At 37.8% G+C, this 281,042-nt stretch overlaps 3 protein-coding genes and 1 pseudogene across 8 annotated transcripts; 2 read left to right on the top strand and 2 right to left on the bottom strand.

Annotated features, from left to right (window-relative positions):
• Positions 1-52,640: 52,640 nt before the first annotated feature.
• On the bottom strand, positions 52,641-184,951 carry PHTF2 (putative homeodomain transcription factor 2). Of its 5 annotated transcripts, XM_004439327.3 has the most exons (18): positions 184,812-184,951; positions 148,500-148,579; positions 106,142-106,198; positions 100,386-100,455; positions 99,406-99,564; positions 92,781-92,946; positions 91,684-91,848; positions 86,130-86,316; positions 84,423-84,578; positions 78,709-78,927; positions 71,193-71,321; positions 69,148-69,420; positions 68,785-68,916; positions 65,529-65,615; positions 59,490-59,645; positions 58,502-58,597; positions 55,852-55,977; positions 52,641-55,180 (listed from the first exon to the last, which is right to left on the bottom strand). In XM_004439327.3, the coding sequence occupies exons 2-18, from the start codon at positions 148,542-148,544 to the stop codon at positions 55,160-55,162; spliced, it is 2,244 nt and encodes a 747-aa protein (XP_004439384.1). In that variant the 5' UTR covers positions 148,545-148,579; positions 184,812-184,951; the 3' UTR covers positions 52,641-55,159. The 5 variants fall into 5 exon arrangements, with proteins under 5 accessions (XP_004439384.1, XP_087299547.1, XP_087299680.1 ...); XM_087443421.1 differs by lacking the exons at positions 148,500-148,579; positions 184,812-184,951 and adding an exon at positions 117,782-117,847; XM_087443554.1 differs by lacking the exons at positions 148,500-148,579; positions 184,812-184,951 and adding an exon at positions 117,782-117,847 and having other exon boundaries at positions 55,852-55,911.
• LOC147918157 (uncharacterized) lies at positions 184,230-185,129 on the top strand (annotated as a pseudogene).
• A 204-nt stretch (positions 185,130-185,333) lies between these two features.
• Positions 185,334-189,374, top strand: TMEM60 (transmembrane protein 60). Of its 2 annotated transcripts, XM_087443324.1 has the most exons (3): positions 185,334-185,544; positions 186,860-186,983; positions 188,680-189,374. In XM_087443324.1, the coding sequence occupies exon 3, from the start codon at positions 188,730-188,732 to the stop codon at positions 189,129-189,131; it is 402 nt and encodes a 133-aa protein (XP_087299450.1). In that variant the 5' UTR covers positions 185,334-185,544; positions 186,860-186,983; positions 188,680-188,729; the 3' UTR covers positions 189,132-189,374. The 2 variants fall into 2 exon arrangements, with proteins under 2 accessions (XP_087299450.1, XP_087299402.1); XM_087443276.1 differs by lacking the exon at positions 186,860-186,983 and having other exon boundaries at positions 185,337-185,544.
• An 8,018-nt stretch (positions 189,375-197,392) lies between these two features.
• On the bottom strand, positions 197,393-277,693 carry RSBN1L (round spermatid basic protein 1 like). Its single transcript, XM_087443203.1, has 8 exons — positions 277,123-277,693; positions 247,367-247,483; positions 238,991-239,631; positions 216,267-216,404; positions 214,194-214,336; positions 210,755-210,922; positions 201,632-201,740; positions 197,393-201,549 (listed from the first exon to the last, which is right to left on the bottom strand). The coding sequence occupies exons 1-8, from the start codon at positions 277,691-277,693 to the stop codon at positions 200,908-200,910; spliced, it is 2,529 nt and encodes an 842-aa protein (XP_087299329.1). The 3' UTR covers positions 197,393-200,907.
• Positions 277,694-281,042: the final 3,349 nt, after the last annotated feature.

The following is a 281,042-nucleotide window of genomic DNA, read 5'->3' as shown; positions in this document are numbered from 1 at the left end:
GCACAGATGTTAGCTCAGGGCTAATCTTCCTCAAGCAAAAAAAGAGGAAGATTAGCAACAGATGTTAGCTCAGGGCGAATCTTCCTCAGCAAAAAAAAAAAAAAAAATAGTTTTGAGTGTTTACTGTATATAAACCATTACAGGTGAACAGAACAGAGGCCCTATTCTCCAGGTGCCTATAATCTAGCTAGGAGACCAAGCGAATTAACACAAGACAGAATTCTGTAGGATGCAGACATCGTCAGAGGCAGTTAGAAGTCACTCCTGGATAGGTGGCATTTTAGTTGGGTTTTGAAGGATGGGTAGGATTTCAAGAGGCAGAAGATGTATATGGGAAAGAACAGCATGAGCAAAGTCAGAGTTAGGAAACTTGGAGGTATGTTAGACAAATAGTGAATTGTTTATTTTGACCAAGACTGTGTGGGGTGGGTGGAGATTAAACAAAGAGGTAGGTTCAAGCAGATCACAAACCCCATTAGTGAGCAGTGGAGAGTCGTAAAGGTTTCTGAGCAGAGAAAAGATGAAATGAGCTCTTGGCTCTGGAAGGAATTCCTGGCAGTGATGTCCAGGGTGAAGTGGAGGGGGCAGAAGTCTGGCAGGTACTAACTTCAGTCCAGGTGAAAGAGACCTGAGCGCCCGGAATGGAGGGCAGAGATGCGAGGGCTCTCGAGGCGGGAGAACAAGCAGACCCCAGACTTATGGGGTGCAAAGAGTCAGGAACAACCATAGGCTTCCAGCCTGAGTGAAAAGGAGAAAATGGAAGGAGGACTAGATCTACAAGGGACATCACTAAGTTTTTTGACATGTAAAGTGTGAGGGGCTCTCGGGTTGCCCAGATGGAAATATTCGTCCAGCCAGTAATCATAGACTAAAGATACAGGGGCTCCAAAGAGAATGAAGTTCAGGTGAGAGACTGCGTGTAGGATACAGATTTTGGTATCAGCTCCCTAGAGCCCTGCGGGGACTCACCAGAGATTCTGGTGTAATTGGTTGAGATAGGACCATTTGGGAGGGGAAATGTCCTCTGCATTATAAATACATCCATAGAAGTATTGGCATGCAAAGAGTGCTTTGTTACAGAAAGCAAGGCTTCTGAAAAGATTCGACGTCTTTCTAAAGTTCGGGTGCCACCAGGAAAGACAAGAGCCAATTTATTTTCCCAGTCCTTAACAAGATAATACAAGTGAGCGGCAAGTGGCTCAACTGCAAGAGACATGGAGACATTCAAAGAAGGAATATTTCAGATATCCCTGTTCACCACGCTTTTCAAATTTTAAAGATTAACGGGGATCATAAGACTCAGTGACATACCTTCCAATTACTTCTGTGTTATCTCATCGTAATAGGAACACCTGGATTCTTGCTTCCTGATCTGGATCTCCAGCTCCGAGATGCCCTTAGTTGTTCCTTAAAGGAAGAAAGCAAGCTAATGTGAGCACATGAGCAGCTACGAGATAAAGGCCGGGAATGTCTCTATGTACATATCTATATCTACTCACACGTGCTCTACACACACAGACCTACATGTGAACACACAGATACACAGATATATACCTGGGGACTCCAAGTTTAATATTTTATTGTGACAAAATGACTTATATACCCAAAAACTACTTACAAACGTAGGGAGAGCTTACACAGTTTTAAGCAGACGCGTGTGTAAACATCATCTGAGGAGTAGTCAGGGACTCGGACTTGAGTCTGCCACAGAGTAAATACTTGATACATATACATTTTTGCTGTTGTTGCTGTTATTAATTGAGAGATATACAAACATTTTCAGTGGTGCTCTGGAATTCTCATTCAGCAAACATCTATGAGGTGTTAGCTATGTGCCAGGCCCCGTGAGGAGGACTGACTGTAACCTGGAACTAGATAGCACTACTCACCCCACAGAGAGCTCGCAGGCTTTAACCATCAGGAAGCTAATTCCACAACGAGATCCGAGATACGTAATTGCAGTTGTAGTAGGAGCTACAAAGGCGAAGTGAAGGAGCCAGAGGCGGGGCAGCAGGGGGCCTGCTGGGCAGGGACGGGCAGCCTGGGACAGCTTCTCCTAAGGAAGTGGCTGCTGGGCTGAGAGCTGACCGTGTGCAACAGTCGGAGCGGGAGCTGCACTGGCAAGTCCAGGCGTCCAGGCCTCAGTTGGTCCAAGGTAACCAACCCGCCCCACTTGCCAAGAACCGTCCTGGTTTTCAAACAGTGAGTCAGCCTCCCAGCAGACCCCTCAGTCCTGGGCAAACCAGGATGGTTTGGCTACCATAGAGGGAGGAAGGCATGGACCTGGCTGGCAATTCTGAACAGAGCCGGTCACCTAGGTGGCAGAGGACGCTGAGAACTCACCAGCAGGAGGCTAGAGAGCCACGAGGTCCAGCTCTCACAGGGCCTACCTAACAGGCCTTGGTCAGGACTTGGGCCTCAGTTTAAAAGGCGACAGGAGGCCACTGATGGGTTTTCACTGGGCAGAACGACTTGATGCAATGTGGGTTTCCTGTATATAACGCTCCGGCCTGGGGTGGAGACCACCATGATGCTCCCTACTCCTGCCTCTCTCCCTGACCTCGGTCCCTCTGCCCCTTCCTCTCGTCCTATGCTGGAGGCCTCAGCCCTCCCAGGTTGCTGACGCTCACCTCAGCCTCCCCCAGCTTCTGCCTTGGGCAGACGCCAGCCTTCCTGCAAGGGCTCGGGAGGCCTTGCTGGTGCATTTGCAACTCTGCAAAAAACTTCCCTGGGCAGGTGTCTAATCAGTACAGACTCACATCTCTTAATTTATAGGTTCTCTGCTCTTTTCTCCACCATCAAGATGTGGATTGAAGGGGCCGGCCCTGTGGCTTAGCAGTTAAGTGTGCGCACTCCGCTGCTGGCGGCCCGGGTTCGGATCCTGGGCGCACACCAATGCACCACTTGTCAGGCCATGCTGTGGCGGTGTCCCATATAAAGTGGAGGAAGATGGGCACAGATGTTAGCCGGGGGCCAGTCTTCCTCAGCAGAAAGAGGAAGATTGGCATGGATGTTAGCTCAGGGCTGATCTTCCTCACAAAAAAAAAAAAAAACAAAAAACATGTGGATTGAAGATTCATCTCGTGTTTCTGCAATTAACCCTCAGGAGGCCTAGTGTATGACAGGTGCTCAGTGAATACTTGCTGAAAGTTGGAAAATTTTTTTTAAAAATTGGCCTCATCTCTAAATCCAGTATAGGTACCCTTGAATAGGACTGGCTCTCAGCATGGTAAGTGGCCCTGACCCATCAGAGTGGACAGTTTGCAATTTTCCTCAAGTTTGCTGCTATTTCTACAAAATTCTGACGGAGGAGCTCGGTGTGGTTATTTGAGCACTGCTTGAGATGAAGGCTAGCTCTGCAAATCTCCCCGGTGCCTGATCCAAAACAAGCCCAGTAACTCGTCGCCTTGACTTTCTCCCGCTCATGTCAGGCCCAGCCTCATCCCAAAGCCAGCAGGGCTTGAGCAGGACCTGGCTCTGGCTCCGGCTCTGGCTCTTATTTCAGGAAGGTAAGGGCAGGACCAGAGCAACGGTGACAGGGCGGGACTTCCTGTTCCAGCCTTCCTTTCTCAAAACCCAGGGAGAGACTTTCCACTAGTATCCTTGGCTGAATTCTGGTACACTGGGTCCAGCTGGTCAGGGTTGCTTAGATGAATTTGGCTTCCTCACTATAAATGTTTGCTGGAAGTATGCAAAAGGCCCCTGTGGGTTTTGGCCTTGGACCAGTCCAGTCTCCCTGTGCCTCTCGGCTCCAATTGCAGCTCTTCCCCAAATGCCACACACCCCCCTCACATATCCCATTTGACTCCCTGCCCAGGCTCCTGTCACGTGCGTCAATCAGCCTTTGAGTGACTGCACTTTTGGCTGTGCGGGTCCAGCCAGCCTCAGCCCTGCAGCCTGCACCAGGCCCCTGGACTCACCCACTGGCCCCTGATTGGGAGACTCTACCTGAGCTCCCTGCACTGACCTTGCAGGATCAAAGACCCTCGTGGTCTGCTCTCCACCAACCTTCCCACCAAATCATTCACAACCAATCCCAACACGTATTTTCACTCTCTCTTTTTAATCTGAGTCAACAAATACAGAATCAAGATTTTCTTTTTCTTAACCATTGCCATTATCAAGGAGATAATGGTATGGGGCTTGGTAGGGTTTTAAAGAGTAGTTAGGTACAGTCTTCTACAACATGAAGGAGTCATCTGGAACACACACCCATATTAAGGGGGTCGGGGCAGCCAGGAATGATTTTGTCCTGAATTACTCTGCCAAGACACTTTCAAAACAGAAGCAGTGAATTGTCTGAACCACTCCCCGAAGACAAGCTGCTGTAAACAAATAAACCCCACCCTCCATCACCCAAAAAGGCTTATTTCTCGCTCAGGTAACAGGTCAGGAGTTGCTGGTTGAAGAAGTAGATTTTCTTTATTTAGTGATTCAGAGGTCCGTGTTCCTTTCATTCTGTGGCTCCATCATCCCCCAGAGCGTTGCTTCTGAAAGAGTGGTCTGAGCACCAGTAGCACTGCCATCCCCTGGGAGCTTGTGTGAAATGCAATATCTCAGGCCCTGCCCTGGGCCTACTGTACCAGCCCTGCATTTTAAGAAGATCCCCAGGTTGGATAACTCGTATACACAGAAGTTTGAGAAACCCTGCCCTAGCTCCTCAGAGCCCTCTGCATCCAAATAGCAGAAGAGGAAAGAGGGTGCGGAGTGAACACAGCCTTTTCTTTGCTTCATTAAGGTCCCAGCCTACAAATGACAGGTCACTCCCAATCCCATTCCACTGGTGACAACTAGTTACATGGCCACAACTGGACACAAAGGACTCTGGGAAATGTAGTTCCTTACTGGGCAGCTGTCTGGCAGCCACCACATCACACAATGGAATTGGGAGGAGAGATTATTGGGTGGACAGACGTTTCTGATTCACAGTATTTTTTGTATTTTTTCCTTGAAACGAAAGAATATTCCTTCCTCTCCCCTAGAAACTGCCTCAGGTAAGGCAACATGGGAATTTTTCCAGCTTCCTTTGGTTTTTTTCTGGGTTTTTTTTTTCCAATTTTATTGAGGAATAATTGAAAAATAAAATTGTATACATTTAAAGTGTACAACTTGATGATTTGGTGTACATACACATTGTGAAATGATTCGAGTTAATGAACACATCCATCACCTTACATAGTTAACTTTTTTGTGTGCATGGTGAGCATGCTTAAGATCTACTTCCAGCAAATTTCAAGCATACAATACTATATTGTTGGGGTTGGCCCCGTGGCTTAGCGGTTAAGTGCGCGCGCTCCGATACAGGCGGCCCGGGTTCAGATCCCGGGCGCACACTGACGCACCGCTTGTCAGGCCATGCTGAGGCCGAGTCCCACATACAGCAACTAGAAGGATGTGCAACTATGACATACAACTATCTACTGGGGCTTTGGGGAGAAAAAGGGAAAAAAAGGAGGATTGGCAATAGATGTTAGCTCAGGGCCAGTCTTCCTCAGCAAAAAGAGGAGGATTGGAATGGATGTTAGCTCAGGGCTGATCTTCCTCACAAAAGAAAAAAAAAAATACCACATTGTTAACTATGGTCATCATGCAGCTTCCTATGTGAGGGTGTTCCAGCCTGGTGCTAAGTGGGCTGATGTACTGGACAAGATGTTCTCCCACAAACCATCATATCCATGAGAGTCTGTGACCGCACGTATTTTCCATCATTGCTGCTTCCCTCCTCACCCCTAACACAGAGGGCGTCCCTGCATGACCTTATCTTCTGAATACATCTGAGCATCGGACCAGGGACTGGCAAACTTTTTCTGTAAAGTGTCAGATAATAAATATTTTGAGCTTTGCAAGCCATGCTGTCTCTGTTGCAGTTACTCAGCTCTGCCATTCTAGTATGGAAGCTGCCATAGGCAAAATGTAAATTAATTTGCATTCTATAAACACAGTATGGGAGAATCAATTGTAGTTCATTCCACAAATCCTTATTGAGAATTTATTAAGCTACTTAATTTCTCTGATCCAGTCAAAATGTAAACTCTGAGAGGGCAGGAGTCTTGTCTATCTTGTTCCTTACTACAGTCCTTGAACATGACACCACAACTGGCACACATAGAGAATGAAAGAACGAATGGTTATGTGAGTGTCAGACAAGGGAAAATTTACAGATTGGAAGAGGTATAGCAAACTCTCTGAGATCCAGCCTGGCCAGGGGAGCCGCATAGTCAGGTGGCCATGTAGCACAGGATCAGCATAAGACAAGAGAGAGTCATCTGCAAGGTCATTCATCTTTGGCAATCTGGCCCAGAAGGGCCCTCACAGAACAGGAAAGCCTGAGGCCTCCATCTTTTGGTCTGGTACATCAGTCTATTTTGCACCAGGCTGAACCACCTTCACAAAGGAAGCTGCGTGGTGACCATAGTTAATAATATGTATTGTCAACTTGAGAGTTGCCAGTAGATCTTAAGTGTCCTCATAACACACACCTCCCCAGTGAGTGGGTGGCCAATGGGGAAGCACTGTTTTGACAGCAAATACCAAGCCCTACACTAGGCCATGTACTACATTTGCGTGCAGAGGAGAAACAAGCAGGGCCCTCTTACCAGAGAACTCATCATGGTGAGAGTCTCAAAATTGCAATATGTAGACACTGGACAGGTGCAGAAGTCACACTGAAGGGACTGCAAAGAGGGGAAAACTTGGTCACGGTCAGAAGCAGTAACAAATAATGAGGAAATTAGCATGTAATTAGCATGAGCTGTGTGCCCAGCCCTTTTATATACATCATCCAGTTTTATCCTCACAGCAGTCTTGATGTTCATATTACTCTCCCTGCTCCTCCAAAACTGCTTTTGTCACGGTCACACCATCTCATTCCAGGACTCACCACAAAGCTACGCAGAGTGTCTCAACCTTGGCATGATTCACATTTTGGACTGGATAATTCTTTGTTGTGGGAGGTTGTGCTGTGCATTCTAGGATGTTTAGTAACAACTCTGACCTCCATCCACCAATTATTACAACCAAAATTGTTTCCAGACATTGCCGAATACCCTGGTTGGGGGGAGGGAGGCAAAATTGTCCCCAGTTGAGAACCACGGAGCTACAGTAATCAAGACTGTGAGGTATTGGCAAATGACAGACACATAGATCAACGGAACACAACAGAGATACATCCCTACATACACGTACAATTAAGTGTCAACAAAAGCTCAAAGGCAATTCAAAGGGGACAGAATAGTCTTCTCGATAATTGGATAGTCACATGCAAAAAAAAAAAAAAAAGTACCTTGATGCATACCTCACACTGTATAGAGAATTTAACCCAAAATGGATCATAGACCTAAATGTAAAACATAAAAATTTGATAATTGGACTTAAATCAAAATTGAAAACTTCTGCTGTTCAAAAGACACTGTCTAAAAAATGGGAAAAAGAGTCACAGACTGATAGAAAATATTTGCAAGACGAAAATTTGATACAGTAGTTGTATCCTGAATACATATTTTTTAAGTCTGAAATTTCAATAATAAAAAGTAAGTAAATATTAGTAAAGACACTTCACCAAAGAAGATACACAGAAGGAAAATACATAAAAATATGCTCAACATTATTAGTCACTAGGGAAATGCTGATTACAGCCACAAGGAGATGTCACTACACACTGACTAAAATAACTAGAAATTTAAAACTGACATACTTGGTAGTGGGAATGCAAAATGATACAACCATTTTGGAAAACAGTTTGGCAGTTTCTTACATGGTTAAAATACACTTACCATATGACCTGCAATCCCACTTTGAGGGACCAAGTGAAATGAAAACCTACATTCACACGAAAACCTGTATGTGAATTTTTATAGTGGCTTTATTCTTATTCATCGAAAACGAAACAACTCAAATGTTCTTCAAGTTGTGAACGGATAAACACACTGTGGTGCGTCCATACATTGGAATACTACTCAGCAATAAAAAAGACCGAATTACTGTTACACACAGCAACATGGATGAATGGCAAATACGCTATACCGCGTGGAGGAACCCAGGCTCACAAGGCCGCCTAATGTGTAGTTCCATTTGTCTGACGCTCTAGAGGCATAACTCTGGGGACAGAAAACTAAAGGGCCAGAAAGGAGAACAGTGGTGGCCAGAGGCTGTGGGTGGGGGAGGTATTGACCACAAAGGAGCCTGAGGGAAGTTTTTGGGTGGTGAAACTGGTCTATATCTTGACTGTGGTGACAGTTACATGACTCCATGTGTTTGTGAAAACTCACAGAACCATACACTAAAAAGGGTGAATGGCGCTGTATGTGAACCGTACTTCCTAAAATTATATGTGAATAGGATTTCTATTTAGACTTTTAGAAAGAAAATTAATCACTTATGAACGTGAGTAAAATTCCATGACTATAATAAAACAAATCAGACCCTGTCACTCCCCTGCTGGCTCTCAGAGTCCATCACTCTGCCTCCCCCACACACCTACCTGACTTCACTTCCTCCCACCCTCCCCCACGCTTCACCCCGGCTACACTGGCTTCCTTCCTCTTCCTGAAACATTGTCTTTTTCCTTCGCTCGTAATGCTCTTCCTTTTGATATCTGCATGGCTTTCTCCCTCACTTCCTTCATGGCCTTTGCTCAAATGTCTCTTTATCAAAGAGATCTTTCCTGATCTCTCTAACACTCCCTTTCCCCCTTACTCTGCTTTATTTTTCTCCACAGCGCTTCTCACTTCTCGTTCATTTATCTTTTATTTGTTGACAGGCACTAGAATGTAAGCTTGACCTTGATCTGCTTTCATCCTTTTAGTCTCCTAAACACAGTGAGTATTCCTCAAATAGTTGTTGAATGAATGAGGAAATGGATGAACAGACGTATAGATGAGTGCAGGGATGGAGAGAAGGACAAAGGGATGGAGGGAGGAAGGGATGGGTGCATTGGATGATGGAGTTGATTGGATAGTCTCCCTTAGAGAGTTTATTTTATTTTATTTTTTTTGTGAGGAAGACCAGCCCTGAGCTAACATCCGATGCCAATCCTCTTTTTTGCTGAGGGAGACTGGCCCTGGGCTAACATCCGTGCCCATCTCCCTCCACTTTATATGGGACACCGCCACAGCATGGCTTGCCAAGCGGTGCATCGGTGCGCGCCTGGGATCCGAACCCGCAAACCCCGGGCCTCCACAGCAGAGTGCGCACACTTAACGGCTTACTGCCACCGGGCTGGCCCTCCCTTAGAGAGTTTAAATACAAAACATAAAGTGAGAGTGAGCAGCAACTGTTAAAAGCAGAGACAAGAGCAACTGGTTTACTAAAAGGATGAAACACCAAATTAGGAGCCACAGATACTTGCTCATTTGAAGCCCTGTTGGGTCATCAGAATAGCTGCTAAACTCACATATGATAAACATGTCATAATCTCCTAAATAGCAATCCCTTTCTCCCGAGGCCTAGCTGCCCGTCTTCCTTCTTTCCTGGAGTAGCCCTACACTAAACCTCCTTTGACTAAGGTACCCTACACGTGTCGCTCACTCTTCCTCGGAACCTGAAAGAGCCAAACTACCACTCCTCCCACCCTCTGTCTGGTGGACTGGAGCATCCATCATTTCCCCGCTCAGAAGAAGAGCGCCCTCTGCAGGTCTCCGGAGGCAGAGTCAGACGAGACGAACAGAGTAAAGCCACTCTGCTGCCAGTCTTGACGCAGTGTGACAACAGAACTCTGTGTGCCCCGAGGAGACCCCTACACCTCCCTCCTCGCAGCATCAGGACAACTTGCCTCATCATGCCCTTCAATCTTGCTGTGGTTGGGCATCCTTTATCCCCCAAACTCTTAGCCCCACTCCATTCTGACGTTCTTTTTTCCGGATCCCCGGCCCTGAAACCCTTCCAACAAGTCCTCTGAAAATCATCAGCAGAATCTGCACAGCCTTACTCTCTTCTCTGAACTTCCCTGCATCTTTGTGCTGTCACTGGAATCTGGCTTCCCTTGGGACACTGCTTCCCCTGCAGCATCTCAAGTGGTATTTTCTCTCTCACTTCTCTCGTTCCATGAGAGTGAGTCTCTTTCTTGCGTCTCATTGCCACTTTCAGCCCCTGGTCCCTCCTCCTCCCTAAAACCTCTAGCCTTGAACCTCCTGTCATTTGCCTCAACCTCCCCTCTCCCTCGTTATTGTAGTCCCCTGCTGACATGGGGGTCCTCTCTTCTTTTCTAATATATGCATTCATTGCTGTAATTTTCCCTCCAAGCACTGCATCCCATACATTTTGATAAGTTGTATTTCATTTTCATTTACTTCAAAATATTTTAAAATTTCTCTTAAGGCTTCATCTTTGACCCATGTGTTATTAGGAAGTGTGTTGTTTAATCTCCAAATATTTTGAGCTTTTCTAGCTATCGTTCTGTTACTGATTTCTAGTTTAATTCCATGTGGTCTGAGAACATACTTTGTAAGATTTCTATTCTTTTGAATTTGTTAAGGTGTGTTTTATGTCCCAGAATCTGTTCCATCTTGGTGGATCTTCCACGTGAGTGTGCAAAGAATGACTACTCTGCCGTTGTTAAATGGAGTATTCCATAAACGTCTATTAGATCCAGTTGATTGATGGTGCTGTTCAGTTCAACTATGTCCTTACTGTTTTGCTGCCTGCTGAATCTGACCCAGCTTAAATTCCAGGGTCAATCACCATATTGTCTCCCTTGCACCTTGCCCCTCTCTGCTTCTGTGCATTCTCTTCTCTAAAGCACAGCCCTGGCTCAGTCCAGCTCTCTGCACATGCCTTGCCTGTCGCCACACATGCTGACTGTGGTTGGAGAAAAACACCCAACCTTGCTGACTGCTGTCTCTTTACACTCATGACCACTAACCTCAGATGGTCCCTGCATGTTATCGAGCAAACGGACTGACATTCCCTGGTCTATTCCCAGGGATGGACCCCTTCCCATCCCACTCTCATGGGTGACTGTTTCACACCTTCCCATTCCCGCTCAAATCGCTAACACCTGCTCCCTAATCCTCACTCTCTGCAGATGACCTTGCTTCCTAGTTCACCGAGAAAGTAGAGACGCCCACCGCCGTACCTCCACTTGTACTTGTGTCCATCTACTCCGCCTCCAGGCCTTCCACTGTGAATTACTCGTCTGCGTTACTCGCAAATGCCAAGCCCTTCACTTGCGCTCTAGACTCCTCTTGCTGACTCAGAGACCAGACTCCAGCCATTCTCTCTCTCCTGCATCACCCATTCGGCCCTCTCTTTGATCTTTCTCATCAGCACACAGGCTCTTTTTTCTCAAAATGGCAGGCACGTTCCTCAGGGCTTTGCATTTGATTTTTCTTCTTGGGGAGATGCTGTTCCCCAAGATAGTCACATGACTCTCCCTCTCCTCCCCAGGTCCTTACCCAAATGGCCTCTCAGGGATGCCTTCTCTGGTCGCCCTAATGCTGCAACCCTCCTGTGGTGGACAGACCCTCAGTGAGCCATGTGCTTGTAGAATCCCTCTCTCCGTGGGTGAGAGCAGAACCTGTTACTTGCTTCTGACTAATAAAATACAGCAAATGTGATGGGGTGTCCCTTCCTTGATTGAGTTACATCATATGGCAAGGTGACGGGCTATCGCCCCATAATTGTTACTTTATGTAACACTCCATCTTAGCAGACTGGAGCAAGAGCTTTTCCTCACTGGCTTGAAGAAGTAAGCTGCCATACTGTGAGAGGGGCAACAGAACTGGGAGGCCCCTAGAAACTACGGAAGGCCTCTAGGATATGTCGCTGGCCCCAGTGAACAGCCATCAAAGAGCTGGTACCTTCAGTCATACAACCATAAGGAATTAAATTCTGCCAGTGACCTGAATGAGCTGGGAAGAACATTCTTCTCTAGTCAATTCTCCAAATGAGAATTCAGCCCAGCTGGCACCTGGATTGCAGCCTTGTGAGACCCTGAGCAGAAACCCAGTTAAGCTGTGCCCAGACTGCTGGACCCACAGAACTGTGAGATAATAAATATGTGTGTTGTTTTAACCTGCTAAGTTGATTGTAATTTGTTATGCAGAAAAATAGAAAACTAATACATCCCCCAAACACAATCGGTTACCCTTGTCTGTTTCTTTTTTTTTTTTTGCCTTAGCACTTATAACCATTTAACATATTTTCTATTTTACTTATTTACATTATTTATAGTCTGTGCTTCCCCCTCTACTCTTGAAGTTCCACGAAGACAGGGATTTCTGTCTATTTTTTCCCCACCAGTATATTCTCAATGCCTTGAACAATCTCAATAAATGTTTGTTAAGTGAATGAATAAATGAATGAATGCTAACTCCTGTTACCTGAGCAGAGGAATTCATTAAGCTCACATGTATCTCAGAGAGGTGAGACATGAAAGGTTTGTGTTGTTTTTAACTTGTTATTACGGAAATGTTCAAGCATTGGTTCAAGAGCGAATGCAATGTGTCCGATTAACAGCTTCTTATCAGTCTGGCTTATTCCAGGGGTAAACTGTAAATTCTTAGAGCTGCATTCTTCAAGGCCTTTTGACTTGACTTGCATTAGAAAGTACATTTCACATTATGTCTCAGACCCACATATATAATTGAAACAAAGGTTTCACAAAATAGTACTTATTCTTATATCATGCTGTGATGGTTTCCCAGCCCAATTCATTCTGCTGTATTTCATTTTTAAAAAACTCGATAAGAACCACTGATAGGTCCTAGAGAAACCCTGCAGGCAATTCTCGGTGAAGAACAATCCTGTCAGTTTCAAGCATCTCCCAAGTTTGGATTGCTGTGGGTTTGACATTGTTCTTCCAGATGAGTATAATGAGGGCATCCTCCATGTTGCGTGAAGAACAGAACCACCTGCCTTAGCAGATAAGAGAGCTGGGGGCAGGGTTGAGAGTGAGTATGCATGAATTGGGAGCCACCACCCTCTGTCTGAAGCTGAGCCCACAACTCTAGGGCGGATTCTCATCATCGCTAGTTTGTCTGAGTGTTCACATAGTTCAAAGACTCTACAATATCCCTATAACTGGTACAACTAATCTTTCTTCATGGTCACGTCTCAGATGACTAAATGGTTCCTGAGACACTAGCATTTGGTGCTTGAATTTCTGATTGTCAAGTGTTTTTAAAAATCACTAAAACATTAGCCACCTTACACGGTTCCAAATGGCATAACTCGTGAAGCTAATGAAAAATTATGGCAAAGCACTTTTCCTAGAGCGCGAGCTACTCAGTGAGCCCAGAGAAGCCAATGTTGATGAAACGCAATTAATTTATGGCATGAAATTGCCACCTGCAGGCAAATCTGGGTCTAATTTGCCTTTTTGCGAGTAGTTTTCTATTTAGTTGAACGTGAAATGTATCCTAAGGATGGTAGACGATAAAGATGCTGCCCCTTCAGAACTGATTTGATTTTACATGTATTTGTCCTTTTTTTTTTAAGCATGTGGTTCAAGAGAAATAATACTAATAATTTTAAAAACACTTCTTAAGTTTTAGCATAGCAGTGCGGCCAGAAGGGGGAAAAAGACCCTACACACACTCTACTCCCTTGCTGCCCTGCCCCCACCACACTGCCTGAGGGCTGAGGGGCCGGGGAGGAGAGGGAGATGCTGGAAGATAAGAACTCAGAGAGAAAGCAGAAGTGACGGTTATCTAGAGGGTTCCTTTTGGCTCTCCTCTCCCTTTCGGCCCCTATTTCCCCCACCTTCCCTGTGGGCTGTGCCCCTTTCGCTGTGATTCCTTTCCTAAGGTCAGAAGGCTTCATTTCTCTACCCTGTTGTTTCCATTAGAAACTTCCTGCCTCACTCCTAGAGGATAATATTTAAGTTTAATGGATTTCTCTGTGAAGGTTAACACTTTCTGTCACTGTGAGGAAGCAACAGCCAAATCCACAATGTGGGAAATTCTACAGGAATGACCCTGTTTTTCCACCACATGAATAGCAGTGGAGGAGCGAGGGTTGGGGGAGAGGGGAGGGGAGGAACTCTTATAAAACAAAAGACAAGACATATTAATCAGATTCAATCTTGTGTCAAAGTATCGGCAAGAGTATAAAGAATCCCCAGTTGTCCATCACGCAACTTCAATATTTATCAATATTTTGCTCTTCTTGCTTTATTCACTCCAACAGATGTTTGTTTTGATGAATAAATGGAAAGCAATAAGAAAAGTTAATACATTGAGGTATATGAGGAAGCCATTTGGTTTAAAACTAATTCAGCCTGAACTTGTTTTTGCAGAAAAGCCTGATGTGGCCTGTTGAGCCCACATTGTACATCTGCTTTAAACATTTACAATGTCCCAAAGCCAAGAATGAGAATGACGCCTTCAAAGGTAGGGATAGTGCCTCCCCCGTATCAGCATTTCGTTAAAGATAAGCATCTCTTCACAAACTAAGGGTCAAAGTGACCTGCTGTGCTTTTCTTGTGACCACTGACCTGCTGTGCTAGCAAAACATCTTGTGACAGTAGTAAACGAGCTATTCCTGTCATACTTGCTGTATATTCCTTGTTCCAAGGAACATAACCGTGCATACACCTCGCTTCTTCCCAGCGCCTCCTTCCTTGGTGAAGGCGCTCTCCCCAGTATCGAGTCCTCAGACTGGCTCATATCATAAACTCACCCCAATTTTGATTTAGAGATAGATTATTGATTATTTGTGTTGACAGTTTCTTTGTTTTGTGGGTAATTTTAAAACAAAGCCCAGAGTTCATATTATTTCACCCATAAGTTTTTCAGTATATATCACTTAACAGAAGTGTTTAGCCTTCAAAGCGGGGCTCTCTGGGAAGCAGCCCTGTGGCTCTCGGTGAGGGTTTGCCCTGAGGACATTGTTCATAAAAACACGTTGTTTCTCTACACAAACCCACGGGATAAAATTCCTTCTGGACTTGGCTTAGGAAAAATCCACAGTTTCTCACCAAAACACTGAAAATTCGGTACACAATCAAATTTTTCTTTATACAAGATGTACTAGGAAGCTGAGAGAAAAGTCTATGGCCAACCATGCACATATGTGCACTCTATACCATGAAATTGTGTATTAATGTCATTTCTGACTCAAATATGTCCCTCTCCTCGCTGTCCCTTTTTCTTTCTCATCTGCTTCAAACCCGTGTGAGCTCATTGTATTTGTATATTCCTGTAAGCAGAGGGATGAATATTTTACACTGGTTCTCTGAAAAAAATGCATATATATACATATATGTATATATATGTATGTATATACGCACAAATTTATTATAAATTTTGCTGCTATAAATGATGTATAACGCACAATAAGGAAATAATAGTGAAATACATAATACTCTTTATTGTAAATTCCATGCAGCAAATTGAGCCTCATAGAATGCTTTTGATGATTTTTGTCAAACCCTTTATCCACAGGGTTGCAATCAACAATCAAGAATAGTTCAGACATGAATGTCAGTTGATATTTTTACTTACTTTAACAAGGAAGATGAAGTGAAACAAGAAAGATCTATGTCGTATGTCAGAATTTCACTCATTTCTCAATGATGTGAACCACTTTTTTGCTAAGTTGGTGGTTTTCAAATACTGGAAGAATATTTCCTCAAGTTTTTGTGCTATTCATAAAGTAACTACTATAGATGTGACACATTGTTAAGTTTACTTTGCACCATTACCATTCTATCCGTCACATTATGAAGTCTAGACAATCAATAAAGCAATAAATAATGCCCTGATTTGTAGTGTTTGTCCATTTCCATGGTGTAAATACTCCCACCATGGCCAGTTTCAAGACACCCACATGAGGTTCCTGACCATGGATTCGGGAACAGACATGCAGTAGGCACATAGGTGTAGTCATGCACCATTCTCACCACACAGATGCAATGGACGTACATAACCTCAACGGTGTAAGTAACAGTGAAACAGAATTAGGAAGTGATGAGTTTGAGTACTTATTACCTTTGCTATTAATACAATTCATTTAATTGTAAATTTATATAATTTAATTTTTAATAATGGCTGAGTTTAACAAATGACTTGCAAGACTCCTAAAAATTTAACAGTAAATTTCTCATAAGCCAGTACAAGAGGACTCCAGCTCACCACTGTCTGTCAGCCACCTAAAATAATTTTGGAACTAGGTGGGGTATGAAAAATGAATAGATCAACACACTTGTGGGGATTCCTCTTCTGGTAGGATTATGGATTGCTATTATGAAAATCCCTCCCTGAGAATACTAGATCCTGGATTAATTATGACAAACATACTTTTTAAAGTATTGCTCAATTATTTACAATAGCCATGACATGGAAACAACCTAGGTGTCCATTGCTGGATGAATGCATAAAGAAAATATGATATATATACACAATGGAATACTATTCAGCCATAAAAAAGAAGGAAATCCTGCCATTTGCGAAAACATGGATGGATCTTCAGGGCATTATGCTAAGTAAAATAAGTTAGACAAAGAAAGACAAATACTGTGTCATCTCACTTACACGTGGAATCTAAAAAAAAAAACCAAACTGATAGAAATAGAGATTAGATTTGTGGTTGCCAGAGGTGGGGGTGTGGAGGGCAAGGGAATTGGGTGAAAGTGGTCAAAAGGTACAAATTTCCAGTTATAAGATTAATAAGTCATGGGGATGTAATGTACAGCATGATGACTATAGTTAACAATACTGTATTATATATTTGAAAGTATTCATATTTTACTATTACTTACTTATTGTGGGTTATACATCATTCATAGCAGCAAAATTTATAATGAGTTTGTCTATATATATATATATATGCCTTTTTTTCAAGAGAGTAGAGCTTAAAAGTTCTCATCACAAGGAAAAAAATCTTTATACTCGTGTGAGGTGGTGGACATAAACTAGACTTACTGTGGTGACCATTTCACACTATACACATGTATCAAGTCATTATGTTGTACACCTAAAACGAATGCAATGTTATAGGTCAATTATATCTCAATAAAACTGGAAAGAAAATTAAATTATTGCAGAGCTCAAACAAATATTTGGGAAATCACTCAGTTTCAAGGCGCAAAATAGGAGCAGTGAGCTAAAACCAGGTCAGTAAATGGAAAACAAAACCAAAAATAACCCACAAACCAAAAACAAACTAACAAAAAAGCTTGATTTGCCCTGCAGGTCGATGCTTCCCCCAGCTCAGGAAACCGAGAGAGCTGGACCGTGCAAAGACAGGCAGGGAACCTCAGCCTCCGGCGTTGAGCCAGGACCGTCGAGAGAACACACCCTTCGTGCAAGGGGAGGACGGAAAAATAATCCACCCCCAGCAGAGAAAGCCACCCAGAATTTGGATTGTGTCCAAATGACTCTAGGTGGAAAAGAAAGTGAATAACAGTATTTTCTTCTCGGAATTTGCATCCATAGGCTTTATTTCACCCCGGTGTGGAGGTTACATTTACATCACTCATGTTATCAAGCTTTAGTACAAAAATTAAAACAAGCGGATCTGCTGGGGCCGTTGCCACGGTTGCTCTGCGCTCTCATCTGCCCCCTCCAGCTGATCCCGCCGGGTCCCCTCCGGACTGGACCCCGCGCCGCTCCGCCGAGCCCAGGTCTCTGAGGCTGCCGGGACGGCCGCCCAGTGCGGGCACCGTGCCCCCGGGCCTGCGCCCTCGCCCCGAGCAAGACCCAGAGCCAGGGACACGCAAGTCGAGGCCGCCCCGGGACCTGGTCCATCCAGGCTCTGACGGGCCTGCGGGGAAGGGGTGCTATCCCGGAAGGCTTCCTGGAGGAGCGGAGCGCGGAGGATGAAACCAGCACTCTCTCTAGGCGGAGCTTAATGCTTTCATTTGGCTCGTCTGTCTCCTTTCCATAATGATGATTTTCTTACTAATAGCATGTAGCACCCCCTTCCCCCATCTCATGCCCCTTGGCTGTGACCCTCTCCTCCTCTGGAACAACCTGTGGCTGCTCGTCAAGCCGGCACAATTATGGTCAAAGCCCTCGGGCCTCGCACAGGTACCCTGCCTTTCAGGCCTCTTTCACAGCCTCTCCACCTGCTGCGAGTGCCGCCTACAGAGGACTAGCCGAACCCAGCAAAGGGCGTGAGGAAGCCGCGTTACCTGGCGTCCACTCCCCCTCTCGCTGCGAACCCACCTCCCTGAACTATTCTGCAGCTCACATCTCCTCTCCCCCGGAAAACCAAAAACCAATTCAACATTTAAGATGTCCAGATTTCGTTTTTTATTTTTCCACTCTACCCTTCCTCCCCAAGCGTCAGTAGCCGGTAAGGGCATTGCTACTTACAGGGTCAAATTCACACAGCACGAACTCTTACAGCGCCAAGGGACCCGCCCAAGTGTGTCCACGTGTTCTCGTTAGACTGGTCTCTTCTCTGTCCTTATTCTCTCCCTCTCCCGCTTAGGGTCTGTAACAGTTAAAATATAATAATAATAATTATAACAAAGTAGGTTGGTAACACTATCTAACACCCAAGGAAGCACAATTCTCTGATGGAACAAATTAAGTTCAATCAAACATGATCCCTCAATTAAAAATTACCAACTACAGAGCCAGCCCTGATGGCCTAGTGGTTCAAGTTTGGCGTGCTCCCCTTTGCTGCCCTGTTAGGTTCCGGGTGCAGAACCACACCACCCGTCTGTCAGTAGCCATGCTGTGGCAGGGGCTCACCTAGGAGAACTAGAAGGACTTACAACTAGGATATATAACTATGTACTGGGGCTTTGGGGAGGAAAAGAGGAGAGAGAGAGAGAAGACTGGCAACAGATGTTACCTCAGGGGACTCTTTCTCAGCAAAAAAAGAAAAAGAGAAAGAAAGAAAGAAAGAAAGAAATGTTTATAAATGGGTTATCTCATTTGGATTAAGTTCTCTTAAAAAAAATTACCAAATACAGAAGGAAATAAATCAGCATGAGTGGGAGTCAGGAGAAACAATACACAATAGATTTACATAGCCAAGAACTTCAGATATCAAAACTATTGGGAACAAAATTACTATGTAAAAAATGTTTAAAGAAAAAGATGGAATTGGAAAAGGACCAAGAAACACAGAACCAGGAAGATTTGAAAATGATTCATATGAAAATCTTAGAAGGGAAAAATATTGTTAAAATTAAAAACAATAAGTGGGGGGCTGGCCCGGTAGCATAGCAGTTCAGCGTACGCGCTCCACTGCGGTGGCCCAGGGTTTGGATCCGGGCACGCACCATGGTGCTGCTTGTCAGGCCATGCTGTGGCGGCATCCCATATAAAGTGGAGGAAGATGGGCACGGATGTTAGCCCAGGGCCAGTCTTCCTCAGCAAAAAGAGGAGGATTGGCAGATGTTAGCTCAGGGCTGATCTTCCTCACAAAAGAAAAAAGACAAAACAATAAGTGGGTTAAACAGAAGATTATATATACTGAGAAAAGAAGCCACAAATGAAGACAGATCCAAAGAAATTACCCAACATTAAGCACCAGAGGCATGGAAATAGAAAATATGAAAGTAAAGAGAGATGGAAGATAGAATGAGGAGGTCTAACAAATGTCCAATTCGAAAGGAAATAATAGAGAAAATGTAAAGACATGGCAGCTGAGAGATTTTAAAAATTCATAAGAGACATTAATACACAGATAAGAAGCACACAGATAACTGAAAAGAAATCCCCACCTAGATACGTTGTAGTAAAACCACAAAACAAGAGAGACAAAGATGATCCCAAAAGCAGCCAGAGAAGAAAGACATTTGGGTTACAAGTCACGACCATTAGACCAGTAGCCAACTCGCCTACAGCTACACAGGGAGCCAGGAAAGGGCGGGGAAGTCTCTCCTGAGAGAAAATGACTGTCAACATAGAATGACATCGCCAGCACACTGTCTTTCAAGAAGCCGAGTAAAATGACCAAACTGAGAGAGTTTACCATCAACAGAACCTGCACTAGGGCCGGCTCTGTGGCTTAGCGGTTAAGTGCGCGCGCTCTGATGCTGGCGGCCTGGGTTCGGATCCCGGGCGCGCCCCAAAGCACCACTTCTCCGTCCAGCGCGAGGCCGAGTCCCACGTACAGCAACTAGAAGGATGTGAACCTATGACATACAACTATCTGCTGGGGCTTTGGGGGGGAAAAAATGAATAAATAAAATCTTTAAAAAATAAAAAAAAAAAAAAAAAAAAAAAAAAAAAGAACCTGCACTAAAGGAAGGATGTACCTCAGAAGAAAAGACAGGTCTGGAAAGGTCTGTGAGTAAAGAAGTTGGTAAACAGGGAAGTAAATACAAACACTAACTGTATAAAGTCATAACAATTTCTAATTTTTAAGGTTAGAAAAGACATTAAAGCACTCAACAATAGTTTAGAAGTAAGGAGGGGGGATCTGAGTGAAGGAGGGCAAATGTCCTTATATTGACAGGAAAGGAATTAAGATATGATTAAATTTGTACTTTGATCAGGTAAGTATGCATGTTCAAGTTTCAAGGACAAACACTGAAAAAGTAGAAATAGAGGGAATAACTTCCCAACCAGGAAAGAGGGGGAAATGGAAAAAGAAAAGTGAGCAAGCAAGCAAAGAAAGGCAACCCATTCAGAAGAAGGTAAGAAAGATGAGGAAAAAGAGCTGTGTGTTTAAATGGTGCAGTTAGGGCCGGCCCCGTGGCTTGGTGGTTAAGTGAGCGCGCTCCACTGCTGGCGACCCGGGTTCGGATCCCGGGCTCGCACCAACGCGCTGCTTCTCCGGCCATGCTGAGGCCACGTCCCACATACAGCAACTAGAAGGATGTGCAGCTATGACACACAACTATCTACTGGGGCTTTGGGGGGAAAAAAATAAATAAAAATAAAATCTTTAAATGGTGCAGTTAAGGAGAGACACCAGGAGGAAGGGACTGACCTAGGGTATCTGAAGAGGGGTGTTCCTTCCCTCGCCTCCTGCGCACCCACCCCTCTGCCCCCTGAAGCCAGGCTGTCTCCAGGCTCAGCGGCCCCTGAGCAGGTGGGCGGGCAGGTGAGAGCAAAGGATGGGCAGGCAGGGTGCCCAGGCTCCAGACACCGCTTCTCAGAGAAGAGGCAGGCTCTGCCCTTGGCTTCCGCATCGCAGCCCTTCAGGATCTCCTGAGCAACTCTGGCTCAGTCCCATTCTCCCTCTGCCAGCCGCCTCCCCGATGTCTTTGTTTAGAGGCCGTGCAGTCATGTGACATGTCTTTTACAGCCAGGGTTCCTGCCCCACCATAATGATGGAGTGGATGGGCCTGGACAGCCGAGCGGCCCAAGTCCTCATCCCTGCCCTGCCCCTTGTGACCGTGCAAACTCAGCACACGGGCATCATCTCTGCATTTATTTTCCTCATCTGTGTAAATGAGGAGGTTGAACCAGACAATCAGCCAGGTCCTTTATCACTCTAATATCCCTTGATTATGCTCTTCATTAAATATGCACCAGACACATTCAGTTGTGAGCTTTATTTTCTGATAATATTAAACTCCACTCTTCGTGCACAGCCCTTATAATTTCCTGCTTATATAACATGTTCATTTGCTCACAAAACACGACAGCAATATTCCCTCTAATAGCCTTGTATTCAGTTACTGCCTTTCTTAATATCATTTTTCTAGAATCTCAAGTGAGGAGATCTTTAAAAAATACAAGAAGTAAAAAAACCCTCAGGGACTCCGTTTCACTTCGATATATCTCCTTTTGCTTCTTCTCAGGCGTTCAGGTGCATCAGGCCTGTCAAGTTGGCTCGGATCGTAAGTCCTCCACTCCCGGGACCTAATAGACCTTCATCTGCCTGGAGTTAGAAGCCAAGTCCTCCTGACAGTGCACTATTAAGCGTTCCAAATGACCTTTAAGTAGCGAAATTAAATGGTCGTTGTCCACCATGATCTGACTTGATTTAAGTGATGCTTTTGACGTGATTAATCACAGGGTGTTGCTTCACTGACTGTCCTCATTTAACTTTCAAGGTTCTGGACTCCAGTCTCTGGCATGTTTAATCCTGTCTACACCTTTCCCTCAGACAGGATTAGTGCCCATCATTCTCATGCAGGGGGCATCCAAAAGCCTAACACTCCTGTTATTCTCCTTACTTATTACCTCTCAGGCTCAAATCCATCCACCTGTCCATTAGAAAAAGTCATGGAGCAGCCTCCTCCCGACTGACCACTCAACCTCATGCCCAGCCCTCTTCCTTTCGTGCAAGTGTTGTGCTCAGGTGGATGGCCCAGTTGCGTCAATGTTCATAGTCCAAGAGCAGGATGCCAACTCTCACCCCCACCATCCTGGGTTTCCTTTCCAAATCTGCAAGAGCATTCTCTCTCCTTTAAGGTCTTGGGGGTGTTCATGGAATTCGCAGTGCATTCTGACCACTGTAATCTCAGTCAAACCACTCATGCTCTGTGCACCCAGGACCATCAGGATAACCCTTGCCACTTGGGATTACTGTGCCAAGCCCATTTAATTCTTGTGCTACTGCCAATAGGCCAGGTATTCAGCTGGTTGACACCAGTAAGTCCTAATGAGTGATTTACAATCTATGACCATTCTCATTGGTCTGTGCTATGACACATCAGTTGTGAAATGTATTAAATATGATCTGGAGGTAGATGCCACTCACAGTTTATAAATGAGGAGAGTGAGGCTCTGAGTTGCTTGGGAAGAGGGGTAGGACACAAGGCATCCATTTTGCTGGTACAGACCATGGCAGGGGTTGGGGTGGTGGTCCTGGAGCCAGAGGGGTGCAGCAGCTTCCTGGCCAGGTCAAGACAGCAGCTCTCTGGCAGCCCTGTTCCCAGATGTGGTCTAGAGGGTTGTTCCTGGAAGCTTGTAGACAACTTTGATGAAATGGACATGTTTCTAGAAAGACACAAACTACTGAAACTGACTCAAGAAGAAATAGAAAATCTGAATAGACCTATGATAAATAGATTGAATTTGTAATTTTAAAACTATCTACAAAGAAAAGACTTGACCCAGATGGCTTCACTGGTGATTTCTACCAAACATTTAAAGAACAATTACTACCAATTTTTCACAAACTTTTCTGAAAAACAGAAGTGGGAACAGTTCTCAGCTTATTCTATGAGGCCACTATTACCCTAATACCATACCAGACAAAAACATCAAAAGAAAAGAAAACTACAGACCAATGTTTCCTGTATACATAGATGCAAAACTCCTCAACAAAACACTAGCAAATAGAATCCAGTAGTATATAAAAAGTACACCATAACTGAGTGAGATTTATCCCAAGAATGCAGGATTGTTTTAACGTCTGAAAAAAGTCCATTGTAATACAACGTATCAACAGAATAAAGGGGGAGACCACATGATCATCTCAATAGACACAGAAAAAACATTTGACAAAATTCAACACTCCTTCATGATAAAAAAGAAAAATATTTTTTTTAAATCAACAAACTAGGAATGGAAGGAAATATCTTCAATCTAACAAAAGGTATCAATGAAAAAACCCACAACCAGCATCTTGTTAATGGTGAAAAACTGAATCTTTTCCTCCTAAGATCAAGTACAAAACAAAGATGTCTGCTTTTTTTATTTCAACATTGTATAAGATTTTGTAGCCACGGCAATTAGGCAAGAAAAAGAAAAAGAAAAAAACGCATTCAGATCAGAAAAAAAGAAATAGAACTATCTCTGTTTGCAAATAATATGATCTTGTATACAGGAGATCGTAAGGAATCCACTAAGAAAATATTAGAACTGATAAGTTCAGCAAGGTTATCAGATACAAGAGCAATATGCAAAAATCAATTGTACATCTACACAGTAGTAATGAACAAACTAAAACTGAAATTTAAAAAAAATCATTTACAATTCAAAAAAATAATATATTTAGGTTAAATTTAACAACAAAGTGCAGAACTTTTACTCTGAAAACTACAAACTTTGTTGAAAGAGATTAAGAAGACCTAAATAAATGGAAAGACATATAATATTGTTAAGATGGCAACATTTCTCAAATTAATCTATAGATTCAACACAATCCCTATCAAAATCCCAGCTGGCTTCTTTGGAGAAATTGACAAGCTGATCCTAAAATTGATATGAAATATAGCCAAAACTGTCTTGAAAGATACGAAATTGGAAGACTCACACTTCCTCATTTCAAAAATTACTGCAAAGCTACAGTGATTAAGATGATGTGGTACTGGAATAATGGTAGACACGAAGAGATGTGGAATAAAATTGAGAGTCCAGAAATAGACCCTCTCATTTACCATCAATTGAGTTTCAACAAGGGTGCCAGGACAATTCAATAGGGAAAGAATAGGCTTTTCAGCAAAAGGTACTGAGACAATTGGATATCCTCATATGAAAGTATGAGGTTGGACCATTACCTCACACTGTGTATAAAAACGAACTCAAAATGGATCAAGACTTAATGTAAGAACTAAAACTATAAAACTCTTAGAAGAGAACATAGGCATAAATCTTAGTGTCCTTGTATTAGGCAATGGTTTCTTAGGTACAATACCAAAAGCACAAGCAACAAGAGAAAAAAATAGATAAATTGGACATCACTGGATTATTAATGGGCAGGACTTTGGTGACCTTGATGAGAGCAGTTTTGGAGGAAAGGAGGAGGAAAGAGATAAGAAGGGCTGTATATATGGAAGTGGCAATGGGCATAGAGAGAATTCTAGGGATACACAGGGAATGAATCAGCAAGACTTGGTGAGAGATAAGATCTTTTGTGGTATAAAAAAGAATAAAAGGTCAAATATGGCACATACAGCTAATTAACAAAAATGCTTTGTATTCTGAATTGGTTTGCCAAATGTGCAACCTCTCTAGTGCCGTTGAAAGAAAGAAAAGTGGTTCAGTAATAAATGTGTACTGTGAGAATATATATCCCGACTTGGTTTATGCACACACATACATGCACAGAAACAAGCTAGAAAGTACACAAAAAAATTTTACAGGGTTTCTCCCTGATTGGGTGATAATATTAATTTTCTTTATATTTTCAATTGGAAAAAAGAAAAAACTTTAAAAGAAAATAAATTCAGAGAAGTGTTGTTTAAATTTCATAATATACAACAGGAATAGGAAAAGGTTAGCTTTTCCTCTCCTATCATCTTCCCTCACTCACCACTTTGCCTAGATGCTTCCTCTGCTGAGAATTTGTAGGAAGCCAAACCCCCAGAGGTAAAGCCACTTCTACAGTCTTGGTTCTGGAAAGTTTAACCCTCAGACACAAAGCAGGCTGCTGTCCCACACTCTCCCCGGGAGGCAGGGTGTGTAGGGTTGAGAACAAACTCCGACTTCCTGACCAGGCCCTGCCCTTTAGCTGTGCGTGGCCCAGAGCACGTGTGTAATCTTCCTAACTGCAGTTTCCTCGGGTGAAATGTGCTAATTTTCGAGGGGTCTTTTGATGATAAAATGAGCTAACGCCTGTAGAAGGGTTAACGTAGTGCACACAGGGCAAGTCGGCTGCCATCACCATTGTTAGTGTTATCTGCATGAGATTATGAGTTTGACAGCTTTCAAAGGCAGCGAAAAGCTCTGGATGTTAGAATACCTGTACCCTGTGACAAAGTACCAGAATTTAGAGTTTTGACAATATCCTGGGCCTGACCTTACCTGATCCACGGAAGACCAAGCGAGCCTTTCCACTGTCACTCCCAGGCTGCTCTCCCCCTGACATCCACATGCCTTTAATCATCCAACATAAAGGGGACTTGGTGATCCAAGTCATGGACTAGGCTAGGGAGCTGAAATCCTAGGAGAATCACAGCCTCTAAGACGACTTGAGACTTTGCACTTCGCTATTTAAAAAAGTGCTCAAACTTTAAAAATGCAAGCAATCCAAAGAAATAGAAAAAGATATGTAATTTTTAATATTAGCAAGGGAGCATGGAAAACCACAGCCTGTAGACCTGGAAACCCCATGCTGAATGAGACAGGGGCCTCCGCATCTAAATGACAAATGCGGGTAGTTTGAAGCACGACCAGAGGCATCTCAGGGATGAGCAAGTCCAGCTCCATTTTTAGGAAAGGTCGGGGGCATCTTGAGCCCCTAGCCCGCGTCCCTTTCTGCACTGTGGCTTCTCTCCCATCGTTGACCCATACTGACAAGCAGCACTGGGGTTGTGGTGCGGTCAGACCTCAGCCACACAGACTCTCCATGCAAGAGGCCTCCCCTCAGGGACTCCCTGGCTCCTCTGACTCCTAAAGGTGGCCATTTCCAGAATTCGTCTATAGCGGGGAAGATGGAAGGGGAGAAGCCAACAGCAAGCCCTCCAGTTTTTCATCAGCCAGGTCCATCCACTGAAAAGCAGAGAAGCAATTCCCACAGAAAGATTCAAGGACAGAAAAGAAACTAGGGCGTCCCTGCCCAAAACTTTCCCCAGAACAAAACTCTGTTCTCATTCAAGGACCTCCACTGGGCAGTTCCGAACTACACTTCTCATCTTACTGCAAGGGATTCTCTTCCTGAATGATTTACTGGAAGCTGCCAGATGCTTACCATCCCCATTCTCCCCTCTCCCCCAAAGTGCCATTGCCCTGCCCATTTCCACCTATCAAAATCCAACTTCTTGAAAACCCAGTTCAAATCACCACTCTCCACGAATTCATCCCTGATCACCCCGACAAGAAGCAGTGGCTCTCCTTTGAAATTCGGAGGGTTACTGGTTAGACATCTTCTAAAATCACCTAATGAAGAATACATATAACAAGGGGCTCCATTCTTAAATATCGAAGGAGACTGCTGCCCCTGAGGAGTAGGAACTGCTATTGTGTTAACATCCCCACTCAGCACCCAGCACAGAGAAGGGGCTTCATAAAAAACAAATGAATGAAGGAATGAACAAAAGAAAAATCAGACCACCACGTTCCATCTCATCAGCTCAAGAGACCACCAACACCTTAAAAAGAGAGACCTCTCCTCTTAACAACAGTTGTAACCCAGTGCAGCTCAGACAACACACTGATGGACAGAGAGAAGAGCATCAAAAATGTGAAGCATACATGTCATTGACACTAAGTACCACTAACTTGATTCCTTCCGTTTTTCCCCTTCCTTTTCAATAATGAAATAAATCCAGTCCCGGCAAATGGCAAATCTCTATTCTTAAAGTGCACTTGGCTTTACTAAATTACTTTGCTTATACATAATTCAAAAGGGGATTTTATTTCAGTGCTTTATTTGTGCCTTCCAGTTATTATTCCTTCTGGAAATGGCCCTTCACATATATAGGTCTAAAGCTCTACCAAAGGTTTTTGGGGCCTGCGTGTGTGTTTTTAACTTCATTGTCTTAAGCCTGCAAAGTGGAAGGATCAGTTGGGGTGACTGCTTGTGGGGGTGTTCCATTTCCAGGACAACATGGACCCTAGGGAGGAGTGGGGGGACGATGAGGGGTGAAATGTTGAAATACCAGAATACAGGCTTACAATTTCTCAGAAATGATCTTGTTTGAGCCAAAAGTTTCCAATTGCAGAGGAAATGGCCCTATTCAGAATTCAACACACTTTCTCTTAAATGCCAGAAACTATATTCCCAAGTGCCTGAATGAGCATGATTTTTTTAAAAAGAAAGAAAGAAATCCATCTTACCCCAGCCCTGCGATGTAGGGCACTCTCTATACTGTGGGGAAACTGCAACAAAAACCTCAGTGACTTCAGAGACAAGCACCAAAACCCCCAAGACGGGCAGGCCAGGAAGGGAGCTGCCCCATCCACCTCAACTTCCCAGGCTGCCTCCTATGGAGTTGGTGTCATTACTGTGCTGTCGGAGTTTCCTGTACCTCTGCAAGAGCTGAGATAACCCATAAGGAGCTTAGATAAAACTTGATTTTAAAAATAGTATTTAGGGCCGGCCCCGTGGCTTAGCGGTTAAGTGCGCGCGCTCTGCTACTGGCAGCCCGGGTTCAGATCCCGGGAGCGCACTGACGCACCACTTGTCCGGCCATGCCAAGGCCGCGTCCCACATACAGCAACTAGAAGGATGTGCAACTATGATGTACAACTATCTCCTGGGGCTTTGGGGGGAAAAGAAGAAAAAGGAGGAGGATTGGCAATAGATGTTAGCTCAGGGCTGGTCTTCCTCAGCAAAAAGAGGAGAATTAGCACGGATGTTAGCTCAGGGCTGATCTTCCTCACAAAAAAATAAAATAAAATAAAAATAGTGTTTAATTGCATGCCCAGGGCCTCAGGCAGGGTTTGTGGACAGAGGGGAGAAGGGATCAGAGAGAAAATGCAGATAGGCAGACTTATGGAGTGGGGACTAGCTACCAGGGAGTGTGGCTCCTCGTGGAGAGCCTTCTAGGCCGTCAGGAGACCTGACAAGACCCCTCCAGGTGTCCTCCCACGCTGCCTTACCCTACAGCGCCCTCCTGGCCACCTCTGTACTTACTCAGGCTCTTATCTCTGGCTTTCCAGAGCTCGGTACAGACCTGCCCGTGACAGAGACCAGGGAGTCAGACTTGTTAGTGGCAAACAGCAGGGAGTCGTGGCGACCAAGGAGAGCTTTAATGAGAACCTGTGGGAAGGTGACAAGCAGGCTCTGAGAGTGGACAGGAACAAAGGGAGGCTACACAGCGAGAGCACAGCCAGACTCTGGTCCCAGAACCGTGTGGCCAGAGTGCGGCCATGGACTGCTCCATGATGTGTTGGTTCAGGCTCACCTTTACTGCAGAGGCCACCTTAGAAAGCTCTATCTCTCACTGTGTCTTTGTGTCTGTGGCTCTGCTTGGCTAAGCTCTGGCACATGCCCACGTCCTGGCTGCCCAGCAGGCTCTGCTGCAGGTGGCTGACCCCTGTGCTCCACCTAATGTGGGGCTGTCCCCCAATAGGAAGGGCATTTGGATACCAGGCAGCAAAAGCAACAATGTCAGGAACCACTTCACAAGGTCCAGGACCCTAAAGTCTTGTGTGCCAGCCTAAAGGCAGAAGTCCTCGGCACCGTGGCAGTTACTCAATCCTAACCTCCTGCTGGGGGAGGCTGACTAACAGGGCTTGCTTTGCTGCTCAACAATGACCTCTGGTTAGACTACAGCACCGTTGACCCAAGGGGACTTGGAGACCATCTACTCCAATAGCCTAGATGAGGAAACTGAGGCTTCCAGAGATGGAGACTCTACCTCCCATCCTCTGACTCCTGAAAGGCAGAGTCTGAGTTCACTGCATCTCAGGGGACGTGTGCACGTCTGGCTTCAACTTGCATGGTCATGGCTGTGAATCAGTCCGAATTTGAATACATTAAAACGTAATGGTTATAGTATCCTCAGAATAGAAACCCAATTTCTCTCTGACATTTTCCATCTACCATTTGCCTTGCTGAGTTTTTTCTTAGCCTTCTGCTAGGAAAGTCTGTTGCTGAAACAATTCTGCCTGTTATACTCCCGAAGAAGATGCCATAACTGCCTGGGGTGAACTGATTATTATTAGCCTAAATCCGGAGCTCTTCTGTGACTGGTTCTGCAAAAAAGAAAAAGGGGGAAAAGATCTGGTATTATCCCAATGATTTGTCAGAAACAAGTGCTCAAGAAGGTAGGAATAAGACAAAATGACATTTCCATTTACAAATCCTTTGAGCACTGTAAGACCCAGCCGGTCCTCCTGGTGATGTCTGTCTTGATCTGCCTAATGACTGAGACCTTATTTTATTTAATCAATTCAAGACACATAAACTAGCTTCATTTCATTAGTGCTGGAAATGCCATTAAGATTAGGGCGTTCAGCAGTGAATGGTTGTATTTGTGTTGTATAAAACATCTATTTTAATTGTGATTAATGCTCTCAAACTAGTCAACTAATGTCTTTAAGTATTAGTGGAGGGGGGAGACACAAAGGATGTTAAAATGAGCTCATCAGACATAGAAGGATACACCATCGTTGATTGATTTCAAGACTCATTTTTTCACATTTAACGTCTCTCAATCAATGGCAGTGCTTTTTCTTTCTTGCAATACACAGAATAACGATATATTTTACCATAGATGGCATCTTAGAGTCAATAACACACTGGCAAGCTACTTGTTCATATGAAATTATTGAGTGATTTACAATTTGGGGGGAAAATAGAATGTAGCCATTTCCTTATACAGATCTTCCTTGACTTACGATGGGGTTACATCCCCATAAACCCATCATAAGTTGAAAAGGGATTTAATACACCTAACGTACTAAGCTGTGAACACCATAGCTTAGCCTAGCGTACCTTGAATGTACTCAGAACACTTACATTAGCCTATGGTTGGGCAAAATCATGTAACACAAAGCCTGTTTTATAAGACAGTATTGAATATCTCCTGTAATTTATTAAATACTGTACTGAAAGTGAAAAATAGAATGGTTGTCTGGGTACAGAATGGTTCTAAGTGTATCGGTTGTTTACCCTCATGATCACGTGGCTGACTGCGAGCTGTGGCTCCTGTCGCTGCCCAGCATCACGGGAGAGGATTGTACTGCCTATCACTAGCCCAGGAAAAGATCAACATTCAAAATTCAAAGTACAGTTTCTACTGAATGTGTATGGCTTTTGCAAGATTATGAAGTCAAAAAATCTTAAGTTGAACCATCGTAAGTGGGCGACCACCTGTACTAACATTTGCCTGTGGAAGATAAGATTATCCATAGTCTCTATGATGTAATGAAAATTCCAAAGATGCTGCTTTCCTTTGCTTCAGTCCTCTGTGGCCCACTTTCCATTTAGTTTCTGGCAAGACCAGATGCTGTAGGCTTCCGTTATCTCTAACATGTTTTACTCTATGAGAGAAACAGACTGATTTCATGACCCTGACTTTGTCAAAGATGGTCTTCTTAACCTGAGAAAAGTAAAATATGAGAGTTAACCTAGTTATAGAAGAACATAACAGAAAAGTGAGGCCCTAACCTCCACTATAGGATCAGTAGACTCAGTAGGGTTGTTTTTTCTTTTTTTCCTCTTTCTTTTATTAAAAGAAAAAACATTCTGATACATTTTAATTTCTATACTAGCGATGATGATCTGCCCTGCTATTAGCACTTCCTATGAGTAAACACACTTTAGCCTCACAAGGTGATAAAAGTCACCCTTGGAATCCAAAAGCTGGATGCCGAGTCGTTTTCAGCCTGTGTGTTGTAGCTGAAGTGGGATGAAGACAATTCACAGGGGTTCAGAGACAAGCAACAAACGCTTACTGATTTTACTAACAGATTCCACGGGAAACGTAAAGAGTGGGGTTTTGAGTCTGATAGAAATGGGTGGGAGGGGACTGAATTTACTTTGTATAACACGATTTGAAACCGGCAAACAGTTAGCCATTGATAATTAAGCAGCTAGTAACTGTGGGGGATCAGAATTGGCCCCCACCCCTACTAACTAACCAAGGAAGTTTGGGATGGGAGGCCTGCCCCCAGAACAGGCCATTACCATAGACATCTCCATGTCTGGGTGGGTCCAGGCTAAGCCCATTCTCAGTTCTGGTTTCCCTTTGTAAAAGATACTTACATTTGTAAAGAAAATCTCCATTTGTAAAGGTATCTTCTTCCCTGTACCAGGAAGGAAGGGGAAGGAGGGGGTGGCCTTACCTAGAAACTTATCAGAACGGAAGATGAGGACTTAATCTCCATGATAAATTTACCCACTGCTAACTGTGCTGTTTAGGTAATATGCTCTCTGATTCCTGCTAGGTTCCTATAGGTCACATCCCCCTGGAGCCAGGGTCACCATGGTAATGGGTATTTGAGCTATTTGTTCTCAGGAACTGAACCCCTTGTCCACTTCAGGCCAGATTGAGACCACCAACCCATCAACTGGGCCCACGCAGACAAGTGTCCAATAAGCAACCTTTTGACTGCAAGAGGTTGGAACTCCACCCGCAGGGCATACTAATGCTGCCATTCTGTGAACATGTGTCCTACAAAGAGGCATGAAGCGTGGCTATGCTTGAACAGATCATCAATTACCTCATCTCTCCTCACCTCCAATCATTTCAGGCCACCTTGCCCCCTACCCAAATAAATATCCCCGAGTCCCTATTTTCGGGGAAGCGGATTTGAGATTCATTCTCCCGTTTCCACACTTGGCTTCCTTGTGATTAATAAACCCTCTGTCTCTGCAATCTCATCGCGTCGTCTCCATGATTGGCTTTCTGGGTGGCGGGCAAAAACGGACCTGGTGATGTAACAGATTTAGCATATAGTTACAACGATAGTTGTCATTTATTGAGCAATTTCTATTGCCAACATTTCACCCCCATTTTATTTCTGGTCACTTTTCTAATAAACTACCCACTTATGTACGTGAGGAAATTAAGTCTCAGAAGAGAGAAGTGCTGCCCCAAAATCTCCCCGCTGCTGGGCGAGAGCCGGGATTCACATCAGGTCTCCCCCTAGCCTGTTCATGCTCACCACAGCCGGATGCTTCTGGTGGGTGCTCACAGCTCTTTGCAGGCTTCTAACTGTGACTTTGTTCTTGAACAAATGGACTGCATGCTAGTCAGGAAGAGCAGTTTCCGCAGGCTGGGCCAGAGAAGATTGGAGTGCTGCCACACTGTTCTCAGGGCTCAGTGTGCTGGGCAAAAGCTATTCAAACCTGACGCCTGAGCTTGCAGGCACTCAGAAGGGATGAGCCAGTGGTCCTCCTGGCACGTGGTGAGTGCAGACTAGGTAGGTGTGTGCGGAGAGGGCTTGGGAGTGAGGGGTCTGCCTTCAGGGCGGTGTACCTGTGGCTCTCCCACCCCCACCCCACCCCTCACTCCCAGATGCTGAGGGAAAAGTCTCCTCTTGTGAGGAAGATCAGCCCTGAGCTAACATCTGTACCTATCTTCCTCCACTTTATGTGGGACGTTGCCACAGCATGGCCTGACAAGCGGCGTGTTGGTGCGCGCCTGGAATCCGAACCCCGGCCGCCAGTAGCGGAGCGCGCACACTCAACCGCCAAGCCACGGGACTGGCCCCAAAAAGTCTCTTCTTTTTGACACAGTCCGAAACCCTGGGAACTAAAGACCTGAACGTAAGTTCCAGAGTACTCCCTGAGTTTGTCCTAAGAGGTCTTAATGGTGCTCATGCAGACAGGAGTCTTACAGCCCTAATGTCACAGCAAAGGGTCCTGAGGTGGGTATGCATGCCAGACCCCACTGGGATCCTTCCTGCAGAGTCAAGGCAGAATCAGAGAGCCCATAACAGGGTTCAATTCAAGGAGTTTTCTGGGTGTCAGTTGGTTTCATTCAGTAGGTATATCTTGCTTAAACATAATTTGATGTCTACCAGGAACTTTTACAATTGAGCATAGATGTAATTTTTTAAAAATTATTTTTATTGTGAAAGTGGTGTGCGCTCATTGCAGAAAATTTGAACAGTAGAGAAGAGTTGAGTAAAGAAAATTAAGATCACACGTATTTTCATCTCCAGAGACCACTTCTGCTAACTTTTTAGAGTGTTTCTCTCCAGCAGGCAACCCACTGAAGGGCACACAGGTAAACGCCAGATTCTTGTCTGTTACTGAAGCATGAGCCTTAGCTGGATCCATGGAAGGTCAAGGGCCTTATATTTAATTCTAAATGCAAATTTCTTTGCTTGAATATTCTAGAATATAATAACCTCCTAGCATGTTGCCATTTCATTTTGATACTTCCAATCTAAATACAACACGTACTTGATAAGCTGCATTCTGAAACTATGACTAAAATGACACTAGAGATTTTATTTTTCTGAATAAACAGATTCAGACTCTACATTTTTGTTCAGTCCTCTGGACAAAAGGGAAAAACACGGAAATGAGATTCCAAAGTGGATTACTGGAGAGAGCTTTTTAGTAGAGGCTGCTACAGCAGCAGAACAAAATATGTCTTGCATACTAAGCATTTCTGATGCCGTGAATAAATCATTCACCTATGTGTCCACTCTCCTTTCTACTCCCGAGGTGGCTGGGAATGATTACTCAAATAAACATTAAGTCTGATGAGGACTGCATACCAAGAGATCATCCTCTTTGCTGTTTTATTGGTTTGTAGTCTTTTTATATCAACTCTGACTCTACATCTCTTTTACACATCAGGGTTGAAGAAAAGATTCGGGAAGAAAAGATTTAGACTTGAAAGGAGGCATGAATGTGTTGGAAGGAATTGGAATCACTGACTACGAATGCTCTGGGTGCAGCTGACTCTATTCTCAACATAACAAAAGTTGGTAAAAGGCCTCGGAGCAAAAATGAAATCTAAAGCATGCAGATGAAATACCTGAAACGCAATAGGAAAGGATGAAACTGCTCCTAAGAAGAGAATTGGGGGACTCAGAAGAAAATGTTAAACTCCCAACAATGCTGTAATAGCCATAGGGTTGTTTTTGTTTTTAAAATCATTAACACATAACAGGCATAGTTTGCTTCACTTCATGACACTTCAAGTGTGTAGGTTGCAGTCTGCCTAGCACCCCTCTGTTCACTGAGTATCTCCTGTCTCGTTCTATGTGGTTCTGATGGGACTGCCAATACTAATTCATCCTCCACTCCCTGCTGAAGGAGTGGGCACATAACCCAGTCTGGCCAATCTTGGTTCTCCACGACCCTGTCTAAGGTCATTGGTTGAAAGGATGGGCATATGACCCAAGTAAAGCCAGTGAAAGTTTCCAAAGGATTGGGCCTGTGAATGCTGGGAGAGAGTGCATCTTTGTTTATATCTCTGGGCTCATAAACTCAAAGGTCCATACGAGCTTAGAGCTTTCGGGGGCTATTCTGTGGCTGAATGGAGAACAAAGCAAACAGAGGTAGGCAGAAGGGAATGGGCAGAAAATGGGAAGGAATAGAAGGAGGGAAGAGAAAATACAGCAAAGCAATGATGACGCTTTTTGAATGCCTGGATCCAATTACATCAGAGCCAGCACTAGCTCAGCTTAGCTTCCCAGTTATATGAGTCAATAAATGCTCTTTTTTGCTTAAGCTAGTTTGATGCAAATTTCTGTCAATTGCAGACAAAGACCTAGAAAGTCTTCTGACACGCAATGTGTAAATGTGGAGAAACTATGTCTCAGAGAGGTGTTGGCCAAGTTTAGACAGTAAGATGAAGAAAAGTCCTGGTTCTCCAAACAGTGTGTGCTGATGGATTAACCAACACACTGAAAACAACCATGGAGTCACAGAACTAGAGACTCCTTTTCCACACCTCAGACATATGATCTGCTAGCCTCTGCTTGAGTGTCATGAATAGTATCAGCCTTTGTCATAGCACTGAGATTTCCGGACTCCAAAAGGACCCTGCATTCTCAAAACGTCTTCCTTTCAAGCCTACAATAGTGTTTTATTTTTTCCCTCCAGTTTCTTTACTCTCTTTAAGGAAAAAAAGATGGAATTTATTTTCCATATGATCTCAAAGATCCCAAGGGCGGGAGGTATGGGTCTCATAAATGTCTAGACAGCAACTAGAAAATGAGAAATATATGTTACTGTCTGTGTCTCTTGAGAGTCACATGGCTTCTTAACTTTTGCTTTTATCTGTTCTTCTTCCTTGTTCTCTCTGCTTATGGGTCTTCTCATCTTGGTACCCATGCTCTCTCCAGCACCAGGGTTACCCAACTTCTAGGCTCTAGCATCCAAAGGTAATTGTTCAGTACATTTAGATCAATTGTTCTCAGACTTTTTGGTCTCAGAACCCCTTTACAGTCTTACAAATTATTGAGGAACCCAAAGATCTTTTGTTTACATGGTTATATCTACTGATATTTACCATGTTCAAAATTAAAACAGAAAAAAATTTTCTTAGAAAAATTTTTAATATTTATTTGTTAATTCATTTAAAGATAGTGATAATAAACCAATTGCATGTTAACCTAAATATTTTTATGAAAACTAACTATATTTTTCCAAAACAAACAAACATAATCACTTAAAGAGTAGAACGGCTTTAAATCGTTGCAAATCTCTTTAATATCTGGCCTACTAGAAGATGGCTGGGATTTCTATTTCCAAACAAGATGGAGTAACCAGAAATCAGCTTTATCCTCCTGCTTGAAACATCTAAGAAACTGGACAAAATATATAAAACAATAGTTCTCAAGACGTTAGGCAACGAAGGACAGTGATCTCTGAGAGATGGAAAACAAATGAGATGAACCCTACAGTTGCCCAAGCTTATTGGCTTGAGAGAGTTTCCAGGCAACATGCCAGGAGGGGAACTAGGTAAAGTTCTGTGGTCTTCCTGAGTCAAGGAGGTGGAGATGGAGTGTGGGTAAGCCAAAGTGGATAGAACATGCAAGGTAGAATACCAAAAAAGAGAGAGCTCCAGACATCTCAGAAAGCACCCTTCAAGTATTCAGGTAAGAACCCATCAGAGAACTCATGTAAGGAAACTACCCGAAGTCAATGAAAGAGTCACCTGAAAAGAGTGGGAAGTGCACACAAGATTGAAAATAGTGTCTGTTCCCACCAGCCAGGGTGGAAAGCTTAAAAATTAAGACTAAAAAAAAAAAAAAATCAAATTGTTCCCAAGTAACTTAATCACATCCCAGAACAAAGTTCAAGAATATTTATAAGAATACAAAAATATCCAGCGCCCAAAAAGGTAAAATTCACAGTTTCTGGCATCCAATATGTAATTACCAGCATACAAAGAAGGAAAAAAACATAACCTAAAATGAGGAGGAAAATCAATCAATTAAAACTGAATCAGAGGGGCCGGCCCTGTGGCATAGCGATTAAGTGCGCATGCTCCGCTGCTGGCGGCCCAAGTTTGGATCCTGGGTGTGCACCGATTTGCACCACTTGTCAGGCCATGCTGTGGTGGCGTCCCATATAAAGCGGAGGAAGATGGGCACAGATGTTAGCCCAGGGCCAGTCTTCCTCAGCAAAAAAAAACAGGAGGATTGGCATGGATGTTAACTCAGGTCTGATCTTCCTCACACACACAAAAAAAATCAGAAATGGTACAGATAACAGAATTAGAAAAGAAGACTAGAAAAGAAATTAAAACAGTTATTATAACTGTATTCCATACGTTCAAGGAACAAGGTGAAATATTGAACAGGTTAAGTAGAGACATGGATTTATAAAGAAGACCCAACTTGAAATTCTAGAGAAGAAAACTACAAGATCTCTGATAAAAAATACACTGGGGATTAATGGCATATTAGACACTGAAGAAAGAAAGACTAGTAAACTTAAAGATATCACAAAATGAAACACAAAGAGAAAAAAGGCTTAAAAAAAATGGGACCTATCAGTGATATGTGGGAAAGATTTGAGCAGCCTAATACACTAGTATTTAGAGTCTCATGGGCTGGCCCCGTGGCCTAGCAGTTAAGTGCGCGCGCTCCGCTGCTGGCAGCCCAGGTTCAGATCCCGGGCGCGCACCGACGCACTGCTTCTCTGGCCATGCTGAGGCCGCGTCCCACATACAGCAACTAGAAGGATGTACAGCTATGACATACAACTATCTACCGGGGCTTTGGGGGAAAAAATAAATAAATAAATTAGAGTCTCTGAAGTAGACAGACAGAAAAAAATTTTTAAAGAAATAATGGCCAAGATTTTAATGAAACCAAACTTGATGAAATCTATAAACCCAGTGGTCCAAGAATCTCAATGAATTCCAAGCACAGGAAATATGAAGAAAACTACACCAAGTCACTTCATAATCAAATTGCTTAAAACTAGTTGTAAAGAGAAAAATCTTAAAAGCAACCAGAAAAAAAGACACATAATATATAGAGGAAAAAAGACAAAGATGATGGTGAATTTCTTGTCATAAACAATACAAGGTAGAAGACCAATAAAACTGAAAAAAAAAATCCCTACCAACCTACTAGTCTTTATTCCATGGAAATATCTTTCAGAAACAAAGGCAAATAAACACTTTTTCAGACATAAAAAAGCTGAAAGAATTTATCAACAGCAGATCTACACTACAAGAAACATTAAAAGAAGTCCTTCAAGCAAAAGGAAGAAAACGATAGATAGAAATCTAGATCTACACAAAGGGATAAAGCAGACCAGACTGGTAATTATGTCAATTAACATAAAGATTTATTTCTATTGTTTAAATACCTTTAAAAGATAACTAATTATTCAAAGAAAAAACAATTACAATGCATTGTGGGATTTATAACATATGTAGAAGCAAAAGGTATGACAACAATAGCACAAATTCTCAGAGGGAAGAAATGGAAGTTATATTATTGTAAAGTTCTTTTACTATATGTGAAGTGATATAACATCAATTGAAAGTAGAATGTGGTAAGTTTATTATACTACAAATCCTACAGCAACCACTGAAACAAAACAAAACAAATAGCTATAGCTAATAACCCAACAAAAATGATAAAAAGGAATAAAAAAAATGCTCAATACAAAAGCAGGCAGAAAAAAGATAAAAGGAAACAAAGAACTAATGGACAAATAGAAAACAAATACCACCATGGTAGACTTAAACCCATCCATAACAATAATCACATTTTACATGAATGGTCTGAACATCCCAATTAAAAGACAGAGATTAGGAGACTGGATAAAAAAACAAGACCCAATTATATCCTGGCTACAAAAAACTCACTTTAAATATGAAGACACAAGTTAGCTAAGAGTAAAACTATGGAAAAATATATACTATGCTAACATTAATCAAAAGAAAGCTGAAGTGCCTACATTAATATTAGACAAAGTAGATTTCAGAGTAGAGAATATTACAAGGGATAAAGAGGGTCATTTCATAATGATAAAAGGATCAATGTATCAAGAGTTCATAACAATGCCAAACATATATGCACCTAATAAGAGGACGTCAAAATAAATGAAGCAAAAATCAATAGAACTGGAAAGAGAAATAGATAAATCAATATGTATAGTTGGAGATTTCAATACTCTTTCCTCAAAAACCAATAGAAAAAGTAGACAGATAATTCATAAGCATATAAAAAACTTGAACAACACTATCAGTCAATTTGACCTGATTGACATTTATCGAGTACTCCACCAAATAATAGCAGAATACACAATCTTTTCAAGCGTACATGGATCATTTACCAAGATAGGCCATATTCATGGCTGTAAAACAAGTCTCAATAAGTTTAAAAGGATCCAAATGATACAAAGCATGTTCTCTGACAACAGTATAATTAAACTAGAAATCAACCAAAGAAAGATTATCTGAAAAATCCCTAATATGTGGAAATGAAATAACACACTTGTAAATAGCTGATGGATCAAAGAATAAATCAAAAGAGAAATAAAAAAACTGAGTGAAATTGAAAACAAACCATTCGGAAATTTGTGGAATAAAGCTACAGCAGGGTTTAGATGAAAATTTGTAGCACTACATGCCTACATTAGAAAAGAAGAAAGGTTCAAAATCTATGACCTCAGCTGCCACCTTACAAAACTTGAGGGGAGAAAAACAGAATAATGGAATTAAAAATCAGAATGTTAAACAATGAAATAGAAAACAGAAAAATAGAGAAAATAAATAAAATAAAAAACTTGTTCTTGGAGAATTACAACAAAATTTATAAACCTCTAACCAGACTAATCAGGGGGGAAAAAGGAATACATAAATTTCCAATATCAAGAATGAGAGATGTGACATCACTACAGATTCCAGAGATATTAGAAAGATAATAAGGGGAATAATGAACAATTTTACACCAATAAATTGAACAACTTAGGTGAAATAAAGTCCTTGAAAGACACAAACTACTGAAGATCTCTCCTACAAGGAAATTGAATTTGTACTTTAAAACCTTCCTACAAGGAAGAATCAAAACCCAGATGGCTTCACTGGAGTTCTGCCGAACATTTATGGAAGAAATAATGCAATTCAACATGAGGCTCCTCTAGAAAAAAATAAAGAGGAGGAAATACTTCCCAACTTATTTTACAAGACCAGGATGCCAAAATCAGACAAAAGATAATGAGAAAAGAAAACTATGATCCAAAATCTCTCATTAACATAGATACAAAAAATTTTGGCCAAATATTAGCAAATTGAATCTATTAATATAAACAAAAGCATAATAATCATGACTAAGTGGAGTTTATCCCAAGAATGAAAGGTTAGTTTTAACATTCAAAATTCAAACACTATAATTCACCATATTAATGAACTAGAAAAGAACAGCCATATGATTATCTCAATAAATGCAGAAAAAATATTTGATAAAGTCCAACATCAATTCCCGATAAAAACTCAGCAAACAAATAGATGGGAACTTCCTCATCCTGACAGAGCACATCCATAAAAAACTTACAGCTAACATCATACTTAATGGTAAAAAAACAGAATGCTTTCCATCTAATGTCAGAAACAAGGGAGGAAGTCTTCTCTTACCACTTCTATTCAACACTGTACTGGAGGTTCTAACCAGTGCAATAACACAACAAGAGGAAACAAAAGGCATACAGATTGACAAGGAAGAAGTGAAATTGTCTTTGTTCACAACATGATTTGTTGTAGAAAATCCAAAAGAATCAACAACAACAAACAGGCTTTTAGAACTATTTAGTGAGTTTGGCCAGGTTGCAGAATACAAGACCAATAGACAAATATCAATTGTATTTTTATGTATGAGCAACAAACAATGGGAAATTGAAATTTTAAAATACTATTTACAATAGCATCCCAAAATGAAATACTTAAAGATAAACCTGACAAAAAAATATGCAAGGCCTGTACACTGAAAACTACAAAACATTGCTGAGAGAAATGAAATATGGCCTTATAGAAGGAGAGATATACTGTGTTCGTGGATCGAACAACTCAATATTGTTGAGATGTTAATTCTCCCCAAGTTGATCTATAGATTCAATGCAATCTCAGTCAAAATCCCAACAGGGCTTTTTGTAGAAACTGACAAGTTGATATTAAAATTTATATGGAAATACAAAGGACTTAGCCAAAATAACTGTGGAAGAGAACAAATTTGGAGGACTTTCACTACCTGAGTTCAAGACTTATTATACTCTATAGTAATCAAGATGGTGTTGTATTGGCATTAAGACAGACAGAACAATGAAACAGAATAGAGAGTACTGAAATAATATCACTTATATATGGATAACTACTTTTTTTTTCTCCCCAAAGACCCAGTAGATAGTTGTATGTCATAGTTGCACACCCTTCTAGTTGCCGTATGTGGGACGAGGCCTCAGCACAGCCGGAGAGGCAGTGCGTCGGTGCGCGCCTGGGATCCGAACCCAGGCTGCCAGTAGTGGAGTGTGTGCACTTAACCGCTAAGCCATGGGGCCGGCCCTGGATAACTAATTTTTGACAAAGGTGTATAGGCAACTCAGTGGAGAAAGAGAAGTCTTTTCAACAATGGTGCTGGAATAAGATGTTCATATTTAAAAAATGAACTTTGACCAATACCTTGCACCATATACAAAAAATAACTGAAAATACATCATAGACCTAAATGTAAAACCTAAGACTCTAAAAAATCTAGAAGAAAACACAGGACAAAATCCTCGTGACCTTGGATTAGGCAAAGATTTCTTAGATAGAAAACCAAAAGTACAGGATACAAAAGAACAAACAGATAATTTGAATTTCATTGGAATCAAGAACTTCTCTTCAAAAATTAAAAAAAAAACTGTTAAGAGAATGAAAAGAAGCCACAGACTGGAAGAAAATATTTGCAAAGACACAATCTGATAAAGAACTCGTGTCCAGAATATATAAAGCGGTCTCAAAATACAACAATAAGAAAACAAACAACCCCATTTTTTTAAATGGACGAAAGATTGAAACAGACGCTTCACCAAAGCAGATATAAGAAGGGCAAATAAGCACAAGAAAAGATGTTCAAACTTTCAAAAGACAGACAATAAATATATGTCAGCAAGGACGTGGGGAAAGTGAAAGCCTTATACATTGTTGATGGGAATGTAAAATGGTGAGCTACTTTGGAAAACAGTTTAGCAGTTTCTCAAAGTGAAAAACATATTACCGTATGACCAATATTCCTCCTAGGTATATACCCAAGAGAAATTAAAACATATATCTATACAAAAAAATTGAAATGTATATCAGTAGAAAATAAGAAATATACAAATATTCATAGCAGCAATATTCATAATATTCAAAAAGTGGAAACGACCTAAATATCCATTAACTGATGAATAGATAAAATGTGCTATATCTATATTATTTGGCAATAAAAAGTACTAAGATATATATACAACTTGGATGGACTTTGGACATGTTATGTAAGTGAAAGAAGTCAGTCACACAAAAGACCGCATACTGTATGATTCCATTTATGTGAAATGCCCAGAATAGGAAAATTCATAGAGACAAAAAGTAGATTAGTAATTGCCTGGGGCTGAGGTGGGGTTCAGGGAAGCAGGAACGAGGAATGATTGCTAATGTACATGGGATTTCTTTTTGGGATGTTGAAATGTTCTAAAATTAGGTTGTTGTGGTAATGGTTGCACAACTCTGTGAACATACTAAAAACCACTGAACTGTATCCTTTAGACAGATGAATTTTATGATATGTGAAATATATCTCAATAAAGCTATAAAAATATGAAAGAAAAGATGCTGTCAACATCAAGTCATTAGAGAAATGAAAATCAAAACCACAATGAGATACACTACACATCCATTAAAATGTCTAAAATTAAAAGACTGACCAAAGTGTCCGTGAGCATGTGGAGCAATGGGAACTCTCCTACACTGCTGGTGGGAATGTACAATGGTATAACCATTTTGGAAAACAGTTGGGCAGTTCCTTAAAAAATTAAACATACATTTACCACATAACCCAGTTATTTCACTCCTAAGTATTTATCAAGAGAAATGAAAGCTTAAGTCTATACCAAGAATTGTTCATGACTATTCATAGCAGATTTTTGTGTGTGTGTGTGTGAGGAAGATCAGCCCTGAGCTAACATCCATGCTAATCCTCCTCTTTTTGCTGAGGAAGACCAGCTCTGAGCTAACATCTATTGCCAATCCTCCTCCTTTTTTTTTCCCCAAAGTCCCAGTAGATAGTTGTATGTCATAGTTGCACATCCTTGTAGTTGCTGTATGTGGGACGTGGCCTCAGCATGGCTGGAGAAGCGGTACGTCGGTGTGCGCGTGGGATCTGAACCCGGGCCACCGGTAGCAGAGCTCGTGCACTTAACCGCTAAGCCATGGGGCCAGCCCCATAGCAGCTTTATTGTAATAGCCAAAAATAGAAATAACCAAATGTGCAAAAGGTGAATGGATTAACAAATTGCGGCAAATCAATATAATGGAATACTATTCACCAAAAGAAAAGAAATGACCTATTGCATGCTACAACATGGATGAATATCAAAATAATTAAGCTAAGTGAAAGAGAAGCCTGACCAAAAGATGAATACAATTTCATTTATATAAAGTTCAAGAAAGGGTAAACTAATTTATAGTGACAGGAGGCGGATCAGTGATGGTCTGGGGATGGTGTGGGGTGCTGAGCTGCAAGAATGAGTGAGTACAAAGGAGCATGAGGAAACACAGAGATGATAGACATGTGTGTTAAATTGATTATACTGAGGTTTCATGGTATATATTCTGCCCAAATCTATCAAATTGTCCACTTTAAATATGTGCAATTTATTAAATGTTAATATACTTCAACAACGATGTTAGAAAAGAAAGAAGATAGCTACATTCTCATATGTGCTCCTTATTTAATCTGCTTTGATATGTTGTTTTGGTTATGTAATGAAGAAAACCCAGCTTTGCACAGATATGTTGCTGGAAAAGAGAAATATTTTATTAGCCTTTTCTGATCATTGTGGATATGCTTCTTTGATACTACACCAAAACTCAGCATGTGATTTTTTTCTTAAAGGGAACATCACAGGGTGGACTCTGAAACGATACTATGCACATTTTATACTGTGACATTAAAATCCACTGGTCCATATTACACTTTGATGGATCTGTTACCCATACATGATTTTAACCTTGCAGACCCCTGAAGGAGTCTTGGGAACCCCCAGAGATCCCTGAACCACACTTTGACAACTGCTGATTTAGATTATTCAATTTTTTAAAAGAGTTAAATTTCAACTGAGTGGTAGGCAACTCTTGTGGCTGAGCAGACCACAAGGGATCTGTGACAAAGTGAGGAGGGCAGGCTTCCTGCTGACTTAAAGACTAGATTTGGTGGGTAGTTTGGATCAGTTCAACTTCTGCAACAAACTGCTACTCTTTCCTCTTTAAATATCCTTTTGAAACAATGTTCCTAAAAGACTTGCTGTACTTGTGTACCACAGAGAGAGGGCTAGCCCGTCACTGCCACCACTCAGCTGACACATTCTGTCTGAGGCAGGAACAGTATTACTTACAAGTGCTATCAGCATGTAACAAGGATCAACAGGGTCTCTGGGTATGAGAAGTGCCAAAAAAATGAGTAAATCAAAAATAGAAAAGAGTGATACTTATTTAGGGCACAAAATTTTAAGTAGTCAACATAGCAGATACATTTGTTCTAGCCTCTTCAGTCATATTCCCACTGATAATGTCTTCATCATTGTCTAAATGTTTTTGATAATGTAGACCAATGTCTTTTTTTTTTTTTTTTTTTCGTGAGGAAGCTCAGCCCTGAGCTAACATCCGTGCCAATCCTCCTCTTTTTGCTGAGGGAGACTGGCCCTGAGCTAACATCGATTGCCAATCCTCCTCCATTTTTTCCCCCTTTTTCCCCAAGGCCCCAGTAGATAGTTGTATGTCATAGCTGCACATCCTTCTAGTTGCTGTATGTGGGACGCCACCTCAGCATGGCCGGACAAGTGGTGCGTGGGTGCGCACCCAGGATCTGAACCCAGGCCGCCAGTAGCAGAGCATGCGCACTTAACCGCTAAGCCACGGGGCCAGCCCCTAGACCAATGTCTTAATAATGACAGTTCTGGCTCCCCAAGAATAACTCAGCAGAGGGGAGTTAAAAAAATCCTTCTCTCTCAGAATCTCTGGGGGTGGGATAAAGGTGTCAGTATTTGTGTGTGTGTGTGTGTGTGTGTGTGTGTGTGTGTGTCTAGGTTATTCTAACAGGCAGCCAGGGTGGATTCCATCATGAAGACATAGTAAACCTTTCGGTCTCCCTCTGCTGCTCCCCCTTTATCCTCTCCTCAATGAGGACCTATGTTCAAGGACCTACACTTCATGTTTTGGGACATATAAAAATGGCATGACGTAGCCTTTGTTTTGAAGAGCATCTTATAACCTAGCTACACAGATGTTATGTACCGTTATAGAGACAGAACTAGGCTGGTTTACATTACATGCCTACCTAACCTTTTAATAAGATGCTTAAAGAGGATAGAAAAAGTGAGTTGTAAACAGAAGGTCAAATTAAGCAATGCACAAAGAACCAAGTGCAGAGATTCTGTCCATACCTGGCAAGATGGCATTCAGGGTCTAGTACCTGGTAGGGACTGGAGCATGGGGGGAAGAATGAAATGGAAATCAGTTAAGGATCTCCTCTCCCAGTCCTGGGATTCACCTATTTAGAATGAAACAAGCTCATAGAAAATAAGAAAGGAGTTGCCACCGAGAGCTACATTTTAGCTATGGGTGGAAGATCAACAGGAGAAGAAGCTTCTGTTCCCAGAGTTTCCAAATAAGGGCCTACTAGTGAGATGCAGTCTGATTAGCTCCATAGTCAGATGGTCAAGCGACTGGAGGAAGACAGATTGATTTCAAGGAATTAGGAAAACCTGAAACTGAAGAGGGTCTCGCCTTAACACCAAGGCTCTGTTTAAGTGTGGGATCGCTTAATCCCACCAACCCAAAACAAATGAAAGCTCACTTGGGAACAGCGAAAAAGCCTAATTCGCTAAAGAGATGGGCCATGGTAAGAAACAAAAGTGTCTGTTCTCAATTACCTGTCCCACGAAAAATAGGTTCCCTCAAATTAGAACTGATTGAAATAGACTTCTGTTAGAATAATGGAGCAGCTAAATTTCTCCACAAGAAAACTTTTCAATTTCCTTTTAGAAATTAGAGGCTTGTAAATTAAGTATTTACATTAGGAAATTACAACCACAGTCTACTCTCTGAGACTAAAAGAATTCTTAATTCTACTGCCCATTAGGAGTAGAGAAAGAAAATGTGAAAAAACCAAGTCTCAGAATGGTAAAGCTGAATGGGAATAGATGAAGTGATTCTCATTCCTTCCCATCTTTATTCAGATAGAGGTAAATGGCTACCACAGGTCACCTAGGAAATCAGTCTAAAAGCAAAGACACAACCTAGGGTCCTGATACTCGGAGCAGGACCTTCCTTCTATACCATGTCCATTTGATTGAGATAAAAAATACACCATTGTAGATGAGAAAATATTTTCAGGATCACCCACCAAATAACAAAAGCATATAGACTTATACTGTTGAGGAGGACCCAACGCATCAACTCAGCCAGGCCTTATTTCCCAGCAGGTGAACCCACAACTGCCTAAAGTCGTTTCTAGGGCTGGGGCATCCACAGTGTCTATGGACATTCTTTTTTTTTTTTTAATTTTATTTATTTTATTTTTTTCCCCCAAAGCCCCAGTAGATAGTTGTATGTCATAGCTGCACATCCTTCTAGTTGCTGTATGTGGGACACGGCCTCAGCATGGTCGGACAAGTGGTGCGTCGGTGGGCGCCCGGGATCCGAACCGGGGCCGCCAGCAGCGTAGCGTGTGCACTTAACCGCTAAGCCACTGGGCCGGCCCTCTATGGACATTCTGTATCGAGTAAGTACTTGATACCTTTTGTGTTTGAGACTAGCCCAAATCTCACAATGCAATTCAAGTTACTCTGTGTTGCTTTAAATCCTGGGGCAGATGAAGAACAGCTGATGAGGGCCTGTGCTGTAAGCTGTCACATGCTGAGGCACATGGAAGCCTTCCATTTTTTTCATTTCCATACTAAGTAATCCAAGTGCTTTTGCCCAAAGCCTTATTTTTCATTCCTTGTGCAATTTAGATTTCTTTCTTTAGACAGCTTCAGTGTCTCCAGTTCATTTTCCAGTTGGATAATTTCTTTAATTTACTGAGATCACTCTGAATCCTTGCCTGTTATCCAAAAGGGATGCTAATAAAAATAATAATGCTAGTGGTTAATAATTACTGTGAGATGACTACATGCGCCACTGAACCAAGCACTTTCCCCAAGTGGCAGGATAACTTGGGATATTTGCTGCTGGAAGAGACTCAAAAGAATGACCGATGTCTTTCCCTCCACTATTCCAAGAAGAGAGTCACACAACCCTATTTTGAGATTGAATCCTCCCCTCCATGGGTATTATTGCCTTTGGAGCTTCTGAGCTGAAAACAGAAGTTGTCAAGTCCTGGAAGACACCTCCTCAGCCAGGTTTTGGCTTGGGAATCTGGTGGATTGAGAGCAGCTGGTAGAAACAGGAGGTGGGAGTTGCTAGGCTCATCCCCCAGATGGGTTGAGGATGTGTCTAATGGAGCATGGTTGTGGGGTGTGCATGGAAGGAGACGAGCACTGGGATCTGAGACCTTGAAGCAGAGGTGGGGATCTTGAGGCTGAGCCTGGGGTCAGCAGGGCAGGACCTCTGCGGGAGCATCTCTGAGCTGGCTGGAGCATCCGAGCCCAGCAGACCCAGGAGGCATCGGCCAGGCAGCAGCACCAGGACAGAGGAATTGCTACCACCAGAGAATAAGGACAAGTCCTCTTCCATATTTCCCAGGCGCTAGCTGAATCTCCTGGGTTTTTGTATCAACCTAGGGAGGAAGGGCTCCTCCAAATGTAACAGATTGAACTCTTGATAGTCTTTTGAGTAGGTGCTCAACCCCAGATTTAGTTTGATTGAGGACAAAAAATTGATGTTTTGTTGCATAGGAGGGTGAGGAGCAAGTCCTTACACAGACCTTCTCTAATTTCATACTCACAAGAGCCACACTGGGCTCCAGCATTAGCAGCTCTCCACCTCACTGTACAGATGAGGACCAGGGAGGTTATGTAACTTGCCCAAGGTCACACACACGCTGCAAATCAGCCCAGTTCTGCCTGATTCCAGAACCCATGATCCTTATCATAGTGCAGATGACATGGGCTATTCTGTAAAAGATTTCACTTTACAAATAGTTATATATATATTTTTGTGTGTGTGAGGAAGATCAGCCCTGAGCTAACATCTGCCAATCCTCCTCTTTTGCTGAGGAAGACTGGCCCTGGGCTAATAGCCATGCCCATCTTCCTCCATGTTATATGGGAGGCTGCCACAGCATGGCTTGACAAGCGGTGCATAGGTGCGTGCCCGGGATCCGAACCAGTGAACCCCGGGCTGCCGCAGCAGAGCGCGGGCACTTAACCGCTTGCGCCACCGGGCCGGCCCCCAAATAATTATATATTAACTCCACCATCCAAATCTGGAGAACAAAATTGAGGTTAATTTAATTATATGTATTCTTGTGCCATGTCAGTTTTTTAAAATTACATATAAATTCTAGCATAGAGTCCTTAACATGTACAAAAATTTTAAGTTAAGAAAATTAATTTTCAGTCTGGAGCTGTTCACTAAATGTCTTCGTGAGGAATGTGACACTTCAGTTAAGTATTCACCAAGCAACTATGACATGCCAGCACTGTACCAGGCAGTCCTAATCTTTGAGGATAAGATTCAAATTCCTCAGCTTGACAAAGTCATCTCCCAGCATTATCATCCATCCCTCACCTCTCCATGTCATCTTCTCCAGCCATACTAAACTTCTCGCACGTGACACTTACACTGGCAAATCTATGACAGCACGTACTCTCCCCAAATTGTAATTTGTTTGCGGGACTGTATCACCTCCCAGCCTCCAAGTTAAAGGAAAGGAGGGACGATATTTTCATTTCTATATCACTATACCTAGCTCAGTGCCTAGCACACAATATTGAGAAACTATTCATGGAATGGATGAAAGAAAAACTGAATAAAATTGGAATTTTAAAATTACTTGGTTTGTTTCCCATATTTCCTAGGCTAACCTCTTACCCTGTCTTCCCCCAAACAGCAGAATTCATGTTATCAGAGTCTTTCAGCACCACTAACCTGACCCAGCAATTCTGGCTGAGAGCAAGAGGAAGGGTATAATAAACAGAAGGCAGGATAGCTGCCAGCTCAAAGTCTGCATTTCCAGGCAAAAACACGTCAATGTATTTGCAAACACTGGGTATATATATTCCAAGGGATGCAAATGTATCACAGCCTTTGGCAACAAGTCTACTTTGCCTTAAAGCACACCTCTTAGTAACAAGGTTGGGAAAGCCAGAAATTCCCGTATATAAATAATTGATCAAAACTTGTATGAGAATTTGACTAAGACAACACCAAACTCCTGAAAACCTGTCAAGGAGATTATTTAACTACAGAAAGTCAATGATTAAATTTAGCAGTAAGAGTTGGATTTAGCTTTAAAAGACAAAAAAAAAGCCACTAATTTAAATTTCAGATCATTGTTGAATACCCAGAATTGAATAATATTATAAAAAGGAAGAAACAAGCGAAACTCTTAGCACTGCGATTGATAACTCTTTTGTGGACACAGAAGGCCTAAATATGCTGAAAGGGGAGATAGCGTAGATAGCCAAGTACCACAATCACAGAGGGAGAGCGATACAGAGGGAGAGCCAACGAGAGAAGAAAAGGGGCTTAAGATCAGCCAGCCCAATGTGTGAGGCTTGCTCAGGCTGAGAGTCATCCTCTGATTATTTCAGGTGAGAAGTTATCATAAGGATAAACAGGGACATCTGGCCTCCTGATTCACGACACAAGATGAAGTTACTGCAAGTCTGAGATCAGCTCTACCGATCCAACGGCATTGCCCGACAAGCTACCACTGTTTCCCTGCCTCTGCCAGTTTGGGGGCAGTTTGTTAGTTTCTTCTCCTTTCTCCACTAGCACTACCTCCTCTCTACATTATGGCTTTGCTTAATTCATGGCTTCTTTTGGGTCTCTGCTTTTCTAGCAACTCTCCCTGCTTACACTGTGTCTTGACTCAAATTTGCAGTAACAGAGATTCTGACTGGGTCAGCAAGTCACCGTCAAGGGTAGAGTGCCTCCGCTGGGCAAAGCTCCTGTGCCAGCCGGTCTCACAGGTTACTTGCAGGCTCATAAAATGGCTGGCTGTTGTAGGGCACAGCACCAATCCCTGGCCCATCCAGCTGTGGCCGAGAGGGAAAAATGATCGAGTCCAACAAAGCTTGATGAACACGAAGAAGCAACTTCCTGCTTTGCTCAGATGAGGGCCAGGCACGGCAAGCCCTCACAGTGCTGTCTAGTATACAATGGTTCCATTCAACCCACAAACCTTAAAAAGTGCTCTCATACTCTGGATTCAAGCACCTCTCATTGAAATCCAGATGGTTTTTAACACAAAATCGGGAAAGGAGAAGATTAAAGATGATAGCAGGGGAAGACTGAGGGGGTATCCTATATAGGAGGCAGGGACAGAATCCTGAGCACTGATGGCGAGCTGGCCTCAGAGAGCAATATCCACAGAGCTGAAGGAGGTAGAAGGCGACAGCATTCGCACATGACTTGTATCTTTTCAGTCAAGTTAGAGAAACAAATGCCAATAACTATAGGATGAGAGGGTTTAGGAGTTTGAGGATGATAAAGGAGGTTTGGAAGAGCCATTGTAGGGAACATACAAATGGACAAGAGATTGATCAAAACATTGCCAAATATAAGACTCAGAGGTTCCAGTAATATCTTGATAAACGTGATGTGCAGAAAGTCAAGATGTTCTCCAGCAACTCAAAGCATGAACAGTGAGCAGACAACTTAAGGTTGAGCGTTGAGACCAGGCAGAAGATAAAGAGACTCATTTTATGAGACTTTTTATCTCATATAAATGAGACAGAGATCTAACACTGAAAAGATATGAATGGAATATGCACCTGACAATTGAGCAAAATTGTTCATAATTGGATATAACATGCAGGCTTACAAAAGAATGAGAAAACTTCCCTTCACATTTTAGCCTGCCTGCTTACGAAGAACAGGAATTAAATGTCAACTCCTTGTAAAAATTCATGTATGATAATTTATACAAAGCATGATTCTTAATTATGTCTCACATTTGGCGGGGATGCATGTATCTTATGTGATATGAATGGTTTAGCTTGGAAATTTTTAATTGTCCTAGGCCATTACTTATTTGAAGGAGGAAGAGAACCAATCTTTCTGCACAACTAATACAAGTCAGTTCTGGGGCTAGGTGCTTACATATGTTATCTCAGTAAACCTCCTAATAGCCCTGTAAGATAGGTATTACTGTCAGTACCAAACAGCTGAGAAAACCAAAGCTCATAGAGGTTGAGTAATTTGCCCAAGATTGTAAAACGAGTCTGACTCCAAAGCATAGCTTCTTTCCAACAGGCCACACTGCAGAGTTGAACAGAGATGTCAAACAAATTCTGACTGTTGCCTATTGCCAAGGCTTATTAGTTTACATAGGGCCTCACTACAAATACGGATAATTTATCAGTATCTTCTCTCCAGAATATTTTCTTATGATTAAGTATTCTGATTAGTCAAGAGGTACAGAGACTATTAAAGAATATACCTCCTAAGGGAATAAAGGAGAGTGTGGGTTCTATCATTAACTAACTGGTTGTGCAACCTTGGGCGAGCTTCTTAACCTCTTTTGTGACCTGTTTTTTTTTTTAATCTGGTAAAATGAGGACTTTGAACTACGTGGTGTCAAAGGTCCTATTTGACTCCATTCATTCATTCAGTAAATAGATCGAGATTTTTCTATGCATCAGGCACCGATTCATGTGCTGAGAATACAGTGGTGAATGCAGTTAAAATCTCATGGCATTTACATTCTATAAAATTCTTGATCTTAAGACAGTAATTCTCAAGGTGGTGAGGAGTGACAAGTGGGACAAATTTCCCAAATTGCTTAGGGAATACTTTTTTGAAAGTATACTGTGCAACCTCCTAGATCAGCAGTCTACTCCCCAGGGAGTAAGCACTGTGGAGAGCTACTGATAAGCACTCATATACCCTTCATACAGGCTTGGCAGAAAAAAGGTTCAGAATTAGTCTTCTGAGTGATATGGCAAATTAAAGAGGTGCCAGTCATATTGCTCTATTTGGAAATCTGAAGGGAGATTCATTCAAAGAGCCAATTCAGAGATTAAAGTAAGGGCCGGCCCTGGGCCTTAGCAGTTAAGTTCGCACGCTCTGCTACTGGCGGCCTGGGTTCGGATCCCGGGCACGCACCGATGCACCGCTTCTCTGGCCATGCTGAGGCTGCATCCCACATACAGCAACTAGAAGGATGTGCAACTATGACATACAACTATCTACTGGGGCTTTGGGGGAAAAAAAAGGAGGAGGATTGGCAATAGATGTTAGCTCAGAGCCGGTCTTCCTCAGCAAAAAGAGGAGGATTAGCACGGATGTTAGTTCAGGGCTATCTTCTTCACAAAAACAAAAAAAAAAAGAGCTTAAAGTAAGTTTGAAAGTGCACTTGAATTAATAGTCACTGATTAATTTAAACCCTATGAACACTTGTACCAATCAGATAACAGAAATATTAGAATGCTTACCCATCTTATTGTTAACCATACTCTCTCCTGCTGAATTCATGTGGCAAAATCATTCGATTAAAAACACTACTATCTCCCTGACAGAGTTTTAATATCCCAGGCTAAAGCCAATGTTCTGTATTTAAATACAAATAAGCAAACATTAATGATGTCATAGCATTTTGGTGATGAAAGACCTGTGTATGTATTATTTATTATTCTTTCATGTTCTGAGAATCATAACAAATCTGAAACGTTGGGAAGTTTTAAAAAATTTATTTCCATTCCCCTGAAATCTAACAGTTATAACCAAAGTTTATGCTACAGTAAACACAAAATTACCATAGAAATGTATATGACTTAAAGATTAAAAAAAAACACCTCCAGTTTAACACTGTCAGTCACAGAATGTTTTATTTTAAAGTTGCTGTTCAAACTTTCAAATACAACACAGGTGGCAAAGAAACCACAGTTAACACACCACATCTGCCACAATTCTATCTCTGAACTGCCTTTTCTATATTATGTCATATGTTACAATTTCTTTCCATTTCTTACATTCATGGTATTCTTAAAGGCAGCAATGTCATTTTTTCTGCTTTGAAAACAATTCCATTTATGTCCTGAAATTGCTTAAAATGACCACTTTTTCCTATTAGTACTCTATTGCTGCCCACATTAGTGACATAATTCAACATATTATTAATAAGTTGAGAGGTATACTGTACTCAATAAACCAACTCCCAACTCTAAGTTAAAATGAACTTCAATCCAAAACAAGCATTTTCATAAATCAGTATACTCAGCTACTTTTCTCAAAAATATTTCCATTCTGAAATAAGTTTTTTTGTGAGATACAATCGTTTCATCTTTTATTCCTAACAGAACTCATGCTGTACGTTTTTTCTCAAAATATATTTGATATATTCTGTGCAAAATGTTAAGTTCTGTATAGGTATGTACCTTATTTTGAAAAAGTTTATAAAATATAATTCCTAAAAACAACCTCAACATTAGACAATAGAGGAAGAAGAAAAGTATCAGACAAAGCCTAAGTTTTCACATGAGAAAATAAGTATGTACTTAAAGCTCCAGTAACACATTCCTTGAAAAAACTCAGAATGCACTTTGGTCATCATGAAACATTAGAACATAGGCAAATAAAACAAAATGCTTCTGTTGTTTTCTACAGAAAGAAAACATAGTACACAACGAGGCCGAATGGAGGCTGATCAAAAGGAATGGTGAGAGCAAAGCTCTGTTACAACATGGCTCTGTTCCCTACACATTCCTGACCGTAAGATTATGATTCAGGAATTACAACTGCACCAGTCAAATAAACCAATTACAATTAATTATTTTAAATTCCCTAAAACATAGTAAAAAACGTGAGGATATTCAACATGATACATCTTGCACCAAGAAAATTCTAGATTGTTTCAAATAAATTCTTTGTTTTAGAAACTAGCCACCCAGTTTAAAAAAAAATTGCAAAAACATTTCATGTTTCATGTAATTCCTAAAATATTCTTGATTGTACAAATATAACAACTTAAAACCAAGGCCCAATGTAAGATACCATCATATTCGCCCTATTTACCCAACATGCCAACATAAGTTCTCATTTCGACACTTGGCAAATTATTTGGGGGTGGGGAAATGGGGGTTAACGTTCCAGGTTAAAAGCATCTAAAATAGCCCTTATATAACAGGAGGAGAGTGTGACGGATGTACCAGATTAAGTTTAGAGGACAGAATTTGCAAGCTGAAGTTGTCTTTTCCGAAAATTTCAATATAGTTTTATAACTAGCAATCAGAGAAGTACTTTATTGGTTCATAACCTTATTCTTAAGTTGTTCATCTGAGTGTGGTATGAATAGCATAACTATAGTGTACCATGGGGATAAAATTATTCTACTTGAGTAAACATAATGTACTTTAGTAATATCAATAGGCACTTCACTTGTGAGATGAGTATATACCTCACTCCAAAGGATACCACATCATGCCCTAGTATACTATAACACAGCCCATATAAAGATACGCATTAAAAGTAACAATTTTAAAAAGTGCACATTTTGAGCATGCACAGTTGGAGCTGTGCAAACAGCCCAGTGTTTCAAATAAATACAATTATTACTAGTTAATTTTTATCAAAATATCTTACAGTATGGTAACCATTTACAATTATTGCTCTATTAAGAGTTTTTTCATCAAAGAGCACTTGTTGACCTGTTATGTAATACCATATATATTAATACTGAAGGGTGCTTAAACCGCAGCTTAATCAGTGTAGATCCTGGCACTGCTCCAAGATAATTCAAGAGAAACCCTGACTGAATCTTGATTTACCGAAGAAAATGCTTTATGTGTTTAGCTGAGTCCAACGCAATATTCCAAAGTTAAAGAAGTCTTCCTCAAGTAAGGCAAGTTCACGGCGTTGATGGAGAAACAGTGCTTAGCAATGGCTTCTATTCTCATGATTTGTTATTTGTCAATTATTTATGAGCAATTACCAGGATCTCAAGTATCTTGATATCAGTTGTATCACCCTTTCAACAATTAAGTACATCAATGCTACAAATAAAATATAAAGACTAAAATAAATGTAAAAAACAGTGAACAAGAAAAATAAATATAAGAATTGCACAAGACAGTCTGATGTAAACACTTCCATTCCCAGCTGAGACTCCTGAGGCAGAGTCAGTGACGGCTTCCAGGCAGCTTAATCAGTACTCCTATCCTGGACAAGAGGTTACCTCTTCTTTCCTCTGAGCTGTCATGATTTAATCTTCCACAGCTAGTGAAAAAGCCAGAGAAGTATTGACCATTAGAGCCAGTTTTAATATCGCAACTTATTAAATTATATCACTAATACTATTTTTATCTAAATTTCATTCAGAAACAAGTGTAGATTCTACTATTTAAAATTCCTTTATCCTTTTATTTTCAAGAAGAATTCACCTTAAACAAATAAAAAAATGAAAATCAGATTTCTCTTGCTTTCTTTTACTGGGAAGTGGCAATATACATACACTACTTGTTTAATAGGAATATTTTACACCTTATTCACTAATAGCTGTGCATAATGTTGGAGGATGTTTGCATTGCTGTATAGATAAATAATATAACTTTTGGCCAAAAATAGAAATAGGGATCTTCTTTTTCTTTTTTATCATCCAAATTAGATTCAGATTACGTGAGTAAAAATAAATACCTCCACTTATCCTCCACAAGAGTCCTATTTGCAATGAATACTGTTCCAAATTAGGAGTTCTATCAGTATTACAAACCGAGAATATTTATCATTCTTTGAAATTAAATGTGAAATTATTTTCACTACTTATATACGATATAATCAAAATGACTCCATTACTGCGCAAGTGAGATCTCAAAAGAGTGCTAGGGTAAAATAAATGTCACAAAAATGTGATAGGGCGCCAAAAAATAAAAACACCTGCAAGCTCTTACCTTTAAATTAAATCCAAGCAAGTCACTGATAACACCAGAAACGGCTGACAGGATGACAACCTGGGTGATGTTATAAAGCAGTGGATTCATTGTAAGCCCATATAATCTAAAGGGACTATCCAATTCCTAGCAGAAGAGGACAAACCATGAGCTCAGATTCATTAAGAATTATCAGTTAAACTAATTCAGGGCAATATATAATGAGGATTTTTAAAAACAGTTTCAAAAAACAGTTACAAATCATGGATAGTTTTAGAAAGGATAAACTTGGTTAAATTTGAAATAAGTAAATATAGTTTTAACTTTTTTAGGAGAAAGTGACTTCCTTTAAAGGAACTCTGTAACCTAAATTTGTAACTCCAATTTCTGTCCCAAATGAATGACTAGTAAAGTACTGGTCTAGCAGCTACAAGAAGGTTTAAGAACATTTTTTAGTATAAGAATAGAAACTGAAAAAGAACAGTATCTTTTTGCAGAAGAATTAGAAATTTAATTAGCCAAATTTTCTGCCAATATTAGTACATATGTAAAAATTCCCCTTTGAGACAATTAATTTTCAAATACATGGATTAATTGATTCAAACATTTACAATATCTTTTTTTTTTTTTTTGGCGAGGAAGATTGGCCCTGAGCTAATATTTGTGCCCATCTTCCTCTATTTTGTTTGTAGGATGCCGCCACAGCATGGCTTGACGAGTGGTGCATACGTCCACATCTGGGATCTGAACCTACGGACCCCAGGCTGCCGAAGCAGAGTGTGTGAACTTAACCACTACACCACTGGGCTGGCCCCTGATTCAAACATTTAGAGTTCTATTATATGCCAGGCCCTGTGCTAGGCTCTGGGAAGTTAAGATTTGGGCTGCAGGACCTTACAGTCTAATAGACATGCAAATAAATAATTCAACTATAAGAGTCTCATAAGGAGGTATGTATAAAAGGCAGAGGGCCATAGAGGAAGGTGCTCCTGAAACGCACTGGGTGGGGAGAGCACGTAGTCTATAAGACACACGAGAGCATGGCACCTGTTAATTGCTATGGGTCGCTCAGCATGGTCAGAGCCCAAGGGCAAGGGAAGAGGTACTGTGAATTGACAAAACCGGCTACTTAGGTAAGGGTCATTCTTCAGGCAGACTGGACTGACAGACTGGCACTGAGGGAACTGAATTGAGCAGTAGTATATCAGATGTGCACGTGAGAAGGATCCCCGGGTCAGCAATGAGGAAGACGGATTAGAGCGCAGCAAGGCCAGAAGCAGGGAGGCCTGCGAGTTCAGGGTATCAAAAGCTCAAGTGAGAGAGAAGGAGGGCCTGACTCAGGGCAGTATTGATAGGGAAAAGGGGATGCACTGGAAGGTATTTGAGAGGTTGAATTAATGGGCTTGAGGTTTTCTTGGCTGTGAAGAGTGAGAGAGAAGGAGCAATCTATATTAAGTCCCAGGTTTCTGACTAGAAGACTATGTATGATCAGAAGGATCACACTGTTGTGCTTTGTATTCTAGTTATTTTTATATTTCTCTCTACTCTGTGATTGAAGCTGCTCCTAAGTCTCATCTTTGCAGCCTCCTCCTGTCTAGCATGGTGCCCACACTCTCAACATACTCAACATATATGTATCAAACAAACCCACCCACCTCTTCTGAATGCTTTCAATGTCTAATATACTATAAGGTGCAGTCTACACCCAATTCATACTTTCTGGTTGACTGAAGAATTAACCATAACACTGAGACACAACTAATTTCACACCATTCTCTGAACGCTTACCAATGACTCTAAGAATTATATTCAATTTGTTACAGAAATTGAGATTTTAAAAAAATCTTCCTTTTAAAACGGAAAAGCATTACTAAAACTGCAAAGTAGTGATAAAAATATTTTATTAACTTACCTCCAAAGAGTTATTACGAGATCAGATATGCTCAAATTATATTCTTTTTAATTGTTACCAAAAATTATTTAAAAATTTAAATGTTTATTGGTGATATACATTTATTGTAATGATTATGTATTACTATTTTTTAAGCTAACTCAGGCCAAGCAGAAGACTGCTCTGAGAAACACGAAATGAAAAAATTTCCAGGGCCGGCCCCGTGGCTTAGCGGTTAAGTGCACGCACTCCGCTGCTGGCAGCCCGGGTTCGGATCCCGGGCGCACACTGACGCACCACATCTCCGGCCATGCTGAGGCCGCGTCCCACATACAGCAACTAGAAGGCTGTGCAACTATGATGTACAACTATCTACTGGGGCTTTGGGGGGAAAAATAAATAAATAAAATCTTTAAAAAAAAAAAAAGAAAAGAAAAAATTTCCATATTAACATCAATTCTTTTTTGAAATCTATTTTGAGAGGCAAAAATTCTAGGAGGCAAAAATTTCCAAAGATGCCAACCTCTACAAATCTCTAAAATTATTAAAAGTCCTAGAATTTCAAAAGTTATTAAAATTTCAAAACTGAAATGATTTGGATTACTTTCATTAGTGTTGCAATAAGAAGTAAAATGTAAATTGCATGAAGGTGCTCAAATATAATTTGGAAACAGTTTGGATAATCATGAAAACCAAATACAAGGTAGGCTCTACAAAAGACTAAGATACAATGTCTGAACAGCGTATTCTCCACCATATCCATTTCAATTTTATTTTTACCTTTAGCAGTTTAGTAGCCAGTTTTAAAACATTATTCACTAGTGTCAGTTCCTCTTTTTTGTTAGGTTTCTTCTCCATTTTCAAGTAGAGGTTTATCTTTAATAAAAAAACGTAAATAATTAAACATACTTAAAATTATAACAAATATTCATTTTTAAAAGGAATTGAAAAATAGTCTCTAAAATATTAATGGTAGTTCTCTGGTTATTGAAATTATAGGTGATATTAAGAATGTTCTTCATACTTTACTGTATATTCCAAATTTCCTACAATAAACTTCTAGTATTTAATAATAAGAAAATAATAACTGTTATTTAAACTTTTCAAATGTAACTAAAAGCTGAAACAAGCAAGGAAAATTGGATGGCATTATTTACAAGGTAAAACACTTTAGTCCCAGAACCAAATCAGCCAGCAGAATAAATCATAACTGAGTAAAGTCGATCAGTTGGTTTGCTGGCTCCTCTCCCCTTTCCCTGTAACTGAGCCCATTTGATAGGGTTAGTGATTTTTTAAAATGAAACTTTCCCTGACAAAAATACTCAACAAGTTCATTGGCAGTAAGTTTTTTCGAATAATTCCTACAAGATGGTAAGGAAAATATTAAACAAATTCATACAAAATAAAGTTAACCATCAAAATTATTATGCTTTATTATTTCTATTGAATAAAAATTCATACTTATTCAAATATGGCTCTGCTATACTTCAAAGCAAACGTATTCCACTACTGGTTTAAAATCCATCATTTCTATAAATGGAACTTCCTTCTTGTCAAATGAAAATGGGACACAAAAACAGTAGATCAGAGTTCAAATCTGCATCAAGGCAGAAACACTGAAGGAAGGCTCGTGTCCTAGAAAATTATAACACAAATAGTCTTAACCTAATAACACAGCTGCCTGAAAAACTTGATGTAAATGAAAACTTTTAGTTTAATATGTAGATTACAGACATTAATTTATAACATAATAAACATGCATTCTCACCTGTTCAGTAAGTAATATTGAGGTATTGCTATATTTTTTACTTGTTTCTGACCCAAGGGTAACAAATCTTAGGAGAAACAGTGTCAACGAGATGCACCAGATCACCAGTTCCCAATTGTAGTGACAATCAAAGAAGATCTCATGCACATGAAGCAACTAAAAGTGTATGTGAAAAAGGCAACATGAAGAAGCAACATCATTCAATCTCTTTCTAAAAGGAAATAACATTTTAACCTTATACAGATTGATCACGAATGTCGTATTACATTTAAAAAAGATTCCACATTTATTATGAAATATTTCAAGCACATAAAAAAGTATTGAGTATAATGTAATTAAAACCCATGGAGTTTCTACCCACTCTTGTCCGATCTTAATAACTGCAACACTTCTTTCAGATTTTTGAAAAATAAAAGATTAAAGATTCAGATTAAGCCCCTTTAAACTTTTCTTGATCATCATTCCCCTTCTTCCCCAACCCCACCGTAAGGGTAATGAATTTTGTGTTTATCTTTTCCATGCAGTTTTTATAATTTAGCTATATATATATCCTTAAACTGTGCTATTTTATATATATTTTAGAATTTACATAAATGTTATCATATTGCCCACATCATTCTTTAATTTACTTTTTACTTCCTGAACTTTGTTTTCAAGATTTATCCATGTTGAAACACTAAGCTCTAAATTCATTCATTCTAACTCCTACAAGGTATTACAGTAAAAGAATCAACCACACTGTATTGGCCTACTCTACCAATTAACATTTATTTTGTTGCCAATTTTCCTATTACAAACCACGCTGCAATAGACATTCTTTGATGCGTCTCCTTGTGCACATTTGTAAGACTTTCTCTAGGAGTTAGAATCTAGGAGTGAAATCGCTGGGTCCTTGGTTGTTCATATATTCAACTTTATTAGATATCAGTAATTTCTCTCAAACAGTTGTATGAATGTATAGTCTCGGCAGTGTATCAGAGTTCCCTTTGACCTCATTTTTGTCCACATTTGATATTATCCAACTTCTTAACACCTGCCAATCTGATGAGTATAAATTGTTTTCTTATTGTTTTAGTTGTACTTTTCCTGATTACTTAGTGAGGATGAATATGTTTTATATGCTTATTCATCACTTAGTTTCCTCTTCTGCAAGTTACCTTCTTATATCCTATATCCACTTTTTTTCTACTAGGTTGTCTGTTTTTCTTATTGATTGTAGAAGTTATTTATATATTCTGAATAACAATGCTATTTAAATCATATATTTTGCCAATATCTTTCCCCAGACTCTGTTTTGCCATTTTTGGTGTCTTTTGTAGTATTTAAAATTTTAAGGGGAGGGTGGGGGAGAAGAATAATATATGAGAAATTGCATGTGTCAGGCAAAAGTCTAAAATATTTACTATCCGGCCCTTTACAGAGGAAGTTTCCTGATCTCTGGCTTATAGGAACAAAATTGATTTTTTTTTTGGTGAGGAAGATCAGCCCTGAGCAAACATCCATGCCAATCCCTCTCTTTTTGCTGAGGAAGACCGGCCCTGAGCTAACATCTATTGCCCATTCTCCTCCTTTTTTTTTTTTTCCCCCTTTTTCTCCCCAAAGCCCCAGTAGATAGTCGTATGTTATACTTGCACACCCTGCTAGTTGCTGTATGTGGGACGACGCCTCAGCATGGCCCGACAAGTGGTGGGTCGGTGCACGCCTGTGATCCGAACTCGGGCCGCCAGTAGCGGAGCACACACACTTAACCACTAAGCCACAGGGCCGGCCCCCCAAAACTGATTTTTTAATGTTGATTTTGTATCCATTTTTGTTGATCTTGATCTTCGAAAACATGTATCATATTTTTAATAATTTGTAAAAGTCACTTGGATGTTCTATAAAGATAATCATATAGTTTATAATTTTGTTTTCTCCTTTCCAATCTTTACACCATTTATTTCTTTTTCCTGTCTTCACTGGTTAGTACCCTCCATCAAAATGCTGATTAGAAGTGGTAGAGAGGGTACCTGTCTTAGTCCTGATTTTAAATACCCTAAAGTAATATATATCTTATGTATAATGTTTGCTCCAAATTTTTTTTGTGTGTGTGAGGAAGATCAGCCCTGAGCTAACATCCATGCCAATCCTCCTCTTTTTGCTGAGGAAGACTGGCCCTGAGCTGACATCTATTGCCAATCCTCCTCCTTTTTTTCCCTTTCTCTCCCCAAAGCCCCCGTAGATAGTTGTATGTCATAGTTGCACATCCTTCTAGTTGCTGTATGTGGGACACCGCCTCAGCATGGCCAGACAAGCGGTGCATTGGTGCGTGCCCGGGATCCGAATCCGGGCCACCAGTAGTGGAGCGCACGCACTTAACTGCCAGGCCACAGGGCCAGCCCCTCCTCCAAATTTTGAGATATACTTTATCAGGTTAAGGACAGTACTTTCCAGTCATTGTATTATGAATCTCCACTGAAATTTACCAATTTGTTTTCTGCATCTATTTAGATGATCAGATGTTTTCTCTTCCTTTAGTCCACTAAAGGAGCTCAAACTAGATTAATGGATTTTCTAAAGTTGAAAACCTTCGCATTCCAGGGATAAACTATCTTGGTCATGGCTTATTTACTGTTATTAAATTGCTGTCTTCATTTTCCTAGTATTTTGCATCTAAGGTAATAAGGGAAATTAGCTCACAGTTTCCCCTTTTCATACTGTCTCTCTGGTATTGGTATCAAGGTTATATTAGCCACATAAAATGAATTGGAGGAATATTCACTCTTTTTCTGTTTTCTAGATCTTTGTGTAGGATTAGGATTTCCTGTTTATTTGACTATTTGGCAAAATTCATCTGTAAAACCACATGGGTCTAGAGGATTTTTGTTGGTGGCAGATTTTTAAACTACCAAATCAATACTGCTTTATGGTTATAGGTCTCAGGTTTTCAATTACTTTTTGAATCAGTTTTAATAAATTATGCATTTCTACAAAACTGCCCACCTAAGCTTTCAACTTTAATGACATAAAGTAACTCATACTAGTATTCTTAAAAAAATTCTCAACTGTGCCAGTAGTTTACAGTTTAATACTACACTTTTTCTTTTTACACATTTGTTATTTGTAGGTATGTTTTAAAATTGCTAGATGTATGAGTTTCTTTGTTGCTGTCATTATTTTCTACTTGAACTGCATTACAGCTAGACCAGGTGGTCTGTACATTATCAGTTGAGAATTACTTTGCGGCCTCATACATGGTAAAGTTTTATAAACTGTCCTTGTGCCTGAAAAGAATATGTACTCTCCAATTTCAGAACAAAATTTTAACTATCTTGTTTAGATACATATCTTTATTACATTTTTTTGTCTGCTTAATCTATCAATTACTGAAAGAAATGTGTTGAAATCCCCCAAGGTGGTGTTTTGTCAATTTCTCACTAGAGTAATATTGATTTTAGCTGTATACAGATATATTCAAAGTTATATGATTACTTTGGAATTCTTAGATTTTCTTGATAAATTATTCTTTTAATTTTTGTCAGGGGGCCGGCCCCGTGGCATAGCGGTTAAGTGCATGTGCTCCGCTGCTGGTGGCCTGGGTTCGGATCCTGGGCGCGTACAGATGCACCGCTTGTGATGCCATGCTGTGGCAGCGTCCCATATAAAGTGGAGGAAGATGGGCATGGATGTTAGCCCAGGCCCAGTCTTCCTCAGCAAAAAAAGAGGAGGATTGGCATGGATGTTAGCTCAGGGCTGATCTTCCTCACACACACACACACACACACAAAAATAACAATAATAATAATAATTTTTGTCAGGCTTCTCTTTATCCCCAATAATCCTTCTTGGATTACAGTCTATTTCATCTGATATTAATGTAAATTCACCAGCTTTCTCTTGGCTAGTATTTGCCTATGATATCTTTTTCTATCCTTTTACATTCAAAACCTTTCAATGTTATTATGTGTCTTTTGTTATAGCAATAGATAGATTTTATGTTCATAAGAGATGGAATTACTACAGTATGTACTTCAGGAACACTGAAGTTAAACCCTAAGAAAAAACTGAGATGCAATAAGAAATTGTGAGTAAAAAAATCAGTCTTTTCCTTTCGGTTGCTTTTAAGATTTTTCTCTTTGTTTTTGGTGTTCTGCAGTTTCTCTACAATGTGGATTTATTTTTATTGCTGCTTCTTGTTCTTGTTCTGCTTCCTAAATCTGAAAATTAATGTCTTGCATCAATTCAGAAAAACTCTTAGCCATTATTTCTCCAAATATTGCTCTCCCTCTTCTTTCCGTCTGGAATTCCTATTAGATATATGTTGGATCCTCCATCTGTCTCAATCTCCTTTTCATATTTCCATGTCTTTATCTCTGTCCTATATTCCAGGTAATTTCTTCCATCTCCCAGTTCACTAACTACTTTTAGCAGTCTTCAATCTGCTATTTATTATTTGTTGTGTTTTTAATGTCAATGACTATATTTTTCATTTCTCCGAAGTACTGTTTGTGTGTTTTTTCAAATCTATCTGTTTTTTTGTGTGTGTGTGAGGAAGACTGGCCCTAAGCTAACATCCATTGCCAATCTTCCTCTTTTTGCTTGAGGAAGATGAGCCCTGAGCTAACATCTATGCCCATCTTCCTCTATTTTGTATGTGGGACACCACCAGAGTGTGGCTTGATGAGCAGTGCATAGGTCACGCACAGGATCCGAGCCCATGAACCCTGGGCCACCGAAGGGGAGCGTGCGAACTTAACCACTACGCCACCGGGCCGGCCCCTAGAACCACTTTTTATACTAACATTTGACATAAGGGTTACAAGACAAGATCTGTAATGTACATTTGAACCCTGAACCTGTAATAAGGGCACACCTACAGTTAGATATCCTAGGAGAATCCAGGCAGAGTTGGACAAGCTTCCTTATTGTCTTCCTGTGCTGGTGGAGAGACCGTTTTTCTTATTCCACCTTTTCACTGAGACTGCAGGCCCTTGAAGGTTCTGGCCTTATTGTGTAAGCATGTATAAGGAGGCATGCAGGTCAAGGCCTCATCTTCTGTCCTCATGTGGGCATAAAATCTCAAATCTCTAGCATACTAAGATTGACAATGTACCTCACCTCCTTATCCTAGGGCTGCCATAGCATTAACACATATACTTAATTGCTCTGTTTTTTAGTTTTATCTTCATTTTTGGCCTCTTACTATCTTATAAACTCAGGTATGTATGTGATATGTATATAAAAAAGCTCATATATGTATATTAAAAAGCTGTTTTTGCTTTTTTGCCAGCATTGTATGGTATCCTATTTTATTCGTTTTGGTGAGGAAGATGGCTTCTGAGCTAACATCTGTGCCAATCTTCCTCTATTTTGTATGTGGGACACCGCCACAGCATGGCTTGATGAGAGTTGTGCAGGTCCGCGACCAGGATCCAAATCCGCGAACCCTGGGCTGCCGAAGCAGAGTGTGTGAACTTCACCACCACGCCACCAGGCTGGTGCCCATGTATGGTATTTTAAAGCAGAAGAATTTTCAGGTAATCTAGTATGTCATATTACTTGAAATAGAAGTTTAAGTTTTATAGCATAGACTATATCCTGAGATACTTTTGTGCTTCCTGACTAATTTTGGTCAATGAGAATTCTTTTTTAGAACACAAGGCAGTCAAGTCACAGTGATAATTCAGATATAAAATAAAAGAATATTAAATATGAATAAAGCAGAGATTCATGGAAAATAGTCTGAAATAATTTCATAACTAGTCACTCACCAGTTTGTTTTAGGAAATAAAAACCAGGTGAATTGTAGACAAAAACTATTATTTTATGTTCAATTAATAGACATCTGACAATATGCTAGCCACTGTTTGTGACACAGAGACGACTAACATGCATTTGTTTATTCTTCTGAAAGAAAATAAACTGCAAAAAGTCAATTTCAAAACTTGTGTAACGGCTTACTTATATTATTACTTTGATTGTGTATTATTAGAAAGCTTTCTGAAGCTGAATATTTATAGATGTGATTATCTAATTTCCACACAGAACAAGTTAACTCACCTGGGCACAACAGATAAATACAACTGAGATAGTCAACAAGAAAGCAGATGAAACTATGACATCAACTGATCGCTGAGGACCTCGACGCTGGGGAAAAAAAGGGAAAACACTTTTAAATATACTTACTAATTAGCAGCTAATTCCATGCTTTCAATTAAGGTGTTGATCCATCACTGCAGCTTGATCGTAACTTACAATGTTGAAAATATACCTAATTTGTCAGATGAATTTTAATTGTAAAGTGTTACTATTTCCTAAGGATTTGCAACACAGTGAAAATGGTAAATATATAGCATAGAATTTTTAGCATAACTTCCAAATATTTCATTTTGTCAAACACTAATCATTCATTCAACAAATGTTTCTTGAGCACCTGCTCAGAAGGAGGCATTATGCTAGGTGCTGGAAATAAGGCAGAGGAAAAAACAGGCATGGGCCCTACCTTCACAGGAATGAGTAAGGAGTCAAACATCAAGCTCCTCATAACAGATAGATATGATGAGTTGTGATGAGTGCTACGAAGGGAAGGTATAGGATGCTCTGAGAAAACTGGCAGGGAGTTTGGCGCAAATATCACTCCCTTAGGGAGATCTTCCCAGGCCCACACTCCTAACTCCCCAAAAAAAGATTGTGTAGGCCTAGGAAGATCTCCCTAAGGAAGTGATATTTACACCAAACTAAGGTGCAGGGGATGGGCCGGCCCCGTGGCTTAGCGGTTGAGTGCGTGTGCTCCGCTGCTGGCGGCCCGGGTTCAGATCCTGGGCGCGCACCGACGCACCGCTTCTCCGGCCATGCTGAGGCCGCATCCCACATACAGCAACTAGAAGGATGTGCAGCTATGACATACAACTATCTACTGGGGCTTTGGAGGGAAAAAATAAATAAATAAAATCTTTAAAAAAAAAAAAAAGGTGCAGGGGACGATGGTACATGGCAGGGTTCTCGGCAGAAGAAAGAGCATGTGCAAGAGCATGCAACAGTAATGATCATGGTGCATTCAAAGATCTGAAGCAGTCTAGTGTGGCTGGAATGTAGGGAGGAAAGTGTTCCAAAATGAGACAAGACACGGGCTATCTGCAGGAGCTAGGTCACGAAGGGCATCATAAGCCCTGTTAAGATTTTGTTCTTTATCCTAAGAGCCATGGAGAACTTCCAAAAAGTTTTAAAAATTATGTGGTCAAATCTACATTCCTAAAAGATCTCTGGTGGCAGACTGAAGAAAATATTGGAAGGAGGAAATATGAATGCTGGAAGGCTAGTTAAGATGCAACTGCAGTAGCCCAATGCATAAGATGAAGGATGGTTTCAATTAGGGTGGTGGAAATGGCAACAAAGAGAAGTAAATGGATTCAAGATATATTTTGGAAGCAGAAAGGGTGGGAATTGGTGATAAACCAGATGTTGCAAATGCAAGAGAGGGAAGTAAATACCAAGAATAATTCTTAGGTCTGGGGTTACATGTTTCCCTCACTGAAGTGTAAGCTTTTAAGGGTAGGAACTTTTATCTCCTCAACAGTGGATGGCACATGGTTAACATTAAATAAATGTCTACTGAATAAAATAATCAATGTACAAAAGAATGCAATACCTACTTAGAGTTGACAGTGAGGGGAAATTTGGAGTGGCTTCTCACTAAGCCACACAACAAAGATCATATTCATCCCTTCATACAACAGAAACGTCACAGTGAGAAAAAATAATCTATGCCAATTTGCAGCATTTCCCAATGGAGACTGAGTTAATTGAATTTAACAACTTAAATAAATAAACAGAATGAAGAATTTTTTAAGTTAAAGGGTAGGGGCTGCGGCCCTGTGGCTTAGCGGTTAAGTGTGCGCACTCCACTGCTGGCGGCCCAGGTTCGGATTCTGGGTGCGCACCGAAGCACTGCTTCTCCGGCCATGCTGAGGCCGTGTCCCACATACAGCAACTAGAAGAATGTGCAGCTATGACATACAACTATCTACCGGGGCTTTGGGGGAAAAAATAAATTAATTAAAAAAAAAAAGGGTAGGGGCTGGCCTAGTGGCATAGTGGTTAAGTTCGTGCGCTCCGCTTCGGTGGCCCAGGGTTCGCAGGTTCAGATCCCAGGCACGGACCTACGCACCACTTATCCAGCCATGCTGTGGCAGGCGTCCCATATATAAAAAACTAGAGGAAGATGGGCATGGATGTTAGCCCAGGGCCAATCTTCCTCAGCAAAAAGAAGAGGATTGGCAACGGATGTTAGCTCAGGGCTAATCTTCCTCACCAAAAAAAAAAAAAATCTAAAGCGTAGACAAATATAGTCATGCGTCACTTAACAACAGGGATATGTTCTGAGAAATGCATCGTTGGGCGATCTCGTCATTATGCAAACATCATAGAGGATACTTACACAAACCTAGATGGTATAGCCTACTACACACCTAGGCTCTATGGTACTAATTTTATGGGACCACTGTCATATAAATTCAGTCTATCATCGACTGAAACGTCGTTATGTGGTGCATGACCGTAGTGCTAACTTTTTTTCACTTCTTTCATTGTTATTTCAAAATAAAAAGCATTAAAAATCTAGGTATGTCAGAGGATATTTGGTCTTTGGTCAACTTGATTAAGACATAATTATTCTACACATAATGAAATTCACTGCTACTTAATGCAACAAAGAAATAATTCTCAGAAGTGTCTTCCTAAAACTAATTCAGATGTTTCCTATTTCCCTCCTGAGTTTTTTTATCTTACTTCCAGAATTAGGTAAGTTATTTAAAAAGATTAAAGGAAAAGAAAGGCATGAAAAGAATGGCTTAGAATTACAACCTAATATTTTTAAATAGACACAAGGCTACTTCAGTGAGACAACTCATTGATTACAGATTATTTTTTTAAATTCTTTTTTAAGCAGTGGGCTCCCTCTGCTGGGTTGTGATAACCATTCTAGGTAGCAATAAAATTTTTAATTTAGTTTTTGAATGAGTAGAAGTTGGTGAGATTTATGAACAAAGACAAATTTAAGACAATCTGATCTTGAATCATCTACTTAAAATACATTTAAGCCTTTTAGACTTCAGCTGTTTTACTGTCAAGGACCAGTTACACAATTATTTTGGATTTCTGCATATGGATCAAAAAGAACACCAAGTATGGTCACATAGCACCACCACGTGAGTACAGATGTGACTATACATCTAGACACACATACATATTGACAAAGAAACTGGAACTACAAGAGGGAGCCAGTACATTAAGAGTACTTTTATAACTACGGTTCTACCTTAAGATAGGATCGGAGAGAGAGCCACATTTTTATATTCTGCACTTTCTTCAACCGGAAATGAGGAACCTCAGATTTTCGAGCCCTCCTTGCTGATGTTAAATGTCCAAAGAGTTTTGCAAAAAGTAATCGCTAAAAAAGATTAAGACAAGGATTAATATCCAAGTAGATTACCACAGAAAAACAAAAATCAACAAAATATGGATTGTTGTGATTTTATTTGGTTAAGTACTAAAAAAACAAAACAGGAAAATAATTAGCAGGTCAAAATGATTTAATGAAATACTAAAATACTTCAGGAATACTTGGACTATTATGAAAAAGATAAAATATTCTCTATCCATAAGTCTATATTATACCCACCTGTTTATAAGTTCTTTCTGCTACACAGAGCAAGAAAAAGAAAATCCACACAAGAGACACACGAACCACAAAACTTATTATAACCATAGAAAGAACTATGATGTCTTCATTAGAGCCAAACGCAATCACATAAAGTTCTGAAGCAGAATGTGCTGTGAGTTGTTCCAAGTCTGTAGCTTGGGAGAGGCGGAAAACAAACGGAGTTAAACCCAGGATTAGGGAGATTGCATTTCCAAAAATCTGGTATCCTATTCCTGGTATATGGCTGTTCACCTTTATAGGGAGAGAGGAAAAAAGAAAAAAAAACTTACACAAATTTTATCTACAGTAAAATGAATTCCTATTAAGCATTATTTTATTTATAGCAATATGAAATCATTTTGTTAAAATATATTAGTTTTACTATATGAATAATGAAATTTAAATTTACTTAAAGTTTGAAAGCCTGTTACATGTAAAATCTAAGTCACTATTTCGTCAGTTTTTAAAAACAGTTCATTATCAGATCTCTAATTCACTAAGTAGATGAAAGGAAAACTCAGTCTTACTCAGATCTTGAAAAAAATTCTATGTATTATTTCAAAAGTTTGAAATATTTACAAATACTGCAATATTAAAAAAAAAGAGATCTCATATCCACTTAAATCCAGTTCGTTAAAGGAAAAATCTAGGGCCGGCCCCGTAGCTTAGCAGTTAAGTGCTCACGCTCCACTACTGGTGGCCCGGGTTCGGATCCCGGGCGTGCACTGATGCACCGCTTTTCCGGCCATGCTGAGGCCGCGTCTCACATACAGCAACTAGAAGGATGTGCAACTACAACATACAACTATCCACTGGGGCTTTGGGGAAAAAAAGGAGGAGGATTGGCAATAGATGTTAGCTCAGAGCCGGTCTTCCTCAGCAAAAAGAGGAGGATTAGCATGGATGTTAGCTCAGGGCTGATCTTCCTCACAAAAAACAAAAAAAAAAAAAAGGAAAAATCTAGAATTATACTTGATAACGTGTTTTTCTTCAAAGAGCTCAATGTACACATGGATGTCTCCTTAAACTCTAAAATCATTTTAGAAGAGAGAGTATGTTAAAGGGGGAAAATACTAAACAAGAGAGGGGGGAAAAGGGTGGAGGAAGTATAAAAAAGGAAATCAGAAATAATGTGAAAACACAAGATTGGAAGAACTGGGAGGGATCTCACATATCAGCTAGCTACCTGTCTATGGTCATATTATACATTATGTAAACGGCTGCTAGTTCACAGACAGTGAAGCTACAGAGCACCAACTAGACCCGAGTCTCCAGAGACCCCTTGTCGACAGGTCTTCATTGCTCACATTGAGATATGTAATAGGAAGTAGATCAATTTCTAGACCCAGTTATTTTAGTTCCTGTCTTACATAAAATGTGCACAACAGTTATAGCATAATAACGCACGAGAAATTTAGAACTGCAAGTTAAATCATGCCAAGTTGTCCAGAGGAATCAGGTAAAATTTAAAAAGTAGTAATGATCTGATAAACACAATTTAATAGAAACTGAAATTAAAATCCATAGTATTTGTACTGTACTTCTTCAAACTACTCAAGATTTTTACCACTAGCTGCATTACTTCCAAATATTTTAAGTAGGCAAGCAAGTACCAATACAAATTTTCTAGTCTGAATTTTTTTAACGTTTTGGGTACTAATAAATACATGAACCAGGAGGAATGATACAGAAAAATAAGTCTTCATCAACATTTTTATATATCTAGCAGCTCCTCAATTTGATTGATCCACTGAAAGCAAAAGAAAGGATAACATAAAGAAAGAAAATTTTAGATTATATCATGTATTCTTGGTCAGAAGAGTGAAAACACTACAAAATGAGAGTGGTGTGGTTGGTGACAAATCACTGTTTCAATCACAGATGGAGCCAAATACAAATAACTTTTTTTCAGGTTGAAGAAATGAGGTGATTTAAGTTATAAATATAATATTTCAGTAATTATTTAACATATTAATAATAACTGTCTTATCTTTGAATTAAAAGAATAAAATTTAAAAACTCACTCTGTTCATTATCATTCCACTGATTTCAAGTACAGACATGTCTGCTTTCTTACAGTCGTTGCCTTCCCACACTATAGCACTTATTTTTTCTAATCCTGGGTGGGAACTATGGAGCCAGGGCAAATGACTCTATAAAAAACAAATATAAATTGGTGAATACATTTATCACATGTCATAAATAAAACATATATTTGTGTATATAAAATTGTGTGTCTATATACCTCTATACACACACAATTTTAACTACACTAAAAAATAGAAATTGGTGATGCATTTACCAAATATTTTATAAATATAACATATATATATCTGTGCATAGCTGTATCTGTGCAAACACAATTTCAATGACACTAAAATTCTATCTTTAAGTTAGTTAGCATACACATTGAACAGATGGCATAATAAATTACACAGTTATAAAAATGTGTAAGTTAACTTTAACAGATATTAGGCAACTTATTATTCAAAAATACTCTAAAATATGTCAGTAAAAGCATTTAGTTGTCAATCTGTCTACACAGCTACTAATATACTAATGTTCAGAGACAAATGAAATTCAAATTGTTCGTATTACTGATTGTCCATTCAATACAAAAGAACACGACAGCTGAGATTTGAACCTCTCTGAAAGACTAAATAATGATATAATCTCATCCTGAAAGAGACTCTTCCTCACACACCTACCCTTAATATTTGATTTAGTTACTTTTCTGATATTTTAATCTAGCATTTCTCCAAAGGATCAATTTAACTTTTTTTTTCCTCAGAGCAAATATTGCACACTGAAGCACACAGAGCTAGAAGTACTCTCCCAAGTAGAATAAAGTATCTCTCAGTGGTACAAGGGATAGAAAAAGGTAAAAAGAACAATTGAACGCCTTAATACAAAGGATCAGATGTTTAACTTTGTTTGTTTGTTTTTTGTTTTAGATCTATAATTAAAGAAATAAAACTTCAAAGTAGGATAGATGTGGGTTAAAGACAGTAACAAAACTAATGAAACACTAATCTTTATATTATCAGATATTGATAGGAGAAGTAACACTAAAAGATGAGGTCCAGAATGGGATGAATTTGTTTATTTACATTACAGTATTTCTAACTTACTTTTATAACATATTTCATTAAAATAACTTCTAACAATGAACAGAAGAATGTACTCTAGTTATATTTATTCTTTGGAGGACAAAAATGTGATTAAAATATGGTAAAGATGTTTCTGTAAACTTAAGGAATACAGTATTTTCCTCTAGGGGGAGGAAAGTTGCATTGATTCGTTTTGATTAAAGGTATAAAATAATAATTCAATATGGGAAATTATTATTATTCTGCCCTCATACATTAATTTTTTTATGCAAAGCTATTTGTGCCAGGCCTACTATTAACAGAATAAAAACTGATAAATAATTACAGGCAAACTATAATGCCAGTAGTCATGCTACTGGCAAAGCTCTTTTACATTTAGTTATTTGACTATGAAGGTTTCCTCTAAAAATTTATCTTTTCCAAAGATATAGTATTTTAATATACATTAACCTTTATACTATACACTTCACTATTGGAGAGGCTTAAGAGCTATGAGATACTAGTTATTAACTATCCACTTAATGCTTCAAATGATGTTTCATAATTTATTCCCAAACAAAATATTCCAGTTTGGAATAGAAATAATTTGCACCAAAATATGTATCAAAATTTCCCTGAAAATTTAATAATTATGAAACATAATGGAACTAAAAAGCTAGGAACAAGTACGAGAAGCTGAATGGAAAGAGTTTTAAGCCTGAGAGGCAAAAGATTTCAACCACTGATTTTCAGGCTTCTTTTTTTAAACTCTCAGTCTGTACCAGTGAATTAAAGGGCTTTCCAATTCCCTTTCCAATTCCCATCCAGGGACAGAAATAGGAAATCAAGCTCTTCACTCTCCTTCCCAAAGTACTCATTTTGCCTAGCTACCTTCCTAGTTACTCTATTTAGCATTTGATATCATTTTCCTATTTCTAGAGAGCCAAAGGGCAAAAAGGAAGGGAGCAACTAGAAACTGGCGGATTTAAATGAGTTAATAAAAGAACTTTATATCTGTGTGTCAAATGCACTCCGAAAAACAGTCTTGCTAAAACATGTGCTGCTTGCAGTGTACAGAGAGCATTACATGAAACACTTATAAAAAGTGGGAAATGTTTTCATGGAAAACATCAGAGCAAATAATTTGATTTTATAATTTTTTCACATAGGTTCTTCTTAGTATGTTTTTCCAACTAAAATTTGGAACTCTTTTAATGATTGTTCTTTATCCTCACTCAAAACCTCAACTGCTCTGCTCCTTGTTCATTCAAAACTGCCTGAAAACCTTAACTGGTGGCATGTTTTATTTCAAATAAATTCACCATGACAACCGCTTTATTGGAGTTTCCACCTGTGGGAACTGCAGCCATTAAAATCTGGCTTTACCTACTGAAAAACGAATTTCACTTGAATATGATTTTATATTTTATTATAATTCAGCCATGACTAGAGCAGAAATATTTTCTCCCATAGAAATGTTTCAGTTACTATTTACAAAAAAAATAAAACAAACAATAAAACAAAACAAAACTACAAATTTGGTAACATCCTGACTAGAACACAGATTCAAATGCTCTAGAGGAGGGATTTTCAGTCTTTATGGTGGGCAGAAAGGGGTCCTCCAAACCTAATACAGACCTTAATCAAATAAGAAAAATACTGGTAGCTTTTCATCACAGGAAGCTAACTTCCATTGCACAGCTACTAGTAAAACTGAAAACATGAGCTTATTTTTCAGAAGGCTGAGAATAAGGAATGTGTGTAAAATCAAGTCTTTAATCCAAAAACAAAACCAATGTAAGCCTACGATACTATACTTAGAAATATAGAACCCTAAAAAAATTTTATCTTACCGAAAAAGAAGAGTGATAGACTTAGGGCCAATTTACTCTGTATAGCATTCATTAAAAACAATTTTTTAATCATTTAAGAAAGGCCTAATTGGCATGTTTTGAAAAAATTTTATTTTGTTTCATCCATTCACTCAACTAAGGTTTATGTACCAAGCACCATGTGATACAACAACGGGCAGAAGAACTCAGGGTCCCTGCTTCCATGCCGCCCATGGTGTCACTGGGAAAACAGCTCACAGGCATCTTCCTAAACCTCAATTCCAGTTATTATCCTTAGTGACTCAGTTGAATATGCAGATGACTCATTCAACACCCTATTCTCATGGACTGTTCCTTTTTTTTTTTTCACTTCTTAAATTTCAGGGAACTTCAGCTATACCCTGGACCTTGTCACCTGGACCTTGTCACCCCTGGACCTTGTCACCCTGGACCTTGTCATGCCCTGGACCTTGTCACCCCCTGGACCTTGTCACCACACTGAATTGCTCTACGTCTGAAAGGAATCTTCAACCACAACTTCTCATCTTACCAGGTCTCTCAAACCTTCCATTCTAAAACACTTGTTTCCTTGAACACACCTCTCCTTCAATCTATCAGTTCCTTCTTGGTTTTATCTACCACTCAATCCAACATGTCTAGACTCTTGCCATATCCATTATTTTAATCAGCATATCAAACCCTCTTTTGTCTCTTAAATAGCAACTATTTATTGAGCACCTATACTGTATGACTTTGGCCACATTATTTAATTCTGAGCCTCAATATTCTCATCTATAAAATAAAAAATAAACTACATTGCCATAGGTTGTGAGGATTACATGAGATAATGCATCTAGATTACTTTGCACAGTGCCTGGCATATAGTAAATGTTTATTAAATGTTTGCTATTATTATGATTATTACAACTATATTCCAGAGAATATCACACAACTGTGTGATATTCTACACATTTGCAACTACAAATTCACGGTTTCAGGTTCCAGCTGGATCCTCAACAATGTGGCGGTGTGACTCTTCATTTTAATGTGTTTACTGTCTTGAATACATGCATACACATACCCTCGCTCCACTGTCTCCATTTCGCACCAACGATAACTTCAACCTTCACCGTCATCCACAAGCCCCCTATCCTATCACCTCACTTCTTATTGGACAGACCCCCTGGCCTCCTGCACTTCACAGAGTAGAGACCATCAGGCAGTAACTCTCTCATTGTCTGACTTGCTTCCCCCACTCTTCCTCCTTCTATCTCAGCAGAGGGTGTGTTCTTCTTCTTGTCGAAGACTAAGCTTCCTAATGACACTTCCCCTCCAGAATCCTAAGAAACCTCACTCCTCAACTTTTTCTCCTGTACCTCTTCAATTCTTCCCTACTGGTTTTCTCCTATGTACATATGTGCTCGAATATCTCACATCTTGGGAGGCGGGGACCAAAATAGTCCTTCAACTCCAATTTCCGCATCTAACTACTACTTCACTTTGTCCACACTTGCACTGCCATGCTTCTTAAACCTCAGTCTTCATTCTCACTCCTCAACCCCCTGTAGCAAAACTTCTTTCCCCTGACACTTTTCCTGTAGCTGAAGCCAAAATTAATGGATATATTTTTTAATTCAAACATTCCCATCAGATAGAGAATACTTGGCTTTATCATATTTTAACTTTCCCCTCTACATGCTCCAGATATTTTAATAAAAAAAAATATTACAGGTAAAATTGAAACTCACTTTGTACCCTTCCCTGCTCTTATTCCCATCTTTTATTCCCCAGATCTATTACCCTAAATTTGGTGTTTATTATTCCCTTGAATGTTTTTATACTCTTACTGCAACTGCTTTTATCCATAAGTAATATATAATATAGCCTTGCATATTTTAAAACTTTATATAAATCGTATATTGTATGTATAATTCTGCAACTTGCTTTTTTCATTCAAAATTATATTCACAAGATTTACTCCTTTTGATATATGTAGCTGAGTTTATTCAATTTCACTGCTGTATATTGCTTTATCATATGCCACGATTTATTAATTCTACTATTTTTGGCTATTACATTATTTTCAATTTTTCACCATTATACACAATGCAATGAACACTTTTTAATGTCTCCTTGTACCCATCATCCAAAGTTTCCTTAGAGTGAGATGAAAGAGTCCTAGAGTATGAAGACCTTCAATTTTACTATATAACGACAAACTGCTCTCCAAAGTAGTTGTATAGATTTATATTAACATCAGCATTGAATAAGAGTTCTTTCTTTACATTCTTGCCAACATTGAAATTTATCAGATTTTTACATTTTTGATAATCTGAACAATATGAAATGCTATCTCATTGTTCTAATTTATATTTCCCTGAATACTAACAAGGCTGACCATTTTTACTTATTATATATTAGCCATCTAGGTGAGTTGCCTGTTCACATATTTGTCCATTTTTCTACTGAGTCATTTGTCTTTTACTTACTCATCTGTAGGAGTTCTTTATGGGCTTTGTAATAGTAATACTTTTGATAGTTAATGCATTGGAAATATCTTCTCCTAGTCTGTGGCTGGTCTTTTAACAATGTTTATGGCTTAATTTATAGCCCAAAGTTTTAAATTTTAAGACATTCAAATTTATCAATCCCCTCAATTTTGATGTTTGTGCTTTTTCTATCTTGTTTAAAAAACTCTTCTCTTACCTAAAGTAATAAAGATTTTTCTTCTATATTTTCTTCTACATATTTTCAAGTTTTGCTTCTTCACATTTAGGAACTATCTGGAACAAATTTTTGCATATGGACAATTATTTGATCCACAACCATACAGTGCACAGTCCATCCTTTCTCCACTGATGTGTAATACCACACATGTCATATATTAGGGATCCATATAAGCATGCATCTATTTCTGGGTTTTCTATTCTGTCCCACTGGTCTATTTGCTTATACACTGTCTTAGTCTGTTTGGGTTGCTATGACAAAATACCATAGACTGGATGGCTTAGAAACAACAGAAATCTATTTCTCACAGTTCTGGAGGCTGGGAAGACCAAGATCAAGGTGTCAGCAGATTTGGTGTCTGGTGAGATCCCACTTCCTAGTCACAGACTGCCCTCTTTTTGCTGTAACCTCACATGGCAGAAGGGGCAAGGGAGCTCTCTAGCGCCTCTTTTATAGGGGCACAAATCCTATTCATGAAGGCTCCACCCCCACGACCTAATCACTTTCATCTCCTAATCCTATCACAGTGGGGATTAGGTTTCAACATACAAATTTGGGGGCGGGGAGGGGGACACAAACATTCAGTCTATAGCATATACCTATACCATACTATCTTAATTACTATACTTTTAAAGTAAATTTTTATATCCCGAAGAGAAAGTCTCCCTGCTGTTCTTCAAAATTGTTTTTGCTATTCTTGACATCTTGCTCTTTAATGTGGACTTTAAATCAGTCTAATCTAACCAAACCAGTCAGACAAACAAAAAAACATGCTGGTTAGATTTTGATAGAAAAAGCAGTGATAATGGGTATCTCTGTCTTGTTCCTGCCTTTAACAGAAATGCTCCTAACATTTCATCATTAAACATGATAGGTGTTTAGAAGGTTCTTTGATGGCTACACTTTATCAGATTAAGAAAGTTCCCTTCTATCTCTAGTTTTCTAAGCGTATACTTGTTGATTTTACCATTAGGATTTGATGAGGAGTTGGATAAGAGACAGAAGGTGAGAAAGAGTGAGGATTTTAAATGACCACCAGGTTCTGGACTGGTGAGTAGATGGATGGAGATGTCATTCACTAAGATTTTGAGTGCTGTAAGAAAAACAGATTTATGAAGGAAGATGAGGTGTTTGGTTAAATCTGAGGTACTGGTGGGATATTCAAATGAAGATATCCTATAGACTTGTGCTGTCCAATATGGTACCCTACTCACATATGGCTATTGAGCACTTGAAATGTGGCTAGTCCAAATGAGATGTGCTATAAGTGTTCACAATAGATTTTGAAGACTTGGTATAAAAAAATGTAAAATATTTCATTAGTATTTGTCATGTTATTTATATGTTAAAGTGATAATATTTTGGATATATTGGGTTAAATAAAGCATAGTGAGATTAACTTTATCTTTTTAAATGTTTTTAATGAGGCTACTAGAAAACTTAAAAATTACATACGTGACTCTCATTTTATTTCTGTTGGATAGCATTACTATAGACACGTGGAGATACAAATCTGATATTCATGAGATGTAGATTTGTGAATTACAATCTTACTGGTGGAGTTAAGGTCACAGGTGTAGATGAATCTGACCATGAAGTATGCTGACTAAGAAAAGGACAATGCATCTAAAACACAATTTGACCTTCAAAACTCTATTTACCAACAACTTCTCAGGAACATATGTTTGTAAGATGAGAGATACAACCATAATATAAATACTGAGATTCTGTGTTCCAATGAAGCCAGACCATAGCTCACATAAAAAGAAAAAAAAATTACAGGAATATTATTTCAATTGAATGTAAGCTTTTTCTTCATGTCTGTAAAATTTGTACATACATTCAAAGGAGCTGGACTGATAGCCCCATATAATCCAACACTGTAAACCAACCTGATGAAAAGGGTCGTCTCTATATTCTTTTTTCACACATGGATTAATTTGAGGATTTTCCACATCTGTCTCACTGGTACAAGATGATCGGCATTCTGCACAATGTAACAAGTCTTCCCATAATATATCTTCTGTTTCAGATTCTGGCCTTGTGCTCTCAGAATCCTGTCTGGAACTTGAACAGCGAGAGCTGCAACTAGTACCCGACTTAGGGGCATCCTGAAATCAAGATATTCTTTGAAATTAATACAATTTATGTACCCTTTCCAACTCTAAGGATTCTATCAGAACCATATATTGCTACTTTTTCCTAAAACAACAAATACACTGTCAAATGACAGTGAAATAGATAGTAAAACATTAAAAATACATATTAGTTTTTAAGGAGTAACAAAATTTCCTCACATCAAAATTTACTGGATTTCACATCTCAGCTCAAGTGTTACTTTGCATGCAAAAGTTGTGCCTGTTTTCTCTTAAATTTTATACAAAGTCCAGAATCCAGGGAGGCAGAGACTAGCCTAAGTTCATATGGACTACATAATCAGTGAATATTAACCCATTTTATGTGATGTGTTTAATAGAGTTATTTTCTTACTCTAGTCTTCTTTAGCAACAACAGATTTCATGTATATACTGTTTTTGTTTTTCAAACAGAAATTCAATAAACTGACATAAAATTAAATAATCTATACCAGGAAGAAAATTGCCAACTCATGTTTTTGAGATAATCTATGGTATAAAAGTGAAAAGCTAAAAGGCACAAGTTAAATAATTTCTAGTCAATTCACTTTTTTTCCTAGGAGTTTTTAATGTACAAAAAAATAATTTTGAGTAAAATTTTGATTTAAATTAATTCAAAATAACTTTTACTGAATAAAGAACGAAAGCCATTCTTATAGCCAAGTATGCTGAAATTTTTGGATGTGTTTTTAGCTATCCTCTGTCACTAAGATTTGTCAACTGTACCTTTAAAATGTACCTTTAAAATGTTTTCTATTTATCCCTTTCTCTTTTCCATGCTATCACCGGAGTTCAGACTTTAACATTCAACCTTGTTTACTATAAGAGCCTCCTAACTGACCCCTAACTGAAAGGCCTACCCCTCTTTGCAGATTAACCTTCCTAAAGCACAGCTGTCCTTTCACTCCTCTGACCAAAATCCTTCTGTGGTTTCCCACTGCTCTCCTGGATGAAGCTCAAATTCCTTCACCCAGCATACTTGTCTTTAAACGTGCTACTCTTGGACCTTGTTCTCCACTTCTCCATACCACAGCCTTCTCCTCCAGTGACACTGGGCTACGCCCTAGGCCCTAAACACAGCTGCTTCTCTGCGACTCGAGCCTCTGATTATGCTCCTATGTCTCATTATTAACCCTACTCTCCTTTAAAGCCTACTCAACAGAGTGTCAGCAAAATACCATCTCTACCTCTTTCTAGTGGCTTACCTTGTTCCTGAGCCTTAGTTTAGTCGTCTACCAGTGGGGAATAAAACTACCTGCCTTAAAGAGATATTGAATATGAAATGAGCACTGTGGCTAGCCCCTAGCACAAGGCAGGGGCTCAACCAATGTTAAAGTCTTCTGTTTAGAGTGATCACTTAGTCCCTGAAGTGAGTTATTATTATTCATATTCATTTGACAATAGATTTTGCATTGCTATCCAGCATCTATAATATTGTCTGTGTTAATTAAATGTTCATGTATTTCATATTCTCAAATAAACCATAACTCTCAAATACACTCTAAGTCCACAAAAGACAGAAATTGAATACTATTTTTTTTTTGCCATCCTTACCACACGTAACAAAATATCTTGAATGAATGAGATATATTATTGATAATTAATTTATTGATATTAGAATGAGGCACCACGGATGTATGTTTAGTGTGTTTAGACTATTTGTGGGAGGACAGTTGTTTGAGGGAGAAGTACAGATTTTTTGAGAGTTGAGTAGGAAAATGAATAAAGAAATAAAAAGAGAAAAGAAATACAGAAAGAAATTAAGGGTAAAAATTAGTCTGCTTGGTTTTATAAAAAACACTCCAAAAATATTTCAGATTCACTAATGTCAACAGAATACTTAAAGCATAAGTGGGTTTCATCACAATAGTTTTCATTAGATAGCAACGCACAGAATTAAGTAATCAGTAATTGTTCACTTAAAATTTTTGATAAAGCTAGCTTATTATCTATCACTAATTTCTGATGCAGACTTGCTAATCAGATACAGAAATAAAGGACTAAAGGCTTGATGACTTTTTAACTGAAACTAATGGGTGATTTCAGGGATAAGGAAATACCTATAATTCTTTATAAACGTATTTTGCCAAATACTGATTAATAAGTGGGTCATTTTACAAATGTAACATCTAAAAATTATTGCCTATAATTGCTTACATCTCAAACAGAATTTTACCTGCAATATTTAGGTGATTAATGACCACTTTGAATTTCACTACAAATTGCTGAATACAGCCTAAAAATAGGAAATTTTAGATTGAAGAAAATAGCTCAAGTTAATATTGGTTTGCTGTGCTCATTTCAAATTTTCAGACAGATAGTTAAAACTGAGCATATAATCAAATTAAGAGGAGGAAGACTATTTGAAGGGAATAAGCATTTATAACATAAATGCTTTGTGCCAGGCAATTACGCATAATTGCATTTAATCCTAACAGTTTGATGAGGCTGGTCAACTTCTTTCCCCATTGTACAGATGCAGAAACAGACTCAGAGAAGTCAATTTTTCCAAAGCCACTTAAATAGTCTGACTCCAAGTTCATGGTTTCTTCATTATGCTTCCTATCAAATGCTGCCTTCATTAGATGAAAAGCTAATCTACAATAGGGAATGAAAACTGAAAGATACTTGTAGAGTTAAACAAAGCAGGATAGAGTAGGAAACATGACAAATGCTTAAGAGGCTATCAGTTCCCCAGGACACCTCCCATATCCCAGATAATCAAGTAATTCCACTACCATCTTCCCAACAGGAGACTGGGAGAAGCCAACCAGATACAGTAAAGAGTAGAAAAAGGCAAGAAACTGGAGTGGGGGTGGGTTGAGCGGTGGGAGGAAAAGAGGAGGTTAAGTGAAAGTCTACACACTGAATGACAAGATCACCACCTCATGCTCAACCACCTTGGTGCCAAACACCATGGTAGCCTGGTATAACATCCAGCACCCCCATGCCACGAGAAGACTGGATGATTCTTCCTGAAAAACTAAATGCCCCTAAAAAGTATATCTACAGATATTGACATCTGAGAGGCTTATAACAAATGGCTGTGTTGGGGCTGGCCCCGTGGCTTAGCAGTTAAGCGCGCACGCTCTGCTACTGGCGGCCTGGGTTTGGATCCCGGGCGCGCACCGACACACCGCTTCTCCAGCCATGCTGAGGCCGCGTCCCACATACAGCAACTAAAAGGATGGGCAACTATGACATACAACTATCTACTGGGGCTTTGGGGAAAAAAAAAGGAGGAAGATTGGCAATAGATGTTAGCTCAGAGCCGGTCTTCCTCAGCAAAAAGAGGAGGATTAGCACGGATGTTAGCTCGGGGCTGATCTTCCTCACCAAAAAAAAAAAAAAAAAAAGGAAAAAGGCTATGTCCCTGATCTGTTATCTTATAGTGGAGCCCACCACTCCCCACCATGTACAAAGTGCTACCCCAGTGGATTTCTTTGTGTCTCACCCTTCAAGAAAAAATATCACCAGTCATTTGAAGAGAGTATGGTAATATATACATAAAGATGCAAAACAACACTACAAATATTCTGTCTCTATTTTACTTATCCAAAGGAGGTTTTGTTTTGCTTTTTTTTCAATATGCTTCCAAGTTGGCTAGGCTTTAGAATCAAGTTTTTGGAAATGAAACAGTTTTTAAAATATCTTCTTGTCTAAAGTTCCTAACTTTACAGATGAAGAATTTGAAGACCTGATTTTATTTTTATGTAAACTTTTACATCTTTAAAAATGATTTAAAACAAACAATGCCTATTAGTTAATTATTAGCCTTACTTAGCTTGAAATCTAGAAGACTTTAAGCAATATATTTATTTAAAAGTCAAGATTAGGGCTGGCTCCGTGGCTTAGCAGTTAAGAGCGTGCGCTCCGCTGCTGGTGGCCCGGGTTCGGATCCCGGGCGCGCACCGACGCACCACTTCTCCGGCCATGCTGAGGCCGCATCCCACATACAGCAACTAGAAGGATGTGCAGCTATGACATACAACTATCTACTGGGGCTTTGGGGGAAAATAAATAAATAAATAAATAAAATTATAAAAATAAATAAATAAATAAAAATAAAAGTTAAGATTAGTAGAATAACGTTCCACCCTTCAAGAATCTCAGTAGTTCAAAATACAGGTGCAAATTAAGAAGAGTAGAGATTATGGGGTAAGAAAAGTACATCTAAAGCCAAATAATTTATAATATAGGAGAGTGGAGACCTTCTACAGGAGGTCCTGAATCCGTTCCAGGACCAACTGACCCCTTAGTGCACAAAGAGTAAGAGTGAATTTCACAAGTATGTTTATCTGGTTTAGGAACTGGGTACGGTACATCAGATGATGTGGGTGAAGGGGCCATGAGCAGACACGCTGTATTAGTGACTGTCTAACTACAGCCACCGAGAGAAGAAACACAGCCACAGTCACCAGAAAGATTCACTAGAGATACAACCACAGAGAAGAGTGTACAAAGAACAAGCAACTCTTATTATCTTAAAACCCTCAAGGTATTCACATTCAAGCACAGGGATAATATTTTATTTTTCAAAAGTTTAACCCTAAATCATCAAGAAAAAAAATTCTAACAGTCCAAAATGAGTAGAAGGTAATGTTTACCAAAAAGTGACATAAGAAGTAATTCATTTGCCTCAAAGCAAGATAATGAAATGTTCTGTCCTTAGAATACAAACTGAGGATTCAACTGAATGAAATTCTTTTTCTGTCTAAATAGTTTCAAGAGATGTGATAAAGTTGGAAACACTTCAGAGGAAAACAAATATTAACAAAGAAAACGGAATCAAAAAAGAAAAAAGAATTGCTTCTTAGAGTATGCGCAACTTAACTGGTAAGAGTAACATGAAGGAAGTCGCTAAGAATAATAACTTTTATAATCAAGAAGTTGTAAAGCCTTTCAAATTGTGTAAAAGACTAACACAGGAGTTCACAGATTGTCTCTCCAGGATGGTCTTCTTTAAAAGTAAAGAGGGGCTGGCCCGGTGGCATACTGGTTAATTTTGCTCACTCCGCTTCAGCGGCCCAGGGTTCATGGGTTCAGATCCCAGGCACGGACCTACGCACCGCTTATCTAGCCATGCTGTGGCAGGTGTCCCATGTATAAAGTAGAGGAAGATGGGCACGGATGTTAGCCCAGGGCAATCTTCCTCAGCAAAAAGAGGACGATTGGCAACAGATGTTAGCTCAGGGCTAATCTTCCTCACCAAAAAAAAAAAAAAGTAAACAACAAATGGAATCTATGAGTCTTCAGAGATAATGTACAAAACGAGTACAAATGTATAGCTATTTATCACGTGTGCAACACATAAATCTAAAACTGCTACTCTATAAATCCAGGTCATATAACAATAACATTAATACTGATGGGAAATATTTCAATAATTATATTCAATTGTTGAAAGAAGTTGTAAATTAGTAACATATAAAATAGATATGTAGGTATATATGTAAGGCCAAAGTATATACCTCATTTGGGTAATGTTTCTTATAATGGTGTGACTTTCTACTCCGAAGAATACTCTCAGAAGTCCTGTCCACATGACGGCGTACTGGGTATCCTGTTTCAGGACCCTCCTCACTGGAGACTTCATCAGAGACATTTGTTATTGTCCTTTGTGTATCCTAAGTTGGGAACACACAAAGAGGATTACTGGTAATTTCTGACTGACCTTCTAGCCTTAAAACTACAAAATTTTAAGTTATACACACATATATACACACACCTTCAAATACCTTCGAAAACCTTAAAGTAATTGATTAGTACTACCTGATTTTCTGAAAAAAAAAAAGTCTTAAACCATTGACTATACTGTTATTTTAAGAGTAATTCAACAGCCATTTGTCAAATATTGTCCTACAATGTTTCTGTTCACAAAAGGATTTGAAATAGCTTACAAAATTAAGAAATATAAAATAGGATAAAAGCAGAACAGAGAGACCATTTAAAAGAAGCTGAGAGACCTGAGATGAACTAAACAATTTTCACAAACTGAAAATACCATCAATTATAAGACTGCCACCGATTTAATAATGGCTTATGAGGCAGGAGGTGAATGGTAGTTGAATGGGTACAGACAGACACATATCAGACAGACAACATTATATATATCAATTCATAAGAGACAGCCAGATTTCAGAAATTCTGAAACTGAGAGACTCCAGAGTATAAGCTTTATTGATACTTGCATGGTCCTCTCACAGAACTTTAGTAGGTATACATACCTGATACATGTTTGAAAGCTGTATGATTAAAACTTATTTGTTGAGTGATGACAGTGATGTGAGGTTCACATTACCAGAGAGCTAAATGCTTTAAAAATCTAAAACCAGAGAACAGGACCATATTTCATTGCAGCCCCATGCTATTTATCGTACAGCTACCAGTACTGAAAATACATGTACTGTCCCGTGATAACACACACTTCACTCAAAATGAGAGAACCCTCTTTTCTCTATTTCCCTCAACACAAATGTTCACGCTCACATTCTTAAATGTAACAAAGGTAACATCTTTTAATTTGACCATGTCTTTTTTACTGTAACAGCTTTTAAAGAATAAATTATTTAAGCAAAAAAATTCAGTGAAACAAAGAGAGAGAAGATATGACATAGGCTTTCTTACAACAAACCCAGTGTTTCTATATTATTTTGGAAAAGTAAGCAAACAATTGTTATCCACAACAAATATGTCCTCAATAAGAATTTTTTTCAAATTCAAAACAAAACAAAACAAATGTACTGACACCAAAGGTAATGAAGGTAGGAAAAACAAGATAATATTTTCTTATAGAGAACATAAATGGAAAACCAGGTTCCTAGTTCAGTTTGCAGAATAATTTAGATGTTCCATTTAAAACAAATTCTTACACACACATGGAAATGGGGAAAGGAAAGGTGAGGTTTAACAAACATCAACTATAGATTATAAAGTGCTTTACCATTTTGGAAAAATTGGAGCCATCAATCAATTCAGAAGATAACAAGTTATATCGGCAATCAAGTTGATTCACATAACTTTATCTGATTGTCAGCTTCATCAGCGTGATTTGTAAAGGCTCACAGAATAAATTCTGGAGAAAATACATAGTCCAAGGGCAACTACTATGTCTAAGTCACTTCCCATTAGCTAATGTAAAATCACACAGGCAAACTATGCAAAAAAATCACACTTACTTTGCTGGGAATGTTCCTCAGTGTTCCTGTGTTCCAGGTTGTCTCTTCTGGTCGAAGTGTTTCACACTGAGCTTCATGGCTTTGTACTCCATCTTCACTGCTTTTAACAGTCTTTTTCCCGTCGAGGGATACATAGCCATTATCAGTCTCAGTTGATTTATCAATTGAATTCTTTGCTTTCTTTGATCTAAAAAGAAAAACATGCAGAAGCATGTTATGTGGACTTAGTTTATTTTGGATGGGTTACTGATAGAATCTGTGATCTGTTAATAATTAAATCTGTTAGTTAGCTCTCAAAATTTTAATGGCTACCTTATTTTTACAATAAATAATTTAGTAATATAATATCTATCATATAAAATAAACAGGTAAATCAACATCCTAGTTCATCTTATTTTATGAGTTTTGAGGTCTTACAAGTAGCAATTGTAACAGACATGCCCTAACTTATCAAACAATTCTTGGTCAAAATCACCTGGCCTTTGAGCATAATCTAGGATCAAAATTTTGCCCATTTTATTATGGTTAATAATATATTTTTAAAGTTTTATTTTAAAAAACTATCTCAGTAACTAACAGGTTAAGTTGTAATTAGTAGTTTAACTTAGTTTTAATACTTTCCTTTACCCAAATACTTTATAATTAATATATATATATATAAATATGTCTGATAAATTCATTTTAATATACAATGGAGACATAGAAACTTTTGTAACATAAAAATATATGAAAAAAGGGAAAACTTTACACAAGGTTCTAAATAATGGAAGAAGTAGAAATGAAGAACACAAAGAAAATAAAGAAGTAACATCTTTCACCCACTGAAATACTCTGGAAAAAATATTAATAATCACGTAGCTTACAAATACCTAAAAGGTTACAACTGAGGTTCTTCATTTATAGGAATTAAATTTTTCTCAATACATAAAATATAATATGGGAAATAATAAGCAACACATTTTTGGTTAACAGGCAAATGCTTGAGGAGCCTTCTTCAGAGACTACAGTGGGTGAAAGCATGGCTATGCAAAAGAAATGGTTAGTAGAAATATAATGTAAGTCCCACACAAAATTAAAATATGCTCACAGCAGACTAAGTTTATCATAAAACATTATTAAAAAGCAATTATATTTAAATAAATCCCTTTGAATTCTCTCCAGAGTATCAGTTTTTGCAAGAAAAAAAATATAAAACTAGTATATTACCTTCACGTAAGGTCAAAAAACAAAAGTTTTAAAAAATGCACAAAAAAAGTTATCTTTAACACTAAAGTTACTCAGTTCTATTGAAATATTTTAGAACTGCACAGAATCTCAGAATTTACCTATTCTAAATGCTCACTTTGGAAACCAGGAATCAGAAACATAAAAGAAGTCTAAGCAATTTATTTAAGGTCACACAGCCAGTTAGCGGCAAAGCTAGCACTAGAATACAGATTTTCAGACTATGAGGTTAATTATATTCCCCACACTACCTCCCACTGCCCACTTCTTTGGGAAACTGCCTATTAAGATTTCTTCTTAACCCACTCATCAAAGCCTAGAAAGTTTCTGTCTTATACAAACAGGCCCCTCTTCTTCCTGACCTTCTGCTGCAAGGTTACTAAAGGGGAAAGACAGACCATACTTCCCATATGCTCTACAGAGCTCCAATGTTTTCTAGTCATTCAGAACACTTCTCCACAGGGTTGCAAGACAGAAGCCCGATCTTCTGTCCTTTCTCTTTCTATATGACCCTAAGAGGCATGGAGAGAGAACAGAATGAGCCATAGAACAAAGATCATTTAAGAGTGGCGGAGGGAGGGAGGAAAATGGATTATAGTAGAGAGGAGAAAGGGCAAAAATAGAAAATAAAAGGTGCAGAGAAAATCGGTGACCCTCTCTGCCTGGGGAAAAAAGTTATAAAACACCAGTTATTAACTATTCCCTTTACCTCTCCCTTGAACATTGTGCAACATACAAATGTGGGAAAAGACTAAGGGAAGTGAAGTTACTTGATACCCTGAAAATGTGAGAAACTCAAAGATAGAGAAGACAGATAAAGATGCTGGAAAGGCATTTATGAAGATTCATGGAAATTACACTGGGCTGGAAAGGGAGGGGGGAAAAGGAGGTAAATGAGGTGAAGGAAGACTGGAAAGTCAGCAGAACCATTAATCAGAGAGGATATGCAAAAGAAGAAATTTATTTGGGAAGAAAGATGGAATTGTTGGACCTGAAGTGCCCGGGAACATGCTGAGAAAGATCAGTAGGCAGTTGAAAACATAGGCCTGAAGGCCAGTAGTCAAAGTAGAAAAAGGGACAGAGAACCTGCGGAGTCAACCAGAACCCCAGAGGGCAAAAGATAAGGGCATAGTGAGAAGGGCTTTGAATCAGTAACAACTGCTGCCTTAAGGAATGTTCTAAGGGGAATGTATTCTTTCCATACCAGGACAGGGTAAAGACTATGTTTAGCCAGGGGAAAGAGGATTAGTAGTACCCATTCCATATGATACCTTTCAGCTATCTCCCACTTCCTCCCTTCCTTATCTCTGCCCCCTTCCAATCTTCTCTGGGTTGTTTCTCTCCCCACTATGTCCTCAAAGTACATAAACACAAAAGGAGATGTGAACAGTAAGTTACTAAGCTATAGTAGCTATCTGATGTTTCTCATGAACTAAATGCAGGTAAGTTGCAAAACAAGCTGAAATGACAAAGAAAATACTAAATGTAAGTACAACCCTCAGGGATGACAAAGTAGCTCAAAATACAAATCAAGGCAGCTTGGCAGTGTCTGGTAATAACAGCAGTGGCAAGAGTATTGTTGGAGAGGGACAGCCCAGTGGCAGCCAAAAATGGCGGCCCATTCGAAGACAATTTTAGGGCAGGGTGCCAGGTGCAGCCCAGCAGGGTTGGAAGATGGGCTACATACAGAGGATTCATTGAATAAGTAAGTATATTGAGAACAATGGGAACCAGGTTTTTCAGGGATAGAGAGGAAGATATAAATATGGAGAGGAGAAAAGATAAAATGAACTCTGTGGTATTGTATTTGAATTGGAGCTATCATTGCAAATTCATGGTTTATAATATATCTAAATAGATATAGAAATAAATACAAATGTAAAGGGATAAACACACACACATAGACACACACATTTTCTAGCTCTGCCCACTGAGAAGGCATGGGGGTAGCAAAACCTCAACAGCAATGAGCACATCTAGCACTCAGATCTTGGTTTCTATATACCACACTCCTTGAAGAAATGGCTGATTCCAGGGCTGAGGCAGAGGAAGTACAAGTTGAACCTGAAACATTTTGTTATGCCAGAAAGCAAGGAAGTGCTCAAAGAATGACAGGGACATGTCAAAAAGACAAAGAAACTGCTCAAAGGCGCTCCACTGGCCAAATTTAGGCTAATTTGATCATCAAAATACATGATAGTAACAAACTGAATAAAATAGAAATCCATGAGTAAACAGGGAAAAGCTTTTCCTTTAAGTAGAATGCCAACTAATAAACGTAGAAGGAATGATACAGTTAGAAAAATCACCTTTTGGCAACCATCATAATAATAATTCTGGCAAGAATCATCAATGGATGCTAAAAATAGAAGGTGAAGGTGGGATGAGAAATGGGTTATTTTCATAGTCTTAATGTATCTCCACACTTTTCAAAGCCTGAAAGAACAAGACATCATCAAGATTTCAGAACTCAGTTTAGAACTTCCAAAATTAACATTTTTCTTAAGATCTTTTTGCACTTAATATTTAAAACAGTCTCATTCATATGCTGGCAAAGCAGTCACAAAATGAGAAAGTTGAAAATAGCGCATCTTTAAAAACATTATAGTTGTCGTAATTAAAGAGAATAAATCCAAAGGGATTTAGCCATTATAATATCAATGACTGGTAGTCAAGGTCATGCTACAGCCCAAAAGGAGGAAAATTGAAGTCTATCTTATTTGACGAGAGAAACACTGTAAATTCCAAAGGCACCAACCTACTAATTCAGGGGGATTCTAAATACTATGTAACACAGTATCAGTTTTGGACACCCAAAACAACAAAATGACTCCCCAAAAGCAAAACATATCCACTACGCTATTTTTAACTGCTTATCAGAAAGTCTTAAAAAAAAAAAAAAAAAAGAAAGTCTTGAGAAATGTTTAAGAAACTGACTTTGCAGTGATAAAATTACCACATCCTAGTGCTAGAAAGGAGAGCTACTTGCAAAAAAAAAAAAAAAAAAGACTAATAAAGAGAGAGAGGGAGACAGGATCCAACCCAACTTAAAAACAAAACAAAATAAAATCTATATCTTCTCTGGAGGAAGAATAGGTAGTTGGAATAGTGGGGGAATCAATTTAATCCTATTCTACTGCAAACTATTAAAATTTTGGAAAATTTCCCCCCAAATTACAATCAATGAAAATATGCCCAGGATATAATTGCTTAATTACATAATGCATGATAAACTTTATCATAAGAGCACAATCACAAATTGATGAAACAATGATATTAGTAGAGAAGTTAACAAAAGTGACCAAAAATAGTTATTTGCAGTATCCCTTTTCTCGATTTATTAACTTAGCACTTTTATCAGTTACACTCAGTATTTTGATCATAGCTTTTTAACTTTTTTCAAATTCCTTATATGTATATGTAAACTAGTAATATAACCCTTAAACGTTTTGAATAAATTATTCAAAATAATAATACAAGATTAAGTTAGGTTTAATTATTTTTGAAGTTTGCTATAATTATATTTCCCTATTTGGTAAATCTTTATTGTGGTACAAACTATACAAAAAGCCCAATATACAAAAATAAAATTTCATATACATTTTATTTCTTTAAATAACAATGCTTATGTTTTATTTCAGATAATTTTAGATAATTGTGGCAGGAATTAAAGGAAAAAACTGTCACACAACTCACGTGGCATATTAATAAAGCCAATGTGACCTATAGAGCTGATAAAAATAAAATAACCAGGGCCAGCCAGGTGGCGTAGTGGTTAAGTTTGTGCGTTCTGCTTCAACGGCCCAGGGTTCGCGTGTTTGGATCCTGGGCGCGGACCTACTCGCCGCTCGTCAAGCCATGCCGAGGCGGCATCCCATATACAAGAGTTACAACTCTACAACTATGATACACAACTATGTACTGGGGCTTTGGGGAGAAAAAAGAAAAAAAAAAAAGAGGAAGATTGGCAACAGATGTCAGCGCAGGGTCAATCTTCCTCAAAACAAATAAATAAATAAAATAAAATAACCAATTTAATACAAGTAAAATAGTACTTGAGAAATCACACAAGAAACCAAAATCAAGAAACCCTAACTAAATATACTTTGATGATATATATTCATTCTCATATAGATGTATTTACACATATCCCACAATAAACTTTACGGTCTCTATTTGTTCATTATCTATAGTATTATAATTTATCAAAACAAAATCCATAATAGGGCTGTCATATTTAAAGTCATTAATATTCATTACTTGAGCCTGAAGTGCCAGAAAAGGGATAGTGCATCTCTATTGCCATATAAAGCCTTGAATAAATACAAACCCTGATAAAAAGAAAGCAGCATGCCAGAGATCTCTGAAGACAGCGCCAACACTGTAAGAGGTACTTGTACCGTGGTTCTGAACTGCTCCCTCCTGTGTGTTATCTGTGGTACTAGAACCATCGCCTTCCCTATGTACTTCCAAATGGGCTGCTTTTCTTAATTTCCTTGGTGAGAAAAGATTAAGAGCTGAAGGTAGCTTTAAAATTTTAACAACTATTTTCTTGGTAGTACATTCAAAATTTTGGTAAACATAAACACAGGAACTTCAATACATAATAAAATTCAGATTTACTGGATAAAAGTTAATCCAAATATTAAGGTACATATTCAATACCAATTTCTGTAAATGTTAAAGTATTGTTCCTTGCTCATACTGACAGGTCAGTGGACATTAGGTTGTAAGGATTGCATTGGACAGGTATTTACAAAAGCATTTCTTCCCTATTTGAATGCCACTTATCTGCAGATAAAGAAAGAAGAAAATTCAGATCAGAGAGACTTATCATCTAACTGATCAGCAATGCTATTTATTTAATGTAGGCATTATCTTTTCAAAATGACAAAGGCTTAAATCTCAACATCCCCAAACTGCAAATGCCACAATCTCTTAGCAACGATATTCAAACGAGGAATTGCTGAAAAGACCCTAAAAACAGAACTCCATTGTGCTGAATGGCCAGTGAGACTTACTATGCTTACTTAATCAAGGGGCAATATTAAACAGCTTCAAAGAGCATTTAATAAATAGAATTTAGCTGAAATTTTTTCTTGGCTCTTGTTTTTGCCAAAGTATCTCATAAGTACAAGACTTGGTAAATAGTGGGAATTATTAGCAACTCCAGCTAACATATATTCTCTACATTGATATTAAGTGCCTTAGAAATGAGCTTCAAGAAAAATAAAAACAAAAACAGATACGTGGTCTCAAAATGGCCTTGAAGCAAATACAGAAACTAAATCATTTGGTAGTTAATTCTGAAGCTCACTGCTTTATTTGAAAGAGCAACTTTATAAGATAACATTTTATTCAAGTCAAGAACAATCCCGGATTCAAATTACAGAAATCTACAAAAGATCACTTTTAAACAGAGAGTACCTTCTTCTTTTACCCCCTGTACTTAGAGGAGGTTTGGGTGTTCTTGTTGAAACAATCTGGCAGTGCACAGTTCCCAGGAGCAGCATCAGCCATATCGGCCCAATCACTTCTGTCAGAGGTATGCTATGCGGGCTAGAAGCGGAACAGAATAATACTATTGCGGCAACTACAAAAAGGGAAAGAAAATACGTTTAATTATAGATATGATAGTCACTTCTTCAAAAATTGCTCTAACGTTGCTTCTTGCCAGATTATTTTTCTAAATTTAAGTGAGTTTAAAATGCTACTCCAGACAAGCTCTTTCAGAGTACTTTATTGTTTGCCATTGGCTAACCAAGCTATTCAGTAACAAACTCTTGGAACAAGATAACACCCAATGTAGTCTCTAAAGTACATAACACTGCAAAGAAAACTAGATGTGTACAAATCTGAGGGCATTCCTGGTAAGATCACAAACAATCAGAAGAACCACATTAACCTCAGGTGCACTTAAGATTTTGTTATACAAACAAGGAAGTCTATGATAAGTGTGTAATAAGGCTATAAAGAGCCAGCCCTGGTGGTCTAGTGGTTACGATTCGTGTGTAATATTACCACCACCTCCCAGGTTCGTTTCCCTGTCAGGAAACCACACCACCTGTCTGTCGGTTGTCATACTGTGGCAGCTGCATGTGATGCTGAAAGCTATGCCACTGGTATTATGAATACCAGCAGGGTCACGCATGGTGGACAGGTTTCAGTGGAGCTTCCAGACTAGACAGACTAGGAAGAAGGACCTGTCCACCCACTTCCAAAACACTTGGCCATGAAAACCCTATGAAGAGCAGTGGAGCATTGTCTGATAGAGCACCAGAAAGTGAGAGGATGGCACAAAAAGACCAGGCAGGTGTACACTGTCTACTGTACACCGGGTTGCTGGGAGTCAGAATCTGACTTGCTGGCACTAACAGAAGAAGACTATAAAGAGCTTCTTTTTCAGTAGAGGTCTATCTACTCAGAATTAACAACATAAATTTACTTGGGCATATTTTCAGGAAAACCACTAAACACCCATCAGTGCTAACCATTACCATGTGAAAAAGAAATCTTGTTTTTGCCTGCTCAGCATTCTTTAGACTTTCTAGACATAAACTCTCTTTATCTTTTGCAAGTCTGCCTCCTTTTCTGTCAATAAAACAGTGTTATTTCTCCCACCTCAGGGATGGACACATAATCCAGGCTTGCCAGTCTTAACTCTGGGCATAGGAATTAATAAAAAGATGGGCATGTGATCCACACAGGGCCAAACAGAATCTTTTTCAGAGATTAATACAGGTGCGTGAAGAAGGCCTTTCTCCTAGTTCATAAAAACTCAAGACTATGGAAATATGAAATTGCCAGGAGCCACCTCAGCCACCACTCAGAAAGAGCCTCCCTAAGAATGAGACCAGCAAAAGGAAAGCAGAATCAACAGCACAAAAAGTAAAGACATCATCTGAGCCTCTAGATCCAGCAATGCTTGAATCCAGGGCCTAGGAGTACCTAAGTTTGTTTTGGAACAACTGAAGAATTTGAACATTAGGAGATTTTTGTTCATTTTGTTAGGTGTGATAATCGTAATATGGTTGTGTAATGTGCATATTTTGAAGAGATGCATATTGATGTATTCAGGGATAAAAGGTCATCATGCATATAATTCACTTTAACAAAACAGATTAAGTAAATATCCCAAAATGTTACTAATTATTTAATCAAAGAGATGGGCATATGGGTGTTTGGGGTGACTATGTAACTCACCATCTAAATCAGGACCCAGAAGAGTGAAAGGAGAGCTGTTAATGAAGCACTCAGACAACACAAGTCAACCTGGACACTTGGAAAGCCCCTGGCAAACTGGAACATGTGGTCACCTCGATTATTGTACTAATCTATCTAGTTTCCTGTTTTTTGAAAACTTCTATAGTAAGCAGTAAAAAAAACCCCAAAAAACACTTTTCACAAAAGCTAGTTTACATTTGGTTTCTGCCACCTGCAACTGAAAGAATCCTGGTCTGGCATACCAAGACTTAAGCTTACAACACCACTTTATCTCCTAATATGTTTAAGAAATATCATAAAAACAAATTTCAGCTTTATATTCCCCTGAGTAAGAAAATACGGTTCTTTAAAAAGAAAAAAAAGACTTAAATTTTTAAAAATGCCAATCATCTTTATGAATTACCCTGGAATTTAACTCAAATTCTCTAGTTGTTCTATAACAGAATCTGGAATTTTGAGAAGTACAGAGTTTTTGTTGTTTCTAATATGAACTCTAATGTGATCTTTATCAAGTTCCTTACCTTTTTCGAGCCTTGCTTTATTCCTCTGTACAATAAAACAGTATATAGGTGCTGTAGGTTTCAAGGGAGGTAACATATGTAAACACTTTGAAAAGCTCCTCACATACAGCAAATGTGCACCTAACACTGGTAAATGGCACTTTTATTAGCTATCATTATTTAAAATGGAGGAGGATGCAGATGCTACTTAGGTTCAAAGTGTCAGGCACAAAGAAGAACATCTTAAAGAATTTTGGATTTTATATAACCTCTTGCCGGCTATTTATCTCTACTCTTTCAGCCCCATGACCACCATTCTCTCTAATGCTAGGGCTGGGAACCTACAAACTGTTTTCTATCTTAACAGGAAAGCTGTTACATTCTGTGAAGTTCTGCCAATAGAAAGCATTAGAAAACGAGGGAAGCCACTTTATTCCTCTCTCTTTTTCCTTCTTTCTTCTGGCTGTGTCTCTCAAAGTGGCCATGTCCCTTCCATGGCTTCAGTTCCTGAGGCAGAGGTTCTAGTATCCATGGTTCTGGTATCATCTCCTCCCCTTTCTCCCCATCGAGTGAAGGGTTAGCAGATACCAGGAGAAAATATTCACTTCTTTTATATAATGCTAAGTTATACTTTTTGATCATTTAATGAAGTCCTATGAACTAGACAGTACTGTTGGAGATTTCTGCTAGATGGTACTTCTAGAGATTTCTCCAAGAGATCAACTAAGACAAAATGTTCTTTATTGGGCACAAGTAGTTCCAAGGCAGGACTTCATATACTGGCCAAGTAGAACTCTAGGGACAATCATCAGGAATATAAAATATCTAAAGTTCAATTTCTAGGTCTGTCAATCTTTAAGATTTAAGATTTAGTGGCAGGTGTTAGGCATTGGGAGAAGAAAGACAAATAAGATAAGTCTCTGCTCCCTGCCCCCCCTCAGTTTAGAGAAAAAGGGAGACATACACGGAAACAATTAAAACACCTGTAATGGACTGAATTGTGCCCCCCCCACCAGTTCATAATTAAAGCCTAAACCTGAGGGACTAATTTACAGATAGGGCCTATAAGAATGTAATAAAGGTTGAATGAAGTCATAGGGTGGGACCTTAATCCAATAGGACTGGTGCCCTTATTAGAAGAGGAAGAGACACCAGAATCTCTCTCCGCTCACACAGAGAAGAAAGACCACACAGTGAGAAGGCAGGCATCCAAAAGTCAGGGAGAGAAACCTCACCAGACACCAACCCTGACAACACTTTGATCTTGGACTTCCAGCCTCCAGAACTGTGAGAAAATAAATTTCTGCTGTTTAAGCCCCCCAGTCTGTGGTATTCTGTTACGGAAGACCGAGCAAACTAACTGAATACCTACCACAGGTGCTGTAACATACACAGGAAAGACGTGTAACTCAATTGGGGGGTTCTGAAAGGATTCTCAAAGAGGGTGACGTCCGATGCCTAATCTAACTCTGAGAGAATAAGTGGGAGTGGACTAGGTAAATAAAAGAGAAAGGGGCTACCCAGGCAAAGAGAGCTGCATGTCCACAGGTATATGGGCAAAAAAAAGCACAGAATGTTTACGAAACAGCAAAGAGCTAATTTAGTCTGGCTAAAGTTGGGGAGAGATTCAACAAGGGATTGACTGAAAACTTGGCTTTTGTCTTGAAAGCAAAGATAACTAGAAAGAGATTTAGACCTTAAAGTGGCTCTTTTAGATTTGTAATTTTAAAATGGACAGAAGGTAGAAGATACAAGGGCTCTTGGCAATAATCTGGGTAAGAAATAATGTAAGCAAGAAGTGGGGATGGAGCTGACAATACACAGTTGAGAAACTTAAAAGGCACGTAATTGAAGTAAAAACTTATATGTAATTATATAAAATCAAATCTGACTGCACATGATTCTTTCAACCTTTTGGGAGATAAGGGTGGGACAGAGAATGAGGATATTACTCAGAGCACTGCACCCTACTTCTATATGCAAGGAGATGGAGGCACAGGAGTTTCTAAAGGCACTAGCAGATTGCCGAGGGTCATTAGGGTCACATCATGACTTTGTCACTGGCTGTGTGACTTGGAGCAGGTTAAATCACTTCTTTAAGCTTTACTAGGAGAATGTTCAGTGTTCATCCCTTATAAAAACTTATGATGTTAAACTTTGGTTCTGAACTAAAAAATATCTCTTTCCCATGCCTGATCTAACCTGTGTTCCCTATTTAACTTAGGAACGCCAGTAAGTGAATTCCAGACACAGTAAGTGAACTTCTAATTACACTGGAAACTTGTTTGCCTTCAAATACTAGAAAGCAACAATACTAAAAAAGCACAATGCACAGTGGTTACAATCAACGATAATGATTAATTATTACTCTAATAAGCAATTGCAATTTCTGACCACTTTAGAATCAAGTTTTCTCCTTTAGGTAAACTAGAAAGCATTAGAAGATAACCATACTTAGATTAAGCTCTCTTAAACCCTTTTGGGAGCAAAGCAAACACAAGAAAATAACTCAATAACAATTATGATAACTTATACCTACAAAATAGTTGATAAATATACATTTAGAAGAACTATCATATAATGGCATTACTTAACAACAACAATAAAGGTCAACTTCTTGAAAGCAATTATAAACTGCACATGAAAATCCTTGGAAAGGTTATTACACTTAATTGCAGGCATCCTAGGATCTTATCATAAGAAAATAACTCAAAATGTAAGAAAAACTTCACAAAAAAATATGTTCACTTCAGCATTAATTATAATAGCAAAAGACAGCAAAAAGCTTAAATGCCCAACATTGAAGTAGGACAGAACATTTTCCAATAATTTAAAAATATATTTGGGCCGGCCCCGTGGCTTGGTGGTTAAGTGAGCACGCTCCACTGCTGGCGACCCGGGTTTGGATCCCGGGCTCGCACCGATGCGCTGCTTCTCTGGCCATGCTGAGGCCGCGTCCCACATACAGCAACTAGAAGGATGTGCAGCTGTGACACACAACTATCTACTGGGGCTTTGGGGGGAAAAAATAAATAAATAAAATCTTTAAAAAAAAATAAAATAAAAAAAAAATAAAAATAAAAATAAATAAATAAATAAAAATATATTTATAAAGACTCTGATACTTGTAACAACATAAGGCAAAAAAAGAATACAATTATTTACATAGAATAATGTCAACTATATAAAAAATGTTACAAAGTAAATTGAAAGGCACGATTATGGGTAGTTTTTTTTTTCTTTAGTTTTTTCCTATATTTTCTGCAATGAACATGCATCATTTCTTTAATCAGAACATACACACACACTCTCTATTAACAACAATCACAAAATCTTCATAGTTCACTCCCTTTTATGTCTAAAAGATGTGCCCCGGCTTAAAAGAAACAACTTTACCTAAATAAAAGTCTGCAGTTTTTATAATATTCTCATTTACTTAAAAGATATTATCTTTTATTTAGAGTTTGTTAATAAAACATATTTAAATAATCATTCGGGATTACAATTGTGTTTCTAGAAAAGTAAGACATTAGAAAGACTGAAAGGGTACCAACCAAATTAAAATCATTGCTTTGTTAGAGGGATGGAATGTGAATGGTTTCTCCTGCAAGTCCCCAAACGGTCTAGAGTGTCAAACACCACCACTGTATACTGCTGCCATGACTGTGCACTAGAATACTGCTGTGTTGGGGGTGGCAGAACAGAGTTGTGAAGCATGTGGCTCTGCAGTCGGACTGCTTCGACTTGAACCTGGGCTCTCCCATACTTGGTCATTATGTGACTTTGAGCCCTCAGGTCCTTCAGGTCCCATGTCTATAAGCTAGGCATAATAATAGTACCTGTACTTCACCGGGTTGTTGTGAGAATTACACGAGAATCTGTAAAAAGCACTTAGAACAGTGCATGGTATATAGAATTTCAAAACAGAATGAGGACAGTCTCAGATCACAGTGGTTAAAAGAAAAAATAAACCATGGCTGAGGCAGGAAAAATGAACTTGTATAGGTTGTATTAAAAAACACTGGTGTAGTAAAAGAGATGCATTTTGAAGAGACTTTCTAATTTTTAAAAATCCTCTCAATCTATATTTTTCTTTAGCCATCCACAGATTCAAATTTTCATAAAATTATATTGGAAAATAACTGCTTTGTTGTCTCAAACATTTTTAATACCAAACCAGTTGTGTCTTATTAAATGAAATATCACAATAAATATATATTTTCATACTGAATAGTATTTAGTGTATGTTTAAAAAAAGCCTTAGTAACCCTAAAAACATAACATCTTGAGAGTTAAAAGCAAAATGCATTTCTATCACTTAATTATACCTTGAAGAAGATAGAGGACAAGAAGCCAGAAAAAGATGACTTTTGATGTTACTTGTAACCACCACCGGAAGAAAAAGGGAAAAAATACAACTCGAACAATTCCCTTTCTAGTCAGAGAAGTCCAAGGACTTTCAGGTTTTGCCTTAGCAAATGCAGACCCTGAAAAAAGTAAAATAAAATGATAGAGTATATTTATTATTCTTTAATTTCCTTAGAGAAAAAATTTCAACATTTAGAGAACAAAATGTATAATTTTATTTTGTATTATGCTATGAGTGAGAAATGTCCAATTTTGGGTAGTAGACACTTTTTAAAAACATTCTTCATGGTGTCATAACAACTCAGGTAAAAAAACTATTTTTAACTGAAATAATAGCAGAATTTCTCCCACATATACATATATTTTTTTGTGTGAAGAAGATCAGCCCTGAGCTAACATCTGCCAATCCTTTTTTTTTTTTGCTGAGGAAGACTGGCCCTGGGCTAACATCTGTGCCCATCTTCCTCCACTTTATATGGGACGCCGCCACAGCATGGCTTGACAAGTGGTGCGTCAGTGCACGCTCGGGATCCGAACCGGCGAACCCTGGGCTGCCACAGCGGAGCACGCGCACTTAACCGCCTGTGCCACCGGGCCAGCCCTCTCCCACATATTTTATAAGACAATGTTGAAATGTCAGCTCCAGTTGGTAATTAAAAATTACCAATTTAATTTTTATAATTGAGCCTTATAGTTTGCTAAGCAAACACAGGCTGCTCTTCTTTGATACTTAGTACTTCTTGGAATGATCTTTAGTGGAGGAAAAGTCTAGTCAGTAGTATTTAAATGCTTCCATTCTCTCTTTTTTATAGTATTATTGCCTTCATTGAGGCTCACGTTGCTTTTATTTCTACAAACATATATATCTGACCCATTTTGAATTCTGTTTCTTCAAAGTCAATTTCTAATTGCATTAAGCATTTATTTATTCAAAACTCACCTCTTACAAGATCAACATCTATGAGGTCTGGTTTCACGTGTGCTGTTTTCTTTGGTTTGTTCCGTAAACCCTATAATATATTAATAGTAGTATTGGTAAGAGAGTAGATTTTAAAAGTCCTCATCACAAGAAAAAAAAATTTGTAATGATGTATGGGGACAGATGTTAACTAGACTTATAGTGGTGATCATTTCTTAATATACAGAAACATTGAACCATTATGTTGTACAACTGAAACTAATATAATGTTATATGTCAATTATATCTCAATAAAAAAAGAAGTATTGGAATTCTCTCTCTCTCTCTATATATATATATATATTTAAATCCAGAATATCAGAAAAGAATCAACTTCAAAACATTTCAATTAAAAAAAAACTTTAATATACTGGACAAAAATGTAACACATTATATATTTGTTACAAATGGAACATAACTATAGTATTGTAGTAAAGTTTATTACTCTCCAAAAAGATAAATTTAAGGATGTAACATGTGAGGCCTGTTTATTACTAAAAGTAAAATTCTAAAATAAACACTACTGCTACCAATCAATTTGGATGTACAGCCTAAGATGGTCCAGGAGACTCTCGGCCCCGGATCTGCACAGGAGAGTGTTGAGGTTGGCTGAAGGAGCAGTGGCCCTGCAGGACCCTCAAGGCCTGATGCTGGGGGCGTTGCTGCAGAAAGCAGTGGATCGCAGGGCTGAGGGCAGACAGGGATGCAGACTTCTCAGCAGATGCCAGCATGTAGGGGTGGTATCAGCTGAGACCCAAAGAGGATGACTCGTTTCTCAGGGTTGCCACTATGTTCACATGCCAACCACTAATGAGACCACAATGCCACCTAATCACCTCAGAACTTAGACGCCATGCCCAGGAAGAGGAAGAGGGGAAAGCAGGAATCATGAATGGAAGTAGTTTAAACTTGGAATTATTGAACACTAAGATTAAGTTTCTGCCATCAGTATACAGAGCAGGAGCAGGGGTGGAGATCAAAATCACTGAAAAAAACTATGGAAATAAATTACACTTTATAACTTAAGACTAGGATGTTAAGAACTGGAAGAGCTGAGGTTAAACTCCTCAGGAGCCAAGTGCTCAGAGATGACACAGTGTTTAGATGATTTGTTTATTATTCATTCAATTAACCAAGTAACTGTGCAGCAAATCCTTTGGTCCTATTCAAGAAACAATGACCCCTTCAAGTAAAAATTTGATCAAGTACTGTTTGCATCTAAAATGAAGAAGAGGACAGCATTTGAGCTCACAGTTAACTGAGATGTTTAAACCAAAAATGTACCCTGAAATCAAGATGCAATTAAACTTTGAATCCCTTCAAATAGTTTGTCCATCTGAAGTTGCAAACCACCCAGAGATACAAAAACAAAAGAGAAAGAAAGGGTCAGGGTTGAAGATATAGCCATGGTAATTTTATACAGTCGATCCTCATATTCATAGGTTCCATATTTGCAATTTACCTATTCACTAAATTCACTTGTACCTCCAAATCAATGCTTGCTGTGCTTTTGCAGTCCTTTGTGGACACGTGCAGAGTGAGTGGCAAAGAACTGGACCCACCCACTGTGCACATTTCCCAGCTGAGGTCGAACAGTGCAACGCTCTGCCTTCTTGTTTCAGCTCTCACACTGTAAATAAGTGTCCCCTCCACAGTCTACTTAGTGCCATGTTTTTTGCATTTTTATGCTTTTTGTTGGTAATTTTGTTGTTAAAATTGCCCCCAAGCATAGTGCTGAAGTGCTGTGGAGCGCTCCTAAGTGTCAGAAGGCTGCGATGTGCCTTATGGAGAAAACGTGTGTTAGATAAGCTGTGTTCGGGCACCAGGTATAGTGTTGTTGGCCCTGAGTTCAATGTTAATGCATCAACAATATATATTGAATATGGTGTCTTTAGACAGAGACACACCTAAAACAAGGGTATGTATTGATCAGTTGACGAAAGTGTTGTGACTAGAGGCTCGCAGGAACTTAATTCTCTGTATTTCCCCTAAAAGCAATGGTGAGTATTTGCTGATTCAGGGTATACCCTAAAATTTTTATGAAGATCGTTTTAAGAACTTAAAGTCTTTACAAGAGGAACAGTGAAGATAAATCTTGATTTATGCAATTATGTTGTTTTTCAACATGCTCATTCTACACCACCCTTTTTATATGCAATTCACTTCCTATTTTGTATTTTATTAAAACATTTATTTTGAGCTACATTATAGTCACAGAATAATCGCCAGTTTTGATAAAACTTCCCCTTCAAGGTAGCCTATTAGACTATTTAGAAGATTTAAAAAAAGAAAAAGAAAAATTTCACTGATAAATCTTCTAACATTAATGGTTTTATTCACAAAAATAAAAGATATTTATCACCAAAGTGTGAACATTCATAAAATCTCATTTTAATTAAGTAGATATTTTAAGTTGGAAAATTTTAAATTGGTTTAGAGTAACCTACATTCACACAAAATAGCATAGCTTTCAGTACTAACTATAATTATGGACCTTCAAAAAGTTTAAGTGAACAAACAAAAAATGGAAACTAAGTTAGTTTTAAAAAAAAGATTTTAAAAACTACTGATTTAACTAGAAAAGTACAAACAATCAAGTACTATGAACACAATTAATCGCCAAGAATCCAAATAAAATATTCTTTATTGAATATACATTTCAGTTCCTATAGTACATTCCTAAAGTTCAACGACACAAATAGTTTGAAGTTTTGAAATTTTTAAATCTCTAAATACACAGATAACGTTGAGCCAAAAAGCTTAAAAGGGCTGTTTAAGTTTAGAAAGTACTTCTGTTTGATGATCCAGACTTCCCACACACAGAACTACTATAATACTGAGACTCCATCAAAGGACATAACCACCAGTTTCACTTTCTGGAAACCCTTTTTAGTTTCCCCCATCCCATTTTTCCTCTATAATGACTTTAAATAGCACAGTTCTTTTTGTTGAAGCTTTAAAACTCTAGTAGGTACTAAAATGGGGAAATTCCACATTTACTTTTAAATTTGGGTCAAGGTGATGAGAAAATGAAAGTTTCCAGTTATAATTTCTAAAATGTTTAAGGAAAAATAATTTGCAATTTATAAAAGATTTTATGCTGCAGCAACATCAACCATGGGTCTTTAATTGAAAAAATAAACATTTCCAAGAAATGTATTTTCATGGCTTTCTTTGATTTCTTTAGTTGTTGCTTACTGCTTTGACAGATAAGGAGAGAATCGATTACACAGAAGGATGAACACAATATATTTGGTACAGTGTTCTCTAAACAATGGGTACCTGGTTTGGGTTTTTTAAATCAAATATTAACACTAATACACCACAGTTATGCCCTTCTCTACTTTCCTTAGAATAAATGCAAAATTATTTTACACTATAAATAATCTGCCTCCACCAGAATCTTCAGAAAGAATGGAATGTGCTTTTAGGCTTGTCAACAAATTGACCCTTTTAATTCAAAATAACAAGAGTAAGTTTTAATACTGTTTTGAATTCTTCATTTACTATTACAAAGGGAGACGTGTTTCAGAAACAAGTTACAGGTCTTAGCCTTCCCTAAGCTCACCCTGTCAGCTCACCAGGTAACAACTAATATAATCCTCCTTCCTTACTCTAACCTCTATTTAGGCATTAAAAAGTTCTTTTAAAAACGAGGAAATTACGTAAGTAATGTAGTAATTTGTGATGAGTGGCTTAACACTAAAAAATTATTTATATATATATATTTTTTGTTTGTTGGTTTGTTTGAGGCTTTTAAATTTCAAAAAACATCCACATGTGCCAACTGGTAACACAACCTCTGAAGGTACTTAACATTCCCTATCCAATAAGTTAAAGACTGTCAAAGAGAATAAAAGATTTTAAGGCATCTTATGCGACCTCTCCACTGCTCTTTATTTTCTTGACTATTCCAACTCTTCATGATGCTCTCACCAATCTACTGTCTCATGGATCTCTTACTTCTCTTTCTTCCTTCATTTTCATCTCTTCCTTTACCTATCCATTAAATGTTGATGTTTCCCAATGTTTCGTCCTCAGCCTTGTTCTCTCATCATTCAATGTAAATCCACTCACTCCTATAGCTCCATCTATATAATGTGTATAATATATAATATGTATCACACATATATATACATACCTCTCTCTCTATATATACACACACACACACTTACATACTCAGGACTCCCAAATCTCTCTCCCAAGTACCACTTGTATATTTCTAAAACAGAATTCTACATTTGTTCCTCTTCTATTTCCCATCTCAGTTAGTGCTGTGTGAATGAGTTGTTAAAATAGAAATTTAATCAGGTAACTTATTCTGCTCAAAATCCTTCAGTCTCTCCCACTGTTTTCCAGATTATTTCTAGACTCGGGTAAGGCAGTCAAGGCCCTACACGATGTGACTTCCATTTTCCTTTCTAGTTTTGCTCCCATCCACCCTAATCTCCTTCCTCCATCCAACCTATTACCAATCAAGCTCCTTGAGGATTCCTGAGTCAGTCACGTGCCTTCCTTCCTTTATGTATATTTTCATATGCTCTTCATTCTGTCTGGAATGCTTTCCTCATTCTCCCAATGTCTCTCAAACTCAGCTCATGAATCACTTCCTCTCTGAAGTCTTTCCTAACCTCCCCAGGGCTGCTTCTCCCTGCACTCCCCAATAGAGACCTACACAGCTCTCTCTTAAGTAAATTTATCTCATTTGTAATTACGCCTCTCATCTACAAGATTATAATCTATTTCATATTTTTCCCCATGATTTAATCCTATATTTAACACATAGTAGGTACTTACCGCAACTTTAACTACATTAATTCTTCATGAAAATAGTTTAAAGATTAAAATTGACAAATGCCAAAGAATCTTGCTCTTTATTACAGATGACTGTCTAAACACTGAGATTTTTTTGACAGATTTTTAAGTACCTACAGACATTGGTTTACAATCTAATGTAAACCTTTCTGTACAAATAGAAAATGTCAAGCAACTAAAGTAACATTCTCTGGGCCCAGATTAAATTTAGCTCGTGCAGAAACACACTGATTAGTATTATCTATGCAAATGAAAAATATAAATCTTATTACCAAAAAGGAGTGATTGCTGAGAAACAGAACAAATTTAGTTAAAAAATAGTTTTCATGCTATCAAGGTAGCCTATGAGAATGTCTTATCAGCATAAGTGATTACATATTCAAGAAGAAACTACCTACTACAGAAACATTTTAATTAATGCTTTATTTCCTAAATTCTTTTTAAAAATGACCAACTTTTCAGCAACCCTATTTGCGCCCAAGTCATTCTGTTAGTAGCACCAAAAAGCGGATCTCAATTAAGCAGGGCAGCAACTTGCACAGGATCACTCAGGCGGGAAAAATCCTGAAACACTTACCAGTTTAATAAACTGTACAGAGCAATGACAGCATCAAAAGGGAGGAAAAGCAAACTAGAAGTATAAGGTGACAAGTGAAAGGGGAAAAGAGCTGACAAAAAATAACCATTAGAAATTAAATTTTAAAAGAACAGAAAGATGCTAAAAAGAAAAAAATCATCAGAGGTAAAGACACATGACTATGCTATCATAAAAGAGTTTACCTCTTTATTTAGAAGTTTGGAAAGAATAAAATAATATTAATTTATACCTTAAAAGTATATGGAAAGATATTAAATAAAATGTGGTTAACAATCAATTTACAGAATTATGTTTCAGAATACACAAAATGAAATAAACTTGTTACCTTGATTTCTCTTTGTTCAACAGATTTTTCCCATATTTGTTGATCATATGCTCCAATCTATAAAAATAAATAAAAGATACTACATAAATGATCATTGTTGGTACCCATCCAATAGGTATAACTCTGTTTGCATTACAAGCAACTCAGAGTTCATTCAGCACAGATTAGATTCAGCTTTGTCTCAGACTTCTATGATCAATACTGTACTGCAGTGGTTCACAAAATATGGTTTCAGAACCAGCAATTCTAGCATAACCGGGTCACTTGTTAGAAATGCAAACTCTCTGGCCTCACTCCCAAGTTACTGAATCAGAAATATGGGTGTGGCATCCACAACAATTCATGTTTTAAAAATCCCTCTAGATGATTCTGATACACCACTAAAGTTTGAAAACCATTGCCCTAAAGAATCCATTATTTTAAATAAACACAATTGTTACAGCTCTGGTACATTCAAGAAAAAAGTCCCAAGTGACAAATCGTTTATGGAGTTCTTTTTAAAGAAAAAAATACCAATATTCTACAGAATTAAAAATTTATAAACATGTAGACCACAATTACCATTGGATTAACGTTTAAATTGAAAAATAAAGTCATGAGGGCCGGCTCCGTGGCTTAGCGGTTAAGTGCACGCGCTCTGATGCTGGCGGCCCGGGTTCGGATCCCGGGAGCGCCCGGAGGCACCACTTCTCCGTCCAACGTGAGGCCGAGTCCCACGTACAGCAACTAGAAGGATGTGAACCTATGACATACAGCTATCTACTGGGGCTTTGGGGGGAAAAAAACTGAATAAATAAAAAAAAAAAAAATCTTTAAAAAAAAAGAAAAATAAAGTCATGAAAGTAACTGAAGAAAAAGGGAAAGCCTCAAGAAGTAGAATTCCTTGTAGCTTCTATGCCTACTACTCTTAGATGCTGGAAAGTTCTCTGCACTATATCTTCACCGGGGCAGGAAAAACAAACCATCCTTCCTGTTCTTCCCCAAGTTCTTTGCCGTTACCTCCTGTTGTCTCCAGTTTCTACTTAATTCCCTATATCCAAAGGGACACTGAAATTGGTCAACAGCCTATAGTTTCACCTGAGGATTTTCATTATTAGCACTAATTGAAAATTAAAATCCTGAGAAATTAAAATTACTCCAGATAATTACAGTTAAGAAACTAGAGACAGATATCATAGGAAATTTAGGGAAAAGCCTTTTCTGACTAACATCATCATTCTATCTAGAAGTCCTTTTATCTACACATTATTTATTTATTTATTTTTTTGCTGAGGAAGATTCACCCTGAGCTAACATCTGTGCCAATCTTCCTCTATTTTGTATGTGAGTTGCTGCTACAGCATGGCCACTGATGAGTGGTGTAGGTCTGCACCCAGGAACCGAACCCGGGCCGCCAAAGCGGGGTGCATCGAACTTAACCACTATGCCACAGGGCCAGCCCTGTTTATTTTTTTAACATGCAAAACGAGTTTATTTGGGAATAGACAGAGGAATTGCAATGTTTTCATTTTCTTTGAATAAATAGCCAGATGTGGAATTATTAGATCATATGGTAGTTCTATTTTTAATTTTCTGAAGAACCTCCATATTGTTTTCCATAGTGGCTGCATCATTTTACATTCCCACCACAGTGTACGAGGGTTCCCTTTTCTCCACATTCTTGCCAGCATGTGTTATTTGTTGTCTTTTTGATAACAGCCATTCTGACAGGTGTGAGGTGATTAACCTTACTGTGGTTTTGATTTGCATTTCCCTGATTATTAGTGATGTTGAGCATCTTATCATGTGTCTGTTGGCCATCCGTGTGTCTTCTTTGAGAAAATGTTTATTCAGGTCCTCTGCCCATTTTCCAATCAGAATTTTTGGTTTTGGAAATCGAGTTGTATGAGTACTTTACATATTTTGGATATGAAGCCTTTATCAGATATATCATTAGCAAATATCTTCTCTCATTCAGTAGGCTGCCTTTTCATTTTGTTGATGGTTTCTCTGGCTGTGTAAAAGCTTTTTAGTTTGATGTAGTCACATTTATTTTTGCTTTTGTTGCCTTTGCCTGAAGAGATAGATCCATAAAAATATTGCTAAGATGGATGTCAAAGAGCTGACTGACTGCCTATGTTTTCTGCTAGGAGTTTTATGGTTTCAGGTCTTACATTTTGAGTTTATTTTTATATATGGTGTAAGAAAGTGGTCTAGTTTCATTCTTTTGCATGTGGCTGTCTAGTTTTCCCAGCACCATTTACTGAAGAGATTATCTTTTCCCCATTGCGTATTCTTGCCTCCTTCGTCATTGGTTAATCGACCGTATAAGTGTGGGTTTATTTCTGGGCTCTCTATTCTGTTCCACTGATCTATGTGTCTGTTTTTGTGCCAGTACGATACAAATTTGATTACTATTTATAGTTCAAAATCAGGGAGCATGATACCTCCAGATTTGTTCTTCCTTCTCAAGACTGCTTTGGCTATTAGGGGTCTTTTGTGGTTCTATACAAATTTCAGGATTATTTGTTCTAGTTCTGTGAAAAATGCCATTGGTATTTTGATAGGGATTGCACTGAATCTGTAGATTGCTTTGGGTAGTATGGACATTTTAAAAATATTAATTCTTCTAATCCATGAGCATGGTATATTTTTTCATTTACTTGTGTCATCTTCAATTTCTTTCATCAATGTCTTATAGTTTTCAGAGCACAGGTCTTTCACCTCCTTGATCAACTTTATTCCTAGGTATTTTATTCTTTTTGATGTGATTTTAAATGAGATTGTTTTCTTAATTTCGCTTTCTGATTGTTATTAGTGTAGAGAAATGCAACAGATGTCTGTATATTGATTTTGTATCCTGCAACTCTACTGAATTCATTTATTAGTTCTAATATTTTTTTGGTGGGGTCTTTAGGGTTTTCTATATATAGTATCATGTTGTCTGCAAATAGTGACAGTTTTACTTCTTCCTTTCTAATTTGGATGCATTTTATTTCATTTTCTTATCTGAGTGCTGTGGCTAGGACTTCCAATACTATGTTGAATAAAAGTGGCAAGAGTGGGCATCCTTGTCTTGTTCCTGATCTTAGAGGAAATGCTTTCAGCTTCTCACCATTGAGTATGATGTTAGCCAGGGGTTTGTCATATATGTCCTTTATTACACTGAGGTATGTTCCCTCTATACCCACTTTGTCAGAGTTTTTATTATGAATGGATAGTGAATTTTGTTGAATTCCTTTTTCTAAATCTATTGAGACGATCATATGACTTTTATCCTTCACTTTTGTTAATGTTAATGTTTGTTAATGTTGATTGATTTGTGGACACTGAAACATCCTTCCACCCCTGGGATAAATCCCATGTGATCATGGTGTATGACCATTTTAATGTATTGAATTCAGTTTTCCAATATTTTGTTGAGGATTTCTGCATCTATGTTGCATCAAGGATATTGGAATTTCCTTTTTCTGTAGTGTTTTGCCTGCTTTTGGTATGAGGATAAGGCTGGCCTTGTAGAAGGTGTTTGGAAGCGTTCCTTCCTCTTCAATTTTTTGAAATAGTTTGAGAAGGACAGGTATTAACTCTTCTTTAAATATTTGGTAGGATACACCTGTGAAGCAGTCTGGCCCTGGATTTTTGTTAGTTGGGAGTTTTTTGATTACTCATTCAATTTCATTACTAGTAACTGGTCTGTTCAGATTTTCTATTTCTTCCTGATTCAGTCTTGGATGATTGTATCTTTCTAGGAATTTATTCATTTCTTCCAGGTTGTCCAATTTGTTGGTGTATAATTGTTCATAGCAATCTCTTATGATCATTTGTATTTCTGTGGTGTTGGTTGTGACATCTCTTCTTTCATTTCTGATTTTATTTATTTGGGCCCTCTCCCTTTTTTTCTTGATGAATCTGGCTAAAAGTATATCAATTTTTTTTATCTTTTCAAAGAACCAGGTCTTAGTTTCAATGATCTCTTCCATTGTTTTTTCAGTCTCTATTTTATTTATTTCGGCTCTAATCTTTATTATTCCCTTCCTTCTACTAACTTTGGAGTTTATTTGTTCTTTTTCTAGTTCCTTTAGATCTAAGGTTAGATTATTTGAGATTTTTCTTCTTTCCTGAGGTAGGCCTGTTTTGCTATGAATTTCCATCTTACAACTGCTTTTGCTGTGTCCCACAGATTTTGGAATGTTGTGTTTCCATTTTCATTTGTCTCAAGGTATTTTTTCATTTCCTCTTTGATTTCTTCATTGACCCATTTGCTGTAGCATGCTGTTTAGCCTCCATGTGTTTGTGTTTTTTCCAGTTTTCTTCTTGTAATAGATTTCTAGTCTCATAACCATTATGGTCAGAAAAGATGCTTGATATGATTTCAGTCTTCTTAAATTTATTGAGATTTGTTTTGTGGCCTAATATGTGATCTATCCTGGAGAATGTTCCATGTGCACTTGAAAAGAATATGTATTCTACTGTTTTTGGTTGGAATGTTCTGTATATATCTATTAAGTCCACCTGATCTATCGTGTCATTTGAGGCCAATGTTTCCTTGTTGATTTTCTGTCTGGATCATCTATCCATTGACGTAAGTGGAGTGTCAAAGTTCCCTACTATTATTGTATTACTGTTAATTTCTCCCTTTTTCTTTCATAATTTTCTTATTCCTCTTTGGCCTTTTCCATTTAACATTTCTTGTAAGGCTGGTTTAGCGGTAATGGACAACTTTAGCTTTTGCTTGTCTGAAAAACTCTTTATCTCTCCTTCAATTCTGCATGATACCCTTGCTGGGTAGAGTATTCTTGGTTGTAAGTTTTTTCCTTTCAGAACTGTGACTATATCGTGCCACTCCCTTCTGGCCTATAAAGTTTCTGCTGAAAAATCAGCTGATGGTCTTATGGGGGTTCCCCTGTACGTAACTAGGTGTTTTTCTCTTGTTGCTTTTAAGATTCTCTCTTTAACTTTTAACATTTTAATTATAATATGTCTTGGTGTGGGTCTCTTTGGGTTCATCTTATCTGAGACTCTCTGTGCTTCCTGGACTTGAATGTCTATTTCCTTCACAAGATTGGGCAAGTTTTCAGCCATTATTTCTTCAAATAGGTTTTCTGTCCCTTTCTCTCTCTCTTCTCCTTCTGGGATCTCTATAATGCGAATGTTAGTACACTCGATGTTGTCCCAGGGGTCCCTTAAGCTATCCTTGCTTTTTTAAAATTCTTTTTTCTTTTTGCTGTTCTAATTGGGTGATTTTCACTACCCTGTCTTCCAGATTGCCGATCCATTCTTTTGCATCATCTAATCTACTGTTGATTCCCTCTGGTGTATTTTTCATTTCAGTTATTGTATTCTTCAACCCTGATTGGTTCTTTTTTATATTTTCTATCTCTTCATGAAAGTTCTGTGTTCATCCATTCTTCTCCCAAGTTTGATGAACATCTTTATGATCATTACTTTGAAGTCTGTCTGGTAGATTGCTTATTTCTGTTTTGTTTAGCTCTTTTTCTGAGGTTTTGTCTTCTTTTGTATGGAACATATTCTTCTGTCTCCTCATTTTGCCTAACTCTCTGTATTTGTTTCTATGTATTAGGTAGATCAGCTACGTCTCCCGGTCTTGAAGAGGTGGCCTTATGTAGAAGGTGTCCTGTGCAGCTTAGTAGCACAATCCCCCTGGTCACCAGAGCCAGGTGCTTCATGTGTGTCTTCTGTGTAGTCTGTGTACACCCTCCTGTTGTGCCTAAGCTGCGACTGTTGCAGGTGCATTGGTGTGCGGGGATTGCCCCCCCCAGGGCAGGAGCTGCTTTGGAGGGATGTCGGCTGGGTGGGTCCGCAGGAGAATGACAGGACAGGGTTAGTGGTGCTAGCAAGGTAGACGGGGAGTGTTAGAAATGGCACCCACCAGGGCTGGGCTGGCTAGGTAGAAGGATAGTACAAAAAAACAGAAAATGGCACACAACAGTGCTTCCATCCCCAGAGAAAGTTCCAACAGGTCCCTGCCCCTCCGGCACACACTCTAAAATTAGTCAATGAATCTCCTTCACATATAACCCAGGCACTTTTCAAACTGCTGCCTCTGCGCTGGGTGGGACTCAAAGCTAGTGAGTTTGTGCAAGTACCCTTTAAGAGTAAAGTCTTGAGTTCCTATAGCTCTCTGGCTCTCCTGGATGTAAGCCCTGCTGGTTTTCAAAACCAGATGTTGAGGGCGCATCATCCCAGTGCACGTTCCCTGGGCTAGGAAGCCTTACTCATCTGGGACAACCTCTGCAGTTGTGATATCCCTCCCACTTGTGGGTCATGGCCCCGAGGGGGCAGGGAGAGGTGAGTCCTGACTAGCCCTCATCTCTGCCCCTCCTACCCATCTCAATTTGGCTTCTTTATATCCTCATTGAGGATATAAAGAGAGAATCTGTTCTGCTAATCTTCAGGTCAATTTCAGTGATAGTTGTTCTACATGTAATTGTAGTTTTGGTGTGTCCGTGGGAGGAGGTGAGCTAAGGATCTTCCTACTCTGCCATCTTGATCCAATCTCCTACACATTATTTTTTAAAATCTCGTTTCAAGAAATGAGAACTTGAGGGGCCAGCCCAGTGGCATAGTGGTTAAGTTCTTACACTCCGCTTTGGTCACCCAGGGTTCGCAGGTTCAAACCCCAGGCATGGACCAACGTACCATTCATCAAGCCATGCTGTGGCGGCGTCCTACATACAAAAAAATGGAGGAGGATGGGCAAAGGTGTTAGCCCAGGGCCAATCTTCCTCAGCAAAAAGAGGACTGTCAACAGATGTTAGCTCAGGGCCAAACTTCCTCACAAAAAAAAAAAGAAATGAGAAATTGAGAATACGAGAATGGTTCAAAGATAGACGTGAAGGAGATAGAATAAAATGAGTATTAAATCATTCTATAAATGATTCCCTAAGAGCCCTTCATTTCTATTATTCTCTCTTAAACATTATCTTATTCACACTAATTTCTCTGGTCCTTTAAATCCTGTTCTCTTTTCCATCACTTTTCTCTGATTCCTTTCTTATTTTTAAAATCACTTCACGATACAATATACCCTGCAAATTAAAATCTTATAACACCTAGATCAAGCCATATAGATTGAATAACTCACTTATATGTAACCAAAATTGCCACTAGTTTGTATAAAGCAGGGTTAAGAAGCCCTAGGTGAGCAATCACCAACTGATTAGACCTAATGGTAGAGCTGACCTGCAGTGACTAGTTGCCCCTTACCCTCTTTAAATTCTGAATTCAATCAAACAATCATCTTCCTTAAAATCAGAAAAGGTAAGTATGGGAACATAGATTCCACAGGAGTAATTCTGCTCTAACTTGATAATTCAGAATGACTGAGCTTAATTCAATCAAAATTTATTTTTAAAATGTGTAACTCTTTCAACACACTGCATACTTTTTAGTGAAACAACCAAAACTAATAAAGAGTAAGTAAAAATATGTTTTAATAATTATTTTGGCAGTATTTTGTTTTCATGTACAAAATAATGCAAAAAGTTCTCTTTAAAAAGAATTGTTTTTATTTCAAGAATACAGACAAGGTAATATATGTCCCATAATCCTAAAATCAGGGAAAATAAAATAATGCATATGCAATAGACCAAATCAGAATGGTATGTCAGTCATTGGCATAACTAGGTTCATTACCAGCATGGTACTCAATAGTTCCAGGTTTAAAAAGGCACAGAAAGTCTAATAAAACTTGCAGCAAAACAGTGGCTAAAAGTAGAAAAGTTTTTTGAAGGCTAAGGTATGTGTAAATAGCAGAATGCAACTCTAAAAAAGGGCAGCGGTCGGGGACAAAAGGATATTAAAAGGATAAAGATGGCTTGTTTTACTGGAGAACCAATTTTTTTCAAAGATTTGATGGGTGAGAGGAAGAACAACTTTTACTGCAATAGAATACCTTGTGGGATCTAATTTTTTTAACTAGATAAGTGTCATTTTCAATCACAAGCAATTCAATGTCTCCACAAGTGAAGACGTCAGTTCTCCTTTGCAGCAGACTTTTTTTGTTTTGAAAATACTACCAGAATGGATCCTTTAGTTACATACACAAATAGACTACTTTCTTGAAGGAAACTGTGAAGGTACAGTTAACCTAAATGCAAGTGCTTCAGGAGATGTTCAGGGTTCTGCTTAGTGTTGTATATGCCACTAACAAATTACTCTTAAATATGACTTCAGACTGAGTCATCTCTGAAAATGGTTTTGCGGGACATGTATGGAATAAGCATCATGAGTCAAGGTAGTGGCAGGATCCTAGAAGGAACAAGGAAGGAATTCTAAAGACCCCTTCTGACCTAAAGCCTTGCTTTACTCTACACTGAAATTTGGCAAGATAGATCAGAACACCTGTGGCTGGGGTCAAGCTTTTCCCCTGAAAGAAACATAACCTTATGGTCAGTCATCATAGAGCAAGAAAAGAAGTGAAACTTAGACTGAAGAAGAGAAGAACCATCTTCTCAAGACAGGGAAGAAAAATTTGCATAGCTGTGCTAACAAAATTAAAAAACAAACAAATAACAAGTTTTCCAAAGGTTCTATCCTACCTTTGACATACAAATACTTGGCAGGCCTCACTAAGTCACCTCAACTTCATAGCTATTTCTTTTTTGTATTTCTTCTAAAATTAAATCACAAGGCAAATTTCAACTATAGTTCTCTGTGAAAAATCAAGAAGTAATAACTACATTATTATTATTTTTTTTTTTTCAAGGAAAATCAGCCCTGAGCTAACATCCATGCCAATCCTCCTCTGTTTGCTGAGGAAGACCGGCTCTGAGCTAACATCTATTGCCAATCCTCCTCCTTTTTTTTTCGCCAAAGCCCCAGCAGATAGTTGTATGTCATAGCTGCACATCCTTCTAGTTGCTGTATGTGGGACGCCGCCTCAGCATGGCCGGAGAAGCAGTGCGTTGGTGTGCGCCCAGTATCCAAACCCAGGCCGCCAGTAGCGGAGCCCGTGCACTTAACCACTAAGCCACGGGGCTGGCCCCACTACATTATTTTTTAAATGCTAGCCAAAAGATTAAAGGAAGCTCAGTAGTAATATTTGTCTAACAAAACATGAATTTTAATCAGATCCTTCAATTGAGAAAAAAAATATTATGTAATATTGGCCACTTCCAAATTTCAGCTACCTCCTGACTGCTCTCCCCTGCCACTCACAACGCCTCCACTGTTTGGGTGTTTAGAAAAGTGCCTAATGTTCTTTGGGAACAAAAGGATATATATGCAAATAATGCTTTGTAAGACTTAGAAATATCAAGGTAATTAAAGATTGAGTAGTTCTATGGCTTTCCAATCATATTCTTCACAAGTGATGATCTGTTTCAAGGAGGGAAAAACATTGTTTCCATTGTATTGTAAGAGAAGACTCTGGAATTCTGATTTACATTTGATTTGCAGCCAACAGTTCTGTGCATGTTAAGAAAGTGAAGTTCATTCTCTGGTGCCTGGCTATGGTAAGCAATTTTATCAAGGCTATGGTTATTACTCCCACAGATGCCCTGAACGCCTTAAGCCTCTGGTCTACTCTTAACCAACCAGAGCTGACCTAATGTCAGCTTTTTTTAGCTGGTCCCAGAAGACCAACCACTTTGCCCTCTACAGATTCATCCTGTATCTTCAACAACAGGTCTGGCAATCCTACACTGATCTCTTACAATACACTCCCCATAATAACAGCAAGGAGGATTCTAAATTTTCTTCCCACAAGCTTTAATTCCTAATTACTGTGAATATTACCATCCTGGCAGAACATCTAGCCAACTACTTCATCTACTAAGATTGAAGCCATAGACGCAAATGTTTTCATTTTCTGTCTTCTCCATCTACAGTATCTGTCTTCTCATCTAATTTATTTTCTTTCCTCCTATCCTTATAAATTAACTTTGAGCCATTACAGAGGTTAAGATTGATAAAAACAAACCAAAAAATAACTGAGGGAGCAGTGTCCTGAAAGTGGTAAAAAAATTAAAAACTTTAAAGAAAAAAAGTTAAAAGAAATTGAGATACTATACTTTAGTAATATCAAACGGATTAAAATTGAACTAAATGAATACTCTAGATGTTTTCTGATGTACTGAAAACTGTTAAAAAAGGAAAATGTACAAGTTATAAATTTGAAATTAATGTAGGTAATATGCTACATTAAATACATATGTAAATATATATAACAAACATTTACAAGGATACATGAAATCATTAATAGTGATTATCTCTGAGAAGCATAGAAGAAAACAGCACTTTTACTTCTGCTTTATATTCACTGATGCTGTTTCACTTTTTTCCCCCACAATGGATATGTACTGCTTTCATAAAGCAAGATTCTAACCAAGGTCTGGTGGATTCCAAAGTAATTTGAACTAGTTACCTAAGAAATTAATATGTTTCTGTCACTGAATAGTATCTTGACAGGGAATCATCTACCTTCACCTATCATCATTTTACTTTTTCATCTTCTTATACACTGAGACAAGCAAAAGGGGGAAGGGGAAAAAGAGAGGAGGACAGGGAGAGGCAGATGAAGGAGGGGAAGTAAGGGATGGAGAGGGATGAGGCAGGGGAGGATTGGTAGGTAGAGAAAAAGATTGTCTAGGTATCTGCCTGAGATAGTTCTGACTTCTAAGAAAAAAATTTGTAATGAATATGATGGTATCAAGAGTACAAACGTTAAAACCTAGATAATTAGATGGTAAAGAATGGGAAACATGTATCATCTAGGAATTCTAGAAAACAAGTATCTTTGAAAAACAATTTGAAAAGCTACTCTTAGGCGATTTGATTACCTCTTAGGTCATCACTTTCAGAACAGCAGTGGCTCAGATATCAAGAGGCTAAAGAGAAGAGAAGGTGTCTTGCTTCAAAAAGGTAGTTACCAATAGTTTAATTAGATTAAGTGCTTAGATAAAAGATTTAGAATTCACAAATAAATATAAGCAGGGCAAATGGAGGCCCAGATTTGCACATATATTTTAAGTACCTAATTTCCTTAACTAATGAACAGATAAACCGTAATACTATATGTCAAAAGTCCTAATTTTTCCTACTACTACCATGCTCAGTTTCATTTTTTGGAATCTCATTTCAGAAACTCTGAAAAGCAAGCTATTAATTCTCACAACACCAAATTTAATTCAAAAGGTTAACACAGAGCCCAAATCTCTTCGTAGCTTGGCCCACTCAACAAACATCAGAGGCCAATCATGTGCCAGGACAAATGTAGTCTACCTTTGTTACCAAGAGTGTTTCTGTTAAAAGTATGACAAGAATACCCTCAAGGCACGAGGTCAGATGAGAGAATCTCTTGAGCCAATTTCTCCTTGAAAAAAAGTAAAAGAAAGAGATGCCTGTGCCCTTGGTGATCCTTTCCTTCCCAAAACTGATAGTAAATATATCCTATTTTTTCTGTGACTATTGTTTTGTACACGCATCACCACCTATAAGACCCTAATAGGCAAAGGTCATGTTGCTTTTACACCTATGACAAGTCCCATATTTCAATAGTGATTTAATAGCTGTACAACCAAAGATAATTAATTTTTACCTTTGAGTCTTTTTATAAAAATAAGAGTTATCAATCAGAAAATACCCTTTGTTGTATTGGTAGTGTTGTTTTTTAATCCTTGGTTTTCCCCACTGCCTTACTCGATCAGCTCTTAATGTCTGCTGACAGGAGTAGAAAAGACCCTGGACCATGCTGCAGAACTGGATTTTCAGCCTGCCTCCACCATGACTGGTCCTTTGGTCTTGGGCAAGTTTCTTGACCTCTGAATCTCTGTAAAACGGGGACAACAAAACATACTTCAAGAACTGGAATGTAAAAAGATAGTGTCTGGTATATATCTTGTGCTCCGTAAATATTAGTTCCTTCCTTTCTTAGCAAATCTCAATTTCTCTAGGCCTCAAACACCACATTTTTAAATTTATAAAGTTGAACTATATTTAAATTAATTTATGACAATATTTACACTCACTAATGATGATTTGGATGCCATGGACAATTTTTTTATGGACCAGAATGGGAAGAGAAAAGACTCAATGCTACTGTGAAAAAAGGTAGAACCAATAGGGGTAGCTAGAAATGTCTGGGCAGAAGGTACAAAGAAGAAAGCAAAAACAAGGGTGTGGAGATAAATGTCTTTTTCTTAATTAATAATCAATATAATATTTTTAAAAAATTGTTTACAGTTTATAAATGAAGACAGAGCTGTCAACACCCAAAATTTCATTTGCCCAGACACTAAACTATATGGCTTTCTGGGCCGGCCCGGTGGCTTAGCGGTTAAATGCGCGTGCTCTGCTACTGGTGGCCTGGGTTCGGATCCCGGGCGCGCACCGACGCACTGCTTCTCCAGCCATGCTGAGGCCATGTCCCACATACAGCAACTAGAAGGATGTGTAACTACGACACACAACCATCTACTGGGGCTTTGGGGAAGAAAAAAAGGAGGAGGACTGGCAATAGATGTTAGCTCAGAGCCGGTCTTCCTCAGCAAAAAGAGGAGGATTAGCACGGATGTTAGCTCAGGGCTGATCTCCCTCACAAAAAAAATAAAAATAAAAATAAATAAACTATATGGCTTTCATTCTCACAAGGATCCATCTACAAGGTAAAAAAAGAAATTGAGGGGTTGAGTAATATAACAAAATTAAAGTTACTGAACAATTAGTGGATCTGAGAATAAAATATTAATCACCAATGAAAGAAAATTTATATCTATAATCCCCAAAATTATGTTGTCATGGTGAACATTCCAAACTGACACTCACTACTTCTATTCATATTGCCAAAACATACTGAAGAAACAATTAGGGCTACTAAAAACCATTAGGATTGATTAACCTTCAGATAAATCTCTACCCAGAATTAGCAGAAACTAATTCTTTTGACTTTTTTTTTACTTTTAATTCCAAAGTAAAGTTCTCAATGCTTTGAATATCAAACAGGTTTTCACTGTTCTTTGCTCAAAACTACTTCCTCCCAAACGAATTTGTCTATTGAATGCCTAGGAATATCTCTGAGTCCTTATAACTGCTCCTAAAAAGCTGTGTTTCTAACCTACCGTCTTCATAGCAATTCCCATTACTTCTCCATTTATATGCTATCCTATTCTGTTCTCATGTTTTTTTCACAATGTCCTATTTTAATCAACATATTGTCCAATGTTTCTGACTGCCCATTATACACACACATACACATCTCTATAGAAGCCACTCAGGTGACTTTAATGATGAAATCAAATGAGGAAGTTCAATCATTTCATTACACAATATAAACTATGAATGATGATAATGTCAGACAAAAAGGTGAGGATATACCAAGAGCTAGTAACTCTTCTGAATGTATAACAACTGCCAAATTATTTTATCAAATCTTTAACTCTTTCTGAATCAGTCTTTTCTTAGAACTCCAAAAAGCAGATGAGAAGCCAAACCAGAGAAGCCTTTTATTCCAATTATTAAAATATTCCTCTATAATCCTAGTGTTATTTGGGGGAGGGGAGGACCTGAAATGGGTAAGTATTCAAAGTTAAGATATCTTAATTGGGGAAAGAAGTCTAAACCATGGAATAAATATGCTTTGCTTATAAATAATTATAAGGTTTCTTTACAACTTCTTTGTTTCAACTGTCATTTATTTCTTCTGCTATCAATTATTAGCAGCATCATATCATAACAAAAGTGTTACTACAGAGGGGCTGGCCCAGTGGCCTAGTGGTTAAGTTCATGCGATCCACTCTGGCGGCCCAGGGTCTGCAGGTTTGGATCCTGGGTACGGACCTACACACCACTTATCAAGCCATGCTGTGGCAGGCATCCCACATATAAAGTAGAGGAACATGGGCGCAGATGTTAGCCCAGGGCCAATCTTCCTCAGCAAAAAGAGGAGGATTGGCAATGGATATTAGCTCAGGGGTAATCTTCCTCACCAAAAAAAAAAAAAAAGTGTTACTGTAGAAAAGTAAAGCTGTTTGAGTAGAAGGCAAATAAAAAAAACTTTTTTAAAAGATTAAAATCTTTTTTGGGGAGGAGAACATAACTTTTCAAGGAAGAAAACAGATTTATAGAATTCAATCAATTTTAAAACACATATTAAGCTAGCCTCTGACATTTGGAGCAAAACACCAAAGTTTGGAAACACATTCTCATCTGCAGATACTAAAATCTAGCTAATTACAAAGATTCCATTCATTATAAGTAATAACAGCGAAAGCCACTTGAAATCTGACCACATATTGTCAGGTTATGCATCATCTAAAACCACACCCTTCCCTGCATTAACCCCAAGAATAGTGTAATACAGGCCACACACATATAAGCAAATCATGAATCACGACCAAGTTCCTACTGCCTAAGGAAAGCCAGTTAATGATATAGTAAACACTTACTCAAATTTAGAAAAGTCTTGAAGAATATTATTTTTTTAAATTGAGGTATAATTGACATACAACATTATATTGGTTTCAGGTGTACAAGGTAATGATTTAATATTTATATATGGGGGAGGGAGGAGGGTGAAAGGGATAATTCAGTACATGTGTGTGGTGATGGGTTGTAATTAGTATTTTGGTGGTGAACATGATGTAATCTATGCAGAAATAGAAGTACAATGATGTACACCTGAAATTTTTACAATGTTATAAACCAATGTTACTGCAATAAACAAAAAATTAAAAAAAAAAAAAAATATTTATATATGCTGTGAAATATCACCACAGTAAGTCTGCTTACCATCCATCACCATACAAAGTTACAAAAAAAATTTTTTTTTCTTCTGATGAAAACTTTTAAGATTTACTCTCTTGGAAACTTTCAAATATATACTACAATACTATTGACTATAGTCACCATGCTGTACATTACATCCCGTGACTTATTTATTGAAGAGTGTTCTTTAATTTAACAAAGAGAGATGATTATGGTACACTCTAAGTAGTTACAAATCCAAAGAAAAAATATTCAGAGAGCTAGTTATAATTCAAAGCAGAATGAAGTAAGCACTATTGTCCTATACCTCAGTGAGAGATGGTCCAAAAAAGAGCAATACTTGTGAGGTAAAATGTTCAAGAATAGGAAACTCACTGGATATGGAGCAAGAGAGAGCGATAAAGACAACAATTTCTGGCTTAAGTACCTGGGACTACACTGGTATCATTAACCATGACATGGAATAAAAACAGGTCTGAAAAAGGCCGTTGGAGCTATCAAACAGCTATGAATTATGGCTAGAGTTCAAAAGAGTTGGGAAGGTATGAAATTTGGAACTCAGCAGCATAAACTAAGTGTTTATGTGGTCAATTTGATAATCTAAGGAAATAGAACAGCTTAAGGAGATCAAGAACAAAATATTAAGAAGGATAAATATTCAACTGGAGAAGAGAAGTATCAAAGTCAGGTAGGCAGACTTAGAAAAATCAGTCAGGTAGGAAGACAACTGGGACAATAAACTATAACAAAAGCCAAACAAGGAAAGAGTTTCAAGAAAGATGGTAAAATAAGGAGAGCTAAAAATATTGAAACATTTTGAGGTGTTAAACATGTTCATGTCAAATAATCCAGATTTCATTTTGATAGTAGGCAAAGTCATTAACTGAGATACGGAAGCTGGGGAGTTTGGGGAATACGGGACAATAAAGAGGGTAAGAAACCACCACTCGAGGAGATAGAACACGTGTCAACTGGAGTGTTAGATTAGGGATACCAGGAAGAGCAGATTCAGCTGAGTTGGTATTAGAAGCAGTCAGCTGGGTTATGTTTGTATTTTTCCTTTTACCATCAAGGTTTAACAGTCCAGGATCAGGAGGCAAAGAATTAAATATACACACACACACACACACACACACACACACACACACACACACCTCTTGCCACCAAATACCCCCAATATGCCAGGCATAATGCTATGCAAGGCCCCTCAGTAAGTCTTCAAACTGTATAGCTTCCTATCTTTTCTCCCTGCTTCTCCTGAACAATTCAGTGCTAAAGCCATTAGATGAGGTAGAGCAATGGGGACCCCAAGCAGAGTGTCAGAGAGTCTGACACATGGGGGTGGCCAGGCATGGGGTATCAGCCCAAATGGGGTGTAACGGGGGACCTTGTGAGGTAAAGGGAGTCAAAGGCTGAGCAGGGTGAGGAGGGTGACCACATGCGGGGGTGCAGCAGCACAGAGTGTTGAAGCCCAAGGAGGACATCCACTTGGAGGATATCCTGATGTGGGGCGTTGGAACCCAAGAAAGATGAAGAAAGCCTAGAATAAAGAGCTTGAATGGGATGAAGAGGGTATCCATAGCCAGGATGGGATGACAGCTGAGATGGGAAACTGATTCATATCAGCAGGGATTGATGTCTCAAAAGCCTGAAAGTGTTCCTCTCCGTTTACTCAGAAATCTCTATCTATAAGGCTATAAAAGAAATAAGAGATTAGTTCAATGCCATGAACGCTGTATGTAAATGCGGGAAGGGTTTAATAAATAAAGAATATTATACTCATTAAAATTACGTTTTAAAAGGATATTTAGTGATGTGAGTACTTTTGGTAGTTACATGAAAACAAGATTAAAAAATCCTAAATACAATATGATCCTAATTTTGTTGGGGGAAATTCATGTTAACAGTAGGGTAACTGTGTGATTTTATTTTATTATACTTATCTGTATTTTCTACTTTTCCTATGATAGACATGTATTACTTTTAGATTATGATAAAAACATCATTAAAAAAATCAAGAGGCAATGGAAGCTAGTATCCTCTGAGTAGCATCAAGTGTTAGGCACTGGGCTAGGTGCTTTTGAATACATTTTCTCATGGAAAAGTACTGTGAGTAAAGGGGAGCAAGACGTTAAGAAAGCGACTGCCACTGCTCAAAATCAACTTAAGTCTCATTGTGAAAATAAATAAGGCTTCTCCTGTAAGTTATATAATAGAAATTTTCAGCTAAGAAGTTATATCTTAATAACAAACTGTCAGAAATTCTAGTACTATATAAGGGCAGATAGATACCTACAACCTAGTTTATCAAGGAAAAAAATCAGTTAAAGAACCAAAATGCTAAAATACACCAAGTACCCAAGAAAACAACAACATTCCACATGAGACTCTTCAGGCAGAGGGGAAACTTAAATTGCATTAGGTGGTGATGGAAGGAATTCAGCTGGTTCACACAGGAAAGGGAGGGAATGGAAGGAAGGGAGCCTGGCAAACAGCTCCGTGGTAGAACTGGGAGAACTCCAAGTTCTGGAAGAAGCCAAGGAGAGAAGGCCACCATCATCAGCTCTTTCGGCCTCTGTAGCAACCAGCAGGGGCTGACTACAGGAGAGAAAGAAGCAGCCATGGACTGTCTCACCTGACTCCTCTCCTCGGTTCCCCTTCAGTCCTCAAGAGATTAAAAAGATTAACCCTACAGCTAGTGTGACTTACTAGATACAGTGTATCTGCAGGGGTCCCACAATAACCCTTGAATGCTAAGCCCCCATCTTTTTTTTTTTTTTTGTGAGGAAGATCAGCCCTGAGCTAACATCCATGCTAATCCTCCTCTTTTTTTTTTTTTGCTGAGGAAGACCGGCTCTGAGCTAACATCCATTGCCAATCCTCCTCCTTTTTTTTTCCCCCCCAAAGCCCCCCAGTAGATAGTTGTAAGTCATAGTTGCACATCCTTCTAGTTGCTGTATGTGGGACGCCACCTCAGCATGGCCGGAGAAGCGGTGCGTCGTGCATGCCCGGGATCCGAACCCGGGCCACCAGTAGCGGAGCACGCGCACTTAACGGCTAAGCCATGGGGCCGGCCTCTAAGCCCCCATCTTTAATAAGAAACTAAGTCTTTCAAGATTAAAAAGCAAGTATCTAGTTAATTCAACACCTGTCTCTTAACTTATACTTATGTACGATCATTAAATCACTAAGCATGAAGGACTGAAGGCCTGCTACACTCTGAGGGGGACACCCAAGGACCATGTCTGTGTTATTTGATCCTGCACACGCCCCTCCCCCACAGTGATCCAAAGCCAAATAGCTGACTCAAGCTGAGCCAATCAGATGCTCTCTCCATTCCAAATGTCAGATGAACAGGAGAAACAGAGATGGATGACTAATAGAGGGGAATAAAATTAACATTAACAGCAGAGTCCTACAGAGAAGTTTCTAGAAATTCTGCTACTGAAGGGCCCAACACAGCCCTGGTTTGCCTTTCCTTCCCAGGTCTTGGCTGCTTGCTGTTGGCGAGTTTACACGTGTAATAAAAAGTAGAAGCAGAACACAGTGGTGTTTATTCCTGGCCCAATTTTAATGAGAACATTGCTGTTAATGCAAACCAACACCACTCTGCATAATTTACGAAGATTGTTTATTTTCCGACTTGCTAGTACATGGCAGTATGTTCTCAGTGGATTTATTAATCAACATACTGCCCGATTAATAACCTTTCCCAAGAAGTCATCTTGGCAAAGATAATTTAACTTCTGCTTTTCTACTTAACCTAATCTTCCATCATAAATCATGAAGACCTGCTACTGACGAAAAAAAGATCATTAGTTGCTTTTATTAATCATATCAAAATAATTCAAATATGCCTTTATCAATCAGAGGGTCAAAAACACATTATCAAGGGTAAATATTAAAGTTCTATTTAACAAACCTACAACATTAATTCCCAGGTGTTAAAGCTTTTACCGCCAAACCCATAAAATTAAACATTACTCAATAATTATTTGGATATTTCAATAAATGTTATTTCAACAGAGTGGAAATTATTTAAAAACAGTTAAATTATTAAACTATATAAAATAAATTTTTAAAAGCTATTACTTAAAAAGCTTAGTTAAAAAAAATTAAGGGTTCACTTGTTGAGCTTCTAAATCATCAAAACACAGTGGAAGACCAAATATAAACTTTGCTTTGTCTTCATTTTACCACTAACAGTGCTATATTTTACGTATCAAACTTAAGGGGAAAATACCTCCAAAAACATGAAATTCGTCTTCCCACATAGTCTAAGAAAAAGTATTCATTAATAACACAGGTCATAATTCTCGTAGCCAAAATGCATTTATAAAAATTAATTTACTCAGTTAAAAAATTATGACTAAAACCAAGCTAGTCAATATATGTACAAGACTTCCAATAGACTAAGCAAATATATTTAAGCTAAACTAGTTGTATGAATAAACAGTAACTGCTACTCCATTTATGGAGCATTTGCTGTCCAGGCAGGGAACAAGACACATAGGACACAACTACCTGAGAGCCCATGGCAAGGGGAACGAAAAGTGGGAGAAGAAAGAGGCCAGATTTGGATGTAAAGTGGGGAGTGGAATCACTATTGGTTAAGGAGTGCAGATTCTGTAGCCCATTCCAACTGGGCTTAAATTCTGGCTCTATCATGCATTCTCTATTTGACCATCAGGAAATTACTAGACTTCTCTGAATCTTAGTTTCCTAAGTTATAAAATCAGGATAATGGCAGTAATGCCTATTTCATAGGGTTGCTGTGATGATTAAATACACATAAAGTACTTAGGACAGCGTGTAGCACATAGTAAGTGTTCTATAAATGTTACCTGTCGTTATTATTCATCTAGCACAACATCCGTGACATACGAAGCTCTGGGCCAACTACTTTACTTACACAACGTCATTTGACCCTCATAACAATCCTTAAAGCAGATAGTGTTACCCCAATTTAAAAAAAAATTGAACAGACACAGAGAAGTTCAATAACTTGCCCAAAGTCACAAGACAGCAAATGACAGAACCAGATTCAAACACAGGATGCCTGACCCCAAGTGTCTTTTTTTTTTTTTTTCCTGGTTGATTTTTAAGTTATTAAGACTCATAGAGTATTTGTGCATGGTAATTCAAACTGTGCCAAAATAAAAAGAAATGTTTATTTTAAAAGCTCTCAGATACTGTGCTAGAACTTTCTCAAAAACCACTCAAAAGTCAACATTTTCACTCCCATTTTAAAGATGAGGAAACTGAATTTCAAAGAGGTTGAAATAAGCTTGCCCCTGGTCAGATAGCTTATAAGATAGAGAATTTGGATCCCATCCACAGGCATAGATGCCCATAGGCTGGCTTTCCATTACACACTGCTACCTTCCTAAGATAAATCTTAATTGTCTTTTCTCAAAATAATAGCAATCTGTGGAAACTGCTATGTCTTAGTAGCAGAAACCATTTCAAACTATTTGTTTAGGTACGAAATAAGTAAACATACCACCATTTCAGTTATATCTATTCTTTGACTTGCCAAGATTTGTTTTTAATCACATTCCCAAGAATAGCTATCACTTTTTCCTTGTATTCATGACTGTAGTTAAAGGTCCAATTTTATTACTTCTTTTGCATATAAGAGGCTAAATGCCATCCTGGAAGAGTGGGAAAAGTTCCCACCAAGGCACTTCATGTAGGGGAAGGAGAAAAAAGAAATGTTTTCTTAACATGAACATGTATATTTATGATACCCACTCAACTGTGTTGTTCAACTATAAGAGGTACTGGGCATGATTTACTCCAAAAATGCAACTTGTTTTAAAGTTCTGCCAACTTTGTAAATTCCTTGAACAGGGTTTCATCGGTCTAGTAAAACCAAAGAGCACATGCATAGGAAAATTCCATAGACGTTTTACTGCATCAAACTGTAGATTAAATATTTACTTTACCACACCTTTTATCACCCAATCTAAGATGACGATAAAATGAAAGCTCTCACATATTTCTTGCTAACTGACATCTATTATTTGATAAATTTTTTTTCTTGGATATACCAGAAAGGGGGGAAATCACATGACTACTTCTTCAATTATCATCACACTTTCAGGAAATTGGAATAATATTTAATTATAATAGGTAAGATTAAGACCAAAAAAAAACCCCTACAACTCAACTAGTCAGGAGCAGAGCTGAAGTGATTAGTAATATGCCAATCAATCAGGATTGGTTATTCTTTCTGTGACTAGTAAATAAAAAATCTTCTCTTTTCCTTTTGATTTTACCTGAAAAGATCTAAAATTTAAATCACAATTCAAAGACTTTATTTCTCAGACCTCACAGGATGGAGTCAGAATCTTTTGGGAAACCAATGTACTTAGCATGGCAAAGATGGCAGTTTCAAAGTCTCTTCCAGAGGGCCAGCCTGGTGGCGTAGTAGTTAAGTTCCAATGCTCTGCTTCAGCAGCCCGGGGTTCGCAGGTTCAGATCCCGGGCGCGGACCTATGCACCACTTATCAAGCTATGCTGTGGCAGGTGTCCCACATATAAAAAAGTACAGGAAGATGGGCACGGATGTTAGCCCAGGGCCAGTCTTATTTTTTTTCTTTTTTTGTGTGTGTGAGGAAGATCAGCCCTGAACTAACATCCATGCTAATCCTCCTCTTTTTGCTGAGGAAGACCGGCTCTGAGCTAACATCTATTGCCAATCCTCCTCTTTTTACCCCCAAAGCCCCAGTAGATAGTTGTATGCCACAGTTGCACATCTTTCTAGTTGCTGTATGTGGGACGCTGCCTCAGCACGGCCAGAGAAGCAGTGCGTCGGTGCGCGCCCAGGATCCAAACCGGGGCCGCCAGTAGCGGAGCGCGTGCACTTAAAACCGCCAAGCCACAGGGCCGACCCCAGGGCCAGTCTTAATCAGCAAAAAGAGGAGGATTGGCAACAGATGTTAGCTCAGGGCTAATCTTCCTCACACACACACACACACACACACACACACACACAAAAAGTCTCTGTCTCTTCCAGGATTTCCAAAGGTATAGTAATTTCAAACTAAAATTATAATACCCAAAATAAAGAATCAATTAAAAGAAATAACTATGCAAATTAAACCACAAAGAGATACCACTTCACACCCACTAGAATGGCTATAATCAAAAAGACAATAACAGGTGTTGGCAAGGATGTGGAGAAACTAAAATCCTCATACATTGCTTGCTTGTGGGAATGTAAAATGAAGCAATCATTTTGGAAAATAGTTTGGCAGTTATGACGTGGTTAGATAGATAACCACTCCTAGTTATCTACCTACCCAAGACAAATGAAAACATATAAACATATCAAGATTTGTACATGAATGCATTATTCATAATAGTCAAAAAGTGAAAACAATCCAAATGACCAACAACTATGAATAGATAAATGAAATGTGATATATCTATACAATGGGATTCTACTCCGCAATAAAAAGGAATGAAGTACTCCCACATGCTGCTACATGGGTGAAACTCAGAAGCATCATGTTAAGTAAAGAAGCCAGATGCAAAGACCACATATTGTATTATTCCATTTATATGAAATGTTCAGAAAAGGCAAATCTATAGAGACAAAAAGTAGATTAGTGGCTGCCTGGTGGTGGGGTGGGAATGAGAAGTGAGCATAAATGAGCAAGAAGTTTCTTTTTGGGATGATGGAAATGTTCTGAAATTATATTGTGATGGTTACACAACTCCATACATTAACAATTACTGAATTGCACACTTAAAACAAGTGAACTTTGTAACATGTAAGTTATACATCAATAAAGCTGTTTTGTAGAAAAGAAGGCTTCGGATCCTTGGGAAATTTGGAATGAAAAAAGTTTTTCCATCAAGTTTTGACTCCTAGCAGGCTTCCCGTGTCTACATCCAGAAGGCTGCTTTTGCTCCTTTTTTTATGTGTGTGTATATGCTATATACATATATATGTTTTATAAGCCTCTTTTTTTTTTTTGAGGAAGATGAGCCCTGTGCTAACATCTGTTGCCAATCTTCCTCTTTTTCTTTTTCCTCTCCAAAGCCCCAGTACACAGTTCTGTATCATAGTTGTAGAGTTGTAGCTCTTCTATGTGGGACGCCGCCTCAGCATGGCTTGATGAGCGGTGAGTAGGTCCGCGCCCAGGATCTGAACTGGCGTACCCTGAGCCCACGAAGCAGGGTGCATGAACTTAACCACTATGCCACTGGGCCGGCCCCTATGTTATATTATTATTAGTTAATTTTATTACTGGCCTAACATTAACTTGCATATTTATAGGATCTACTTTCCAAAGGATTTGAGATATTTAAACATTTCATACTGCAAATTATAATTCACTGCAATTGAGACAATAAATGTTAATATAAAGAAATTGTCTATGCTGTATAAATAGTTTAAATTTGCATTATTTGGAATTTTAGGATTTGAAAATATGTATATGAAACTTGTCTGAAATTATTAAATAAATAATTTTTGCTCGGATGAGCAGCTAATTGCTATGACAGTAAGTGATGATGAGATTTTTTTTTTAAAGGGCAGGGATTTGGGCCGGCCCCGTGGCTTAGCGGATGGGTGCGCACGCTCCGCTTCTGGCGGCCCGGGTTCAGATCCCGGGTGCGCGCCGACGCACCGCTTCTCTGGCTATGCTGAGGCCGCGTCCCACGTACAGCAACTAGAAGGATGTGCATCTATGAAATACAACTATCTACTGGGGCTTTGGGGGGAAAAAAATAAATAAATAAAATCTTTAAAGGGCAGGGCTTTAAAGACAGAAGATCTGGGCAGGCCAAGGTTCTGCCAGAATCTATCTGCCTCTGAGCCTATTTCCTCAGTGATGTTTTGGGAATTGGACAATGACTGTAAATCATTTAGCATAGCACCTCATATATAGTAGGCATTTAAGTTTTGTTTTTAACCTCAGCTATGTCCAGCATTACACAAAAATATCATCAAATACAAGTGGAGAAAATCTGTGTAACTAGACTGCATCAAAATGATCTCTCTTGAATTTCCGGATCAACACTGAAATAAAAGTATGAGTTCTTGACTCCCTATGACATAATATTTCAAATGCAATGGAAAGCTGAGTCCATTTCTGATTTTTAGATAAATTGAACTATGATACGAACTTGAAAATAAAGACAAGTAATTAAATATTCATATTAAGAACGGTTTAAGGGCTGGCCCCGTGGCTTAGCGGTTAAGTGCACACGCTCCGCTGCTGGCGGCCCGGGTTCGGATCCCGGGCGTGCACCAACGCACCGCTTCTCCGGCCATGCTGAGGTCATGTCCCACGTACAGCAACTAGAAGGATGTGCAGCTATGACGTACAACTATCTACTGGGGCTTTGGGGGGAAAAATAAATAAATAAAATTATAAAAAAAAAACCAAAAAAAAAACAAAGAACGGTTTAAGCTGTGAAGGAATTTAATGCTCCTATTAAACTACTTAGACAACAAGCAATTCCCAAATTGAAGTATTTATTGGAAAACTTAGCGCTCTCAACCTTCAAATTTTGATTTGGTCAACAAATCAAAACGTATCAGAGAATTTCTCCAAGTATCACAGGTACAAAAACAAGTTCAGTTAAGGAAACTTCCAAAAGAACAAAGGATTGGGAGATGGACTCAACATACTGTGAGAAACAAAGTCAATCTGAGTAACTGTACCTGAACATTCTTTCATGTACTCTAAGAATACCTTAATTTCTTATTTCTACATGGTCTGTATTTCTGTGTAGTCATTCTTGCTAGAGGGTAAAGGAGGGTTTTTCTCATTCATAGAAACTTCTAATATCTACCCAAGTGAATGAGAAAAGAGGCTTGTGCTAATTCACAGCATATATAGACATTAATCTAGGAAACTGCACATATTGGACTTAATATTTAACTCCATTTTGATTTGATTTTTAAAATCTAACAATATTAGACCACACTTTGTTGACATCACAGTATCTGCTTTACTCTGTCTCCAATCTGCTTTCAGGAAAAGAATCCTACTGAGAAATGGAGCAATTCTTAAAAAGTGGAAACTTGTCCTATTATATGACCAAATTAAAACATTACCCTGTTTAGTACAAAATCAATCTACAAAAATCAGTTGCATTTCTGTATGCTAATAATGAACTAACAGAAAGAGAGCTCAAAAAGATAATACCATTTACAATTGCATCAAAAAGAATAAAATACCTAGGAATAAATCTTACCAAAGAGGTGAAGGACCTATACAATGAGAACTACAAGACATTACTGAAAGAAATCCATGATGACATAAAGAAATGGAAAGATATCCCATGCACGTGGATTGGAAGAATAAACATAGTTAAAATGTCTACATTACCTAAAGCAATCTACAGATTCAATGCAATCCCAATCAGAATCCCAATGACATTCTTCACAGAAATAGAAAAAAGAATACTGAAATTTATATGGGGCAACAAAAGACCCCGAATAGCTCAAGAAATCCTAAGAAAAAAGAACAAAGCAGGAGGCATCACAATCCCTCACTTCAAAACATACTACAAAGCAATAGTAATCAAAACAGCATGGTACTGGTACAAAAACAGACACACAGATCAATGCAACAGAACTGAAAGCCCAGAAATAAAACCACACATATACGGACAGCTAATTTCCGACAAAGGTGCTAAGAACATACAATGGAGAAAGGAAAGTCTCTTCAATAAATGGTGTTGGGAAAACTGGACAGCCACATGCAAAAGAATGAAAGTGGACCATCTGCTATCGCCATTCACAAGAATTAACTCAAAATGGATCAAAGACCTGAAGGTGAGACCTGAAACTATAAAACTCATAGAAGAAAATATAGGCAACACACTATTTGACATTGGTTATAAAGGAATCTTTTCGGATGACATGCCTAGCCAGACTAGGGAAACTAAAGAAAAAATAAGTGGGATTTTATCAGATTAAAGAGCTTCTATAAGACAAACGAAAACCAGAATCAAGATGAACAGACAACCCACCAGCTGGGAGAGAATATTTGCAAAACATACATCTGACAAGGGGTTGATCTCCATAATATATAAAGAACTCAGAGAACTGAACAATAAAAAAACAAACAACCCGATCAAAAAATGGGCAGAGGAAATGAACAGACACTTCTCCAAAGAAGATATACAGATGGCCAATAGGCACATGAAAAGATGTTCAACATCACTAATCACCAGGGAAATGCAAATCAAAACAACACTAAGATACCCGTTAGAATGGCTATAATCACCAAGACAAAAAACAACAAGTGTTGGAGAGGATGTGGAGAAACAGGAACCCTCATACACAGCTGGTGGGAATGCAAATTGGTGCAGCCCTATGGAAAACGGTATGGAGATTCCTCAAAGACTTAAAAATAGAGATGCCCTATGACCCAGCCATCCCATTACTGGGAATCTATCCAACGAACCTGAAATCAACAATCCAAAGAGGCTTATGTACCCCTATGTTCGTTGCAGCATTATTCACCATAGCCAAGAAGTGGAAGCAACCCAAGTGTCCCTCGACTGATGATTGGATCAAGAAAATGTGGTATATATATACAATGGAATACTACTCAGCCATAAAAAAAGACAAAATCGTCCCATTTGCAACAACATGGATGGGCCTGGAGCGTATTATGTTAAGTGAAATAAGCCAGAAAGAGAAAGACAAACACTGTATGATCTCACTCATATGTGGAATATAAACCAACACATGGACAGAGAAAACTGGACTGTGGTTATCAGGGGCAGTGGGGGTGGGGGGTGGGCACAAGGGGTGAAGGGAGTCATATATATGGTGATGGACAAACAAAAATGCACAACCCAAAATTTCACAATGTTAAAAACCATTAAAACATCAATAAAAAATATATATATATATAAAAAAATTACCCTGTTTACAAAGAGAAATTAAATCAGAAAAATCTATATTCACTCTAAAATAATTTATTGTTTGTCTTTTAAAAGCAGGAGAACTAAGTAGTAGTAAGGGCACAGAACTAAATTCCTGGATTTAAACTCCAGCCTCACCACTTACTAACTCTATGACTTCAGTCAAATTACTTTGACCTCTCTGGATTTTCTAATTTATTGTAGTAGAGAAAGATTTCTGAAGAAATTTCCCATTTTTTTACCATTCTCTCCCCCAACCCTTCCACTCAGGAAATCATGTAATAACAACATCAGTATCAGGAGTTTTGTTTGAGAAATAACATGTATAAAACTTATGGGTAACTTGAAAGGAAAAGTAAAAGTGTTGGTATTGGGTAATTATTAAAAAAAAAAAAAACTTTTACACCACCCAAGATGGCAATAAGAGGGTGTCTATCTCTGAAATTACCACCAAAACACTGCAGCATGGACTGACTGGGACCCCAACTTGGATGGAAAGTCCCACCCCTGGTTGCTGAAAGGTATTCGAGTCTCTGGTTCTACTCTCTTGCCAGTTGAGGCAGTTAATGTTGTTAATAATAACAATAAATAGTTAGCATTTATTATTTATCAAGTGCCAGACATACTTTCCATGTATTAACTCATTTAATCTTCACAACTCTATAAAGTAGATATTACTGCTATCCCTATTTTATAGTTACAAAAACTTAAGCTGTACATGGTTAAACAGTAAGTAGCAGAATACAGGAATTCACATCCAGGCAGACTGGCTCCACAGCTGAGCCCTTACCCACCAGTAATTTCATTCACATCCTTACACAAAAACCACCCCATGTTCTCGTGCTTTGGCTTTGATCACTAAGAGGGGTCTGGGAGGGGGGCATACAACCCTCAAGCATGCTGAGATACTTCTGCATCTACTGACTCTTTGTGGCTGCCTTACCATGTAAACATAACTTGTTTACCTTTGTCTACCTCAATATTTCCCAAATTTATTTGACCAAAAATCCCTCTGTTCTACTAACACCTATTAACATCATGCAGAACACACTTTGGGAAATATTACTATAGGCTAAAGTATTATGTTTAGTACTTAATGTAAGAGATATTCAGCATACAGAGACATGCCAGCAGGGAAGCTTACAGGCCCTGCTAAGAAAGCAAATGAGAATATACAAAACTCTTCATGAAGTCCAACGGAGCTCTAAAAATATGTAAAATAGTTAATATTATTAGTCATCACAGGGTAACTATAAGGATTAAATGTGCTAATACATATTGAGCTAACAACAGTAACAGACACATAAGAGCTCAATAAGTGTTAGCTATTACGTCATTTCAATGAATTACCTAATGCTTCCCTTTCCTTCAAATCGCAGCATGAGACAAGGAAGAAATGCATGAGCTTCACTTGCATTCTTGTAGTATTTATCATAGGACATACTCTGGTTTATTATTCTAAAACAAAACCCTGACGAAACCATGTATACATTATATGAATCAAGACTACAGTACCTTCCGTGTTTACATAGTTCTAATAGTCTACCATAAATAGCATGAAATGCTGTATCATATTTTTAAAGCAGTTTAAATGCCAAGAGTATTAACATATCTTACATATCTTGGTTATTTAAATACCTTTGTATTATAGAAAATACTTAACATATTATTGCTGCTCATTCTATCATTTGAAATACAAAATGAGACCATGAAACAGATCTAAATTATTCAAAATTAAATACATTACCTTGTTTGGCTTCCTTCTACTTAACTATATAGGGTAAAATTAAAATAGAGAAAAAGTTAAGATAAATTGCTCCTGGGTGCTTAGTCCAAATTCCCCGGAATTAGAATCTAAGGGACCTACACCACTGTCATTACTGGTCAAGAAAAGTTTTGCTGTAATTGCAAAAATCCAAGTGGCTACAAAATTGCTACTAAGAATGACTACAAGTATGCCTACAGAAGTTACACCTTTAATCTTCACTATGTAGGTTAGGAAGAACCGTGCTGAGGAAGAAATAAAATATTCACTTACAGTATTTGTTAAATTTATAATGAACCATTTATCTAGATAATAAGAAGGTGCTAAAGTACTAATCTTTACAAAGTGCTTTGTAAAGGATTTGCAGTCTTGCGCTGCACAGACCAGTACTAACTTCTTGTAGTGATGAGACAACTGAAGCTTTAAGAGGTGGCAGAAGGTTTTATACCTAGTATTTAGGGGCAGAAACCCAAGTTCTGACTTAAACAATTCCATGCCCTTTCTATTGCACCACATTTTTTATGTAACTTGGCCAGCATTTTCCTAAGTAGGTTCCATGGATACTCAGGAAAAAAAATTAAGTCAAATAAATTGAGAAATGATATCTTCTCTATCTGCCTCTTGGGCAGTCAGTAACACTGCACATTATTCAGACTATGAAACCCTGTAATCATAAAACTTGTTTACCTTTGTCTAACTCAATATTTCCGAAACTTATTTGACCAAAAATCTCTCTATTCTACTAACAACTATTAATATCATGCAGAACACACTTTAGGAAATATTACTATAGGCTAAAGTATTATGTTTAGTACTTAATGTAATAGATATTCAGCATACAGAGACTATTTCACATATTACTGCTAAATAAATTAAATCAACTCACTTGAGATAAGTGTCTAGCTTGGGGCATGGCACATCGTAGGCACTCAATATACCAATATAATAATGAAGAACTACATAAAGTAAAAGGTTAATGTAAGTATTGTCTCCTGACAGCACTGTTATCAAAGCAGCAAACATTACCAAGTACCAACTATAAGGCAAGGCACCGAAATAAATAATGGAGATACAGGGATAATGATTCCTACCCTTATGGATTAGCAGGTGGGGATTAATTATTGTGCAAGTCAAGCTGTGATAAGTGCTAGAATAAACAAAATACCACTGTAACACAGAGGTAGAAGAATAACTGAATTTATAAAAGAGATTCTGCTACAATTGCTATTAGATAGAGCAGAATGAATTTAGTTTATAACTATACCATGAACATCTCAGAACGTTTATATCTAGGATGGGAAAAAGGATCAAGATCTCTCTGTAGCTTTCCCTGTCCCTATACAGAAAGGATTGCTCCCATTTCAAATTTATTTCCTCAAGGAATACAGTCAAATACTATGAGAGTTATGTCAAAGAGACTCAGAAGCCAATCTGAATAAGCCCCTATTGGCAGACAGAACAATCTGAGCTTCCATAACCACAACAGGTTGAAACACATCAAGTATCTTTAAAGCCAAGAGTTCACAACGATAATTAAAAACAAACAAACAACAGTACTGACCTTTGGAGGATGCTAGGTAACTACCACAATACTGTGTAAACTTGTAAAAAGAGAAAGAATCAAGAAAAAAAAAGCACCATACTACTGCCATGAAAAGAGCACACACAACTTTTCTATAGGAGCACTAGAAGGGGATACCTAACCCAGTCTCCATGGGATTATGAAAGGTGTCACCCAGGGAAAGATAACTAGCTTTGAATTTTAAGGACCAACTTGAATTAATTTAAAAAAAAAGAAGAGCAGAAGTGGGCATCCCAAGCAGTAAGGTGAAAAACAGCATGCAGAGACTTCAAAAAGCTGTATTTGTTGGATGGATGGAATTAGTGAGTAAAAGCTGAAAGTTGGATGAGGCTACACCAAAAACAGAAAGCAAACTAAAGCAAGATTTCACTTTAAATGACCAGGTATAATGTATCTTAATAAAGATATTAGTTTTGGGCAAAAATTCGAATGGGAAATTTTTAGGTTGTACACCTTCTCCAGCATTTTATTCTTGTGAATCAATCCTCGGTACTGAATTAACAGCTTTCATTTGAATAAACTCTACGGGCCATTTGGCAAAGAGCAATTTAGCTTCTAAGTTACTCTGCTAAATAGCATTTGTAAAAGTCATTCTTTGTGGAACTATAAACATACAGCAGGTTAACACCAGTGTTTTAGGCACTCTCAGGCCTTTTCAAAGCTGGTACATTTGCCTAATTTTAGGCTGCCAATGGCAACCTACCAACTTATTTCACCACTGTCTGTTACCATGGTTAAAGACAAACTGACTGCAAGATATTTGGAATATAACTGGCAAATCTTATATCCTTGACTAACATTTCTATTTTCAATATATTCATCAGAAAATGAAAAAAGTTAGAGACTTTTTTCCAGTATGTCATAAAATATTTTTCTTTTCAACTCCCAACAGGTATAAGAAGTGTTATTCATTAATGAACTTCAACTTTATTCAAATAACATTGTTTCTTGGATCTCCTCATACCTGTGTAAATAACTACTTTAATTTTCAGGCACTGTAGCTGGAAACTGCTGTAGGCACATGAATGTTTCCTTTTAGTGGGACAACTATTCCATTTATCCTAAAAAAAAAAGTCATAAGCAAATAAGTAAGAGAACTGCAGCATTTCAAAGAAGTTATGTACTATGTGGAAATTCCTAGTTCTGATGTACCAAAGTATTTGCAAAATAAAAACAAAAACCTTCTATTACCAAATATTCAACTTTTAAAGAGGACAAACATAAAATAAATACTAAGCCTTTGGGTGTTTATGTATTCACATGTCTGAACATGGTGAAAAGATGCCTCAAAAACTTTAAAAATAAAGAATTTTCCACTGATAACTGTTTTTGTGAACCCAGTACTTTTATACTCAGGAGTACTGAATACAGATCCCCTTGGAGTCTGTAAACATTACTGTGTACCAGCCCAGAAGGATATTGTCAGGGAACAGTGCAAGGTATTTTTTCCCATTTTTCCATTTTCTTTACCCATGGTAGTTGAATCAGTTATCTCAATTAAGTACAGGTACTGCTCATTCAAAGAGTGAAATTCTATAACTCGTGGTACAGTCGACAAGATCTTTAGGCTACGTTAAAAACAACACAAAAAACAAAAAAACCAAGACCTTGTTGAGTTCTCTTATCTCTCAGTGTCTCGGTTTCCTCATCTGTAAAGTAAAGATACTAGAAAGGTTAATTTCTAAGGTATCCTTCCCTCTCTACATTTCTGATTCCTTAGTAAGAAGTTAGATTCTAGCACAAGGTAATCTCAAACAGTGACAGTCTCAGGAAGGGAGGGAAGAAGGGAGAGAGGAAGGGAGGGAGGAAAGCAGGCAGGCAGGCAGGCCAGCCATAGAAGTGAAAATTCACAGCAAAGGAGGACAGATAAATTACAATATATTATAGACCAAAGTCATAATTAATAGACAGTAACCACCAGAGATCAGAAAAATATTAGAAAACGGTTATTTCTATTCCATTTGCAGTTAAAGTTAAACAACTTTTGGAAAGAGTCTAAACTAAAAGAAAGTTTTCTCATTTAAAGAAAGATAATCAGAAAATCCACCAAAGAGTATAGTGCATTCCTCAAAATTACCATGTAAAATTAGGTGTTGTTAAACTTAAGAAACTATACCTGTCCTTCTATTTATTTATGCTATTCACTTTTCAATGCATCAGTTGTTTTGTTCCTTCCTAAAACATCTCTCCTTACTATGAAAAAAAAGTATTTCACATGATCCCAGATAAAGAATGACATACGCTGAGGAAAAAAATGACATACGCTGAGGAAAAAAACTCTTTGTGCTAGAAATTAAACCTGTCCTTCTATTTATTTATGCTATTCACTTTTCAATGCATCAGTTGTTTTGTTCCTTCCTAAAACATCTCTCCTTACTATGAAAAAAAAGTATTTCACATGATCCCAGATAAAGAATGACATACGCTGAGAAAAAAAACTCTTTGTGCTAGAAATTAAAGCAAAGGATAAGGGAGAGAGCAATTAAATGCAAGTATAGAATTCTCAAAAATACAAAAGAAACTTGACCACTTCTTCTAATGGTGTTTTTCTATTTTAACAGATACAGAAATGTTCAATTTAAAAGAACTATTAACCAAAACGTTTAATTATGCAAATATATTATCAAAAACAACACTCCATATTTAGCAAAAGGGAAGAGAAGAAAAAGCACACAGGAATTGCTCTTTAGCAGTATTTATTGAATACCTACTATACACCAACAATGTACTTGTGTTTATATATGTTACCTTACTTCATCATCAGAGCAATCTTAAAAGGATTCTCATCTCAGTATTATAGATAAGGAAACTAAGGTTCAGGAAAGCTAAGAAACTCACTCAAGCTTAGTAAATAAAAATAAAATCAGCTAACCTAAGACCATTCAGGAAAGTCAAACATGTCCTCCAGTACCTAATCAGTCTAAAATGTTGTACATAATTAGCCCCAAATATAAAATCCTGTAGCATCAAAGAAATGAATGGTTGTTCAATAGCCTGTAGCAATTATAGAAAAATTACATTCTCATACATTTGATTCAATAAGAGTCTGAATTTTTAAAACTTCATACTTTGACTCAACTGCTAAAATTTTATGACTTAAACAACAGATTAATATTTTATACACATATAAATATTTACTTTTATATACAATATTGTTTGGTCCTAATAGAAACATTTGGTATTTTAAGAGACAGCCAATAACTTATCAAAAGGTAGATTTGACAACCCTCCAAGACTAAAATATTGAGAAATATACATTGTGGTTTAACTTACATGAACTTTTTTTTTGCTGAGGAAGATTCACCCTGAGCTAACATCCGTCACCAATCCTCCTCTTTTTTTGCTTGAGGAGGATTAGCCCTGAGCTAACATCTGTGCCAATCCTCCTCTCTGTTTTTGTATGAGGGAGACCCCCACAGCATGGCTGGTGAGTGGAGCAGGTCTGCGCCCGGGATCTGAACCTGAGAACCCAGGCCGCCGAAGCAGAGGGCACGGAATTTTAAACACCTGGCCACACGGCGGGGTCCTACATGTATGTTTTTTAAAGGGATCGAATGTTATTATTATTTATAATAATTAAGACACTAAACCTCATAATAGTTAGATTAAATAAAGAACCCAAATATCTATGTAGTTACTTAATAAGAACTAGAAGCAGAAAATCGTGCTTAATTATACACAAACTTATTCCTTAACATTTCATATAGGAGGAGCTAAGTGATCAACAATCTTAACTTTTAAGAACATGAAGAAAATATTAAGGATCCTGATCTTCTTTTACTCAGTTCAATACTGGTGGTCTAGAACACAGCTACACAGAAGGAAATAAAGTTACACATCTCTACATAGAATTCACTAAAACCAATCATATGCTTTAGTTATACTTCTGTAGTGGGTAGAAGAGTGTCCCACAAAAATTCCTGTCTGCCCAGAAGCTTGGAATGTCACCTCATTTGGAAAAGGGTCTTTGCAGACGTAATTAGTTAAGAATCTCAAGATGAGATCATCCTGGATTTAGGGTGGAACCTAAATCAAATGACTGGGGGTCCTTATAAGAAGAGGAGAGGACACAGAAACAGAGTGAAGAAGGCAATGTGAAGATGGAGGCAGAGATTGGAATGACACATCTACAAGCCAAGGAACACCAAGGATTGTGTTCAGCAGAAGCTTGGAGAGGCACGTGGGACAGTTTCTCCCTTAGAGCCTCCCTAGAGAAGGAACCAACCCTGCTGACACCCTGATTTTGGACTTCTGGCCTCCTGAACTGTGAAAAAAATAAACTTCTGTTGTTTTAAGCCACCCAGTTTGTGGTTATTTGTTATGAAAGCACTAGGAAATTTATACAACTTCTTATAATATCTTGATATAACCAGTGAGTTAATCCATTTCATTATCACAATAAATCAAACCATGAAAACATATATGGAAGCACTCTGAAAAATAAATGCTACTTAAATGTGTGGTGGTGCTGTAACAACATCATCATCATCATCCTCATCACTATCACTACTGTTGTTAAACCAACCCATATGTATATATAATACTAATTACCTTTTTTTTAAGAAAGATGTACACCTCCCCAAACAGTCTCACCTCAGAAGTCATCTTTAAAAAAAAACAACTCTCAACTTAAACAAATAAATTTTATAAAAGTTTCTTCAATCTGTTTTTCAAAGCAACTTTAGTACAGAAGGAACAGTGACCTGCAAGTCAGCAGACCTGAGTTTTGGTTTTATCACTAATTCATGACTATGATCAAGTTATTAGATCTACAGGCATCAGGTTTCTTATCTACAAAGCAAAAAGTTTAACAGGAACTAGATGATCTCTAAAGTCAAACTATCTTGACTACTGTAGAGCATAGTTTCTTTCTTCCTTGTAAATAAAACTAAAACTCATATTATTTATGCTAGAGATACCCAAACTGGAGAGACGGTAATGGTGGAAAATTAAAAACTTCATGACCAAAATGGAGGAGAAAAAATCTTAAGTAAGAAGGTAAATATTTCAGCAACTAAACTAACCAATCTATTTCTGCTAGGACAAGTCTTATTTTTGGCAAATAAGTGACATTGAAAAGGAAGAGGTGGAAAACATGATAAATGACTGAAGCAAAGAAAGTTGAGGTTTATAAATTACACTTACTCATGACTGCTGTAGGAGTGTTAGAAAACAAACATCAACTAAATTACTCACTGTTCTAATACTGGATATTAGAAGTCTGACATTTTAGGCTTCTCACTAACAAGTAAGAATCTTTTTAGCTTCATGGGAATTGTTGGAATCCATGAAATAAAGCACTCTGATAACCTTGGGCAGCAATTCCTCTGATAAATGTGGGGAATATGAAGTAATAATAATAGAAATAACTCATTTATTGAAGGTTTACCCTGTGTGGAGCACTTTGCTAACATTTTACATATATCATCAATTAATCCTCAAATAAATACAAAAGATAGTATTTACGTACATGAAGAAACTGAAATTCCGAGAAGGTAAGCAACTTGTCCAAAATCATACAGGCTTTCAAGAACAAGGATTCAAATCTCTGCTTTCTAACTCCAAAACCTGTGTTCTTGTTACCCATTAAGATCTAGTGCCTCATATAGTGGCTACCCTTTAAGGGGGCGGGTTGTGACTGAAAGGGAGCATCAAGGTTTGTGTAGCACTGGTACCACTCTATTTCTTAACCTGAGTCCTGTTTTACAAACAGGCCACGAACAGTACTAACACAAACAGGTGTTCATTCTGTAAAAATTCATCAAGCTGAATACTTATAACCTGTGTGATTTTCTGAGTACATAATAAAATATATATATATATATGTATGTAGATACGGCCTCTATGCCTTAGTTGGGACTCTCTGACACGGCTAGACAACTCAAAGGTCAGGGGTGAAGCTAATCTCAGCGTGGAGTGAATCCAAGGACCAGGGCACCATGCTGGTCTGTGGTTGTCTCTTTTTTCCCCATTCCTGACCTACTTTAGTGCTGTCTCATTCTCTTCTTCCGCCCACAACATTCTCCACATTGTGGTAACATGCCTAGAGGCTCCTCCAGACTTTCATCCTTCTAGCTCCTCGAAGAAAGAAGCAAAAGAGTCTTTTTCATCAGCTCTCATTAAAAAAAAAAAAAATTTGTAGGACAATTTGGATCATCAGATATATACCTGGACCAATCACTGTGGCCAAGGGGATGAGGTACCATCTTGGGTCTTGCCTTGGCCACATACCCACCTCTCTGGCCAGATGGAAGGAGGAGTATGCGTAGCACAGACATGGTCATTAAAGAAATTGCTGAGTACTGAAAGCAACTTTAATTTCTCATCTACTATAGTCCATGTCATCAGATACATTACTAATATTATTTTTAAGAGTGATACTTCATATTTATTGAACAATTCATAAACCATTTTAAAAAACTTTTTTTTTTGCTGAGGAAGATTCACCCTGAGCTAACATCTGCGCTAATCTTCCTCTTTTTTGTGTATGGGTTGCCATCACAGCACGGCCGCCACCGAGTGGTGTACGTCCGTGCCTGGGGTCCAAACCCACGGACCCAGGCCACTGAAGCAGAGCGTGCTGAACTTAACCACTAGGCCACGAGGCCAGCCACTAAAAACCTTTTTAAAAATCATATTTAAAGTTGATTTACTTCCACAAAACCCTGTGAGGCACACAAGGGAAGCATTAGTATCCTCAGTTTACCAAAGAAGGTACTGAGGCTCAGAGAGATTAAGTTAACAAGTTCAGTATTACAGCTGGTAAATGTCAGAAAATCAAACGCAGGTGCTCTTTTAACCACACCATACTATAAGGCACAGTAGTTTAAAATTACATTAAAGAGTAAATGGTACATATGAGAATATGGTTCAAGAAAAAAAACTTAAAAAAGAAAATATAATAAGCCCATTTGTCTGTGGCTTGGTATTTCCACTTTGGTAGATCTTAATTTTCTATCTACTACCATAACCATCCAGAGGTGAAAGAGGACTGCATGGGAAATCACATCCCATCAGAAAGCATTTCTTGTGTGTCACTTAGAATGCTTTCAGCTGCAAGGAAATAAAACTCAACCTTAAGTGACTGAAAAAATAAGGGGATTTATTTTCTCACACTATAAGAAGTCCCAAAATAGGACATTTCCAGAGTTAGTTAATTCCATGACTCAAAAAGTCCCGAAAAACTCAGATTCTTTCCATCTTTCAACTCGGCCATCCTCCGCCTGCTGGCAAGCTCCCCTCATGGGAGCAAGTTCACTACAACAGCTTCAGGCATCAGAGACTCACCCAACAACGTCCACAGACAGGAAACAGACCCACTATTTCATTTCATTCATTTACTTATGTGAAATTAGTTAATATATGTAAAGCACTTAGAAAATGCCTGGCACATAATAAAAGTCATATAAATTTGTTACTATTATTTTTTAATCATTAAACCCATATTTATTTGTAAAGTTTTTTTCACTATTTTAACAGATGAGTTTTATTTTGTTTTTTATTTAATTAATTTTTTATTGAGGCAATATTCGTTTATAACATTACATAAATTTCAGGTGTACATCATTATATTTTGATTTCTGTGTAGACTACATCATGTTCACACCCAAAATCTGATTGCCATCCATCACCATACACATGTGCCTTTTACTGCTTTTGCCCTCCCTCCTCCTCACTTCCCCTCTGGTAACCACCAATCTATTCTTTGTGTCTATGCATTTGTTTGTTGTCGTTGTTTTTTATCTTCCACATATGAGTGAAATCATTCAGTATTTGGCTTGCTCCGTCTGACTTATTTTACTTAGCATAACACCCTAAAGGTCCATCCATATTGTTGCAAATGGCAAGATTTCATCTTTTTTATGGCTGAGTAGTATGCCATTGTATATATATACAACATCTTCTTTATCCATTCATCTGCTGATGGGCACTTAGGTTGCTTCCAAGTCTTAGCTATTGTGAATTATGCTGCAATGAACACAAGGGTGTGTATATCTTTTTAATTAGTGTTTTCACGTTCTTTGGATAAATACCCAGAAGTGGAATAGTTGGATCATACGGTAGTTCTATTCCTAATTTGTGGAGGACTCTCCATACTGATGCCTGCATCAGTTTGCACTCCCACTAGCAGAGTATGAGGGTTCCCTTTTCTCCACATCCTCTTCCAAAGTTATCACTCTGGCAAGTCCTGTGTATGTACTTAGTACACAAACATACATACACACATGCACACGCATGCACATGCACATATGCACAAAGGAACTTGACTAAAAAGGCAGAGAATTTAAAGTTCCCAACTATTAATAGTTGACCACAGTTATCAGTGAAGTTCATGCTACTCAGGCTAGTTTCTCATTTAATTACTAAATGAATCCCACTGTTGGTTCATATTTAGAAGCCATTAAACATATTCATTCAAGTTTTCTTGCTGGCTATTGACTCCATAAAGACAACGACCAAGATCTTTATATTGTCCATTCCATAAGCTAAGTTCACTACTTTACTCTCTCCATATAGTGTTGCTAGTGCTTTTCTTCTCTTTAAAATTTGGGGGTTATCTCTGGGCCACCCTTCTCTTATATATTCATCTCCTGAAAATACAACCTCACTCTCTCATAATTTGACCTGTATATTTATAACAGAATCCTATGGGTTATTTGTTTTTTACAGGAATACTTAGTGTGTCAATTATGTGTGAACCCATATAACTTCAAGCCCCTATTTAGGATGCCTTCCAAAAGATAAATAATCCCCTTTCCTCAGGAACAAGAAACCAGAAATATGAAAGCAGAGTACTGTGTTATAAAAAAACATTCAACAGCTCAATATTAACCAAAAACTGTTCTGGTTTCTCTCATTACCATTCTTGAGGCATTAAATGTTCTTTAGAATTAATGACTGAAAATTACTTTGTTTCAACAGTAACTTTCAAATTATTCATGACTACGGATGGCTACAATAGTACAAAATGAAGTTTAAAATTAGATATTAAAGGATTAAAAATCACAAAATAAACCATGCAGAGAATAATTTATTAAAAGGTACCTGATATTAAATTAGATCTTCTACACACATTTTAATACGTTAAAACAATGTGTTTTTATTTATTTTCTCCCTGAAATTTCACATCTGATATTAGAGCTCATGTTCATAATAGTCCACAAATCAAGTAATGGTCTTTGGAGCTAGCTAGTGTTCAGTACTCAAAACAAAAACATGAAAATGTCACCATTTTTGGTGGGAAAGGTGAATCTAAAGTGAGTTTCAACCAAACAAACAGAGATTCAAGAAAACGAAGGTGGAAGTTTCTTCGTTTTTATTTATAGTGGCACCTTGTACTATAAGATGGATACTACTGAATAATAGTTACAAAATCAAAGAATGTTAAAATATTAAAACTTTTTAAGTCATCCAATCCAGGACTACTTCACCTGGGGCTCAAATCAGATGTGAAATTTTGTGTGTTTGTACATTATATACACTTTTCTGGAAATAAGATCCTAGAAATTTGGAAATTTCATCACAGTTTCAAAGGGATGTGCGATTAAAAACAGGTTGAGAACCATTATCTAGTTAATGTAGAGAAGTGATAAATGAGACTCAAAGAAATGAAATTATTTGCCCAGGGTCAAATAATCAGCAAGTATCAGCTTTAGTACTCAAGCTTTCTTTTCACTGAAACATAAACACCTCTAAAAAGACTTTTTTTTAATAAACATATATTTAAGAGAAAAACAAATCTGTATGACCTACATACAGTCCCTGAAGGGACTCTCAGGCTGATGATAAAAGGAAACACCAAGATGGCAGCAGATGAGAGGCATGACTTGAGAACAGTCCATCCAGGATGGAGCAGGAAGACAGGGAGTTCTAGGAGGGTCATTCCCAAGAAAGAAACAAAGGAAGTGATAGAATACCTGAATGTGCCTGACTACAACAAAAGGAATTGCACAGTTCTATCAGAGACTTCAGAGAATCAGAAAAACCAAGCAAAAGGGAAAACAAAAGCTGCACAGACAGGAAATATTATCACAGTACATTACACGACACAGCTCTAAACAATGCATACACAAACATAAGTCCTGAATACAGATTTAATCAAAATTTGTAGTCATTGGGAAGATGGGGGTGGAGGGAGGTCATAAAAAAGCTGAATTCTTATCACAGAGTCAGAAATCAACAAGTAACATCTACAATAAAATAATCAAGAAAAGGTAAGGTAGGTATGTTTAATAACATAAAGAAAATACCAAACAGTATTATTTGTCAGCGCACTGTTGCATTTTGATCAGGCAATTTTTTTGTTGTATAGAACTATCTTAGAGCACAGGTCAGCAAACTAAGGGCTGAGGGCCAAATCTAGCCTGTTGCCTATTTTAGTAAATCAAGTTTCACTGGAACACAGCCATGCCCATTCATTGCATTCACTTACATATGGTCTACGGCTGCTTTTGCACTATAACAGCAGAGTTGAGGAGCTGCCACAGAGACTTTATGGCCCTCAAAGTCTAAAATACTATCCAGCCCTTTACAGAAAAAGTTGGCCAACCCTAGTTCAGAATATTGCATAACATTTAGTATCCCTGATTCCTACCACAAATGTCAGTATTCCCTCAAAAGTAATTATGAAATTAAAACTTCACATCCCACATTTGCAACCCACCCTCCCCAACTCCCTACCAGGGATGAGGAGTAGCAGAACTTTGGTTTGAGAACCACTGAAATATAAAGAATTTAAAATAATTGCCTCTGGGGAGCAGAATTCAGAGGTTGGGTAAGGATAGGGAAAGGTAGTACTAGGGGTTACTGTTTTTTTTTTTCCAATAAGCCTATTGAAACACTAATTGACTATTTCAAAATATTCACATGGATTTCTTCAAGAAAATTAAATTTAAAAGCAAAAGAAAAAAACAGAGCAAGTAAAATCTGGTTAATGGTTCTGGCAACTCTCTAACATAAAATGTGTGATTACATGTTCTAGATATAATTTGTGACATTTGGAGAATTTGCGGGTTGCACATATCGAAAGCTGCTAGGTAAATGACCCCTCAGATAAAAAGGGTGTCACTGTGCTGAGTGTGAGTGTAATATTTCAAACCCTCCGATCCCAAGAAAGGTCAGTTAACTAGTACATTCTACAAACGAGCTTCAGTGAAGTTTGAAACGTTCAACATAAAAAGCCAAATAAATAAAACGTTTAATAAACATTACTAACTCTCATAAGTAGAAATTAAGAGAAAAGCTTTCAAAGATCTACGTAGGAAATTAAAAAACTTTTGTTTCAGTTTTCTTTAATTCAGTTTTCTTTTAAGTGGATTGGATGCTTAAAAGTAAGGATGACACTAACATAGAACCACAAAAGACTGAATTAATAGTATGATCAACATCAATACTTCCAATTCAGTACCTTAAATAAAAGTGTGATATTGTGTAACTGTGGTGTGTTCTACCCAGAAAGGAAATAACACATCCAAAGTCAGACTGTATTCTTAGGTTTCTCTAATCTTTAAAGTGTTGTAATTACCACTTATTTCCAATTCAACTAAATTTAAAAATTATCTAGTTTTCCCTTATACAGGAAAAGCTTTAAATATATAATTATATTTTGTTAATAGGGACCTCAAGAATAAGGCATCAAGAATGTTTTAAGATGTGAAAACAAACAAAATTCACTACATACACTAAAAGTCTAAGATACTACATATAACAACATACATTTTAAAGAGTGTAAACAGGACTCTTCAGGAGTAAACAATTTACTGTTATTTCCAAAAAAGGCATTTATTCTCTTGTACTTTATAAAGAAAGCATTACATTGACAAAGCTTTTTTTGAAATGTATAAGATGACATAGTTAGCTACGTAGTTATGTCAACTAATCCTAAAACATCAAAATAAACATTTTAATATTTTAGTTTAGAAAATACAGTCCCCAAAGATTTATTTTACTGAAAAGACTCAGCTGTTGAATTGTAACTTACTAGAAACAGATTAAAACTGTAGTTTCTCTTGATATAAAATACTTTTAAATTATAAGAGCTCTGCTAACCTAGCTTTCTATTAAAAGAAATTAATGCCAGAAAATTTTTAATGTTTTATAAAATGTTAATTATATTCACAATCCTGGAAATTTGGCTTGTGTTATAACTGAAAGTAATTAATCTAGCTACTTTGATAATGTGGAGTAAAAAGTGGAGAAAAAATACCTTTAAACATCAGCTTTCTAATTTATTTAGAAGTAAAATTAGCACAAGGAAAACCAAAATACTCTTATCCCACTCAAAAGATCCTGAAATCTATTTGTCATTATTTCAGGTAAGATTTGACATAAATCCATAGCACAAAAAAAAGCATGCATTTTTAGAATAAAAACATTTAAAAGGTTAAAAGCTTTGACTATCAACTTACCTTCTTTTGATACCAGACTATAGCATCTGTGACTTTGGACGCCATTTATTCCACTGAAATCACACATTTGTCATTTTAGGCTGTGCAAGAGAGAAAAACATACAAACGACTTTACTTCCACCTTCCAAAAGGAGACGGAACACGCATACATAACACTCTGGTTACTTGCAAAGCAAGGGGTGTATGACTATACTTATATTACACTCTTCCTCATTACTATTTTAGCAACAAGTTCTCTAAACAAAAATCAGTTGCCATAATAAAAGAAGGATCTTTCTACGTGAATATAACACTTGAATTTTCTTACAAGATAGTTAAATTGTTTTTTTTTTTAAATAAGCCTTTTAAATAAATTTCAGAATTTCCCAGGTTATAATGGAAATTTTTCATTTATAAATTCATATACGATAGGAATCAATTCATTCACTCAGTTACAGACAAGTCTTGCTGCAGTTTCTATCTAGGAACTAGTGTCAATTACTGTTGCTAAAGGATGGTTTGACAGACATGCCAAAATTTATAATCATACATATTTAATTTTCCCTGATGCTCAGTAAACATAAAATTGAACCAAAATCAAATAACTAGAGAAACCTAATTAATTTATGATAAATACTAAGCCAATATTAGAGTTAATTACATAGGAATAATTAATATTATGGACTTCCCAGATATCCCAGTTTGCTAATATTTAGAAATTTACCACAGACCATCTCATAAGCATCTTTTTTGTGTTTGTCTAAAACAGTTTTTGATACTAAACTTAACAGTTCCTTAGTTCTAGAGAGAATTAATTCCAGACTGATTCCAGTTAACTCTGGAATACTTTTCTAGTCATAAGAGGCAGGCTGGCATGAACGGGACCTCTGGGTACCGTATTATGGATTCCTTGAGCCTAGACAGGTTCAAACACAGATACTTGCCCCAGAACTCCTTACATACAAACCAGGATCATCCAAGGCCACACAGGATCTCCGGGAAATCCTGGGAGGAAAGCACCCTGCTGAGCTGATCCTAGCACATGCAGATCTGCAACTGTACAGACGCTACCACTATACTCTGCCCTAAACAAAATACTGCCGGTTTATATATCATTCTTGAGAACACATTAGGATTCAAACATAATGAAAATTATTATTGGCAAGTTCAAATGTTCAGATGATCAACCTCTAAAATTTAAGGCAAAATTTACTTAATGCTTGTATTTTTGACTGTATTATACACCAGATTATTTTATTACCTTTCCTAAGATACTGATTCCATCTTTAACCAATCAAATTCAGGCAAACTATGTCTTGAAATTCCTGACAAATGCCCTGGCATTTGTCATAGGAGGAGCATATAGTCAAAAGACCGGGATTCAAATATCATCTGCCACTATCTAACATGTAATATTGAAGAAGTCACTTAATCTCTCTGATGGGAGTTTCTTTCACTTGCATGATAGGAATAACTACACCTATCTATCCCTTATAGGGTTTTTGTGAATAAGTAATATAATATACATAAAATGCCTACCACAGTCCAATATATACGGTAGATGTTCAATTATAATTATTTTTATTATTAAATTTTTATATTAAAAAATTCTGCAACCCAGGAACTGGAAGTATTTATATTTCCTTTTATTTTATTTCCCCCCAAAGCCCCAGTACATAGTTGTATGTCATAGCTGCACATCCTTTTAGTTGCTGTATGTGGGACGCAGCCTCAGCATGGCCAGAGAAGTGGTGCGTCGGTGCGCGCCCAGGATCCGAACCCGGGCCGCCAGCAGCGGAGCGCGCGCACTTAACCGCTAAGCCACGGGGCCGGCCCTATATTTCCTTTTTTAAACAAACAGTTTAGAGAAGAAATGCATGCAATCAGTTTTTGTTGACATTTAAAATAAAAATAGCTACCTGATTATCATAAAATCACAAAGTCAACTTTCAACTACATACACATGCATTATTTAGAGATCTTCAAGTTCACCTGAAGTTTCTCAGTCAGATGTGGTTACCTTCATTTCTTTCACAAGGGTTTTTTGGGGAAGCTTTCCCTTACTGACTCCCATTTTGGTTTCTGTGTCCTGAAGGCCTCTGAGGGTGATTCATTAGCTTGAACCATATTTCATCCTAGAGGTTTTCTCCACTGATTCTGCTAGGGGACTATTCATTACAATATTACACCTTTGTTATATTTGTTTGTCAAGACAACTGTGTATGTTTTCCAAACTGCTTATAACTCTCCTTCTCCCCACTCCTGCTCACCCCTCACCAAACGCAAACTACAAAAGTTGGTACAAAAGTATGAGAATATCAACTTTTCATTTTACCCTCCTTTCACTTCACCCAATCTTTATTGACAAAAATTCCAGATTATCTACCAGGATAAAGATCCTCTCTCCTAATCCCCCAGGAGTGTAAATAATATACACTTCATATACAAAATGTAAAAGAATTCTTTATTCACCCAATCTATTAAACGTATGAGAGATTTAATATATCTGGGGAATATTTAAGTGGTCACATATAAATAGTAACAATTAAATTAAAAAAAAAGCTTCAATGGAAGTGAGGAAAACGTTGCTTGCTTCAAATAAAATGATCTGAAAGATAATTTTTTAGATACTTTGTTTATACCAAGCTACATTTAGAAGTAAATTTCAAAAATCGTCTATAACAGTACACTAGGTATATAAAATGTTCTAAATATTTTAATTGTAGTTATTTAGATCTACAGAGATAAAACTTCAATCAATTAAAAAAATCTGTCTTCAGTAATGGTAAGGTTTGCTCTGCAAATTCATTTAACAGTTTTTCCATTGTGTCAACAACCTTTCAGTGACACTGAGTGGCTCATACCTATTTTTAAAACAAGTTTTACAGCATGCTGAGATAGATTTCTGAATCAGACATGTGACAAAGCGTACTCCAAGACACCCAAATTTCACATGAGTATAAACAAAAAGAATTAATAAATCAACAAATGATTTCATGAATAATAAAGATTATTTCTAAAGCCTTTTCAACTTCTTTGATTCTGATAGTCCAGGAGTATAGGTTTATAGTCTCTATTAACATGATAGTTTATGTTATATAAGTATTTTAATGCTAAATTATGACACAAGTTAATGTACAAAAAAAAAAGGAGCATAGAAAGCTTACTGGGTACCTTTAACAGAGAATCTTAATCTTTTTTGATCAACTGATCTGATAGAAGGATGGGTACTAAGATATGGAAATAATCCAATTATAAAACCACAGAACTAACTGCAGGCATAATATTTAAATCTTGCTATAGACAGTTACTCTGAGCTAATTCTCTCCTTGACACTGCTTTAATCATCAAACCTTGTCAAAACATCTGAAATTATTCTTTACTGTGTCAAGGTCCACACAAAATGCATTTATGATGCCAAAGACCAGGGTGGACAGAAAAGACGACCATGAAGAGATATTATGTTAAGGCTGCCTTTATAGAATCTCACTATCAAATATAGTAATGCCCAGGAGTATTCTTTGTACAGATGCAGCCAAAGAAATCCTCAGGTTTTTAACCATTCCCTAAGTTAGAAAAAAATCAGTCTATCAAATAGTACATAATGTTACAATGCACTTCTCTCACCATTCTGAAAGAAATTCCTCTGTCCAGCAAGACTCTCACTATGCTCAGAAAACCCATCCCTGACGCTTTGCTTGTGCTGTTATTCCCATTCCTTTTCTCCACTCATCCATCCTTCTAAGGCAGTTCAAATCCTACTTTCTCTAAGATGACATTTCCAACAAGTGTTCATTTGGACTAAAAAATGTTGAAGCTTGATGTCTCTCCCAGCACTGATCTGTACTAATAAACCTGGCATTTAATTAAAAATGCAAAGTGGGGGGCGAGCCTGGTGGCGCAAGTGGTTAAGTGTGAGCGCTCCGCTGCGGCGGCCTGGGGTTTGCCAGTTCAGATCCCGGGTGCACACCGACGCACTGCTTGGCAAGCCATGCTGTGGTGGCGTCCCATATAAAGTGGAGGAAGATGGGCATGGATGCTAGCCCAGGGCCAGTCTTCCTCAGCAAAAAAAAAAAAAAAAGGAGGAAGATTGGCTGATGTTAGCACAGGGCTGATCTCCTCCCCCCCAAAAAAAAAAAATGCAACGTGGTACAGCCACACAAGTCATTCAATCATATGTAAACACTTTTAAGGAAAAAAAGAGGCAGTTTTCTTCCTTTGTGTCTCACCAAGTACCCAGTACGTTATAATATGCAGTAGAGGAAGCAGAGCAGAGAAAAAACAATGACTAAGCATCAGGAGAATTGGGTTCTAGATCCAAGTTTTGACATGAAGAGCTCTGTGCTTTTGAATAAGTCATTGAGTTCTCTGGGCCTCCGTTTCTCACCAGTGCCAGCAAGGCAAACGTTCCACAACTCAGTAAAGGTCAAACAAATAACAATTCCAATAATGTACAGGAGTTCCCATGAATTCCCTTACTAACACACCCAAAAACATTAATGTTAGTTAAATCAGTGTTACATATATGGAATTTAACATAGTAGAAACTGTTAGACAAAATGGAAAACATGTTATTTTTAAAAAGTAGTTTATGTAAATCACCTCAGGCCGGGATCCCGTTATTATCCTCTTCAACAACCTTGTATCACGCTACCCTGCCCCTGGAATTGTATTTAGACTCTCCACCCTTTAGAACTGTATTTAGACCATCTAAAACCTCAACCTAACCTACTTGGCCAACATTACTGCTCACCATCTTGTCATACATCCTATGTTTCCACCATGTCACATTTCCTACACTTTTTTACCTGTGTCAAAATTAACACTTCTCTTTCCAAAACAATGAGGATTTCAAGGCCTCCTAAGTTCTACTTTCTCTACAAGTTTCTCCCAAATTCTTCCATTAACGATTTCTCATCCTGTTCTGTGTTGCCATTACACTTAATATACTGCTTTGTATGGACTTTTGTGTACTTGTCTGTAAGTGCCCCCACCGCTATAAATAAGTCCTTTGAGAGCAGTCCAATGTCTTTATTATCTCTCAATTCTCCTACAGCTTCTTATATATATTAAACATGATGTTTACAAACCAAATTAAAAAGTTGCCAAACAAAGCACCATCACAGATGAATGAATTTAAGGACGAGAATTGAAAATTCTACCTGTCCAACTCCTGCACTACCCCAATATGCGCATAAACACGCAAACATACTCATTCCTAACACTAAAAGGTAAAAGAATATTGTGAAGTATAATAAATATGGCTGGTTTATTTACTGACATGTCACTCAACCAATATATAGCTATTTGCAGACCTAAAAAAGTACAATGAAAAAGAGTTCACGTCAAAACTGCCAAGTCCAGTCTAACTCCATTCCTAAATACTAAAGTTAAATATCACTCAGTTGCCTCCTCCACAGCTTTTTTAGACTTCAGAAACTGGGAACAAATGTGTTCTTACAAAGGTAATAAATGCTAAGGTTCAAATCAAATTTTTCATACTGATATTGAAGTTAGGAAAAAAGTGTAACTCTGGTAGAGGGAACTGGTATGGGCAGAAGAAAACCTTCTAATCATGTGACCTATAAATTTGCAATTTCTTGGAAAGTTTTTAATTCTTCATCTGGAATGAGGGTATCACTTCATGGAAATGTGAAGAATAAATACCACACACTATATGTTTAAAGTTGTTTTCAATCTTAGGATAGAAAAATGAAATGCAACATGAGGTCTCATAAACAGAGCTATACATTTTCTATTATATCAGTTCATAAAAGGAACATTTGTAATTTTTATTTTCCTTCATGGGACCAGTGCAGAGTCTGTGTATTTTAGGCTTGAGGATAACACTTAACCTAAGAAGAAAAATTATAGGCAAGTAACTTCTCTCTAAACCTGTATTTATAAAAACATTTTGGGCTATGGTGAAATCTAAGAGAATCCCTAGAGTCATAATCTTAATAACTACCCACAAAGCCTTCTGTAGAACTTCCTGATGGGTACACCAACACACCCTCTATGTCCTTTAAAGCAACTTTTCAAATATCAGAGTTTCTTAACTTTAGTATGTACCTACAAAATCTTTACTATTCCTTAAGTATTCTTTTGGGCTTCTTTTTTTTTAATACTTAAAAGGTCCTTTAAATACCTTATTGACAGTGTATTGGGTAAGTGCTTCTTGTTTTATTTGTTGTGCCGCTTGGAAAAATCAACAATGAAATACGATCCATTTAAATGGTTTAAACTTCCTCATTTACTCACAAGTATTTTTTTACCATCAACCAATCAGGCTCCACTCAAATATGGATATGTTATTACTGGCCTCTAGTAGAAACATTCACTAAATAAGTGTTCCAGGTACTCTTTATCAAAATAATAACGCACTAAGTGATATTCAAATAGCTTAAAGATTTAATAGAGCTTCAAAATGATTTTACTTAAGAGATTAAAAATTGTTAACCATACCTCATCAAAAATACTATGAATACAATTCGAAAAATACTACTTGTGGGGCCAGCCCGGTGGTGCAAGTGGTTAAGTGCGCACGCTCCGCTGCAGCGGCCCAGGGTTTGCCGGTTCAGATCCCAGGCGCGCACCGACGCACTGCTTGGCAAGCCATGCTGTGGCGGCGTCCCATATAAAGTGGAGGAAGATGGGCGTGAATGTTAGCCCAGGGCCAGTCTTCCTCAGCAAAAAGAGGAGGGTTGGCAGATGTTAGCTCAGGACCGAGCTTGCTCACAAACAAAAATAAAATAAAATAAATAAAATAAAATAAAATAAAATAAAATAATAAAACAAAATAAAATAAAATAGAAAAATACTACTTGAGAGATATTTCAGCCAGTATCTAATTATTTAATAAAAATATTTATTTACTGAACATTTACCAATATTGCACTGTTCTAGGCACAGAGGATACAACAGGGAACAAGAAACAAAGTCCCTGCCCTGATGAAACTTACAATGCAAAGAGAGAAGACAGAAAATGAACAACAAACAGGATAATTTTGTGTTAAGGAAGTGCCACAAAAGAAACAGGGAGATATGATTGGGACAGGGTGGGGTACTTTTGGAAAGAATGTCCAAAGAAGTCCCCTCTGAGATGACATGTGAATTGAGAACTGAAGGATGAGAACAGCTAAGTATGCTAAGAATTGAGGGAGGACATCCTGAGCAGAGGGAACAGCAAACACAAAGACCTCGAGGTGGGAACGAGCTTAGTATTTTTAAGAAACAGAAAGGTAGCCAGTGTGACACAAGTGTAACAGACACAGGTGACAGTGGTTCAAGATAAAGTATAAAAGGGTAGGGGCCTTAGGGTCATAGACACCATAGGAAATAATTTTATTAAAAAGACAGGAAGTGATTGAAGTGATTGCAGTAAAGCAGTGATGCAAAGACCACTCTGACAGCTGTGTGGAGAAGGGACTAGACTGAAGAGCTCAGAGTGGAAGCAGTGAAGCTAGTTAAGAAAGTCTCAGTCCTACACAGAAAATGACGGTATATTGGGCTCAGGCGCAAGCAGTAGAGACAGCAATAAGTGGGCAATCTTGAGTTTTATCTATAGGTAAAATCAACAAGATCTGGGAAAGGACTAGGATGGGGCAGGTTAGGGCGAGGGATTAGGGAGAGGAATCCAGGTTTTTGGCTTGAACCGCTTTCTGAGATGCATACACATTTAAAAAAAAATGTTTATGAGAGTAAATACAAAAATTTAGTTTTAGATCTGTTAAGGTGAGAATACCTACTAGACATAAAAATAAAGAAGTCAAGGGGCCAGCCCGGTGGCACAGCAGTTAAGTTCTCGTGCTCCACTCCACGGCCTGGGGTTCACAGGTTCCAATCCTGGGCATGGACCAACGCACTGCTTGTCAAGCCACGCTGTGGCAGTGTCCCATACAAAGTAGAGGAAGATGGGCATGGATGTTAGCCCAGGGCCAATCTTCCTCAGCAAAAAGAGGAGGATTGGCAACGGATGTTAGCTCACGGCTACTCTTCCTCACACAAAATAAATAAATAAGGAAGTCAAACAGGTAGTTAGATCATGAGTCTGAAACTCAAGATAAAGATGAGGGATGGAGACATGAGTTTGGGAGCCATAAACGCACAGTCCATATTTAAAATCAGGTGGGTTACATAGGTATATGCATTTGTCAAAACTGAACAAATGTATACCTAAGATCTGAGCCTTTCACAGATCACTTCAATAAAATCATATGACTGACTTATATTACCTAAGAAGAGTATAATTAGAGAAGAAAAGGGTCCAGCCCCAAGTCTACTACTATTCAAAGGAAGTAGAATTAGAGAGGCCAAGAACAGAAAATGAGTAGAAAGAAAGCAGGTGCTTGTGATGTCACAGAATCCAAGAGAGGAGAGTCTTTCACAAAGGATTGAGTAGGCTGCTAAGAGATCACTGGATTTAACAAAACAGAGGTTAGAAATGACCTTGGGAGGAACAATTTCAATGGAGTGGAGGAGATGGAAGTCAGAGTGGAATGAGAAGAAATGGTTGATAAAGAAAAGGACATGAGTAAACAAATCACCAGAGACTGCTAATTGATTCCCATTATTCCATTGTCCTCTTCCTTTTGCAAAAATTTTGCTGGGCACATAGTTCCCCAAAATAAAGACCTTTCCTATCCTTTCTTGCAGCTAGGTGTAGTTGCAACTATGTTCTGGTCCAGACACAAACAGAAGTGTTGCGTGGAACTTACAGTTAGGCCCATTTAAAGAATCTGTCTCAGTTGGAGAAAGCCCTTTTGTTCTTCCCCTCCTTCCCACTTCCTGCTCCCTGGTATGCTGTTATAACTGCTGAAGCTCCAACAGCCACCATGGATAGTGACCCTGAGAACAGAAGCCAGGCGCATTCACAGATAGGAAGGAACCTGGATTGCCTTTGGCGAAGCCACCATACCAGTTCTGGACTGCCTACCTCCATACTTCTTGTATCCAAGATTATAAATCCTTACAGTTTTAGCCACTGTTATTACCAGCCAAACCAAATCTAATTGATACTGCTGGGTATAATACTTTCAGTTCACACTTTTTTTTCCATCAAAACTTTGTAAACATTGTTCTGTTGTCTTCTGGAAGTGACTGGAACTGAGGAGCTTGCAGCCAGCTATGTTTCCCCCCTACTTATATAGGTCATGTTCTCTTTTTGGCCAGGATGCCAAAATAATTGTCTCACTTCTGAAGTTAGCTAACTACTAGAGTATAGTCAATTTTAATCATTTCATAAATCTTTTTTTCCTGGTATTTAGTGCCTTTCAACCTGCAAATGCACTTTTTATTTCAGAAATTTTTGTCTGTACTATATTTCTGAATACTTTTTCTGTTCCATTTGTTGGAATCTCTATTCCAGGGATACAAGTTATTCTTATGCGGGACAGCCTCTTCACGGTCTTTTCTTTCCTTTATTTTTCTCCTGTGGCATAGTTGTAGAGTTGACACGTCATTTTTTTTTTTTAAATCTTGATCCTGGTTAACATGGGTTTGCTATGCTGAGCTCCTACTTATTGCTGATATCCAACAGGTTTTCCTTGACAGTGTCAACATCCTTCTCACCTTAGCTGGGACCATTTTTATTTCCTTGTACACATGTGCATGCACACACGCACAAAGTTCAGTTTGAGAACTGGATACTGGTTTTAATCTATTTTTCTATAACCTGAAGATGTAGGAAATGGGGAAAGTAAGAGTTAAGTTTGGACTGAGTATAACCACTACTGAAATGTCATTAAGAGTCCTGTACAAGGATCCATCCCTTCGGTCAAAGGGCTATCCTACCTTCATGAGCTTTGGCTCTTCTCCTTAATCAGAGTACAATTCAAAATGGCAATGCTCCCTGACTCTGGGAGCCTCAGCATTAGCATATAGGGTCTTCCCAAGGATTTTTCCTTGACTTCTTGCTCCCTACTCACCTCTTAGATCTGCTTCCCTGGAGAGTGTTAGTGAGAATGCTTAAGGTTTTGTAGGTTTCATCTTTCCTTAGTCTGGCTTCCGGGATATGGGACTAGAATTACAAGCCTTGTCATATATACCCAGTATCTTCTCATTCTTTCCTTGGCCTCCACTTTTTGAAGTATTTGGGATAAGGTTGCACATACCCATTTTTTGTCCATTTCTATTCTATTTTTTGCCCTCTCCTTCCTCGCCTCACTTTTTCCTTCTTTCATCTGGTTTTAACGAAGAAAAATTCTGTGATCTTCATTTTTACTCATAAATCCCTACATTTACCTTTTTTTTTTTTTAAGATTTTATTTATTTATTTTTCCCCCCCAAAGCCCCAGTAGATAGTTGTGTGTCATAGCTGCACATCCTTTCAGTTGCTGTATGTGGGACGCGGTCTCAGCATGGCCGGAGAAGCAGTGCGTCGGTGTGCACCCGGGATCCGAACCCGGGCCGCCAGTAGCAGAGCGCGAGCACTTAACCGCTAAGCCACAGGGCCGGCCCCCTACATTTACTTTTTTAACATTTATTTTTTAAGTACTAAACGCAATCTTTTGAGTTACTGACTCAACTAAAAAGTAAAATTTAAATATTCTAAGACAGAATTCTAAACTAACAACAGCTGCACTTTTACTTCTGTTATTTCTAACAGAAGGAAGTAAAGAGAAGACGCCCAGTTTCAATTCTTTTTATAAATTCAAGATACTAAACAGAAAATATAGGGCCATAGATTAAGCTCTTCTGTGACCCTATTACAACTACCTCCAAGAAAAAAATAAACTAAAATGCCGTTTCCTCCCTCAAATCTACTCCTATTTTACTCTCTACTCAACTTGCTACTCAAGAAAGGAACCCTAGAATCTTTCTTGTCTCTTTTCCATTCCCACTAACACCAATTCTATAGCTGGCACATAGGAACTACTCAATAAATAGGAAGGAATGAATTAATACAGGCTATTTGTCACATTGCCAAAACATCTCTCATACAACCCCTCCCTGGCCCCACTATCACAGACCTGGTGCAAGCCCACATCATCTATTACCAGGACTACTCTAACAGTCTCTTATTATTTCTTCACTTTCACCACTTTGATCTCATCATGTTTCTCTCCCACTTAAAAATCTCTAATGATTTCCTATTGCCTAAGAAAAGAGTTTAATTAGCACAGTATATAAAAGACCCTTCTTTTACAACCTGATCATAGATTTATTGCCTTTACAATTAGCAGCATCCATCATCTCCATCTTCTTCCACACAAGATCACTTACCTACCCCTCCACAATCTGCCGTCCATATACATATCCTACAGTCTAGCCACGTGGGTTCCCAAAATTACCATACACTTTCATGCTTACCTTCTAGGCCTGGTGATTGTTCCTCTGTCTAAAATAACTTTATCCTTGTTCTGACCTATTTGACAAGTTATTTCGGATTCTTCTAGGCCCAGACTATCACATGAAATTAAATTGTGAGAACATATAAGCAACGGTGTTCAAATGACTTAATTATTTAAAGAGCAGTTTAAGATTTAAATATTTCAAACTACCAGAAAAAGAATGGTAGACTAAACATAGGCATCTAACTTGACTCCTTTACAACACGTAACTGAAACTACAGAAAAGGTATATACACACAAAGACAGGGAGAACAGAGATAAAACAAAAACAAAATGGGGCCGGCCTGGTGGCGTAGCAGTTAAGTTCGTGGCCTCCGCTTCAGCAGCCTGGGGTTTGCCAGTTCGGATCCTGGGCGCGGACCTACACACCGTGGCTCATCAAGCCATGTTGAGGCGGAGTCCCACATAGCACTAGAAGGACCTACAACTAGGATACACAACCATGTACTGGAGCTTTGGGGAGAAAAAAGAAAAAGAGGAAGACTGGCAACAGATGTTAGTGCAGGGCCAATCTTCCTCAAAAAAAAAAAAAATGAAGCTTGAAAGAAGATATATGACTAGTAACTGACCTAGCAGATCTGAGAAAGCAGAAGACAACAGTGGAGAAAGGAGAATATCAACCTAATTTACAGCACAAAAATCAATAAAAGTTTAAGGACTGTGGCTCAGGCACCAATGGAAGTTGGAGTAAAGGTGGGACTAAAAGGAGGACTAGTTGAAAGCTATTAAAGTAGCAAATCCATATTCTCACTCCATGCCACCGTATGACTATTTCTCCATGTCTCTGTAGATGACCAGAACTCATACATATATCTCTATGAACGGAGGTAAATAAAATATCAACTAAGAGTTGAAAGCATTTGCTCCTGAGAAGAGGCTCTGGGGCTACTATTTTTCCTAAGCTTTGTATAACTATCTCTTTGTGATATTTAGATTCATAGTAAGAAATATATATTTACTCTTTGTCTCCATTCCTGGCACAGAGCTCCTAACCCTTGAAATTTCCTGTGATGAGAATGATAAAGGTGTCTTTTGTTATGTTAATGAGGCAACTTTTAGAAGGAGCCTAAACAAGGGGGCTGGTTGGCAGTAGAGCCAACCATGTGATTAGAGGATTGAAATTTTCAGTCCCACTACCTCCTGTCCCCCCAACTTCCTGGAAAGAAAGAGGGGCTGGAGGTTGAGTTCAATCACCAATGGCCAATGATTTAATCAATCATGGCTATGTAACGAAGCCTCCATAAAAACCCAAAAGGATGGAGTTCGGAGAGCTTCCGGGGAGGTGAACAAGTGGAATTGTGGGGAGAGTGGCATACTCAGAGAGTTTGGAAGCTCCACATCCCTGCCTACATATCTTGCCCTATGCATCTCTTCCATCTGGCTGTTCCTGAGCTATATCCTTTTATAATACACTGGTAATCTAGTAAGTAAAATGTTTCTCTGAGTTCTGTGAGCTGCTCTAGCAAATTAATCAAACCCAAGGAGGGGGCTATGGGAACCTCCAATCTGTAGGTCAGTCAGAAGCACAGGTGACAACCTGGGACTTGCAAACAGCATCTGAACGGGGTGGGGGGGCAGTCTTGTGGGACTGTCCTTAATCTGTGGGATGTGATGTTATCTCCAGGAAGACAGTGTCAGAACTGAGTTAAACTGTAAGACACCCAGCTGGTGTTGGAGAATTGCTTGGCAGTGTGAAAAAAACACATTGGAATTGGTACCAGAATTGTACTCTTAAAACACATATCTGTAGAACTCTGATAAAAGTTACAACTTGAAACAAGTTTTAGATTTCAAATTTCAAGTAGTTATAGCTTCAGTAAACTGGAATACTAATATTCATAAATATGATTCAGTTACGTAAATATATTCCAAGATATTCATTTAACATATTGGACAGCCACCTCTTACTAAAGCTTTACAATTGATATCCATTATTCGCAGATTCTGTTATTTGCAAATATGCCTGCTAGCTAAAATTTATTTGTAAGCTCAAAATCAATACTCACAGTACTTTTTTTGTCATTTGCAGACAGGCACAGAGTAGCAAAAAATTTGAGTTGCCTGATGTGCACATTTCCAACTGAGGTCGAATAAAGTGATGCTCTGTCTTCTTAAGACAGCTCTTGTGCTGTAAACAAGTGTCCTGTTTGTGTCTATTTAGTGACACTTTTTTGCATTTTTTTGTTTTTTGTCGTGGATTTTTTTGTTTAAAATGGCCCCCAAGAGTAATGCTGAAGTGCTGTCTTGTGTTTCTAAGTACAAGAAAAGGCTATGATGTGCCTTATGGGGAAAATGTGTGTGTTAGCTAAGTTTTGTTCACTCATGAGCTACGGTGCTGTTGGCCATAAGTTTAATGTTAATAAATCAACAATAAATAATAAATAACGTGTCTTTAAACAGAAACACATATAAAAAAAGGTTATATATCAATCAGTTTACAAAAATGTTGTGACCAGTGGCTCATAGGAACTTAACCCTGTATTTCCCCTAGGAGCTATGCTTCAGTACTGACTAATTCAGCGTTGGCTGCCACCTTATAAAACAAACACAACTACCACGAATAACAAGAATCAACTGTAACTGGACTTACAGACTGGGCTTGCAATTAGTTCTAAGAAGGTAGATGGAGGGTTAATGCTAAAGCAAAAATGAAAACCAAGTTGTGTTTCCTGGATTTTCTTCTCCTAAAGTTACAGGAGCCAATTTAAAATTAGGATATATGGCTTTAAATGTACTAGAATACTTCTTAGGGGACAAGTGAACTACTGGAAACTAACTCATTTTTAAAATGATGAACATAAGATTGGTCACCAAATCTCACTAGTTTATGTAACATCATTATTAATATACCCAGATCATCAATTCAGGGTTAATAAAAATGAAGGTTGGGGGCTTTGTTCTATATTACTACTAACTACCAACCCAACTGGCCTAAACTGCCAAGAAATTCAGGAATGCAACACAATTTAACAGCCACTACACTTACAACATTCTTCTAATCTGAGAGAATTTTCTATAAATCAGGAAGCCAATACTTCGATTTCTAGCCCATTCAAATCTATACCACAGAGAAAAGTACTTTATAAACATGCTACAACTACTATTTAAACCTGAGTCATGAGCTCAACTATGTATAGCTCATTCTTTCCATGGCTGCCTAATCTCTCCAACAATATAAGACACACAGTAGGTGCTCAACAAATCCAACTATTCCATTTCCCTTCTCCCCTTCATAGTGAAACTTTGCTATCTCCTCCAATTTCTCTACCTCCTCTCTTCAATCCAATCATACCTTTACTCCCCACACTCCACTGAAAGCTCTCTTTAAGGACACCAATGACTTTCAGTCGCTAAATCCAATGGTCAGGTCTGAGTTGCTCATCTTATTCAACCTACCAGCAGTATATGACACAGCTGATCATGTTCCCTCTTCTTGGAACACTTTATTCACTTAGCTTCTAAGAAACCACTCTCTTAGGTTTTCTCCTAGCTTTCTGGCTACTCCTTCTCAGTTTCTTTGCTGGCTCTCCTCTTCTCCCTGAGTTCAGTCCTTGGACATCTTCTCTAACTTCACTCAGTCCCTTGGTGATCACTTCAAATATCTTGGTTTAAATATCATGTATATGTAGATGACTACTCGATATGTAGATTACATCGGCAACCTAACCTGTCCACTAAATAGACTAGATTAGAAAAAGTCTAACAAGTTTCCTTATTTGAGGACTTCTCAGAGCCTTTAATATGTTACTGTGCATTATAAATATCCAAAAGGAGACTATGAACACTTTATTTCTTACACTTATTTAGAACAGAATCCACTCCTCATGATGCATCTTGTGAGACAATTAACTAAGCCACTAAATATAGCATACTTAGACATCTTTCAAGCAGTTCCAACTTCTGACAGCAAATTACTTATATAAAAATAGTTCAACTTTTCCTCTGATTGAAGAGAAGTAATAACTGAGTTTGAGGTTTTCAAGGCAGCTCATTCCGTTAGAAGAGAGCTTGCCTCAAAATTTTCCTTATGCAGAGATAAATTTATGTCTCTCTTAAGTTCCATTCACCTGTATTAGTTATATACTCTAAATGAGCACAGAATAAATTTACCATATCTTCTGCCTTCAAATTACATAATAAGTAAATGCTGTTGTTGATCTTTCTTTTTCCAGACTAAACGTTCCCAGCTCCTCCAACTGTTCTTCATACCACATGATTTCCACACCTCTCATCATTCAGGTTATCTTCCTCACCAGATAAGATCTAAATAATTCCTAAAACCTAGTTGGTAAAGAAAATCTATTTGTCTGAAATGCAAAACACAGCGGACTTCTAACTTCTACTAATAGCAATATGATCATTTGGTCGTGCAGCCTACGAATATATTCACTTTTTTATTTTTAGCAGCCATTACACTGGTTTACTCAATAGTTTTTTCTAAAAATAAAGGTATATCACACATACACACACATACATACTCATACATATACAATACACTCAGCTATGTCCACTGAGAGGGCCTAGAAAGCAATGATTCTGCAGTAGCAATAAGCACATCTAGCAACGCAATCTCTAAATACCAATCTACAGTAAAAGAAACCAAATTTCCCTAGAGAAACGTCTGCTTCCAGGGCTGGCACAGACACAGTACAAGGTGATCCTGGAACATCTTTTTGAGTCAGAAATTAAGAAAGTGCTCCAAGAATGATAGGGACATTGACAAAAGGATAAACTAAGAATCAGAGAGTCTATACTGATATGAATCACTAAGAGAGAGAAGCTTTTCTTTAAAGCAGGAAGCCAGCTAATAAACATAGAAGAAAATAGAGAATTGGGGGAAAAAAAATCACGACCTGGCAACTATCTCCCCCCCCCAGTTTTACTGAGATATAATTGACATACAACACTGTATAAGTTCAAATTGTACAATATAATGATTTGCTACACATATATACTGCAAAATACCACAATAAGTTAACATCTATCACCTCACAGTTAGATTTTTTTTCCTTATGATGAGAACTTTTAAGCAACCATCTTGATAACTGATTTGTGCAAGAATCATCAAAAGATATTAAAGCTAATGGGTAAGTTTGAGAGTAATCAGCTATTCACATAATCAAAGCATCTCTCCACAAGGTACTTATTAGTTACAAAGAGTAAAATAGTGACTTTACCGTGGAGAAACCTGCCAGATATCACCTTAACTAAATGATCAAAGTTATTATCACCAGTAATAGGAAAAACTGTAGCATTTCTTGATATAATACACTAGAAAGAACACATTATGTCTGTGGTATATAACTTGAATCTAATCTTGAGAAAAAAATCAACCAAACTAACACTGAAGAACATTCAACAAAATAACTGGCCTCAACACTTAAAAAAAAGTCAATATCATGAAATACAAACATAGGCTCAAGAACTGTTCCAGCTCAAAGGAAACTAGAGACACATAACAACTAAATGCAGCATGTGATCCTGGATTTTCTTTTGCTATAATGGACAGTATTGTGACAACTAGTAGAATGCGAATAATATCTGTAGATTAGACAATAGTATTATATCAATGTTTACTTCCTGATTTTGATCATTGTACTAGGCTTATGGAGGAGAATGACTGTTTTTAGGAAATAAAACTGAGGTATGTAGAGGTAAAGGAGCATCATGACTCAAATGAGTCAGGAAAAAAGTAATATATATGTATCTGTTTATAGACAAAAATAAGGATAAAGCAAATGTAGTAAAATGTTAATATCTGGTTAATCTCAGTTAAGATTATCTTTAGACTACTCATGCAACTTTTCTTTAAAGTCTGAAATTATGTCAAAAAGAAAAAGAAGAAAATAACTATAATAAGCTTTAGTTCGGTTTTAAAATACCTCCTTTCTCATGTTAGTTTTCTACACACAAACTACCAACTTAATACACATAAAGCCTTCCTCTTATAATCAAGTTTCTTTTCTCATTTAGTGTGGTTGTAGTGGAAGAGAAGTACAGGGTAAGTACAAGAAAACGAGCCCTATGTTTTGATTTTACCAATTTACATAATCCACCTCTATCAAAAGGAAAAGGTCATTCCAGTTGCCTATGACCAATAAGGAGATAGGTTTTTAGACTACTCTTCTAACATCTTAAGACCTTTTCCTCCACAGAGATTTTTAACAGTCCTTAAAACCTATTATTTCCAAGGTTAAGCTAAATTGACCGCTCAAAATATAAAAGGTATTTTTGGATCAAAGCAGTATTTTTAGTCACTGTTGCAAATATTTTCCAATGATGATAAAAACTAAATTATTACATTAAAAGTAAATTATTAGATTCGATCCCCATACAGGCCACCAAAAAAAAAAAACTAAATTATTAGAGAAATAAACACTTCTCATTAATTTCCCCTAGTAAAAATCTAGTTGTTTTTCATACTCACACATTTTTTTGGTCAATGAGAATTGGGTTTATAAAAAAAGAAAATGCAATTAGCTGCTTACCTTTTCAGGAGAAACAGGAATGTTGAGGAAGACGAACCTAAACACATTCATCCAGTCAAAACACATGGTATACTTTGTTTCTGGCTATGCAAAACTAATACATTCTAAAACCATGGGATTTAATTAAAACAATACTAGAAATGATACTTGATATATTTTCCATTTATATTATTACTTTAAAAAGTAAAATACAGCGGCTTCCACTTCTAGCCGTGGTGAAGTATCAGGGACCAGATTAACTGTTCCACCTTAAAAACTAAAAAAATGGATAAAACATGTGAAACATTTTTAGACACTGGGCAGTAGGCAGTGTAAGACAGTAATCCCTGAAAGAGGAAAGAAAGTGAGCCCTATGATTTCCCAAGTGTACTGCCTGTAGTTTCCACGATTCGGTACTAGGAGGGGAAAGCCAGAGCCTGATAGGCTCCCAAGTGGAGAAGACAGATTTGAGTGTTCAGGGCACCAAGGCATCTGGAGTTCCCAGGGCAAAGTACCAGAGAGGAGAGAGCAGCACAAACAGAGCTCTGGAGCTCTGCAGAGAACTCCCTTTGAGTCTTCAGCTGATTACTGATCAGGGAAACTACCTGAAACCAGGGATAGAACCACCAGAAAGGAGCAGGCAGAACAATTACTAAAGTTCACACAGGGATGGTAAGAGTTCACAGCCATAGTGGAGAAATCCTATAATAATGGCAACAGCTAGAATATTCAGAAGGGTACTGCCCCAGTAGTAGGGTTAAATTAGCCTTGAACTAAAGGATGCTCAGGTCTCACCTAACAAATCTTAAAAGGCAAGGCTTGGAGGATTAAACTGTTTCTAAGTAACTTAACTGTGTTCCAGAACAACGCTCAAAATATTTAAAAGAATACAAAGAAAAGCCAACTCCAAACAACAAAATTCACAATGTCTGGCATCCTAACAAAATTTAGCAGGCATGAAAAGAAACAGGATCCACAATGAGGAGAAAAATCAGCTACTACAAGTGGACCCAGAAATGACAAAGGTGATAGGATTAGTAAGCAAGAATATTAAAATAGTTATTACATATAAAACACTGCTGGGCCGGCCTTGTGGCTTAGGGGTTAAGGGCACGCGCTCCACTGCTGGTGGCCCGGGTTCGGATCCCGGGCGCGCACCGATGCACCGCTTCTCCGGCCATGCTGGGGCCGTGTCCCACATGCAACAACTAGAAGGATGTGCAGCTATGACATACAACTATCTACTGGGGCTTTGGGGTGAAAAAAATAAATAAATAAAATCTTTAAAAAAAAAAAAAACACTGCTGAAAGAAATTAATGGAGACAAAAATAAATGGAAAGAAATCCTGTGTTCATGGATTGGAAGACTTAACATTATTAAATAATGTCCACACTACTCAAAGCAATCTACAGATTCACTGCAATCTCTATCAAAATGCCAATGGCATCTTTTGCAGACATAGAAAAACCCATCCAGAAATTCATATGGAATCTCAAGGGACCCGAAATAGCCAAAATAATTTTGAAAAAGAAGAACAAAGTTGGAAGACTCACATTTTCTGATTTCAAAACATATTATAATAAATATTATCATATAAAGCTATAGTAATCAAAACAGTGAAGTACTGGCATAAAGACAGACAAATAGACCAATGGGACAGAAGAGAGTCCAGAAATAAACTCTCACATATGTGGTCAAATAATCTTTGACAAGCATGCCCAGACCACTCAACGGGGAAAACACAGCCTCTTCAACAAATGATGCTGGGAAAACTAGATATCCACATGCAAAAGAGTGAAGGTGGACCTTTATCTTATACCATATACAAAAATTAACTCAAAATGGCTTCAAGACCTAAATGTAAGACCTAAATCTATAAAACTCCTAGCAGAAAACTTAGGGGGAAAACTTTATGGCATTGGACTTGGCAATGATTTCTTAAATGTGCCACCAAAGCACAGGCAACAAAAGCAAAAGTAGACAAATGGGACTATATCAAACTTAAAAACTTTTCTGCATCAAAGGATACAATCAACAGAGCGAAAAGGCAACTTATGGAATGGGAGAAAATACTTGCAAACTACGTATCTGATAAGAGGTTAATATCCAGAATATATAAAGAACTCTTACGGCACTGGCCCGGTGGCATAGTGGTTAAGTTCACACACACTACTTCGGCAGCCCAGGGTCATAGGTTCGGATCCCGGGCGCAGACCTATGCACCATTTATCAAGCCATGCTGTGGCGGCATCCCATATAAAGCAGAGAAAGATGGGCACGGATGTTAGCCCAGGGCCAGTCTTCCTCAGCAAAAAGGATTGGCAACAGATGTTAGCTCAGGGCTAATCTTCCTCACACACACACACACACACACACACACACACAAAGAACTCTTGGGGCCAGCCCAGTGGCGCAAGCGGTTAAGTGCGCACACTCCGCTGTGGTGGCCCGGGGTTCGCCGGTTCGGATCCCGGGTGCACACCAACGCACTGCTTGTTAAGCCATGCTGTGGCGGCGACCCATATAAAGTAGAGGAAGATGGGCATGGATGTTAGCCCAGGGCCAGTCTTGCTCAGCAAAAAAAGAGGAGGATTGGCATTGGATGTTAACTCAGGGCTGGTCTTCCTCACACACACAAAAAAAAGAAGAACTCTTACAACTCAACAACAAAAAATCAAATAATTAAAAAATGGGAAAAGGACTTGAATAGATATTTCTCCAAAGATGATATACAAATGGTCAACAAGCATATGAAAAGATGCTCAACATCACTAATCATCAGGGAAATACAAATCAAAACCATAATGGGATATCACCTCACACCCATTAGGATGGCCACTATCAACAGAAAATAACTAAAATACTAAAAGAGAAAATAACTGAAATACTAAAAACAAAATAACAAGTGTTGGCTTTGATGTGGAAAAATTGGAACCCTTGCACACTGTTGATGGAATGGTGAAGTGGTGTAACCACTACAGAAAATAGTACAGAGGTTCCTCAAAAAATTAAAAATAGAATTATCATATGATCCAGCGATCTCATTTCTGGGTATATATCCAAAAGAAGTGAGAGGATGGTCTTGAAGAGATATTTTCATATTCATGTTCACAGCAGCACTATTCACAATAACTAAGAGATGGAAGCAACCCAAATGTCCACCAATGGATAAATGGATAAAGAAAATGTGGTATATAATACAACAGAATATTATTTAGCCTTAAAGGAAATCCTGTCACATGCTACAACATGGATGCATCTTGAGGACATTATGCTAAATGAAATACACCAGTCACAAAAAGACAAATACTGTATGATTCCATTTATATGAGGTACTTAGCATAGTCAAATTCATAGAGAAAGTAGAAGGGTGGTTGCCCGGGTCTGGGAGAAGGGGCAAAAGAGGAGTTGCTGTATAATCGGTATAGAGTTTCAGATTTGTAAGATGAAAAAGTTCTGGAGACCTAGTTCACAACAATGTGAATATACTTAACACTACTGAACTATATACTTAAAAATGGTTAAGATGGTATAGTTTATGTTATGTATTTTTTACCATGATTAAAAAAAACCCAGCTATTAGAGATTCCATATATTCAAGAAAGTAGAGAGGGAGTCAAGATGGCGGCGTAGGCAGACTCTGAACTCACCTCCTCCCGTGGACACAGCCAATTTACAACTACTCGTGGAAAAATTACCCCTGAGACAGAGCTGAAAACTGGATAAGAGGAACTCCTGCAACAACGGACAATCCTAACTGGGGTAGAAGAGGCAGAGACTCCCTTCCGGAGAGGAAAAACGCCGCCTTCACAAGCCGCCAGCTTCACGGCCGCCGGGAGCAGCTCACAGGTACGCAGCCTCCCTGGAGGCGCGGGGCCCTGAGCCGGGAGCGCCCCCGCTGTGGGCATTGTGTGGACCCAGCACAATCGAGACCAGCGGCATAATATCTGACTTTGCTGCTACTAAAGCATTGGGTAGCATCCCCAGAAAACCCGGCTCATAAAGAAACTAAAACTGGCTCTTAAAGGGCCCGCACAAACTCACCTGCTCCAGAAAGCATCCTAAAATCACCAGAAAGAAAGGTGCACACTGCTTTGGTGACAAGAGACTCACCTAATAGGCCCTGAGTGCATCTCGGTGAGGGGTGAGACCTCTCCAGGGACTGGGACATTGGCGGCGGCCATTGGTGTGGCCTGGTGTGAGCGTGCTGACACAGACGCCATTGGAGGTTTCCCTGAGACCTGCTAGCCCAGGGTCTGCTCCACCCGCTAGAGCACCGATTTAATCCAGCTCAGCCAGGGCAGGCAGCCCACCCTAGAGACTGGCCCCACCTAACAACAAACCCTCAGGCAACGTGTGGGCCTGCATAGATTGGTGACTGGATTTTCTGCAGCCTGGCAACTGAGCTGACTTGAGCGGGGCAGGGTGTGCACAAGGAGCGGGTGGAGAGTGTGGGGTGGTGGCGGAGTGTGTGGGGCTCCCGCCGTGGGAGAGACTGGGTCCACTTGGGAGGTCGGGCGCCACACGGGCAGGACTGTGTTGACTGTGTGTGTGGACCTGTGGGCGGCAGGGCTTGTCAGCTGCAGAAGACTTGTGCTTCTCAAAGACCCACATAGGAGGTTTGCCCCACCTTCCAAAGCCTGAAACAATTGGGTGCTCCTGTGCCTGAGGCCAGCCCCACCCAGCTGCAATCCTCAGAGAGCTGACAAGAGACCTAATAGGCTAGAGGTTTACAGCACCCTAAGGCCCTGAGCCTAACAACCTGCCACGCTGGGGGCCTACTCACTTAAAAGAAATACTGCAACACAGATGTGGTATTAGAACTTGCAGCCAACTGTGCTGGGGCCTCACACCTGATAAAGAGACTGAAGGGCCCACAACAACTACAAGCAGCTGAGCATTACAACAGCTGGCCAGGAGCATAACTCAGCCTCCTGGGCGCCTATAGGGAGAGCTAACAGGCCACAATAGAAGCACACACGTAGCCCACATAGGGGCCACCCTGGAACATTGAGAACTGAGGGAAGCACACTGGAAGCCTCCTAAGCCATCACTTACATAAGGTCACCTATCCAAGAGCAGGAGACGTAGCTGACCTACCTAATACATAGACACAAGCACAGGGAAAGAGGCAAAATGAGGAGGCAAAAGAATACATTCCAAGTAAGGGAACAGGACAAAACCCCAGAAAAGGAACTAAGTGAAACAGAAATGAGCAACCTACCCGACAGAGAGTTCAAACTAAGAGTGTTAAGGATGCTAACTGATCTGGGGAGAAGAATAGATGAACTCAGTGAGAATGTCAACAAAGAAATGGAAGATATAAAAAGAACCAATCAGAAATGAAGAATACAATACTGGAAATGAAAAATTCATTAGAGGGACTCAAAAGCAGAGTAGAGGATACAGAAGAACGGATCTGTGAGCTGGAAGAAAGACTAGAAGAAATTACCCAAGGTGAACAGGTAAAAGAGAAAAGAATTAAAAAGAGTGAGGACAGTCTAAGGGACCTCTGGGACAACATCAAGCGCACTAACATCCGTGTTATAGGTGTCCCGGAAGGAGAAGAGCGAGACAAGGGGGCAGAGAATCTATTTCAAGAAATAATAGATGAAAACTTCCCTAACCTAAGGAAGGAAACAGACATCCAGGTACAGGAGGCACAGAGAGCCCCAAACAAGATAAACCCAAAGAGGCCCACACCAAGACACATCATAATCAAAATGTCCAGAATTAAAGATAAAGAGAGAATCCTAAAAGCCACAAGAGAATGTCAAGTTACATACAAAGGAAACCCCATAAGGCTATCAGCTGACTTCTCAGCAGAAACCTTACAGGCTAGAAGAGAATGGCACGATATATTTAAAGTGCTAAAAGGAAAAACTTACAGCCAAGAATACTCTACCCAGCAAGGTTATCGCTCAAAATGGAAGGAGAGATCAAAATTTCCCAGACAAGCAAAAATTAAAGGAGTTTGTCACCAAGAAACCAGTGTTACAAGAAATGTTAAAGGGACTGATTTAAGGGGAAAAGAGAAGACCACAAATAGGAAAAATTATCTATATCCACGATTAGAACGTAATGGATACAAATGCACAAAAAGAAGTTGGATATGATATCAAAAACGTAAAAGGAGGGAGGAGGGTAGTTAAAGCGTACAGCTTTCAGCCAGAGGTCAAACTAAAGTGACCATCAATTCTGTATAGAAGAAGTAAGGAACAGAGAAGGACTACTAAAACACTGAGGGAAAAAAAAAAAAAAAGTTAAAAATGGCAGTAAGTACATACTTATCAATAGCTACTTTAAACGTCAATGGACTAAATGCTCCAATTAAAAGGCATAGGGTGGCTGACTGGATAAAAACAAGACCCATATATATGCTGCATACAAGAGACACACTTCAGACCTAAAGACACTCACAAACTGAAAGTGAAGGGATGGAAAAAGATACTCCACGCAAATGGCAATGAAAAGAAAGCAGGGGTAGCAGTACTCATATCAGACAAAATAGACTTTAAAACAAAACTGTAAAACGAGACAAAGAAGGGCATTACATAATGATCAAGGGAACAATCCAACAAGAGGATATAACACTTGTAAATATCTACGCACCCAATGTAGGTGCACCTAAATATATAAAGCAATTATTAACAGACATAAAAACAGAAATAGACAGTAACACAATAATAGTAGGGACTTTAACACTCCACTTACACCAACGGATAGATCATCCAAACAGAAGATCAATAAGGAAACATTGGCCTTAAACGACACACTAGAACAGATGGACCTAGTAGATATATACAGAGCATTCCATCCAAAACCGAAGAATACACGTTCTTTTCAAATGCACATGGAACATTCTCCAGGATTGATCACATATTAGGCCACAAAACAAGTCTCCATAAATTTAAGAAGATTGAAATAATACCAACCATCTTTTCTGACCACAACGGTATGAAACTAGAAATCAACTATAGGAAGAAAATCAGAAAAGCCACAAATACATGGAGATTAAACAAAATGCTACTGAACAACGATTGGGTTAACGAAGAAATCAAAGAAGAAATCAAAAATACCTGGAGACAAATGAAAATGAAAATACGACATGCCAGAATTTATGGGATACAGCAAAAGCGGTTCTAAGAGGGAAGTTTATAGCAATACAGGCCTATCTCAACAAACAAGAAAAATCTCAAATAAACAATCTAACAATGCACCTAAAGGAACTGGAAAAAGAAGAACAAACAAAGCCCAAAATCAGTAGAAGAAGGGAAATAATAAAAATCAGAGCAGAAATAAATGAAATAGAGACCAAAAACAATAGAAAAATTAATAAAACCAAGAGCTGGTTCTTTGAAAAGATAAACAAAATTGACAAACCTTTAGCTAGACTCACCAAGAAGAAAAAGAGAGAAGGCACAAATAAGTAAAATCAGAAATGAAAGAGGAGAGGTTACAACAGACACCTCAGAAATACAAAAGATTATAAGAGAATACTATGAAAACTATATGCCAACCAATTCGACAATCTGGAAGAAATGGATAAATTCTTAGAATCATACAACCTTCCAAAACTGGATCAAGAAGAAGTAGAGAATTTGAATAGACCAATCACCAGTAAGGAGATCGAAACAGTAATCAAAAACCTCCCAAAAATAAAAGTCCAGGACCAGATGGCTTCCTGGTGAATTCTACCAAACATTCAAAGAAGAGTTAATACCTATCCTTCTCAAACTCTTCCAAACAATTGAGGAGGGGGAAGCTCCTAACTCATTCTACGAAGTTGACATTACCCTGATACCAAAACCAGACAAGGACAACACAAAAAAGAAAATTACAGGCCAATATCACTGATGAACATCGATGCGAAAATCCTCAACAAAATACTAGCAAATCGCATACAACAATACGTTAAAAGATTATACACCATGATCAAGTGGGATTTATTCCAGGTATGCAGGGATGGTTTAACATTCGCAAATCAATCAACGTAATACACCACATTAATAAAATGAAGAATAAAAATCACATGATCATCTCAATAGATGCAGAGAAAGCATTTGACAAGATACAGCATCCATTTATGATAAAAACTCTGAATAAAATGGGTATAGAAGGAAAGTACCTCAACATAATAAAGACCATATATGAGAAACCCACAGCTAATATCATCCTCAATGGTGAAAACTGAAAGCTATCCCTCTAAGAACAGGAACCAGACAAGGATGCCCACTGTCACCACTCCTATTTAACATAGTATTGGAAGTCCTAGCCAGAGCAATCAGGCAAGAGAAAGAAATAAAAGGGATCCAAATTGGAAAGGAAGAAGTGAAACTGTCACTATTTGCAGATGACATGATTTTATATATAGAAAACCCTAAAGAATCCACCAGAAAACTTTTAGAAGTAATAAACGACTATGGTAAAGTTGCAGGATACAAAATCAACATACAAAAATCAGTTGCATTTCTGTACACTAACAACGAAGTAGCAGAAAGAGAAATTAAGAATACCATCCCATTTACAATTGCAACAAAAAGAATAAAATACCTAGGAATAAACTTAACCAAAGAGGTGAAAGATCTGTACACGAAAACTATAAAACATTGCTGAAAGAAATTGAAGAGGACACAAAGAAATGGAAAGATATTCCGTGCTCTTGGATTGGAAGAATTAACATAGTTAAGATGTCCATACTTCCTAAAGCCATCTATAGATTCAATGCAATCCCTATCAAAGTTCCAACAACATTTTTCACAGAAATAGAACAAAGAATCCTAAAATTTATATGGAACAACAAAAGACCCCGAATAGCTAAAGGAATCCTGAGAAAAAGAACAAAGCTGGAGGTATCACACTCCTGATTTCAAAATATACTACAAAGCTATAGTAACCAAAACAGCATGGTACTGGCACAAAAACAGACACACAGATCAATGGAATAGAATCGAAAGCCCAGAAATAAACCCACACATCTATGGACAGCTAATCTTCGACAAAGGAGCCAAGAACATACAATGGGGAAAAGAAAGTCTCTTCAACAAATGGTGTTGGGAAAACTGGATAGCCATATGCAAAAAAATGAAAGTAGACCCTTACCTTACACCATACACAAAAATTAACTCCAAATGGATTAAAGACTTGAATGTAAGACCTGAAACTGTGAAACTTCTAGAAGAAAACATAGGCAGTACGCTTCTTCCACATCAGTCTTAGCAACATCTTTTCAAACACCACATCTGACCAGGCAAGAGAAACAATAGAAAAATAAACAAATGGGACTACATCAAACTAAAAGCTTCTGCACAGCAAAGGAAACCATCAACAAAACGAAAAGACAACCTAACAATTGGGAGAAGATATTTGCAAACCATACATCTGATAAGGGCTTAATCTCCAAAATATATAAAGAACTCATGCATCTCAACAACAAAAAAACTTCCAACCCAATTGAAAAATGGGCAAAAGACCTGAACAGACATTTCTCCAGAGAAGATATACAGATGGCCAACAGACACATGAAAAGATGTTCAAAATCACTAACTATCAGGGAAATGCAAATCAAAACTACAATGAGATATCACCTCACGCCTGTCAGAATGGCTATAATTAACAAGACAGGAAACAACATGTGTTGGAGAGGATGTGGAGAGAAGGGAACTCTCATACACTGCTGGTGGGAGTGCAAACTGGTGCAGCCACTATGGAAAACAGTATGGAGATTCCTCAAAAAATCAACGATAGACCTACCATATGATCCAGCTATTCCACTGTTGGGTATTTATCCAAAGAACTTGAAAACACCAATTTGCAAAGGTACATGCACCCCTGTGTTCATTGCAGCCTTATTCACGATAGCCAAGACTTGGAAGCAACCTAAGTGCCCATCAAGGGACGAATGGATAAAGAAGCTGTGGTATATATACACAATGGAATACTACTCAGCCATAAGAAACGACGAAATCCAGCCATTTGTGACAACATGGATGGACATTGAGGGTATAATGCAAAGTGAAATAAGTCAGAGGGAGAAGGTCAAATACCGTATGATTTCCTTCATTAAGTAGTAGATAATAACAACAATAAACAAACACATAGGGACAGAGATTGGATTGGTGGTTACCAGAGGGGAAGGGGGGAGGGTGGAGGGTGAAAGGGATAATTCGGTACATGTGTGTGGTGATGGGTTGTAATTAGTATTTTGGTGGTGAACATGATGTAGTCCATGCAGAAATAGAAGTACAATGATGTACACCTGAAATTTTTACAATGTTATAAACCAATGTTACTGCAATAAACAAGAAAGTAGAAGAAAGCATGAGCATACAAAGGAGACACATGTATGATATAAACAAGATTCAAATTGAACTTCTAGTGATGAAAAATACAGTGTCTAATAAGAAAAATACACTGGATGAGATAAACAGCAGATCAGAAACTGGTAGAAGAAAAAGTGAGTAATCTGAGGACATAGCAATAGACATTATTCAAATTGAGACAAGGAAGGGGAAAAAGACAGGGGAAAAAAAAAGAACAGAGCATTAGCATCAGTTAGCTGTGGGATAATATCAAGTGGCTTAATATATGTGTATCTGGAGTACCAGAATGGGAGGAGAGTAAAGGAAGACAGAAAAACGATTTGAACAAATAATGGCCAAAATTTTTCTAAATTTGATGAAAATGATAAATCCACAAACCCAAGAAGCTCAACAAACTCCAAGCTTAAGAAACATAAAACTATACCCAAGTACATAACAATAAAATAATAAAAGTGCTTAAAACCAGTAGTAAAGAGATTATCTTAAAAGTAGCCAGAGAAAAAAGACTCTTTGAGTATAAAAAATAACAATAATAGTAGATTTCATGTTGGGAAAATGCAAATGAGAAGATAGTGGAGCAACATCATTAAAGTCCTGAAAGAAAAAAACTGTCAATCTAGAATTCAATACCCAGCAAAAATATATTTCAAAAATAACAACAAAAAACGATCTTTTCAGATATACAAAAGCTGAAAGAATTCATCAGCAGTAGTTCAGCACTACAATAAATGCTAAAGGAAGTCCTTCAGGCAGAAGGAAAATGATACCAGATGGAAAAGGAATTCCAAAGGAATGAAGAGCCTTGAAAATGGTAAACATGTAGGTAAATTTAAGAGCCTTATTTTTAAAAACTATTTTCAAATCCTTTTAAAAGAGATTTGAAAATAGTTTTGATCATTGACCACTGACCAAGGGGTAACAGGGCACATGTGTACAGTGATGGATGGTAATTAGTTTTTGGGTGGTGAGCAAATGTAGTCTACACAGAAATTGAAATATAATGATGTACACCTGAAACTGATATAAGGTTATAAACCAATGTTACCTCAATAAGCAAAAAAGAATGTCGCAAAAAAAAAAAAAGAGAGAATTGACCATTTAAAGCTAAAAAACTAAAACTATATTGTGGGATTTATAACATAGGTAGAACTAAAATATATGACAACAGCACAAAGGCTGAGAGGGAGAAATGGAAGTATACTGTTACAAGGTTCTTACTGATATGTGAAGTAGTGCTTTACTCAAAAGTAGGCTGTGATAAGTTAAGATGTACATAGCCACTACAAAGGAACCAAAAAAAAAAAAAAAGAGAGAGAGAGAGAGCTATAGATAATAAATAAGCCAATAAAGGAGATAAAACAGAGTCATAAAAATACTCAAATAATACAAAAGAAAGCAAAGAGCAAAAAGGAACAAAGAACAGAGGGGACAAATAAAAAACAAATAGCAAGATGGTAGATTTAAATCTAACAATATCAATAATCACATTAAACATAAATGGTCTAAATTAAAAGGCAGAGATTAGAAGACTGGATAAAAAAAAAGAAAGACCCAACTATATGCTATCTACCAGAAATCCACTGTAAACACACAAATAGGTAAAAAGAAAAAGGATGGAAAAAGATGTACCATGCTAATAGTACTCAAAAGAAAGCTGGAGTGGCAATACTGATAAAGTAGATTTCAGAGCAAAGCATATTCCCAGAGATAAAGAGGGCCATTTCACAATAACAAAGGGATCCAATTCATCAAGAGATCATAACAATCCTAAATATGCATGCATCTAGTACAGAACTTCAAAATATATGAAGCCAAACTGATAGAACTGCAAGGAGAAATTGGCAAGTCTACAACGATAGTCAGAGATTTCAACACCCTTCTCAAAAATTGATAGCACAAGCAGACAGAAAATCAGTAAGGATAAAGAAGACTTGAACAATTCTATCAATCAACTTGATATGACTGACATTTTTAGAACACTCCACCCAACATTCTTTTCAAGGGCATATGAATCTTTTACCAAGACAGACCATATTCTGGGCCATAAAACAAGTCTCAATAAATTTAAACTGACTGCAGTCATACAATGTATGCTGTTTGACCACAGGGAAATTAAATCAGAAATCAGTATCTAAAAAATCTTCAAATATTTGGAAACTCGTACATACTTCTAAATAACCAATGGGGTCAAAGAAGAAATCACAAAGAAAACCATCAAGGATTTCTGAACTGAATAAAAATGAAAACAGAACATATCAAAATTTGTGGGATGCAGCCAAAGCACTATTTAGAGGGGAATTTTATAGCATTAAACATTTATATTAGAAGCAATAAATTGATGTTTCCATTTTAAGATTCTAGCAAGTAAAATGCAAAGTAAACAGCAGAAAGGAAATAATAAAGAATAGAAATCAACAAAATTCAGAACAGAAAATCAATAAAGAAAACCAAAAGCTGGTTCTTTGAGAATATCAATGAAACAGACAAACCTCTAGCCAGGTTGAACAGGAAAAAATAAGAAAATACATAAGTTAACAGGAACAAGAGGAGACATCACTATAGATCTTATAGACATTAAAAAAATAGTAAGGGAATATGGTGAACAATTTTATGCCAATGAATTTAACAATTTAGATTAAATGGACAAATTCCTTAAAATATACAAACTACTGACGCTCATTCAAAAAGAAATGAACTAAATAGCCCTTTGTCTATTAAAAACATTTAATTTGTAGTTTAAATCTTTCCCACAAAGAAAACTCCAGGCACAGATAGGCAAGTTATTTAGTATTGTCTTAAGTTTAAGATATACGGAGCGATCAAATATTTATCAACTATCACGTGCAGGCACTAAGGATAAAATTTTGATATGATTATGTTAGTGTTTCAGCAAAATCATTCTGAAAAGAAGCTGTGTGGAGAATTGATTAGTATGAGGCTAAACTAAAAGTAAGGAGATGAATGACAACAGTCTAGGAAAGAAATGATGAGGGTCTGAAATAAGTCAGTGGCACAGAATTTTTTTTTTTAATCAGGGGTGGGTGTTGGGACAGGGCATGATTAAAAGATAGATAACCAGTAGAGAGAATGACCAGATATAGTAATTGACTGGACATAAAAGGTATGGGAAGTAAAAGAGTAAGGATGCACCATGATTCTTGACTTGAACACTAGAAGAACCACTCATTAGGACAGGGAATACAAGAGAAGAAACAGGTTTGGGAACAAGAAGATGCTTATTTTTCAACATATGGTACATTTAGACATTAAATGCCCAAAAGATATATAGCAGGAAATGGGATACATGGAATCAACACTTAGGAAATTTGTGTAGTTAAATTAAACTGCTCTATCTCCCAGGATTACTTGCAATTAAAGCCTTCTCTAGAACTGTCTAATTAATAGCTTTTCACTGTTAAAAAACATTTTAGGGGGGCCGGCCTGGTGATGCAAGCAGTTAAGTGCATGGGCTCCGCTGTGGCGGCCTTGGGTTTGCCAGTTCGGATCCCGGGCACGCACTGAGGCACTGCTTGTCAGGTCATGCTGTAGCGGGGTCCCACGTAAAGTGGAGGAAGATGGGAATGGATGTTAGCCAAGGGCCAGTCTCCCTCAGCAAAAAGAGGAGGATTGGCAGATGTTAGCTCAGGGCCGATCTTCCTCACAAAAAAAAAAATTCAGGGATAAGGTGATTAAGAGATTTGAGAAAATCAGTCCCTTTCCCTATACACTTAAATCACAGTACAAGAGACCCAATTTCAGTGATCTCTTTACTGTCATTTAGAATAGTAAAACCCTATTTATTTACTCTATCTGGTTTAATTACTCTGACCTACCCTCCTCAGAAAAAAATTTGAGAACGTGAAGCTCTCTCTTTTCCCTTCTTTTGTATGTGGTTGCAATGATTTGATTCTTTAGTCAACTGTGCCTGTTACCTATACAACACCCTATTGCTTCCTTTTAAGGTTTTATTTGTTTGCCATCTTCTGCTTTCTTACGCTATTTGAGCATTATTTTTTTTTTTAAATGCACCTGTTCAATTTAGTCTAATAATTGCAGCAACTGTTTTTTGAGCAAGTCTTATAAGCCAGGCAATGTGTCAAGTGCTTTACATATATTCGCTCATCTAATTTTCAAAATCTTGCAAAGTAGATATCTTCATTTTATGATTAAATAAAATCGAACCTCAAAAAGATTACATAATGAGCCTAAAGTCACACTGGTGAACTACAGAATTCAGAACCTAGGTCTATAGAGCACCAACACTCGTGCCACATGACTTTCCTAAGTTTTTTGCTATCGATAACAGACCTTTTACTCAATGTTTTACTAAGGTGCTTTTATTCATGCGACAAGTAAGAGTGCCTACTACATGTCTTCAAAATTTCTGTAGATACACTTTTAACAGCCTTCTTCCCCTACCATTTCTGAAACTGGAAAGCTGCGTACAGTGCACTTTTCTTCCCTTTACTTCCTCTCATTAAATGTCAAATTTAATCATGTTATGATTATTATCAGGTAGTGGTTCAGCCACAGCCATTTCCTGCCCCAGTTCCTGTTCACTACCCAGAATCAAGTCCAGCATATTTTCTTTCCTGGTGCTCTAAAACTACCTGTTCTAGCAAGCAGTCAGTTTTTCTCATCTGAAAACTCACCTCTATATTTTGTGTCATTTTAGCAATTTATATGAGGCTAACAAGTTGGACTAAAAATGCAGCTTTCCTAAATGTCATTTAATATTTTCAACTTAGTCATATGATTCTGGACATCAACTGACCCACATTTATAAACCCAATGTGAGTATTTATGGTTCTGTGCTAACCTGAGGGGAGGATATAAGTGTGGGACTTTTTCTTGCATTTTCAAGGACAGTTCCAACTTAAAACACTATGTCCGACTGTCACACCTCAGGTTTGGGTTCAGAAAAGACAGTCAACAAACACGCAAAGGGTAGTTTGCAATACTGACTCTGTGGCTACAGACTAGGTAAAGTGGTTAAGGGAAAGCAATAGTCACTCTAAGATTCTTCTTCTTTTTTAATTAATCCCAAAATACATTCCACAAATTAAGTGCAGATGCCTCTAGTGGTGTCAGTCTTCCTTACGGCTTAGAATGAAATATGGCAATGAAATAGTTGCTTAGGCAGACACGTTTCAAAATGAAGTTTTAATTGACACTGGGGAAAATAAGTATTAAAAGGTAAATATTAAATAAAAATGTATCAATGCACAAAGTGTTGAGGTTTTCCTATAATTTTAGTACTAAGTATATAATTTCCAACCACCAAAATAGGGCAGTACTCACTTTGCCCAGCCACATTTATATACAATTACCATTTAAATTTGAACTTCACAATAACTTTTTTTTAAATTATTTTATTGAGGTCACTTTGGTTCATAACATTATATAAATTTCAGGTGTACATCATTATATTTCAACTTCTGTATAGACTGCACCTTTTTCACCACCAAAAGTCTAGTTGCCATCCATCACCATACACATGTGCCCCTTTACCCTTTTCGCCCTCTCCCCACCCCCTTCCCCTATGGTACCCACCAATCTGTTCTTATCTATGTGTGTGCATGTTTGTTTATCTTCCACATATGAGTAAAATCATACGGTATTTGTCTTTCTCTGTCTTATTTCCACAAATACTTTTTATACAAAGCCACAGTTACTTCCCATTCCCTCAACAATCCATATACCTGTTCTGAGACCCTGCCTCCTGTTCTCTCTGTGTAGAACGCCTTCTTTCCCTACCAATAAAAACTACCACTCACCCTTTAATGCTCCAGTGACAACTCCCTGCTAAACCTCCAACCACTTCTCTACTCTGTCCCTTAAAATTATTCACTCCTTCCTTTTTATTCAGGGGTTACCAATGGGTGAGTACTTTACACATTTTGTTTAATGCTTAATACTCCCTTTGAAGTATTATCCTCTCCGCTTAGACGGGGGAACTGAAGCTGGAAAAGGTTTGGTATCATGTTGAAGGTCACAAAGCTGAAGAGGAATTCAAACGCTGGTGCCTAAACTTGAATTCTCTTTCCATGAAACCATAGACTCTACAGCACTCTCTTATAGTATATATTGTACTGTATTATCATTTGTTCAAATATCTCTCTCCCATGAAAGGAATGTTCCTCAAAGACAGGGAAGGCGACTCTAGCCTTACATCCCCAGCAGCACTCAACAGTGCCTATTACACAATGATCTCAAAGTGTTACTGAATATGTACAATAATCTTACTCAGTTCACGGTTTCACAGCATTATTTTCCACTGATTAGTCTCCTTCTACCAGGTCTCTAAGAAGCCACTTTTACTGTGGTGTTCAAGTATAATGGCTTGGAATACAGGCTTTGTAATCAGATTGCTTGGATGTGAATCCCACCTCCACCAACTTATTAGCTGAGAAATCTTGAACAAATGAGTTAACTGAAGTGTTGGTTAACTCATCTATAAAACAGGGTGGACAGGAACCACAGTACCTACCTCATAGGATTATAAGGATTAAATGAGATAATACATAAGCAATCCAACTATCTTTTGATTCTCATTTTTTCTACATGCCACCCTAAATTTTCTTTGGCTCAGTCTAGTAAAGCCCTTTTCATGACAAATTCCTTGCAATTTTGTATTAAATGAACTAGCCAAAAAGGTTCATGGTTTAAAAATTGCTCAGGCCACCTACTTGATTTTTAGGGCCAATTGTCCAGTGTCGGTTGGGACTCAAAAAAGTTTACTCTTGGAGGCTTGACTATGCAAGAGTGCCTCAACTATATGCTATACTTGATTTGCTTACCACATTTTCACACCCTACCAGAAAGTGGTGAAAATGAGAACACAGACACTCCCTACCCTGCTAACAACACTAACTGATGCACACAGACAACTAACCTGTGTGAGAGGCAGGCTATTTTCCCAGCAAGAAATATTCCTGGAACCACCTTTTGTTTGGTCTCAGGCCTGGCTCATTCTCCCCAGACCTCTAGATTCCTTTCCTTGGGAACCTGGAGGCTGAGCCACTACAACTGACAGGGGATACCCATTTCCTTCTCTTAAACTTAGCAACCCTTACTCCAAAAAGTTAGGATTTCAAATTGTTATGCTATTTTATGCCTCTTTAGGCTAAAGTGCATAATTTCCAAATTCTCAGACTTTGGCTACAGCCAAAGTCGCGGAGGAAAAAAAAAAAGAAAAATCTGAAAATGTCTAGTTGGCTAAAGCTAACTAAAAACTATAAAATCAAAGTACCACAAATAAAATAATCTCCAACTAAGCAGGATATAACATTAAGAACGACAGCAAGTGTAAATTACAAAATATTTAATAAATTCACCACGAATTTAAAAACTACTTGGTATGTACATACTGAGATTAATAAATTGTTCCAGTTTCTCTACTTCCCTAGTCAGTATATGTTGATATAAAGCAGTTCCTTTTTTTTTTTCCCCCCAGGCTAAAAATAAAAAGGGTGATAGATCAGTGACAGTATGAGCCCCAAAGTTATACAAGGAGGTGTTGAGTTAGAAAGCCACGAGTCGAAGGAACAATACCAGGACGCTGGCTGTCAACCTCAGGCGGATAAAAACAAGAGAAGGTGAGCCCGCCGATGGACCGCGGTATTGTCTGCAGACGGGAACTACCCGGGTGTCGAGGCCCGCGCGAGGGTCTCAGCACCGCCCGCAGGCAGCGCTGGAATCGGAAAACTCAACTGTTGCCGCTCAGCGAGAGCGGGGCAGCGACCCCCCTGCAGCCCCTTCGAGAGCGCGCGGGGCCGCTACCCGACCTCTCCCGCGGACCCCCCGGTGCCCCCGCACGCCCTCCAGGACCGACGCGCCCCCAGCACGGCGCCAGGGGAAGGAAGCGAAGAGAGGGACCGCGGGAGGGGCGCAGGGGCGGGCGGCGGCACAGGGCTCCGGCCCGTCACCATCCAGGCTCGGGGACAGAGCGGGCTCGGAGCTGGGGGGCTGAGCCTATGCCTGCGGCCGAACGATGGGAGGGGGCCGCGGCTGACCTCCGCGCGCAGGTGCCGGGGAAGTCACCGGCGGCGGAGGGCAAGGCGCCTGCCCCGGAGCCCCCACCTCCATCCCGCCCGCCTCTCCTCCCTCGTCCTGCTGCATCCTCAAGATTCTGTCAGAACCCAGCGACCTCCACAGAGCCCGCCCGAGCGCGCGGGGATGCCGGCTCTTACCGCAGGAGCGGGCGCCACGCCGCTAGGAGGCGGCCGGAGTGCGCGCGGGAGACACGGAGGCGAGCACCGCCGCCGCCGCCGAGGGAGCCCGAGCAGCCAGAACCAGGCTGCCGACCGAGCGCTGCCTCCGGGGCCCACGCCCCACCCCCTCTCCCGCGGGAGTTTGCGCCGGAGCCCGCAGTCTCCGCGCGCAGCGGGGCGGGCGGGGCGGGGCGCGCGAGGGGGCGGGGCACCCTGCGGGGGCGGAGCCGAGCGCCGGCCGGTGTGATTGGCACCTGGGGACCCAATAGGGCCACGGACGCTCCAGGCTGTGCTTAGACTGACTTTCCGCCTAGCCTGTAGCAGTAGAGAGGCGGGCCGAGTGGCTTGTTTTATTCCCGCCTTTTGACAAACCCAAACGTAAGAAAAGGTCGGTTGGTTTGCACTGGCGACCAAATGGCCCAATTACCGCAGGGAAAGGGGCCTGTGAGCTCAGATTGGCGTCATCTCCACCTATAGAGCAGGCCCGGGGGCGGGGAGAACCTGCCCCGGATGTGGGCGCGGCCCTTAGGAGAACTGGGGGAGCCTCTGCCACGGCCGTTTGGAGAGGCGGAACTGAGATCCTGTACTTGATTATCATGTGACGGGTTCTGGATTTAATGGGGGAAAAAGTGTGGAAGAGGCCAAGGATCCAAACTGGCGAATGTCCTGATCTTCGCGCCCCTCTGCGCTCCCCGGCCGGTGGCGCTGCCAGGTGAGTGCAGGGTCCGACGGGCCGGCAGCCCTCGAGTGCACCTGTCCCCGTGCCCGCGCTGGTCCCCCGGTGCCGCGGTGGGCCGGGCCGCCGTCCCCACCCTACACTCCGGCCCCAAACGTACATACACCTCTTGGCACCAGGCTTCTGTGTGCATTGTGAATCTTATCGTGCCGGAACCACGTTCGACTCCACAATGTCCTGGGCCCACGGCGCAGAATGAGGGGAGTCCAGATAGGGCGCCGCGGGCGGACCGTCGGCGTTGGAGGACGAAGGGCGAGGATAGCTTAGGAACGTCTTGAAGTTCTAGGGACAAGTAGGCCCGAAAATCAGAGAGGTTGTCAGCAGAACGCTGTTCCTTTGAAGGCTGCCTAAGTTGGCCAAGGCTGTTGCAGCAGGGCCTTTTGAAAGTGACTCGTTATTTAGGGGAATTCAGTGTTTTGGGCTCATTAAGCAGAACTGTCTGTGGGATGAGGTGAGTTCACGCACAGTTACTGGTGGTAGTGAGAAGAGGGAAATGGGGGCGATGTGGGGAGTACCAGGGACAGATTAATGAGTCCACACACAACCGATACCGAGACGCTGGAGCTGGGGGCAGGGTCCTTTAGATTTCCATGTCGGGGCAACGCAGGAGGTTTTAACAATGGATCAGGAAGCATATGAACTAATAACTGTCATCCAGATACCAGAAATAACCACCTCAAGTGGGACGTATTTTAGTTAAGCAGATTTTTGTTTTGGAGTATGCAACCCCCTCCCTTGAGGAGCAAGAAGAATGGTAGGAGGAAACAAATACGATTGCTTCAATTAATCAAGGTTTATTAATAAATTAATAAAATTGGAGTCATATGTCATCACTGTAGCCCGGGTTCCACAATCCTTCAAGCGTCATTTAAATACCAGCAGAGTGCTTCCTGGTTGAGCGCATTTTGGTACAAGTGTATACAGAACATTGTTGCATCCCACATTATAAAACTTGTAACCACAAGACTGTGTTCTTTGCATCCTTTCCACCTCCAGTCCTCAAGTACCTGTGTTGAGTGCAGCTACCCTTCCTATGAGCAGTTCCTACTCAGTCTTCTATGAGAAAAAATGAAGCTTGACATCCAATGGCTGGTGGAAAAGATATATATAAGCAAGTTTTTTATCGTAAACTTTTTAAAGGTTCACAAAAATGACCAGATAGATTGGAGATCGGGATTGAGCTTAATTTATAGGATGAAATTTATAATTTATAGGAACTTAATTTATAGGATGAAATCCATCTGCAGTTATTAATCAGCACACATCCCTCCACCTCTTCTCCCAAACTCAGTCCCACATCCTGCAATGGCAGCCTCTGGCCATGAAAGGAGACCAGCACAGAAAATGCCGTCCTGGGAGCAAAAGCCTTTGCTTTTCATACTGCAGCGTGAAGCATCTGCCAGCTAAGCAAACAAGTTGAGTGCAAGCAGATGGGTATAAGGGGAAAGACGGGAGTTAGGAGACTCATATATCACTATTGAAATAAAAGAGATATATTTTTGCACCATGACAGCCACCCACTGTGTACAGTAGTAGAGATGTAGCAGAGACATCAAAGTTAGTTCTAAAAAATAATTAATTAAACATGCTAGTCTAGGGCATTTGATTCATCTAGCCAGTTTCTGCACCATTATTTCTTATCTTCCTTCATTTTTGCTCCTACCACCCATGCTTTTGTTACCATCCCCATCACCTTCTGATCTTTTCCTCTTTCCATCAAGTATCTTCTCTCATCTTCAATCTGTCACTCTCCAGTGGCTTATTTCCCTCAGTTTATAATCATACTTAGATTCCTCCTTTACTGAAAATTTCTTCTTGACCCTTTATCAATCTCATTATATATCTTATCTTTCATCTTCTCTTCTCCAGATGTTTCAGGGGAATAAAATGTCATCAACTGTTTGCATTTCATTATCTTCTGTTAAGTCCTCATCCAACTGCATGCACTCTGGCTTCTGATTTCCCATTCTACTTACCCTTTTTCAGATGGTCACAAGATTGATATAAAAAACTTGAATAAGTATAGAACATACTGTAAACCTATTTGTGAAGATTAAATAAATGCTTATACCTAAGTATTATAGGTTAATGCATTCCAAATCAAAATTCCAAGTTTTTAAGAATTAGTGATTTTAGCATTGAAAAAAATGAAAGGGCAAAATAGTAGAAAATATTATGGAAAAGAAAACAGTGAGTAGGTACTAGGCCTTCCAGATATTAGAACATATCCTAGCACATATCCAGTAACAGTCATAGAGTACTAATGTAAAAGAGAAATATAGATCAGTAAGACAGAATAGGGATATAAGAAATAGCCCAATTATTGACTAATTTAGCATCTAATAATCACAAAACATCAGAAGTTTATTAAGTAGTCTTGATTATTGGATAACAAGCAGTAAAAAATCATGATCTATATCACTCACCGAAAAAAAAATGAGTATTATTAAAAAGAAAAAAATTTTAGACTAAGAAAATATGTATTTATAAGAATTTTAATGAGAAAATATAATTTAAAAATATAAGATCCATAAACTATATGAAAATCCATTCTTATCAATGTGTTCTGTATTATTTAGCCCAGTGATCTCTTTACAAACTTAATTCTACTTAATGTCTTAATTTTTACTAACCATTACCTCTTTATTAAAACTCTCCTCTCTTGGCTTGATACCACCTCCTCCTTTTTCACCACTTCGATTTTGAATGCTTTTTCTTAGTACTCCTTGAAATTGAATGAAAATTTATAGATGTGCAAATGTACAAAAAAGAGCTTAAGAACATCTCTGAGGTGCAGGAATAAAGTCATGAGTGCCTGACTTGAGTCATAGCAATGAAAAGGAACCCTGTTCTTGAGACATTTTAAATAGAGCTTACACCCAGTGGATATACTAAAAACTTTATGGTATTTTGTCATGGGCTATAAGGAATGATGGATATAATGTTGTCAAAGATGGCTACAAATTTTACAGGTTTTGAAAGAATGGTAGAATATTTTCAAAATTAGGAAATCTGTGAGTGGGAAAGACCCAGTGTTGTTCACCAGGAATGGAAGTGTTGTTTTTTTTTCCTGGTATCAAAACAATCTTGATTTTTTTTTCCTTCTCTTAGGGTATATTTCCCCTTTTTCGACTCTGCAACAGCCTCTTTAAACTGTTTAAATGAGAATGTCCTTGGCTCAGAGAGTACTACTCACCTGGCTTTTCACATTACTCTTCCTGATCATGTTGGTGTTGAAACTGGATGAGAAGGCACCTTGGAACTGGTTCCTCATATTTATTCCAGTCTGGATATTTGACACTATACTTCTTGTCATGCTGATTGTGAAAATGGCTGGGCGATGTAAGTCTGGCTTTGACCCTCGACATGGATCACACAATATTAAAAAAAAAGCCTGGTACCTCATTGCAATGTTACTTAAATTAGCCTTTTGCCTTGCACTCTGTGCTAAACTGGAACAGTTTACTACCATGAATCTTTCTTATGTCTTCATTCCTTTATGGGCCTTACTGGCTGGGGCTTTGATAGAGCTTGGATATAATGTCTTTTTTGTCAGAGACTGACTTCTAAGGACATCATCTCTTTTTATTGCTGTTCAACAAGCTATCATTAAAGTGTTATGAATCTTTGCAAGCTTGAAGAATACCAGAGAACTAAGAAAAATACCAAATGTAGTTTTATACAGCTGCCATAAAACATTCTTGGTGAATCATGGACTTCTAGTCAACCCAAAGCTTAATTATTCAATATTTGAGTTATTAATATCTTTATTATCCCTATATAAATAAAGTTTGTTTTGGACCTTATTTTTCTACTTGACTCTTGAATACTCTGTTATAAGTATGTGGTCACATTTTTTTTTTTTTTTTGGTGAGGAAGATTGGCCCTGAGCTAACCTCTGTGCCAGTCTTCCTCTCTGTTGTATATGGGACACCGCCACATCATGGCTTGATGAGTTGTGTGTAGGTCTGCACCCGGGATCCAAACCCATGAACCCCGGGCCACTGAAGCGGAGTGCGTGAACTTAACCACTATGCCACCAGGCTGGTCCCTGTGGTCAATATTTAAAGTAAGTAAATACAAAGCCTTTAATCTACATATTTGGGTAGAAGTTTAATATATCATGGCCCCATTATGACCAAAGTAAATGGTCATTTGTGCTTGTACTAAACTATGAAGGAAAAAACCTAGTTACTGAAATATTTAGGGGGGCCATTTCATGTTTATATTCAGAAGGAATCTGAGAGTTTGACAGATTTTTATCTAGGCTAAGTTCATTGTTACTTCTGTCTTCTGTTTGGGACAAATGAATTAGAAGTGGCATATTGAAACAGAGCAGAAGCTTGCCTCTTCCTAAAGTGAGGGGAACCCTACATCCTGGTTAGGTCAGTACATGCCCAGTTTATGCCTATTGTCCTGGGGTCTCAGGGAGTTAATGTCCCTTTCACTCTTAGAAGTGTCCTGGCTTGAGAAATTATAGATCACCCTACCAAGGTACTTAACCAATTCCAATGAAGCATACATTGGCAGTACTTATAAGAATTCCAAAGCGTCTTAAGTGTCTTATAACCCTAAAGCAGAGTGATTGTTCTTGCCCTATACAGCCCCAACAGCTTTGGGAGGAATATAAAGTAGTATTTTTTTCATTTTAAAAATTTCTAACGAACAAGAAAGTGATTCCTGGCTGCTAATACTTGAGAGGATTGCTTGAACATAGCATTTTGGTCTAGTTCTCCTTTGTAAAGATAGATAACATGACAAAGTTTCAGCCACAACACCAAAGATTAATCCAGCTTTAACTCCTTATTTGAAACTACAGAGCTAGGCTAAATAAATAAAAATTGGTCAATGACAAATGTTTTTCTCTCATTAATTGGTATATATTAGTATTTTGGGTATCTAAAAATAGGATTGCGAAGGATAGTTATTATGGGGAACATAATGCCCCAGACTTGATCAGATATTCCTAATTCGATTGAGACTATTTGATCTCTGGAACCTATCATTAGATAGATAGATTAGATGAGAAACAAGACAGGAGGATTTTGTAGTTCAGGAAAAGCTGTATGCATACAAGTATTATCTAAATATAATCTCATAGGGAAAAGGAATAGAAGGGACAGCACCACATGCAAACAATCAGGTAGGCCAGAAATCAGCAAAATTTTTTGGTAAAGGGCTATATAGTAAATATTTTAAGCTTTGTGGGCCATATGGTTTATGTTGCAACTACTCAGCTCAGCTCTTATGGCGAGAAAGCAGCCATAGACCATGCCTATGTTCCAATAAAACTATTTATGGACAATAAAATTTAAATTGCATATAATTTCCACATATCACAAAATATTATTATTTTGATTTTTGTTTCAACCATTTAAAACTATAAAAACCATTCTTGCCTTACAGGGCATACAACAAACAGGCAGTGGTCTAGATATGGCCCGTGGGCAGTAGTTTGCTGACCCCTGAGCGAGGCCATAAAATAAGCAAAAGCAGAATTTCTGTATGAGATTGCTAAGAGGAAAGGTGGGACAGGTCTCCAAGGAAAGGAGAGAGAAATTGGATAAGAATTATATGTAAAAGTCAACACGATAACCAACCTGTTTACACGTGAGGATCAATCAATTGTAATAGTATTTGAAAGCTTCCCAGAAAGTAGAATTCTTACTTAATTTTGTATACTGCCAAACTAAATAAACAACTTGAAACAGCACAGTAAGTTGTTAATGTGTGCCTCCCCAATTCTGACACGAATTCAGATGTGTCAGAATTTTTTCCTTACACCACCAAGGAATTAACTCAATTCTGACACTAATTACCTGCAGATAGTGTCAGATCCCACAGGTTAAGAGTTCAGTCCCAGGGCCGGCCCCGTGGCTTAGCGGTTAAGTGCATGTGCTCCGCTGCTGGTGACCTGGGTTCGGATCCCGGGCGCGCACCGACACACCGCTTCTCCGGCCATGCTGAGGCCGCGTCCCACATACAGCAACTAGAAGGATGTGCAGCTATGACATACAACTATCTACTGGGGCTTTGGAGGGAAAAAATAAATAAATAAAATCTTTAAAAAAAAAAAAAGTTCAGTCCCAGAAGACTGCCCCCCTTAAAAACGCCAGTCGAAAATCCAGATTATCACCTGTACTTCTGACCAACTGGCTATAGATTGGAGGTTCCCACGACCCCCTCCTTGCTTGCGTTTGATTAATTTGCTAGAGCAGCTCACAGAACTCAGAGAAACATTTTACTTACTGGATTACCGGTTTATTATAAAAGGATATTAACTCAGAAATAGCCAGATGGAAGAGATGCATAGGACAAGGCATGGGGAAAGGGTGCAGAGGTCCCATGCTCTCTGGGCCCACCACTCTTCCCCTATCTCCTTGGTTCATCAACCTGGAAGCTCTAGGAACTGTGTCCTTTGGGGATTTTATAAAGGCTTGATTACATAGGCATGATTAATTAAATCATTGGCATTGGTGATGGAACTGAAGTCTCCAGCCCCTCTCCTTTGGGGGTTGCTGAAAGTTCCAACCCTTTAATCACATGGTTGCCTCCTCTAGCAACCAGCCCCTATCCTTAGGTTACCTAGGAGCTTTCCAAAAGTCACCTCATTAACATAGGCTCAAAAGATACCTTTATCACACTTATCACTTAGGAAATTCCAAAGGTGTTAAACTTCTGTGCCAGGAACAGGACGAAGACCAGATATGTATTTCTTATTATAAGTCACAATATCACAGTAGTTGGGATACATTTAAAACATTAAATAATGAAAAACATAAAAGATAGAAATTAGCTCACAGATGGAAAAAGCAAAACCAATGGAATAATACATAAACAATTAGTATTGCAGGAATATACCTTCCTAGGTTTGTTTTTAGTTATAGGATTCTTCCTTTATGATACAGAGATGTTTACTAATGGTGTTTATAAAAAGAACTAACACACTCTGTCTTAAGAAAGAAACTTAAACATGAAAGGTTCTTAGTGAAGCCATTATTTTCCAGGTCAGCATGAACAAGAAGTAATTTAATCTGGTCCGGGCAAAAGATTTATCAAAAATTCTGAATAAAAGCAACTTGTGAACAAAATAACTTTTTTATAAGACTTGCAAATATGAAAGCTAGAAAATAGATTTTCAAAGGATCCATGACTTAATCAGAAACACTTCATGAACATGGAGGCCTGATCTGGTGGATCAGGCACTATCCATCCACCACATGACACATAAACACAAATCCACCAATGGAGAGTTTTCAAGCACCAAGGAAAATAGTTGCACAAAGCTTCGAGAAGTAGAGACCCATCCTTGGGCTAAAGCTTACTGTAATTTTAAAACTTATTAACCTTATAAATTTGGTCATCTGATTTCCACTTTGCTTTTTACAGTGCAGCAAATAAGTAAAGGAACTAATGTTGACTAATGAATGGAAGTGATGGCCAAAAAAGGTGAGGAAACCGTATAACCATTTTCATATAGGGGCAGGCATTTTACCATGCACCTGCATCATCATGAAAAGTGTAGTTATTTCTCTTTATTGAGAGGAAAATTTTCAGAGTCCTTTAAGCATTATATTAAGAAACAGGCCACAAACTACTACTAAAGGAGTTTCCTTTAATCTTGACTGGTCCTGTGTGCACAGTAAACATCAATCACTCTTCCTCAAAGTATTATCAGTGTCCTTATAATTCATGACATAGATAGATAGTGAAGGTACACAGGAATCACACAGAATGTTAGAACCAAGAAAAAACAAAAAACAAACTCATAATGATGGAGAAACTAAAGCCCAGATAAATGAAATGAAATTAGGCCCTGGTCTTTGATAAATGGAGAGGTTTAACTCCAAATGCTATTTCTACAAACAAGTTTCCTATTGAAGAAAAAAAAAATAGAAAGCATCAATGGAAGATACCAGTTATCAAAGGCTAGATAAAGACAACACTGGGTTAAAAGCTTTTATGAGAGGGATCTACACTTACACTTGAATGTTTTACTCTCATTTTGCTTGCCCTCTATTCAAGTCAGCCAAACACACTGTAATCATCCTGATAATCTTATAGCACAAAGCAAATTTACTACCACTATCTATACGTGACACAAATTTGTAATTCACTTGTATCAGGAAAAGGCAGTGTGACAAGACTGATTTTGAATTGCCAGCCTTGGGCAACATAGTGAACTAGGAAGAGGTTTGTTTTTGATGTCCACCTCCCTCCACCATACCTCCCCTTGACCCCTTGAAACTTTTTCCTCATCCTAGATGCCTATCCTCTGCCCAAAATTAGAGGAATACGTAGAAGAAATAATTAGAGAGGAAGATGTGAAATGACTAGGGTGACCCAGCACACAGCTCTTCTAACTATTCTTTTCACTGTTAATTCCAGGATCAGAAGCTCACATTTGTAGTCTACAATATGCCAAGCAAAGTGCTAAGTAAGCATTTGGCATGTTCTGCCATTTAATTTTCACCACTGATTAACAGAATAGGTATTACCTCCCCATTTTACAGATGAGACACAGACTAAGTGAAGTAATTTCTCAACATTATACAAGTGTATCCCCCTAATAACCCACAGCTGTACGCTACAAGTGCCCTCAGCATATCAACCCAGTGAAGTGGCTCTACAGAAGGATGTGTGTGAAAATGTGCCTTTATGTCCTTGTCTCAGTCCTGCAACAAAGTGGATCTAGACTAAAAAAAACTAGTGCATGTTATCGTCTTGCTTCAATATTTTCAATTTTTGAATGTTTCTTTATAATATCAATAGGGAGAACCACACAAGCTTAATCAGAATGCCTCTCTGATAACCAGACTTTATCTTGCCAAATAAGAGAAATAGTTGAATTCTGCTTCAGACTATGAGATATTAAAGTCCTTCTTATGTGATATTTGCCATTTTAATCATTTTAGGTATAGTTAAAATTTATCCTTAATCTGTAATAATTTTCAGTGTATCTCTAGTTGAAGGAAAAAAAGTTGGGCAAGTTTTATAGGTTTAATTATCTTTACAATACTTACTCTCTCCACATTGCCCAATGGGCCTAAACATCTAATAGGCAGCTTCTTAAACTTTATCAATAGGCTGCAGTAAGTACAAAATAGAAACTTGGTCTCTTGATAGTGCCTGCTGATCTCATTTCCTCCACTTTTCTTTCTGTTGCAATTCTAGAATTACATTATGAATTAAAGTCAAAGACGGACTTTTTAAATTATAGAAACTTAACATAATTTGTTTTTCCCACCCCCAATAAAGGTTCAACTTTTGTTCCTTCAAATATTTATTGAACACCAAGTGTACTATATATTAGGTGTTGGGAATACAAAGGGATAAAGAAAATTCCTAACTTCTAGCTCATGGTTTAGCTAGACCTCAACATGTACTTAACTAATACATATGTTAAATGATGTGAACCAAGGGACAGAAGCAGCAGAGGGAAGAATTGGTTCTACACCAGCTGCGGGATGAGGGGACAGCTGGGATGAGATCAGTAAAAGATACACAGAAGAGATCATGTTTAACTGGAGTTTTGAAAAGAGAAGTACGATTTCACTATGTTGTGTTCCAGGCAGAGATTTCCCCAGAAAAGGCAAAGAATTTTAAAAGTACACAAAGAAAATGGCAAGTACTGCCATCTGGTAAAGCTGAAAATTTGGCATATCAAATGGAAGAGATTGTGGTAGATGAGGCTGCAAAGGAAGGGCCATATCATGACAGCTCTGAGCATTTGGCTTTTATTCTTTAGGAAAGGAGCCACAGAATATTTCTAAGCAGCTAACGATCATGTCTGTCTTAGAAAGGTTAATCTGGTGGTAACATAAAGAATGGATTAGAATGGGGATGGGGGCAGAGGACTGCAGGCAGCTTAGAACATTTTAGGCTATTTAAGAGTCCAGGTGAGATGAACACCTACTATGACTGTGAACATCTACTATAACAAGAGGAGTAGACAAAATTATAAACATTTCTGGGATCAGTTCAAGAAAATCTCATGATACATTGTACACAAAGAGGAGAAGATAGAGAAATCACATTACTATGAGATGACTGGAGACTGATGCCAATAACCAAAATAGGAGGGAAAGGAACAGTTAATGTTTGGGGGCAAGGGAGAAGAGAAAAATTTAGATTTGATTACATGGATCATTAGAGATGAAGTGAGAAACCAAGGCTGACTGAAGTGAAGTCATGGGGTCATGAAGATAGTTCAGGGACAGAATGTAGAGACGTCAAGAAAAGAACCACGGAGACTGCCTTAAATAGTGAATAGGCAAAAGAAGCCATCCACAGAAACGAAAAGCAAACGAAACAAAACAAAACAAAAACAGATGGGTCATACAGAGTTTTAAGGAGTAAATGCTAAGCGCTGCAAGGGTTAAACAGAAGTACGAAGAAATGTAGCCACTGGATTTGGCAGTCAAAAGGTGACCTTTGAGAGAACCACTTCAGCTCAGTGATTAAATTTGAGGATTAAAATGAAATTATAGTGAGATGAGGAAGTGAAGGCAGATGGAATTTCCAAGAACTTAGTCAGGAAGAAAGATGGAACAAGAGCATAAACAAAAGCCAGACTCAAGGGTGTTTTTAAAAGAAGACAGACTTGAGATTTTTCACATAAAAATCTGGCTCGGTTAAAAACAAAAACAAAATTTCAAGAAAAGAAAAAACTTGGGGTGGAGGAGATCTAACTGTCCAAATAAAATTTTAAACACTGTATTATGCAAAATATTTGCAACTATACTGACTTGCTTCTGAGTCTGCACACTTAGTAGTCTTTAGTAGTACAACAGCAATGAACTTTATAGGAAGGTGTAAAGATTTAACATTTTAAAAACATAGATGCATAAATTCTAAATTTCAAAATGTGTAGAAGGATCCAGAAGTTCTCATATTTTGATAGTGCAGTTCTTGGAAGGTAGATAATAGTAATAAAAACATACAATTAGTAAATTTTACTTTTAATTTCTAGTTAACAAATTCTGTTTGTCCACATTTTGTTCTCTGCTCATTCACACTCCCTGTTTGGGTCTAAAGTCCTGGAAGGGAAGATAACCTGAAATGCAAGATGTTACCCAACCCCCACTCCACGCCCTGTTCCCTGCTCTCCCAGTAGAGAGATGATATACAGCGTCTGTAAACTTAAAAAGGAAAGATATTTCTGCTTTTAGGCTTCTGTGCTTGACATTCTAAAAAGCAATCACTTCCATCTGCAATACGCAGTGGGTTATAGGAAGAACTGAACAGAAAAGCCAGGACAGAGATAAAGGGACTTAGACCTCTCCTGAGCTGTCCTCTTCGTGATTTTACCTGAAGTGTACTATCAGTGCCAAACATACCAAACATACCTCCTTCATGAAATAGACAATGCATTCTAAAACCAGTAAAACTTTGTTTACATATCAAAGTAGTTACATCAGGTGGGAGAAAGGTTAAGTAGGAGCTATTCTACAACTCTGAAGACCTAAAACCCATCATGTCATTTTTTACCAGCTTAAAAGTAATTTGCAAACAGTGGCACTTTTGTCCTCCCCTCCTGGGATAGAAATAGTCATGTCTAGAGGGAAGGGAGGTGATTTACCAGGCCATCCCAGCACCCACACGTAACTAGTTCAGCAACCTTGTTTAAGGTAATCTTCAGTATTCTTCTGTTCGCACTAGTCAACTTTTGATAGTTTTTAAGAAGAAAAAAGATTTTCAGATTGGAATCACTTTCAAGATCTTATGGTTTCTGTTGAAGACAGAGAAATAAGAACTTTTAAAGCATGATGAGATGAAAATAAAATAAATGTAAGAAAATAATTACAAAACAAAGGTAAAAACATTATGGTTATCAATTTTAGTATTTATTGAAAGGTGGAAGACAAATTCCTCTCAAACTCCAAAAACAAATCTTGCACCTTTGCTAAATGTGAAATGAATTCTGAGATATTTGCTTTACATGACAATGAACTTGTCCAAAAAATAACTGAATGCAAATTTACCAAAACACTGCTAATCTATTATTTACAAAAATGATCTTACCTGCCATACGAATTTGGAAAAAAGTGTTTTACACTCAGGAACACTAATGAAATACCTCGAAGACTTAACTCAAGAAATAAAATCTTTTCTACCCTCCATGACCCCCCCAGTTATAGAATGGATTAAAAATGAATATATGTGGAAACAAACATAATATTTCCAATAATCTTACACACACATGCACACACACACACCGAGTGTTGTACTAGATCAACCTAATCTTTATTTAAGGTCAACAGCCTTAGTGACAAGGAAGATAATGAATATGGCTTTAGTAAAATTTTCAACTAAATATCACAAATGCTTAATTCTTTTGCTAGCTAACCAGCTAACCTGAGTATGGAATATATATTACTTAGATAGCTAAACGGGTATGAACAAAAGTAATTTAAAAAGAAAAAAAAGCACTGTAGCAGACACCACTGAGGTACCTTAGTTTTTCTGTAAAGGTCTGTGTATCAATTTAATAATTTACATAACAACTGTTTAGTCTATATAGTATAAGATCATATAGAAACTATATATTAAGTGCTTTATTGTTCTGGTCCAAGAAATTGGAAATAACAGCAAAAAACTTGTGTTCAGATAAAGAACTGGAATGTACTACTAGGAAACCATTAATATAATGCAATATTGAAGTAGAAATTATTTGTGTGTAACAAAGGTAGTCAGCAAGTTTTCAGATTGCATCTGAAGACGATTTTAAAATGATAACCCGTAAGACAAGGAACATACACATTACTGAAGGTGACAAGGCTGTATCTTGAAATCGGAGCCCACTGATTTATACTTCACCTCCATGGAGATATATGCATTTTACAAAACAATTAAAATTTCAAAATATGGAGAAGTTTGACTATAGGTTATATAGGAAACTATACCTAAAAGCAACTATGGTTGTTTTAGATATGTCTTTAAGTTAAAAGTTTAAGGCTCATATATTTTGGAGGGATACCCTAAAGACATTTATTACAGTATGATCTCATGCGTCCATGTGTATGCTACTGGAAAATTGGAACAAAAACAAACCTTGTTAAATATATCACCCTTCGGTTAAAAAAAGAAGAACACAGGGCCGGCCCCGTGGCCTAGTGGTTAAGTTCGGCGCACTCTGCTTTGGCGGCCCAGGTTTGGTTCCTGGGCACAGACCTACACCACTTGTTGGTGGCCATGCTGTGGCCACAACCCACATACATAAAACAGGAAGACTGGCACAAATGTTAGCTCAGGGTGAATCTTCCTCAAGCAAAAAAAAAAAAAGACGAAGACTGGCAACGGATGTTAGCTCAGGGCAAATATTCCTCACCAAAAAAAAAAACGAAAAAAAAACAAAAACAAGAAAAGAAAAACAATATTTTAACCACATCCCCTCCTATTTCTCAATACTGGTTTGCTATGAACATTTGTCTCCCAAAAAGGTAGGTACAAATATATAAATATAGCTTAAAAGAGAAGATTAAAGTGGTGAGGGGCAGGGTAAGCCAGTAACATATAAAACAAAATCCCTATTTACATTATCATGATTTATACCTTCTTCATCCCATGAAAATTCCTATGTTGCAAATACATATATTGATTTCCTACAAACCATCGAAATTTCCTACAATATTTGCCTACCCTTTTAAACTGCGGGCCAGAAATCACATCACTGCTGCAGTTTATTTTTTCTGGTGAAATGCCTCTTTCTAAGTGGCTTCTCCCTAACCAGAAAGATAAGCAGTTTTATGGGTACCACAAATGAGGCTGGGTGAGAAACCAATGAAATGGGAATAGCAACACTAGCCCAAAAGGCAGCACAAAGAACCCCAGGTGAAAGTCATCAACCAAAGTATAAGCCCAGAAAAATACCCAAGACAAATAAAATAAAATAGATTTGCCATGAGCAGAGTTCCTTACATCAAAGCATACATTAAAGACATTTGTTTGACTTTTAATTACAGTTAGTAGAAGCAGTCTGAAATGGTGCCGGAAGTCCATCACTGAAAAGATTTGTTTTAATCATCTTTAGTGAGGCACTGAAAATCCTATTTCCTACCCCAATTTTACCTTCTAGAGCTTCTTTTCAAAAAGAAGTACTCTAAATTGTTTACCTTGCTAGGGTAGGGAGAGGGATCCTTAGAAAGATGAGGTGACACATCTTATTGTGTTAGTTATATCTCTGTATATGGCAGTTGAGTCATTGCCCTTATGTTAAGATTTTGTATTTGCCATATTTTCCTCCTGTTCCATAAGAAAAATGTAAAAGAGGATTTTAACTGTTCACAATTAAACTTTCTGTAACTAAAGATTTTTACTCAGCTACTATTAAGTATAGTATAGGTGCTTAATAGTAACAAAATTTTCTCAACTTCTTATTTCATATATTACAAAGAAAATTTATGTTAGGGCTATATAATCTGGCCACATAACTTCATTAGTTAGAAGGGTTGGATATCACAAACAGACTCTGTTTCTCCCAACTTTATAAAATTGTTTCTATTACCTCAACTGCTTTCTTAATGTTGCATATAAATATTTTAAAATGTTTTCCAGGGAATAGGGCTAGAAAGTTTCACATACTCATCTTATTCAGCAATTTAAGAAGTTATGCAAAATATGATATACATATATATATTCCCATACATACACACACATATATAAATATGTTTTCATAACTGAATCTTGGTTTTAAAAAATGCTTGCACAGTGTGGGGAAATTTAAATATTCACTAGATTTGAATATGGACATTTGCACTCCATTACCACTCTAAATGAATATACCAGCAGAAACATAACAGAGCAAATAAATGATTTAACTGAATTTTGTCAGTTTGTCTTTTTGCCGACCCAACAGAAAACATATTTATTATTATGAACCTTTATTAAGTGGCTCACATATCAGTATAAATCACACTAAAAAGATTTTTTAAAAGCTATTTACACTACAGTGCTGACACATTTTAAATGAAAAAAAGAAAACTGGTATAAATAAGCTCTATGGAAAAGCCTTAAATTGTCGAAAAAGAATTCTGGCTCATATTACAAAAAATATATATATATATGTTAATGTCAGCTCTATTCTAAAACCCACGACTTAACTCAAATGATTTTTTAAAGACTCCTTTTGTTTAAACCTGCAATGTTTACAGTGCGTCTGGCCCTAAGTGCTTTGATACTTCACAGTTATGGACAGGCACTGAGGAATGTTACAAAGCTACATAAACTATATTTTGTAACAGACTTGGGAGCAAGTCCTTGGCTTGCTTTCAGAATTCATGAATCTTTATTACATTATTAAGTTTAAAAAAAAGAGAATTTTAAATGGTATGTACAAATTTAGCACAAAACGTCATCATCTTTTCTATCTTGATTTGAATGTGCTGAACTATGTTGCCTTGTATCAACTAGACTTATGAGACTTCCAGGGCACAATTCTTCCTTTAAATCTTTGTTGCTATTTTCAAATTCAGAGTCCACGTCAGTCTTAAATTCTGTAAATTGAACATGATCCAATTTTGCTTTAACATTCTTGCCATCCGTATTATTCGGTGCTCTAGTCTTTTCAGTAATATACACATTCACAGGTTCTTCCTTGATTCTTACAGATGCAATAGGTTCATGTTTAATCTGCTGTAATTCATATTTAGAATGAAGTTTCTCTGAAAAAACAGAATCCAAGGAGGTTTTGCTCACAGCACAAATCACGTTGTCAGTGTGAGGTCCAAGAACTGATGATGTGGAATCTGGTGATGTGCCTGTTTCATGAGTAGCTGTGTTCTGAGCAGTGTCCTCCTCTGAGTGATATAACTTGAGCCGAATATGCCACGCTAAACTGCATACAGCTGAAACTGTCTTGAATTGATGAACAACATTCCTTGGAATAAAATAAATGTCATTATCATACAGCTGAATCCTGGCATAGCGAATGCCTTCCCTCCTCAGTTGATTAAGTTTTGCATCATCAACCCATTGGACACACTAAAAAACGAAAAGAAGGAATACCAATAAGTCTTTTCCACAATAAAAATTAAACTGAAGATAATAACGGTTTAAAATATACCTGAGACAGTGGAGGTTCATGTAAATCTAACTGCATTCGTTGAACTACTTCTAAGAAATCTTCAGCATGAAAACAAATTACATCTTTGGTTATTCGGGGTTGATCAGGCCTAAAAAAGAATATGAGATAATGAAGAATCTGCCATTACTGTTTCACTCTGTTAGTCCTTATTAAATTCAAAGCAAAAATAGTTTATGGTCAAAACCCACGTACTGTCTTAGAAATAAAGTTAAATTATTAGAAGACCATTTACATATTTAAACAAAGGAATAACGCCATGAGTTTCAACCTAAACACAGAGAAAAACAACTAACTTCATTTTATTATAGTTATGTGTAACTGTATTTTGAAACATTAAAATGATCTGAATCAGTTAATTATGCAAATCAAAAAAATTAGTGTTTTGTCTTAAAGTTAAGGTCAATACTTCAACAAATTAAGTACTAAAATTGAAAATACTACATAAAAATTAGAGGTAAATGTGGGGGAGAGGGAATACTTTCTTTCAATAAAGACATATATAACTGCAATGATACCTAAAACCCCTAAATAACTCTTAATAAATCAAGAGGCATTCATTAGAAAAGTAGTAATAAAAACTGTTACCACTCTTTTTGCTGGAGTTAATAGTGTCTTTAAGTATAATTCTAAAAAAATCCTCAACTTCTTCAATTAATTAGGAATACACAAATACATTTTTAGAGAAGATGCTCAAAAATGGATTTCGGAATAAAATTCCAAGCAACATAAATACAAAGAAAAATGAAACCAAGGCAAATCATAACCAAATTTTTAAGAACAGTGATAAAGGGAAAATCTAAAACTCATGCATTACATTATTATAGAGGGAAAGAAGGATAAGAATGATTGCAGGCTTCTCATCAGAGATAATGCAAGCAGAAGAGCAACACCAGAAGACCAGCACAACAAAGAATGTTAAAGGAACTTCTTCAGGCTGAAGGAAAATGATACTTAGATGAAAATGTAGATCTCTTTAAAAGGAATGTAGAGCACAAGTAACAGTAAATATGAAAGATATTTTATTCTCATTTTTTAAATCTCTTTAGAAATAATTCCTTAAAGTCAAAGTAAGTAACGCATTGGGGGGTTTATAGCATATATAAAGTAAAATGAACGATAATAATTAGCACAAAGCCCAGAAACAGAGTGGGGGGGGATAAATGGCCCTATACTATTAAAAGGTTCTTACACATTACATAAAGAGGTCTAATATTATTTGAAGGTAGACTGTGATAACTTTAAAGCAACCACTAGTAAACAAAAAGTGGAGGTATAATGGAACACTAAAAAAGACAAGAAAAAAAAGAGGGAAAAAGGAATGAAGAAGAGAAGAGGCAAATGGGAAAATGATGATAATTTAAATCCAAATTTACTCATATTATATGTAAATGATCTAAATACGCCAATTAAAAGACAGAAATTATCAATGGATTAAAAAAAAGCAAGCCTCAACTATATGATATCTACATGAAACAGTGATATAGACACACACACAGGTTAAAAGACAGAATGGAAAAAGATGTAACATGCAAACACTAATCATAAGAAAGCTAGAGTTACTATACTGACATAAGACAAAGTAGATTTCAGGACGAGGAATACTACCAAGGATAAAAAGGGCATTTTATAATGATAAAGAGGTCAATTTATCGAGAAGAAATAATTCTAAATGTGCAGTCACCTAATAACGGAGCTTCTTGTTAGGGGCTAATACATCTGGTGACTTTAAGTTGAAGCCAGTGCTCATTTACCATTCTGAAAATCCTAGGGCCCTTAAAAATTATGCTAAATCTACTCTGCCAGTGCTCTATAAATGGAACAACAAAGCCTGGATGATAGCACATCTCTTTATAACATGGTTTACTGAATATTTTAAGCCCACTGTTGAGACCTACTGCTCAGAAAAGAAGATTCCTTTCAAAATATTACTGCTCAATGACAATGCACCTGGTCACCCAAGAGCTCTGATGGAGATGTATAAAGAGATTAATAATGTTTTCATGCCTGCTAACACACATCCATTCTGCAGCCCATGGATCAAGGAGTAATTTCGAATTTCAAGTCTTATTATTTAAGAAATATATTTTGTAAAGTTATAGCTGCCATAGATAGCGATTCCTCTGATGGATCTGGGCCAAGTAAAATGAAAACCATTCCAAATGCCATTAAGAACATTCATGATTCATGGGAAGAGGTAAAAATATCAACATAAACAGGAGTTTGGAAGACGTTGATTCCAACCCTCATGGATGACTTTGAGGGGTTCAAGCCTTCAGTGGAGGAAGTCACTACAGATGTGGTGGAAATAGCAAGTGAACTAGAATTAGAAGTGGAGCCTGAGAATGTGAGTGAATTACTGCAAACTCATGATAAAACTTTAACGGATGAGGAGTTGCTTCTTATGGATGAGCAAATAAAGTGGTTTCTTGAGATGGAAACTACTCCTGGTGAAGATGCTGTGAAGATTATTGAAATGACACAAAAGAATTAGAATATTACCTAAACTCAGTTAATAAAGCAGTATCAGGGTTTGAGAGGACTGACTCCAGTTGTGAAAGAAGTTCTACTGTAGGTAAAATGCTATTAAACAGCATCACATGCCTCAAAGAAATCATTCATGAAAGGAAGAGTCAATTGATGCGGCAAACTTCATTGTTGTCCTATTTTAAGAAATTGCCACAGCCACCCCAACCTTCAGCAACCACCACCCCAATCAGTCAGCAGCCATCAACATTGAGACAAGACCATCCATAAGCAAAGATTACAACTCGCTGAAGGCTCAGATGATGGTTAGCATTTTTTAGCAAGAAAGTATTTTTAAATTAAGATATGTACATTGTGCTTTTTAGACATAATGCTATTGCACACTTAATAGATTATAGTATAGTGTAAACCTAACTTTTATATGCACTGGGAAACCAAAAAAATTCGTGTGACTCGCTTTATTGTGATATTCACTTTATTGTGGTGGTCTGGAACCGAACCTGCAATATCTCCAAGGTATGCCTCTATTAGAAAAGAAGAAAGGTCTCAAATCAATCATCTACACTTCTAACTTAAGCTGGAAATATAAGAGTAAGTTCTCCCTTAAAAGAAGAAAAGAAATAAAGAGTAGGAACAATGAAATAGAAAACAGAAAAACAGAAAAAAATCAATGAAATAAATGGCTGATTCGCAGAAAAGAACAATAAATTCTGCCAAGATATTAATATAAACACAAAAATCATTAACAATATTAGCAAACTGAATCCAGCACTATTTAATGTATCATAAATATTAACACATGTATATCATATATATTATAATATATATACGCATATATCAGATCTATACACATATACACAAACATACCTCTTGGTTATTTTGTATTATCATACATATCGTATACAGAATAACCAAGAGAAGTTCTTAATCTCAAGAACAGAAATGGAACCACGGAATTACAGGATCTTAGGGTAACTGTATGTTTAATTTTATAAGAAAATGCCAAACTTTTCTATAGTTCCCAGAGAAGTGTATGAAAGGTTCTGGTTAATCCACATCCTCGCTAGCTTTTGGTACTTTTTTTTTTTTAAGCAATTTTAGTGGGTGTAGTGTTCTCTCACTGTGGTTTTAATTTGCATTTCCCTTATGGTACAATTATATTGAACAACTTTTAATGTGCTTATTGGCCATTTGGTACCTTTTATAAATTGTATGTTCAAATCTTTTGCCCAGTTTTAACTGGGTTGTTTGCTTATTCTTGAATTATAAGAGTTCTTTATATATTTGGATACAAGTCATACACACACACCCCTCAAATATTTTCTCCCAGCCTGTAGCCTGCCTTTTCATTATCTTAATGTATTGTTTTCTTTTATGGCTCATCAAATCTTTGCCTAATGCAAAATTTTCTCTGATGTTTACTTCTACAAGTTTTAATAGTTTTAATGGTTACATTTAGTTCTATTATCCATTTTAATTTTTTGTATAGTGTGAGATAAGAGTCAAGGTTTGTTTTTAATTTTTGTTTTGGCATATGGTTACCCTGTTGTTCCAGCACCATTTCTTTCTTTCTTTCTTTTTTTTGTTTTTTGAGGAAGATCAGCCCTGAGCCAACATCCATGCCAATCTTTCTCTTTTTGCTGAGGAAGACCGGCTCTGAGCTAACATCTATTGCCAATCCTCCTCCTTTTTTTTCCCCAAAGCGCCAGTATGTCACAGTTGCACATCCCTCCAGTTGCTGTATGTGGGACGTGGCCTCAGCATGGCCGGAGAAGCGGTGTGTCGGTGCGCGCCCGCACCCGGATCCGAACCCGGGGCCGCCAGTAGCGGAGTGCGAGCACCTGACCGCTAAGCCACGGGGCCGGCCCCCAGCACCATTTCTTGAAAGACTCCTTTCTCCACTGAATTATCGTGGTATCTTCATTGAAAATCAATGATGGGTCTATTTCTAGACACTATTCTGTTCCACTGATCTTTAAGTCTATCTCTATAGCAATACCACCCTCTATTAATTACTGTAGCTTCATAGTAAGTTGTTTTTTTTGAGGAAGATTAGCCCTGAGCTAATATCTGTTGCCAATCCTCCTCTTTTATTTTTTTTGCTGAGGAAGACTGGCCCTGGGCTAAGATCTGTGCCCATCTGCCTCTACTTTATAAGGGACGCCACCACAGCATGGCTTGATAAGTGGCGCGTAGGTCCGCACCCGGGATCCGAACCTGCGAACCTGGGCCACCGAAGCAGAGCACGTGAACTTAACTGCTACGCCACCAGGCCGGCCCCTTCATAGTGAGTTTTAAAATGACAGGTAGTGTAGTGTAAATAATCCTCCAACATTATTCTTTTTCTTTTCCAAGACTGTTCTGCCTATACTAGGTTCTTTGTATTTCTATAAGAAAACCTAGTGGGATTTTGATTGGGAGTGAGTTGATTTATAGATCATTTGGGAAAGAACTGACATGTTAATAATATTGAGTCTTCCACTCCATAAACAAGGTATATCTCTACATTTATGTAAGTCTTAATTTTTCTCATTAGTATTTTGTAGTTTTCAATGTATGTCATATATTTTTATATTCATCCCTAAGTAGTTCATAGTTTTTTTATGCTATTGTAAGTGGCGTTATTTTTTTCTTTTCCAGTTTCCAAATGCTTACTGCCAATATATAGAAAGGCAATTAACTTTTCAATATAGTCTTATCCTGTGACTTTGATAAACCTGCTTATTAATTCTAGTACTTCTTCTGTAGACTTAGAATTTTCTCTGTACACAATTATTTTGCCTTACTCTAAGACCCTGTAATTCCATTTCTTTGTGTTTACTGAAATGAAATGAAATTACATGTGCACACAAAGGCTTGTAAGTGAACGTTCATAACTGCTTTATTCATAAAAATCCGAAACTGGAAACAACTCAAGTGTCTATCATCAGGTGAATGGATAAATCAATTATAATATATCTATACAATGATATACCAACTCAGCAACAAGAAGGAATGAACTACTGATATATGTAACAACATAAATGAATCTCAAAAACATTATGCTAAATGAAAGAAGTCAGGCAACATGTATGATTCTATTTACAAGAGATCCTAGACTAGGCAATATTAACCTATAAAGACATAAAATAGATTAACAGATGTCTGGAGCTGGAGAAGGATGGGGGAGATTAATTGCTAAGGGATATGAGGGAAACAAAATGTTCTCTATTTTAGTTGTGGTAGTAGTAACATGGCTGTAGACATTTGTCAAAACACATCAAACTGTATTACAATAAGTGTGTTTTATTAGATGTAAATTATACTTCAGTAGTTGATTTTTCAAAAAACTGGATTTCAAAGAAGCAACCTCAAATATATAAATCTATGTGAATCCTTTCTTTATAATGCCTCAAGAATGATATAATTTGATCAATACTTCACAAGCTACCTAGCTGAAGATTTCTTTGGAGTCTAAATCAACCCAGTCTTTTATTTCAAATTGGTGTTAAACTTGGCTCTAAGATAAAGTCAAGAATCTAATATTCTAGGGGCCAGCCTGGCGGTGTAGCAGTTAAGTTCATGCATTCTGCTTCAGCAGCCCAGGGTTCGCTGGTTCGGATCCTGGGTGCGGACCTACTCACCGCTCATCAAGCCATGCTGAGGCAGTGTCCCACACTGAAGAGCTACAACTCTACAACTATGATATACAACTATGTACTGGGGCTTTGGGGAGAAAAAAGAAAAACAGGAAAATTGGCAACAGCTGTTAGCGCAGGGCCACTCTTCCTCAAAAAAAAAAAAAAAAGGAAGAAGAATCTAATATTGTAATACCTAATGTCTTCTTGAAAAAAAGAGCAGAACTCAAAACACCAAGATAAGGAAAAAGAGAAAGCACTAACTTTTAGTATAGCTTAATTTAACAGCAAGGAATAATAATAAAGGGATCACAGACCATGTTTGTAGCAGAGCCATGAAGCCCTCTTATAGCACTAACAAAATTGTTTTTTTGCCAACTTTAGCTGTAAAAGATTAAAGCAGCATTGGTATAGGAAGCAAATTGTATTTTACAATAGTGAGAAAATTCATAGCTAGCAATATCTCATTCCAAAATCTTTCTCAAGCATATTCTTAAATCTGGCCACCTAATATATTAGTAGTTTGGCAACAGTCCTTTTTACTGTGAAAGTGCTAGCCACAAAAGTGCTTTTTTATTCAATAAATATTTATTCGGAACTATGGTGAAGGACAGGACACAATCTCTAACCTCAAATCGCACATTAAGTGGAAGAGAGAACATACACCAACAATAAGTAAAAAGCACCTAGAAGAGATTAAACAAAGTGCTAAGGCCATGAAGTGGAAATATTCATCTCTGAGTATACAGAGTGGCTAACAGAGTGGCTAAAGTATACAAATGTGGCTAACTTTACTGAACACTACCTCTAAATCAGTTTTCACCTTAAGTAAATCTTGATGCCACTCTTAAATCCTTTATACCTAACATTCAAGAAAAACCTCATTAATTTAAAACAGAAGTTTATGATTTCCACAGAGATATATTTGCCTTTACTCTGACAAAATTAATATGATAACTAGATTACAGGAAGAGCACAGAAACTATATGAGAACAACCAGAGATATTTGAAAGTTAACATTTAACTAACAATTGAATTATAAATTTTACTGAATTACAAACATTAATATTGTTTTCCTAAGGACCTCTTAGGGTTAGTTCAGTAGCACTAGCTACTTTGTATACCTGAAACTGATAAAGTTTCATTTATGTTAAGAAAGAAGGTCAGTTTACACTGGCCTTCCCACTCAGTATTAATTTATAAAATATTACTGTAAATTTTCCCTTTTGAACAAAGGGTCAATCCTGTATTAGTAGCCCTTGAAAATAAAATTTCCTCATGTAGAAAACACAGGTTATATTTTTCATAAAATCTTAGAAAACTATGCAATATTGACATTTTATATTTTTAGAATTAAAGTTTCTTTTTACTTAGAAAAATTTCTTGTATATTTAGTATCTGATTCTGCTGCTTTAGGGCTGGCCCCGTGGCTTGGTGGTTAAGTGCGCGCGCTCCACTGCTGGCAGCCCGGGTTCGGATCCTGGGCGCGCACCGACGCACCGCTTCTCTGGCCATGCTGAGGCCACGTCCCACATACAGCAACTAGAAGGATGTGCAGCTATGACATACAACTATCTACTGGGGCTTTGGGGGAAAAAATAAATAAATAAAAATTATAATTCAACTGCTTTAATAAGCAAAATAGCATATTCCAACTTAAATTCCATACCCAAATACTCAATTTGAAAACAAAAGCCTAATTTATCTTACAGTAAGAGCAAATTTAACTTACAGTATAAATATAGCTTTGTTATATGTCGTTTTTCAATTTAATAAATGGAAAATTTCTTTTTTTTTTTTGTGAGGAAGATCAGCCCTGAGCTAACATCAGTACTAATCCCCCTCTTTTTGCTGAGGAAGACCGGCTCTGAGCTAACATCTATTGCCAATCCTCCTCCTTTTTTTTTTCCCCAAAGCCCCAGTAGATAGTTGTACGTCATAGTTGCACATCCTTCTAGTTGCTGTATGTGGGACACGGCCTCAGCATAGCCGGAGAAGCCATGCGTCGGTGCGCGCCCGGGATCCAAACCCGGGCCGCCAGTAGCGGAGCGCGCGCACTTAACCGCTAAGCCACGGGGCTGGCCCCGGAAAATTTCTTAATGTATACGGGATGACACCTTAAGTATATTAAAGACAATTATCCATTTTTTAATCTATCAAAAGATTCAAAGTGAAATGGGGAAGCAAAGCTGGAAAAAATTAATAGAGTAAGGTAAAAAAAGTCTTTCTTAGTAGACTTAGAAAGGGAGCAGTAAGGTAGAACAGTATAAGAGAAAACATAGGAGTCTGGAGTCAGACTATCTGAAATCAGACTCAGCTCTACCACTTATTAACTGTATAACTATGATAACATTATTTGACAGCCCTGAGCCTCAGTTTCTTTGTGTGATAAATATGGGCTTAATAGTAGTTGAGAAAATTAAATGAACATGTGTAAATGGGCATACAGTAAGCACCAACTGAACCTTAGTTTTTCTTTTACCTCAGATATGACAGTTGTTTTCACCTCTAGTCATTTAGAAAATGAAATTATTTCAGTCAAACCCAAAAGACAAAAACTAGGTTGTAGCAACTGAAAATCTTTTTTAGTGTAATTATTATGATTAGGACATCCAAATACACGGAAAAATGAAACTTTTTTCCCACACAAAGAATTACTGAGAAACTTCCCAAGAAAAACTTTAGAAGCCAAGAAAACTGTTCACGGGGGCCAGCCCATGGCACAAGCAGTTAAGTGCACGTGCTCTGCTGTGGTGGCCTGGGGCTCGCTGGTTCGGATCCCGGGTGGGCACCGACGCACTGCTTGGCAAGCCATGCTGTGGCGGCGTCCCATATAAAGTGGAGGAAGATGGGCACGGATGTTAGCCCAGGGCCAGTCTTCCTCAGCAAAAAAAAAAAAAAAAAAGGAGTATTGGCAGATGTTAGCTCAGGGCTGATCTCTTCACAAAAAAGAAAAAAAAAAAGAAAACCTTTCATGACAATAGCAGTAGTTAATATATACCATTCTCCACAGTGCACAGCCTTCAACACTCCAACAGCAGCTGTAGTCTGTCGTTCAAAACCTTGTCCTATATGATCTGCATGGGCTCTTGTCCTGTCTTCAAAGAGCATCTCACGGGGCTCACTAGTTCGAGGTAGGTACTGCAGGTTTTTTATTTCATTGGTAGTCCTGTTTAAAAAAAATACACACACGCATATATATATGTATATGTATGTGTAGGGGGGGGAGGGAGGGAGGGAGAGAGAGAGAGGGAGGGAGAGAGGGGCAGGCTTATGTATTAAGGCTTAACTGCCTTCAAACATTTGTATTGATATACTGAGGCTTAACTGCCATCAAGCATTTATTAATCACATAATTCAGATGAAAGGAAATTTTAAATCACCTGCTCCCAAACCAAGTTCTATTTTTAAAATGAACAAGTATAAACAAAACACATATATAATCCCCTCCTTTTTCTAACACACCCTTCACAAAAGTGGCATTTGCAAGGCAATATATACTTGGATAAAAAAACTAAATTACAGATGGTGTGGTTTACCCAGGTTTCCCTGTACGTAAAATCTACCTTGAGGTTTGGGTCTAATTTGTGGAACCATGCCCCCAACTCAGGTCACATGGCTAACACAAGGTATATATCTGGAACAAACAGGTAACTTTTTTAAATGCATTAATTTAATATTTACAGAAAACCTACTATATGCCAGGTACTATCTAGGCACTGGAGCTAGTGAATAAGACACACAAGTTCCATACTCTTGTGGGAGTTTATAATCTAGACAGAGAAAGACAAAAAAATAAATAGCAAGAAAACACCAGGCAATGTGTTTCCACGAAACATGCATGGTTTATTGGAGGTACAAAGGAAAACCTTAGCTCCATCTTGGAAGACAGCCATCTCCCACTGGCCCTCTCCTCCACTGCTCACCTTTCTAGAATCCATATGCATACTGAAGCTGCTGACTACTTAGCCTCACTCATTGCAGAAACCTTCTCCAATTTTGCTGTAGAAGGGGAAAAGGGTGAGAATGACTCCATGGGAGTCCTCAACTCATTTATCTTCCTGTATGGTTTTCCTGTTGCTTTCAGAGATAAATCAGGATTGCCCTGATAATTTTCTCCTCTCATCCTTGTCTATCCCCTAGGGTCACTCTTATTAGTTCTCTAACTTCCCACCCTCAATCTCTACTACTTACTGCTCTTTGTGCACTCCTGCATTACAGTCTTATTACACACTTACACACACACAATGATGATGCTATCACATACTCTTTTGCTCTTTGTGATTAATGTTCTATAGGTTAAGGTTCTACAGAAAGTTAGATAGTGCTGCTGCTTCTTGTGGAAAGCTAACAGGCTTTCAAGCCCACAAGTCTGGTCACATTAACACCACATTCTAATGAATTAACACTTCATATAAAGCATTTAGCACAGTGCCTGGGGCAGTGTTGTTATGAGTTGGTCAGACTACAATGTGATGTGAAATCATCACATATATCACGGATCGTAATCCCTGAGGTACAGGCAAGTTCCTCAAGGGGCTAGTGAACTCTCTTAAATGTAAAAGTTTGTGTATATCTGTATTGTTCTGGGGAGAGGCTTTCAGATTCTCAAAATGATTTATAAATCTAAGAACCACTGAGAAACACATCAATTTTACCATTTACTACTAATTTATACATTAACTGGTAAAGATTTCATTCAAGTAATAAATATTTATTAATGACCAGGCACTCTATTTAGGTGCTAGAGACATATTAGCAACACCTACAACATAGTTCCCACCCTCGTGCAACCTACAGTTTACACAATGACCATTTTTCCCTATTTTTTTTTCTTTTTTGATTAATAATCACTGTAAAGAGTGAAACCATCTTTAGGCATCTAAAAAAAGGGTATTATCTCCCCCAGCATCACCCACTCCATTCCCACCAATGTTAACCTAGTATACATTCTTCCACACTTTCCTGTGCTCACATAAATATACACTTATACATATGTTCTCTAAATTTCTTTTCATAAAAATAGAATCATCCTGGACATATTACTCTACGTTTTGCTCTTTTCAAGTGTCATGGATATCTTCCAGATCAACAGACATACATAATTCATTTATTTTAACTATTTCACCATATTCTTTAATAGCAATGTACCAAAACGTACTCAACCATTCCCCTGTTTATGGGCATTCAGACCATTTTAAACCTTTTTCTCACTACAAATAATGCTGCAGTTAACATTCTTAAACATTTACCTTTAGTGTTTTTATTTCTTGGGACAGATTCCCAAAAGCAGGGGTGCTGGATCAAAGAATATATATATATTAAACTTTATAAGCTATTGCTAGATTACTTTCACAAGATGATTACAGCAGCAATATATAAATGACTCTGTTTCCTCACATACCTACCAGCTGTAATATTATTGCTCTATTAATAATTTTTGCCATGTAATGGGTACTAATAATACCTCATAATTCTTTTAATATACACCTGACTCCCTGAGTCCTATTTTTCTATTGGGTTGTTTTACATTTTTCTTGTCAATTAGGGAATGCTCCTTGTATATTAACTTTGTCACATGTTACAAATGTTTTAGTCCAATCCATCATAGTTTTGAACTTCGCTGTTGACGTCTTCTCTCTCGCAAATAGTATCGCCATTATATTTTTTTATCTTGCTTACTAGGAAGGTCTCTCCTAGGCTTAAAATTTTTATTCTAATATTTTTATTTTTTATCTATTATGTTTAAATCTATAACTTACTTCTTGTATGAGATAAGGGCTATGGCTTTGTTTTCTTTCAGACAAACTGCCAATTTGGCCAGCATTGGTCATGCTGGCCATGTGTACTCTATCCTATTTCAATGATCTTTTTGAGCTTTATAGTCATTTTTAATATATAGTAACACAAGATCCCCCTCACTTATCTCTTTCATATTTTCTTGGCTATTTGCTGACTTTATTTATTCTTCCTTATGAACTTTAAAATCATTTTATCCAGTGCTGAAAGTGTAAGTCTAATTGGAATGCTAAAAATTTCAAAGGACTATCATTTTTTCCAAACCAGAACACAGTAGGGTTTTCCATTTGTTTAGATCTTATTTTATATCCTCCATGTTTTAGTTTTCTTAATATGGGTTCTTAATATTTCTTATTAAATTTATTCCAAAATAGTTTATAATGTCTGTTGTGAATGACATTTTTTCCATTCCTAATTACAATTTACTGTCGTTTGCCTACATTTCTCATGTCTTATTTATATTTGATATTTTATAAAAAATTATATCAGCATGTGTAGCCATTTTTGAATTTACATTCCAATGATGCTCTTAAGTTTCCCCTCCTTCTTCCTCTAATTTTCAACACACACACACACACACACACACACACACCAATATATAAACACCCATTCCTGGCAACAAAAATTTGTATCCAACATACCTTTTCCTTTTGAAAGGTGACTTTGGCATATCAGCCACAGGGATCATTTGTTCTCCTGGGCGTACCCACATGATGGGACCATCATCACTATCTTTTCGACTCTCTAATTTTAGACTAGATAGTGTCCCCCATGGCAGTGTACACTAGAGGCAAATACATAGAAATCAATTGTTTTCAAAATGTATCTTCAAATATACATTTAAGAATACTGCCCCCTAGACAAACATTCATATATACCTTTATACTTATACATTTGAAATACATACCTATATTGACTATATTCCTATATATTCATACATTTTCCTTCAAAAAATTCTATTTCAAACACACCAAGAGAATAATTATTCTTGGATGGCTCCCTCCCACCAACCCTGCCAGAGATATGATTCACTGTATTCATCATTTGTTATTCTTCCTTCTACCAAATATATGAGTCACATGATGTTAATAAGTTGGCCAAATAAGCAAGTGTTCTCCACGAGAATCTATAAAATGAACAATTAATTTAGTTTAAAAAAATAGAAACCTCAAAAAAAATGGATACCTCTTTGATCAGTTATAAACAAAACCTAACAAAACAAAAAGAAAAACCAAACCAAAATCAAAATTTATTTCTGTTTAGTAGTTTCTTGAAGACATCACTGGTCTAAAAGCAGAGATCAAAATCTTTGAGAAGAAAAGAGACAGAGAAAGAGAAATGACTAAGGGCCCTTGTTGATGGAATGGCGAGATGGTATTTAAAAAGAAACATTAACCCCATACCCCCTTTTCCAAAAGGGGAGGATTGTCAAATTAAATTTCTCCAGAAAGAATGCATTTAGCTCATTTCCTTTAAAATTAAAATTAAAATTTGAAACAAATATTTAAATAATGGTATTTTTAAAATACCACTCAAAATAAATAGATGTCCATCTCCCATGATGTCATTGGGAGAAATAGAAAAGGTTTAAAAGGAATAAAAAAGGAAATGAGGGGCCGGCCTGGTGGTGTAGCAGTTAACTGCGCGTGCTCTGCTTCGCTGGCCCAGAGTTCACAGGTTTGGATCCCACGTGCACACAGATGCACTGCTTGTCAAGCCATGCTGTGGCGGCATTCCATATAAAGGAGAGGAAGATGGGCACGGATGTTAGCCCTGGGCCAATATTCCTTGGCAAAAAGAGGAGGATTGGCATCGGATGTTAGCTCAGGGCTGATCTTCCTCACACACAAAAAAAAAAGGAAATGAAAGGAGAATAGAATGGAGTAAAAAAAAAAAAAAAAAAAAAAAAAAAGGCAAGAAAAAGATGTATATACACATATAGATTAAAAAATTGCACAAGCAGAAGTAAAAAGAAAGAAGAGATGTTCAACAGGTTATGTGGCAAATATTGGAGATAAACTGATCTTGTCACATTCTGACCTTTAAATTATTGATTAAATAATTAACCTAATTACATAGCTCAGAGATTTCTCTCTCAATAGGATAGCCTCAAGAGGCCCACAGGAAGAAATATTTTCTGGAATGCAGACTGTTGGGGAAAAAAAATAATCTGGCTAGAAACTACGTAAAGAATTTAAAGGGGCCTTAAAGCTACACAGTCCAAAATGTCTTATTTTATGGATGAGGAAACTAAAGTCCAGCAAGTTTATATGGTTTGCCCAACCCAGCTAGGTGTAGCCCAGGTTGAAATACAGATGTACAGTCTCCCAGGCCAGTTTTCCACAATGCCAAACTGCCATTCCCTTGTCCTAAACACTTAAATTTAGTAAGCATCCTTCCTGTACTTCTTAAATCTTCTAGTACTCAGTTTATAAAAAGCTGACAAACAGATGGAACTTAATTTCCTAAAGTGGCAGCAACAGGCAAGTGTTATTTTCTGGTCTACCACTTAGCTTTGTCATTATAATTAGCACCTGAGAAGTCACACACACACCCGACACAAGAATTACTTTTAGTTTCTCATCTCTTCCTTTCCTTCCCTCCAATTCAAATGAAATCAAAATTTTTGTAATTCTGAAAGAGCCATGATTTGTGTCACATGTAGCATGAAAGTAACACCCACAATTTAGATGCTTGTTATTGTTTTCTCTTACTTTTAAAAATGGTGAATCTTCCAACATGTCAAGGAACTCAGGGAAGTAATCTCCCACTTCTTCATCAACTGCTCCCACCAAGCTGATCTGTCGCATTGGGCCAGCTCTGTAAGTACCGTGAGAATATGTTCTTTTTACCTGAAGGATATGGATTTAATTAAAAGTTATATATAAGATAATGCTTGCTATCATTGCATAACACTAAATTATGTTGTCTGAGAATATTGGAACATAACATGAGGCAAGCAAAACAAAACAAAAAAGTTTTTACAAACAGTAAAAAAATAAGGCATTAAAAAAACATCATCTGCACTAAATCAAGCTATTTTACCTTCTCTAGCTATTCCTACACACTGCTTATGAAAACAGCGTTGAGACAAACAGCATAATTCTAGACACTGACTATAACTTCTGCTAATAATATAGGAGTTCATTATTTGATCTATAATGCCACTGAAATTACATTCAAAAGTTCATATATCTACATTTTCTTAAATGGTTCATATCTGTTCATCAGAATTTTCAAAAGCAGACCCTCTGTAAACATTACATTTAACCACCACCAGTGGTTTGTATGTCTAAAAGACCAGCAGGCATGATCTTCCCTTCTAGATCTTACCATATTAATTAGGATTCAGTTTACATTCCTATGATTAACTCTGATGAAAAACTACTAGAGATTGAGAACCAGGAGTCCTGGGTCCCAAATCTACCTTTGCTATCTACCAGCTATGTGACCTTTAGAAATCGCTTAAATCCCTTGAGTTTTAGTTTCCTTAACTGGAATGATTTACCTCAGATTGCTGAAGAAAATTTATTAGTTATATAAAGCCACCTGCATAGTGCTAGCAAATGGGTATTCATTCAAATGTCAACCAAAATAAAACAGCCTACACCTCAAGAATCAGTGGTACCTGAATTTTCAAAAGTACATTTAAATCCTGCAAAGAAACCTATGCCTTTTCATATACTAACACTAGTAAACAAGAGTCTTTTTTAAGCAAAACAAGTTCCTTTCATAAACTTTAAATCAAATCCTAATTATCTTTTTCTGTGGATTAGCCTTTGTGGCCACTAAATTTAGGGAGATCACATTGTCACAGTTTGCCTGGGTCTATCCCAGTTTTAAACTTGAAACCTGGATGGTTAAAAGATGTTCACATCACAAGTTGAACCCCCACAATCACAGCTGGTACAGATAGTATTATGTACCAAAGTACCTAAGCCCTCACCCATAGAGTTCCAAAAACATGACAATAAAATTCTATCATAATAGAATAATTTGACTAAGACATTAGAGAATTTTATTTTTTATCATAATCAGCAAAGCAGTATAACAATGATACATTAATTCCTTAATAAGTTTATTTACCAGATTGCCAAGTGGAAGTTTTCAGGAAGTGTCACAAATTTACTTCTCAGAACCATACACATTCCTCCAATCCCCAAGTTACAAAAAAAAAAAAATATCAATTGAGGTTCCGTGTCCCCATTTTGTACTCAAGGTCTCATTTTTCTTTTTCTATCTCCCAAAAGTTCCTAGCATTTCCTATACTGAGAGGCTAAAAGTTAAAATCTGATTCTACAAGTCTTTAGTAGGCTCTAGATGTTTAGATGAACTAACAGCACCATAATAGGAAAATTAGTCATCAGTATGCATTTCTGTAATGCAGTCTAACAAAGATAATGGATATCAATTTGAAATTTAACAAATTTACCAGAATAGACATAACACGTCAATTCTATTAGGTGATTCTTAGTTTGTGGCTTCAGTTTTGGGTTTACAAATGATCATATGAGTTTCAAGAGACCTCATGGCCATTCAGTGAAATCAAACAACTTATACTGTAAAACAAATTTTCCAAGTGCTTTGAAATATTTCATTTGACTTTCAAAAGTCACATTTGGGGGGCCAGCCAGGTGGTGTAGTGGTTAAGTTTGCGCTCTCTGCTTCGGCAGCTGAGGGTTTGCAGGTTCGGATCCCAGGTGTGGACCTATGCACCGCTTATCAAGCCATGCTGTGGCAGGCATCCCACATATAAAGTAGACGAAGATGGGCAGAGATGTTAGCCCAGGGCCAACCTTCCTCGGCAAAAAGAGGAGGACTGGCATCGGATGTTAGCTCAGGGCTAATCTTCCTCACCAAAAAAAAAAAAAAAAAAAAAAAGTCATATTTGGAAGGTAATATTTCCACTTCATACAAATAAGTAAATTTTATGTGCCTCAAATTTCCTTATCTTGTTTAATTCTGCTAACTCATCTAAATCATTAACTAGTTCTAACAAAGCCAAAATCAAATAAGTCCTTACCACCCAGCTGGTTCATTCTACTACATCACAATATCAACAATGATCAGTTGAATAATTTGGGTAGTGACTCAATGGTCAACTAAATAATTTGGACAGAGAGGACTTTTCAGTGAGAGAATTCTTCTAAAATACTAAGCACAACTCAATTTATGAGTGCTCTCAAAGAAATGGGTACTTTGAACATACTTTTAAAGCAAAAGTCAAATGGATGGATAGTCCACTGGACTTTTTTCCAAGAGAGTATATACAAGAATTAAATACATGCATACAAAAGATACACCAATAAAGAAAGAATGCTCTCTGATGTGAATGTTAGAAGAGATTTAGGAGTTAGAGACAATCTTCTATGAGGAAATATAAGTCTGAAATTTTAATAGTCAATTTATCTAGTTGGTAAAAACAAGTCATACTATACATGAAATTATTCATTTCTCAAATAATTAAAATAGTTTTTTGAATTCTACCTAGCAGTTGCCATGCAATAACTATTTCCATTCTACAAAAAACAAAAAACCAAAACTCTTATATAACATTATTAAACTATAGAGAAGAAGGATAAAGACAATTAATAATCAGAAAACCAGAATTATTAACAAATTTAACATTCAGCCCTCAGAGTAAAATTTGTTTAAATGTTAAGCAAAAACATGCAGCATTTAGTAAGAGAAAAAATGGGTAAAGCTTCTTGGGTGCTAATACTAAAGACAAATGATGTTTTATCTTATAACTTAAGTACTTGACTAACTTTGATTTAACCAGCTGTTGCTATTTTAGCTTAGAATGATTATTTTATTGATTGAAGAGAACATTACTGACCAAACCATCTTATTTCATTCAAATTACACCTTTACATTAATTTCCAAGTTTGCAAGTGTTATTCTTTGTTTAAAAATAAAATAAAGTGAAACGTCTAAACTAGTACAGACGTAAATATTAAAAACTTTAACATAACAGAGTAAATAAATTAGAACAAACTTGATTTTTCTTCCCCTCTCCAATGTCTATTTTGAGACTACCTAAAAAGAAGCTATATCTTTTGATGATTTTTTTAAAGTATGTTCCTATTAAAATTCATAAAAATTTCAAAGGATATTTGGAAGAAGCTGAATTTTAAAGAGTCAAGTAATACAGACTCTACTTGTTGGATTATAATCTTAAATATCGTATTTGGATATTTATAGTTAGTTCTTGTCACCTCATCGCAAAATGCAAAATACATATATTTTATAAGTAAAATTCACATACACACATAATTTGCCATAATAAAAGTACAAGTCTCTTTCCCTCTTTACCAAAATGTACTGAAACTGTAAAGGACATCCTGTTTGTCCACTATTAAAACCACAGGTAAATTCTACTGGAAAGTATGGTCTTTATAAAAACTATGTATACTTAGCTATCATGTTTAAAACAAAACAGCAATTTTCTTCAAAAACATTTATTCTCCAAATATTAAAGACAATATTCTGATACTCCAATAAGATACAAATATATTTAAATTTAAAATTAAATTTTAAAAATTCAACTGAAGTCATCAAAATATCTTTGTGCAAGTAATTTGAATTTTAAAATACATTGTAATATAACTTTCAATTATACAGCATTTAACAAAAGTTTCTATTTTAATAACTCAATACTTCAAACATATACTAAATCAGTTGGAACCAGCAAATTACACATACCAATATATTCAAATTCAAAAAGTATATACCTCTTGATGAAATATATACACAGCACTTAAGCTGTAAAAACAAAATACAAGAATATAATCCATATACTTTTCACAAAAAACAGTAAATACTTCTTGATTTAGGTGATACCTATTTTACTACAAATACTACATAGCAAATATCCAGTTTTCCCTATTACATGGAATAAAAGTAAATCATAACATCATAAGAAAAAAAGCTTCAATTCTCCTAAAATCATCTATCCAACAATTACAACTCAAGGGCAGTGGGGTGGGTAGAGGAAACAGGTAAGGGCTGAAAGAATCTCTAAATAGCCAAATAAATGCTACAAAGACCATGACTCATAACAAGGGTACTCTTCTTACATATATGTTTCTACATTAGGCCTAATTCTAACTAATCTCTAAAACCATAGAGGATTAAAAAAAACCTACACAGGGGCTGGCCCGGTGGCATAGCGGTTAAGTGCGCATGCTCCACTGCAATGGCCCGGGGTTCGCAGGTTCAGATCCCCGGTGCGACGCACCGCTTCTCAAGCCATGCTGTGGCGGCGTCCCACATAAAGTAGAGGAATATGGGCATGGATGGTAGCTCAGGGCCAATCGTCCTCAGCAAAAAGAGAAGGACTGGCATCGGATGTTAGCTCAGGGCTAATCTTCCTAACCAAAAAAAAAAAATCCTACAGATTTGGAAGGAAGAGGAGGGGCAAGAGGCAAGCACAGCTGCGGCTCCCCTAGGACATCAATATTACAACATAACAGTGACAAACCTACACGGAAAACAAAGAGCTAAATTACATTGCATATGCTCAGTAAAAAGGACATCTTCACTAAAATCTTGGTACTTAAATGATTTTTCTAGATAATAGAAGCATGTAGTTTTATCTGGAAAAGCACACATCCTGATGATACTGGACATGAGATTACTGTATCTGCTGCCATTCACTTCAGTAAACATTAATCAAACCGTCAGTTTTCTAATGCAGTTAAAAAATTAACCTGAAAATATCAAAACATGTCACTGCTTTAAAACATACCCTATATGCTTCCTAAAAGAAATGCAGAGTTACAAAAGAATACACATATTGTTCCTCCCAATTTAGGTATAGCCCGCTCAAAAAATAACACAATAAAAGATAGAAATGATACTTATTTATACATTTGCAAAAGCTTGTATTTAAATAGCACGTCTTAGAACAGATGTAACATTTTTAATCTAAATCTCGTCCCCACAGTCCCTCTACCCCACAAAAAACCCACTACTATCATGACTGCATTTCCACTTTTCCCCTCATATATTTTCCGTAAATTTTATAAAGGGAAAGAAAAAAGCAAGAAATAGGAGACTTCTTTAACCCACTGCCAGTAAGTGTCATTAACAAAATCTCAGAAGTTTTGGTTAATGGGAAATGAACTATTTAATTAAATTATGTTTGTTTGTTTTTTAAATAATTTTATTTATTTTTTTTTTTCCTCAAAGCCCCAGTAGATAGTTGTACGTCATAGTTGCACATCTTTCCAGCTGCTGCATGTGGGATGTGGCCTCAGCATGGCTGGAGAAGCGGTGCATCGGTGCGTGCCCGGGATCCAAACCCAGGCTGCGAGCAGCGGAGCACGCGCACTTAACCGCTAAGCCACGGGACAGCCTGTAATTAAATTATGTTTAAAATAAAATTCTGTTCATTCCACATGTACAGTAATCTTTAAAAACAAACAAAAAAAACCTTATGATTCTGAGGTCGGCTTGCTACAAAAAGAAAAAAGTAGCCTTCCTGACAGGAAATACATTGCCAAAAATAAACCTATAAGACTTAATACTGCTTTCTCTTATTTTACTTATAAAAATTGCTGCAACAAGGGAAGAAGCAAATATAGTAATAAGCAAGTCAAAAAACCATGAAGAATGACTCATTTGAAACAACTTGCTGTTTCCCCAAAATGTGTTCCCTGATACGTCAGGCCCTGAAGAGAAGATTCTCTAAAATCCAATAGGTTTGGAAAACTCTTCCTGTTTGGGAGGTTCACCACACACATTGGCTATTCAAGTTTCTGATAAGTGGACAGTAAATAAACATAACTTATTTGGCCCAGCATTACACACACTCTTTCGACTTCAAAACCTGTTTTTCTTACAATTGTTTTAGTATACCTATCAACATCCCAAAGTATTAAAAGTTCCACAGAGTACTTTACTAGTGATCCATAATAAATACAGAAGATATTATAGACATTTCTAGCTAAATATCAGCATCCATCTGAAGAAAATGCAAAAATAGGATAGTTGGTAGAGCCAAAAATTAAGGGGGTGAGGGCAGAAGAGGCTGTTGGTTCAATTCTGCTGAGTTTTTTGGGGGGAGTGAAAGAGGAAAGAGGAGAGTCTCTTATTTTAAAAACCAAAGCTAGCTCACCACCTTCTTACTTACACAGGCAATCTAAACATCTAACATAACTAAGTATGCCACATGGGGGAGCCATACCCCATCACATCTGGCATATCCTTGCAAATCAAAATAGAGTAAGTAATGACATTTAATCAATATTTTATTTCAAAAACATCCATATAACTTCAACTAAAATAAGAATGAAAGTTTTATTCATTTTAAAATTTGTACAACAAAGAAAAAAGGCTCCTTTCTCAATTAGAGCATCTGGTACCTTCCATAATAATATTTTGTATAGATTAGTTCATAAGCATTCAAGGAGGATGTGACAGGTACAATTGGTCAAAATGAAAATTTAATACAAAGGCAGGCAATGGTTCAAAGATGGCATATAAAATCGTCTTTAGTGGCCTAGCACAGTGAATGACCGCAGCAGGAATTCAACAAATTTTAGTTTTCTCCCCTCATTCTGCAGAGAGGCAATGCTAACAGATCAGATTAATTAAATGTTCACTATTAATATATTAGCCATTTAATAAGTTAACACCTAACATAGGTTATTTGATATAAATGACTTATAACCAGAATAAAATAAAAAAACAAGATTTAGAGTTTGGGGGATGGGAAAGAGGGATTAGAAGACAATTGCTCCAGTTTTCATATTCTCACAGATCTTACTACAGGGTTCAGAGTGCGTGCTAATTACATACTGAGTGATAAGACAGAACTGTCATTTATTCTTTGACAGAAATATTTAAGACAGAAATCTCATATATTCCTGTGTTACTTGTCTTTTTGCTTCCCTAACATCAAAGACATAGGACAAATGAATACTTGAACAAAACAGAGATGGTAGAAGAACTAGGAAGATTGCAAATAGCCAAAAATTCTTCGAAACATGTAAGCTCATTTTTGAGCAATGTGACTGTGCCACTCCTATCATCAAGAAGTGAATCTGGGTTTGGCCATGTGACTTCCTTTGGCCAATGGGACATTAGCAAACACAACCAGAGCCTTGTGCACTGGGGACTGCCCTCTTTCTGCTCTATGGAACCCTGCAACTATGACCACGTGTAGGAGCAAAGGCTAATCTGCTAGATGATGAGAGAAATGTGATCATCACCCCAGCTGACCCTGCACCAACTGCAAGACATATAAGCGAGGTCTTCTAAGACCAACTGATATGCCAACCACCAGATTAGGCTATCCAGCTCCAGCCAAGATGACAAAGACCAAAAGAACTGTCAAGACAGCCTAAAGAATTAGGAGAAATAAATTTAAGCCACTAAGTTTTGAGGGTTTTTGTTTGTTTACTGCAGCAAAAAACTGATATAGATGGGTTACAAACTTGCAACAAAAATCCATGTATATATGTTTCTATTCTCAAATAGACCTTTATCATACAATTTGATTGATATTATACCACTAAGCTCAGAGCCACAACATTAGAGAAATGACATGACCTATTAAAACAACATATAATTCCACATGGTCTTCAAAATTTTCAGGAAACCTGAAAATTGGATGAAGATGGAAAACAGAATTATACAGGTAAAAAGAATTCGAGGGGCTGGCCTGGTGGCACAAGCGGTTAAGTGTGCGCGCTCCGCTGTGGTGGCCCGGGGGTTCGCTGGTTCGGATCCCAGGCGTGCACCGACACACCGCTTGTTAAGCCATGCTGTGGCGGTGTCCCATATAAAGTACGGGAAGATGGGCACAGATGTTAGCCCAGGGCCAGTCTTCCTCAGCAAAAAAGAAGAGGATTGGCATCAGATGTTAGCTCAGGGCTGGTCTTCCTCACAAAAAAAAGAATTCCAAAACCAAAGACCAAACAATAGGATGTCTTAATCCTTTCTCAGTGTCTTGTATGTGTGTGTGTGTCTGTGTATACACATATATACACATACACTCAAAAAAATCTCAAATTAATATGTTTCAAGGATAAAGACTGAACAGGTGCAAAAATGAGTTTTTGTGAAAACTACAGAGTAATATCACAGAGGTGAACACTATCACTATATAAAGACCATAGAAATGGCTACATAAGTTGTCAACTTTTAGTTTCCATAGAATTTAGGGCAAATTATTTTCGTTGCTCTGATTTTAATTAAAGAAAAAGGAAAAAAAAGAAAATTAGTTTCATGTGGATGCAAACACAATGTGGACTTGGTTTGGGTTCCACAAGCCATTGATAGCCAAGGCCATCAGGTTTGCACAATATGGGGGATACCATTCACACTATTGTGAAAGGCTGCAGTGACAATTTACAATATCATATACAATGGCCTTGCTGGTAATGATTCTTTGAGTCAGATCTAAACTTGGACATGTGAAGACCTGTCTTAAAATTCAAGCTAATGGGTTTTTATTTACAAGATTGCAAGCACAGGTTACAATAATAGAATACAAGAAAACACGAAACACATATTTTAACATTATTATATACACGCTATTTTATCCATTAAAAAAGAGTACTAATTAATTACATAGATACTCATTATCATGAATTTCTTGAATGCTGCTAAATGTATTCTCCAAACTAAGATTAAATAAAAAGAATAAGGGTCAGATTTGCACCCTTTATTAACTCACTCTATTATCTCTTCTCACGTTTCTGGATCTTTTGGATACTGCTTTTTTGACTGGTTTTGATGGGATCAAAGGTGTTTCAGAATATAAAAAGTAGAAAAGAGAATTAAAGGATAGTTACTGGATTACAAAATTTTAAAATGTGAAACTTTTCTCTGCAAGTCTGTTTTCCTCTGCTATGTAAAAAGCATTACCTCACAACTAGAACAGCTTCCACTGAACCTAACCTATTGAACTTAGTTAATGAGAGAGAAGTCATCATGACCAAATTATCAAATTTTGTTCCTGAGCAACTGCCAGAATGTGAATTTGGCTTTATTACCCACAACTTGTTTTTGTTATGGTTGATATTAAGTGAAACTACATTCCAATATTGATACCTCCTTTCCTTCCCTAGAATACTAACACACATTAGCTCAATTAATATTATCATCTCAACTAATTCTCTTGGTGAAGACAAATTCACATGGCACTATGTAGGCTAATTCACTTGAACTAGCCACCAAATATATAGAGCTTCACTATGTGATTCTACTAATAAGCATGCATGATAACGCCAATAGGTAAGGGGAATGGGGATGCTGGAAGAGAAATGAGGTACATGATACATTTTCAATTTCTCAAGATGGGTGTTAATGTCATACTCTGAGAGGTGCTCAGAGCTTCCACGTTCTCAAAAAGAGTGATTAACAAAATCAAGTCCTCAAATACCTAGGAATAAATCTAACAAAAAATGTGTAAGATCTGTAGGCTAAAAACCAAAGAAATATTATTGGGAGAACATAAAAAGACAAATGAAGGGAAATACCATGATCATAGACTGGAAGATTCAATACTGTATGTAAAGACATCAATTCTACCCAAACTTATCTTCAGATTCAATATAACGCCAATCAATATCCCAGCAGATTTTTCTGTGGAATCTGACAAGCTAACTGTCAAGTTTACATGGAAATAAAAGAGCCATGGAAATCTTGAAGAACATAAAATTGATAAACTTATTCTGCTAGATATCAAGATTTACTAGAAAGCTATAGCAATTAAGACAAATAGAATAATGGAATTAGAGGGAGCCTAGAAACCCACATATATGATCAACTGATTTATGACTAAGTGATACTGCAATGTAATGGGGAATGGGTGTCTTTTCTATAAATGACTACGTCCAATGAATACCATGGGAAAAATGAGAACCTTGATCTTTATCTCACACCATATATAAAAATCAATTCCAGAAGAACTATAGATTTAAATGTAAAAGATAAAACAATAAAAGTTTCCAGAAGAAAACTTCAGAGAATGTATTAATGACCTTGAGGTAGATGAAGATTTCTTAGGACACATAAAGCACTAATCATAAGTGGGGGAAAAAAACCTTATATTAGGTTAAACTTAAGAACTTCTAGTCATCAAAGACACTCAAGAGTGAAAAGGCAAGCCACTGAGTGAGAGCAAGTATTTGCAATACATATAGCTGACAAGATTCTTATCCACAATACATAAAGAACTCCAACAAATTAGAAAAAATGCCCAATAGGAAAATGGGCAGAAGAGTAGACCAGGTACTTTTACAAAAGAGGATATCCAACTGGACAATAATTAAATAAAAAGGTGCTTGACCTCCTTAGTCATCAGAGAAATGCAATTTAAAACCATAATGAGATACTACTATTATACAGCCAATAGAATGGCTAAAATGAAAAAGATAGACACTGTTAAGTGTGGCCAGGATGTGGAACACTGCTGGTGGAAATGTAAATTGGTAGAATAACTTTGGAAAACCTGCAGTACCTAGTAAAGCTTAACATTTGCATACCTCTTGACTCTGAAATTCCAATCTTACATATAGTATATACCCAACAGAAACAAATACATATGCTCACCAAAACACATGTACAAAAATAGCATCTCTGCCGCAATAGCCCCAAACTGGAAACAATTCAAATATCCATCCACAGTAAACAGAATAAATAAATTGTGGTATAGTCATACAATGGAATACCATATAGCAATGAGAAAATAAACTGTTACTACACACAAGATGGATGAATTTCAGAAACATAATGCTGAAGGAAAGAAGCCACACATAACAATGTGCATACTATTTCATTCTATATATAAAAGTTCAAAAACAGGTAAAATTTATCTGTGGTATTCAAAGTCAGAAGAGGAGTTACCTGGGTGTCTGTGTATGTATGGGGGGGCAGTGTAGTGATAAAGAGAGGCCTGGGAAGGGCTCTGGCTACTAGTAATATTATTTTTTTAAATCATGGTTTGTTTACTTTGTAAAGATTCATCAAGCTACATATTTATAATACGTGCATTCTGTGTACATGTTATACTTTAATAAAAAGCTTATCTAAATAAATCAGTTTTTGAAAAGCTTTGAAAAGTTTTTATTTTATTTTTTTTTTTTAAAGATTTTATTTATTTATTTTTTCCCCCCAAAGCCCCAGTAGATAGTTGTATGTCATAGCTGCACATCCTTCTAGTTGCTGTATGTGGGACTCGGCCTCAGGATGGACGGAGAAGTGGTGCCTCGGTGCGCGCCCGGGATCCGAACCCGGGCCACCAGCATCGGAGCGCGTGCACTTAACCACCAAGCCACGGGGCTGGCCCATGAAAAGTTTTTAAAAAAATTTAAAAATTAAAATACAACTACCATATAATCCAGCATTTCCACTTCTGGGTATTTATCCAAAGGAAATGAAATCACTATCTCAAAAAGATATCTGCACCCCATGTTCACTGCAGCACTATTTACAATAGCCAAGACATAGAAAGAGAAACAACCTAAGTGCCCCTTGATGGAATAATGGATAAAGGAACTGTGGTATGTGTATACACATACACAACCACTGCAATACTATTCAGCCATGAAAAAAGAAGGAAATCCTGTCATTTGAGACAACATGGATGGACCCTGAGGGCATTATACCAAGTGAAATAACTCAGAGAAAGATAAGTACTATATGATCTCATTTATATGTGGAATCTTAAACAAACAAACCTGAATTGACAGATACAAAGAACAGATTGATGGTTGGAGGCTGGTGAATGCAGAGGGAGATATGGGTGAAGGTGGTCAAAAGGTACAAACTTCCAGTTACAGGATAAATAAGTCATGGGGATGTAATGTTCAGCATAGTGACTATAGTTAATTCTGTATCTGTATATTTGAAAGTTTCTAAGAGAGTAGAGCTCAGAAGTTCTCATCACAAGGAAAAAAAACTGCACTCTGTGTCGTGATGGATGTTAACTAAACTTATTGTGGTAATCATTTCTCAATAGATAAATATATCAAAGCATTATGTGTACATCTAAAACTAATACAATGTTATATGTCAATTATCTCAACAAAAAAAACCTCAATTAAAAAAAAAGAAAGGGGCGGGCTTGCCCCGTGGTGTAGCAGTTAAGTGCGCGCGCTCCGATGCTGGCAGCCTGGGTTCGGATCCCAGGCATGCACCGATGCACCGCTTGTCAGGCCATGCTGTGGCGGAGTCCCATATAAAGTGGAGGAAGATGGGCACAGATGTTAGCCCAGGGCCAGTCTTCCTCAGCAGAAAAAGAGGAGGATTGGCGTGGATGTTAGCTCAGGGCTGATCTTCCTCACAAAAAAAAGAAAGAAAGAAAGAAAGAAAATCTCATAACCATTAAGCAGTTACTTTCCATTTCCCTCTTCCTCCAGCCCCTGGCAACCACCAATCTGCTTTCTGTTTCTATGGATTTACCTATTCTGGATATTTAATATATATGGAATCATACAATATGTGATCTTTTATGACTGGCTTCTTTCACTTAGCATAATGTTTTCAAGGTTCATCCACACTGTAGCATATATCAGTATTTCATTGCTTCTTACAGGTGAATAATATTCCATTGTGTGTATATACCACAATTTAGTCAACTCCTTATCCACATGTAAAGTATTGGTGGTAATTTTTGATCTTCCGTACTTGCTGTACTCCCTATCATCAATTAACATACTCTTAAGAGTCCTCATTCAGAAGTCAGTCATTGCCTAGTGAACAAAATGGAAAGCTGTTGTGATGTTGCACTAAGTCAGTATAACAACTCTCTTTGTATAACCTGTTACATTCTACAAAGCATTTCTAACAACAACGCTGTGAACTGAGTACTATTATCATTATCTTTATTTCATAGGTAAGGAAACTGAGACGTAAAGAGCTTAAGTAGCTGTCTAGTGTCACAGCTGGTAAACGGCGGAACTAGGACTAGACTCCTTCCCTTTCCATTCACCCCGTATCAGAGTTCATCCAGCTACCCTCACTAACCCAGTCACAGCTCACTACACTGACTATAAAATATTTCGAAAAATTACATTTGGGAGAAAGGTTCTCACATTCAGAACAACAAAAGCCTCAAGGTTCAAGTGGTTTAGCTCTAAATATATGTTTGTAAGTCACTCCTTGTAATTCATAAAGCATTTTCCCAAATAAAAAATTATATAAATGGTTTAAAAAAATCACTTCCTGAAAGGACACCACAAACTAGGTTCAGAGATAGAAATTTTACTGGGAAGTCAAGAAACTAGAAACAAAACTAAGCTACAATAAGTATGCTCAGGGGCTGGCCCGGTGGCGCAAGCGGTTAAGTGCGCTCACCCTGCTTTGGCGGCCCAGGGTTCGCCGGTTTGGATCCTGGGCGCGCACCGAGCACTGCTTGTCAAGCCGTGCTGTGGCAGCGTCCCATATAAAGTAGAGGAAGATGGGCATGGATGTTAGCCCAGGGCCAGTCTTCCTCAGCAAAAAAGAGGAGGATTGGCATCGGATGTTAGCTCAGGGCTGAGCCTCCTCACAAAAAAATAAAAATAAAAAATATGTATGCTCATTTTTCTTCTACTACTCTCTTTGGAATCCCATGCACTTTCATTAAAGCCAGCGCATAAGGATGAACCCAAGGCTACCTTCCAGTCTGCAGAAAACAACTTCTCAGTGTCCTAGGCATTTAAAAAAACAAGCAGAGGAATGACATCAGCATCGTGGCGGAGTGAGCTCTTCCTTTAGACTCTCCCCTCTAAGATACAACGAAAAAGACATTCATAAACCAACAGAGGACATTCACACAATAATAAATGTCTGCGAGACCCACAGAGCCATACATCTGAAGGTGGAGGTGCTGAACCCTCCGGGAGGCAGCGGAAGGAGGTAGGGGGAGATCCTCTCCCTCCTCCAACTGCAGCGACCTAAAGCGTGGGACCACACGGCTCTGAGAGGAGGCACGGAGGAAGCAGTCCTCCACGGGAAAAGCTTTGCTCTCTGAGTTGCCTCCCAGCCTGTGGGAAGCTCCACACAGAGGAGGCTAAGCAATTGCAGGGGCGTATTCAAGAAGCCGAGCAGCCCAGGAGGGCAGATAGTGACAGCAAAGCGGGAGCGCCCCTGGGATCACATGCGAAAGAAAGCGCCCCTCCTCCTGCCTGGTGCACCAGCTCCACCAGTTGGCCAGAGCACGGGACCCTCGCCAGAGCGCCAGCACCTACAGTGTGTAAAGCAGCGACGGCCAGCAGGCAAACGCAGATGGGCTCTGTCAGCATAGCTTCCAAAGGTCAGGGACAGCTGCCAGGGATTGCAGCAGGCTCAGAATACACAGCTCCTGCCCACCCCGCAGTGGCAGTGGGTGGAACCTGCGACCAGACACTTCCACTATGCAAAGGCACAAATCCACCCCATCAAATAGTATGAAGAGGTATATTAATACACCAGACCAGAAGGAAAACGACAAGCACTCCAAAATCAATCCTGAAGGCACAGAAATTTACAATCTAGATGACAGAGAATTCAAAATAGCTATGAAAAAAGCTCAACGAGTTACACGAAAACTCAGAAAGACAGTTCAATGAAATCAAGAATAAAATTAATGAACAGAGGGAATTCTTCACAGAAGAGATTGAAACTATGAAGAAAAACCCATCAGAAACGTTGGAGATGAAAAACACAATGAATGAGATAAGGAAAAACCTGCAATCCTTGAATAACAGAGCTGATATTATGGAGGACAGAATTAGCAATTTAGAGGACAGAAATACAGAATTGCTTCAGATGGAGGCGGAGAGAGAACTCAGACTAAAAAGAAATGAAGGAATTCTCCGAGAAATATCCGACAATTAGGAAATGTAATATAAGGATTATAGGTATTCCAGACGGAGAAGAGAGGGAGAAAGGAGCACAGAGCTTGTTCAAAGAAATAATAGCTGAGAACTTCCCAAACCTGGGGAAGGAGCTAGAATTACAAGTAAAAGAAGCTAACAGAACTCCTAAGTACATCAAAGTAAAAAAGACCTTCTCCAAGGCATCCCTATCAGGCTTTCAGCATATTTCTCAGCAGAAACCTTACAGGCTAGGAGAGAGTGGAAAGATATATCCAAAATTCTGAAAGACAAAAACTTTTAGCCAAGAATACTCTATCCAGCCAAAATATCCTTCAGACATAATTTTATTTCTGGAGAAATAAAAACTTTCCAAGATAAACAAAAGCTGAGGGAGTCCATCACCACAAGACCCCCTCCTACAAGAAATGATCAAGAAGGCACTCATACCTGGAAAAAAAAAAAAAAGAAAGGGTTTACAGAGCCTTGAGCAAGGAGATAAATAGGCAGACAAAATCAGAAAATTGCAGCTCTCTCACAACAGGGTAGCAAACAATTATACCATTGAAGATAAATTGAAGGAAAACATAAAAAATAAATATAATCACTGCATTTTAATCACAAACTCACAAAACAAAACAGAATAAGTTGTGACAATAACTTAGACGGGGAAGAGGAAATGGATAGAACCTTCTTAGACTAAGGAAATAAGAGGCTATCAGAAAATGGACTATCTCATCTACAAGATCTTTTATACAAACCTCATGTTAACCACTAAACAAAAAATCAGAACAGAGACACAAATGATAAATAAAGAGAAAACTGAGAAAACCACCATAGAGAACCACCAAACTGAACTGGCAGTCCAAAATACATGGGACAAAAAACAAGGGAAATACAGCACAACCAGAAAACAAGTGATAAAATGGCAGCATTAAACCCTCATATATCAATAAACACTCTAAATGTAAACGGATTGAATTCTCCAATCAAAAGACACAGAGTGCTGGACAGATTAAAAAACAAGACCCAGGGCCAGCCCCGTGGCTTAGCGGTTAAGTGCGCGCGCTCCGCTGCTGGCGGCCCGGGTTCGGATCCCGGGCGTGCACCGATGCACCGCTTCTCCGGCCATGCTGAGGCCGAGTCCCACATACAGCAACTAGAAGGATGTGCAGCTATGACATACAACTATCTACTGGGGCTTTGGGGGCAAAAATAAATAAATAAAATTATTAAAAAAAAAAAAAACAAGACCCAACAACATGCAGCCTCCAGAAAACACATCTCAGCTCTAAAGACAAGCAAAGGCTCAGAGTGAAGGGATGGAAGACAACAGTCCAAGCTAATGGCAAACAAAAGAAAGCAGGTGTTGCCATACTTATATCAGACAAAGTAGACTTCAAGATAAAAAAGGCAATGAGAGACAAAGAGGGGCAGTATATAATGATAAAAAGGACACTCTACCAAGAGAACATAACACTTATAAATATATATGCACCTAACACAGGAGCACTAAAGTACATAAAGCAACTATTAACAGACCTACAAGGAGATATTAATAGCAACACAATAATAGTAGGGGACCTTAACACCACAATCACATCCAGACAGAAAGTCAACAAGGAAATAGTGGAATTAAACAAAAAACTAGACCAGATGGACTTAACAGATATATATAGAACACTCCATCCAAAAACAGCAGAATACCCATTCTTCTCAAGTGCACATGCAACATTCTCAAAGACAGACCATATGTTGGGAAACAACGCAAACCTCAATAAATTTAAGAAAACTGAAATCATATCAAGCATCTTTTCCAACCATAATGCTATGAAACTAGAAATCAACCGTAAGAAAAAAGCTGTAAAAGTGACAAATATGTGCAGACTAAACAACATACTACTGAACAACAAATGGATCATTGAAGAAATTAAAGGAGAAATCAAAAAATGTCTGGAGACAAATGAAAATGAAAATACCAACTCATATGGGATGCAGCAAAAGCAGTCCTAAGAGGGAAATTCACAGCAATACAGGCCCACATTAATAACCAAGAAAAATCTCAAATAAGCAATCTTAAACTACACCTAACAAAACTAGAAAAAGAAGAACAAACAAAGCCCAAAAGTAACAAGGAGGGAAATAATAAAAATTAGAGCAGAAATAAATGAAATTAAAACAAAAAAAAACCAGTAGAAAGGATCAATGAAACTAAGAGCTGGTTCTTTGAGAAGATAAACAAGCCCTTAACCAGACTAAGAAAAAAAGAAAGAAGGCTCAAATAACTAAAATAAGAAACAAAAGAGGAAAAATTACAACAGATACCACAGAAATATGAAGGATAATAAGAGAATACTATGAAAAAACTATATGCCAACAAATTGGACAACCTAGAAGAAATGGATAAATTCTTAGACTCATACAACCTCCCAAAACTGAACCAAGAAGAAACAGAGAATCTGAATAGACCAATCACAAGTAAAGAGATAGAAAGAGTAATCAAAAACCTCCCCCAAAATAAAAGTCCAGGACCAGATGGCTTCTCTGCAGAATTCTGCCAAACATTCCACGAAGATTTAATACCCATCCTTCTCTAGCTATTCCAAAAAACTGAAGAAGATGGAACACTTCCTAACACATTCTACAGGGCTAACATCACCCTGTCCCAAAGCCAGACAAGGACAACACAAACAAGGAAAATTACAGGCCAATATCACTGATGAACATAGATGCAAAAATCCTCAACAAAATATTGCCAAACTGAATACAGCAATACACTTAAAGTATCATTGGCCGGCCCTGTGGCTTGGTGGTTAAGTGTGCGCGCTGCGATGCTGGCGGCCCGGGTTCGGATCCCGGGTGCGCATTGAGGCACCACTTCTCTGTCCAGCCTGAGGCCGAGTCCCACATACAGCAACTAGAAGGGTGTGCAGCTGTGACATACAACTATCTACTGGGGCTTTGGGGGCAAAAAATCAATAAAATCTTTAAAAAAAAAAAAAAAAAAAAAGTATCATACACCATGGGCCGGCTTAGTGGTGTAGTGGTTGGGTTCCTGCACTCTGCTTTGGCGGCCTGGGGTTCGCAGGTTTGGATCCTGGGTGCAACCTATGCACCGCTTATCAAGCCATACTGTGGCAGGCATTCCACGTATAAAGTAGAGGAAGATGCGCACGGATGTTAGCCCAGGGCCAATATTCCTCAGCAAAACAGGGAAGAATTAGAAAAGATGTTAGCTCAGGGCTAATCATCCTCACCGAAAAAAAAAAAGTATCATACACCATGGTCAAGAAGGATTTATACCAGGAACACAGGGATGGTTCAACATCTGCAAATCAATCAATGAGAAATGCCACATTAACAAAATGAGGAATAAAAATCACATGATCATCTCAATAGACACAGAGAAAGCATTTGACAAGATCCAACATCCATTTATGATAAAAACTTTCAATAAAATGGGTACAGAAGGAAAGTGCCTCAACATAAGGCCATATATGACAAACCCACAGCCAACATCATACTCAACAGGGAAAAACTGAAAGCCATCCCTCTGAGAACAGGAATAAGACAAGGGTGCCCAGTCTTGCCACTCTTATTCAACACAGTACTGGAGGTTTTGGCCAGAGCAATTAGGCAAGAAAAAGACATAAAGGTATCCTAATTGGCAAGGAAGAAGTGAAACTCTGTTTACAGATGACGTGATTTTATATATAGAAAACCCTACAGAATCCATCGGAAAACTATTAGAAATAATGAACATCTACAGCAAAGTTGCAGAGTACAAAATCAGTTGCATTTCTATACTCTAATAACGAACTAACAGAAAGACAACTCAAGAATACAATTCCATTTACAATTGCAACAAAAAGAATAAAATATCTAGGAATAAATTTAACCAAGGAGGTGAAAGACCTATACAATGAAAACTATAAGACATTATTGAAAGAAACTGATGATGACATAAAGAAAGGGAAAGATATTCCATGCACTTGGATTTGAAGAATAAACATAGGTAAAATGTCCACACTACCTAAAGCAATCTACACATTCAATGCAATCCCAATCAGAATCCCAATGACATTATTCATGGAAATAGAACAAAGAATCCTAAAATTCATATGAGGCAACAAAAGACCCCGAATAGCTAAAGCAATCCTGAGAAAAAAGAACAAAGCTGGAGACATCACAATCCCTGACTTCAAAATATACTACAAAGCTATAGTAATCAAAACAGCATGGTAATGGCACAAAAACAGACACACAAATCAATGGAACATAATTGAAAGCCCAGAAATAAAACCACACATCTACACACAGCTAATCTTTGACAAAGGAGCTAAGAACATACAACAGAGAAAGGAAAGTCTCTTCAATAAACGGTGTTGGGAAAACTGGACAGCCACATGCAAAAGAATGAAAGTAGATCGTTATCTTTTGCCATACACAAAAATTAACTCAAAATGGATTAAAGACTTGAAGGTAAGATGTGAAACCATAAAACTCCTAGAAGAAAATATAGGCAGTACACTCTGACATCAGCCTTAGAAGGATCTTTTCGAATACCATGTCTACTCAAGCAAGGGAAACAAAAGAAAAAATAAACAAATGGGACTTCATCAGACTAAAGAGCTTCTGTAAGCCAACGGAAACAAGGAACAAACGAAAAGACAACTCACCAACTGGAAGAAAATATTTGCAAATCATATATCTGACAAGGGGTTAATCTCCAAAATATATAAAGAACTCGCACAACTGAACAACAAAAGCAAACAACCCAATCAAAGAATGGGCAGAGGATACGAAGAGACATTTTTCCAAAGAAGATATACAGGTGGCCAACAGGCACATGAAAAGATGTTCAACATCACTAATCATCAGGGAAATGCAAATCAAAACCACACTAAGATATCATCTTACACCCATTAGAATGGCTATAATCACCAAGACAGAAAATAACAAATGTTGGAGAGGATGTGGAGAAAAGGGAACCCTCATACACTGCTGGTGGGAATGCAAACTCGTGCAGCCACTACGGAAAACAGTATGGAGATTTCTCAAAAAATTAAAAATAGAAATACCATGCAACCCAGCTATCCCACTAGGTATTTATCCAAAGAACTTGAAATCAACAATTCAAAGGGACTTATGCACCCCTATGTTCACTGCAACATTATTCACAATAGCCAAGACATGGAAGCAACCCAAGTGCCCATCGACTGATGAATGGATAAAGAAGATGTGGTATATATTTACAACGGAATACTACTCAGCCATAAAAAAGACAAAATCATCCCATCTGCAACAACATGGATGGACCTTGAGGGATTATGTTAAGTGAAATAAGCCAGACAGAGAAATACAAACACCGTATGACTTCACTCATATATGGAAGATCAACTAACACATGGACAAAGAGAACAGGTTAGTGGTTACCAAAGGGGAAGGGAGTTGGGGGGGGGGGGTTGGGGCAGAGGGGTCATAAGGGGGAAAGGGGCACATATATATGGTGAGGGACTAATAATAATATAAAATAATAATTTTACAATTTATAAACCATTATGCCATCAATAAAAAAAAAATACAAACTAAGAATCCAGTGTGGAGGAAATATCAAATAAGCAGTTCAGGGCAGCTTTTCACTAGATATTCTTCCCCACACTATAGAAATGACTGGATCTGGAGGATCTTAGGTTAAAGGAACATGGACCTTGCACGGGTATCTTCCTGCTATTAAGTCTAAAGCTAAAGAGGTAAAAGCAGTCCTTGCAGCTGACAGATCACACAGATATGGGGCCAAAACCATAGCTGGTAACAAAGACACATCTGCCTACAGTTTCCTCTGTGCCATATGAATTACCCAAGAACTCTGAATAGGTGGTGGCACTAGGGTAACTAAGGACTTGAGACCCACAACCTAGTCACTTGCTGACATAATTAATGAGTCCCAGCATCTCGTTTTATTTAATAACAAAAGCACAGTTTTCATGTTGTACTTAGTATATAGTTATGAAAATTCTTACCATTTAATAAAATATTAATAATTCCTAACCTTAAAAGCTATTTGAAAAGCAAGTGTTAAGCATTATGACATTTAAAAGATTACTGAAATAAATTTGCATAGTATGGCAGCAAGAAAGTTTGTGATATAATAGAAATAAAAGGTATTGGAAGTCAAGAGGCCTAGCATAAAACCTGGCATTTAGCAGATATATAATAAATGACAAACGAATGATCTAGCACTGAAGGTCTTTAGGCAAGTTATTTCTTCTCTCACTGTATCTGTTTCCACACTGCTAAAACTACACTGTAATGAGGATTAAATGAGTTATTACATATAAAGAGCTTAGAGCAGTTCTTGGCATAGTCAGTACTCAACAAATAGCAGACACTATTACTAGATGCCAGTTTGGCTCTACCACTAAACTCCTGTAATCTCAGACAAGTTGCTAACCATTCTGGAATTCTATAAAATGACAGGGCTAGTAACAGATGCTCTATAGATCCCTTTCAGCTCTGAAATATAAATTCTGATTCTCAGACGTGTTACATTAGAGAATAATTCCACACACATTAAAACTTTAAATATTATCTTATTTTCCAGACTACAATATATTACAGAATATACACCAAACATACTGTGGGGTGTGGGGGGGGTTTGGTATGTGTGGATGATTGGACATCCAGATTATCATTTCACATTGAACACATAACAAAAAAATATACTCAGAATAAGTAAAAGAGTCCTGGATGAAGATTAAGGAGATTTTGTTCTATTCCTGGCACTGCTGCCAACCTTAAAACAGTAAGTTACTCCTGTCTATGTTTATATGCTTATCTGTAAGTTGAGAAAGGTTGGGATAGATGATCACTAAGATCCTTTTGAGACTTTCTTTACTTTTTTCCTCCTTCCAAACTAGAATGATGTCAATTATTACTCAGAAAACAGGAAACTTGAGCACCAATAAATGTGAAAGTTGGCTGATCTCCTGGCCTCCGTAGTCCCTGATCTGAGAGTGGGTGACAACGGCACTGGCCTTTTACGTGGGCCCATGTTCACTTTCAAGAGCCAGAAAACTTGATTCTGCCTCTGCTTTCTACAATAATATATAGTCTATACCATAGAGAAGGGTAGGAAATGGAAATCAGCTCAATATATGCACTGATCCACTAATTTTCTCACATAATCACACAATTAACTGATAATTCCTTTGTTCCGCGATATACTTTCTGGCCAACATTTATTCAGCACCTCCTATGTGATGCATTCAGTGCTAAGCACTTTTAAGACATTATCACATAAAGCAAGAAGACAATTTTAGATGATTTTCAGGTGAGAGAACTATTGTAAGGACTGGAAAATACACAGTTAAATTCATTTCATTCGTTTCATTTCCAAGATAAATTCTTGCAAAAAAGGACAACAGAATCTTAATTATTTCATTAATTATCTTTAAGAAAAAACAGATAAGTAGAAACTGAAATTTAAACTCTGATGTTCACATCAAGAAAGTAATGTATTCTTCATATTCTCAAGAGGTTTAATTACATTCTTACCTTTTTATTTCAAACCTATAGCAAAATGAAAAAGAACAGAAACTTGTCTAATACAAATAAATAAAATTTAAAAAAATAAAAACTCTTACCTGAGCATGAAAATTGGACATAGTCGTTGTCTCTATATCTTTCTTTCCCAATATCTCCATTTTCACTGGCGAATTGGGAAAATTAAATGAAAAGTAGTCTAAAAAGTCAGGTAAGTAAGTAGCTGCCCCATGAACAATACCCATTACATAGAAAGCTGCAGAGTTTTCATTTTCACTGAACACCAGGCCCACAAATTCTTCTGCGAACCTCTCCATCTCCACAGGAGACAGGTGGGAGAGCTCACTACTGTAGGCGTGGATAACGGATGCACCTCCATTAGGCTGGTGCTCAATATGAATGAGCCGTTTGAACTCCAAAGTATCCAACCTTCTAAGGTTATTCTGAACCCGTGGCTCCTTTAATGAGACAAATGGAAACTCACTGTTCTCTGGAGTTTTGGAATCATAGTTCTTGGTATCCAAATTCTTTCCACGGTAATCCTTTACGTTATCACTTAAGATGCCTTTGGCTTCTTGATCTTCAACATCAGAGAGCAATCCTGAGCAGATGGTTTGAATAGATTTGCTATACATTTTCGGACGCTTCCGTTTTTCATTCTCTTTGTGTTTCTTTTTCTTTTTCTTCTTTACCTTTTTAATTTGTAAGTCTTCAACATTTGTTTTTGGTTTATCCTTCCCACCTGTTGGGAAAAATTTGTTTTTGAAACTCCATATTTTAGTTACTTAAAAATCATGCTTTAGGAACTGTTTTATAACAAATAAGCAATATTTATTAAACCTAACCTCAGAATTAGGTTTATATTTGAGACTCGTTTCACAGTATTGATAATCATAATTTAGTCAGTCTCTATCCCTCTCTCCACATGTACACACACACATATACACACACACACAGGAAGGCTTAACAAAGTTACATCTATAGTGCATAGTACCATTCTGACATGTAGCAGATGCTCAGGGTTTACTGAAGTAATGAAATGAGTGAATGTTTGAGAAAGCATAATGTTCAAATTTTAAATGTAGAAAACCATAAATAGAAAGTTTAACAAAGGTCAATATGAATAATGCACTCTAGATGTTTCCCACTGATATGTATCATCATTTTTACTTTAAGTTCATAAAAATTGCATATAGGTGTCAAAATTTATAAATCATAAAGGGAGAAAAATACTTGCATAGTATAACAGCAACAAATACAGAAATTCCTTAGCTTTCTACCGTACCTCCTTCTTAGTAAACTACTCTTGCATCTGAAATGGGCTATTTTTGGTCCACTAGAGTTTACAAAGTTCCAATGAAGACCCAATAAGGTACCATAAAGGAGATGACAAAATCAGAATCATTTCTCACATCCTAAGCACAAATGATATCCGTGTACTGGTAAAAAGACAAATAAAATTAAAAGAAAAAGACATGGGGCATTAGAAGCTTATATATTGAGCTTCTGTACCCAAAGGCAAGTAGACTCTGAGCTCAGAAATTTAGAACTCCAAAGAATAAAAGATTAATCCATAGAAGCTATTCAGCTGTAGAATCTAAGCATACAAATAAACACTTTATGTTATCACAATATATTTATTTCTCTACAATAAGAAAAATAGAAAAAAATAAACATCCTCATAAGAAAATATTATGCTTCCTAAGATAATATGAAAAAGCCACTAAGCTAACAGTTGAGAAAAGAAGGCATTCACTGTTTCCACCTGTTATTTCACATTTATAGATAACCTGTCATAAATTAAATCTTCCCAACCTGCTTCTTTACCTAAAATTTTCCATCTTCACATATCTTTTATTCCTTTCTGTCCCCAGTGAGTGAGATGTCCCGCCCCGCCTACTTTCCAAAAATAAGTCCCTGCCACCAACTTCAAAAACTCTGGCTTAACAGTTCCCTCTCCTCTTTTGACTAGGAAACTTCTTGTAAAGAACCATCTATCCCCAGTGCCTTCCTTTTATTACCTTACTATTCTCTTCCCTTCCTTAAATTCTGGGTCTGCTTCCAGTCTACTCAAATTTTCCCAGAATATTCAAATATCAAATCCAACGATACTCTCTCAAATCATTCTTCCTGATGTCTCCAAAATTTGACAGAATTATCCAGCTCATCCCTGGTTACTTTTTACTTCCTTGATACTACCGCCTTAATTTTTGGCCTAACAGCCTCATGACTGTCTCTCATCCTGAATGCTGGAGCCATATTACTCTTTCTATAAGTTTTATATATTTTTTGGATCATATTCATCCCTTGACTCAACTGCTTTCAAGGATTCTCAACGTCTACCAAATAAAATATAACCTCCTCAGTCTGGAATCCAGAGACAATGCCCTCAAGTACCTCATGCTCTTGTCACTCTGCACTTTTATAATTTCTTATAAAACATACCTAGTCCTACATTATTTCTTTTTTTTTTTATTTTTTCCCCCAAAGCCCTAGTAGAGAGTTGTATGTCATAGATGCACATCCTTCTAGTTGCTGTACGTGGGACACGGCTCAGCATGGCCAGAGAAGCGGAGAGTCGGTGCGCGCCCGGGCCACCAGCAGCGGAGCGCGCACACTTAACCGCTAAGCCATGGGGTCGGCCCGCCTACCTTATTTTTCTACTACTGACAAAGGCATTTCCTCTCCCTAAAATATCCTTGCCTTGCCTAGTACTTACTACTGAACTCTTTCTTACCCATCCTTTAAAGACAACTCTTATGCCATTTCCTTCATTTTGCTTCCCCTCGTCTCTCTAGTTGGAGAGACTTCACTTCACTCTAAATTCATATAAAGTTATTATATATTATATACATACGAATATATGATATAGTCATATAAAATTATTTTTCCATTCATAGGATACCTGTATATCATATGTTCTTCAGGAAACCATATGAGTGAAACAAATAGCTTTTATATGAATCCATGTGAAATGATACTTTTTGTTTCCCAATCATTGTATCTCTGAGAGATACAATGACATCTAGTACATTGCTACAGAAGAACATTTAATGAATCTATGAATGAAAAGATTTCTCTCACCAACAGACTACCAGAGGTTTATAGGTTTTTCCCTTCTCTTCCTTTCTGTCAAAGTTTTCCACCACATGAATACTACTAAATCCTAACTCTGGAAACAAGGACCACAAAAATTCTCTCAAGTTAACAGAAATCCTAAAAAAGGGAAGTATAACGTTAATAATAAACTATGACTTCTAAAAATTCATAACTATGCAATGAAGACTAAATTGGTACCATCATGAAAAGCAAAAATAAAAACCTGTCAACACTGTTGATTATACAGGTTTGTGAAGTCATAAAATGCAAAGTGTTAATTCTCTTTAAGAAGAGAATTACATGTAAGTAGTCTACATGTAAGTAGTTAAGAAATATATTAACAAATTCATACTTGCTATCTAGGTATGAACTATCAAAACATCAGAGTCAGGTTAGTATCTTAAGAACAAAATTAATAATGAAAAAAATTAAAACAGAAGGTTAATCAAAATGAAAGACAAGAGAAGTTTATATATGTAAGCAAAATTCAAATGACTCAAGGAAAAAAGACAGTAGTAAATTAAAAAACAGAACTTAAAAAAGTTTAAAGGGCCTAAGTATAATTAATAACTAAACAGAAAATACATGTAAAATTGCACAAATTAAATGGTTTGCTGGGGGCCGGCCCAGTGGTGTAGTGGTTAAGTTCACCATGCTCTGCTTGGGTGGCCCAGGTTCGCGGGTTCAGATCCCAGGCACGGAACTACACCACTCATCAAGCCATGATATGGCAGCATCCCACATACAAAATAGAGGAAAACTGGCACAGATGTTAGTTCAGGGCCAATCTTCCTCAAGCAAAAAGAGTAAGATTGGCAACAGATGTTAGCTAAGGGCCAATCTTCCTCACCAAAGAAAGAAAACAAAAAAAAGGTTTGCTAGAATCAACAGAATTTCATTTGAATGAAAACATGAGCTTAATATCCTGTTACATTTACACCTAACACATTTTAAAAAGTTAAAAATAGAAAATATCCAGTCATTAGAATATATGTCAGTTGGGGGCCGTTCCTGTGGTGTAGTGGTTAAAAGTTTGGCGCATTCTGCTTCAGCGGCCCAGGTTCCCAGGTTCGGATCCTGGGCACAGACCTACACCACTCATCAGCCATGCTGTGGCAGTGACCCACATACAAAATAGAGGAAGACTGGCACAGATGTTAACTCAGGGCTAATCTTCCTCAAGCAAAAAAAGAGGAAGATTGGCAACAGATGTCAGCTAAGGGCGAACCTTCCTCAGCAAAAAAAAAAGAATATATGTTACCTGGAAATAAAATAGGCACAACAGTCTACTTCCTAGTCATGAGAATAGATGAAAACAGTAGCAGTATAATAGTCAGAAACTGAAAAATACAAACTAATAAGTCAGTCAAGAGATTCTCATATTGAATTAAATTCCCACGACAAACCACTCTGTAATTAAATACTAAAGTGAGCACAGTGTGCAGTAAAGAGTTAATATAACATGCCTGAGACTGTTATCCTTAGAAAGGCCTGCTTACAAGGTTAGCCCATGGCTGACATCTGAGAACTTGTATTTTGGGAATGTTCCCACCATTCCCTGATAAGAGTGGTTCACTGTGCCTAAACTGTTTGTGCAAACAATATGGTTTATGTTGAATGCCTGTTTTCCTTCTGGGAGTGTGGAATTTTGGTATATGCTAGACACAGGGTGCCTATGTGACCAGCCCCCAGAAGAAACCCTGGGCATCAAGTCTTCAACTGTTTCACATGTGTTGTCACAATTCACTGCTGTTAGAATTAAATTCATCCTGTGTGACTCCACCAGGAAAAGACTTTTGGAAACCTGTGCCTGGTTTCCTCCAGACATTGCCCCATGTGCCTTTTCTCTTTACTGATTTTACTTTGTGTCCTCCACTATAATAAACCGTAGCCGTGAGTACAACTAAATGCTGAGTTCTGTGAGTTCTCCTAGCAAATCATCAAACCTGGGGGTAGTCTTGGGGACCCGAGGGACACAGGTAAAATGCATTATTTACGTTTAAAGCAAACAGAGGCACTAGCATTCACTAGACAGATTTTTAAAGTTTTATATAATCTCTCACTCATTTCCTGTCTTGGAATGCTATATGCAATGCAATAGATGTATATGTAGGAAATTTTAAAATGCTTTAAGAAAATAAGACCATTTTGAATATTAATATTCTTTTCTTATCCTAAAAAGTATTTCAAGTACACATTACTCTAAATCTATAATTCTTCAGTCCAATAAATCAGACCTGTAGTTTGTTTTGGTTTTTTTTTGTGAGGAAGATCAGCCCTGAGCTAACATCCATGCCAGTCCCTCCTCTTTTTGCTGAGGAAGACTGGCCCTGAGCTAACATCCATGCCGATCTTCCTCCACTTTATGTGGGACGCCACCACAGCATGGCCTGACAAGTGGTGCGTCGGTGCGTGCCCGGGATCCAAACCCAGGCCACCAGCAGCGGAGCGCGTGCACTTAACTGCTATGCCACAGGGCGGCCCCAGACCTGTAGTTTTTTTAAAGGATCCTGATAAGTATCCATAACGGAAAGAATAGAATTGCTGTCTAGGTAATTTGGACCCTCAAAAAGTATAAATGTATAAGGTTGATGGGAAACCCTCCCCTCACAGATCGACAGACACACACATGCACAGAGAGCCAGAGGGAATCAGACACAGAGAAGATGCAGACACCCACAAAGAGAAAGAAAAACACACACAGAGAAACAGATACAAAAACAGCATGTGTTTTTAATGGCTAATTATATTTAAAAAAAAAAAAAACTTTAAAAATCACAAATTCACTGGCATTAATTTCCACCATTAACCTTAATGTATATACTTTTAGTGTTAATAAGGGAAAAAATAAAGGTTGCCCAGAAAAATTGGATCTGATTTCGTATCTAATACAGAAATGAATATATATAACTCCATTATCATACATAGAAAAAAAGTAGTAATTAGCTTAGTTACTTTCAACCTTTAGTCTTTGGGGAATGACACTGCTTTTTTCACACTGCAATATTTTCACTCTTCCTGCCATGAATTACCTATCTGTAACCTTTAGTACACTACCAATCATCTCGGACATTGGCTTCTTTTAACCCCCATTCCACTTGCTTACCAGTAAGCTTCTTTTATATGCTATGATAAAATTTACTTTGAAAAATACTATAATCATAACATCTATGTTCTTACAATTTATCAATAAACACATAAAAATGGCTGGAAGATTCAAGTGTGTTCAGAAAAAGTAGTTGGTAGACATTAGATATAAAAGGATGAGCTAAATAAGCTTGTTTCAAATTTATTTGTTCCTTTAAACTATTTATAATAAAGCAAATAATCCTATTTTATCAGTGAAAAACATTTACAAGATTTCTGCATTAATAAAAACTTTTCAGCATGTATATAATTGTGTATATATCTGTAGTGATATTCAACTTGACACAGTTTTTCATGAAAACCCGGAGGAAATGACTCATGTGGAGTAAGACTTAGCATCTATTTTAGATGTTCAAGTGTCATCATCAAACAATCAATGCCTGTGTGTGCCATAGCTTGCAACATTAGCATTATCAGAAAGAGAAAATTATACGGAGAGAATAAAAGTTGAAGGCCAGAAAGAAAAAATAGGCACACAGTTGTAAATAACAGTACACTCCACCCACCAAACTGACTCTTGTTGCTCCAAGACACCAGTAACAAAGGATGCCTTTCCCTGATCATATGCTCACGTGGGAAATGGCCACACAAGCACAGCAAATTGTTTTTGCTGGATAATAACAATAGCTAACACTTAATGCTTACAACGAGACAGGCACTGTTTCCCAAATGAATCATGTTTTAATTCATTTAGTTATCTATATACTACCCATTGAGGAGAGGAGAGGAGATGGTTTGTTGTTGTTTTTTAATCACAAGAGTTAACCTTTTATACATGTTTACAGGAAAGATTCATATCCACTTATTGAATATCTGTGGGCCTGACACTGTACTTGGCACTTCACCCATACGTGACTTCATTTAATTAGGCTTACAGTCTAATTAGACAACACAGATAAAACACACCAGCAAAAGAAACAGAACAAAAGGACCACGAGCATTAACTAAGTAGCCATCAACTTAAGCTGTGAGATGTTTCTTCAAGGTCAAAAGAATTTTATAGAAAATAAATACTGTTTAAAGTGCCACCAAAGAACATCTGGAAACATGACAATGAATGAAATGAAAATTTAGAATCTAGTGCTCCATTTATCTTAAATAATATAAATTAACCTGTTATTTCATTGCGCATGCAGTGTTATGGTCTTTTCTCCCTTAGGTAGATATAAAGGCTTATCACCACATAAATCAATATGAAATTAATCAAAATCAATGTGTTCTGATCTGCAAATTAACTTGATAGGGCAGCTAATGAATTTGCTACCTAACAACCAAATGCCCTTGATTCTTCTTATCTTGCTATCTGAGCGAATTTAAGACTGTCCTTACTTCTATTCTACCACAAATTTTCTCTGAAAAAGTTCAGATTTATTGATACGATTTGTCTTATTACCCAACCACCCAGGCCCATGCATAAACAGCAACTGAAAACAACTGTAACAATAGAGAAAAAACAGAAAACAAAAAGAGGATATTCTTAAGCATGCAAAAAACATATAGAAAAAGAGTACACTTTCTAATTTATCTCAGAGTAAAATGTTCCCTCTAAATCCCAGACTCTGATATGGTAATTACTGTCAAACACTTATAAGATCACTTCCTCCACCATTACTATCATGCTAAAAATTGCTTTAGCTTTTTATTTTAGATTATCTAAATATAGATAAAGATTAGTAATACAAACACAGAATTAGATAACCTATTTTAAAATAATTTAAGGAACTTAATAGTTTAATGAAACTTAACATTTCCCTTTTTTTTTTTTTTGTGAGGAAGATCAGCCCTGAGCTAACATCCATGCCAATCCTCCTCTTTTTTTGCTGAGGAAGACTGGCCCTGGGCTAACATCCGTGCCCATCTTCCTCCACTTTACATGGGACGCCACCACAGCATGGCTTGACAAGCCGTGCATCAGTGCGTGCCTGGGATCTGAACCCAGGCCCCCAACAGCGGAGCGTGCGCACTTAACCGCTATGCTACAGAGCTGGCCCAACATTTACTATTTTTTAATGACTCACTAAATAAATACAAAAAAAACACGTTACTGTACAGACTGGAACTCCCCATTATTACATTAACTTTTTGTTTTCTGACCATTAATGTTTATTCTCACTCTCATTTATTCTCTCAGCAAAATTCAGCACCAAATAACATTTATTTTAATCACGAAGCCAATAAGTATACTAAACAATATAATATAACACGACTAAAATCACTGAATATAAACTTACTTTTCAGCAAAATCTTTACTTCTCCATTTTCTTTCTTGATCTCACTCATTACTTTATGCTTCTTTTTTTCTCTGTCTTTTTCTTTCTCTCTCTCTCTAATTTTGTCTTTGATTTTATCTGAAAGACAAAATAAAGGAAACATTTAAAACTATTTTACCATTTTATTTTTTCAATGAACTCTAGTGCAATTTCTAGAATTATAATACACCAAGAAAATCAGAACGAAAAACAAATTTACCTTTTTTTCTTTCTCTCAGGTTTTAGAAAATATTTCTAAATTTCCTTTCGTATATTGAACATGGAATACATAATACACACATCATAAACTCAAAATTTTTCATTATACATTTCACTCTAAAGATTATTCTTAACTTCATGTCAACCATAATATTAGACTAACTTCAAATCACTTAAAATAACTGGCTAACTTTAATAGTAAACTACAGTGGGAAAAGTACTAGGTTTGAAGTTGGGCATATCTGAATTAGTAAAATAAAGACTGGAAAAATTACTCAATCTCAATTTCCTAATATGTAAAATGGTGGTTGATATCTTTCTCGTAGGTTACTATAAGGACTAAATGAAGAAATATAAAATGACTGACTACCCAGAGCCTATACATATAAGACTAGATGTTAGTTCCCTAACCCTTGCACCTTTTAAAAAGGATATGACTGATCTGGCTAACTGGTGATACTATGATATTAAAATAAAGGTTATAAGAACTCTAGGAATCACTGATCTGCATTCTAAAAATTCAAACTTGGAATTTACAAAATTATTTCATGTCCTATTCTTGTTTGTTCAGTCAAGCTTCTATGCATCCAGCAAAAGACAAAATGTAGAGGAGAATTTTAAAATAGTGACATAGTCCTTGCCCTCAAAAAGCTTACTACTGATTACAAAGCCATCAGGCAAGCACACAAAAACTGTAAAATATCCTGTAACATAACAGAGATTATATAGTGTACATGCATACTGCATAATTTCTTAAAATCCCTCCTTACTCTCCTTTCTATAAATACTACCTTAACACAGGTCCTAATCTCTTAATGATTAGATTAGCACTGTCCAATAGAAATATAATGCTTACCACATATGTAAATTTAAATTTTCTAGGAGTCACATTAGAAACAAAAAGAAACAGTGAAATTAATTTTAATAATATATTTTACTTAACCAATATATCTAAAACATCATCATTTCAAAACAGAACCAATACTAAAAAAGTGAGATATTTTACATCCTTTTTTCCATAGTAAGATTTCAAAATCCAGCGTGTTATTTTACACTTACAGCATATCTTAATTCAAAGTAGCTCCATCTTAAGTGTTCAACAACTACAGGAGACTAGTGGCTACCACACTGAACAACTCAGGTCTAGACTACTTCAACAGATAATTCTCAAAAAATTAAATCCATACACTTAAAAACTTACACTCAATAATAAAAAATACAAATTCAACTAAAATATTTTCACCTATCAAACTGACAAAGTGTTTAAAAGTGATAATAATACTCAAAGCAAATGAGAGAACAGTTAATGGTAAAGCAAAGCAAAACAGGGATTCATTGACAACAAATATGCACTGCTGAATATAAGAAAAGGGTTAGGAATACAGAGGTGAATAAGCTAGATAAGGTCTTCATCTGTTCACATATACCTTAAATTCTAGAATAGATTAAGCTGTTCTCACACTTCAGATTAGTCTGGTACTCTTACTTTTTGAGGCTTAAAGTCCTTGAAATCCTGCCATAGGCTGTCATCCAGCCATAAAATGTTACTCCAAACAGCTGGAGCTTAGACACATATATAAGTTAATATTTCCTAAGTAATCACACATTTTTAAAAATGAACTATTTATATATCATTTAAAATCACAACTGAAGAAAGCAGTCATCTGAAATGTCTATGCATTTCTTTTTCTTATTAACCCCAAAGTGTTATTTCAATAACTATTAAACCTTTTTAAGTTTATTAAAGTAAAATATGCATACAGAAAAAAGCGTGTACATATACAACTCAATTTTCACAAAAATAAACAGCACCTCAGAATTCCTGTGTTCCCTTCCAGTCTTGATGCAGCACCCCAAAGGGTAACTAACCACAATCCTGACTTGTAACCAGATAGATTAAAATAAATATAGAATTTTAATGGCACATATAAAGAATATGATATACTATAAATCTACCACAGTCACAAAATATAAATATTTTTCAGAATAAAATTAAACCAGCTTCTCAGAAAACAAAACTATAATATGGTATGACCCAATTTTTTATAGATTTTATTTATAAATACACTTATTTATAGACTTTATCTTTTAGATCAGACTTAGGTTCACAGCAAAACTGAATGGAAGGTACAGAGATTTCCCATATATACCTCCTGACCCTACACATCCCAATTTTTTAAAAAATTTATAATCTACATACACACACATTACCCCCAAAGAGGTAAAAGAGTACATTTGTATGGTGACAAATGGCAACTAGACTTTTGGTGGTGAACACAATGTAGTCTACACAGAAATCAAAATATAACGAGGTACACCTGAAATTTATATAGTGTTATAAACCAATGTTACCTCAATAAAAAAATTAATCAAACAAAAATATACACACACATTCAGAAAACAGACTGAAAGATAATAGTACAAATTATTAAAAGCCATTTTTTTTTTTTTTCCCAAAGCCCCAGTAGATAGTTGTATGTCATAGCTGCACATCCTTCTAGCTGCTGTATGCGGGACGCAGCCTCAGCATGGCCAGAGGAGCGGTGCGTTGGTGCGCACCCGGGATCCGAACCCGGGCAGCCAGCAGCGGAGCGCACGCACTTAACCGCTAAGCCAAGGGGCCGGCCCAAAAAGCCATTATTTTTAAGTGGTAAAATGTTTCTAAGTTTCTGCCACAGGAGTATATTAGTTTTATAACACAGGAAAAAGGATCTTGGAATATGCCTTCAAGTATGATATTAAATAGTTCAAGTCAAGCTTACTTCAAAGTGTGAAGTCATTATATGAAAAACATCTATAGAAACAAAAACCATGGCACAGCCAAGACAAGAAGAGTGACTGACAACATAATTGCAGTTACCCCCCACCCAAAACCCTCTAAGCAAATGAAGCAAACACAAATCATTCTATATACACATAGTAGAAAAGCATTTTTGTGGCACAACTGCTGTCCCAACCTACACACCTGTCTCAGTCTTTCAACTTACCTTTCACCCTTCCTAGAATTTTTTGCTTCTTGTCAGAGCACATCCTTTTTCAAAATCCAACTTTAAATGCCTCCATTAAATTTTCTGTAATCATATTACAGATAACATAAGATGTTATGTTACATATTTACATGTTACAGGTAAACATGTTACAGCTAAGACAAAGTGGGAAGCCTACAAGTTCAGAAGACCGAGGTTCAAGTTTAAGCTTCCACAACCTTGATATAACAAACTGTCAGATCTTCAGCTTCAGTTGTAAAATGGAGTTTATGTAAAAATTAAATAGGAAATATATACAAAAGCATTTTATAAAGATATAAGGCTTATCAATGTAGAATATTATCTATGTCGATCTATCTATCCATAATATTGAGCCATAATAAACATTTTTGGCTGCAACAATTCAGAACACCACTGTCTATAAAATCTCCAGACTGCTGCTATCACACTGTAATGTACTCATATTTATAAAGCCACTTCTAAATCTTTTCACAAGGGAAACAGCTCCCTGGCATCATGTTTTGTAATACACTGCTCTTTAAAAAACTGTCATTCTTGGGCCGGCCCCGTGGCTTAGCGGTTAAGTGAGTGCGCTCCGCTGCTGGCGGCCCGGGTTCAGATCCCAGGCGCGCACTGACGCACTGCTTCTCCGGCCATGCTGAGGCCGCATCCCACACACAGCAACTAGAAGGATGTGCAGCTATGACATACAACTATCTACTGGGGCTTTGGGGGAAAAAATAAATAAATAAATAAAATTTTAAAAAAAACCTGTCATTCTTAGTTTTTATTCATTTCTTGTCATGACCAAGAATTTGTATAGTTTTATCCTTCATGGTCTAATCTAAGTCTTGGAAAGAAGTTCTAGCTCACCTTGCCCATCATAATTCTTAGAATAAAAGTAAGAATTATTGCATCATAAGAACAAGAAATTATCTGTTTTGAAAAGTCCAACTTAACATAAGGACTACAAGTTTTACTTAAAAATAAAAAGGTGGGGGGGTAAGAGACAGAGGGAAACAGATGCAAACAGACCCATGATATAGTTTGAACCTAAAGAGGTAAAAGGAATGTAAGAATGGAGGAAAGAAGAAGGAATAAATGACTAAGTCATTACCAACCCAGAACAAACTACAAATTACATATGTGAAAAAATACACATGGGCTAAACACATACCTTATATATAAAAGTTAAGACATAATAAAGAAAGCTGCTTAAAATAATTTCAAACCAAATATAAATGGGATTTTCAAACATATGGTCAATTTATGATTTAGCAGTACATGCCACATACGCATCAGGGTAATATGTATTTCATTCACCTGATACATTTCTATTGAGCAAAATCACTAACAGCGCTGCACTAAAGAATCCTACAATCAACAAGATATCAGTTGATTCTAAATACCACTTTGGAAAACCAGTTCCTAAATAACAAAATCATTGTTTTTCATTCGGTTATAATAAAATTCACTAATCTCCACCAGTATTAAAGTCATTATAATAATGTACAGATAAAAATACACACATACACATATATAAATATTCATCATCCAATAAGAAAGTAAAACTTATGAAAAGCTTTGTTAGAGAATCCTTTTAAGAGATTTATTAAATAACACATCAACAACTCATTTATCTGGAATCTTCAGAATTAATTCATAGATTTCCAGATAACAGAATATTGCCACTTATTTTTTAACCATTCTAATAACTTCCAAAAATGTACTACACACTTCTCTGCTTTCAAAAATATAATTTAGTCTTTTCATTATGACAAAAATTTTAACTCTCATTATCATACTCATATTGATGATCTCAAAAACAGAAAAAAAAATTTAACTGCTCAAAACTAAAAAATAGCAGTTGAGTATCAATCTATTTTTACTATCTCAGCTGTCATTTATCACTCCAGGTAAGAGACATGATGACAGCTATAACTTCTGGCAGCCACCAAGATGTTCATTCTCATTTGTTCCATGCTAAGAAACTAGACCAGGTCCATTTGTACAACACTGTATAATACAAGAAACAGGTTCTCCATCTCCAGCTCTATTACAGCAATTTTCACAGTGTATTCTACTTAGTTACAAACATATCTTTCTCTTATCAACATTCCTGCCCCCATCACTGTACATTCCTTGAGGGAAGAGAAGGCTATTCTTCAACAAATTCTTGTTCAATGCATCAAACAGGTCCTGGGATAAAGTGAGAAATTACTGTGTTATCTTCTACATCATGACTTTCTCTCCTATACGGTGCTTTAGGTTGACCTTTGTTAATCCTTCCTTCTTTTCCTCGGCCATGCCACAATAAGGAGGGAATTCTTAGTCCTTAAGGCCTTCCAGGAGTAGTTCCTCAAATTTATTTTCCTTTTCTATTAATTTATTAATTAATTCTATTAATCTACTATTCAAATTAAAAATAAGAATAACCAGTGCTGACAAAGGTGAAGTGAAATAGGCACTTCTACACAATGATAATGAGTATAAATTGATAGTCTTACTAGAGGGCAATTTAACAATATGTTGAAAAAGCATTAAACCTGATCATTCCTTTGATCCTACAAACCCACTGCTGGGATTTAATAAAAATGAAATAACCAAGCCTGCACAAATATAAGCATCCTCATTCCATATTATTTACAATAGTAAAAAACTGTAACTAACTCAAATGCTTAATAATGGAGATTGTTTAAGTAAATTTGGAAATATTCATTACTCATATGAATAACATTCATATTCATAAATGGAAAATTATGGAGCCATTAAAAATCATGTCTGAATAATAGGGGAAAATGTTCATGATATATTAGAAGAAAACTGCAAGTTAATACATATAAATGTCCATCTATAAAAGGATCCCAAGTCTGTCATATATATGTGTGTATATGTAAACCTGGGTGTATAAACATAAACACAGACATATACACACATTTATATATATGTATTTGTCTCTATACAGACACAGATCATAAAACTAGGGAAACTGTTTAAAAGTTGATATAATGCAAAGCGAAATAAGTCAGAGGGAGAAGGTCAAATACCGTATGATTTCCTTCATTAAGTAGTAGATAATAACAACAATAAACAAACACATAGGGACAGAGATTGGATTGGTGGTTACCAGAGGGGAAGGGGGGAGGGAGGAGGGTGAAAGGGATAATTCAGCACATGTGTGTGGTGATGGGTTGTAATTAGTATTTTGGTGGTGAACATGATGTAATCTATACAGAAATAGAAGTACAATGATGTACACCTGAAATTTTTACAATGTCATAAACCAATGTTACTGCAATAAACAAAAAAAAAACAACAAAAAAAATTGATATAAGAAAGAGTTGGACTTCCAGTCCTCCCACCCTCACCCCAAACAGTCACGTAATCATTTCAACCTCACCCCTTAAGGCAAACACTGAACTTTCATTTTCTGCAGAAACTGAACAGGCTTCAAGACTCAGGTACCCCAGGCAAGGCAAAGGGTGGAGCTAAAAACAAGCTGATTGTACTTCCCTAAAATGCGTAAACTGAACTGAATCAGTAAATTAAGAAAAGAGAACTTCTGGAAATTAAAAATACAATAGCAAAACTAAAAAACTTAATTAAAAGGTTGGAGGATAAAGCTGAAATAATCTGCCAAAATCAGAGCTACAAGACAAAGAAATGAAAAATAGAAGAAAAAAGAAAGGTGACCTAAGGATCTGTTCAAGAGATCAATATCAAATTAACTGAAATTTCAAAAAAGAAAACAGAATTTTATAGGGAAGAAAAAAAAAAACAATAAAAGAAATTTTCCCAGAAAAGATCAGTCTCCAAAACAAAGATTCCATCAAGGGATGAGTACAAAGAATGGGATTCACTACTGTAGCCCCCCTTCCCACACTCACACCAGTCACACAGTCATGAAATTTCAGTACACTGGAGATAAAGATCCTAAAAGCCTCCAGAGGAAAGAAAACCAAATCACACATAAAAGACCAGGTTACAGTGTGGAACTGGACTCTTCAATGCAACAGTAGATGCTAGACAGCAATACAGCAGTGCCTTTAAAATTCTGAACGAAAATAATTTTTAACCTAGAACTCTAGAATCTGCCAAACTATCAATCAAGTGTGAAGGAAGACGACATCTTCAGACAAGCAAAAGTTCAAACATTTTTACCACACATTCATCATTTCTTAGGAAGTTACTTGAGGGTATGCTCAAGTAAACTAAGGAGTTAAACAAAGAAGGAAGAAGAGATGAGATCCAGGAAACAAGGGACTCAGCACAGGAGAGCACACGAGAACATATCAGTATGAAAGCTGTGCACCTGGCTCAAAGGGTAACCAGCTCAGATCGAAGGCCAGGAATGCAGCACTGCAGAAACAAAACTAGACCTCCAGGAATAAAAGGAAATTGCCAGATTATTTCTTGTCAGAGAACACAGAGTACAGGGCAGAAAAGCAAGCAATGGGTATATATGCAAACGAAAAAAGAGAGGTGATTTTTAACTACATGAAAACAAAGAAGGCCACACAGAAAAGGATCTCTGATCTGCACTGAACAGTATTTGCAAAGTGATAATAAGCAATGATGATTGCTTTAACCAAGCTTTACGAAATAACCGAGAGAGAGGAAAGAAGCTAGGTTATAAAGGTACTAAATTCTTATTTATCTTAACAGGAATGCAATATATGTTTAAAACTGATCAATCAAAAAATAAAAGGTAGTATGACCATTTTACTCAGAGCTTGGGAATTAAAAGATGAGAACTAAAAGACTTACAGCTGGGGGGTGGACAGGGACTGGAGAAAGAGCCATTTTTCATTATAAATCTTTTAGTATTGTTTGATTTTTTTAATTAACTTTTATTTTTAAAATTCACAAAGTCATGGTCTTCCTCCCAAAAGCCCATAACCTCAGTCTAATCACGAGAAAAACACCAGACAAATCCCAACTGAGGGACATTTTACAAAATACCTGACTAGTATTCCTCAAACTGTCAAAGTCATCAAAAGCAAGACAAATATGAGAAACTGCCACAGCCATGAAGAGTCTAAACAGACATCAAGACTAAATGTAAGGTGGTATCCTAGATGAGATCCTTGAAGAGAAAAAGGACATTAGATAAAAATCAAGGAAATCTGAATGAAGTATGGACTTTAGTTAATGATAATGTATCAATATGTTTATTAATTGTAACAAATGTACCATAAAAATGTAAGATTTTAATTACAGGAGAAAGTGAGTATATGGTATTTGGGAATTCTGTACTATCTTTGTAACTTTTCTGTAAAATCTAAAACTATTCTAAAATTAAAAGCTTACTAAAATTTATATTTATATAAATTTAAAGGCAAAACTTAGTTCATTAAGAGAAAAAAATACACAGACACACATGGGTTGTGTACATGTGTGTATAAATTTAACACTATGTAATGGTCAGAGCTCCAAGACACACACTGTTAAGTAAAAAGAGCAAGTTACAGAAAAATTCATATGGTATATTTAGGTTTTTAAAAATAAGCCACATATTATTTTGTGTGTGTGTATGTATACATATGTACACATGTAAACACACAGAAAAAGGTCTGGAAGGACAAGCACAAACACCTAAGAAGGTTTACTCCTGGGGAAAGAAGAAAGAGAACTCTTAGCTTTTACTTCATGTACTTCCAAATTATTTGAAATTTCTACCACAGAAAGGGAGTCACATTTATGTATTACTTGTGTAATTAAGTTGGTAGCTTAAATCTCCCTCCTGAAAGAAGAATCGAGAATTATGTTCAAATATTTTTTAAGGTATATTAGAAGGAAAGAGATAAGAGAAAAAACTTCAAAATAAAACACTGAATTAATATATAAGCTAATACACACAAAAATAATCTTACTTTTTTCAAAGTCCTCCCTTCATTAAAATTGTTTTTCATGCAAAAAATGCATGTAAAGTGCATTTCTACCTCACTTTACATATAGTACCTCAAGGTTATGTTATAGTTAACAAAAGGAAGAATAAAAGGAGAAAATATGATACAATCATATATGTATTCTGAATATGTATACATCTATAATTTGTTAGATTTAATAGCTTTTAAGAACAAGATAGAAATCCCATGCTATACTATGACTCATTAAACCACAAATTTTGGTATAAAGAAGGATCTTCATTAGATTTTTTTAAGTAGAAGTGTCATAAAAATCCACACTGGCGGTTCTTAAGAAATGCTGGTAGAAATTCATGCTAAAGCTTTCAGTCACAGTACATTCTCGTAGCACAAACCTCAAACAGGCTTCATGCTATCACAGTTTTGCCTGCTTCAGATATGTGCCATAAGTTACACACTAATAGTGCACTCCATGAAATCTGTTGGTCTGAGCAACAACACTGATCTCCTCCCGCAGCCAGGAATAAGTATGGCTGAAAAAGATCTGAGAATGAGCAGGAAGCAGAAGAAAAAGAGAAATAATACAGAACTTAAGTGGGGAGGCAGAAAGAAAAGTGACATTACAAAAATGGTAAGAACAGAAACGGAAAGAAAAAGATGAAGGATCCAGTAAAAGAAGAGAAAGGATTGCACACACAGTGAATAGGAAAAGAAGAGACTTTTATCACACCCCCTCCCCAGCAAAGCTAATCCAGACTACCAAATCCAATGCCTTCTCGGTCCTCACTGCAACAGACATGTCTCACTGACCTCTTCCTCAAAACTTCTCCCTAAATTTCAGTGAAACTGCACTATCCTACCTGACTACCAAATAGCTCACAATCCTATCATCCAAACTTGCACATTTCCCTAGGATCTATCCTAGGCATGCTTCTCTCTTCTTTATACTTCCTCTAAAAATGCACTCCTATGATTTAAACTACAACCTTTAGGCAAATGAATCCCCAAACTAATCTCCCAACGCAACCTCTCAACTCCACACCCTCATCTCCATAAGAAATATTTAACACCAAAATTATCATCTTTCTCATAAAATAAGATTCAAGCTCTCCTTCTAATTTATTATTTACGTTAATAGCACAACATCCTTCAACACCCAAATGCAAAAAATTCTCAATAACCTTTATAATACTTCCTCCTTCAGTTTTCCCCTAACATTAAATCACTTGCTCAGTTCAGTCTATTTCTCCATTGAAATATGTTCGTCTGTCTTCCTTTCCCTTTCCATAGCCACCATCATAATTGATTCATTACCTTTTGAAAGTGGTCTTCCTACCTATAGGTTCTCTCCTCTCCACCAATCCACTAAGCATAGAGTGACCAAAAATATTCCTTGAAAGTATATTTTATCATGTTATTTTCTTCTCCTTTAAACAAATGAATAAACAAACCTATCTAAAAAAAGAAAATTTCCACAGTATGCCGTCCGAGAATCTTCATAGTCAAGACTCATCTTATCTTTTAAATCATTTCTTCTACTACTCAACCACATGTGTATATACACAAGATCCCAGATTCTTTGATTCATTATTACTCAAATGTCTTACTCCAGTATTTCTGCAAATACCATTTAGCTAGAATGCCTTCGCCCATCCCAACTCTGCCTACCAAAATCCTACACAACTCACAAGATCTAGCTGAAATTCAGCTTCTTTCATTAAGTACTCCTTGAGCCCTACAACTGAAAATGATCATTGCCTTCTCCTCCCTCTCTTATAATTTGAAATCTGATTCTTCGTGTAGTTGCTCTATCTGCGCTACTGGATTATAAATTCTTTTGCAGTTATCATATCTTACTCATCTTTGTTATATTCTATAGAATCGAGAATAGTGTTTTGCACATAATTGATGCTCAATATGAATGAAGTTTCCAGGCAGAAAAAGAAGAAAAGGGTTAAAGTAAAGAGAAACAAATTACTAATGACAAGCATCTGAAGGGTCAGCAGTCACGGAAGACAAAAAAAAAAAGCAATATGTAGGAAAAGAAAAGATGAGTAACAATACGGAGTGTCTCTTACATTGCAGCTGTCTCTCCAATTAAATTATAAAATCTCTAAAGGTAAGAAATATAAATAGCTTTCCTCTTGCATTCCCTGCACAGTGCCAAGCACACAGCAGGCAGTAAATAAATGTTTGTTGAATCCACATAAGAAAGAGGCAGAGGACAAATTAGAAATCACGATGTAATATAAGAAAGTAAATGCTTTTATAAGACTCAAGAAATAAACAGGATATAGTGGAGGCATGGCAAGAAAAGAACAGACAAGACTGTGCTGAGTGGGGCAGTTGCCAGAAAAGTTTCCACAGAATTAGTTTCTCATAGGAATAACAGAGATCTCACCTACTCTTCTCATTACACAGAGGAAAAAGTTGGGGTCCAGAGCATTTAAAAGATTTTCCCAGGGATAGAGACTGAGTAAGTAAGTGGCAGAAGTAGAACAACTCCTAACCAGGTCCCCTAGTTTCTAGTTAAAAGCTCTTACACACGCTTTAGGAAAGAAAACCAACAAACAGAATGAGAATTATTTGGACCACAAATGTTTTACAGTGCTAATAATACATAGTTCCTAACTTATAACCTGCACATATAAGCCACACTTCTAGCTCTTCTGCACCAAGTCTTCCCCAGTAGATACAGTTATATAATAGGGAAAGGAATAATGTAGAAATGGGTTCTAGAAACTTGGAAGGAAAAGAAGAAAACCCTTCCTTCCTAAGTAAGGGATGGCTGAGATCTGACAGGATGAGGCAGATGATATTTAAAACACCTGACTCCTGTTCCTCTACAGTTGTTTGCCCATCTACATTGAGAGAAACTGCTAAAAGGGTGAATGCTCCTTACAGACGTAACTGTAAAAACTGATACATGTTAAGAACCCTGAGATTTGAAAGACTTGTGCGGATTCAGTAAGGACTCATGACTGCTGAACTCAGGGAGAGTTGTGGAGCTTCTGTTGCTTGTACTTGTATAAAATCAGGGGCTTATACTAACTGATCTCTGAAGACACCTTCTTTTCTAGTATTCCTGGATTCTATGTCTCTATTTTTTTATAAAGGGGAAAAATTTAGTACAATAACTCATCCAGTAACAACATCCTATGTCTTGTATAGTAATGCAAAAAATGTTTCTGCCTGAAGACATTATGAGGAAGTTCAAATTGTACAATACTTATCTCTTTTACTATTCAAGAACAGGCAGGTTGCTTTGGCTAACATAGTCAAGACCAAAAAAAAAACAAAACAAAAAAGGAACAGAATGTTGAAAATGGGACAGTTTAAGACAGCTGGAGATTAAGAAACCCTAAATGTACTGCAATACAGTGGAAATAACTCAGGCTTTGTAGTTAGACATATTTAAGTTCAAATTCCAGTTCTGCCACTAACTGACCAACTGACACAAAACAAGTTATTTAACTGTGTTGATCCTCAGGGCCGGCCCCATGGCTTGGCGGTTGAGTGCGCGCGCTCTGCTGCTGCTGGCAGCCTGGGTTCGGATCCTGGGCGTGCACCGACACACCGCTTCTCCGGCCATGCTGGGGCCACGTCCCACATGCAGCAACTGGAAGGATGTGCAGCTATGACATACAACTATCTACTGGGGCCTTGGGGGGAAAATAAATAAATAAATAAAATTATTAAAAAAAAAAAAACTGTTGATCCTCAGTATTCTCATCTGTCAAAGATAATAGCACTGATCTTTTAGATTTTTTATGAGGATTAAAGGCAACATATGCATTATTTCCAACATTATGCCCAGTATATTATAGGCACTTGACAAATGTATCTATTATTATTAAATACAAATAGTAGAATTTTACTAGGAAAGCATCTAGTAACATGTATAGAGTGACAAAATAGTATAGCAATAGTAGTCACAAGAACACACAAAGAAGAGTAACAGGAAAACAAAAATAAATACATATATAACTACACGAGAGCCAAGTCAGGCATAGCATGAAAAAGTGGTGTGGGCTCACTCTCCTACCACAATAAAAAATTTCAGATCAGGTTTTCTTCGCTGACCTACCAGGAAAGATCTGCTTCTAAAACAGAAGTACAATTCTTCTCTTCTCAACATATTGTAAAACCAAGATATGAAGTAGTGAGACCTTATACTTGGTATCTAGGTTACAGAATTAAAGCACTCTCGTCACTGAATCTTATACTATAGCTGTCATATAAAATGACTCAGAGACAACCTGAGGCATTCTAGACCTGTAAGTCAACATTATACAATTACATTATTTAACTAAAATTATACTTTATAATGCAAACAGTAAATCATATAGTTCTTTCTGGTTAATGATAACATATGTGGGAACCCTTGCTCTTGTTATATACTCTTAATCATTTTTTTTAATACAACCAATTAAAGTTCTAAATCTAAAAAAAGTTATGTATTTAGCTAATATCACTAAACAACTCTCCTACAGGTGCTTTATCTATTTTAGAATTTAGAATGTGCTCTTAATGAAATTTTAAAAAATGAGTATATCTATTAAGAGCCTAATATGTGTACAGGGAAGAACTGGTTCGGACTTGGAAAGCTAGGTTACAAGAAGCCTTGCTGTTTCTACTCAGGTTTCTTGGAGTACTGAGCTGCCATGTAAGAAATCCAACTATCCTGATGAGGAGATCATGTGGAAAGGCCCTAAGACGACGTGGAGAGAGAGGAGCTCAGCTCACCATCTAGTCATCCCTGTGAGTGAAGTTATCTTGGACCTAACAGACAAGACGAGTCACCAATTGAACACCACTGAGCAACCTCAGTCAATCCTGCATGAAGCGCAATCACCTAGTCAATCCTGCTGGAATTTCTGACACACAAATCATCACATATAATAAAACGGTTGTTGTTTTAAGCCACCAAGTTTTAGGTTAGTTTGTTACACAGCAATAGATAATGTAGCCTTTACAAAGTCTTCTTACAGTTAATGAAAAAATTATTTGGGGTAAATTATGTATGTATGAGACATGCACTGACTTCAGAGAAATGTTAAAATATAATTTGTTTTATAAAACACACTTATATTTTAAAATCTAAGAGTGAAGGGCTAAAGATGCTTAGCAATATATAATGTCAGAGTTACAAAGAGAATCAAACATCTTGAAATTATTTCCCCCCTTAGCTTCTGTGACACTGCATAGCTCACTTTTCCTGCCTAGTTCCCAAGAATGTTACACTTCATATAATGCTCTCTTCTCCCCAGAACTTCGGTATAATATCTGCCTGCTTCCACTCCCACTAGTACTACCACTACTTTCTATTTGTCTTGCAGTATTTAACTTACTGCACTAAATATTATAATTACTTTCTCTAATATCCTGGCAGATTGCTTAAGCTACTTGAAGGCAAGGACTGTATATTATTGTTTTTGTCATTTTTAACACCTACCATAGCATCAAAGTATTAAAAATGTTCGTCAAGTTGAAGTTATACTTTGCTAATAGAGATCTTGGATTTGAAAGACAAAGACAACGCTTGAAGTACCACAAACAAACCACTTCCTGAATATTACAAAGTATCTTACTGTAACTCAATCTGTTCCTGATTACAAATAATTGATAACCTTTCACGGTTATAAAGTTATATACCCAATTATCAAGTATATGTAGAAAAACCAAATGCTTTCTTATATACCAGTAACAATCTGGAAAAAAAAACTCCCCAAAATAAAACAAAATACCAGAGGAAAACACATAATCTGTATTAAACATCAATAAATTTTATGGAGGGCCGGCCCCGCGGCTTAGCGGTTAAGTGCGCGATTTCCGCTGCTGGCGGCCCGGGTTCGGATCCCGGGCGCGCACCGACGCACCGCTTCTCCGGCCATGCTGAGGCCACGTACCATGTACAGCAACTAGAAGGATGTGCAGCTATGACATACAACTATCTACTGGGACTTTGGGGGGAAAAAATAAATAAATAAAACTATAAAAAATAAAATAAATTTTATGGAGATATAAAAGCAAATAAGAGTAGGTAAAGATATACATGTAGCTTTTAAGTATAAAGATAATTCTGTAATGATTAAAATTTGCCTCTAATGTAATCAATAAATTTAATGAAAATCCCTAGGAGATTGTGGAGGGTGGAGGAACTTTACAAAATAATTCTCAAGTTAATCAGAAAGGAAAAGTAAGAGTAAGAAAACCTTGATCCAAACCTTACATATCAAAATTTTCAAAATGCACCATAGACCTAAATGTAAAACCTAAAACTATTAAGTATCTAAAAGAAGATCTATGTGACCTTGTGTGAGACAAAGCTATCTTATTTAAGACACAAAAAGCACAAACCATAAAAGAAAAATTATAAAGTGGACTTCATCAAAATTAAATTTTTCTGCTGTGAAAAAGTGTGACGGACAATATTAAGGGAATGAAAAGCCAGAGAAAGGGAGAATACACTTGCAAAATACCTATCTAATACAGAATTTGTACACAGAATATGTGAAGAACTTGTACATACAATATGTAACAAACTTTCACAATTTAATAATGAGAAAACACCCAATAAGAGACAATTTGAACAGACCAAAGAAGAGATAGGGATGGAAAATAAGCACATAAAAAGACGCTCAACATCACTAGTCATTACGGAATTGCAAATTAAAACAATGAAATACTACTACATATCCACTAGGACGGCTAAAATTTTGTAAACTGATAATATCAAGGGATGGTGGGAATGCAAAATGGTACAGCCACTTTAGAAAAGTTTGTCAGTTTCTTATGAAGTTAAACATACACTTACCACACAACCCAGCAATTCTACCTCTAGGTATTTACTCAAGAGAAATAAAAACATATATCCAACCCAAGATATGTATGTGAATGTAGCAGGCTTATTCATAATCGTCAAAAACTAGAAACAATCCAAATGCCCACCAACTGGCAAATGGAAAAACAAATTGTGGTATCTCCATACAACGAACTACTCAGAAATAAAAAGAAATGAACTGATTAATGCAACAACACGGATAAATCTCAAAAGCAATATGTTAAGTGAAAGAAGCCAAACACAAAAAAGTTAGTGTATGATTTAACTTATATGACAGTCTGGAAAAGACAAAACTATTGGGACAGAAAACAGATCACCCCTGGGACCAGAGGTAGTGGGAGAGCACTCAGTGGCAAGAGGAACTTTCTGAGGTGCCAGAAATCTATATCATGACTGTGCCAGTGCCTACTACGTACACTTACCAAAACTCATAGAACTGTATACCGAAAAAGGATGAATTTTATTTCATGTAGATTATACCTCAATAAGCCTGATATTTTAAAAGGCCAAGAAAATTCTGAAAAAGAATATGGAGGCAGTGCAGCCTTGCCCTATAAATACCAAAATCTACTCTAAAGATACAGCAATGATGAGGGTGTCACTTGAGCAGAAATGAACTGACAGAAATAAATGTAAAGAATTGAGAAACTAAAAATAGGCCCAAGCACATGTGATTTTTAGTATATGATAAAAGCTGGCATTCTATATCTGTGTGGAAAAGAAGAACTATTCAATAAATGGTGTTAAAAACTATCTAATTATTGGAACAAAATTAATTTGGATTTCTACGTAATTTTATGTCTAAATAAATGCCAAATAGAGCGAAGATTTCCATTTATAACGCCATTACAGATTTTGTAAACAAACTCAGATTAAAAACATAAAATATCTTCTTTGTACAATGTAGTAATGAGCTTCATTTTTTGAGGTTAGAGTATACAAAATGGCAATTCTGATAATTCAGGGTTAGTCAAACATAACTCAATTAGTATTATCCACACAACTCATTTCCTTTCTAGCTCTCATGACATTAATACCTGCCTCTTGTGCCCACTTGACAATATGCCCAATGTCTGTGAGCTGCTGGTCAACTTCTCATCCCATTATCGCCTTTCTGGTGTTCTCACTTTGAAATACCTGCCAACATTTTCCTGACAATCAGACATCTCTTCTGAGTAGGCAAAAAGGGCTGGAATGTAGTGAAACTCATTCATTTCCCAGTTATCAAGTACCCAAAGGTTGAGGGCCTGACCGGAAACAAGATCATCACAGCCCCAGATTCCACACAGCTTACAGTCTAGTGAAGAAGACAACTAAACAAGTGATTAAAATGAAGTGAAGAAAGTCAGGATAGAAGTGCAAAGTGATATGGGAGGAGATGGCAAGGGGACCTAATTTGGTCCAGGGAGTAGCAAAGGCCTCCCTTCAAGTTGACTCCTCAAGGATGAGTGGACATTAGCTAGGTGGAGTAGAAGTGTAGAACTAGGAATGGAAGGATAATGGGTGGAGCAAATTCTAGGCAGCAAGGGGCATCGAAGAGAAGCTGAAGAGCTAAACAAGAATAGGCTCGGCCAGGGCCTTGGAGGACATTTTAAGGAATTTGAATATCATCTCATAAACAGAAAAGTGACATGATCAAATATGCATTTAGATCTTTAGTCATCACTTAGGCTGTAGCATGAAGAATGAATTGAAAGATCACAGGTCTGGAAGTAGGGAGCCCAATAAGGAGGCAGTTACACAATAATCCAGGCTGGAGATAATGGTAATCTGGACTAAGACTAGTGGAAAGGACAAAGCGAAAGCAGAGAGATATAAAAGATAGTGGCTAGAAGTGATAAGACTTGGCTACAGGCTGGATGAAGGTAAAGTGTAGAATCCAGTTTTCAAGCTTGAGCCTCCAGATATATGATGGCACTGAGATCAGGAATATACAATAGCAAGACAAATTTGGGTAAGGAAGACTATGAGTTTTGAACATACCAATTTTACAGTTCTATGGAATATCTAATAGTGGTTACACCAAAGGAGGTAGTTGAATATATGGATCTAAAACTCTGGACTGAGCTAAGATGTGGGGAGTGCTAACAATAGACACTAGAAAACTAACAGGGTGATTAGTAAAACCAGAGAGAAGAGTAATTAAAAGGGCCCAAAACAAAACCAAATGCTAAAATAGTAGCAGCAGAGAGAAGGAAAATGGTGGGGGAGGCAAAAAGGGGGAGGACAAATGGAAGGTAAATTGTTAGACCAGAGTAGAGGTTAAGGGACTATGCCTAATCTTGGTTTTTTTAGACACCTTTTAAAGGCTGTAAACAGCTGGTTACCTAAGAACTAAGAGAGGATCTGAGATTATTTGCTCCTCACAGAAAAAGCAACCATTGCTGTCTGACACTGTAAGGAGACTTTTAAAAGGGTCCCCTCCACACACGCATACTGAAGCACACACACAATAACTGAACAGAATCTCCTATATATAGAACAACATTTTTAAATCTTACCCACTGACTCACCACTAATTTGAGTTGCATCTGGTAACAGAACTCTAACATAAGGTACTTGCCTGCATCTCAAACTCATATCCATCTTTTCAAACCAGTTCTCCTGCAGGCCTACCCACATCTTTCAATAATATGCTTATTCTCTCCATCTGAAACCATAAAATTATATATAAATCTCCCTTTCTTGCAACATATTTGATAATCATGATGCCCTATCATATATTCCTTCTCGAAATCTTTTCCTTTCCGTGTTCAGGAGTACCAATCATCTTATCACTAAAATCATTTCATTTTACTACTATATTCTATAACCCTCCAATATCTGTCTCTAATTTTTCTTGCAACCAATCCATCCTACACAATGCTACCAAATAAGTATTCCTAAAATACCAATTTGAATATATTATCACTCTACTAAAACCTGTGCCTTGCTGCTGCCCACAGAATGAAGTCTGAACTCCTTATCCTGGCAAATAGAAGGTAGACTGTTGCAGACTTTCAACTGCCATGCCGTCCTATCTCCCAACTTGGTACAAAATCACCAAGCCCAGCCAAATGGTTCTATTCACAGACTACTGAACATGCCGTGCATACTCCTGTCTACAATCTTGCTCACACCATTTCCCCTGCTTAACAAGCCTATCTCCATCACCTCCATTTACCTAAGTCCTACTCTTCCATCAAAGCCCAGTTCATTTATTTGGCAAACTATCTCACCATCCTGGAGGGAGGAGACCTAAAAACATTAACACAGTCTGCATAGTAGTTTAGAGCTGGAACTCTGAAGTCAAACTGTCTAAAGATCCGAAAACTAGATTTACTACTTATTTTATATCCTTGGACAAGTTACTTAAAATTTTTGAGATTAGCATTTATCAAAGGCTAATACCTAAAACTTTAAAGAAGTTGTGAAAATTAAATGAAAATACATAAAAAGTGCTGAGTACAGATCTATAAATGTTTATTATTTATTGCTGTTTCTGTGCTCAAGAAGCTTATCTTCTAGATCAGTTGCATCCAAGCACTCACCGCATCAGCATGTGGCTCTCAAAAAAGCTTGAAAGAATTTACTGATTCTGATATTTTCATTATCCTCAAAGGAGAAAACTGAAGAATGATGAATATTTATTCCCTTAAGATATAAAGTTCATCAGTGATTCAGCCAGAAAACGAACCCAGGACATCTGCTTTCCGGAATATTGCTCCACATGTCAAAGCAGTGCAAGTGATTCTGAATTAATTAATATCTAAAGAAAATGTATACCCTATCTATAAAAAAGCTAACAAGAGTAGATACTTAAAATTGCAATGCCAAGAGGAAAGATAACATTAATTTCTTAAGAAAAAAGTATTGTTTATTTTTTATTTCACATCAATCATTGAGTGCTAGGCAAAGATCATAAAACAATGCCTGCACTGAAGGAATTGATATAATCTAGTTAAATGGGAATTCATATAGGTATATAGTTAATTTATATTAGCCAACAGAGGACGTTATGAAAAAGATTATAATTTTGGAATATATATAATATTTAACACACTACACTAATGTATACAGTTGGCCCTCCATATCCACGGGTTCCGTATCCACACAACAAAAGGCCTAGTATGATCGCGTCTGTGCTGAACGTGTACAGACTTTTTTTTCTCGTCATGATTCCCTAAACAATACAGTTTAACAACTATTTACATAGCATTGTATTAGGTATTATAAGTAATCTAGAGATAATTTAAAGTATATGGGAGAATGTGCATAGGTTATATGCAAATACTACACCATTTTATTTAAGGGACTGGAGCATCTGCAGATTTTGGTATGGGGGGGTGGTCCTGGAACCAATCTCCCACTGATACCTAGGGAACACTGTATTTACTATATTAAATAAATATTGGTAAGGCCTTTTTATTTTTGGCCCATGTTACCATTACTGTAATAGATTACCAATTGTAACTGATAGCTACAATCTGTCTTTAACTATAAGCATTCTGCAAGTAACTTTCCAAAATTCAAACTATGGTGAATTAAGAATTCAAGAAAAGTGTTTACCATAATTCATATCAATGAATTTATAGTATTTATTTTGGTACCCAAAATCAAAACAGACTGCCAAATTTTAATCTAGATATAAGAGCAGCAATTTATTTTGAATTCTCCTCCCCCAAAACTAATTCATTTTTTATTTAGCAACAGTTTGGCATCATTCTTTAACCCTCAACAAAATGGGTGACTCAGGCAGGGATCATTAATTGATGCTAAAGACATTAGGTAAGAGATAGTTGGGGAACTGGATATTCACAAAGCATGACCCCACAGATTACAAACTAAATGCAAATAGAAAAATGAACTATTACAATGGTAACAATGGTCACCTCAACCAAGCGATCAAGTTTAGCATCATTACTAATGGCACAATCTGAATATTATATGCCTCCTGATGGTATGTAATATAAAGTACACCTATGAAATTTTCTTACTCAAACTATTTAATATGAATTTAATCAAGCCTTTATACCTAACTTACAATTTATAAGAAATACAGAGGACCAAGTTAAATACCACCACAATAAAACAATTGTTTAAAAATCATGAATACAGGAAAATCTACAAGATAACAGGTACGTTGAACTGGTATTTTCAAAAAGTCAATGTCATATGAAAAAAAAAGTGAGTGGGACAGTTCTAGATTAAAATAAACTAAACAGATGTAGTGTGTTTGGGGCACAATGGGAGAACTGGGAGTAACTGGAAGAATTTTTATATGGACTGGCTTTATGATTATTTTCTTAAGCGTTTTAATATTATTGCGGTTATGTGGTTACTTTTAGGAAATGAAGGCTGAAATATTTAAGAATGAAGTATCATGACGTCTACAATTTACTTTCAAATGATTCAGCACATATATATGATAAAATATTAACAGCTGTTGAATCTAGGAGGAAAATCTACATGGGATCATTGTATTGTTCTTTCAACTTTTCTGTATGCTTAAAATTTTTTATAATAAAAAGTTAAGAAAAAAGAAATAACTGGAAGAAATTTTTAAAGTTCATCTTTACTTTCTTCTTTCCTGTTTATCACAGTCTAAAGGGGAAAAATTAAGTGAACTGTAGCATCGTGCAGTTAGGCTCAGACCCTGGCAGAGATGGGGTTGATCCAAATTCTTTACACAATAGCTATGCAAGACTCGGAGCAAGCCAGCAAAAACTCAGAATTTTAATCTAAAAACATTGAGATAATACCACGGCATATGGCACTCAATAAATGCCTTTTCTTTCTCCTACCAAACCCCAATATTTTATTTCCTATGTTGATGTGGCTAACTGCACACTGACTTCACAAGTACCTGCTTCAATTAGTTATCATGGGGGTTTTTGTTTGCTTACTTAGATTATTTACTTTTCTGATATTAAAGAGTTAACCTAACCCTGATATTAAAGAGTTAACCTAACCCTTAGGCACTACTGGTGGGAATGTAAAATGGTGGAACCACTATGGAAAATAGTTATGGAAAACAGTTTCTCAAAAAAACTAAAAATAGAATTACCATATGATCCAGCAATTCTACTTCTGGTATATACCCAAAAGAATTGAAAGCAGGGACTCAAACAGACATTTGTACACCTACGTTCATAGTAGCAATACTCACAATAGCCAAAAGGCAGAAGAACCCAAGTGTCCATCAAGGGATGGACGGATAAACAAAATGTGGTAAATACCTACAAAAGAATATTATTCAGCCTTAAAAAGGAAATTCTGACACATGATGCAACATGGATAAATCTTGAAGACATCATACTAAGTGAAATAAGCCTGCCACAAAAGGACAAATACTTTATGATTCCACTCATATGAAGTACTCAGAGCAGTCAAATTCATAGACAGCAGAATGATGGTTGCCAGGGGCTGGGGGAGAGGAGGAAGAGAAAAAGGGGGTTATCCTTTAATGGGTATGGAGTTTGTTTGGGAAGATGAAAAAATTTCTGGAGATGGATGGTGGTGAACAGTTGCACGACAATGTGAACGCACTTAATGCCACGGAACTACACACTTAAAAACAGCTAAAATGGGGGGCCCGCCACATGGCCCAGTGGTTAAGTTCGGCACACTCCACTTCAGCAGCCTGGGTTTGGTTCCCAGGCACGGAACTACACCACTCATCAGTGGCCATGCTGTGGCAGTAACCCACACACAAAATAGAAGTTCAGGGCGAATCTTCCTCAAGCAAAATGAGGAAGACTGGCACAGATGTTAGCTCAGGGCAAATCTTCCTCAAGCAAAAAGAGGAAGATTGGCAACAGATGTTAGCTCAGGGTGAATCTTCCTCAGCAAAAAAAAAAAAAAAAAAAAAAAGCTAATGGTAAATTTTATATTACGTGTATTTTACCATAATTTAAAAACATAATTTAAAAAGAGTTAACTTAAAAGTGAAATAAGCCAGGGGGCCGGCCCAGTGGCACAAGCAGTTAAGTGCACGCGCTCCGCTTCGGGGGCCCGGGGTTCGCAGGTTCAGATCCCGGGCATGCACCGACGCACCACTTGGTAAGCCAAGCTGTGGCGGCGTCCCATATAAAGTGGAGGAAGATGGGCACGGATGTTAGCTCAGGGCCACTCTTCCTCAAGAAAAAAGGGGAGGATTGGCATCGGATGTTAGCTCAGTGCTAGTCCTCCTCACAAAAAAAAAAAAAAGTGAAATAAGCCAGAAAGAGCAAGACAAACAGTGCATGATTTCACTTATATGTGGAAGATGAACCAACACACGGACAGACAGAACTGTTTGGTGGTTACCAGGGGCTAGGGGGGTGAGGGGTGGGCACAAGGGGTGATAAACAATAATGTACAACAAAAATTTCACAATTAAAAAAAAAAAGGAGCACAAATCAAAAAAGAAAAAGAGGACCGGCCCCGTGGCTTAGCGGTTAAGCTTGTGCACTCCACTGCAGGCAGCTCGGGTTCGGATCCCGGGCACGCACCGCTTCTCCGGCCATGCTGAGGCCACATCCCACATGCAGCAACTGGAAGGATGTGCAGCTATGACATACAACTATCTACTGGGGCTTTGGGGGGAAAATAAATACATAAATAAAATCTTTAAAAAAAAAAAAACAGTTAACTTAAAAAATATACAAACACATCTATTCCAGAATAAGATATATCAAACTGTTAATAACAGTTTGAGAGTGGGGGAGAATTTCACTCCTTAAAGTACACACACGTGTGTTGTTGAAATTTCATAAGCATTATTAGTTCAGCAACGGAAAAAATTTCAATTCTAGTTATTTTGTGGTGAAATGATATATGCTGGGAATATGCTTTAAAATACTAGGGCAAAAAATAAAAATATGTGGAAGAGGGGAAATGAAACATAAACTGTAAAATGTTGATAGCTGTTGAAGCAGGGTGAAGGGTAGACTCGGAATTCACTATATTGTTCTGGTTTCTTTTGTACTACTAAAAATTTTTCATGATAAAAAGTTAAATATTTTCAATCTACAATTCAAGAAAAAAGTAATATGTACAACATAAAGTTTAATGTACCTTCAAAAATAAAAATGTTTGAAGTCATAAAAATGTTAGTTTAGTTGGTAAGAATGCATTTTTATTATTGATTCCCTTTAATCACACAAATGCAAAAAGATTTTATAAAAGCCACAATATTTCATCATAATTCTTTTTACTCTAACACAAATTAAGTATGATTATTTTTTCAATATCCTATTTTAAGTAGTCTATCCATAATTTGAAAGCTTAATTCATTTAAAGATGGTGAAACAATAGCCAAGACTTGGAAGCAACCTAAGTGCCCATCAAGGGACGAATGGATAAAGAAGCTGTGGTAGATATACACAATGGAATACTACTCAGCCATAAGAAACAATGAAATCCAGCCATTTGTGACAACATGGATGGACATTGAGGGTATAATGCAAAGTGAAATAAGTCAGAGGGAGAAGGTCAAATACCGCATGATTTCCTTCATTAAGTAGTAGATAATAACAACAATAAACAAACACATAGGGACAGAGATTGGATTGGTGGTTACCAGAGGGGAAGGGGGGAGGGAGGAGGGTGAAAGGGATAATTCGGTACATGTGTGTGGTGATGGGTTGTAATTAGTATTTTGGTGGTGAACATGATGTAATCTATGCAGAAATAGAAGTACAGTGATGTACACCTGAAATTTTTACAATGTTATAAACCAATGTTACTGCAATAAACCAATGTTACTGCAAAAAAAAAAAAAAAAAAGATGGTGAAAAATTAATGACATTTACTATAATAACTTTAAACCTCTGGAATATAAACTTCTTTCAAAAAGTTAGTATGGGGGCCGGCCCCGGTGGTGTAGCAGTTAAGAGCACACTCTGCGCTTCAGCGGCCCAGGGTTCGTGGGTTCAGATCCCAGGTGTGCACTGACAAGCACTTGTCAAGCCATGCTGTGGCAGCATTCCATATAAAGTAGAGGAAGATGGGCACGGATGTTAGCCCAGGGCCAATCTTCCTCACCAAAAAAAGAGGAGGATTGGCATTGGATGTTAGCTCAAGGCTACTCTTCCTCACCAAAAAAAAAAAAGTTAGTATGGTTCACACTAATACATATCAAAAATTCCCAGAAACGAGGATACCAATGGGAAAACTGTACAGGTTATACCTATCCACAAATTCAGTGATACTAAATATCTCCAATGTGTTAGGCTGGAAAGAAGGGTTAGGAACCAACATCCCTTACAAATGCCTACACTACGCCAGGTTCATATAATTCTAATAACCATGCTATGAAAAGGTATCCCTATATAACAGGTAAGTATGGGCTCAAAAAGATTAAGTGACTTCACCAACGTCACACAAATAGGAACTAATCAAAAGAGGCTAAAATTTAAGATCTCTTCTTGAAAAATATACCCAAATGATAGGAAAAAAAAAAATAGAAACATAAATTTCATCTTTGATGTAACTAGGAGATATATATTGTATATATTGTAACTGTAACCTGCAATACAATGTACGAAGACAGAAAGCTATGGTGGAATGGTAAATGACTTAGCATAATGGAAGAAGGTTGATATAAGTCCCTACACAAAGAGATACTGACAATCCTATTGATCTGCAGTATTCCAGAGAGGCTTAGAAATTAGAGGCACTGGAAGAGCCAAGAGGGCAGAACAAACCCCCCTCCAACCCCCCACCCCCCACATACATTCCTAAGGGAATGATAAGTATGGTCTCCATCAAAACTGAATCAGACTGGCTCCAGGCTCAGGGGCGTCCCACACAGAAAAATGAAGAAGGGAAATGCTGATACGAAAACAGGGAGACTAAGTGAAAATTTATAAACTGAATAGTGATTTGTAAGCTTTCTTCTCCCACCCAGCACTAGAACCCTGCCATCCAAACTCACTACCTCTGCCAATCCTCTCCCCTCTCTCCATTATTCCACTTACACAGACAGAGAGAAAAACGAAGGACCTTGATCTGCAGAAACTGAAAGCCTTCTTACCCACCATCCAGAGAAAAGAAATCAAGACAAAAACATGAGAGTTCATGAGTCACTAAGCCATGCTCATGCATGCCCAAGGAGCTTTCAATCAGCTTTGGAACTTTCTCTTGAATATAAAGGAACTGCTAAGGATCACACAAATTCGAAGAAAGCCTCCAACAAAAAGAAAGAGACCAAAACAAACAGAAAAAAGAGCCCAAAACAAACAGAGGAACCAAAAACAATGCAAGAAACAGAAGAACGTGTCAAAGAAACTATAATCAATATCCTTGAAGAGATAACAGAAGATGCTGTACCCATGGAAAACAGGAAAAGATGCTATAATATAGGAATAAAGAACAAGAGCTCATAAAACATTTTTTTTAACAAGATACCTGAAATTTTAAAATTCAGTGAAAGGGTTGAAATCTCCCAGATAATAGAACAAAAGACAACGTTTTGGAGATCAAATTTTTCAACATCGACATTGGAAGTCAGGCAGTAAGGGAACACCTCCAAATTTTTGAGGGAAAATGATTTCCACTATGGAAATCTCTCAACAGCCAGTCAAGTGTGAGAGTAAAAATAAAATCGCCAAAAACTTATTTCCCATGCATTCTTTCACAGTAATACTAGGGGAAACCAAAATGAAGGAATAAACCAAAAGGAAGGCTTGAGATCCAGAAAAAAAGGACTCAACAAAAGTGAAAGAAATTCCCAGAATGTGAGCTAAGGGAAGTCCCAAGATGACAGCTTTGCAACAGGCCTAAAGAGAAAACAATCCAGACTAAAGCAGGAAGAAGGACAGCTACAGAAGGGATGACTGCAGCAACAAATGGAACTAAGTTTATCTGACAGATCTGACCATGTGGAAAATTGTACTGAGAAGCATTTTATGGAGCTGCTGGAGGGTATAGAAAAACTTTGCCAGACAAAACTAAGCAAATGAAAAAATGAGGCATGAAAAACACAAGGTTACAAAAGAAAACGAAATCACTGTAAACGACTCAGTAGTGACAAATACTTGGTCATAACGATAAAAAGTCTGAATATAAATTTAACCTAAAATTGTGGAATAATAATATTAGAAAGATGGGGAAAAGTCTAGTTTGAAAAATTTTCAAACACCTCTCTCTTTAAAATCACTGACGTCTACATACCTCAAATTATTCAATTCTAAGAAAAGCCTCTATTTTCATTAGAGTTAAATTATGGAACTACACTTTCAAGGCAAAAATTCAGTGAAATGGTCTGCTTTTGTCTTGGGATACTTCACCGGGTCATTCTAAGGGAAAAAATAAGTTAATAAATGCAAAGCAAAAACACTAACAAAAATTAGAAGATCTATACAAGTTTTATTGGTTACTGGAATCAGTTAAGGCACTTTGTTATCTAAAACTATGTTTGTTCTGTTGTTTGCTATAATATAATTCTAAATGTTGGATACTTTCAGTACATGTCCACTTTTACCTCCACATTTACCAATTCAATAATTTATTCCATCTTACAGGAAAATGGGCTGTGAACTCTTCAGCTGATTACTTCTATAAGCACCAAAACCTGGTTTTAAAAATCCAAAATGGGGGCCGGCCCTGCGGCTTAGCGGTTAAGTGCTCGCGCTCCGCTGCTGGCGGCCCGGGCTCAGATTCCGGGCACACACCGACGCACCGCTTGTCCGGCCATGCTGAGGCCGCGTCCCACATACAGCAACTAGAAGGATATGCAACTATGACATACAACTATCTACTGGGGCTTTGGGGGAAAAATAAATAAATAAAATTATTAAAAAAAAAAATCCAAAATGTTTTGCACTTTTTCTTTTTATAAGAAATAAATTTAACTTTTATGTGATGACTCAGGCTATCATGCAAGTCAGCTACAGCACGCTGACTAGACAGCCTCAGAGTCTTAGGCGTGTAAGACATCAGCCCTTATATTAAATGGGCCTAGACTGGTATGCTTTTATAATTCTCTTGTTCTTCACTCTTAACTTTCAAATCTACTGTCAATGATCTTTCCTCTATCTGGATCCACCCACCTTTGGGTTGACACTGAAAAGTAATCCTTCTCTTTGATTTTTAGTTTTTCTTCAATAAAATATCAGCATTTCTGTCAGAAAAATGCAAATTTTACAATAGTGCAAATATGGAGTCACTACTCAAAAAAACCTACATAGGCCATGGAAAAACATCTTCCTCACATCTTAATGTAAAAGCTATCATTGCTTATATTCAGTCTTAATAATAAGCTGTAGCCTTCAAAAAGAGGGATTCTAAAGGTAATTGAAAAGATTAGAAAAATTTCTCTAAGAGCCATTTCATTTTAGGGCTATTTATGTGCTCCATATTTGAAGGTAGCATTGTTAAAGAATGCTTATTTATTTTCAGCCATTCCAATACACCGACAATGTTATACTCATATTCACTTCCTCATTCAAAGAACCTAGAGCAAATACACTGTTTACACATCACAAATAAGACTGATACCGAGCTGCAAATGCACAGACTTTCAGGCACTTATAACTTTTAAATGTAACCACTAAAACAAAATAGCTTTAAAATAATAACCACCTAAAATTCCGGACTAAAAGTAACACAAATTCCATCCTCAAAACCACTTTCCTAGAAGCAACCCTCCGCAAAGCTGAGAGATCTTTACCTGGTGCAGGAGTCCCTGATGGCTATGCTTAGACGTCAAAGCTTTGCTACAGGCAAAAACATCAAGGAAGAAGTAACACTGTTGCTACATACTCGCGTGCAGCGTTTGTAAAAACTGTGAAAACAGCCATTCTAATTCAAACGTACAGAGAATGTTTCATGATTTAATCTACTATTAGATTAGCAATGCTAAAACTGCCTGACATTTCATTTTTCCTAAAAAACAAACAAAAATACTTTGACAATACTGTATGTCAATGTATATACATATACTTAAGATCTTTATGTGATTAAGCTTTTGATCCCATAAAGATCTCATTTTCAACCAGTCTCCATGTTGTACCACTCTCAGATCATTGTGTATCAATAGTTAAAAAGGTAGGACCATCTATTTTAAGGCAGTACTGTCTGAAAATCATACGACCAGCCTACATTTTAAAAGAAAACTGTCAAGCGCTGTCTAAAAAGGACGTTTAAGAATTTGCCTTTTTCTGATGCTAAAACATTTTGCAGCCACTTGATGTGGCCAAAAAACGTCAGCGCTCCTGATTCTATCATTTGCTGCAGGAAAAAAGAATATGGCTGAAAATTCTTTCTGAAGAGTGGTATTTCAAACAGGACCACTCGGAACACTTAAGACTACGGAGCGGAGCGGAGGGTGGAGGGAGGGTACCTTACGAAACAGCGCGCTCGGGGCCCTGCACACTACCTCATTTCCCTAATAGGGATGAAAAGCTCAGGCCTCTGGTAGCTTCCAGCTGACGCCAATGCTCTGCACACCCCTTTTTTTGACAGGATTTCTAGCGTTGGAGCCCGTGTCACAAGTAGGAATTCCGTGATCACATCAACGGTCTAACGATCATTCAAGCATCTTTTGCGAGACCAAAGCCTCCCGACGCCCTTCCCTCCCCTCTCCCCCCGGAGCCGGACACACCTAGGCGGGCCCTGAAGACCGAATTCTACAAGCCCCGCAGAGCATGAACTGGGAGACAGGAACCATAGCGAAAACAAGAGTTTCGGCCATTGCCCTCGCGGCGACCAAAATTACAGGCTCCATTTCCTGTCCCCATGGGGACCGCACCGTCGCCCGCCGAGCACGGGCCGCCTCCGCCCCCCAGGCCGCGCACGCGGCCCCGCGGCCCCCGCCCGGGCCCCGCCGCCCGACCCTCCTCCCGGCGCCGGACCCACCTCGCGGCGGCGGCTTCACCTCCCCGTTCTCCTCCCGGGCGGCCCCGCCGGGCTCGCCCGCGCCGCCGAGGCCGTGCCGCCTCCGCTCCTTCTCGCGCTTCTCCTTGGGTCTGCGCGGCTTGGCGCGGGCCGCGGCGGCGGCGGCCGGCAGCAGCAGGCGGTGGGGCTGAGCGTGCAACAGCGCGGAGGACACCAGCAGCTTGCGCGGCAGCGGCTGAGACGAGGACGCGGAGGCTGAGGAGGGGACGGCCGCGCCGGCGGAGAAAGAGAAACCGCTCCGAGCGGCGGCCGGGGAGGGGGCGGCCGGCAGCGCGGCGAAACTCCAAGGCGCCGGGCTGCCATAGCTCTGAGGCGAGGGAGTCGCCGGCGCCTGCAGCTGCTTGCTGTTCCCGCCGCTGCCCCCTTCCCCGTTCAGTCTCCGTGGCGCCTTCTTCTCCTCAGTCCGGACCTTCTTGGCGGACAGAGGGCCTGGTGGGTCCCGGGACGGGGGCTGCAGCTTGCCGAACGGTTCCTTCTCGGAGGCGGCGGCGGCAGCGGCGGCCCCGTGCCCGGGGCTCGGCGGCTCCGCCATCTTGCGCTCCTGTTGTATTTACTCTCCTCCGCTCCGGGCGCGGGCCGGGCGGGCCCTCCGCGAGGGGCGGGGCAGGGCGGGACGGCCGGGCCTCCGCGGGCCAGCCGCGCTGAGGGATCCCTCCAGCGACCAATCAAAGCGCGAGTCTCGAGCCGAGGAGGTGGGACCGCCGAGTGCGCCCGCTTTGGAGGTCACAGCGCGGCGGGGCGCGGCCAGTGGCCGAGCGAACTGCGGGGGAGGGTCTGCAGTTGTCGCCAGGGTGAACTCGGCTGCCCCGTGAGGTCTGGAAAGAACCCTCACTCCAGACCCCAGAGTCTACCCCAGCCCGGGTCGCGCTCGTCTGTGCCTCGATGACTTTGTTCTTGTATCACTTTGTCTTCCTTTTTCCCTGGGCTCCCTTGGGCCCCTCCCCGCCTCTTCGCGCTCAGAAAGCCGAATTTCGTAGATGCTCAGCTCGGAGGAGAAAATTTTGCCGGGAAGTAAGTCCTTTCTATTAGGCGGTGGTCGATTGATGGGAGGGGCTGGAAGTCACTTGGTGTCCGGACAAGATGTTACTGTTGCTAAGATCGTCAACTCTAGAGCTTTGAGGGAGATAACTTCCTGCAGACCTAGAACTTGGGGATTACTTCCGAGCTTGAAGGTAAGACTCTCCGTGGAGAATTTTTAACTTTTGTGATCGGATCCTTCAAGATTTTAATTTTATTGTAATTATTATAACTCAAACGTGCTAAGAAAAATCCGTTAGCGACATTTATAGGTGTTTGAAAAGCAAGGATTTTTTTAAGTGTGTTTTAGCGTTTAGTTAGCACCCTGAGTGTTCGATGTTTTGTAAGCGTGTGCTTTGATTTCTAGCTAGAAGATAAGGAATTTGGGGAGATGAGTTACGGTAATACGGTTGCAACCAAAGCGAGGAGCGCGATTTTACTTTAACTCTGAGGTCTCGCATGAGATCAAAAAAGTCAGAGGAGGAGATGTAAAAATAAAAGTAGTCAAATCAGGAGGTGACCAGTCGGAGGATATTTTGAGTCCTAAAAAGAGCTCTAAATTTTCTGTAACTTTCTGGAAAACAGTTAAAAGTAGCTTTCCAGGATTACCAATTCTTCTAACCTCATAAAGTTGGAATTCTTTATTTCGTTTCTGCCCCCTTTTTTTGTTTTTTTTTTTTTTTTAGGATATTTTGGAGTCAAAATTTAATACTGGTTTTATAAACTTGTTTTTTTTTAAGTACCTCAAATTTTTAAAATAATGAAAGTATTTACTTCCTATTAATAGATAACAATGAAAGCAAGTGAGAACGTTATAGTTGGAATTGACTGGCAGCAGATGTCTTCATGAAATGTAGCATTGGTAGAAGCGTGGACAGCGAGGATGGTGCTGGAAATCATCTGCTACCAACTGGCTTTGTGACCTCGGTCAGGGTGCTTCATCTGTCAGAACTTCTCTTTTATTTGAGTAAATTTGATTACATGATCACTAATGTCCCTTCCACACTCTAACCTCTGCCGTATTCAAGAAGCTTTTCGAAATCACACTGAAACCATTACAATTAAAATAGCTTCTTAGTTGTTGACCCTCCAGATATAGAGAAGTATGTCTTATATACATTAACATAGTGCCTGAAAACTTGCACCACTTATTCCCTCATCTCCCACACAGAAGTCTGGAAAATCTGACTTTGTACAGGCCTGGCTAAAGTGTACTCTCACTTGGGTGAATTTGTCACTCCTTGCACTATACTCTTTTATACTATTATATATTCTTATCAGGCCTGACCCTAAATTTGCAGAGCCTGGGCAAGAGTTTGGCTATGGAGGCTCATATACCATGTGTCTAAATATTTAAGTTATAAATCAAGATAACAAATTATTATAAAAAATATATTCTACTCTACTACCTTGACAAATTTACTTACATATTGATCTGGAAGGCCAGGTTTGAATTTAGAATTCTCAGACTTCTAGAGTTCTCAGACTGACCCAGTTCTCTTCCCATTCCCAGCTTCTTCACCGATCACACCAAAAGGGACCATGCATGCATGCTGACATGTCCAAGCTTATGTCCACACCTCTCATCCCCTGCAAGTAGTGATGTGTCGTCAGCAGCTCTGTCTGCCCTCAGATCTAGCCAGTTCAAAAGAGGAGTGCAGGCTCCAGGCAGGCATAGTCCCTTGACCTCATGGATTCTTTGCCGTTTGCAGCAGGAGGAGGGTCCTTACCCAGGTCTAAGGGCAATACTGTTATAAAAAATTCTCAGTTATCTGTTTTCTCTCCCATGTAAACAGCCATTCCCTTTCAACTAGATTATTCCTAACCACATTGAACTAGGAGAGAATTCCACCACTATCACCAATTCCTATCTGATCATGTCACTTTCCTTGCTTCAGATCTGTCAATGACTTCCATTGCTCTTAGAATAAAGAACAAAATCTTTAATATGACCTACAAGACCCATCAAAATCTAGCCCTCCTTCCTCTTCTATATCAAGGTAAAAGATCTTTAATATCCAGAATGCATCATGCTATCTTTCAACATAGAAATATTACATGGGGCCGGCCCCGTGGCTTAGCGGTTAAGTGCGCACGCTGTGCTACTGGCGGCCCGGGTTCAGATCCCGGGCGCGCACTGACGCACCGCTTCTCCGGCCATGCTGAGGCTGCGTCCCACATACAGCAACTAGAAGGATACGCAACTATGACGTACAACTATCTACTGGGGCTTTGGGGAGAAAAAGGGAAAAAAAAAAGGAGGAGGAGGATTGGCAATAGATGTTAGCTCAGAGCCGGTCTTCCTCAGCAAAAAGAGAAGAATTAGCACGGATGTTAGCTCAGGGCTGATCTTCCTCACACACAAAAAAAAGAAATATTACATAGGTTGTTCCCTCTGGCTGGAATGCTTTTCTTTATATGTGAGGCTCATGTGAGGGTTTGGATAATGGACATAACGGAGACAGATATCATGAATAGCTCCTATATGTCTAACCTGCATGACATGATGGACAGTGGTACCATTCACTGAGCTACGAAACGCTGGAAGAGTAACAAGTTTGGGATACTCTTTTTGACCTTGGACCTGATGAACATGAGGTGCCTGTAAGACATCACGTCTTTTGGATCTCAGCTCAAGCCAAGCCTCACTTCCTTGGAGAGCTACCTTCTCTTCCCTGTCAAGACTAGATTCTTTCCTTGTTTGTTCCTTTTCTTCTCATCCGCATTTCTTTTTGCTTTTGTTGTGGTTGCTGACTCACTGATAGTCTCTCCCGTCCTTTTCCCTTCCCTCCTCTATAAGAAGAGCTCTGTTGAAAACATAGTACCCTATAGCCTGCTTCTCCATCTTCTTGTCTGAAACCTGG

This window comes from Ceratotherium simum, chromosome 1 (assembly GCF_057802395.1).
Source record: "Ceratotherium simum simum isolate JZ-2026a chromosome 1, ASM5780239v1, whole genome shotgun sequence".
NCBI lineage: Eukaryota > Metazoa > Chordata > Mammalia > Perissodactyla > Rhinocerotidae > Ceratotherium > Ceratotherium simum.
The sequence above is the reverse complement of the archived record's forward strand: the minus strand, read 5'-3'. Positions and strand labels throughout refer to the sequence as shown.

Coding starts and splice junctions, on each gene's coding strand:
- PHTF2 (XM_087443421.1), bottom strand. CDS start 117,832: ATGGTCCAGGGTCTTTTCTACTCCTGTCAGCAGACATTAAGAGCTGAT. Junction 92,947..99,405: donor TGTCCTCTATCTTCTTCAAG/GTATAATTAAGT, acceptor CCCTTTTTGTAG/TTGCCGCAATAGTATTATTC. Junction 78,928..84,422: donor AGAAACATTACCCAAATGAG/GTATATACTTTG, acceptor TCTTGATTTCAG/GATGCCCCTAAGTCGGGTAC.
- TMEM60 (XM_087443324.1), top strand. CDS start 188,730: ATGAGAATGTCCTTGGCTCAGAGAGTACTACTCACCTGGCTTTTCACA.
- RSBN1L (XM_087443203.1), bottom strand. CDS start 277,693: ATGGCGGAGCCGCCGAGCCCCGGGCACGGGGCCGCCGCTGCCGCCGCC. Junction 214,337..216,266: donor AAGATTCACCATTTTTAAAA/GTAAGAGAAAAC, acceptor ATTTGCCTCTAG/TGTACACTGCCATGGGGGAC. Junction 201,741..210,754: donor GCTGTGCACTGTGGAGAATG/GTATATATTAAC, acceptor ATTCTTTTTTAG/GCCTGATCAACCCCGAATAA.